General features: G+C 38.9%; 2 protein-coding genes and 3 pseudogenes across 7 annotated transcripts; 2 read left to right on the forward strand and 3 right to left on the reverse strand.

The window, feature by feature from the left end:
• Positions 1 to 5,155: 5,155 nt before the first annotated feature.
• Positions 5,156 to 7,797, reverse strand: LOC101684710 (annotated as a pseudogene).
• Positions 7,798 to 8,912: 1,115 nt separating this feature from the next.
• On the forward strand, positions 8,913 to 206,006 carry ZC3H12B (zinc finger CCCH-type containing 12B). Its single transcript, XM_004780007.3, has 6 exons — positions 8,913 to 9,227; positions 101,395 to 102,159; positions 179,636 to 179,775; positions 199,707 to 199,941; positions 200,626 to 200,732; positions 201,927 to 206,006. Exons 2-6 carry the CDS (start codon positions 101,552 to 101,554, stop codon positions 203,345 to 203,347), a joined length of 2,511 nt encoding a protein of 836 aa, XP_004780064.1. The 5' UTR covers positions 8,913 to 9,227; positions 101,395 to 101,551; the 3' UTR covers positions 203,348 to 206,006.
• Positions 17,717 to 17,970, forward strand: LOC101684446 (annotated as a pseudogene).
• A 5,882-nt stretch (positions 206,007 to 211,888) lies between the features above and the next one.
• On the reverse strand, positions 211,889 to 231,451 carry LAS1L (LAS1 like ribosome biogenesis factor). 6 transcript variants are annotated; one of them, XM_045078413.1, is made up of 15 exons: positions 231,126 to 231,451; positions 230,237 to 230,362; positions 229,216 to 229,285; positions 228,325 to 228,406; positions 227,291 to 227,575; positions 226,952 to 226,998; positions 225,989 to 226,098; positions 224,168 to 224,253; positions 223,780 to 223,830; positions 223,276 to 223,482; positions 222,768 to 222,915; positions 217,269 to 217,771; positions 214,368 to 214,515; positions 213,702 to 213,904; positions 212,112 to 212,251 (listed from the first exon to the last, which is right to left on the reverse strand). In XM_045078413.1, exons 1-14 carry the CDS (start codon positions 231,314 to 231,316, stop codon positions 213,715 to 213,717), a joined length of 2,244 nt encoding a protein of 747 aa, XP_044934348.1. In that variant the 5' UTR covers positions 231,317 to 231,451; the 3' UTR covers positions 212,112 to 212,251; positions 213,702 to 213,714. The 6 variants fall into 6 exon arrangements, with proteins under 6 accessions (XP_004780075.2, XP_012905170.1, XP_044934348.1 ...); XM_045078412.1 differs by having other exon boundaries at positions 214,368 to 214,518; positions 231,126 to 231,450; XM_004780018.3 differs by lacking the exon at positions 213,702 to 213,904 and having other exon boundaries at positions 211,889 to 212,251; positions 214,368 to 214,518; positions 231,126 to 231,448.
• A 46,298-nt stretch (positions 231,452 to 277,749) lies between these two features.
• LOC101687810 lies at positions 277,750 to 286,157 on the reverse strand (annotated as a pseudogene).
• Positions 286,158 to 288,358: the final 2,201 nt, after the last annotated feature.

Genomic DNA, 288,358 nt, shown 5'->3' on the forward strand with positions numbered 1-288,358 from the left:
TCAAAAAGAATTACAGACCAATATCCTTTATGAACATGGTTGCCAAAATTCTTGCCAAGATATTATCTAGAAACATCCAATAGTACGTTAAAAGGATTATTCACCATGAACAGGTGGGATTTATTCCTCAGCTGCAACAGTGATTCAACATCCACAAATCAATCAATGTGATACATTAATGAGAAAAGAAAGGACAAGAACATGAGCCTCATAATAGATGCAGAAAACACATTTGACAAAATGCAGCATTGTTTCTTCAAAATATCTCCACTATGTAAAGATAGAGGGAACATACTTCAATGTCATAAAAGCCACATATGAAAACCCACATTAAATATACTCAATGGGAGTGGGAGGAAGACAAACCATAAGTGACTCTTAATCTCACAAAACAAACTGAGGGTTGCTGGGGGGAGGGGGTTTGGGAGAAGGGGGTGGGATTATGGACATTGGGGAGGGTATGTGCTTTGGTGAGTGCTGTGAAGTGTGTAAACCTGGTGATTCACAGACCTGTACTCCTGGGGATAAAAATATATGTTTATAAAAAATAAAAAATTAAAATATATATATATATATATATATATATATATATACTCAATGGAGAAAAACTGAGGGATTTTCCCCTATGGCCAGGAAAATGACAGGAATGTCCACTCTCACTGCTGCTCTTCAACATATTACTAGAAGTCAGTTTCAGCAATCAGACAACAAAAAGAAATAACGGGCATCCAAATCAGCAAAGAAGAAATCAAATTCTGTTTGCAGATGGCATGATACTCCATAGAAAACAAAAGAAGTCACCCCAAAATTGCTAGAACTCATCCAGGACTCAGGAAAGTGGCAAGATACAAAATTAATGCACAGAAATAGGTTGCATTTATATATACTAACAATGAGAAAGAAGAAAGATACATCAAGGAATTGATCTCATTTACTACTGAACCAAAAACCATAAGATAGCTAGAAATAAACCTAACCAAAGAGGTAAATGATCTGTACTCTGAAAAGTACAGAGCAGTTGTGAACAAAATTGAGGAAGACACAAAGAAATGGAAAAACATTCTATGATTGTTGATTGGAAGAACAAATATTGTTAAAATGTCTATGTTATCCAAAGCAATCTACATGTTCAATACAACCTCTATCAAAATGCCATCAGCATTTTTCATGGTGGTAGAACAAATAATCCTAAAATTTGCATGAAACCATAAAAAACCCAAGTAACCATAGTAATGATGAGAAAGAAAACCAGTAGGAGGCATCACAATTCCAGGCTTTAAGATACATTACATAGCTGTAACCATTAAGACAGCATAGTATTGGCACAAAAAGAGAAACAGATCAGTGGAACAACAGAATAGAGAACCCAGAACTAACTAATCTTTGACAAAGCAGGAAAGAATATCAAGTGAAAAAAAGTCTCTACAACAAATGATGTTGGGAAAGTTGGACAGGGAGACCCAGAAGAATGAAACAGGACCACTGTACACCAATTAAACTTAAATGGATGAAAGACCTAAATGTGAGACAGGAATCCATGATAATCTTAAAAGAGTACACAGTATGCAACAACTTTCAACTTGATTGCAGCAACTTCCTACTACACCCATTTCCAAGGCAAGGGAAACAAAAACAAAGATAAACTGAGAATTTATGAAGATAAAAAGATTCTGCACAGTAAAAGAAACAGTCAAGAAAACTAAAAGGCAACCTATAAAATGGGAGAAGATATTTGCCAGTGACTTAACAGATAAAGGACTAGTATCTAAAATCTATTAAGAACTTATCAAGATGCCCTTCAACGGATGAATGGATAAGGAAGATGTGGTCCATATACACTATGGAGTATTATGCTCCATGAGAAAGGATGAATACCCAAGTTTTGTAGCAACATGGATGGGACTGAAAGAGATTATGCTGAGTGAAATAAGTCAAGCAGAGAGAGTCAATTATCATATGGTTTCACTTATTTGTGGAGCGTAACAAATATCATGGAGGACAAGGGGTGTTAGAGAGGAGAAGGGAGTTGGGGTAAATTGGAAGGGGAGGTGAATCACGAGAGACTATGGACTCTGAAAAACAATCTGAGGGGTTTGAAGTGGCGGGGGGGTGGGAGGTTGGGGTACCGGGTGGTGGGTATTATAGAGATCACAGATTGCATGGAGCACTGGGTGTGGTGAAAAAATAATGAATACTGTTTTTCTGAAAATAAATAAATTGAAAAAATTAAAGAAAAAAGAACTTATCAAATGTAACACCCAAAACCAGAAAATCCAGTCAAGAAATGGACAGAAGACATGAACAGAGATTTCTCCAAAGAAGACATACAGATGGCCAACAGATACGTGAAAAAAAAAAATGCTTAACATCACTCAGTTTAAGGGAGACACAAATCAAAACCACAATGAAATGCCACCTCACAGCAGTCAGACTGGCTAAAATTAACAAGTCAGGAAACAATAGCTCTCAGCAAAGAAGCAAAGAAAGAGAAACCCTCTTACACTGTTGGTGGGAATAAAAAATTGTACAGCCACTCTGGAAAAGAGTATAAAGTTTCTTCAAAAAATTAAAGATAGAGGTACTCGGGATGCCTGGGTGGCTCAGTGGGTTAAAGCCTCTGCCTTCAGCTTGGGTCATGTTCCCAGGGTCCTGGGATCAAAACCCACATCAGGCTCTCTGCTCAGCAGGGAGCCTGCTTCCCCTTCTCTCTCTATGCCTGCCTCTCTGCCTACTTGTGATCTCTGTCAAATAAATAAATAAAATTTTTAAAAAAAGAGATAGAGTTACTCTTTGATCCAACAATTGCACTACTAGATATTTATCCAAAGGATACAACAATAGTGATTCAAAGGAGCACATGCACCCCAATGTTTTTAGAAGCAATGTCCCCTATTGCCAAAATATGGAAAGAACCCAAATGTCTATCAACAAATGAATGGATAAAGAAGATATGGTATCTATACACAATGCAATAATACTCACACATCAAAAAGAATGAAATTTTGTCATTTGTAATGACGTGGATGGGACTGGAGGGTATTGTGTTAAGTAAATAAGTCAGTCAGAGAAAGACCAATACATATTATTTCTCTCATATGTGGAATTTAAGAAACAAAAGAGATGAACATAGGGAAAGAAAAGGAAATAAAAAATAAATTTAAAAGAGTAGGAAGGAAAGTATAAGAGATTCTTAACTACAAAAAACTGAGGGTTGCTGGAGGGGAAAGTGTAGATGTTGGGATAATTGGGTAAAGGACATTAAGAGGGCACTTGATGTAATGAGCACTGGGTGTTACATACAACTGATGAATCACTGGATTATACCCCTTAATCTAATAATACAGTATATGTTAATATAAATATGTAAATACCAAAATATAAATAAATAAATATAAATAAATAAATAAATAATTTGAAGATAGAGTTATCCTATGACCCAGCAGCTGCACTACTAATTATTTATCATAATGGATAATAGAATAGTGATTCAAAGGCAGCACATTGAATCCAATGTTTATAGAAGTAATGTCCACAATTGTCAAACTATGAAAAAAGTCCATATGTCCATTGACAGATGAATCGATAAAGAAGAAGTATATATATATACAATGGAATATTACTCTGCCATCAAAAGGAACAAAACCTTGGCATTTGCAATGATATGGATGGAACTAGAGGGTATTATGCTGAGTGAAATGAGTCCGTTAGAGAAAGGCAAATACCACGAGTTCATATGTGGAATTTAAGAAACAAATCAGATAAACTTAGTATATGGGAAGGAAAAAATAAAGTAAGATGAATACAGTGAGGGTGAGAAGCCATACGGGACCTTTAACTGTAGGAAAAAAACTTAGGGTTACTGGATGTGAGGTGGGTTGAACGATGGGGTAACTGGGTGATGGGTATTAAGGAGGGCGCTTAAAGTAATGAGCACTGGGTGTTGTATACAATGATGAATCACTAAATTCTTCCTCTGAAACAAGTAATACAGCATATATTAGTATAAAGACATAAGTTTTAAAAAGCTAAACATAAAGCTAATCTAAGACCTAGCATTTGGACTACTAGGCCTATATCCAAAGGATAAAAACATAGTGACTTGAAGGGGCACATGCACCCTAATGTCTCCATTACAGCATTAATTAATACAGCATTAATTTTCACAGTAGCTGATAAATGGAAAGTGCCCAGATGTCCATTAACATAGAATGGATAAAGAAGATGTGGTGTGTCTATATAGTGGAACATTACCCAGCCATCAAAAACAATGAAATCTTGCCATTTGCAATGGCATGGATAGAACTAGAGGATATTATGCTAAGCATATAAGTCACTCAGAGAAAGACAAATACTGTATGATTTCACTCATATGTGGAATTTAAGATGGAAAGGAGATGGACTTGGGGTAGAGAAGGAAAAATAAAATAAGATGAAACATGGAGACAAATTCTCAAAAGGGACACTTAACTATAGGAAACAAACTGAGGGTTGTTGAAGGGGAGGTGATTATGGGGCTGCAGTAATTGGGTGATGGGCTTTAGGAAGGCACTTAAAGTAATAAGCATAGGGTGTTGTATGCAACTAACAAATCACTAAATTCTAACTCTGAAACTAATAATAATACAGTATATGTTAATTAAATTGAATTGAATTAAAAATAAAAAAAAATTTAAACGAATTTTTGTTAACAGAGATTGTCATATAATTAGATTATTTTTCTACTTTAGACACAATTATTCTTACTCTCCACAGAAAGGCTGCTTCTCAATTTTCCATCTGGTGATGGCAATCACTAAAATCCGAAGTTCAACAGAATAGTTGTAAAAATGCCTCAGTGATTTCAGTTGAAAGCAACACATTTGTTACATGGCTCTTGCACTTAGGTATCAGGAATGTACAAATGTGTTTTTATTAAAAAACACAAAATGGATTTTCTGTAGGCATTGACAAAGACAGAATTAAACAATGATATGTTGTTAACTGAAATCAGCAAGTATTGGTTATAGTTATCTTCTTAAAGATCAGCCAGGCTTTTCTTCGGTCATTACCTTCAGCTCACTTCTCTGAAGTTGTCAGTGAGAATCAGCTTGGTGATTGGTGAGATCAATTGCATTGAACTTCCTCTCAGTTTATTAATAAAGTACTATTATAAGAATTAGGATATGCCACCTCCTATACCACATCCCATTCCACCCATTCTAGGGTCTTTAGGAATTTCAGTGACTAGATCTTCTCTTGAACTTAACAGAGAGACCACTTTGGCAGTAACCAATAAAACAGTTCTTACAACCTTAGTTGAGTCAATTATTCCTTTTTCCTTTATTCAATGATGAGTCAATTATTCCTTTTTCCATGATATTCACAAAACCTCTAAGCATAACCTCATACTCATCTTCTGAGGAACTTTGCATAACTTTCTCAATTATTAGTGATACTTCAGTATCTACATTCTTAGCCATGGTCATTGCAGGAATTTTGGGTGTTTAAATAATTTCTATATCAGTTTTTTGATCTTCAGGAGCTAATTTTTTAAAAATATTTATTTATTTGAGAGAGAGGGAGAGAGAGAGAGAGAGAGAGAACATAAGTGGGGGAAGGACAAAAGGAGAGCGAGAAGCAGACTGTCCACTGAGCATGGAGTCCGATGCAACATGGGGCTTGATCCTAGGACACTGAGATCATGTCCTAAGCCAAACGCAGCTGCTTAACCAAGTGAGCTGCCTGGATACCCCAGAAACTGTAATTATTGATTCCAAAGCTGGAATGCTTCAAAGCATGACACAATCCCTTCCCAGAACAATGCCTTCAACAGAAGCTCATGTAGCATTGAGGGAGACCATAGCTGTTTTTCTTTTCAATATCTCTTGTCCCATCAACTTTCAGCACAGCTACTCTATCTGAAAGTTTGGGCAGACGTTCAATCAGTTTTTGCTTTTCATGTTCACTAGTTGTGATATCTAACTGCTTGATGATTTTTTGAAGACAATTTTCAATTTGAGCCTTGTCACAATTTCTTTTCAAGATCATGGCATCATCTTTGGTCACAATGACCTCTCCAACTTTTGCTAAGTCATGAGGCTGAATATTTCAAGATTTGGGGGAAATTGGAGGGAGATATGAACCAGAAGAGACTGTGGACTCTGAGAAACAAACTGGGGGTTCTGGAAGGGAGGGGGGTGTTGGGTGAGCCTGGTAATAGGTATTAAGGAGGGCACATATTGCATTGAGCACTGGGTGTGATGCATAAACAATGAATCTTGGAACACTGAAAAAATAAAATGAAGTTAAAAAAAAAAGATTTCATCTGTTGATGGACATCTAGGTTCTTTCCATAGTTTGGCTATTGTGGACATTGCTGCTATAAACATTCGGGTGCACGTGCCCCTTTGGATCACTATGTTTGTATCTTTAGGGTAAATACCCAATAGTGCAATTGCTGGGTCTAGAGCATATCATGCTTAGTGAAATAAGTCAAGCAGAGAAAGACAACTATCATATGATCTCCCTGATATGAGGAAGTGGTGATGCAACATGGGGGCTTAAGTGGGTACGAGAAGAATAAATGAAACAAGATGGGATTGGGAGGGAGACAAACCATAAGTGACTCTTAATCTCACAAAACAAACTGAGGGTTGCTGGGGGAGGGGGTTTGGGAGAAGGGGGCGGGATTATGGACATTGGGGAGGGTATGTGCTTTGGTGAGTGCTGTGAAGTGTGTAAACCTGGTGATTCACAGACCTGTACCCCTGGGGATAAAAATATATGTTTATAAAAAATAAAAAAATAAAATAACAATCAAAAAAATAAAAAAAAAAGATTTAGTGTCAATCCTTCATTTCCAAACACTGCACCACCAATAGCAACTACTTTCTCTTTAGTCTGATTCTTTTCATTGTCACCAAAACCTAGCACTTTGACTGCTACAACCAGAAGGCTAATTTTTAGTCTATTAAAAATGAGTTTATTCAGATCTTCTTCATCAACATCTAGCGATTATGACCAAGGGTTAATGGGGAGCATTGGTAATTTCAGGAGCATACACAGTGTCTTGGACTCTGGAAACTTTCTTTTCACCTCCATAGAATATAGAATAATGGAATTCATATTTCTGACCTTTTAATGTATTAATGAAGTATGGAGAAATACACTTTCAATCAAATTTCATGCCCTGAATTATTTCTAATTCATGCTTAAGTGTTTTTCCATCCTTTACTATGATGACTCCCATTCTTCTAGCTTTTTTCCATTGCATCAGAAATGATGTTGCACATTTCTTTGTTTCCATTAGCAGAAATTGTAGAAATCTGAGCAATTTCATCAGGGGTTGTCACAAGTTTAGACTGCTTCATCAATTACAGCATCAACAGCTAACATCACACCTCTCCTGATTTTCACAGGATTAGCACTTTTGCTAATCTCTAAGCCTTCCTTGGCAATAGAGTGTGCCAGGAAAATAGAAGTAGTGGTGTCATCACCGGGATCTCTATTTGTGTTACTGACATCTTGAACAGGCTTAGTACCAATATTTTTATATTTATCTTTAAGTCAATGGACTTTGCAACAGTCACACCATCTTTTGATACTTTGGGTATTTTCCAACTCTTTCCAATAATCACTGTTCTTCCCTTTGGCCCCATAGTAAGAGCTATCAAGATCAACTAAAAGGTCTACACATTGAAGCATTAAAGCTCAGGCATCTACACCAAATTTTACTTCTTTGGAATAAACCTGAATGAGATAAGCTAATGTCCTAGACGCTGGCCTAATTTCAGGAAGAACTGCAGGTAATCAAAGCATTTCTGTGGGGCAGCAGCAGGGTGTGCCAGCACTCAGGCAAGTTGTAGGAAGCAAGTGAGAGGAAGATTTCCTCCTGTTGTGAATTTTAGTTGATTTTTTCTTCTATCAAGTATCAATCACTCAGATGTCCTATTCATATAGTAATGTAATTTTCCAATACATATTTAATTTTAAGAATTATTTCCCATTATCCTTCCAAGCCATCAGAGTGTTCAATAAGTTCCAGTTTTTTCAAAGTCTGAAGTTACATCTTTTGGATTGCATCTGGTACCAAGAAGCAACACAAAAACTTTATTTATCGAATATTATGGTCATATTTAAAGTTTGGGGAGTATAGCTACCACACTACTAAAAGAAATATTCAGAGAATGGAAAAATATATAAGGCTAGTAAGTGGTGATAATGATGAGGACCTTCACAAACCTTGGTTAGGCCATACTTTGCTCCTAGACCATGGTTTAATGCTCTAACTTCTAGTTGAGAAATATATTTTAAGATCTTAAAGTTATAAAATGATAATTTATTATTATATAATAATTCAGCACTTTACATTTTTCAGAAAGATGATTCACTCATCTTGAGGTAGAAGGGAATAAGTAAGAAGGTTCAAGTTTAGTTTTATCCAAGTGTTTTTCTTGTTTCTGCCAACTTGTAAACTGTACGTGTGACTTTTTAGTTAATATGACTGCAAGTGAACTAAAAAGTAGAAAAGTCTCTCTAAGGTGGAAATATTCATTCCAGGTGTTTAGGAAAATTAATATTTATTCTAAATTGTGGTCCTTTAACTTTTAAGATCTTCACTTTGCATAGATCATCAAGAAGGAATAGTAATACTTAATCTTCAAACTGTACATAAGAGCCATCTGGAAACATTCTGCTACTTAATGAAAAGTGTAGATAAAGTAGCTCTCCTTGAATTCACTGTTCATATATACTTTTCTTTAGTATGTGTGTGTGTGTGTGTATGTGTGTGTGTGTGTACAGGTAATTTGGCTATGGTTCTTTTGGATTGAGTCTTATCCGTAGTCACAAGATAAGTTCTCTTAAGCCTATGGAAGATTCTGAGCATATATATATATATATATATATATCACCTCTGATTAGCACAAATATTGAAAAGAACTATCAGTCTTTGAGATCAAAATAGTCTGCTACTGACTGTCGTACTGAACTTTAAATGGGTAAAATGTGTTTCAGAGAATGATTTATTGAATTCTTACCATAAGTTTGCCTTCTGCTTATGTAACTCTATTGGAATCTCTCATTCCATAGCTTTGGATTATTTTTGACAATTCTGACAGCATCAAAGGATAAAAGCCATGATATAATGAATAAGCCACACAAGTAAGAAATACAGATGTGGACTATAGACCTCCAAAGAAGAATTGAGCTGGTCGAGGATATGTGCCAGATATTGGAAATGTTAAGAGGTAAGTACTTTGCTGATTATTGTTGTTGAGGGGTGTGTGTGTATGTGTGTGTGTGTGTGTGTGTATTAGAGCGGAATTATTGCAAGAAGATTGCCATGATCTATGTAATAGCTGTGACTATTTTTATAAGAAAATTAAGGATACTTTCAGAAAATTTAAACTGTCAAAGTGGTAGTGAAAATCTGGAAAGCTTTTTAGGCTTTTTAACAGGAAATAAGCTTAAGAGGGAGTAAATGAAAATGAACTATCATTTATTGAGCTTTACTAATCAAGTACCAAAATATGTGTTATTCCATTTAATCCTCATAATAATTCTATGATGTATGTGTTATTATCTTCATTTTACACATAGAAAACGGTCTTAAATAGATTACTTGACTTGACAAAAACTGTGCAACTATTAAGTTCACGTTTGTGTTTTAGACACAGGTCTCTCTGACTTCTAACATTGTATGTAGAGAGAACCAAATATGTAAGAGAAGATTATTGCTGTACAATTTTATGGTTTTCTTATGAAGAATTAAACATCCATTTAATTTTAATTTTCTGAGGAAAGTTTTTGACATGATATATTCAGAAAATTCTTAAGCAACTCCAATATATGCACCTGAAGAAAAAAGCAGTGCTAGAGAAAGAAGCAACTATTCTAAGCAATGAAATAGCTATGATTCTGACACTCTTCCTTTTTGTTTTTTCTGAATTTCTTCAGATAGTATGTAAATGCAAACCAAATTTTCCAGGGAAGGTATATGTACCTAGAGCAGGTAAGTGTAGAAATGTAGACTTCTATTATGAAATCTGTTAAATTTATTCAGCTAAAGCAACAGTTTAATGTTTATTTCAACTGATTGTAGGCTCATGTCACATACTTTTGGACACTTGATCACTCTAAGGAATTTAAGCCTCTTTTATTTTTATAGTTTAGAAATGTTTATGTTTCCTTCACTGTGCAGAATCTTTTTGTCTTCAAGAAGTCCCAATAGTTCATTTTTGCTTTTGTTTCCCTTGCCTCTGGTGACATGTCTAATATGAAGGTCCTAGGCTGAGGTCATAATTTTCAAGAAAAGTGGAAATATTGATTTGATTTTTATTAAACTACAGCCTTTATAAGTTCTTCCACATGGTGTTTAAACTTTTAATTACATCTTTAATATTCATTTTATAATTTACTAAGTATGTACAAAATTATTGGGAACTGTGGCATTGTGGCAAGATCGTTTGATTTACAGACAAAATGAATTTGAATTTTAGTTCTGCCTCCTATTTACAAGATAAATTTGGTTAATTCATTTAGCCTCTCTGAGCCTTAGTTTTCTTTTATTTATTAAGTTTTTTATTATTATGTTCAGTTAGCCAACAAATAGTAGTACATCATTAGTTTTTGGTGTAATGTTCAATGATTCACTAGTTGCATATAACACCCAGTGCTCTTCACAACACATGTCCTCCTTGTTAAGATTTTTAAAAAAAAAATCAATTCCAATATAGTTAGCATACAGTGTTATATTAGTTTCAGGTGCACAATATAGCGATTCAAGAATTCTGCACATTACTAAATGCTCATGATGATTAATGTACACTTTAATCCCCATCACCTATTTCACCCATCCCCACCACTCTCTTCTTCTCTGACAACTATCAGTTTGGTCTCTATAGTTAACAGTCTGTTTTTTCATTTCTCTCTCTCTCTCTTTCTCTCGTTTTAACTTTGATCATTTGTTTTCTTTCTTAAATTCCACACATGAGTGAATTTTGTGGTATTTTTCTTTAACTGACTTATTTTACTTAGCATTATACTCTCTAGTCCCATCCATATTTTGAAAACGGCAAAATTTCATTCTTTTTTGTGTCTGAGTAATATTCTATTGTATATATATCATATTGTCTACAGCCACTCATCTATCTGAACTTCAGTTCTCTCATCTCTAATATGGCAGAAATAATCCATATCTCATATAGTTTTGTGTGAATAACTTGATATAATAAATGTGAATGTACTTTATAGACAATAAAATTTCATAACAATGTGAGGGAAAAGGAAATCTTTTCCCTTTTAGGGAACACTAAAGGACCGAGGAACTGTTTCTTTTGAAAAGATCAATAAAATTGATAAACCTGTAGCCAGACTTATCAGAAAATAAGAGAAAGGACCCGCATAAATAAAATCATAAATTAAAGAGGAGAGGTCACAACTGACACTGCAGAAATACAAACAATTACAACAGAATATTATAAAAAATTGTATGCTAATAATTTGGGCAATCTGGAAGAAGGGGATAAATCACCAAACTAAAATAGGTAGAAAGAGAAAATTTGAACAGACTAATAACTAGTAAAGAAATTGAATCAGTAATCAAGAAACTCTCAGCAAACCAAAGTCTGGGATGGCCTCACAGGCAAATTTTACCAAACATTTAAAGAAGAGTTAATACCATTTCTTCTCAAACAGTTCCAAAAACAGAAATGGAAATAAAACTTCCAAACTCATTCTATCAGGCCACCATTACCCTGATTCCAAAACCAAAGACCGTCACTCAAAAAGAGAACTATGGGCCAATATCCCTAATGAACATGGATGCAAAAATTCTCAACAAAATACTGGCAAATTTAATCCAACAATATATTATAAGAATAATTCCCCATGATAAGATGGAATTTATTCCTGGAATGTAAGTGTGGTTTAATATTTAAAAATTGATCAATATGCTGCACCACATTAATATAAGAAAGTATAAGAATCATATTATACTCTCAGTGGATGCAGAGAAGGAATTTGAGAAAGTAAAACATCTATTATTGCTAAAAAAATATCCTCAACATAGTGGGGCTATAGGGAGAATACCTCAACATCATAAAGTTTATATACAAAAGACCTAGAGCTAATATCATCCTTGATGGGGAAAAACTGAGATAAAAAGGTAAGAACTCTCCTTAAGTGGGTAGGAGAGTTTTTACCTTTTTATCTCAGTTTTACCTTTTTATCTCAGTTTTTCCTTAAGTGGGTAGGAGAGTTTTTTACCTTTTTATCTCAGTTTTTCCCCATCAAGGATGATATTAGCTCTAGGTCTTTTGTATATAACCTTTATGATGTTGAGGTATGCTCCCTATAGCCCCACTATGTTGAGGATATTTTTTTTTAACAATAATAGATGTTTTACTTTCTCAAATTCCTTCTCTGCATCCACTGAGAGTATAATATGATTCTTATACTTTCTTATATTAATGTGGTGCAGCGTAAAGTGGGTAGGAGAAGAATCAATGAAACAAGATGGGATTGGGATGGAGACAAACCATAAGTGACTCTTAATCTCACAAAACAAACTGAGGGTTGCTGGGGGGAGGGGGGTTGGGAAAACGGGGGTGGGGTTATGGACATTGGGGAGGGTATGTGCTTTGGTGAGTGCTGTGAAGTGTGTAAACCTGGCGATTCACAGACCTGTACCCCTGGGGATAAAAATATATGTTTATAAAAAAAATAAAATAAAAAAGGAGACTTTGTTTATAACCCCCCCAAAAAAATAAAAATAAAAAAGACTGTAACCAGAGATGAAGAAGGGTATTATAATCAAAGGGTCTACCCATCAAGAAGATCTAACATTTGTAAATATCTATGCCCCAACTTAAGAACACCCAAATATATAAATCAACTAATAACAATTATAATAAAGAAACTCATTGATAATAACACAGTAATAGTAGGGCATTTAACATCCCACTTACAACAATGGACAGATCATCCAAGAAGAAAATCAAGAGGGAAACAATGGCTTTTAATGACACACTAGACCAGATGGACATCACAGATATATTCAGAAGATTTCATCCTAAAAAAGCAGAATACACAATCTTTTCCAGTGCACATGGAACATTCTCCAAAATAGATCACATCCTGGGTCACCAATAATTCCTGAACAAGTACAAAAATATCAAGATCATACCATTCATATTTTCAGGCCACAATGCTATGAACCTTGAAGTAAAAAAAGAAAACATTTGGAAAGATCACAGATGAATGGAAGTTAAAAAACATCCTACTAAAGAATGAAGGGTTGACCGGGAAATTAAAGAAACAAATAAAAAACCTAGAAGCACATGAAAATGAAAACACAACAGTCCAAAGCTTTGGGATGAACCAAAGGCAGTACTCAGAGGGAAGTGTATTGGAATACAGGCTTACCTCAAGCAGAAAGAAAAGTCTCAAAGACACAACCTAAGCTTATACCTAAAACAGCTAGAAAAAGAAGGGCAAATAAAGCCTAAAACCAATAAAAAGAAAGTAAATAATAAATATTGGAGCATAAATAAATGATACAGAAACAAAGAGATGAACAAAAAACCCAAAGTAGAACAGATTAATGAAACTAAGAGCTGGTTCTTCAAATGAATTAATGAAATTGGTAATCACCTAACCAGTCTTATCAAAAAGAAAAGAGAAAGGACCCAAATAGATAAGATCACAAATGAAAAAGGAGAGATCACAGCCATGCCACAGAAATACAAGCAATTCTAAGAGAATATTATGAAAAACTATGTCAGTAAATGGGGCAACCTGGAAGTAATGGTCTAATTTTTAGAGACTTACAAAGTACCACAACTGAAACAGGAAGAAATAGAAAATTTGAGCAGACCAATAACCAGCAAAGAAGTTGAATCAGCAATCAAAAAAATCTCCCAATAAATAAAAGTCCTGCACCTGATGGCCTCTCTGGGGAATTCTATCTGACATTTAAAGAAGAATTAATACCTTTTTTTTTTTTTTAGCGGAAATTCTCCTTTTTTTAAATTTTCAGCATAACAGTATTCATTATTTTTTCACCTTTTTCATGAACTGTTCCAAAAAATACAAATGGAAGAAAAACTTCCAAACTCATTTTACAAGACCAGTATTACTTCAATACCCAATTCAGACAAAGACCCCACCAAAAAGGAGAATTATAGACCAATATCTGAAGAGCATGGATACAAACATTCTCAATATGAATCTAGCAAATCAGATTCAACAGTACTTTAAAAGAATTATTCACCACAATCAAGTGGGATTTATTCCCATGCTGCAGGGATGGTTGAATGTTGATCAATGTGATACAACATAGTAATGAAAAAAAAAAAAAGAGAGAAGAATCATATGATCCTGTCAATAAGTGCAGAAAAAGCATTTGAAAAATATATCTGAAAAATATAAAACACCGATGAAAGTAATTGAAGATAACACAAAGAAATGGGAAAACACTCCATGCTCATGGATTGAAAGAACAAACATAGTTAAAATGTCTATACTAAACCCTGAAAAAGTAAAGTTAAAAAAAAAGTCTATAATACCCAAAGCAATCTACGCATTTTTCACAGGTCCAGATCAAGCAATCTTAAAATTTGTATGGAAGGGCAAATGACCCTGAATTGTGAAAACAACTTTAAGAAATAATAACAAAACTGGAGGCCTCACAGTTCCCAGACTTCAAGATACATTGCGGAACTGCAGTAATCAAAACAGTATAGTATTGTCATAAAAATAGATACATAAAACAATAGAACAGAATAAAAAGCTCAGAAATAGTCCCACAATTATATGGTTGATCAATCTCCAACAAAGCAGGAAACCATGTCCAATGAAAGGAGGATAGTTTTCTCAAAAAAACCATGTTGGGAAAACTGGACAGCAACAGGGAAAAGAAAGGAACTGGATCTTTTTCTTATAGCAGACACAAATACAAATTCAAAATGAATTGAAGACCTAAATGTGAGATGTAAAATGTTAAAAATCCTAGAGGAGAACCCAGGAAGAAATATCTTTGACATAAGACATAGCTACTTCTTTCTAGATGTGTCTCTTGAGGCAAGGGAAACACAAGCAAAAATAAACTATTTGTACTTTATCAAAATAAAGTTTTTGCACAACAAATGATTAAACCAACAAAAGTAAAAGGCAAACTATGAAATGAAGGAAGATATTTGTAAATGGCATATCTGATAAAGGGTTAGGATCCAAAATATATAAAGACTTATAAAACCCAACACCCAAAAAATGAATATGCCAATTTATAACCAGACAGAAGACATGGAAAGACAATTTTCCAAAGAAGACTTTACGAACACTACAGCAAAAAAAAAAACTATGCTGGCTAACTGAACATAAAAAAAGACATCCATATAGCCAATAGACACATGAAAATATGGCCAATATAACTCATCATCACGGAAATATAAATCAAAACTACAATGAGATATCACCTCACACCTGTATGAATGGCTAAAATTAACAACACAAGAAACAATAGGTATTGTTGAGGATGCAGAGAAAGGGGAACCCTCTTACACTGTTGGTGGGAGTGCAAACTGGTGCAGCCATTCTGGAAAACAATACAGAGTTTCCTCAAAAGTTAAAAATAGAACCATCCTATGATCCAGCAATTGCAGTACTAGGTTTTATCCAAATCATACAAAAATATTAATTCAAAAGGATACATGCACCCCAATGTTTATAGCAGCTTTATTTATAATAGTGAAACTATGTACTACCCAAGTGTGCATTGACTGATTAATGTAAAATGAATATTTGTTATGAGGGAAATTAGTGAGAGAAAAACAAATACCATAGGATTTCACTTATATTTGGAATTTAAGAAACAAAACAAAGGAGCAAATCAAAAAAAAAGAATAAGTCAACTAAGAAGTACTCTTTAATTGTAGAGAACAAACTGTTGATTATCAGAGGAGGTGGGTGAGGGGATGTGTTATGATGGTGATTAAGGAGTGCATTTGTTATAATGATCATCGGGTTTTAAGTGGATGTTTTCAATCACTGCACTGTATACCTGAAATTAATATTACATTGTATGCTAACTAACTCAATGTAAATGCAAACTTAAAATTTCTTCATATTTGAGACTGATACTGCTAACCATATTCAAGCAATTGCACAAATAGAATATAAATGTTTCTTTCATAGAAAGATTAATGAATAGTATTTGTAACACATTTAAGATCATTGGAAGAAACTGACTACATAAGCATAATATTTAGGCATATCACCCTCATACATTCAAAAAATATCAAGAAATAAGTGATGGTATATAAGAAGATATCTATTTGTCTAGGGATTATGTATCACATTTACTGTGTTGGTATAGACTTTTGCAGCAACTTCTGTACTCCCCCCTTTTCTTTTCCTATGTTTCTTTCACTACCTCCCCAATAAATATACTGCAGGCCTTAAGGATCTTAAGGGGAGTTATCTCTGTCAGTGAATGCAGTGGCTGCTTATTATAAGTTTCACAGCAACAGCAAAAGTCACCAATGGAGAGTTCATGTCTAAAATCGTTATTAATGATGATTACAGAAAATGGGGCATTTAAGAACTAAAATAAAAAAAAACATCAATTTCTCTTATAAATAAATGGTTTGTGAATTGCTATTTACAAGCACTTAATTAGCTAGTTTTCATGTTAAGTTTTAATCAGATCCTGAAAAAGAGATTTAGGTGTATTAGATTCAAAGGCTTGGACAATGAGCATTAAGAAGAAGCCTACCGGGCACCTGGGTGGCTCAGTTGGTTAAGCCATTGCCTTCAGCTCAGGTCATGATCCCAGGGTCCTGGGCTCAAGCCCCACATCAGGCTCTCTGCTCAGCAGGGAGCCTGCTTCCTCCTCTCTCTCTCTCTGCCTGCCTCTCTGCCTACTTGTGATCTCTCTCTCTCTGTCAAATAAATAAATAAAATCTTTAATAAAAAAAAAAGAAATAGCCTACTGTCACAAAAACATGCATTCCAACACTTTCCACTCCATGGAAAGTACTATGGGTACAATTCTGTTGAGAGGCAACAACAGTTAAATATATGGGCAATGACCTCCTGGGGATTACAGCCTGATGGGGAACATGGAAAGATAACTTCAACTACTATCTTATTTGACAAGGAAAACTAGCTTGTGAGGCAGGGAATGTTATTCACATTTCACAGATAGGGGAACTCAGGTTCAGAGAACTTAGGCATCTTGCCCAAAGTCACACAGCTGGGTCATGGCTAGGTCAGGACTCAAATTCACTTTTTGGATTTTGATGGTTAAAATCTATGTATTTATTTATACAACACAGAGGGCTGTGTTGTAAAATGCATGTAACATACTTTAGTAGTAAAATGCATACAACATACTTTTAGTGTAATAGGAATTCAGAGTAGTAAATGCATATAATATACTTTAAGTGCAATAGGAATTCAGAGAAAAGTGTTTTGAATTCAAATTCTGTCTGAATCAGTCCATGTTTTTCTCATGAATGATCTGGTTCCTCAGATAGGTCTTGTAGATTGACTAATTAGATTTTAAAAGGGAATGAACAAGCCTGTCTCTGAATCCAATTCTTCATTTGTAAAACAGGGATGATGCTATCCCTTTCCCCCCTGTATCATTGCTATAGTTGAATAAAGTGATATATGTAAAATCTTTTAATAAATTAAAAAGCAATCAAGTACTGGTTGGGCTTGTGAAAGGATTGACATGCCTTTATATAAAGATTTACTACACCTGTCCTTGGAAGAAGAAGAAAAAAGAAAGAAACATAAGAAGAATTGGCAAGCTCAAAGCCCAGATTCCTATTTTATGAACATAAAGTGTCCAGGTCGCTATAAAATTACTAGTTTTCAGCCATAATTGTGTTTCTTTGTGTAGGCTGTTCAAAAATGTTGTGCCTGCCAATAGGAGGAAAGGTTAGACTCACAGAAGGATGTCCATTTAGAAGAAAGCAACACTAATGATCTACACAGCCTCCTAAATTTGTGTTATATGGCAGAAAGCCTTATCAGTTCCATAATTCCAGTTAATCTACCAAGATAATGTAATTAATTTTGTAAGGTATACAACAATGATCTCCTATATTTAGTGTCAGTTTTTCAATAACATTTAAATTATGGGCAAAAACATTAAACAATGTAAACTGTTCTTACTACTTACTAAAGTGTGAAAGTGTAAGTGCATGTGATTGATGTGTTTACATAGAGCTGACAGTGAAGATATGGTTTTAAGGATGGACTAAAATCTCAGGGCAAAGAGGGCTCTCAAAGTTCATCTGATCTAACCCCCATCTGATGCTTGTTAAAAAGGAATCTGGAGCAGAAAATGGTCTGGTGTTTCCTAACAGAACTTAATATGTATCTTATATAGTTATTTATCTCTCAAATTCTGTTAATCTTAGACAATAGTGCCACAGATTTTTCATTATTCTTATAAATTGACTTGAATTAATCTTTTCATTAACTTTTAGGGTTTTTAATAATGTTGATTGAAATAAAAGTGTTATGTTTATTTAAATGCAAACTCTTATTCTGGCAACTGGAAGATGAGAAGGCAATTTGCTCACTTCTGCTTATTGTTTCTGAATTATGCTCCTAAAAGCAGAGTCAATGTTCTTTGCATTCCTAAATATAAAACACTAATTCTTCTGGGAAGATGTTTTAACTGAACGCACACACACACACACAAAAAAAAAAAGTGGGTGGGGGGAGAAGAGCATTATCTTTTGGCTCACTTATTCTGGATGTGAATCTCTACCTAGATGTTACTTTATCTCAGGGAAGGTCATGCCACTAACTTGAATAAGGTTAGACTTTATAATAGATAATTATTACAAGGCAGTCCTCACTATATATGACTTAATTCTAAGGGTTATGTTATCTTTCTGTAACTCTAAACATAATTTCCCACCAAAGCTAGGGGCATCACAATGCCTGACTTCAAGCTGTGATCATCAAGACAGCATGGTACTGCCACAAAAACAGAGACATAAATTAATGGAACAGAATAGAGAGTCCAGAAATGGACCCTTAACTCTATGGTCAACTAATCTTCCAAAAAGCAGGAAAGAATATCCAATGGAAAAAAGACAGTCTCTTCAATAAATGGTGCTGGGAAAATAAGACAGTCGCATGCAGAAGTATGAAACTGGACCATTCTCTTACACTATATACAAAGATAAATTCAAAATTGATAAAAGACCTAAATAGGAGACAGAAATCCATTAAAATCCCAGAGGATAACACAAGAAGCAACTTCTCTGATCTTGGCTGCAGCCACTTCTTGCAAGACACATCTCTAAAGGCACAGGAAACTAAAGCAAAAATGAACTATTAGGACTTTATCAAGATAAAAATCTACACAACAAAGGAAACAGGCAACAAAATTAAAAGGCAACCTATGTAATGGGAGAATATATTTGCAAATGACATATCAGGTAATGTCCTAGTATCCAAGATCTACAAAGAACTTCTCAAACTCAACACCCAAAAAACAAAGAATCCAGTAAAGAAATAGGCAGAAAACATGAACAGATATTTCTTCAAAGAAGACATACAAATGGCCAACAGACACATGAAAAATGCTCAACATCACTAGCCATCAGAGAACTAGAAATGAAAAACACAAGATACTACATTTACCAGTTAAAATGGCAAAAAATAACAAGACAGGAAAAAACAAGTATTGGTGAAGATGTGGAGAAAGGGCAACCCCTCTACACTGTTGGGAATGCAACCTGATACAGCCACTCTGGAAAACAATATGGAGGTTCCTCAAGAAGTTAAAAAAAATAGAGTTACCTTATGATCCAGCAATTGCACTACTGGGTAGTGAAATAAAGTGAAATGAAGGGGCAACTGCACCCCAATGTTCATAGCAGCAATGTCCACAATAGCCAAATAGTGGAAGGAACCAAGATGTCCTTTGGCAGATAAATGAATAAAGAAGATGTGGTTTATATATACAATGGGAGTATTATGCCTCCATCAGAAAGGATGAATACCCAACTTTTGTAGCAACATGGACGGGACTGGAAGAGATTATGCTGAGTGAAATAAGTCAAGCAGAGACAGTCAATTATCATATGGTTTCACTTATTTGTGGAGCATAACAAATACCATGGAGGACAAGGGGAGTTAGAGAGGAGAAGGGACTTGAGGGAAATTGGAAGGGGAGGTCAACCATGAGAGACTATGGACTCTGAAAAACAATCTGAGGGTTTTGAAGGGGCGGGGGGTGGGAGGTTGGGGGAACCAGGTGGTGGGTATTGGAGAGGGCATGGATTGCATAGAGCACTGGGTGTGGTGCAAAAACAATGAATACTGTTATGCTGAAAATAAATTTTTAAAAAATGCAAGAAATTTCTGGAAGGCCTAAAAAAAAAAAAAAGAAAGAAAAGATGAATAGCTACGATCTACATCAACATGGATGGAAGTAGAGGGTATTATACTAAGTGAAATAAGTCGATCTGAGAAAGACAATTATCAGATGATTTTGCTCATGTGGAATATAAGAAATAGCACAGAGGATCATAGGGGAAGGGAGGGAAAACAGAATGACAAGAAATCAGAGAGAGAGAAAAGCCATAAAAGATTCTTAGCTATAGAAAACAAACAGGTTTGCTGGAGGGAAAGTGGGTGGGAAGATGGGATAATTGGGTGATGGGAATTAAGGAGAGCATGTGATGTGATGATCACTGGGTGTTTTATGTAACTGATGTATTATTTAACACTATATCTGAGACTGGTGATGTATTATATGTTGGCTAATTGAATTTAAATTAAAAAATATATACTTTCCAAGGAAACAATATTATAATGATCGCTAATCAAAACATCAAAAGTAATCATCTTTAGATGAAAAAATGCAAGTGACATTTCTTATTTCTTTAAAAGATTTTATTTGAGAGAGAGACACAGGTAGTGACAGAGATAGCTAGAGAGAGCACAAGCAGAGAGCAGAGTGAGAAGCAGGCTCCCACTAAGCAGGGAGCCCAATGCAGGGCTTGATCCCAGGACTCTGTGGTCACGACCCCAGCTAAAGGCAGACACTCAACCACTTGAACCATCCAGGTGCCCCAATATGCTTCCCTGTTTTCCAATTTTTATACAGTAAACATTATTACATATACAATTCATGAAAATAATTTATTGAGGTGAAATTCACATAACATAATAGTAACCATTTTAAAGTTGAGTAATTCAATGTCATTTAGTAAACTCAAAATGTTGGAACTCTAGCTGGAACTGGAACAACTCTAGCTGGAAAATATTCCCATCCTTCCAAGGTAAAACACCTAACTTATGAAGTAGATTCTTTGCTTTATCTATACTAAATATTTCAGGTATAACCCAAATATTTCATATGCATAGAATCATACAATGTATCTGACTTATTTCACTTAGCATAATGTTTTGAGATTCATCCACATTGTATTATGTATGTTACAGTACTTCATTTTATTTTATGGCTGAATAATAATCATTTCCTTATCCATTCATCCCTTGCTGAACATTTTGGCGGTGGCCATCTTTTGGCTAGTGAGGTCATATGGTAGTTCTATGTTCAGTTATTTGAGGAATTGCCAAACTTTCCTAGAGTGAGTGAATGCTTTTGCATTTCCACCAGCAATGTTTTTCCATATCTTCACCAACACTGGTTATTTTCATTTTTTATACACAGTGTAGGTTTTTTTTAAATTTTTAACGTGTTATTTTAATTCCAGTTAGCTAATATACAGTGTTACATTAGTTTCAGGACAAATGTACTCCTTATCCTATCACCTATTTAACCCATCCTCCTACTCCCTGTCCTCTCTGGTAACCATCAGTTTGTTCTTTATAATTAAAAATCTGTTTCTTGATATTTTTTTTCCTTTTGATTTTTGTTCTGTTTTGTTTCCTAAATCCACATATTAGCAAAATCATATGGTATTTGTCTTTCCCTGGCTTATTTCACTTAGCATCATACACTGTAAGTCTATCCATGTTGTTGTAAATGACAAAATTTCACTCATTTTAAGGCTGAGTGATATTTCCGAATGTGTGTGTGTGTGTGTGATCTTCGTTCATCTTTTCTTTTTTTCCTTCATCTTCTTTATCCTTTCGTCCATCAGTGGCTTGCTCCCATATGTTGGTTATTGTAAAAAAAAAAAAAAAAAGGCTTTAACAAACATAGCTGTGCATATCTCTTCTAATTAGTGTGTTGGTTTCCTCTGGGTAAACGCCCAGTAGTGAAACTACTGGATCATATGGCAATTCTATATTAATTTTTTTTAGAAATGTCCATACTGTTTTCCACAGTGTCTGCACGAATTTCCATTCCCACCAACAGTGCATGAGGTTTCCTTTTTCTCTGCATCCTTGCCAACACATTATTTCTTGTCTTTTTTAAAATTCTTACAATTGGGGCGCCTGGGTGGCTCAGTGGGTTAAGCCGCTGCCTTCAGCTCAGGTCATGATCTTAGGGTCCTGGGATCGAGTCCCGCATCAGGCTCTCTGCTCAACAGGGGGCCTGCTTCCCTTCCTCTCTCTGTGATCTCTTCCCTTCCTCTCTCCTACTGTGATCTCTCTCTGTCAAATAAATAAATAAAATCTTAAAAAAAATTCTTACAATTATGATAGGTGTAAAATGGTATATCATTATGGTTTTAATTTGCATTTTCCTGATGATGAGTGATATTGAACATCTCTTCATGTATCTGTTGACCATCTGCATGTCTTCCTTTACCCATTTTTAAATTTAATTATTAGTTTTCTCAAATTTGAGTTGTATACATTTTTTATATATTTTCAGTATTAACTCCTTATTAAGTATAACATTTGTAAATATCTTCTCCAATTCAGTAGGTTGTCTTTTTTTTTTTTTTTTTTTTTTTGGTGGCTTCCTTCTCTGTGCAAAAGCATTTTAATTTGGTTGCAGTCCCAATAGTTTAATTTTGCTTTCATTTCCTTTGCCAGAAGAGACATGTCTAGAAAAATGTGTCTATGACCAATGTCAAAGAAATTACTGCCTGTTTTCTTATAGGAATTTTATGGCTTCAGATCTCACATTTAGGTCCTTATTTCATTCTGAATTTTATTTTGTGTATGATGTAACAAAGTGGTCCAGTCCCTTTCTTTTGCATGTAGCTGTCCAGTTTCTCAATTCCATTTGGTGAAGAGACTCCCTTTTCCCCCATTGTATATTTTCCTCTTTCGATGTACATTAATTGACCATAAAAATATGAGTTTCTTTCTGGACTCTCTACTCTGTTCCATTGATCCATGTGTCTTTTTTGTGTCAGTAACCATAGTGTTTTCATTAGCACAGCTTTGTAGTATACCTTGAAATCTGGGATTGTGATACCTCCAGCTTTCTTGTTCTTTTTTAAGATTTATTTGGCTATTTGGGGTCTTTTATGGATTTATACACACTTTAGGATTGTTTTGTGAAAAACGCCGTTGGTATTTTGATAGGGGTTATATTATATCTGAAGATTGCTTTGGCTAGTGTGGACATTTTAACAATATTAATTTTTCCAATTCATGAGCATAGAATATCTTCCTTTTGTTAATGTCATCCTCAGTTTTTTCATTAATATTGTATAGTTTTCCAAGCACATGTCATTCACCTCCTTGGTTAAATTATTTTTATATATTTTATTTTTTTTCAATTGTAAATGTCAATGCTTTATTTATTAAACTTAAATTAAATTAAAGTTTAAATTTAAATTTAATTTGATTTAAAATTTAAGTTTAATTTAAGTTTAATTTAAATTTAAGTTTAAAAAATAAATCATTGACATAAGCATAATTTAATTTAATTTAATTTTTAAAATTGCTTTTCAGTGTAACAGATTTCATTGTTTATGCACCACACCCAGTGCTCCATGCAATACAAACCCTCCATTATATTCACCACCAGGCTCACCCAACCTCCCACCCCCCACCCCTTCAAAACTTTCAGATTGTTTTCAGAGTCCAGAGTCTCTCATCTCCAGAGTCTCTCATCTCCAGAGTCTCTCATCTCCCTCTCCAATTTCCCTCAACTCTCTTCTCCTCTCCATCTCCCCATGTCCTCCGTGTTATTTCTTATGCTCCATAAATAAGTGAAACCATATGATAATTGACTCTCTGCTTGACTTATTTCACTCAGCATAATTGCTTACAGTCCCTTCCACGTTGACACAATAGCTGGGTGTCCCACTTTCTGATGGAGGCATAATACTCCATAGTGTATATGCACCACATTTTCATTATCCATTTGTCTGTTGAAGGGCATCTTGGTTCTTTCCACAGTTTGGCGACCATAGCCATTGCTGTTATAAACATTGGGGTACAGATGGCCCTTCTTTTCACTACATCTGTTTCTTTTTGGTAAATACCCAGTAGTGCAATTGCAGGGTCATAGGGAAGCTCTATTTTTAATTTCTTAAGGAATCTCCACACTGTTCTCCAAAGTGGCTGCACCAACTTGCATTCCCACCAACAGTGTAAGAGGTTTCCCCTTTCTCCACATCTTCTCCAACACACGTTGTTTCCTGTCTTGCTAATTTTGGCCATTCTAACAGGTGTAAGGTGGAATCTCAATGTGGTTTTAATTTGAATCTCCCTGATGGCTAGTGATGATAAACATTTTTTCATGTGTCTGATAGACTTTTGTATGTTTTCATTGGAGAAGCGTCTGTTCACGTCTTCTGCCCATTTCTTGACATGATTATCTGTTTTGTGTGTGTTGAGTTTGAGAATTTCTTTATAGATCCTGGACATCAGCCTTTTGTCTGTACTGTCATTTGCAAGTATCTTCTCCCATTCCTGGGTTGCCTCTATGTTTCGTTGACTGTTTCCTTTGCTGTGCAGAAGCTTTTGAATTTGATGAAGTCTCAAAAGTTAATTTTCGCTTTTGTTTCCTTTGCCTTTGGAGACATATCTTGAAAGAAGTTCCTGTGGCTGATATTGAAGTGGTTACTGCCTATGTTCTCCTCTAGGATTTCTGATGGATTCCTGTTTCACGTTGAGATCTTTTATCCTTTTCAGTTTATCTTTGTGTACAGTGTCAGAGAATGGTCGAGTTTTTCTTCTACATATAGCTGTCCAGTTTTCCCAGCACCATTTATTGAAGAGACTGTCTTTTTTTCCACTCTATATTTTTTCCTGTGTTGTTGAAGATTATTTGCCCATAGAGTTGAGGGTCCGTATCTGGGCTTTCTCTGTTCCATTGGTCTATGTATGTGTTTTTATGCCAGTACCATGCTGTCTTGGTGATCACAGCTTTGTGGTAAAGCTTAAAATCAGGCCACATGATGCTGCCAGTTTTTCTTTTCTTCTTTTTCAACATTTCCTTAGCAATTCAGGGTCTCTTCTGATTCCATATAAATTATAGGATTATTTGCTCCAGCTCTTTGAAAAATACCAATGGAATTTTGATTGGAATGGCATTAAAAATATTGATTGCTCTAGACAGTATAAACATTTTAACAATGTTTATTCTTCCAATCCAAGAGCGTGGAATGGTCTTTCATATTTTTGCATCTTCATCGATTTCTTTCATGAGTGTTCTGTATTTCCTTGAGTACAGATCCTTTACCTCTTTGGTTAAGTTTATTCCCAGATATCTTCTAGTTCTTGGTGCTATAGTAAATGGAATCGATTCTCTAATTTCCCTTTCTGTGTTTTCATTGTTAGTGTATAAGAAAGGAACTGATTTCTGTGCATTTATTTTGTATCCTGACATGTTACTGAATTGCTGTATGAGTTCTAGTAGTTTGGGGGTGGAGTCTTCTGGGTTTTCCATATATAGTATCATGTCATCTGCGAATAGAGAGAGTTTGACTTCTTCACTGCCAATTTGGATACCTTTTATTTCTCTTTCTTGTCTGAATCACTACCCCAATCTTCTTTTGAGGTCCATTGGCATGAATGATGCTTCTCCATCCCTTCACTTTCAGTCTGGGTGCATCCTTAGGTTCAAAATGGATCTCTTGTAGACAACATATGGATGGGTTCTGTCATTTTATCCAATCTGCAACCATATGCCATTTTATGGGTGCATTTAGGCCATTCACATTGAGAGTGATTATCGAGAGATATGTTTTTATTGACATCGTGTAACCTGTGAAGTCTTTGTTTCTATAGATTGTCTCCATTATATGGAGAATATATCTATTCAATGATATTCTTAGGATTTTTCCTCTTTTATAGAACTCCCCCTTAATATTTCCAGCAGTGTCAGCTTGGTGGTCACATACTCTTTTAAACCTTGCTGGTCTTGGAAGCTCTTTATCTCTCCATCCATTTTGAATGTCAGTCTTGCTGGATAAAGTATTCTTGGCTGCATGTTCTTCTTATTTTGTGCCCTGAATATATCTTTCCAGCCCTTTCTGGCTTGCCAGGTTTCTGTGGACAGGTCTGATGTTATTCTGATGGGCTTTCCTCTGTACATAAGGAATTTCATTGCCCTAGATGCTTTCAAGAGCTCCTGTCTACAATTTAGATTCACCATTTTCACTATCAGGTGTCTTGAGGTTTTTCTAGATTCTATGAATTTGGGGAGAAACCTTTCTGCCTCTAGTACATGAACACTGGTTCCATTCTCCAGGTTGGGAAAATTTTCATGGAGAATTTGTTCAACTATATCTTCTAGTCTTCTTTGTTTCTCCTCCCCCTCAGATTCCAATAATTCTGCCATTGAAATGTTTCATGGCATCATTTATTTCCCTAATTCTGTTTTCGTGGCTTCTAAGCTGTTTGTTCCAGGCTTCCTCCTGATCATTCTTCTCTATCTGTTTGTTCTCCAGATCACTAATTCTATCTTCTGCCTCTGTTACCCTAGCTTTTAGAGAATTTAGATTAGACTGGAACTCATTGATAACATTGTGAACATCATTCCTGGTGCCTTTCACATCTGCCCTAATAAATTCTATTTTGTCACCCATGGCTTTTTCCAACCTAGCTATTGCCTGGATAATTGTTAGCCTGAATTCCCTTTCCAACATATGGTCTATGTCCATACGCAATAGCTCTGTTGCAGCAGGCACAGTCTCTGAATTTTTCTCCTGTTGGGCATTCCTCTGCCTAGTCATTTTGATGAGAGTTGGCTGAAAGGATGTGTAGCTGAATATATCGACTCTGGTGCAGGCAAGGTGCAACCTGGAACGTTTCTTTGCAATCAAGAGTCCCCACCCAAAAGAAAGAAAAAAGAAAAAGAAAAGGGGGAGGAAAGAAAGATAAAATAAAAAAGAAGGCCAAGCCCAAATGGGCCCCAAGGTAAGATTAATGAAGTAGACAAAGAAAAACAGACAAACAAAAAACTGACAAAAGTAGATGACAAGAGAAAAATAAATAATCAAGTAAAAACAAACAAACAAAAAGAACCTCATCAAGAAGAACCCTAGTATAAGATTTATATACTATCAGGACAAAAACAAATACACAGAAACACTGGCAGAAGAAAAGGATGAGAGTGGTTATAAATTCTCAGTGTGGGCGAGGAAGTTTATTTTGATTCTTCCTGGGTGTATCTTGATATCTTTGTTAAAGGACTGAACTTTCCTAAGATAAAGGGGGATTAAAAACTGATTTACCTATAGGGGTAGCATTGATTGAGGAAAGGGGATTACCTTAAAGCTTAACTCTGTATGAATATTTAAAAAAAATAAACTAAAATTAAATTAAATTAAAAAATTTAAAAAATAGAAAAGCAAAAGAAAAACAGGTATATGTATCAAAAAATTCAGGTTAAAAGATTATTATGGAATTTGATGTACTGGACATTTCACTGTGATGGTAAATAGGTTAAAAATTATATATATATATAAAAAAAGAACCAGAATAGTGGGAACGACTTAAAAATATAAGTTGTCTCTATGAAGTAGTGGTGGTTGTTCTCTTGTCTTGTGTGTTTTTTGTTTGTTTGTTTGTTTTGGTTGGCTTTATGGAGGAGGGGCCTGCCAAGTGAGTTTTCAGGCAGTATTCCCTGAGTTAAGTCCTCTTACCCCCATCAAGCAGGTGGGCTCTGAGGAAACAGGTTTTTCAGGCTTTTGTTCTCTGGGGGTATTTTTGTTTGTTTGTTCATTTGTTTTCTCTCCCCTTGGCAGCTTTTGATCATTTTTGGAGGTTTAGAGGAAAGCAAACTGCACCTAGACCTCCCTCTCAAAGAGAAGCCTCAGTCTGTTCCCCTCCAGGTGCTCCAGAGCACATAAATTCGCCCTCTGCTGCTGGCAGAACACATTCCCAGTCATGCTCTGGAGTCACAGGAACTCCCCCTTGTACCCAAAACCACGATAGCCATGGCTGTTTGGGCAGCTCCAGACCCCCAGAGAGGTCCCAAGCAGCAATAGCACACTGAGATTTTTCCAGTGCCCTGGGCTAGGAGTGCTCAGACTCTCCAGGGTCTGAGAGAGCACCGATTGGTGCCTGCACACACCTCTCTCAGGGGAGGGTGTGAGGCGTGACTCAGACTCTGGTAGCATGGCACGTGCATGGAGAGTGTTAAAGGCTGTGGTTCTGCTGGCTGCCAAGGCCCCCCTCACCCTTATGGGAGCTGCTACCCAGAGGCTCTCGGGTGTACTGGCAGCTCAGGGACCAAGACCTGTTTTCTTAGCTGCACTCTGGCTCAGCACCAGTGGTGGCTGTCCTAGGTTGGGGGACTTAAACCCCTGTCTCTAACCTCCCTGATTCCCAGAATTTACCCCCATGATCCTTTGTTCTTTTGGAGTACTTTAAACCAGACTCCGTTAATGCTGGTCCCCAGTCACAGGGCACTTTCTTATTGGGGTATTACTTTCCAATGTGTCACTTCTGGTGGCTCCCTCCCCCTTTTGTTTATCTTCCAATATCAGTCTGATGTTCCCACTCTGCTTTACCTGTCCACTGGCATCCTCTGCCCCCACAGAGATCCAGAAGTGTATAATTCTAATCTCAGGCTGATTTCATGGGTGATCAGAGCTCTTTGGTAGGTAATCAGCTCACTTTAGGGTACAGGTTGAAACAGTGTCTGCTCCTACTTCCCCACCATCTTGTCTCACCCATGTCAGTGCTTTCCTAATTTCTCTTTTTGCTACTTCATTACTGCATAAAACTGCAAAGGATATCTGTATGTTGATTTTATGCCCTGTGACCTTACTGAATTCATTTATCAGTTAAAATATTTGTTTTGGTGGAATCTTCAAGTATTTCTTCATCTATAAATCACTTTATCTATAAATAGTGAAAATTTTATTCCTTCCTTAACAATTTTGATGCTTTTTTTTGAGGTTTTATTTCCTTTTTAAAAAATTTTTATTTATTGGGACGCCTGGGTGGCTCAGTTGGTTAAACAGCTGCCTTCGGCTCAGGTCATGATCCCAGGGTCCTGGGATCGAGTCCCACATCGAGCCCCTTGCTCGGCAGGGAGCCTGCTTCTCCCTCTGCCTCTGCCTGCCTCTTTGTCTGCCTGTGCTCGCTCGCTCTCTCTCCCTCTGTCTCTGGCAAATAAATAAATAAAATCTTTTAAAAAATTTTTATTTATTTTTAAAATAAATTAAATTAATTTTTAATAAATTTTTCAAATAAATTAAAATAATTTTTAAATAAAATGAATTAAATTAAATTTATTTTATTTTTTTAAACTTCTGTTCAGTTTTCCAGTGTTCCAGGATTCCACACCCAGAGCTCCATGCAAGTACATAATACCGACCACCAGGCTCACCCAACCTCCTGACCCCCTCCCTTCCAAAACCCTCCATTAGTTTTTTATTCCTTTTTCTTGTCTGATTGCTGTGGCGAAGACTTCCAGCAGTGCTGGATAAAGTTGGTTTCATCTGATTCTTATTCTTTGTCTTATTCTTGATCTGAGAGGAAAAGCTCTCAGTTTTTCACTGATGAACATGCTGTTAGCTGTGTGTTTTTCATCTATGGCCTTTATTATGTTGAAGTATGTTCCCTGTAGAGTCACTCTTTGAGAGTTTATATCATGAATGGATCCTCTACTTTGTCAAAAGCTTCTTCTGCATCTGCTGAAATAATCATCTGATTTTTATCCTTTCTCTTGTTGATGTACATATTGCTTTGATTGATTTGCAAATATCAAAATACCCTTGTGTACCTAGAATATATCCCACTTAATCATGGTGAATATTTTTTTAAAGATTTTATTTATTTATTTGACAAAGAGAGAGAAAGAGAGGGAATACAAGCAAGGAGAGTGGGAGAGGAAGAAGCAGGCTTCCTGTTGAGCAGGGAGCGCCATGTGGGGCTTGATCCCAGGACCCTGGGATCATGACCTGAGCCAAAGGCAGATGCTTAATGACTGAGTCTCCCAGGTGCCCTAGATCATGATGAATAATTTTTAATGTGTTGTTGAATGTGGTTTGCTTATTTATGGTTATGGATTTTTGTATCTATATCCATAAGAGAGATGAGATATTCACCACAGTTTTCTCCTCTCTTTCTCACTCTCTGTCTCTTTCTCTTTGGTAGTGTTTTTATGTTTTTTCTATCAGGGTGATAGTAGAATCATAGAATGAATTTGGAAGTTTTCCTTCCTTTTCTATATTTTAGAATAGTTTGAAAAGAATAGGTATTAACTGTCATCTAAATGTATCGTAGAATTCACCTGTGAAGTCATCTGGTCTCGGACATCTGTTTTATTGGGAGTTTTTTGATTACTTGTTCAATTTCATTTGTAGTATTTGGTATGGTAAGGTTATCTATTTCTTTATGGTTCAGTCTTGTAAGGTTGTATATTTCTATTTATCCTATGTTGTCCTATATATTTTCTTATAATTGTTTATAGTAGTCTCTTATGAGCTTTTTAAAAATCTCTTTTTAAAAGATTTTATTTATTTATATGACAGAAAGAAAGAGCAAGAGAGAACAAGCAGGGGGAGAAGCAGAGGGAATTGGAGAAGCAGGCTCCCCACCAAACAGGGAGTCCAATGAAGGGCTCAATCCCAGGACTCTGGGATCATGACCTGAGCTGAAGGCAGATGATTGACCAACTGAGCCACCCAGGAGCCCCTGGGCTTTTACGTTTCTGTGGTAACAGTTTTATCATTTATTTTATTTCTGATTTTATTTATTTGAGATCACCTTTCTTTTTTTCTTGGTGGGTCTAACTAAAGGCTTGTCTACTGTGTTGATATGTTTAAAGAACCAGCTCTTACTTCTGTTGATTGTCTATGTTGACTTTCTAGTTTCTATTTTATTTATTTCTCTTCTGATCTTTGGTATTGTTATCTTTGACCTTTATTTGTTCTTTTCTCTAGTTCCTTAAGATGTAAATTTAAATTATTTATTTGAGGTTTTTCTTGTGTCTTGATGTACCTATTTATTTATTTATTTATTTATTTATGTTTATCACATAAAGAGTAAATATATCCTGTGATATAATAGCTATAAATAAGTAAATAAATATGATAAATATATCATTATTTCCTTTCTTTCTGCTGCATCCCATAAGTTTTGGTAAGTTGTATTTCCTTTTTCATTTGTCTGGTAGTATTATTTTCCAACTTCTCTTTTATTTTTTTTTTAATTAAATCCTTGGTTGCCCAATAGCATGTTGTTAAACCCCACACATTTGTGAATTTTCCAATTTTTCTCTTGCAATTAATTTCTAGCTTTATACCATTGTGACTGGAAAAGATACTTAATATGATTCTAATCATTGTAAACTTTTTAAGATCCTTTTTGTGGCTTAGCATATGATCTAACCTGCAGTGTGTTCCATGTGTATTCTGTGAAGGTGAATGTGTATCTATCTATCTATCTATCTATCTATATTTTTTGGGGGGCATGGAATGTTCTATACTAAATCCATCTGGTTTAACAGGTTACTTATAGCCAATGTTTCATTTATATTTTGTTTGGATAATTTTCACTATTGTTGTAAGTGGGACATTAAAATCCCTTGTAATTGTATTGTTGTCTAGCTCTTCCTACAGGTTTGTTAATATTTGTTTTATATATTTTAGTGCTCCTTTGTTGAGTACGTATATGCTTACAAGTATGTTTTCTTGTTGGATTGACTCCTTCATCCTTATGTAATGCCCTTCTTTGTCTATCCTTACAATTTTTGTTTTAATGTCTGTTTTGTTGAACACCAGTATAGCTACTTCAGCTTTTTTTAAATTTCTATTTGCATGCAGCATCTTTTTCCATCCCTTCATTTTCAGTCTGTATGTGTGAATACATCCAAAGTGTGTTTCTTGTACACAGTGTATAGATTGGTCTTTCTTTAAGTCCATTTAACTACTAATTGTTTTTTAGTAGGAGAATTTAGTACATTTACATTTAGAGTAATTATTGGAAAGTATGTACTTCCTGTCATTTTGTTAACTTCCCTGCTTGTTTTGTACTTCCTCTGTTTCTTTTTTTCTTCCTTTTTTTCTTGTTCTTTTTGGTTTGAGGACTTTCCTTAGTGGTATGCTTAAATTCCTTTTTCATTACCTTTTGTGTATATACTATTGCTTTGTGGTTATCATGAGACTTACATACCTGCATTTACATACTTACATTTGTAAGTCTATTTTATGATGATAACAACTTACATTTGAATGCATACATTTCTATGCCTCTCGATGTTTAATGTTTCTGATGTCATATTTTACATTTTTATAATCTGTATCCCTGAACTAATTATTATAGTTACACCTATTTTTACTACTTTGTATTTTAACTTCTACACCAGCTTTGTAAGTGATTAATTCACTAACTTTACCAGTTTGATTTATAGTTTCATACACACACACACACACACACACACACATTACTATTTAGAATCTTTTCTTCTCAGATTGAAGAAGCCCCTTTAACATATCTCATAAAACAAGTTTAGTAGTGATTAACTCCTTTAGCTTTTGCTTCACTAGTACAATACCTGCTGGATAGAGTATTTTGGTTTGAAGTCTATTTTTTCTTTAACACTTTGAATATATTATATCACTCCCTTCTGGCATACAAATTTTCTGCTGAAAAATCTGCTTGTACTCTTATGGGGATTCCTTTATATGTTATATGTTTTTTTGTTTGTTTTCTCTTGCTTCTTTAAAATTAATTAATTAATTAATTAATTTCTTTATTGCATGAGAGAGAGAGGAGGGGAGGGACAGAGAAGAGAATCTGAAGCCAACTCCACACTAAGAATGTAGACAGATGCATGGCCTGATCTAAACACATTGAGATTACAACCCGAGCAGAAACTCAGAGTAGGACTCTTAACCAATGAGCCCCCAGGCACAACTCTTGCTGAGTTTAGTATGCTCTATTTGTCTTTAATTTTTGACACTTTAATTATAAGGTGTCTTAGTTGTGGATCTTCTTTCATATTATTTGGAACTTTCTGGGCTTCTTGTACATATATGTACATATATGTTTCCTCCACCAGATAAGGGAAGTTTTCAGACATTGTTTTTTCAAATAAGTTCTCTGTTCCTTTCTCTCTATCTCCTTTTTCTGAGACTTCCCTAATGCAAACGTTAATCGGCTTGAGGTTGTCCCATAAACCCCTTAAGCTATCATCATTTTTTTTTTTTTTGCTTTGTTTGGGTGAATCTCTCTGTCTGGTATTTGAATATGGAGATCTATTCTGTTTCTAGTTTGCTATTCAACCCCTCTAGTATATTTTTTAGTACAGTTTTGTGACTTCTGTTTGATACTTTCTTATACATTCTATGTCTTTTTTAAACATTTTGTTTTGTTTTGTTTTTTACTGTTTTAATCCATCCTATTCCCAAGTTTGGTAAACATCTATATGAGCATTACTTTGAACTCTTAATCAGGTAAATTATATATCTTCATTTTATTAAGATTTTTTTCTGAGTTTTTATCTAATTTCATTGGGAACATATTTTTCTGTTTATTTTGCTTGACTCTCTGGGTTGATGTCTATGTATTAGATGAAATAGTTCTTTCCCAGTCTTGAAGGTTTGGTCTTGTCATTAACCCCTGCTCTAGCTCTTGGTTTTCTCTCAAACTTTTGCAATTATCCAAGCAGACTTCTGAAAATTATTATTAATATAGGATGTATTATTTGTTTCAGGGGTTCAAGAAGCCTATTTTATTTTCCATAACTCCCTGTTGTTGAGAGTGTGTCAAAACCTGTTAGTGTCCCAGAGGGAAGGATCACAATCAGCACCTAGATTCAGGTTGATTGGGAGACAGACTCTCAGATGGTGGCCTTAAAAGTATGCAGATATATTGTGATTCCTGGGTGGCTCAGTAAGTTAAGCCTCTGCCTTTGACTCAGGTCATGATCCCGGGGTCCTGGGATTGAGCCCCATATTGGATTCCCTGCTCAGCCAGGAGCCTGTTTCTCCCTCTTCCTCTGCCCCTCCCCTGCTTGTGCTCTCTCTTACTCACTCTCAAATAAACAAATGAAATATTTTAAAAAAAATTAAGTATACAAATATATACAGTCTTGTGAGAAAACTAACATCAGTCCCACTGTCCATCAGAGCCATGAAATCTAGAAGTGTTCTCTGGTGGCAGTTGCAAAATTCATGCTCCAGTGGAGTGCATAAACTCGTTTATTGGAGATACCAGTGAGCTGTAGGAAGACACATGGAGAGCAAAAAGAAGGAGTCCCTCAGTTTACATTCTCTGAGAGCATCTCTGTAGACTCTCATTGTATGCTAAATCTGAAGCCTGAGCCTAATGCTGAAGCTCCAGAATGAGCAATTAAACCTCTTCCATAGAAAACTTTATGTATGCTTCAGTCTGCTGTGTGTGCAGGGCTCTGTGTGTGGTGGCCTGTCCAGAATTGTCTCTACTATTGTTACAGTCCCATGTGACCCAGGAATGTAAGTTCCCTTGGACATTAGAGGCAGGTAGTCAAAGAATATTGCCTGTGCGGCAACCACAAAAATCAAGCACCAAATGTATGTGTAAATTCCTCTATAGGAGATACTGGTGCTCCGGAGCCAGAATTGAAGATGGTATCCATTGACTTGAGTGAGGCATAAAGGGAGTGTAAAAATAGAACCTGTCAAAAAAGGGAAAAGAGTTAAAAAAAAGAAAAAGAAAATTAAAAGAGAAAATGAAAAAAAGAGTATCACAGCAGACCCTGCCCCTCAGACCAAATTAGGAAACAAATATTTCACATAATGTCTAGGCAGTTTTCAAAGGACTGCTTCTGTGCTGGATTCTGAAGAAGGTAAGTCTGGGTAGCAGCCTTTTAAGAGCCATTTATCAGTTGGCCATAGCCTCACAGATCTCATAGGCACGAGCCCCATTAGTTTTCCTAAAAAAAAAAATCTAAATTCATTAGCTCCATATATAACATACTCAGTGATGCACTCATCACATCACGTGCACTCCTTAATGCCCATCACCCAATTACCCCATGCTGTCATCCACCTCCCCTCCTATAGTTAAGAGTCTTTCATAGAAGGGAGTGAAAACTGAATGGGAAGTAACTGGAGAGGTTTTCAAAGCTAAATCTTTGAAGGCACTGTCTCTCCAGTTCATCTTAAAAGTTGGGGTGGCCACTGTGACATATTAACTTTTACTCCAAGGAGAAGCTCCAGGTTTTGAATTTCCTCCCAGTCATGGGTTGCTGCACCAGGGATGGGGTATATGGAAAGATTGTATCTCAGCCCTTCATACCTGCTTTAATTTTTTTTCCTCATTTGCTCAGTGTGAATCAAGTCATGTGCTAGAATTTAGGTAGAAATGTTCCTTATATAGCTGTAGATTTGGTGTGTCTGTGGGACTTGGTGAGTTCAGGATCTTCCTATCTCTCCACTGTGAACTAGAACCTTCAGCTGTAATCTTTTGACCCTAATCGCTACAGATTTTTCATCCACCTTTACAATATTTCCAAACTATGTCTTCCACTTTTCCACTCAGAGTTCCATGTTAGGTAAAACAGATACTCGATTCAGGCTTTTTAGGTAGCCCTTAGACCAGTTAGAACAGGCTAACACAATAATGTACAAATGAGGTTTTGTCTGCTCTCTCTGCAACCAGGAGCCAGGGTGACACACATCTTCAATATCATAGCCGAGTTAGGAGGTGGTAGGGCAAGGATGAATAAAAACACAAGGATGAATCTTTTTAAAAGATTTCATTTCTTTATCTGGCAGAGAAAGAGAGTAAACAGGAGGAGCGGCAGGCAGAGAGATAGGGAGAAGCAGATTCCCCATTGAGTGGGGAGCCTGATATTGGACTCAATCCTAACATCCCAGGATTATAACCTGGGCTGAAAACAGACACTTAAATGACTGAGCCACCAGGCACCCAAATTTTATACAATTTTTAAGTTAGATTTTTCTTGATTCTATGTTTGTTTGGTTGCTATAAACCTTTGACTGTTTTCCATAGTTTTGACTAGGGTAGTTCAGAGTTTCTACTTGTTTTTCAATGTTTCCATGAAAGGATAAGAGTTTGCAGCTGCCCACTCCCTCCTTTTAGTGATTTGACTCCATAATATACAGCATAATAAAATTAATTTATAAATTACTGGCATAAAAATGATGGTTGGATTCCCTACTTTCTCATCACCACCAAAACCTAGTCAACCTATAAATATATTTGAATAAATTCATGCCCCCAGGAAAATAATTGTGCATGATATATTTCTGTATGCCCAGTTTCTATATAGAGTCTGTAACTAAAAGTGTTTAATAAATGCATTTTGAATAAATGAATAGTACTATAAAATCCAACCATTAGTAATAACAGTGATTACATAGAAAAGTGTGAAATTCTGGGAATACAGAATTGCATTGGCAATCAGTTTATAACCATACACTCCTTCACAATTTCCATGGTACCTTCATATTTATTATCTTATCAGAGCTTCATAATTATTCTGTGAGCTAAGAATGATAGGGGCTTTAATCCCCATTTTATAAATCAGGTAGATTAAATGATGTTCTAAATCATCTAACTGTATCTGGCACTGGTAGGAATTTTATCTAGGTCCGCTACACACAAAACCTCTCCTCCTTTCATTTTTATTTCTTTTGAGAATCATTATGGAAGAAAATAATTCCCCTTTTCATTTGCTCCTCCTGAAAGAAGCAAACATTGCTCTTTTGGAAGTTTTGAAGAATACCAACTGCCAACAACTGCAAGAAACAGAATGATTCCCTACTCTAAATCATTTCAGAACAAATGAATATGTGCATATGTGTGAGTGGTAGGACCTGAATTCTTGGAGGGAGAATAGAATTTTATTTACATGTCAGAGCACCAATACCCTAGTTTGAGGCACTTTATACAGGAGCAGAATGAGGCTGTGAGAAGGATTTGGGAGTTCAGCCCAGGCACTGGGAAGATAAGGAAATGAGAGAGCAAAGACATCCATAGGGGCCTTAAGGCTTGCTTTCTTCTTGTCTGATATCCTCTCCTATCTCAACTGAAGAACTGGAGCCTGGGGTGAGGAGAATTGGGTGTAGAAAGATGTAGGAATAAATCTAGGCAACAGTGAAATCCATAGAGGTGAAAGAAAAACAGCACATTGTAAGTTATGAAACACAGAAGCATTAGAGAGGTTCTTGTTGTTTTCCTAAGAGAAAGAAACAGTTCATGCTAAAGTTTGAATGTCTGTCTTTTTTTTTCTTTTTTTAAATTAAATTTATTTATTTATTTTCAGAAAAATAGTATTCATTATTTTTTCACCACACCCAGTGCTCCATGCAATCAGTGCCCTCTAGAGTACCCACCACCTGGAACCCAAACCTCCCACACCACCGCAACTTCAAACCCCTCAGATGGTTTTTCAGAGTCCATAGTCTCTCATGATTCACCTCCCCTTCCAATTTACCCCAACTCCATTCTCTCTAACACCCCTTGTCCTCCATGATATTTGTTATGCTCCACAAATAAGTTAAAACATATGATAGTTGACTCACTCTGCTTGACTAATTTCACTCAGCATAATCTCTTCCAGTCCCGTCCATGTTGCTACAAAACTTGGGTATTCATCCTTTCTGATGGAGGCATAATACTCCATAGTGTATATGGACCACATCTTCCTTAAACATTCGTCCATTGAAGGGCATCTTGGTTCTTTCCATAGTTTAGCGACCGTGGCCATTGCTGCTATAAACATTGGGGTACAGATGGCCCCTCTTTTCACGACATCTGTATCTTTAGGGTAAATACCCAGGAGTGCAATGGCAGGGTCAAAGGGAAGTTCTATTTTTAATTTCTTGAGGATTCTCCACACTGTTCTCCAAAGAAGTTGCACCAACTTGCATTCCCACCAACAGTGTAAGAGGGTTCCCCTTTCTCCACATCCTCTCCAACACATGTTGTTTCCTGTCTTGCTAATTTTGGCCATTCTAACTGGTGTAAGGTGATATCTCAATGTGGTTTTAATTTGAATCTCCCTGAGGGCTAGTGATAATTAACATTTTTTCATGTGTCTGATAGCCATTTGTATGTCTTGATTGGAGAAGTGTCTGTTCATATCTTCTGCCCATTTTTTGAAATATTTACCTGTTTCCTGTGTTGAGTTTGAGGAGTCCATTATAGATCCTGGATATCAACCTTTTGTCTGTAATGTCATTTGCAATTATCTTCTCCCATTCCATGGGTTGCCTCTTTGTTTTTTTGACTGTTTCCTTTGCTGTGCAGAAGCTTTTGATTTTGATGAAGTCCCAAAATTTCATCTTCGCTTTTGTTTCCTTTCGCTTTGGAAACATATCTTGAAAGAAGTTGCTGTGGCTGATATCGAAGAGATTACTGCCGATGTTCTCCTCTAGGGTTCTGATGGATTCCTGTCTCACGTTGAGGTCCTTTATGCATTTTGAGTTTACCTTTGTGTACGGTGTAAGAGAATGGTTGAGTTTCATTCTTCTACTTATAGCTGCCCAGTTTTCCCAGCACCATTTATTGAAGAGACTGTCTTTTTTCCACTGTATATTTTATCCTGTTTTGTTGAAGATTAATTGACCATAGAGTTGAGGGTCCATATCTGGGCTCTCTACACTGTTCCACTGGTCTATGTGTCTGTTTCTATGCCAGTACCATGCTGTCTTGGTGATCACAGCTTTGTAATAAAGCTTGAAATCAGGTAACGTGATGCCCCAGCTTTATTTTTGTTTTTCAACATTTCCTTAGCGATTCGGGGTCTCTTCTGATTCCATACAAATTTTTGGATTATTTGCTCCAGTTCTTTGAAGAATACCGGTGGAATTTTGATCGGAATGGCATTAAAAGTACAGATTATTCTAGGCAGTATAGACATTTTAACAATGTTTATTGTTCCGACTCAAGAGCATGGAATGGTCTTCTATCTTTTTGTGTCTTCAATTTCTTTCAGGAGTGTTCTGTAGTTCCTCAAGTACAGATCCTTTACCTCTTTGGTTAGGTTTATTCCCAGGTATCTTATGGTTCTTGGTGCTATAGTAAATGGAATCGATTTTCTATTTTCCCTTTCTGTATTTTCATTGTTAGTGTATAAGAAAGCCACTGATTTCTGCACATTGACTTTGTATCCTGCCACATTGCTGAATTGCTGTATGAGTTCTAGTAGTTTGGGGGTGGAGTCTTTTGGGTTTTCCATATAAAGAATCATGTCATCTGTGAAGAGAGAGAGTTTGACTTCTTCATTGCCAATTTGGATACCTTTTATTTCTCTTTGTTGTCTGATTGCTGTTGCTAGGATTTCTAATACTATGTTGAACAAGAGTTGTGAAAGTGAGCATCCTTGTCTTGTTCCTGATCTTAATGGGAAGGCTACAAGCTTTTTCGCATTGAGGATGATATTTGCTGTGATTCTTTCATAGATAGATTTGATGAGGTTCAGGAATGTTCCCTACATCCCTATACTTTGATCAGGAATGGATGCTGGATTTTGTCAAATGCTTTTTCTGCATCAATTGAGAGGATCATGTGGTTCTTCTCTCTTCTCATATTAATTTGTTGTATCACATTGATTGATTTGCGAATGTTGAACCATCCTTGTAGCCCAGGGATGAATCCCACCTGGTCAGGGTAGATAATCTTTTTTAATGTGCTGTTGGATCCTGTTGGCTAGGATCTTGTTGAGAATCTTAGCGTCCATATTCATCAGTTATATTGGTCTGAAATTCTCCTTTTTGGTAGGGTCTTTACCTGGTTTGGGGATCAGGGTAATGCTGACTTCATAGAAAGAGTCTGGAAGTTTTCCTTCTGCTTCAATTTTTTTGAAACAGCTTCAGGAGAATAGGTATTATTTCTTCTTTGAAAGTTTGGTAAAATTCCCTAGGGAATCCGTCAGGTCCTGGGCTCTTTTTTGGGGAGGTTTTTGATCACTGCTTCAATCTTGTTACTAGATATTGGTCTATTCAGGTTGTCGATTTCTTCCTGGTTCAATTTTGATAGTTTATAGTTTTCCAGGAATGCATCCATTTCATCTAGGTTGCTAAGCTTATTGGCATATAACTGTTGATAATAACTTCTGATGATTGTTTCTAATTCCTTGGTGTTCATTGTGATCTCTCCCTTTTCATTCATAATTTTTTTTTAATTTTTAATTTTTTATAAACATATATTTTTATCCCCAGGGGTACAGGTCTGTGAATCACCAGGTTTACACACTTCACAGCACTCACCAAAGCACATACCCTCCCCAATGTCCATAATTTTACCCCCTTCTCCCAAACCCCCTCCCCCCAGCAACCCTCAGTTTGTTTTGTGAGATTAAGAGTCACTTATGGTTTGTCTCCCTCCCAATCCCATCTTGTTTCATTGATTCTTCTCCGACCCACTTAAGCCCCCATGTTGCATCACCACTTCCTCATATCAGGGAGATCATATGATAGTTGTCTTTCTCTGCTTGACTTATTTTGCTAAGCATGATACACTCTAGTTCCATCCATGTTGTGGCAAATGGCAAGATTTCATTTCTTTTGATGGCTGCATAGTATTCCATTGTGTATATATACCACATCTTCTTGATCCATTCATCTGTTGATGGACATCTAGATTCTTTCCATAGTTTGGCTATTGTGGACATTGCTGCTATAAACATTCGGGTGCACGTGCCCCTTTGGATCACTACGTTTGTATCTTTAGGGTAAATACCCAATAGTGCAATTGCTGGGTCATAGGGCAGTTCTATTTTCAACATTTTGAGGAACCTCCATGCTGTTTTCCAGAGTGGCTGCACCAGCTTGCATTCCCACCAACAGTGTAGGAGGGGTCCCCTTTCTCCGCATCCTCGCCAGCATCTGTCATTTCCTGACTTGTTGATTTTAGCCATTCTGACTGGTGTGAGGTGATATCGCACTGTGGTTTTGATTTGTATTTCCCTGATGCCGAGTGATATGGAGCACTTTTTCATGTGTCTGTTGGCCATCTGGATGTCTTCTTTGCAGAAATGTCTGTTCATGTCCTCTGCCCATTTCTTGATTGGATTATTTGTTCTTTGGGTGTTGAGTTTGCTAAGTTCTTTATAGATTCTGGACACTAGTCCTTTATCTGATATGTCGTTTGCAAATATCTTCTCCCATTCTGTCAGTTGTGTTTTGATTTTGTTAACTGTTTCCTTTGCTGTGCAAAAGCTTTTGATCTTGATGAAATCCCAATAGTTTATTTTTGCCCTTGCTTCCCTTGCCTTTTGCGTTGTTCCTAGGAAGATGTTGCTGTGGCTGAGGTCGAAGAGGTTGCTGCCTGTGTTCTCCTCAAGGATTTTGATGGATTCCTTTCGCACATTGAGGTCCTTCATCCATTTTGAGTCTATTTTCGTGTGTGGTGTAAGGAAATGGTCCAATTTCATTTTTCTGCATGTGGCTGTCCAATTTTCCCAGCACCATTTATTGAACAGGCTGTCTTTTTTCCATTGGACATTCTTTCCTGCTTTGTCAAAGATTAGTTGACCATAGAGTTGATGGTCTATTTCTCGGCTCTCTATTTTGTTCCATTGATCTATGGGTCTGTTTTTGTGCCAGTACCATGCTGTCTTGATGATGACAGCTTTGTAATAAGGCTTGAAGTCCGGGATTGTGATGCCACCAACGTTGGCTTTCTTTTTCAATATCCCTTTGGCTATTCGAGGTCTTTTCTGGTTCCATATAAATTTTAGAATTATTTGTTCCATTTCTTTGAAAAAGATGGATGGTACTTTGATAGGAATTGCATTAAATGCGTAGATTGCTTTAGGTAGCATAGACATTTTCACAATAGTTATTCTTCCAATCCAGGAGCATGGAACATTTTTCCATTTCTTTGTGTCTTCCTCAATTTCTTTCATGAGTACTTTATACTTTTCTGAGTATAGATTCTGTGTCTCTTTGGTTAGGTTTATTCCTAGGTATCTTACGGTTTTGGGTGCAATTGTAAATGGGATTGACTCCTTAATTTCTCTTTCTTCTGTCTTGCTGTTGGTGTAGAGAAATGCAACTGATTTCTTCATTCATAATTTTATGAGTTTGGGATTTCTCTCTTTTCTTTTGGATTAGTGTGGCCAATGGTTTATCAATCTTATTGATTCTTTCAAAAAACCAGCTTCTAGTTTCATTGATACGTTCTACTGTATCTCTGGTTTCTACCTCATGGATCTCAGCTCTAATCTTGATGATTTCCCTTCTGATGTGTGGAGTTGGTTTGATTTGTTGTTGATTCTCCAGTTCTTTAAGGTGTAGAGACAGCTGCTGTGTTCTGGAATTTTCAATTTTTTTGAGGGAGGCTTGGACGGCTATGTATTTCCCCCTTAGGACCACCTTTGCTGTATCCCATAGGTTTTGGATCAAAGTGTCTTCATTGTCATTGGTTTACATGAATTGTTTCAGTTCTTCCTTAATCTCCTGGTTGATCCAAGCATTCTTAAGCAAGGTGGTCTTTAGCTTCCAGGTATTTGAGTTCCTTCTGAACTTTTCCTTGTGATTGAGCTCCAGTTTCAAAGCATTGTGATCTGAGAATGTGCAGGGAATAATCTCATCTTTTGGTATCGACTGAGTCCTGATTTGTGACCCAGTATGTGGTCTATTGTGGAGAAGGTTCCATGTGCACTTGAGAAGAATGAGTATTCTGTTGTTTTAGGGTGGAATGTTCTGTATATATCTATGAGGTCCATCTGGTCCAATGTGTCATTCAATACTCTTGTTTCTTTATTGATTTTCTGCCTTGATGATCTGTCTATTTCTGAGAGAGGTGTGTTAAGATCTCCTACTATTAATGTATTCATATCCATATGACTCTTTATCTTGATTAACAGTTTCCTTATGTAATTGGCTCCTCCCATATTGGGGACATAGATATTTATAATTGTTAGATCATCTTGGTGGATAGTCCTTTTAAGAATTATGTAGTGTTTGGAAGTGGAGGTGAACCATGAGAAACAATGGACTCTGAAAAAGAATCTGAGGGTTTTGAAGGGGCAAGGGGTGGGAGGTCGGGGTACCTAGTTGTGGGTATTATGGAGGGCACAGATTGCTTGGAGCACTGTGTGGTGCAAAAATAATCAATACTGTTATGCTGAAAATAAATAAAAAATAAATTTAAATAAATCAATTAAATTGGGGCACCTGGGTGGCTCAGTGGGTTAAAGCCTCTGCCTTAGGCTCAGGTCGTGATCTCAGGGTCCTGGGATTCAGCCCCACATCAGTCTCTCTGCTTGACAGGGTGCCTTCTTCCCTCTGCACCCCCACCCCTCCTGCTTCTCTGCCTACTTGTGATCTCTGTATGTCAAATAAATAAATATAATCCTTTAAAAATCAATTAAATTGTACTTCATAGAAAATAGAAAATTGTACTTCAAAGAAAGCAAAACAAAACAAAAATAATTATGTAGTGTCCTTCTGTATCTCTGTCTACAGTCTTTAGTTTAAACTCTAATTTATCTGATATGAGAATCATATCCTTCTTTTGAGGCCCATTGGCATGAGAGATGCTTCTCCATCCCTTCACTTTCTGTCTGGGTGTATCTTTAGGTTCAAAATGGGTCTCTTGTAGGCAACATATGGATAGGTCCTGTCGTTTTATTCAATCTGCAACCCTGTGCCATTTTATGGACACATTTAGGCCATTCACATTGAGACTGATTATTGATAGATATGTTTTTATTGACATCGAGTTACCTTTGAAGTTTTTCTTTCTGCAGACTGTCTCTATATTTATTTTCAATGCTATTCTTAGGATTTTTCCTCTTTTATAGAACCCCCTTAATATTTCCTGCAGTGTAGGCTTGGTGGTTGCATTGTCTTTTAAGCCTTGCGATCTTGGAAACTCTTTATCTCTCCATCCACTTGAATGTCAGTCTTGCTGGACAAAGTATTCTTGGCTGCATGTTCTTCTCATTTAGTGTCCTGAATATATCTTGCCAGTCCTTTATGGCTTGCCAGGTCTCTGTGGACAGGTCTGACGTTATTCTGATGGGCTTTCCTCTGTAAGTAAGGAGCCTCTTTGTCCTAGCGGCTTTCAAGAGATTATATCTACAATAATGATTCTTCAATTTGACTATCAGGTGCCTTGATGTTTTTCTGGAATCTGTAATCTTGGGTGGAGACCATTCGGCCTCTAGTACATGAATGCTGGTTCCATTCACAAGATTGGGAAAATTTTCATGAAGAACTTGTTCCACTATATCTTCTAGACTTCTTTCTTTCTCCTCCCCTTCAGGGATTCCAATAATTCTTTTTTTTTCATTTATTTATTTTCCGCATAACAGTATCATTATTTTTTCACCACACCCAGTGCTCCTGAAAGACCCTCGATCTGCACCCAAGAAGCAGACACCAAGCCTCCACTGGATGCAAGTTACAAGAGGTTTATTGGTTACACAGGTGCCTGCGGACGCATCAGCCTTTGTGGGCTGAGTGCGCCGGGATAGATTGGGGAGCAGATTATATAGGGCAAGGGTTGGGGTGGCGGGAAGCGAGCTTACAGAAGCAGATGCTTGGTTACAGGGATCTGATTGGTTAACTTAAATCAACCATTGTCAGGCACTGGGTTTAAGGCAAGGACACAACGGTTTGTTCTGGTGGGCCTTGGCTCAGCACTCTGGAAAGTCCCAGGTACACTCTATTCCTCATTTGTCTTTTCTTTTGACAGACCGGGTGATCACAGACAATAGACATCCTGGTATGTGTTGCCATCTGGCTATGGGAACAATCAAGCCTTCAGCAAGGGGATAGGGGGTGCTTTGGGGACATCAGGTTACTTAAACAAGCCTTTAGCAAAGGGATAGGGGTCTTTCACTCCATGCAATCCGTGCCCTCTATAATACCCACCACCTGGTACCCTGACCTCCCATCTCCCGCCACTTCAAACACCTCAGATTGTTTTTCAGAGTCCATAGTCTCTCATGATTCACCTCCCCTTCCAATTTCCCCCAACCCCCTTCTCTCTAACTCCCCATGTCCAATAATTCTGACATTGCAACATTTCATGGCATCATTTATTTCCCTGATTCTGTTTTCATGGCTTCTAAGCTGTTTGTTCCAGGCCTCCTCCTGATCCTTTCTCTCTATCTGTTTACCCTCCAGATCACTAATTCTATCTTCTGTCTCAGTTACCCTAGCTTTGAGAGAATTTAGATTAGATTGGAACTCATTGGGAGCATTGTGAACCTCCACCCTGGTAGCTTTAAGCTCCGCCCTAATATTGTGAACATCATCTCTGGTCGCTTTCAGCTTGGCCCTAATCAATTCCGTTTGGTCATCCATGGCTTTCTCCAACCTAGCTATTGCCTGGATAATTGTTAGCCTGAATTCTCTTTCTGACATATTGTCTATGTTGATAGCTGTTAGCTCTGTTGCAAAAGGTCCATCGTCTGGACCTTCTTTTTTCTTCTGTTGGGCATTCCTCCTCCTAGTCATTTGGTGAGAGATGAATGATCAGATGTAGCTGGATGTATCGACCATGTGCAGTTAATGTGCACCCTGGAACACTTCTGAGCAATCAGGATACCCCACCCAAATGAGAGAAAAAAGAAAAGAAAAAGAAAAAAAAACACAGAGAGAGAGAGAGAGAGAGAGAGAGAGAGAGAGAAAAGAAAGGGAAGAGAAAAGAGGAGGTTCCAAAAACAGACAAACAAAAAGACTGACAAAAGTATATGACAAGAGAAAAAAATATATATATATATATAAACAAATAAAGGAAGAACCTCATCAAAAAGAACCCCAATTGTAAGATTTATATACTATCAGGACAAACACAAAAAACACAGAAACACTGGTGGAAGAAAACGATGGGAGAGTAGTTATATATTCTTAGTGTGGGCGAGGAAGATTATTTTGATTCTTCCTGGATGTATCTTGATATCTTTGTTAAATAACTCAACTTTCCTAAGATAAAGGGGGATTAAAAATTGGTTTACCTATAAGGGTAGTATTGATTGGGGAAAGGAGATTACCTTGAAGTTTAACTCTATATGAATATTAGAAAATAAAAATAAAAAAGGAATAAACTAAACTAAAATAAAATAAAAAAAGAAATTTTAAAAATAGAAATGCAAAAGAAAAACACAGGTTTATGTATCAAAAAGTTCAGGTTAGAAGGGTATTATGGAATTTGATGTACTGGAGAGCTTACATGATGATAAATAGGTTAAAAAATTATCTATATAAAAAATTGAGCCAGAATAGTGGGAACAAATTAAAAATAAAAGTTGTCCTATGAAGTAGTGGTGGTTTTTCTCTTGTAGTCTTTTTTTTTTCTTTCCTGGTTGGTTTTCTGGGGGGACGGGCCTGCCACGTGGGTTTTCAGTCAATTATGTTCTCTGAGTTAAGTCTGCCTGTCCCCTCAAGGGGGTGGACTCTGAGGAAACCAGTTTTATCAGGCTTTTATTCTCTGGATGTTTTTACATTTGTTCATTTTTTTTTTCCTCTCGCCTTAACCGCTTTTGATGGTTTTGTAGGTTTAGAGGAAAGCAAACTGCACCCTGACCTCCCTCTCAGAGAGAAGCCTCAGTCTGTTCTTCTGTGGGTGTTGCAGAGCCCATATAAATTCCCCCTTGGCCACTGGCGGAGCAGGTTCCGAGTCGCAGTCCCTGAGGACGCAGGTTCTTCTGCTTGTATCCAAAACCATGGCAGCGGTGGCTGTCTGGGCAGCTCTAGACCACCAGAGAGGTTCCAAGCAGTGATCACACACAGATTTTCCCGCTGGCCTGGCCTGGGAGTGCCTGGTGTTTCTGGGTCTAAGAGCACTGGGCTTGCATGCACCTCTCTCAGGGGAGGCTGCAAGTCATGCGCAAGTCACAGGCTCTGAAAGTGGGATGCAGGTCTGAAAGCACCAGGCTGGGCCTTCACACACCTCTCTCAGGGGAGAGTTTGGGGTGTGCATCTTGGGCTCTGAAACAATGGCACGGATCTAAGAGCGCCGGGTGGGCCTTTATGCACCTCTCTCAGGGGAGGGGGAGGGGCGCGCGTTTCTCAGGCTCTGTAGCAGGGCTCATGTGTTCTGCCATCTGGTGTGGCTCCCAGCCCCTCACAGGAGCCAGACCCCATGCAATCTCGGAGGCGCTGGCGGCTCAGGGACCAAGAACTGGTTTCTCCACCGCACTCTCTCTGGCTCAGCACCAGGGGAGGCTGTCCTGGGACTGGGGACTTAAGCCCCTGTCCCTTGCCACCCCGATTCCCACAATCCACACACACACACCCCCCCGTGACCCTTTGCTCTTTGGAGTGCTTTCAACCAGTCTCCAAGTTAATGCTGGTCCCCAGATGCAGGGCACTCTCATATTAGGGGTATTACTTTCCAACCTGTTGCCTCTAGTGGCTCCCTCCCCCTTTTGTTTACCTCCCGATATTAGTCCAATGGTCCCACTCTGCTTTACCTGCCCACTGGTGTCTTCTGCCCCTGTAGAGATCCAGACGTGTATAATTCTGATCTCAGGCTGATTTCATTGGTGATCAGAGTTCTTTGGTAGGTAATCAGCTCACTTTAGGGTACAGGTTGAAAAGGCACCTCCCCCTACTTCCCTGCCATCTTGTCTGGTCCCTAAAAAACTTTTTGTTTAAAATTTTGGTTAGTTAACATACAGTGTAATATTATATTCTGGCATACAATATAGTGATTCAGGACTTCCATGCAACATCTGGTGCTCATTAAAAGTGCACTCCCTAATCTTATCACCTATTTAACCTATCCCCCCTGCCCACTTTCCCTTCAGTAACCCTCAGTTTGTTCTCTATAGTTAGAGTCTATTTCCTGGTTTCTCTCTTTCTCCTTGTTCATATGTGTTGTTTCTTAAATTTCACATATTATAGAAATCATATGGTATTTGTCTTTCTCTGATTGACTTATTGTAGCTTAGCATAACATTCTCTAGCTACATTCATGTCATGGCAAATGGCAAAATTTCATTCTTTTTTATGGCTGAGTAATATTCTACTATATACCACATTTCCTTTATTCATTCACCATTCAAGGGACATTTTGGCTCCTTCCATAATTTGGCTATTGTAGATAATACTGCTGTAAATATTTAGATGTATTTATCCATTTGAATTAGTATTTTTTTTTAATTTTTTATTTTTTATAAACATATATTTTTATCCCCAGGGGTACAGGTCTGTGAATCACCAGGTTTACACACTTCACAGCACTCACCAAATCACATACCCTCCCCAATGTCCATAATCCCACCCCCTTCTCCCAAACCCCCTCCCCCCAGCAACCCTCAGTTTGTTTTGTGAGATTAAGAGTCACTAATGGTTTGTCTCCCTCCCAATCCCATCTTGTTTCATTTATTCTTCTTATACCCACTTAAGCCTCCATGTTGCATCACCACTTCCTCATATCAGGGAGATCATATGATAGTTGTCTTTCTCTGCTTGACTTATTTCGCTAAGCATGATACGCTCTAGTTCCATCCATGTTGTTGCAAATGGCAAGATTTCATTTCTCGTTTTTGATGGCTGCATAGTATTCCATTGTGTATATATACCACATCTTCTTGATCCATTCATCTGTTGATGGACATCTAGGTTCTTTCCATAGTTTTGGCTATTGTGGACATTGCTGCTATAAACATTCGGGTGCATGTGTCCCTTTGGATCACTACGTTTTGTATCTTTAGGGTAAATACCCAATAGTGCAATTGCTGGGGTCATAGGGCAGTTCTATTTTTCAACATTTTTGAGGAACCTCCATGCTGTTTTCCAGAGTGGCTGCACCAGCTTGCATTCCCACCAACAGTGTAGGAGGGTTCCCCTTTCTCCGCATCCTCGCCAGCATCTGTCATTTCCTGACTTGTTTGATTTTAAGCCATTCTGACTGGTGTGAGGTGATATCGCATTGTGGTTTTGATTTGTATTTTCCCTGATGCCGAGTGATATGGAGCACTTTTTCATGTGTCTGTTGGCCATCTGGATGTCTTCTTTGCAGAAATGTCTGTTCATGTCGTCTTCTGCCCATTTCTTGATTGGATTATTTGTTCTTTGGGTGTTGAGTTTACTAAGTTCTTTATAGATTCTGGACACTAGTCCTTTATCTGATATGTCGTTTGCAAATATCTTCTCCCATTCTGTCAGTTGTCTTTTGATTTTGTTAACTGTTTCCTTTGCTGTGCAAAAGCTTTTGATCTTGATGAAATCCCAGTAGTTTTTTTTTTTTCCCTTGCTTCCCTTGCCTTTTGCGTTGTTCCTAGGAAGATGTTTTGCTGCGGCAGAGGTCGAAGAGGTTGCTGCCCGTGTTCTCCTCAAGGATTTTTGATGGATTCCTTTCGTACATTGAGGTCCTTCATCCATTTTGAGTCTATTTTTGTGTGTGTGGTGTAAGGAAATGGTCCAATTTCATTTTTCTGCATGTGGCTGTCCAATTTTCCCAGCACCATTTATTGAAAAGGCTGTCTTTTTTCCATTGGACATTCTTTCCTGCTTTGTCGAAGATTAGTTGACCATAGATTTGAGGGTCTATTTCTGGGCTCTCTATTCTGTTCCATTGGTCTATGTGTCTGTTTTTGTGCCAGTACCATGCTGTCTTGATGATGACAGCTTTGTAATAGAGCTTGAAGTCCGGAATTGTGATGCCACCAACGTTGGCTTTCTTTTTCAATATCCCTTTGGCTATTCGAGGTCTTTTCTGGTTCCATATAAATTTTAGAATTATTTGTTCCATTTCTTTGAAAAAGATGGATGGTACTTTGATAGGAATTGCATTAAATGTGTAGATTGCTTTAGGTAGCATAGACATATTCACAATATTTATTCTTCCAATCCAGGAGCATGGAACATTTTTCCATTTCTTTGTGTCTTCCTCAATTTCTTTCATGAGTACTTTATAGTTTTCTGAGTATAGATTCTGTGTCTCTTTGGTTAGGTTTATTCCTAGGTATCTTATGGTTTTTGGATGCAATTGTAAATGGGATTGACTCCTTAATATCTCTTTCTTCTGTCTTGCTGTTGGTGTAGAGAAATGCAACTGATTTCTGTGCATTGATTTTATATCCTGACACTTTACTGAATTCCTGTATAAGTTCTAGCAGTTTTGGAGTGGAGTCTTTTGGGTTTTCCACATATAGTATCATATCATCTGCGAAGAGTGATAATTTGACTTCTTCTTTGCCGATTTGGATGCCTTTAATTTCCTTTTGTTGTCTGATTGCTGAGGCTAGGACCTCTAGTACGATGTTGAATAGCAGTGGTGATTATGGACATCCCTGCCGTGTTCCTGACCTTAGCGGAAAAGCTTTCAGTTTTTCTCCATTGAGAATGATATTTGCGGTGGGTTTTTCATAGATGGCTTTGATGATATTGAGGTATGTGCCCTCTAATCCCTACACTTTGAAGAGTTTTGATCAGGAAGGGATGTTGTACTTTGTCAAATGCTTTTTCAGCATCTATTGAGAGTATCATATGGTTCTTGTTCTTTCTTTTATTGATGTGCTGTATCACATTGACTGATTTGCGGATGTTGAACCAACCTTGCAGCCCTGGAATAAATCCCACTTGGTCGTGGTGAATAATCTTTTTAATGTACTGTTGAATCCTATTGGCTAGTATTTTGTTGAGTATTTTCGCATCTGTGTTCATCAAGGATATTGGTCTATAGCTCTCTTTTTTGGTGGGATCCTTGTCTGGTTTTGGGATCAAGGTGATGCTGGCCTCATAAAATGAGTTTGGAAGTTTTCCTTCCATTTCTATTTTTTGTAACAGTTTCAGGAGAATAGGAATTAGTTCTTCTTTAAATGTTTGGTAGAATTCCCCCGGGAAGCCATCTGGCCCTGGGCTTTTGTTTGTTTGGAGATGTTTAATGACTGTTTCAATCTCCTTACTGGTTATGGGTCTGTTCAGGCTTTCTATTTCTTCCTGGTTCAGTTGTGGTAGTTTATATGTTTCTAGGAATGCATCCATTTCTTCCAGATTGTCAAATTTATTGCCGTAGAGATGCTCATAGTATGTTCTTATAATAGTTTGTATTTTCTTTGGTGTTAGTTTGTGATCTCTCCTCTTTCGTTCATGATTTTATTTATTTGGGTCCTTTCTCTTTTCTTTTTGATAAGTCGGGCCAGGGGTTTATCAATTTTATTAATTCTTTCAAAGAACCAGCTCCTAGTTTCGTTGATTTGTTCTATTGTTTTTTTGGTTTCTATTTCATTGATTTCTGCTCTGATCTTTATGATTTCTCTTCTCCTGCTGGGTTTGGGGTTTCTTTCTTTGTTCTCTATCTCCAGCTCCTTTAGGTGTAGGGTTAGGTTGTGTACCTGAGACCTCTCTTGTTTCTTGAGAAAGGCTTGTACCGCTATATATTTTCCTCTCAGGACTGGCCTTTGTTGTGTCCCACAGATGTTTGAACCGTTGTATTTTCATTATCATTTGTTTCCATGATTTTTTTCAATTATTTCTTTTAATTTCCCCGGTTGACCCATTCATTCTTTAGAAGGATACTGTTTAGTCTCCATGTATTTGGGTTCTTTTCCAAACTTCCTTTTTGTGGTTGAGTTCTAGCTTTAGAGAATTGTGGTCTGAAAATATGCAGGGAATGATCCCAATCTTTTTGATACCGGTTGAGTCCTGATTTAGGACCGAGGATGTGATCTATTCTGGAGAATGTTCCATGTGCACTAGAGAAGAATGTGTATTCTGTTTGCTTTGGGATGAAATATTCTGAATATATCTGTGATGTCCATCTGGTCCAGTGTGTCATTTAAAGCCTTTATTTCCTTGCTGATCTTTTGCTTGGATGACCTGTCCATTTCAGTGAGGGGAGTGTTAAAGTCCCCTACTATTATTGTATTATTGTTGATGTGTTTCTTTGATTTTGTTATTAATTGGTTTATATAGTTGGCTGCTCCCACATTGGGGGCATAGATATTTAAAATGTTGTTAAATCTTCTTGTTGGACAGACCCTTTGAGTATGATATAGTGTCCTTTCCTCATCTCTTATTATAGTCTTTGGCTTAAAATCTAATTGATCTGATATAAGGATTTGCCACTCTCCTGCTTTCTTCTGATGTCCATTAGCATGGTAAATTCTTTCCACCCCCTCACTTAAATCTGGAGGTGTCTTCGGGCTTAAAATGTTGTTTCTTGGAGGCAACATATAGATGGGTTTTGTGTTTTTTTATCCATTCTGATACCCTGTGTCTTTTGACAGGGGCATTTAGCCCATTCACATTCAGGGTAACTATTGAGAGATATGAACTTAGTGCCATTGTATTGCCTGTAAGGTGACTGTTACTGTATATTGTCTCTATTCCTTTCTGATCTACCACTTGTAGGCTCTCTCTTTGCTTAGAGACCCCCTTTCAATATTTCCTGCAGAGCTGGTTTGGTATTTGCAAATTCTTTCAGTTGTTTGTTTGTTCCTGGAAGCTTTTAATCTCTCCTTCTATTTTTCAATGATAGCCTAGCTGGATATAGTATTCTTGGCTGCATGTTTTTCTCATTTAGTGCTCTGAAAATATCATGCCAGCTCTTTCTGGCCTGCCAGGTCTCTGTGGATAAGTCAGCTGCCAATCTAATATTTTTACCATTGTATGTTACAGACTTCTTTTTCCGGGCTGCTTTCAGGATTTTCTCTTTGTCACTAAGACTTGTAAATTTTACTATTAGGTGACGGGTGTGGGCCTATTCTCTTATTGATTTTGCGAGGGGCATTCTCTGAACCTCCTGAATTTTGATGCTCGTTCCCTTTGCCATATTGGGGAAATTTCTCCCCAATAATGTCTCTCCAGTATACCTTCTGCTCCCCTCTCACTTTCTTCTTCTTCTGAATCCCAATTATTCTAATGTTTTGTTTCGGTCTTATGGTGTCACTTATCTCTCGAATTCTCCCCTCGTGGTCCAGTAGCTGTTTGTCCCTCTTTTGCTCAGCTTCTTTATTCTCTGTCATTTGGTCTTCTATATCACTAATTCTTTCTTTCTTCTGCCTCATTTATCCTAGCAGTTTAGAGCCTCCATTTTTGATTGCACCTCATTAATAGCTTTTTTGATTTCACCTTGGTTAGATTTTAGTTCTTTTATTTCTCCAGAAAGGGCTTTTATATCTCTCGAGAGGGTTTCCCTAATATCTTCCATGCCTTTTTTTCGAGCCCGGCTAGAACCTTGAGAATTGTCATTCTGAACTCTAGATCTGACATATTACCGATGTCTGTGGTTTATTAGGTCCCTAGCCTTCGGTACTCTGTACTGGCCTCTTGTTCTTTTTTTTTTGTGTTGAATTTTTACGGTCTTGTCATTTTGTCCAGATAAGAGTAAATGAAGGGGCAAGTAAAATACTAAAAGGGTGGCAACAACCCCAGGAAAATATGCTTTAACCAAATTAGAAGAGATCCAAAATCGTGAGTGGGGAGAAAGGGGAAAAAGATGTTCCAAAGGAAGTAAGAAAAAAAAAAAAAGAAAAGAACCAAAACAAAAAGAAAAGAAAAAGAAAAAGAAAAGAAAAGAAAGAAAACGAATTTTTAAAAAAAGAAAAAACACCTAAGGCCCAAAGGTCACTCTCAATATATATATATAATTAGATAAACTAGTTAAAAAATCGTTAAAAAATAAAAGGTAACAGTTAAAAAAAAATTTTACCCGAAGGCGAGAAAAAAAAAAAATGAAAAAGAAAAAATTAAATTAACTGCAAGACTAAAAAAAAAATCACAGGAAAAAAGCCATGATTTCCGTGCTTGGCTTTCTCCTCCTCTGGAATTCTGCTGCTCTCCTTGGTATTGAAACCGCACTCTTTGGTAGGTGAACGTGGTCTCGGCTGGATTTCTCTTATCTTGATCTTCTGGGGGAGGGCCTGTTGTAGTGATTCTCAAGTGTCTTTGCCCCCAGGCGGAATTGGCAACCGCCCTTACCCCGGGGCCGGGGTGAGTAATCCGCTCGGGTTTGCTTTCATGAGCTTTTGTTCCCTGAGCGCTTTCCGTAGAGTTCCAGAGGACGGGAATACAAATGGCGGGCCTCCTGGTCTCCGGCCCGGAGGAGCCGAGAGCCCAGGGCCCCACTCCTCAGTGCGCCCTCAGAGAACAGCGCCCATTCCTCCCACTCTCCCGTCTGCCTGACCTCTGGCCGCGCTCCGAGCTCACCGAGCCTGCGACCGGTTCAAGGTAACACGGAGCTGCGAGCTCACTGTCGGCTCTGTCTCTGTAGCTGGCTTTCCCGTTCCAATACCCGCAAGCTCTGCGACACTCAGACACCCCCGATCCTTCTGTGACCCTGTGGGACCTGAGGCCACGCTGACCCCGCGTGGGCTTCGCCCCGGTTTAGCCTCTGGAGCGATGTCCCTCAGCGGAACAGACTTTTAAAAGTCCTGATTTTGTGCGCGGTTGCTCCGCCGCTTGCCGGGAGCCGGCCCCTCCCCCCCGGGTCTATCTTCCCGTCGCTTTGGATTCACTTCTCCGCCGGTCCTACCTTTCAGAAAGTGGTTGTTTTTCTGTTTCCAGAATTGCTGTTCTTCTTCTCTTCCATCTGCCGATGGATTTTCAGGTGTTTGCAATCTTTAGATAAGCTATCTAGCTGATCTCCGGCTAGCTGAAGCAGTCTCAGCTTGCTACTTCTCCGCCATCTTGACTCCTCCTGAATTAGTATTTTTGTATTCTTTGGGTAAATACCCAGTAGTGCAGTGGTTGAATTACAGGATGGTTCATTTCTTATAAGGTAAAACAGTATCAGTCTTCCTTATTTTTGCAAAAGATCCAATTTTCTTCAAAATCAAATATATCCAAAGGTATTTATTCATACTTTTTAAATTCTAAAGAAATGAGTTGTTTTAATAACAGTTAGTTGACTTTAAATACAGAATAAAGGAACTCTTTTATGAGTAAAATTGTGTAAGCTTTAGTTTATAGACTCAGTGTCACCATCTCCAGCTTCTCAGAAGCCTTTTACTCTGCCTTTCTTTGTCTATCTCCAATAGAGAAAGAGCAATAAAGCTTCCCTTCCATGAGGGTCAAAATTCTATGTTAGATTATATTATACTTTCTGGGGCTAAAATAGATACTACACTTTCTCTAGTCTAAGCTCTAAATGTCAGCATTTATATTCTCCCTAAAGGATCCTGATTGACAATCCAAACATTTTCCAAGAGGCAAACATTTATTCCTTCTTTTTTTTTTTTTTACTTTTTTTTTTTTACATTTATTCCTTCTGAATGAGAATCCTGAATATTCCACCCTTTCAAGAAGGAATGGGACTCTGAGTCAAGCCTTGGTACTGATCCCTGACTTTGACAATCTCTAGACTTCTCCTTATAGGAAGAAAATGCCTTGGTAGGGAATCAGTCATGGAAACATGCTTCAACTCCTGGATTTCTTTAAATATTCCTCTTACACAAGGAGCTTTTGTTTGCTATAATCTCCCCAAGGAAGGAAAGCAAATAAATGATAAATGATGTCAATTTAGACAGCTTTCATTTCAGGCTTGATAGGTGACTCCAGACCCTGAGTTCTAAAGTGAACCCAGTGCTCACCCCCTAAATACTTCAATATTTCAATTGGGCCTTTCAAATTGGGGACTGTTGATTTTTAGGATTGACAGAGCTGAAGTTATTTTTACAAAATGGACTTCAAAAATCCTTTTAGTTTACTTTCTGGAAGATCCAACCTTAGGATTATTGGTGGGGAAATCTGATGTCGTGTACTTGTTACTGCCTTCTCCTTTTCACTTCTTTTGGATCTCCTTTCCATTTTCTCAGAATGTATACTGGAACTGGGATCAAAGCTGAGATTCAAATTTAAGCATCTGCTCTTTTCTAGGTCTATGGCCTTGGACAAATGACTTAAACTTTCTGAGCCTTAGTTTACTCAACTTTAATATTAGGGTAATAACACCTATTATTTCAGGGTTTTTGTGAGCATTAGAAATAATATATGTAAGGCATATATAAATTACATCTTTATATAAGTGCTCAATAATAAAAAGCTGTTATTATTAACAGTAATACTTTTCACCTGCTCCCTTCATTTCAAAAAAATTGCTATGAGAATGAGCTCAGATGAGTATTTTACTCAGAATTATACTATACCTTATTATTATCTAGCCATTATTTTCTATCAATCCATTACACACACTGCTCACACCAGATGGGTCTGTTATCTGTAGCCTTTGATACTTTCCCTTATGCTATCTCTATACTGTTTCTATATGCTTCATATTTTCCACCCATGCCAGTAAATCTCCAATGTATTTTGGTAGGATAGCACCAGAAGCCATGATTCTTTTTGTAAATACCATGAAGTATCTTTATTAAACATAAAATAACTAACTATATTATTTGCTAAATTTATTACTATCTTATTCTTGATTTTAATTTAAAGAAGCTGTAACAAGTGTCAAATAATTTTTAAGAATGTATAGAAAGAAAGTTTCAAATTAAAAAAGTTATTTTAGTTGTTTTGAAAATTGGAAAAAAAATTAAATAGTGGAGCACCCTGGCCCATTTTACAGAATTCTGGTGTTCTAATAAAGAATTTTGAGATACACTGGACTATGCATCCAAAGGGTATCTATCTCTTAAAGCCAAACTTAGATCCCATGTTCTCCAAGAAGACTTATTGATCATTGCAATTCTCTCACTGGTCTGCCTTTTTGGAACTTTTCCCTGTATATAGTTAATACCATGTAATGAAATGAATTGTTTTCTGAGAGTTTCATGGTTAATAATTTCCTCACTGTGATTATAAAACAAAAGGAAGAGAAAGAACATCTACTGAGTGTCTACTGTGTTCTAGTCAATGTGCTTGTTCCTTCATATATATTATCCAATTTTCTTCTTATAAGAACATTTTGATGCAAGTTTTATTATTGCCATTTGCTAATGAGGAGCCTAAATCTACTGGTCACACATCTAGGAAGAAGCAGGATCAAAATTTGAATCACCCAGCAACAAGGTACATTCTTCTCAAATGAATGTGGAACATATGGAAATACCATATGTAAGGGCATAAACAAGATGATTTTGTTTCTTAAATTCCACATATGAAAGAAATCATATGGTATTTATCTTTCTCTGATTTATTTTGCTTAGCATAAGACCCTCTAGTTCCATCCACATCATTGCAAATTGAAGAACTTCATTCTTTTTCATGGCTGAGTAGTATCCCACTATGTATACATATATATGTCTATGTGTATTATATATATATATATCAGATATATATATATATATATATATATTCCACTAATCTGTCAAAGGACATCTGGGATCTTTCCATATTTTGGAAATTGGGGACATTACTGATATAAACATTGGGAAGCATGTGACCCATCAAAACACTATGTGTGTATCCTTTGGTTAATTATATAGAGAACAATTGCTTTGTTGTGGGATAGCTCTATTTTAGCTTTTTGATGAACATCTATACTCTTTCCAGTCTAGTTGCCTAAGTTTGCATTCCCAGCAACAGTGTAAGAAAGCTCCCCTCTCTCTGAATCCTCATCAACATCTGCTATTTCCTGACTTGTTAATTTTAGCCATTTTAGCCATTCTGACTAGTGTGAAGTGGTATTTCATTGTGGTTTTGACTTGTATTTACCTGATGGCAAGTGATGAGCATTTCTTCATGTGTCTTTTGGCCATTTGTAGATCTTCATTGGAGAAATGTCTGTTCATGCCTTCTACATATGTCTTTACTGGATTTTTTTGTTCTTTGGGTGTTGAGTTTGTTATGTTCTTCATAGATTTTGGATACTTACCCTTTATCTGATAAGACATTGGCAAATCTTCTCCTATTTCATAGGTTGTCGTTTAGTTTTGTTAACTGAAGATATTTATCTTGATGAAGTCCCAATAGCTCATTTTTACTTCTGTTTTCCATACTATTGGAGACATGTATAGAAAGAAGTTGTTGCCATATGGTTCAAAGAGTTTGCTGCTTATGTTCTCCTCTAGTATTTTGATGGATTCCTGTCTCACATTTAGGCATTTCAAACATTTGGGGTTTATTTTTGTGTATGGTGTAAGAAAGTGATCTAGGGGCCCATGGGTGGCTCAGTCAGTTAAGCTTCTGCCTTCAGCTTGGGTCATGATCCCAGGGTTCTGGGATGGAACCCCACTTTGTGTTCCCTGCTCAGTGGGGTGTCTGCTTCTGCCTCTGCCTCTGTCTCTCCCCCCTGTCAGTGCTCTTTCTCTCACTGACTCTCTCTCTTCCTCTCAAATAAATAATAAATAAAATCTAAAAGAATTAAGTGAGCCAGTTTCATTTTTATGCATGTAGCTAATTTTCCCAACAACATTGTTGAAGAGAGCTTTTTCCCATTGAATGTTCTCTCCTGCTTTGTTGAAGATTAGGTGAGTATAGAGCTGAGGGTTCATTTCAGGGTTTTCTTTTGGATTCCATTGATCTCTGTGTCTGTTTTTGTGCCATTACCATGCTGTCTTGATGACTACAGTTTTGAAATACAGCTTGAAGTCTGGAATTGTGATGCTCCTGGGTTTGGTTTTCTTTTTCAATAATCCATTGGTGATTCAGGGTCCTTTTCTGGTTCCATAAAAATTTTAGGATTGCTTTTTCCAGCTCTTTGAAAAATGCTGATGGTATTTTGATAGGGATTGCATTGACTGTATAGAGTGCTTTGGATAGCATAGACATTTTAGTATTTATTTTTCCAATCCATGAGAATAAGAAGTTTTTTCCATTTCCTTGTGTCTTCTTCAACTTCTTTTATAATTGTTCTGCAGTTTTCACATTACAGATCTTTTACTACTTTGGTTAGGTTTATTCCAAAGTATCATATGGTTTTTGGTGCAATTGTAAATGGGATCAATTCCTTGATTTCCCTTTCAGCTGCTTCATTATTGCTGTAGAGAAATGCTATTCTGTGCATTCAAAATTCTGTGCACAAAATTCTGTGCATTAATCTTATGTCCTGTGACTTTGCTGAATTCTTTTATGAGTTCTAGCAATATTTTGTAGTCTTTCAGGTTTTCTACATAAAGTATCATGTCATCTTCAAAGAGGGAAAGTTGACTTCTTCTTTGCTCACCTGGATGACTTTATTTGTTTTTGTTGTCTGATTGCTATGGCTAGGATTTTCAGTACTATGTTGCACAATAGTGGTGAGAGTTGACATTGCTGTCCTGGTCCTGACCTTAGGGGGAAAACCCTCAGTTTCTCCCCATTGAGTATGATATTTGCTGTGTGTTATTCATATATGGTTTTTATGATACTGAGCTCTGTTCAGGGTGGAGAGTTTTTATCAAGAAGGGATGCTATATTTTGTCAAATGATTTTATGCATCAATAGAGAAGATAATATGGTTCCTGACATATAATTGTTCATAATATCGTCTTATAGTTATTTATATTTCACTGGTGTTGGTTGTGATGTCTCCTCTTTCATTCATAATTTTATTTATTTGGGTCCTTCCTCTTTTCTTTTTGAAAGTCTGGCTGGGGGTTTATCAAACTTACTAATTTTCAGAGAACAAGATCCTGGTTTTGTGGATCTGATCCACCATTTAAAAAAAATTTCTACATCTTCAACGTGCTGTAATCTTTATTATTTTTGTTCTCATGCTGGATTTAGGCTTTATTTGCCATTCTTTTTACAGCTTCTTTAGGCTAAGTTTACCTTGTGCAGCTGAGACCTTTTTGTTGTTGTTCATCTCTTGAGAAAAGTCTTTCCTCTTAGGACTGCCTTTGCAACACACCCAAAATTTGGACTGTCATGTTTTCATTTTCATTTGTTTCCATGTATTTTTTACTTTACCTTACTTTTTTATTTTTACATATATTTTTACTTTACTTTTTACTTTCTGGTTGACCCATTCATTCTTTAGTAGGATGCTCTTTAAACTCCATGTATTAGTTCTCCTCCTAATTATTTTTATTCTAGTTGACTTCAAATTTTAAAGCACTGTGGTCTGAAAATGCATGGAGTTAGCTCTGTTTTTGTACCATTTGATCCCTGTTTTATGACCCAGTATGTCATCTATTCTTGAGAATGTTCCATACCCTCAAGAAGAATGTATATTCTGTTGCTTTAGGATGAATAATTCTAAACAGATCAGTGAAGTCCATCTGGTCCAGTGTGTCATTCAAAGCCCTTGTTTCCTTGTAGATCTGCTTAGATGACCTGCCCATTGCTGTGAGTAAGGTGTTAAATCTTCCAATATTTTTGTATAATTTATTTATATTTAAATTCAATTAGCCAACATATAGTACATCATTAGTTTCAGATATAGTGTTCAATAATTCATCACTTGCATAAAACACTCATTCTCATCACATCATGTGCCCTCCTTAAGGCCCATCACTCAGTTATCACATCTCACCCACCTCTCCTTCCACAGCCCTCAGTTTGTTTCCCAGAGTCAAGAGTCTCTCATGGTCTGTTTCACTCTCTGACTTCTTCGCATTTAGTTTCTCTCCCTTCTCCTATGGTCCTTTAAACTCATATTCCACATATGAGTGAAAATATATTATAGTCTCTCTCTGACTGACATATCACTTAGCATAATACTTGCAAGAAGTTACTGTGGCTGAGGATGAAGAATTTGCTTCCCATGTTCTCCTCTAGAATTTTTTTTTTAATTTCTGTCCTCCAGTTATGTCTTTCATCCATTTTGAGTTTATCTTTGTGTATGGTGTAAGAGAACAGTCCAGTTTTATTCTTATGTATATAACTGTCCAATTTTCCCAGGACCATTTATTGAAGTGATTGTCTTTTTTCTATTAAATATTCTTTCCTGTTTTGTACAAGATTAGTTGACAATAGAGCTGAAGGTCCATTTCTGGGTTGTCTATTCTATTCCATTGATCTATGTCTTTCTTTCTGTGTCAGAGCCATGCCGTCTTGATAGTCGTGGTTTTGTAATGTAGCTTTTCTTTCCTTCCCTACCAATATGGGTAATAATTTATTCTTTCTTTCAACAACACATCATCTAACATTCATTAAGTTTCAAGTTGTAATATAGCTTAAAGTCAGAAATTGTGATGCTACCAGCTTTGGTTTTCTTTTTAACATTCCTCTGGCTATTTGGAGCCTTTTATTGTTCCATACAAATTTTAGGATTGTTTGTTCCATCTCTGTGAAAAATGTTAATGGTATTTTGATAAGGATTGCATTGAACGTGTAGATTTCTGTGGGCAGCACAGACATTTTTAACAATATTTGTTCTTCCAAATCTTGAGCATGGAATGTTTTCCCATCTCTTTGTGTCTTCCTCAACTTCTTTCATAAGTAAGTTTTCTGTAGTTTTTAGAGTACAGATTCTTTACCTCTTTGGTTTAGTTTATTCCTAGATATTTTTGGTGCAATTGCAAATGGGATTGATTCCTTGATTTCTCTTTCTTCTTCCTCATTGTTAGTGTATAGAAATGCAACTGGTTTCTGTGTATTGATTTTATATCCTGCCACATTGCTCAATTCCTGTATGAGTTCTGGCAATTTTGGGGTGGCGTATTTTGGGTTTTCCACCTTAAAGTACCATGTCATCTGTTAAGAGTGACAGTTTGACTCCTTCTTTCCCAATTTGAATGCATTTTTTGTTGTTGCTGTCTGATTGCTGAGGCTAGGACTTCTAGTACTGTGTTGAATAACAGTGGTGAGAGTCTTCCTGATGTTAGGGAAAAAACTCTCGTGTTTTCCCCATTGAGAATGATATTCACTGTGGGCTTTTTGTAGGTAGCTTTTATGGTATTGAGGTGTATTCCCTCTATCCCTACACTGTAAAGAATTTTAATAAAAAAGAATGCTGTATTTTGTCAAAGGCTTTTTATGCATCAATTGAGAGGATCGTTTGGTTCTTGTCTTTTCTTTTATTAATGTGAAGTATCACGTTGATCAATTTGTGAATGTTGAACAACCCTTATATCCCAGAAGTAAATCCCACTTGGTTGTTGTGAATAATCCTTTATATGTACTGTTGGATCCTGTTGACTAGTATCTTGGTGCTTGGTGAGTATTTTGACATCCATGTTTATCAGGGATCTTGTTCTGTAATTCTCCTTTTTTTTTTTTTTTTTTTTTAAGATTTTATCCATTCATCTGACAGAGAGAGATCACAAGTAGGTAGAGAGGCAGGCAGAGAGAGAGAGAGAGAGGAGGAAGCAGGCTCCCTGCTGAGCAGAGAGCCCGATGCGGGACTCGATCCCAGGACCCTGAGATCACGACCCGAGCCGAAGGCAGCGGCTTAACCCACTGAGCCACCCAGGTGCCCCGTAATTCTCCTTTTTAATGGAGTCTTTGTCTGGTTTGGGGATCAAGGTAATTTGGCCTCATAGGACAAGTTTGGAAGTTCTCCTTCCATTTCTATATTTTGAAACCACTTTAGTAGAATAAGTCTTATTTCTTCTTTAATTGTTTGGTAGAATTCCCCTGGGAAGCCATTTGGCCCTGGAAAGTTTTTCATTATTCTTCAACTTCCTTGCTGATCATGGATCTATTCAGATTGTCTATTTCTTCCTGTTTCAGTTTTGCTAGTTAATAAGTTTCCAGGAATGCACACTTTCTTCTAGATTGCCTAATTTGTTGACATATAATGCTCATAATATGTTCTTAAAAATTTTTGTATTTTGTTAGCATTGGTTGTGATCTCTCCTCTTTCATTAATAATTTTATTAATTTGGGTCTTCTCTCTTTTGTTCTTGAAAAGTCTTGCTGGATGTTTATCAATCTTAATTCTTTTAAGGAACCAACTTCTAGTTCAATTAATCCATTATACTGTTCTGGTTTTTATTTCATTGAACTCTGATCTAGTTTTTATTATTTCTCTTTGGTTTGGTTTAGGCTTTATTTGTTTGTTCTTTTTCCAGCTCCTTTAGGTGTAAGGTTAGATTGTGTATTTGAGATTTTTCTAATTTTCTGAGAGAGGCTTGTAATGCAGTATACTTCCTTCTCAGGACTGCCTTTGGTGTATCCCAAAAGTTTTGAGCAGATGTGTTCTCATTCACATTAGTTTCCATGAATTTTTAAAATTCTTCTTTAATTTCCCGGTTGACCCATTCATTCCTTAGTAGGATGCTCCTTAACCTCCAAGTGTTTGAGTTTGTTCCAATTTCCTTTTGCGATTGAGTCTAGTTTCAAAGCAATTTGTTCTGAAAATAATGCAGGGAATAATCCCAGTCCTTTGGTACCAGTTGAGATCTGATTTGTGACCCAGTATGTGATCTATTCTGGAGAAAGTTCCACGAGCCCTTGAGAAGAATGAGTGTTCTGTTGCTTTAGTTTGGAGTGTTTTGTAATTATCTGTGAAGTCCATCTGGTCCAGTGTGTCATTCAAGGCCCTTGTGTCTTTGATGATCTGCTTAGATGATTAGTCCATTGTTGTGAGTGAGGTGTTAACATCCCCTACTAATATTATATTATTATCAATGAGTTTCTTCAATTTTATTATTAACTGGTCTATATATTTGGTGTTCCCATGTTAGGGGAATAATTATTTACAGTTGTTAGATCTTCTTGTGGTATAGACCCCTTTATTATGATATACTTTTCTCCATCTCCTATTACTGTCTCTGATTTAAAATCTGCTTTGTCTGATATAAGGATAGGTACTCCACCTTTCTTTTGATGTTCATTCACATGATAAATTGTTCTCCACCTCTCATTTTCAATTCACAGCTATCTTTAGGTCTAAAATGAGTCTCTTATAGGCAGCATATAAATCAGTCCTGTTTTTTATCCATTCAGACACCACATGTCTTTTGGAGTGTTTAGTCCCTTTACATTCAAGGTAATTGTTAATAGATATGTATTTATTTCCATTTTACTATTTCTTTTGTCATAGTTTCTGGAGATTTTCTTTGATCCTTTCTTGTCTTTGTCACTTTTAGTCTCTCCTTAGCACTCAAAGAATCCCCTTTAATATTTCTTGCAGGGCTAGGTTAGTGTCTTCTAACTCCTTTAGTTTTTGTTTGTCTGGGAAAGTCTTTGGCTCTCCAACTATTGCTGGATAGAGTCTTCTTGCATGCAGATTTTTCTCATTCAGGACATTGAATATATCATTCCTCTTCTTTATATATTGCAAAACTTCTTTTGGGAAATCTCCTAGCCTTATGTGTTTTCCCTTGTAATTATAGGACTTCTTTTGTCTTTCGTTTTTAAGATTTTTTTCTTTATTACTATATTTTGAAATTTTAATTACAATGTTTTTTTGTGTTGGTCTGCTTTTGTTTATTAGAATTCTCTACTTCTCCTGGATCTGGATATTTGTTTCCTTCCTCAGATTTGAGAAGGTTTCAGGTATTATTTTTTCAAATAAATTTTCTGCCCCCTTTACTCTCTCTTCTTTTTGTGGGAATTCTATAATATGAATATTATTACATATGATGGAGTCAGTTCCCTACATCTATTCTTGTCTTGCAGACTTCTTTGTACTCTCTTTTGTTCAGTTTCATTGCTTTTCATTACTTTGATGTCTAGGTCATTAATTTGTTCCTCTACTTTCCAGTTTGCTGTTCATTGCTTCAAGCCTGTTTCCAATCTTTACTGTACTTTTCATCTCTGATTGATTCTTTTTAAACTCTTTCATCTATGCTAATGATCTCACTTGGTGTCTTCCATTCTTTTCTAAAGTCCTGTGAGTATCCTTACGATTGTTGCTTAAATTCTCCACCAGGCATGTTACTTATATTTCCTTCACTTAGATCTCTGATCAGCACCTTATCTCATTCTTTCATTGGGGATAAATCCCTCCATTGTCACATTTTCTTTAAGTCTTCTTCTCCTTGTTATAAAAGACAATTATGTCTCCTGCTCCTGAAAGTAATGGTCTTATGAAGAAGAGGTTACATAGTGCCTAGAGCCTAGTATTTCAGGGATTAACTCTGGTGTGTGCTACATGCATTCTGATGTTGTGTTTTGACTGCTTTATCCTTCCGGCCAGCCTTCTGTAGAGGCTCTCCTTGGCTGATGAGGGCATTGTTTAGTCTCTGACCTGAGTGTGGTGAATCTTAAATGGGCATACTTTGATCTCGTATTTTGAAATACGAGCTGACACATCCTGCACCAGAACAGAGGCCTACAGACTCTCTAGTCTGTAGACATGGTGTAGGTGGGGTTTGTGCTGGTCCTCTTGGGGATATACCTGTCTTGCTGGGACTGATGCAGATTTGTGTGGGAATGGCACCCTGTCATAACTCTTGGGATTGGTGTATGCAAGTTAGACAGCTCCACTCTGTGCTGCACTGTTTTCCACAGGTGGCTCTGTGTTATTGTTACTGGGCAGGGGAAAGAAATGGTGCCAGATACCAGCTTTGTTCCCAGATAGGCATCACTTTTCACTGCCTCTCAGAGACATACCACCAGAAGAGTGAATATTCTCCCCACTGTGTGCCACAAACATTCTTCAAAGACATGCTACAAGAAGAACAAATAACCTCACTGTGTGCCCCAAACATTCTTCAGGTGGCTGTTTCCAGGATGTCTACCCCCAGGGGTGTTTTCCTGCCTTCTCTCAAGGAGCAGTATAGGGCCCTCTGTACTCTCTCCCACTGAAGCCCATTGACCTTTAGAACTGCATGCTTTAAATCTCGTTAGTTATAAGAACTTTAAAAATTCATCGTCTCTTTTTTTCCAGGAAAATGGTTTTGGGAAAGCATTATCCTTTCGTGTTCTCCTGTTGCTCTTCTTTCTTTCCCTTCTCACAACCACAGCCTCCCTTTCCTTGCAGTACCCCTGATCCACTTCTCCACTAAACTCCACCTCCAAACTTCTACCTTCTTCAATGTGGCCACTTCTTTCCCTTTAGTTGTGGAGCTTTATCGATGGTCTTCAGGACTATTTCTGAAGTATTTAGAATGATTTGATATTTATCTAGTTGTGTTAGGTGAGGCTGGGGTCCTCCGACTTTGCTGCCACCTTCTAAATGACATTTTCTTAATTTCATTTTGAAATTGTTCATTGCTAGTGTTTGGAAAGACAATTAATTTTTGTATACAGTTCTTGTATCATACAATACTTCTGATTTGTTATTTATCATATTAATTAATGTATTAATTCTAATAAATTATTTGTAGGTTCCCTAGTATTTTAAATATTTGTTAATTTATTTGAGAGAGAGAGAAAGTGAGCACAAGCAGAGGGAGGTGCAGAGGGACTGGGATAGAGAGAATCCTCAAGCAGACTCCCTGCTGAGTGTGGAGCCTGAGGACCCTGAGATCATGAGCTGAGCCAAAACCAAGAGGAGCTGGATGTTTAACTGAGCCACCTGGTGCCCCAAGTTCACTAGTACTTTTTACATAAAATATACCACCTATAAATGGTAAACATCCTTTACAGTTTTGGGTTTTGTTTATTGGTTTCTTATTTGACTAATTGGCCTGGCTTTAGCTTTAATAATATCGTTGATTGGAATTATCAAGAGTATTCATAGGGTTGAGTTACAATGGCAGAGAAATAGGGGAACTTGAAGCTTTCCTCATCCTTTCAGTGAGGCTGTTTTGAGGTCCAATCACTTGGAAGAGCCAAAGAATTTATCTGAGGATTGGAAGAAGGAGTTCCACCAGTTGGAGGGAGATAGTGTGATAGGTATAATGTGCATGGAAGTGAATTGGGGGAGAACATTTTCCATGGGGAGAGAAAAGGAAGAGTAGGGTTGAGTAATGCAGTGTTCACTGGGTTCACACAAGAACAAAACCTCTGGGACCACAAACTGGGGAGATGGGGGAACTGAGTGGGCAGGGATTTTTCCAGACAGTGAATGTAGCTCAGTTTTGGAAGCTCATGACTTTTGCCAGAGCTGAGCTGTAGTGTGCACTCCTATAGAGGACAGCTCTGGGTACTCAGTGTGGTGTAGGGATCTCCTGGACCACACTGGAAGATACCACTCTCCTTCCTGGAGTATATCTGGAAGAAGGCATATTGCCTCTTCAAGGACAAAACACCCTGCAGGCACCAGCAAATGGAAAGGCCTGGTGAGCCTGGATAATCTGGTAACTGTTTTTTGCTCTCTATGCCATAGATTCTGTGCATCATGCAGACATAAGACTGTTTTTGTGAAACAAATAGCAGTATTCAGAGCCCAGAGAGGCTCTACTCTGGAGGAGGGAACAGAAATCCAGGGGGTGCTGGCTCCTTTAAGATTAGAGTTCTGAATCCTAGCCAGAGCCAAAGATAAAATACAGGAGAGTTGTCTTGCTGGGCATGCTGATGGCCATTGTCTTTCTGTGAGTAGCTTCTAAACAGCTGGTGGGGGTGAGATCCCCTGTCTCTGGCTGTAATGCTATTTTTCCATTGATACGAACACCAGTGGATTTCAGAGAACAGCACAGCAGCCTCCAGTGGAAGTAGGAGCTACTTACATCGAACCCCACAACCTTGTGCCTAGCAAGCACTTTTTTTTTTTTTAAACAGGGGCAGCATTGACTCTGTGCTAGCACAGCAGGCCTCTCCCCTAGAGGAGCAACACAGGCAGCATGCCACAAGTACTAACTAAGTCTACAGATCATACAGTGTGTCCCCTTCAGTTCTGGTGGAAACAAGACCTGGTTGTATTTTTTTTTTCATTTTTTTCCCCTTTGGAATAAGGCTGGCAAATTTGTTTGTTTGTTAAATTGTTGTTGTTTCTTTTATTTGCTTCTCTCTCCCTCTCTCTCTCTTTTGCACCAGGTTTCTTTTTTCTTTTTGCCCTTTCTTTTTCTTTATTGATTTTTCCTTTCATTTTCTTTGAAATCAGGCTTATAATTGTTGTTGTTGTTGTTTTTTGATTGTTTTTTGTTGTTGTTGTTGTTTTGGTTTTTATCTGTTTGCTTGGAGTTTTATTTTTGTTTTGCTTTTAATCTATTTGATTTATTTATTGTTCATTTTCCTTTTTTTTTCTTTTGTTGGATCAGGCAGGCCTTGTTTCTTTTTTTCTCTTTTCCCTCTTTCCTTCCTTTTTGGCTTTTTTCAACAAACAAATCAAAACAAACCTAGATAAAGTCCCAAACACACCCCACTGCAAGCAAAGAGGAAATCTGGAGAGGATGGACCAGTGGCAAAGAGCAGCCAAAACACAACAGTGGAGTACACACATTATAAACCAGAAACTCTTACTGAGGTGCCAGACCCTAGATACTGCATGACATTTTTAATATAACATTACTCTGAGTTGCAGGATATATAACAATCTTTCATAAAAGCAAAAGAAAGAAACTGGGATAAAATGACAATATGGAGGAATTCTCCCCAAAAGAAAGCTCAGGTAGATATCACAGCCAAGAATCTGCTCAAAGCAGATGTAAGCAGTATATCTCAATGAGAATTTAGTTCAACAGTCTTAACACTAGTAGGTGGGCTTAGAAAAAGCATAGAAGATACCAGAGAAACCTTCACTGTAGAAACAAAAGACCTAAACAGCAGTCAGGCTGAAATGAAAAGTGCTACAACTGAGATACAAGATAGACAATATAACTGCTACAAGGAATGAAGATGCAGAGAAGAGGATAGGTGCCATGGAAGATAAAATTAGGAAAACAAGAAAGCTAAAAAGAAGATGGAAACAAATACCCATTTAGATCACAAGATAGAGTTAGAGAACTCAGGGATTCCATAAAGTAAAATAATATTTGTACCACAGGAGTTCCAGAAGAAGAAGAGCAGAAAAAAAAAAAAAGTAAAAGGTTTATTTGAACAAATTATTGCTGAAAGCATCCTTAATCTGGAGGAGGAAATAAGAAATAGGAAACACCCTTAAAAATCAACAAAAGCAGGAGAACACCATGACATAACATAGTGGAACTTGCAAAATACAAAGATAAAGAGAGAACTCTGAAAACAATTTTGGAGAAAAGGTCCTTACCCTATAGGGGTAGATTCATAAGGCTGGCAGCAGACCTGTCTACATAGACTTGGCAGGACTGAAAAGACTGGCATGACATATTTAACTTGCTAAATAGGAAAAATATTCAACTAAGTTTGCTTTCTCCAGCAAGACTGTCATTCAAAATAGAAAGAGAGATAAAGAGCTTTTAAGAGAAACAAAAACTAAAGCAGCTTGTAAAGACTAAACCAGCCCTGCAAAAAATACTAAAGGGAGATGCTTTGAGCAGAAAGACAGCCAAAAGTAAGAAAAAAAGACCAGAAAGGAACAGAGAAAACCTACAGGAACAACAACTTTACAGGTAATACAATGGCACTAAATTCATATCTTTGATTACTTACTCTGAATGTAAATGTGTAAAATGCCCCATCAAAATACATGGGGTACCAGAATGGATAAAAACAAAAACAAACAGAAGAGACTCGAATTGCTAAGGAAATGTTGAAAAACAAAAATAAAACTCGGGGCATCACGTTACCTGATTTCAAGCTTTACTACAAAGCTGTGATCACCAAGACAGCATGGAGCTGGCATAAAAACAGACACATAGACCAGTGGAACAGAGTAGAGAGCCCAGATATGGACCCTCAACTCTATGGTCAAATAATCTTCGACAAAACAGGAAAAAATACACAGAGGAAAAAAGACAGTCTCTTCAATAAATGGTGCTGGTAAAACTGGGCAGCTATATGTAGAAGAATGAAACTCAACCATTCTCTTACACCGTACACAAAGATAAACTCGAAATGGATAAAAGACCTCAATGTGAGACAGGAATCCATCAGAATCCTAGAGGAGAACATCAGCAGTAATCTCTTCAATATCAGCCACAGCAACTTTTTTCAAGATATGTCTCCAAAGGTAAAGGAAACAAAAGTGAAGATGAAATTTTGGGACTTCATCAAAATCAAAAGCTTCTGCACAGCAAAGGAAACAGTCAAGAATACAAAGAGGCAACCCACGGAATGGGAGAAGATATTTGCAAATGACAGTACAGACAAAAGGTTGATATCCAGGATCTATAATGAACTCCTCAAACTCAACACACACAAAACAGACAATCATATCAAAAATGGACAGAAGATATGGACAGACACTTCTCCAATCAAGACATACAAATGGCTTTCAGACACATGAAAATGTTCATCATCACTAGCCATCAGGGAGATTCAAATTAAAACTACATTGAGATGTCAACTTACACCAGTTAGAATGGCCAAAATTAGCAAGATAGGAAACAACATGTGTTGGAGAGGATGTGGAGAAAGGGGAACCCTCTTACACTGTTGGTGGGAATGCAAGTTGGTGCAGCCTCTTGGAGAAAAGTGTGGAGATTCCTCAAGAAATTAAAAATAGAACTTCCCTAAGACCCTGCCATTGCACTCCTGGGTATTTACCCCAAAGATACAGATGTAGTGAAAAGAAGGGCCATATGTACCCCAATGTTTATAGCAGCAATGGCCATGGTCGCCAAACTATGGAAAGAACCAAGATGCCCTTCAATGGACGAATGGTTAAGGAAGATGTGGTCCATATACACTATGGAGTATTATGCCTCCATCAGAAAGGACGAATACCCAACTTTTGTAGCAACATGGACGGGACTGGAAGAGATTATGCTGAGTGAAATAAGTCAAGCAGAGAGAGTCAATTATCATATGGTTTCACTTATTTGTGGAGCATAACAAAAAGCATGGAGGACATGGGGAGTTAGAGAGAAGGGGGTTGGGGTAAGTTGGAAGGGGAGGTGAATCATGAGAGACTATGGACTCTGAAAAACAATCTGAGGGGTTTGAATTGGCAGGGGGGTGGAAGGTTGGGGTACCAGGTGGTGGGTATTATAGAGGGCATGGATTGCATGGAGCACTGGGTGTGGTGAAAAAATGATACTGTTATGCTGAAAATAAAACAAACAAACAAACAAAAAATATTGTCCATCTATCAATCCAAGAGATTAATATTAGATCCAAAGTCCCCTCCAGATTGAAAATCAGTGGGTGGAGAACCATTTATTATGTCAATGGACATCAAAAGAAAGCTGAAGTTGCCATCCTTATATCAGACATACTAGTTTTAAAAGAGAGATTGAAGAAGACAAGAAAAAAGGCACTGTATCACAATAAAAAGGACTGTCCAACAAGAAGATCTAACAATTGTGAATATTTGCAAAATATATAAAGCAATTAATAATAAAATTAAAGAAACTCATTGATAAGAATACAATAATAATAGGGGACTTAAACACCCCACTCACAGCAATGGACAGATCATCTAAGCAGATCAACAAGGAAGTAAGGACTTAAATGGCACACTGCACTGGATAGACTTCATAGATATATTCAGAGCATTTTATCCAAAAGCAGCAGAATATACATGCTTCTTGATTACACATGGAACATTGTCCAGAACAAGTCATACAATAGGTCACAAACCAGGACTTAACCACTACAAAAAGACTAACATCATACCATGCATATTTTTAGACCAAATGTTATGAAACTTTAAGTCAACCACAAGAAAACATTTGGAAAGTCCACAAATACATGGAAGAACATCCTATTAAAGAATAAATGTGTCAACTAGGAAACTAAAGAAAAATTTAAAAGATACACAGGAGAAAATGAAAATGAAAACACAGCCATCCTGGAGGGCAAAATGTGTTGGAAGAGTAAGGAACCTTATTTCAACCTGTCCCCTGAATTTAGCTGAATATTTACCAAAATATTCTGAACATCCACAAAATCAGCCTGAGATGTAAGAATATACATCTGGATCTCTATAGACAGAATATCTCCAGCAGTCTCAAGGTATGAAACATGGAGCCATGATTCTGCAGGCTGATATTGGAAGATAAATGGAAGTTGGAGGGAGCCACCATAAGCTAGCTCTGGGAAAGTGATACAACAATGGAGTGCAAAAGTGTCCCATTCTGGGGACTGGACACAGATTTGCTGACTAGTAGCAGTGGGGAAAAGTCTTCAGTCCAGCCCCCAACAGGATCCAGGAGCTGTAGGTATGTGCATGCAACCCAGGGGCAGTTAATGGTTTTAGAAGCACAAAGGGCAGATATGTGCCTGGCCCAGGGATCCACACCTGGGGGTGTTGCTGCAGACCACACAACCAGGGAGGCTGCGCATTTCAGCAGTGCAGACAGAAATGGAGACAATCTGGCCTAGAGAGCTCAGTGAAGAGCAGACTGTGATTTCCCTGTTCAGAGACAGAGGTTTGAATGTGGTCACTTCTATTCTGACTCTCAGAAGAGATGCAGAAATCTGCCTGGGAAAGCTGCCAAAGAACAAAGCCTCCCAAACTAGTTCTTACTGAACCCAACTCCCCCCCCCCACCCACCCCGCCAACAGGAAGTAGGGCAACTCTGCCTAAGCAGGATTGCGTGAGTAACAGTGTGGCAGGCTCCACCCCCAGACACAGGTTGAAAGAACAAGAGGTTGAAAGAACAACCTTAAGGTCCCTATAAAACAGGTGCACTTTGTTTGGGCTGTGGTCAATAACTTGGACCCTGTACATTCCCTCAGCCACCCATGAAAAGAATGTCTGAGAGGAGGAAACCACAACATAGTAAAGACTCAGAGACTGTGACCTCTGCCACAAAACTAATGTATATGGATATAAGCAAGATGTCAGAAATAGACTTCAGAGTAACAATTATGAAGTTGATATCTAAGATGGAGGAAAATATTAGTGACAATATAGAATCTCTAAGGACAGAAATGAGATCTAATCTAAAAAGCTATAAATGAAATACAGTCTTAACTGGATACTCTGACTGCCAGGGTAAACAAAGCAGAAAAACGAATTAATGAACTAGAAGATAAGATGATAGAGAATAAGGAAACTGAAGAGGCCTGGGGAAACAGGCTAAAGTTCAAGCGATCAGACTGAGAGAAATTAATGATGTCATGAGATGCTCCAATTTCAGAATTATTGGTATCCCTGAAGGGGTGGAGAGAGACAGGTCCAGAAGATATATCTGAGAAAATCTTAGCTGAGAACTTCTCTAATTGGTAATGGAAACAAGCATTTGTGTTGGCAATTGACAATGTGATTAGAACAATGACCAGTTACAAAATTGAAGCAGTGAAAAAACCTTCCAAGAACAAGAGTCCAGGCCCGGATGGATTTCCAGGGGAAGACTACCAAACATTTAAAGAAAAAATAATACCTATTCTCCTGAAGCTGCTTCAAAAAATAGAAACAGAAGGGAAACTTCCAAACTCATTGTATATGAGGCCAGCATTACCTTGATCCCAAAAGGAGACAAACACCTCATCAAAAAGGAGAATTTCAGACCAATATCCCTAATGAATATGGATGCTAAAATTCTCAACAAGATCCTAACTAATAGGATCCAATAGTACATTAAAAGGATTATCCACCATGACCACGTGGGATTTATCCCTGGGATACAAGGGTGATTCTACATTTGCAAATCAATTGGTGTGATAGAACACATTAATAAAACAAGAGACAAGAAGCATATGATTATCTCAATTGATGCAGAAAAAGCATTTGACAAAATACAGCAACCTTTCCCAATTAAAACCCTCCACAGTGTAGGGATAGAGGGAACATTCCTCAATTTCATAAAATCCATCTATGAAAAGCCCACAACAAATATCATTCTCATTGGGGAAAGGAACACAACAAGGATGCTCACTCTCACCACTATTGTTCAAGATAGTACTAGATGTCCTAGCATCAACAGTCAGCCAAAAAAAGAAAAAAGAAATAAAATGTATTCAAATTGGCAAAGAAGAAGTCAAACTCCCACTCTTCATAGATGACATGATACTTCACATGGAAAAAACAAAAGACTCCACCTCCAAATAACTAGAACTCACACAGCAACTCAGTAATGTGAGACATTGTCTCAGGAGACAAGATTAATGCACAGAAATCAGTTGCTTTTCTATACACTAACAATGTAACTGTAGAAAGATAAATTAGGGAATGAAAGCAATTTACAATAGCACCAAAAGCCATGAAATAACTAGGAATAAACCTAACCAAAGAAGTAAAGAATGTATACTCTGGAAACTACAGAACACTTATGAAAGAAATTGAAAAAGACACAAAAAGATGGAAAACTTTTCCATACTCATGGATTGGAAGAATAAACGTTGTTAAAATGTCTATGCTTCCCAAAGAAATCTACACTTTCAATGCCATCCTTATCAAAACACAATTGGCATTTTTCAAAGAGCTGAAACAAACAGTCCTAAAATTCATATGCAACCAGAAAAGATCCAAAATTGTCAAGGAAATGTTGAAAAAGAAAAGGCTAGGGGCATCACATTGCCTGATTTCAAGCTATATTACTAAGCTATGATCACCAAGACAATGTGGTACTGGTATCAAAACAGTCACAGATCAATGGAACAGAATAGATATCCCAGCTATGGACCCTTAACTCTATGGTCAAATAATATTGACAAAGCAAGAAAAATATTCCATGGGAAAAAGACAGTATCCTCAATAAATGGTGCTGGGAAAATTGGACAGCTATATACAGAAGAATGAATCTCAACCATTTGCTTACACCACACAAAAGATAAACTCAAAATGGATGAAAGACCCCAATGTGAGATAGGAATCCATCAAAACTGTAGAAGAGAACACAGACAGCAATCTCTCAGCATCTTCTTTCAAGACACATCTCCAAACGCGAAGGAAACAAAAGTGAAAATGAACTTTGAGACTTCAAGATAAGAAGATTCTGCACAGAAAATGAAACAGTCAATAAAACAAAGAGGCAACCCACAGAATGGGAGAAGATATTTGCAAATGACATTAGAGATAAAGAGCTGGTATACAAGATCTATAAATAATATATCAAACTCAACACACACACACACACACACTCCAGTCAAGAAATGAGAAGAAGACATTGAAAAGACACTTCTCCAAAGAAGATATATGAACAGCTAAAGACACATGAAAAAATGCTCATCATCATTAACCATCAGGGAGATTCAAATCGAAACCACATTGAGATACCACCTTATACCAGTTAGAATAGTAAAAATTGACAAAGCAAGAAACAACAAATGTTGGAGACAATATGGAGAAAGGGGAATACTCTTACACTGGTGATGGGGCTGAAAGTTGGTGCAGCCACTTTGGAAAGCAATATGGAGTTTCCTCAAAAAGCTAAAAACAGAGCTACGCCATGACCTGGCAATTGCACTACTGGGTACTTATACCAAATGTACAGGTGTAGTGAAAGGAAGGGACACATTCACCCTAATATTCATAGCAGCAATATCCACAATAGCCAAACTGTGGAAGGAGCTAAGATGCCCTTCAGCAGATGAATGGATAAAGAAGATATAGTTCATATATACAATAGAATATTACTTAGCCATCAGAAAGGATGAATACCCACCATTTGCATTAACATAGGTTGATCTGGAGGTGATTATGTTAAGTGAAATTAGTCAAGCAGAAAAAGACAATGATCATATGGTTTCACTTATATGTGGAACATAAGGAATAGCATGGAGGACATTAGGAGAAGGAACAGGAAAATTAAGGGGTGAATCAGAGGAGGAGATGATCCATGAGAGACTCTGGACTCCAGGAGAGAATCTGAGGGTTTCAGAGGGAAGGGGTTTGGGAGGATGGGTTCGCCCAGTGCTGGGTGTTAAGGAGGGCATGTATTGCAATGAGCGCTGGGTGTCATATGAAAACAATGAATCATGGAACACTACATCAAAAACTAATGAAATACTGTATGGTGACTAATATAATAAGAAAAGAAAACAAAGCTGTCCAAATTTTTGGGATGCAGCAAAAGCGATCCTAATAGAGATATATATAGCAATATAGACCTTCCTTAAGAAGTAAGAAAAGTCTCAAATACACAACCTAACATTACACCTAAAGGAACTGGGAAAAGAAAAGGAAGAAAAGCCTGGATCCAATAGGAGAATGGGAAATAATAAAGATTAGCTATAGAGATAAAAAATTAGAACAGATTAAAAAAATCAGGGGTTAATTTATTAATAGAATTATCAAAATTGATAAGCCTCTAGCCATACTTATCAAAAAGAAGAGAGAAAGAATCCAAATAAATAAAATCATGAATGAAAGAGAAGAGATCACAACAGACACGAAGAAATAGAAACAATGATAAGAGACTGCTATGAGCAATTGTATGTCAATTATGTAGGTAATCTGGAAGAAATGGATAAATTCCTAGAAACTTAAAGTAATCAAAACAGGAAGAAATAGAAAACCTGAACACACCCACAACGAGGAAAGAAATTAATGCAGTAATCAGAATTCTCCCAACAAACAAGAGCCCAGGGTTGGATGCCTTCCAAGCGGAATTCCACGAAACATTTAAAGATTTAATACCTATTCTTCTGAAACTGTCCCTAAAAATAGAAGTAGAAGGAACCTTTCCAAATTCATCCTGAGGCCAGTGTTACCTTGATCCCAAAACCGGAAAAAGACCTCACTAAAATGGATAATTACAGACCAACATCCCTGATGAACATGGATACAAAAATTGTCAAGAAAATAGTAGCAAATCACAGGGATGGATGTGTTAATTAACCTGATGGGCATTTACAATGTGCACGTATATATGAAATCACTATGCTCTACACTTTAAATATCTTACAATTTTACTTCTCAATTATACCTCAGGAAAGCTGGTAACAGATAAATAAATTACATAATAAAAAAAAAGAAAATAGTAGCAAATCAAATCCAACAGTACATTTAAAAAATTCATCACAATCAAGTGAGATTTATCCCTGGGCTGCAGGGATGGTACAACATCCATAAGTCAATCAACATGATTCACCACATTAATAAAAGATAGGTTAAGAGCCTTATGATCCTCTCCATAGATGCAGAAGCATTTGACAAGTTATAGAATAATTTCTTGATAAAAGCCCTGAACATTTCTCCTCCATTCTCTGACACCATATACAAAGATAAACTCAAAAAGGATTAAAAACCTAAATGGGAGACAGTAATCCATCCAAATCCTAGAGGAGAGCAGAGGCAGTAACATATTCAACCTTGGCTGCAGCAACTTCTTCCAAGACACGTCTCTGAAAGCAAGGGAAACAAAAACAAAAAAATGAACTATTCGGACTTCCCCAAGATAAAAAGCTTCTGCACAGGAAAGGAAAGAATCAACAAAACTAAAAGTCAACCTACAGAATGGGAGAAGATATTTGCAAATGATGTAACAGATTAAGGGGTGATATCCAAAATCTATAAAGAACTTCTTGAACTCAACACCCAAAAAACAAATAATCAAGTCAAGAAATAGGCAGAAGGCATGAACAGACATTTCTCCAAAGAAAGCATACAAATGGCCAACAGAAACATGAAAAAAATGCTCCACATCACTTGCCATTAAGGAAATGCAAATCAAGACCACCTCATGCCAGTCAGAATGGCTAAAACTAACAAGACTGGGAACAACAAATTTTTGAGAGGATGTGGATAAAGTGGTAAACTCTTACAATGTCGGTGGGAGAGCAAGCTGGCACAGCCCCTTTGAAAACAGTGTGGAGGTTCCTCAAGAAGTTAAAAACACTGCTACCCTACAACCCAGCAATTGAATTACCTAGTATTTACTTCAAATATACAGATACAGTGAAAGAAGGGGCACATGAACCCCAATGTTCATAGCAGCCATCAGAAAGGATGAATACCCACTGTTTGCATCAGCATGGATGGAACTGGAGGGGTTTATGCCAAGCAGAGAAAGACAATTATTATATGGTTTCACTCATAGGTGCAATATAAGGAATAGTGCAGATGACCATAGGGGAAGGGAGGGAAAACTAAATGGGAAAGAATCAGAGAGGGAGACCAACCATGAGAGATTCTGGACTCAGGGAAACAAATTGAGGGTTGCTGAAGGAAAATGGTGTGGGAGTATGGGGTAACTGGGTGATGGACATTAAGGAAGGCATATGATCTGATGAGCACTAGGTATTATATACAACTAATGAATCATTAAACACTACGCCCAAAACTAATGATATGTTTGCTAGTTGAACTTAATTTAAAAAAAAAGATAAAAGGCACAACAAAAGAAATGGTCAACAAAAGTGAAAGGCAACCCATGTAATGGGAGAAAGTATTTGCAACTGACTTATTAGATAAAGGATTAGTACCCAAAGTCTATAAAGAAGTTATCAAACTCCACACCCAAAGAACAAATAATCTGGTCAAGAAATGGACAGAAAATATGAAGAGACATTTCTCCAAAGAAGACATAAAGGCCAACAGACACATGATAAATGCTCACCATCACTCATCATCAGGGTCATACAAATCAAAACCACGATGAGATACCACCTCTCACCTGTCAGAATGCCTAAGATTATCACCTCAAGAAACAACAGATGTTAGCAAGGTTGCAGAGAAAGTGGAACCTTCTCACATTGTTGGTGGGAATTCAAACTGGTGCAGCGACTTTGGAAAAGAGTATGGAAGTTCCTCAAAAAGTTAAAAATAGAGCTACTTTATGATGCAACAGTTGCACTAATAGATATTTACCCAAAGGATACAAAAACACGGGTTCAAAGGGATACATACACTCTGATGTTTATAGCAACATTATCAACAATAGCCAAAATATGAAAGAGCCCAAATGTCAATCAATGGATGACTGGATAAATGGATAAAGAAGATGTGACATGGAATAATATTTTATAATAGAATATTTACTCAGCCACCAAAAAGAATGAAATCTTGCCATTTGAAACAAATGATGGAACTAGTTTATTATACTATGCAAAATAAGTCATTTAGGGAAATACAAATATCATATGATTCCACTCATATGTGGAATTTAACTTTAAAAAACCTGATGAACATAGAAAGGAAGGAAAAATAAAATAAAATAAAAACAGAGAGGGAGGCAAGCAATAAGAGACTTTTAACAATAGTGAACACACTGAGGTTTATTGAAGGTGAGGTGGGTGGGTGGATGTGGTAATTGGGTTATGGGTATTAAGGAGGGCATTTTATGCAGTGAACACTAGGTGTTATATAAAACTGATGAATCATTAAACTCTACCCCTGAAACTAACAATACACTATATGTTAACTAACTTGAATTTAAATTAAAGGAAAAAAAGAGTATTCATACTTGCTTTTTTCCTGGTCTTGGGGGAAAGTTTTCATTTTATCATCCTTACTTACAATATTAGCATGGGTTTTTCTTAGATCCCCTTTATGAATTTGAGGAAGTTTCCTTCTGTTCCTAGTTGTTGTTCGATTTTATCATGAAAAGATGTCAGATTTTTATCAAATGCATTTTCTATATGTACTGAAATTATCCTGTTATTTTTGTCCTTTATTTGGCCAATATAGCATATTACACTGAATTTCATATGTTGAACCAACCTTTCATTCCGCAGATGGTTCACATTTGATCATGATGTGTAATTATTTATTTTTACCCTTATGGATTTATTTTGCCAGTAGTTTGTTAAGGATTTTGCATCTGTATTCATAAAGTATATTGACCTGTAATTTTCTTTTCTTGTGATATCTTTGTCTGATTTTGGTTTCATGGTAATACTTCTCCCATATGGGGAAATATATTCTCCTACTCTACCATTGGAAGAGGTCTTAGACATTTGATAGCATTTATCAGTGAAATTATATGAGTTGGGTTTTTTAATGGGAAGTTTATTATTGTTATTGTTAAAAGTATTACTATTTTACTTTATTTTACTTATTGTAGATAGGTTTCAGGTCTTCTATTGCTTCATGACTTAATTTTAGTAGTTGTGATTTTTATGAATCTGTCTTGCTCCAACAAACATATTTCACATATTTCACTTACTCTCTAGTTCTACCGATTTCATTGCATATCGCAAGACTTCTTTCCTTCTTTTTTAGTAGACTTTTTAAAAAAATTTTTATTTTTTATAAACATGTATTTTTACCCCCAGGGGTACAGGTCTGTGAATCGCCAGGTTTACACACTTCACAGCACTCACCAAAGCACATACCCTCCCCAATGTCCATAACCCCACCCTGCCTTCTCCCAACCCCCCTCCCCCCAGCAACCCTCAGTTTGTTTTGTGAGATTAAGAGTCACTTATGGTTTGTCTCCCTCCCAATCCCATCTTGTTACATTGATTCTTCTCCTACCCTCTTAAGCCCCCATGTTGCATCACCACTTCCTTATATCAGGGAGATCATATGATAGTTGTCTTTCTCTGCTTGACTTATTTCGCTAAGCATGATACGCTCTAGTTCCATCCATGTTGTCGCAAATGGCAAGATTTCAAAAAATTTTTCTTTTCAGATTTCCAGAATTCATTGTTTATGCACCACACCCAGTGCCCCATGCAATACGTGCCCTCCATAATACCCAACACCAGACTCATTCAACCTCCCAACTCCCTCCCCTCCAAACCCTCAGATTGTTTCTCAGAGTCCACAGTCTCTCATGTTTCATCTTCTCCTCCAATTGCCCCCAACCCCCTTCTCCTCTCCATCTCCATGTTCTCCGTGTTATTCCTTATGCCCCACAAATAAGTGAAACCATATGATAATTGACTCTTTCTGCTTGACTTATTTCATTCAGCATAGTCTCTTCCAGTCCTGTCCATGTTAATACAAAAGTTGGGTATTCATCCTTTCTGACAGAGGCATAATACTCCATAGTGTATATGGACTACATCTTCCTTATCCATTTGTCTGTTGAAGGACATCTTGGTTCTTTCCACAGTTTGGTGACTGTGGCCACTGCGTCTATGAACATTGGGGTATATGTGCCCCTTCTTTTCACTATATCTGTGTCCTTGGGGTAAATACCCAGCCATGTAATTGAAGGGTCATATGGAAGCTCTATTTTTAATTTCTTAAGGAATCTCCACACTGTTTTCCAAACTGGCTGCACCAACTTGCATTCCCACCAGTAGTGTAAGAGGGCTCCCCTCTCCACATCCTCTCCAACACATGTTGTTTATAGTCTTGTTAATTTTGGCCATTCTAACTTGTGTAAGGTGGCATCTCAATGTAGTTTTGACTTGAATCTCCCTGATTACAAGTGATAATGAATATGTTTTTCATGTGTCTGTCAGCCATTTGTATGTCTTCATTGGAGAAGTGTCTCTTCATGTCTTCTGCCCATTTTTTGACATGATTATCTGTTTTGTGTATGTTGAGTGTGAGTAGTTCTTTATAAATCCTGGATATCAGCCCTTTTTCTGTACTGTCATTTGCAGATATCTTCTCCCATTCTATGTGTTGCTGCTTTGTGTTGTTGACTATTTATTTTGCTCTGCAGAAGCTTTTGATCTTGACGAAATCCCAAAAGCTTATTTTTGTTTTTGTTTTCTTTGCGTTGGAGACATATCTTGAAAAAAGCTGCTGTGGCTGATGTCGAAGGGGTTACTGCCTATGTTCTCCTCTAGGATTCTGATGGATTCTTGCCTCACATTGAGAACTTTTATCCACTTTGAGTTTGTGTATGGTATAGATGGAGAGGAGGGAGTTGGGGGGAATTGAAGGGGGAGATGAACCATGAGAGACTGTGGACTCTGAGGAACTAAATAAGGGTTTTGGAAGGGAGAGGGTTGGGGGTTGGGTGGATCTGGTGGTGGGTATTGTGGACAGCATGTATTGCATGGAGCACTGGGTGTGGTGCATACACAGTGAACTCTGGAACACAGAAAAGAAATTTTTAAATAAATAAAATTTTTAAAAAAGATATACTTGTAGTGAAAAGAGGGTCCATCTGTACCTCAATGTTCATGGCAGCAATTACCACAGTAGCCAAACTATGGAAAGAGCCAAGATGCCCTTCAACAGACAAATGGATAAAGAAGATATGGTCCATATATACTATGAAGTATTATGCCTCCATCAGATTGGATGAGTACCCAACTTTTGTGTCAACATAGAGGGGAGTGGAGGAGATTATGCTGAGTGAAATAAGTCAAGCAGAGAGTGTCAATTATCATATGGTTTCACTTACTTGTGGACAATAAGAAATAACATGGAGGACATTAGGAGAAGGAAAGGAAAAGTGAATGGGGGCAATCAGAGGGGGAGACTAACCATGAGAGACTGTGGACTCTGACAAACTGAGGGTTTTGGAGGAGAGGATGAGGGGTTAGGTAAGCCTGGTGGTGGGTATTAAGGAGAACATGTATTGCATGGAGCACTGGGTGTGGTGCATAAAAAATGACTCTTGGAACAGTGAAAAAGTAAAATAAAATTAGAAAAAAAATAAAGAATGAAAATAAAGAAAAGCAAATGTACATGGAAATAAGTGAAAATGAAAACACGACTGTCCAAAATTGGTTGCAGCAAAACTGTTCTAAGATGGAAATTCACAGCAATATAAGCCTACCTCAAGATTCCAGAAAAATCTCAAACAACCTAAGCATAAACATAAAGGAGCCAGAAAAAGAACAACAAAGGAAGACTAAAGCTAGCAGAAGGAAGTAAATAAATTTTAAAATAGAAATAAATAATATGAAAACAATAGAACAGATCAATGAGATCAGGAGTTTGTCTCTTTGAAAAAAAAATCAACAAAATAAATAACCTCTATCTAGAGCCATGAGGAGAAAAGAGAAAGGACTCAAATAAATTAAATCACAAACGAGAGAGGAAAAATAACAACCAACACCACAGAAATACAAATGACTATAAGAGAAAATTATGAAAAACTATATGGCAGCAAATTGGACAATTTAGAAGATATAGATAAATTCCAGGAAACATATAAACTACCAAAGTTGAAACAGAAAGAAATAGAAAACTTGAACATACTGATTATCAGCAAATAAATTGAATTAGTTATCACAAAATTTCTAACAAACAAAAGTCCATGAACAGATGGCTTCACCAGTGAATTTGTCCAAATATTTAAAGACTTAATACATATTCTTCTATAACTATTCCAAAGATAGAACTGGAACTAAAACTTCCAAATACATTCTATGAGGCCAGCATTATGCTAGTACCAGAAGGACACCACTAAGATAGAACTACATGCCACTATACTTGATGAACATACATGCAATCCTCAACAAAAAACTAGCAAACTGAAGCCAACAATACATTAAAATAATTATTCTCCACAATCAAATGAGATTTACTCCTGGATTACAAGTATGATTCAATATTCACATATCAATCAGTGTGATACATCACATAAATAAGAGAGATGATTATGACATTATGACCATTTCAATAGACACAAAAAAAAGCATTTGACAAAATGTTTCAACAAAGTAGGTTTAGAGAAAACATACTTCAATGTAATAAAGACCATATATGAAAATCCCATAGGGAACATCATCCCTGATGGAGAAAAACTGAGAGACTTTTCTCTAAGATAAGGAATAAGACAAAAATGACCACTATCACCCTTTTATTCAATATAGTCTGGAAATCTTACCCACAACACTCAGACAATGAAAAGAAATAAATACCATTGAAATTGATGGGGAAGAAGTAAACCTTTCACTATTTGCATATATATAGTATATATAGAAAACCTGAAAGACTCCACCAAAAACTTCTAGAATTGATAAACAAATTCAGTAAAGATGCAAGATACAGAAATCTGTTGCATTGCCATACACCAGTAATGCAGCAGCAGAAAGAGAAATTAATTAATTAATCTCATTTAAAATTGCACCAAAAGTAGTAAGATATTTAGTAATAAACCTAACCAAAGAGGTGAAAGACCTGTACTCCTAAAGCTAAAAAACACCAATGAAAGAAATTGAAGAGGGTACAAACAAATGGAAAGACATTCCATTCTCCTGTACTGGAAGAGCAAATATTGTTAAAATGCATATACTACATCAAATAGTCTGAACATTTAATGCATTCCCTATCAAAATACTAGCAGTATTTTTCACATAACTGTAACAGTCCTAAAATTTGTATGGAATCACAAAAGACTCTGAATAGCCAAAGCAACCTTGAAAAAGAAAAGCAAAACTGGAGGCATTGCAATTTCAAACTTCAAGCTATATTACAATGCTGTAGTAATCAAAGTAATATGGTACTGGCAAAAGAATGGACACATAGATCAGTAAAGCAGAATAGAAAATCCAGAATTGAATCCACAATTATATGTTTAGTTAATCTTTCACAAAGCAGGAAAGAATAGGAAAGTATCCATTAACTGATGAATGGATAAAGAAGATATAATAGATGATGGATAGATAGATGATAGATAGATTGATGTATAGATAATTGGTAGATAGATGATAGACTAAAAGATATAGAGTGATATATAATGGAATATTACTCAGCCATATAAAGGAATGAAATCTTGCTATTTGCAATGACATGGCTGAAGCTAGGGAATACAATGCTACATAAAATAAACCAGTCAGAAAAAGGCAAGTACCATATGATTTCACTCATGTGTGGAACTTAAGAAACAAAACAAGTAAACAATGGGGAAAACAAAAGAGAGAGACAGAGACAGAAAAACCAAGAAATAGACTTAATTATGGAGAACAAACTGATGGTCTCCAGAGGGGAGATATGTGGGGGAAAATGTTAAATAGGTTTAAGGAATGCACATCTTATATTGAGCACAGGGTGATGCATGGAAGTGTTGAGTCACTATATTGTACACCTGTAACTATATAACACTCTAGGTTAACTAACTGAAATTAAAATTTTAAAAATGACACAGAGCTCTAGTAAATGATAGAATGAAAATTTGTACCCAGATCTCCTGACTCCAACCTCAAATGCAAAAGTTTTCCCACTATGTTTAATCTTGTATGTCTTGGAACCTTGAGGGGTCACCAGTGCCTTAAGTTCATTGGGGCAGCCAGGAGATTGTCCATGACATAACATGGTTAAAGTATTAATTAAGAAAACATACACTGCATTATCAACCATTTATTAAGTTGAAAGCTTAACACATATTTTATTTTAATATGTAAAACTATTTCTTATGAATGTTACTGGCTACAGAAGTATAGCTGCTACTGAGATAGAACAGAACAACTTTAGAAAAGAAATATATATATATAACTGCCTAAGGAAAGAAGAAAGCAAAAGAAACAAAGAATCTTTACCAATGAGTCATGGAAGTGGCCATAGTTTCTGGAGAAAATGCTTTTATAACTGCTCCCCAGCTATCACTAGTGGCCAGAGAACACACATTTACTGCATAGTTACTCTAACAGAGGGTTCTCCAATAAGGTATAATACAGTTTCCACACACGAATTTCAACTGATCTCTCTTTAGACATTCTTTATATAGAAAGAAAAAAAAATAGTAAGTTGTAACCCACTATTTCTTTGTCTTTCTAGGAGACTGAGAACTAGAACTTTTTTTTTAAAATGGAAGATTAAATTCAGATAATTTAATGGACATTGCTGCTATGAACATTGGGGTACAGGTGCCCCTTTGTTTCACTACATCTGTATCTTTGGGATAAGTACATAGTAGTGCAATTTCTGGGTCATAGGGTAGCTCTATTTTGAACTTTATTTACCAGTGTGTTTTTAGTTCATTTGGACAATAGACTGTGTATAGAGCAGGATGTTTTACATGTGCTATGAAAGTCTTCCCTAATGAAGTAAGTGATGGTAGAAGGTAGCAGAAAAATGAGCCCCAGTTCAAAATCAAAGAATAATGGGTCTTGAAATCAAATTGTCTGTCTATTATGTTTAAAACTCTGGAAGGACAAATGGATATTGAAAGTCAACAGACTGTTACTTTCCTATAAACATTTTGTCTAAAGCTTACACATATGATGAGGGGACAAGGTATAAGACTTGAGGCTGCTTAATCATGCACAGTTAAGAAATGAAATCCAAAATTTTTAATATCTCAGTTGTGCTTAGCTCTCCTCATGACAATTTTTGGTGTGACATGCATCATTTTGGGAATGCACTGAAGCTCAAAAAAATTTTTAATGTTCTTCAACAGATGAATGGATAAGGAAGATGTGGTCCATATACACTATGGAGTATTATGCCTCCATCAGAAAGGACGAATACCCAATTTTTGTAGCAACATGGACGGGACTGGAAGAGATTATGCTGAGTGAAATAAGTCAAGCAGAGAGAGTCAATTATCATATGGTTTCACTTATTTGTGGAGCATAACAAAAAGCATGGAGGACATGGGGAGTTAGAGAGAAGGGAGTTGGGGTAAATTGGAAAGGGAGGTGAATCATGGGAGACTGTGGACTCTGAAAAACAATCTGAGGGGTTTGAAGTGGCGGGGGGTGGGAGGTCGGGGTACCAGGTGGTGGGTATTATAAAGGGCATGGATTGCATGGAGCACTGGGTGTGGTGAAAAAATAATGATACTATTATGCTGAAAATAAATAAATTTAAAAAAAAATTAAAGAAAAAGCCAATTTTGTTTTAGAGGTGTGTAAGGACAGGCTGAGAAGCATGTTCTCATTACTTGAGAAAAATCCTATGTTTACAAAACACATAAAATACGCTATTTCTTAAACTATGTCTTTGTTAAGTATTACAACCTAAAAACCATTCAAGAGCACATAAACAAGTGGGTGTAATTAGAGGTTGAAGAAGCAGTAAAGCAAGTCTTTACCTCTTTTCTGATATAATTACTGTGTGTAATAGATTTAATATAAATTAAAATGAGAGGATTTGAATCTTGAATTTTCTCAGATCGCTTTCATGTGAACCTTTTTCATTTTGAGAATCAGTAAAGGTTTCTAACCTCTTTCCCTCTCAATCATTGAGAGAGATTACATTTTATGTTTCTCCCTGGGATTTTTGTAACTTCTTTACCTGATGTACTTGACATAGGGAATTGAAAAGTGAGATATATAAGAAATAAGAATCCAAATCAGGGTTATGTAGGTAATGATGTGACCTTGTTGATTTAGAACATGTATGTGAAAGCACACAGGAAACTCTAACAGGTAATGTAAATGTAAATAAGTATTTATACTTTATTATTATTACTAAAATATCATAACTATTATATTCCACTTTTTAAATTTAAATTCAATTAGCTAATATGTAGTACATCATTAGTTTTTAGTGTAGTGTTCAATGATTCTTTAATTGCATATAGCACCCAGTGCTCATAACATCACATGCCCTCCTTAATATCACCCAGTTACCCCAACTCCACACCCATTTCCCCTTCAGCAACCATCAGTTTGTTTCCAGAGTCAAGAGCTTCCCATGATTTGTCTCCCTTTCTGATTTCTTCCCATTCAGTTTTACTCCCTTCCCTTATGATCCTCAGCACTGTTTATTATATACCACATATGAATGAAACTGTAAGAATTCTTTCTCCAAATGAATTATTTCACTTAGCACAATAAACTGCAGTTCCATCCATGTCGATGTAAATGGTAGTTATTCATCCTTTCTGATGGCTGAATAATATTCCATTATATTTATATACCATATCTACTTTATGCATTCATCTGTCAAGGGACATCTCAGCTCCTTTGACAGTTTGGCTATTGTGAATATTGCTGCTATGGACATTGGGGTACATGTCCCCCTTTGTTTCACTATATCTGTATCTTTGGGGTAAATACCTAGTAGTGCATTTGCTGGGTCATAGGGTAGCTCTATTTTGAAGTTAATGAGGATTAGTTGACCATAGATTTGAGGGTCTATTTCTGGGCTCTCTATTCTGTTCCATTGGTCTATGTGTCTGTTTTTGTGCCAGTACCATGCTGTCTTGATGATGACAGCTTTGTAATAGAGCTTGAAGTCCGGAATTGTGATGCCACCAACGTTGGCTTTCTTTTTCAATATCCCTTTGGCTATTCGAGGTCTTTTCTGGTTCCATATAAATTTTAGAATTATTTGTTCCATTTCTTTGAAAAAGATGGATGGTACTTTGATAGGAATTGCATTAAATGTGTAGATTGCTTTAGGTAGCATAGACATTTTCACAATATTTATTCTTCCAATCCAGGAGCATGGAACATTTTTCCATTTCTTTGTGTCTTCCTCAATTTCTTTCATGGGTACTTTATAGTTTTCTGAGTATAGATTCTGTGTCTCTTTGGTTAGGTTTCCTCCATACTCTTTTCTAGAGTGGTTGTACCAGCTTGCATTCCCACAAACAGCATAAGAGGTTTCCCCTTTCTCCACATCCTCCCCTACATTTGTTGTTCCCTGTCTTGTTAATTTTAGCCTCTCTGATAGACATAGGTGGTATCTCATTGCAGTTTTGATTTGCATTTCCCTGATGCCAAATGATGTGAAGCATTTTTTCATGTGTGTGTTAGCCATTTGCATGTCTTCTTTGAAAAAATGTCTGTTCATGTCTTCTGCCCATTTATTGACTTCTTTATTTGTTTTCTGGGTATTGAGTTTGAGAAGTTCTTTATAGATATGGGATACCAGTCCTTTATCTGTTATGTTATTTTCAAATATCTTCTCCCATTTCTTGGGTTTTCTTTTCATTTTATTGACTGCCTCCTTTGCTTTTTCTCTTGAAGTACCAATAGTTTATTTTTGCTATTTTCCACTTTTTAAAAGACCTATTTATTTATTTTAGAGAATGGGAGAACATGAGCAGGGGAGGAGAGGGAGAGATGATCTCAAGCAGAGTCACTGATGTATGCAGAGCCCCACACAGAGTTCTATCTCATGACCCTGAGATGATGACCTGAGCCAAAATTGAGAAGGATGCTTAACCAAGTGAGCCACCCAGGTGTCCCTTATTTTCTATCTTTAAAGTAAAATATGTTGTCTTTATATAATACAGATTTGTATTATTTCTCCTTAAAGTTAATTCTAAAAACAATGGTACAGTTCAAAGTGTAAGAACTAAGAAAAGAGCTTAGTTTCTTATGATGACTGAAATATGGTGACTTCTCAGTTTTCTAGGCCCTACCAAAAATCATGCATAGTAGATAATTTTTGATATATGTAATATCCTTGAGGATGCCTATTATGAAAAGAAATTCTAGAAGGGAAAGAGAAGGGTAGTTGTCTAATAAGATATCCTTGTATCTCCCTCATAACATGCCTCCCAGAGCACTGACTGAAATTTAACACTTTCACAAATAATAAAGTGTCTTAGCCACGTGTAGATCATTGAGAATTTAATATTTTCTTCTTGATTTGGTTACTGCTGGACAGTTCTGTCCTACATAACTACTGAGTTTGTCTTTTATTTTTTAATACATTTCCAGTGGTTCTGGAAAGGATAAAGTGGAGACTGTAGTAAAACATGAAGATTGATCTCAGAATTTTGTTCTGTCTAAATGCCATACAAGTGAACTATATTTCATATTAAAGAGATTGGAAGGAGGATGTGAATGAAGAAAGTAGAATAAGTCAACTAAATGGGAAAGAGAACACTTTGTTTTCTTGGCAATAATTCTCTGAGGTCAAAGTTGGTAGTTGTGACTTGCAGACATTTATCTGCTTCTTAAGTTCTTATTTATTTATTTATGTTATAATTGTTCTATTATTGTTGCTCTCAATCTCTCTTATATATATATGTATATGTATATATGTATATGTACATATGTATGTACATATGTATGTATACATATATATGTATACATACCATATATATGTGAAAAAAATATATATATATATTCAGTACTCCCCATGGTTTCAGGCATCCATTGAGAATCTTGTAACATATCTACCATGTATAAAGGGGGACCAAAGCATCATTAGTTGGACAAAAAGTTTTCTCTGTGAACACATAGTTGCCTCTAGTGAGCACTAATTCCCTTTTTAAGAGCTCATAAATCATCCCTTTAGTAATTTCTTCTAGTCATGATTTTATAGATTTGATAACTCATTTAAGTTCCTTGGTCCTTTTTTCTTTTTTCTCCCTTTCCCATTTCTAGTTAAATGGGAGACTCTGTATCCACCCTTTGGATAATTCTTTCTTCTTTGTCAAAGATTAGTTGACCGTAGAGTTGAGGGTCCATATCTAGTTTATCTACCTGCTCCACTGATCCATGTGTCCATATTTATGCCAATACCATGCTGTCTTGATGATCACAGCTTTGTAAATATAGGTTGAAGTCAGGCTTTGTGATACCACCAGCTTTGGTTTTCATTTTCAACATTCCTCTGGCTATTCAAGGTCTTTTCTGGCTCCATATAAATTTTAGGATTATTCGTTCCAGCTCTGTGAAAAATGCTGATGGCATTTTGATGGGGATTGCATTGAATGTGTAGATTACTTTGGGTAACATAAACCTTTTTAACAATTTTCTTCCAATCCATGAGCATGGAATGTTTTTCCACTTCTTTGTGTCTTCCTCAAATTGTTTTGTAAATGTTCTTTAGTTTTTGGAGTACAGATTATTTGCCTCTTTGGTTAGGTTTATTCCTAGGTATCTTATGGTTGTTTTTTTTTTTTTTTTTTTTGGTGCAATTGTAAATGGGATCAATTTCTTAACTTCTCTTTCTTCTGCCTCATTACTAGTGTATAGAAACGCAACTGATTCCTGTGTATTGATTTTATATCCTGCCACATTGCTCAGCTCCTGTATGGGTTATAGCAATTTTTGGAGGTTGGAGTCTTATTGGTTTCCCACATAAAGTATCATGTCATCTGTGATGAGGAAGAGTTTGATTTCCTCTGCCAATTTAAATGTCTTTTATTTCTTTTTGTTGTCTGATTGCTGAGACTAGGAGTTCTAGAACTATGTTGAACAACTGTAGTGAGAGTTATCATTGCCATTGTGTTTCTGACCCATTGTGAATGATATTCGATGTGGGCTTTTTGTAGATGGCTTCTGTGATATTGAGATATCTTCCTTTTATCCCTACAGTTCAGAGAGTTTTAATCAAGAAAGGATGCTGTATTTTTGTCAAAGGCTTTTTCTGCATTAATTGAAAGGGTCATATGGTTCTTTTCTTTTCTTAATGTGATCTATCCCATTGATTGATCTGTGAAAGTTAAACCACACTTTCAGCCCAGGAATAAATTCTACTTGGTCATGATGAGTAAAATTTCTAACGTACTGTTGGATCCTATTGGCTAGGATCTTGGTGAATATTTTGCCGCTTCCAGTCTGCTACGAGAGAAGAATTAGGCACAAACAAGTCAGCTGAAAAATACTGGCAGCAGGGGACAACCGTCGAAAAGGACTGCTGCCATAAGCAACTCCACAGTCTCACTTTTATTAGATAGAAAACAATAGCCAATAGAAGGATTGATGAAGGTCAAACGTTAATCCCGTCTTGCAGACAAGCAAGGAGGAGGATAAAGTTTATAGTTAAACAAGCACATTCAAAGGACTCATCTAAACTAAAAAACGGGCACTTCTGGGATGAGAAAGGAGCAATAACGGATAAGGGAAGCAGGTGGTTTTTGATCCACCCTGAGCTGACAGGGCGTTCCCAGGTGCTCTGCTTCCCTGAAGCAGGCCGTGTTCCGCCCTAGGCAGGCGGGGCATTCCCAGCTGCCCGGCTTCTGTGAAGGGGTGGCCTTCCACCCTGAGTGAGCCAGGTATCCCCAGCTGCCCAGCTTCACGGTCGTATATCGTCCTTCTCCCCAAAGACCTGTTGTCAGTATATGTATTTCTTAAGGCCATATCTAAATGTGCTTGGTAACTAGTAAAATCCTCCAGGGGTTACGGTTTAAGTAACAAATTGTTCCAAGGGATAGCAGCATATTTTAGTATCCAAGTTCATCAGGGATATTGTTCTGTAATTCTCCTTTTTGATGGGTTCTTTGTCTGGTTTTTGGATCAAGGTAATGCTGGCCTAAGAGACTGAGTTTGGAAGTTTTCTTTCCCTTTCTTTTTTCTGAAATGGCTTCAGGAGAATAGGTATTATTTATTCTTTAAATGTTTTGTTGAATTCCCCTGGGAAGCCATCAGTCCCTGGACTCTTGTTTGCGAGATTTTTAGATTACTTCTTCAATTTCTTTGCTGGCTGTGGGTCTGTTCAGGTTTTCTATTTCTTCCTATTTCAATTTTGATAGTTTATAAGTTTCTAGGAATGGATCCATTTCTTCCAGATGGTCTAATTTATTGGCATATAGTTGCTCATAATATGTTCTTAAAGTTATATTTCTTTGCTATTATCCATGATGTCTTCTCTTTCTTTCATGATTTTATTAATTTGGGTCCTTTCTCTTTGCATTTTGATAAGTCTGGCTAGGGGCTTGTTGATGTTATTAATTCTTTCAAAGATCCAGCTTCTAGTTTCATCAATCTATTCTACTGTTTTTTTTTTCTGGTTTATATTTCATTGATTTCTGCACTTAATCTTTATTATGTCTCTTCTCTTGCTTGGTTTAGGCTTTATTTGTTCTTTCTCCAACTTTTTCAGGTGCGAGGTTAGCTTGTGTATTTGAGACCCTTAGTTTTTTTTAGAAATGCTTGGATTTCTATGTACTTCCCCCATAGGACAACCTTTGCTGTTTCCCAATGGTTCTGAACAGTTGTTTTCATTTTCATTTGTTTCCATGATTTTAAAAATTCTTTTCTATCCATCTTCTTCATTCTTATTTTTTTCTTATGTCCAGTTAGCCACAATATAGTTGGCCCACTCATTCTTTAATAAGATGGTATTTATTCTCTAAGTGTTTGAGTTACTTCCAAATTTCCATTCATGATTGAGTAAAAGTTTTAAAGCATTGTGCTCTGAAAATATGCAGGGAATAATCCCAACCTTTTGGTATTGGTTGAGACCTGATTTGCAGCTCAGTATGTGATCTATTCTGGGGAATGTTCTATGTGCACTCAAGAAGGATGTCTATTCCGTTGCTTTATGTTGGAATGTTCTGTTTATATCTGTGAAGTCCATCTGGTCCAGTGTGTCATTCAAAGCCCTTGTTTCCTTGTTGATCTTCTTCTTAGATGATCTGTCCATTGCTGTGAATGAGATGTTGAAGACCCTTATTACTTTTGTATTTTTATCAATGTGTTTCTCTAATTTGTTATTAATTGGTTGATAAAATTGCCTATTCCCAAGTTAGGAACACAAATATTTATAATTGTTAGGGTTTGTTGTTGTTGTTGTTGTTTTTGTTGGATAGACCCTTACAGTCTTTAGTTTACAGTCTAATTTGTCAGATATGAGTATTGTACTACAGCTTTCTTTTGAGGCCTATTAGCATGATAAGTGGTTCTTCACCCCCTCACCTTCAATCTGGAGGTTATCTAGGGTCAAAGTGAGTCTCTTTTAGACAGCATATCAGTGGGTTTTGCTTTTTTTTCTAACGTGATACCCTGTGCCTTTTGAATGGAGCATTTTGCCCATTTACGTTCAAAGTAACTATTGAAAAATATGAATTTAATGTCATTTTATTTCCTGTAAAGTCCCTGTTTCTGTAGATTATCCCTGTTTCTTTCTGGTCTATGTTATTTTGGGCTCTCTCTTCACTTACAGGATCCCCATTATTGCAGGCTGGCTGGTAACACAAATTCTTTTAGTTTCTTTGTCCTAGAAGTTCTTTATCTCTCCTTACGTTCTGAATGATGGTCTGGATAAAACATTCTGATTGATAGCTGAATAAATTATTCTTGGCTGTATGAGTTTTTCTCATTTACTATCCAGAATATATCATGCCAGCCCTTTCTAGCTTGCCAAGTCTTTGTTGCCAGCCTTATATTCTATGCCTGTAGGATAAGAACCTCTTGTCTCAAGCTGTTTTAAAGATTTTCTCTTTATCTATAAAATTTGAAATATTTTGTAAATTCCTATATTTTGGTGTGTTGATTTGTTTGTATTGATTTTTAGTGGGGTCCTCTCTTCCTTTTGGACTTGAATGTCTGTTTAATTCCCCAGATTAGGGACATTCTTAGCTATGATTTGCTCAAGTATACCTACTGTTCCCCTCTCTCTGTTTCTTCTTCCTCAGGGACCTTAGTAATTCTAATATTTTTTTTTGGTTTATGTTATCACGATTTATTGAAGCCTCCCCTCATAGTTCATTAGTTGTTTTTCTCTTCTTTCCTCACCTTCTTTTCTTTCCATCAACTTATATGTCACTTACTCTGTCTTCTGCCTCATTTACCCTAGCTGTTAGAACATCCAATTTAGGCTGCATCTCAGTTAAAACACTTTTAATTTGAACCTGATTAAATTTTATTTCTGCACTAAGAGATTCTTGAGTATCTTTTATGCTTTTTTTTTTTTTTTAGCCCAGGTAGTAATGTTATGATCTTTATCCTAAATTCCAGCTCTGACATTTTATATATATCCATATCAATTAGATCTGTGGCAGAGATTATTACCTCTAGTTCTTTCTTTTGTTGTGAATTCCTCCTTCTAGGCCTTTTGTTCTGAGAAGAGTGGGTGAAGAAGAGAACAAAATTAAAAATATCAACCATGACCCAGGTGAAATACACACTAGACAGATCTGAAAATGTCATAATCTAAAGATGAAAAGAAGAAAAAAATGGGGGGGTGATAATATAATCTCACTGGTGGAAAAAAAGGGTGATATACTTAGTTTTGGGTGTATTTTGGTCTGTTTCTTAGAACACACTAAATCCCAAAATTGTTCAAAAAGAAAAACTTTTATATATACAATGAAATTGGATACCATGAAAGGAAGCAAAAATGAAGAATATACCTATAAAATATAAACAATGAAAGTTTTAAAAAACTAAAAATAAATGATTGATAAATAAGAAACTAGTTGAAAATGAAAAAAGATAAAAGGAAAAGGAAAATATTAAACTGAAAGATAAACAAACCTTAAGAAAAAGCCTTGAATTCTATGTATTGTTTTCCCCTAGCCTTGGAATTTTGCTGTCCTATGTGCTCTGTAAACTTGGTATTCACCTGTTGTTTGAGATGGTCTTCTGGGGGAAGGACCTGCTGCACTGGTTCCCAGGTGTCTTTGCTTTTTGGCATTGCACTGCCCCTTGCAAGGGGCCCAGGTTCAGTGTAAGCTGCTACCGGTTCCTCTACTTGCCTTCTGTTACCTGAAGGCTTTCTGCATCTTTTTTTTCTTCATTCATTTATTTTTTTTTATTATGTTATGTTAGTCACCATACAGTACATCATTAATTTTTGTTTGTGTATAACACCGAGTGCTCCATGCAATATGTGCCCTCCTTAATACCCATCAGTGGGTTAACCCCATCCCCTCACCACCTCCCCTCTAAAACCCTCTGCACTTCTTTAGAAGATCAAAATAAATATGTTCATGTCCTGATCTCCAGTCCCAGAGCTGAAAGATCCTGGACCCTTCTCTTCAGTAAACACTCAGAGATAAGCAGTCTTCACTTTCGTTTGTGCCAAAATCTGCAGGCTCCTGTGGTTTGAACTCTCACTGACCCTCCACAGAGGAGGAGTGTTGCTTCATTTCTGCTCTTTGAAGGGCCCCCTCATGGAGAGTGTTCACTAGGTCATACCATAATTCACAGTTTATGAAGGAGCTGAGAGCCCTTTCTGAAGTCACTGACCATGACCGGTTTCCCTGCTCTAGTGCTAGGGAACTCTGTTGGCTAAGGCAGCCTGATTCTTTTCATGACCCTGAAAATCCTGAGACCACACTGTCCCACCTAGGATTCTACCCTGCTTTGCCACCTGGGCACGTTTCAGGCTTGTATGTTTCTTACTGGTGCAGATTTCTAAAGGTTCTGTTTTTGTGCTCCATGGTTAGTTAAAATCACTTTCTAGTAGCTGACTTACAGAGGCTCCCTCCTCCCCCCATTTATCTTTTAATATATCCTTTCAGATTCACTTCTCAACACCTCTTACTTTGCAAAAAAAAAAAAAAAAAAAAAAAGTGGTCACCTTTCTATTTGTAGAAATCCAGCAGTTCCTTTCTTACATTTCAGGTTGGATTAGAGATATTCAGAATTATTTGATAGTTATCTAGCTAAATTCATAGGACCAGAAGAAACAAGGTCCTCTACTCTTCTGCCATCTAAACTTCCCTCTCCACATCTTGTTTATGCATTCATCTGTCAATGGATATTTGGAGTATCTTTGGAGTTTGGCTATTGCTGATAATGCTGCTACAAATATTGTGGTGCATGAACTCCTTTGCATTTTTTTTTAAATCTATTGGGTAAATACCTAGTAGTGCAACTTCTGGGCCATAGGATAGTTATATTTTTATCTGTTTTAGAAACGTCCATAGTGTTTTTCAGAGTGGCTGCACCAGTTTACATTGCCACCATCAGTGCAAGAGGGTTTCCCCTTTCCCCACATCCTCACCAACATCCATTTTTTTCTTGTGTTGTTAATTTTAGCCATTCTTAAATATGTGAAGTGGTATCCCATTGTGGTTTTGATTTGTATTTCCCTAATGATGAGTGATGTTCAATATCTTTTAATGTGTCTCTTAGCCCTCTATATGTTTTTGAAAAAGTGTGTATTCTCATCTTCTGTCCATTTCTCAACTGGGCTTTTTGGTTTTTGAGTGTTGAGTTTGCCAAATTCCTTATAGATTTTGGATACAAAACCTTTGTCAGATATGTCACTTTCAAATACCTTCTCCTATTCCATAGGCCTGAATTTTACTTTATTGATTGTTTCCTTTGCTATACAGAAGATTTTTACCTTGATGAAGTCCCAAAAGTTGTTTTTGGCTTTGTTTCTTTGCCTCTGGTGATGTATGTAGTAAGAAGTTGCTATGGCTGAGGCCAAGGAGTTTGTTACCTGTGTTATCCCCTAGGATTTTTATGGCTTCAGGTCTCATTTTTAGCTCTCTCAAACATGCTCAATTTATTTTTGTCTGTTGTGTAAGGAAGTGGACCAGTTTCATTCTTCTGCATATTGCTCTCCAGGTTTCCCAACACCATTTACTGAAGAGACTTTTTCCTTTGAGGATTCTTTCCCGCTTTGTTGAAGATTAATTGACCATATAATTGTGGGTACATTTCTGGGTTCTCTATTCTGTTCCATTGATCTATGTGTCTGTTTTTGTGCCAGTACCATACTCTCTTGATGACTAAAGCTTTACAACATAGATTATATAGTCCTGAATCTTGATGACCAGCTTTTTTTTTTTTTTTTTCAGGATTGCTTTCACCATTTGGGGTCTTTTGAGGTTCTATACAAATTTTAGGATTGTTTGTTCTATCTCTGTGAAAAATCCTGGTGATATATATATTTTTAAAATTTTATTTATTTATTTGACAGATAGAGATCACAAGCAGGCAGAGAGGCAGACAGAGAGAGAGGAGGAAGCAGGCTCCCTGCTGAGAAGAAAGCCTGATGTGGGGCTCGATCCCAGGACCCTGGGACCATGACCCGAGCCGAAGGCAGATGCTTTAACCCCCTGAGCCACCCAGGTGCCCCAATCTTGGTGATATTTTTATAGGGATTTGATTAAATGTGTAGATTGCTTTGGGTAATGTAGACATTTTAACAATATTTGTTCTTCCAATCCATGAGGATAGAATGTTTCTTTATTTCTTTGTGTCCTGCTCAAGTTTTTTCACAAGTGTTCTATAGTTTTTGGAGTACAGATCTTTTACCTCTCTGGTTAGGTTTATTTTTAGGTATCTTATAGATTTTTGCAATTGTAAATGGGATTGATTCCTTGATTTATTTTTCCCCTGATTCATTATTGGTCTGTAGTATTGCAACAGATTTATGTACATTGATTTTATATCTTGTGACCTTACTGAATTCATGTATTAGTTCTAGCTATTTTTTGGTGGATTCTTTAGGTTTTCTATGTAGAGTATCATGTCATCTGCAAGTAGTGAAGGTTTGACTTCTTCCTCACCAATTTGGATGCTTTTTATTTCTTTTTGTTTTCTGTTGCTCAGGCTAAGACACTCAGTACTATGTTAAATTTTTTTTTTTTTTTTTTAATTTTTTATAAACATATATTTTTATCCCCAGGGGTACAGGTCTGTGAATCACCAGGTTTACACACTTCACAGCACACACCAAATCACATACCCTCCCCAATGTCCATAATCCCACCCCCTTCTCCCAAACCCCCTCCCCCCGGCAACCCTCAGTTTGTTTTGTGAGATTAAGAGTCACTTATGGTTTGTCTCCCTCCCAATCCCATCTTGTTTCATTTATTCTTCTACCCACTTAAGCCTCCATGTTGCATCACCACTTCCTCATATCAGGGGCCGAGTGATATGGAGCACTTTTTCATGTGAGTACTATGTTAAATTTTAATGGTCAGAGTGCACATCCTTACATTGTAGAACATCATCTTTGAAAATTTTCTCCCTATTTACCTTCTTTTTTGAGCAAAAGTAACTATTTTCCTTTATCCATCTTCAATGCTTTCATTTATTGCTCCTTACCAATAATATTAAGCATAAGATGTTAACTAAGGCATTATATATTTATAATTTAGAAAACTCTTCCTTGCCAAAAAATTGTTACTCTTTTCTTTAATGCTTAACTGATACCTTCCTGCTTTTTTTTAATGTTTAATCACTTGTCACAATTTTTAAAAAGATTTTTTATTTATTTGTTTGACAGAAAGAGATATCACAAGTAGGCAGAGAGACAGGGAGAGAGAGAGGGGGAAGCAGGTTTCCAGCTGAGCAGAGAGCCCAATGCGGGGCTAGATCCCAGGATCCTGAGATCATGATCTGAGCCGAAGGCAGAGGCTCAACCCACTGAACCACTCAGGCACCCCACTTGTCACAATTTTTAATTATCAATTATATATATCAATTATATCAATTATATATATATATATATTTCTATTATTATCTATTTCTATTATTATCTGTCTCCACTCCCCACCAACACCACTATAAGACATTGAAATCAGGATCTTATGTTTGGTTTTTATGTCCCCAGATCCTAACATGTTTCCTGGCACATAGTTAGAACTAAGTAAATGTTTATTAATTAATTTATTAGTCAGAAATTTAGTCCAAATATTATATCCTTGAATTTGTTCCTAATCTCTATAACCATTACCCTTATCTCTCACCCCATGGGCAGAACTTAACATTCCCTCTTTTGTATGTGGATGGAAATTTTCAAGTAACTTGAAAGACCAGCCATACATTCATGTGTACCTGAGACATACCTAATTTTTATGCCTAGTGTTCTTTTTATTCTCATAGGTGTCTCAGCTTGGACAATAATAAATGCAAAATCTATAGAATTGTGTTTTAGCACTTACTAGAGCCATTTCTAGCCAATCTTTATTAATTTGTTAGTTCTTTGAGGGCAGAATCAATTCTGGTTTCTCTTTCTAGACCTTGGGCCTATTTCAGTATCTGGCACTCAGTGACTATTCTTTCAAATGAAAAGCATTCCTGCCATCTTTGCCTCAAGAAGTTTATATTGTTCAACAAAACAAACACAAAAAACACATGACACCTATACCCATACACAGGTTTTTAGGACAGACTGTCAACATTTTTCATAAAATCTTCTTTCTTAAGGCTTTGAAAGGTAAATCCAAGTTTATGTATGCTAAGTCATTTATTTCTTTTCTGCTTTAGGTTATTGAGTAGGATATTTTCCCAATAAATACTAGTAATTACAGTGAGGATTTCTTTTTTTTTTAAGATTTTATTTATTTGACAGACAGAGATCACAAGTAAGCAGAGAAGCAGGGAGAGAGAGGAGGAAGCAGGCTCCCTGCTGAGCAGAGAGCCTGATGTGGACTCGATCCCAGAACACCAGGATCATGACCTGAGCTGAAGGCAGAGGCTTTAACCCACTGAGCCACCCAGGCCTCCCACAATGAGGATTCCTTATGTGGGTTTCTTCCTGACCTTAAATTTGCTAGTATGTATTGAACACATATTATATGTAACATGCAATTTATTGTATACATGAACATGATAAAGGTACTCACAACAATGTTAATTTGGGCACAGAAAACAGAGAAGAAAAAATATTCTATGGTTCAATAGCTAGGAACCGTCAAACCTTTTACAGGTATCTCTCTTTGCCAGTAAATTATAGTTAGTCTTTTAAACAGTTGTTTTAAAGTGATTTTTTAAAGAGACTTCTGAGCTTTGAATAAATGTAAGAGTAAAATCTCAAAGTCCTATTTGTACTAGAAATTATTTTGAAGAGAATAAAATGTAAATCAAATAGTAAATGAACTTATAAAGGAAATAGACTTCAAAATTTAAATGAGAGATTAATAGAGAAGTGAATGGATATCTATATATTAGCTAATTCATTAAGGGAATATTTTGAAGTCACAGTGGGAGTATAATCATTACAGAAGTCATATGTTACTGGGATATCAGTTCTGAGATGTCAATTCTGTGTGCATTCAATGTTTCCATATGTGACTTTCCTAAAGCACACATGCAGTTATGCATATTATTCTTAGAGCTATTGGTGACTTTCCTTCTTGTTTATATAAATATTACTAAAGAGTAACTGGAAAACTCTAGTACATTGTTTACCTAGATAATCTTGTTTAGATTAGTGAACACTGCTGTTATCTGAAGAGCTTGTTAGTGCTCACAGGTCTACACCCTTTGCCTCACTGTTAGACTTCTTAAAAAAAAACCACAATATTTTGATGGGGTCTGTTGCATCCTTTACATATACTGAAAACCTATTATATGTTCTATTCACTTTTCTAAGCACTTTCCTTATTCATCTTACATAATCCTTACCTTATGAGGTAAGTATCAATATTCTTATTTTATGTATGAGGAAACTAAGCCTCAGACTGAGAAAAAATACTTTGGCCAACTTAGAACTCAAACCTGCAGAGACAGATGCAGTACATGAGAGGAGGTGTTTTAAATAAAATTGTTTTTAATTCTTTTTTGTAATTAATATTCTTTTTTAACATGTTAATTTTATTTCTTTCAGTAATTAATATTCTTTTTAAAATGTTTTGTTTATTGTTCAAGTTGACTTAATTTTCTCTTTACAATACAATAAATATAATTACAATAAATAAAAGAGGCTGGCACATACAACTCATAAGTGTACACATGAACTTTTAAAAAAACCTGGAGCAGATTTATCTACTTGTCACGTTATACTCTACTTTCAATTGTTTGAAAGTAAATACTAGTTTTCCAGTCTGCCCAGTAGATAGAGTTCCTGACATTTTGCAATTAGTAGTGCTGAAGATGTTATGCTTTTCAGGAGTGGAACTCCGCTTTAACAAGAAGGATCTTGTGTGAGATTTGGTAAAATTTAACTGGCAGAAAGGAAAAGAATCCTTTCAAGGATGTATGTATTCTTGACCCTTGTTGAAATGCCATGTTTTTTCTTTCTCAAAGCTGTTATTATTAGCAGTTAATTATAGCATGATTTATTTTGTGAGAGGGGAGAGGAATTACAGTATTATTGCCATCACTGAAATTTTTATGCATAGAATTATTAAAGAATTAGAGTCTCTCTCTTTTTATATTGAGAGACAAGTCCAATCTCCTGAATCACAAAAATTAAAGGTCATATAGGCTGTAGTTTCTTACAAAGAAATTGTTGCATTCTGAAGTGCTTTTCCAAAATTTTACTAAACATGACTGTGGTATGTTTGTTTATTTATAGGGACTGGTAACATCTGAACATATCAAACCAAACAGGGAGACGCTTGCTTCATCCCTACCACCACATTTTACCACAAAACAATATAACTGTATGTGGATTCCAAGCAGGCTAAAAAGAAAAAGGAGCTGATTAGTCTTCAGACTGTCTACTGAACGGGATGACGGCCACGGCTGCAGTGGAGACACAAAAAATGGAGAAGAATGCCTCCAAGGAAGAGAAACAACAGTCTAAGCAGGACAGCATGGAGAAAAGCAATGCTGACTCAGAAGAGTGGATGAACTCTGAATGTGACCCTGAACAGATGATCCTTAAGAGCAGCAACAATGACAATAGCTACCAACCTGGGGATGTTTACTTGAAAAAAAAGGAAATTCCCTCTAAGCCACACCGTCAGCTCTATAGATCACCCTGCTTAGATCATCCAAGCTTCTCCCAGAGCGGCATTCTGCAAGAGGGGAAGCTTGACTTGGAAAAGGAATACCAAGCCAAGATGGATTTTGCTCTAAAGCTGGGCTATGCAGAGACACAGATTCAATCAGTGTTGAACAAGTTGGGCCCAGAATCACTTATTAATGATGTCTTGGCAGAGCTCGTCAGACTCGGGAACAAAGGTGATTCAGAAGGACAGGTCAGCTTGAATCTTTTAGTGCCTCGGGGTCCCAACTCCAGAGAGACCACAAGTCCTGAACTGTTTCTTGAAGATGAAATAGACAGCAGTGAAAATTTGAGGCCAGTTGTCATAGATGGAAGTAATGTGGCAATGAGGTAAGTGTAAAATATATTTACTCTTTAAAGAAAAGGAAAAAAAAAGTCCCTGAGCTCATATAAATCATCTTCCTTTGCTAAACGCTTTGAGAGGCCCCTGGTTGTTGTCTATGGCTTTTGCTCTTGTAGGTGGAGAGAGGCTAAAATGATCCCACCTTTGCCCTTTCTCCCTTCCTTAAAATTGTTGGCAATTTGTTTTCAGATACCCTAAAGCATCTTAGACATAAGTGATACTTCAGTAGAGACAACTCATTCAACCTTTGTTCCTCTTGGGGTCCCTTCTCCCACCTCTACTTGCCTGGACCAATCATCCTGAGAATGCTTTTATAACATCACTTGGAAGCTTATTTGGGAACTACCAGTAACTCCCAATTGCCATTCTACCAACTTTGGATCCCTTTGCCTGGTTTTGTGATCTGACCTTTCTCCCCTTCCATTTGGTTGTGTTTTTCACACCTACTACATTTACATCAGTCGTTTTAATAGCTTCCATGTAAATTATGATTTCTACCCCCATTGCTTGTGTTCATGTCATTCCTCTGCATAAGAATGACCTCCTCTTTATCTTCATACCCATCAAGATGTACTGCCTCCATAAATACCATCCTTACTTTTCTAATCCCAATGATTATCTCTGAGCTACATTACCTATGGTAGGTTGAATAATAGCCCCCTAAAGAAGTTCACATTCTAATCCCTGGAATCCGTGAATAGGTTATCTTACATGGTAAATGGGACTTTGCTGGTTTAAGTTAAGGACTTGAGATAGGTGAAATTATCCTGGTTTATCAAAGTGGACTCACTAGAATCACAAGTCCTTATAAGAGGGAAGAGAAGGCAGCCAGATAAGAATGACTAGTAGGAGATGTGATGACAGAAACAAGAGGTCATGTGGTGTAAGAAAGAAGTCATGAGCCAAGGAATTTGGATATCCTCTGAAACTGAAAATGGCAAGGAAACAGATTCTCTCCTGAAACCTTCAGAAACAACACTATCTTGTCAGATAGAATTTGAATTTTAGAATTTTAGAATTCTGACCTGAACTAAAAATAAATAAGTTGGTGTTATTTTAAGACACTAAATGTGTGGTGATTTGCTACAGAACAATAGTAAATACATAACCAAGAGTGCCTTCATACTTTATTCCATACTTTCTCATATAATTTTTTATCTCATGTAAAAGATCTTTAGGAATCTCTTTTTCCATTTTTTTAAACAAAAGTAAACTATTAAAAATAGTTTTTAAGTATTTTATCAAAATAAAAACCTCCTTTTATTTCCAAAATGAGTTGTCATTCAGTTTAGCTGAAAAATTCTAAATGATTGGGGCACCTCATGAAATCAAGGTTGTGAGATCAACTCCCAAGTCAGACTCTGCACTCAGCAAGTAGTATGATTGATATTCTCACCCTCTGTGCCCTTCCCCTGGCTCTCTGTCTCAAATAAGTAAATAAATTTGAGCTCTGTGTCTCAAATAAGTAATTTTTTTTTAATTCTCAAGAATCAGGAGCCTGTTTCTTAATGAGTTTATCATTGGTTGATGAACTCACTGGAATCTTAGACTGTACACAACCAGAAAAAAAGTAAGAAGCTTTAGACTAGCAAGTTTTTCATTCAATTATGAATGAAAATGTTTTATGTCTTGTTTTATGCCTCTCTTATATTCCTCAAAGCACATAACACACTACTGTATGTTCCTAGAGAGGGAGCAGGGATAGCAAAAGTCTTATGAACCATACCATTGTTCTATGCAGGAGTTTCTTAGCAGGCTATCTGGAAGTACATCTTAGTGTATAGTTCTATATAATCCTCACAACAGCTTTATTTTACAGATGAGAAAACTAGAGTTCAACAAGGTTCAATGATTTTTTAATTAACACATAATGTATTACTTTTTAATTTTAATACATTGATTCATTACTCTTATCTAATACCCAATATTCAGTACAACATATAACCTCCCTAATGTCCATCACCCAGTTACCCCATTCCCCCATCCCTTCCCTCCAACAGCCCCCAGTTTGTTTCTTAGGTTTAAGAGTCTCTTATGGTTTGTCTCCCTCTCAAATATAGTTTTGTTTCATTTTTTCCTTTCTTCCCCTATGGTCCTCTACCTTCTTTCTTAAATTCCACATATCGGGGAGGGAAGAAAGTGGAGGTATAGGGGATGCCATTTCAACTAATCCTCTGAATTTGGCGGTATATCTAACAAACTATTTTGTACACCTATGAAATCAGCCTAAGATATAAGAATATATATCTGAATCTCAACAAGCTGAAAAGCTACTGCTTTTTGCAAGGTAGGATGTGTGCTGTCATGAATCTGTGGGGTGATATAGAAAGATAAACATAAGGGGGAGGGAGGCTCCATAAGCTCGTTCCTGGAAAGTGATATAACACTGGAGCACAACATCAACCCTTAGAAACCTGACCTGAACTAAAAATAAATAAGTCTAAATAGATGTCTCCAGTGAGAGACATCTCTCTCCTAAAAGCGTTCTGGAAATGAAAAGGCAGAATTCTAGGTAGGACAAGGAATTGTGGTCTTAGGATCTGAGGAGTCACAGAGAAAATGGGTAGACTCTCTACCTGAACTGGTAGAGTGCCTGAGCAGTGAAATCAGGAAGCAGATTATGGTCAGTGAGTCCAGGAGGGGTTTCTCAGCTCAGACCATCATAAACCATGAGTTGGGCTGGTTGATAATTGCTCTTCTCTTGAGCAGCCTGAAAAAGTCTGGAACCTGCACCTGACTAGACAAAAGCTCTCAGGGCAGTAGCAGCCCTGAAAGGACTTTAGAATGGCAATCAGACATGATCTAGGAGCTTCAGGTGTGCATGCATGAGCCCACCTTTACTCATAGATTTAGAGCCAAAAAGGTCAGTGGCAGTCCCGGTCCCCTGGGACTACCTCTAAGAGAGTTTCCATGAGCACACCCCATGGGAGGCTGAAGTTTTCAGTGCATACAGAAATGGAGACTGTTTTTCCTGGAAGGTTTATTAAAGAGGGAAGACTGCAATCTTTCTGCTCTGGGCCAGAGGTTTGGGCACAGCCATTTTTGCTCTGACCCTCTGAAGAGACATGGAAAGCCTCCAGGGAACAAAAACCATACAAATGACCCATTTGCACTGATCCCATTCCCTCTGAGAAGGGGAGGGACAACTCTTGCCAGGTGGGGATACCTGAGAAACACCACAGCAGGCCACTCCCCAGAAGACAGTCTGAAAGAACAGGTGAATGACAAGCCTATGGATCTCATAAGACTATAAAATTCCAATGCCATGGGCAAATAGTGTATTGAGCTCCAGGTGTTGCCCCATGACTTATTTATTTTTCAAATAAAACTCTCCTTTTCTTTTTATTCTTTTTCATTTTTCTTTTTACCTTTTTCTGATTTCAACTAGATGCTTATTATACCAACTTGTATTTCATAGTCACATTTTAACTTGTATTTTTTCACACTTATCTTTTTTATAGATAAATGCTTCATTTTACTCCTTTTACACTCTATTCTCTCTCTCTCTCTCTCTCTCTCTATATATATATATATATATATATATATATATATATATATATATAAAACTATTTAGGATTTTATTTATTTGTCAGAGAGAGAAAGAGAGGGTAGCAGGCTGAGGGAGAAACAGGACCCCTGCTGAGCAAGGACCCTAATGTGGGACTTGATCACAGGACACTGGGATCATGACCTGAGCTGAAGGCAGACACTTAATTGACTGAGTCACCCAGACTTCCTATAAGGTTTACTTTTGTTGAAATTTTAGGATGTAGTGTCTTTTAACAAAATTCACCCAGGAACAAATGGAACACCCTGCTTTGTCCACACTGCAAAATTATAATTTCCCTTCCCCTTTTCCCTTTTATTCAATTTTATTTTGGTGTTTCATTTTGACTTTGTTTTTCTGTGGTGGCTTCTGACTACTCAGGATGTTGCTAGGGTGCAACATCCCAAACAAGATGTGGTTGATATTTTGGACTCTGTTCACTGGCCCGCCCATCATTCTCTTGACAGAATGGCAAGAAAGAGGAACTCACAAAAAAAAGGACTAGAGACTATTCTCTGGCACAGAGATAATAGATATGTATATAAGGAAGATTCAGAGATAGCATTTAAGACAGCAATCATAAAGTCAATAGCTAGGCTTGAAAAAAGCATTAGTGACAATATAGAATCTCTAAGGGTAGAAATGAGACTAATCAGGATGAACTTAAAAGTGCTATGAATGAGATGCAATCTAAACTGGATATTCAAACAGCCAGGTTAAATGAGGCAAAAGAGAGAATAAGTGATCTAGAAGATAGGCTGATGGAAAGGAAGGAAACTGAAGAAAACAGAGATAGACAACTAGTAGCCCATGAAAAATGTTGTGGAGAGATTAATGATATCATGAGTTTCCAATGTCAGAATTATTAGGATTCCTGAGGAGGTGGAGAGAGAGAAAGAGAGAGAGAGAGAGAGGGCTAGAAGGTATATTTGAGTAAATCATAGTTGGGAACTTCACTAATCTGGGGAAAGTAACAAGCATTTGTGTAGAAGAGGTAGAGAGGACCCCTTCCAAAATCAATAAAAATAGATGAACACCCTGACATATAATAGTGAAGCTTGCAAATCATACAGCCAAGAAAACTATCCTGACAATAGTGAGGGAGAGAAGTTTCCTTTAAATATGGATGGAAGAACATCAGAACAACATTAGACCTATCCCAGAAAGGTGGCAAGCCAGAAAAGGCAAGACATATTCAGGGTATTAAATGAGAAGAACATGCAGACAAGAATACTTTATCCAACAAGGGTGTCATTCAGAATGGATGGGGAGATAAAGAGCTTCCAGGACAGGCAAAAACTGAAATAATATGTGATCACTAAACCAGCCCTTCAAGAAATATTAAGAAATATTAAGGGGATTCTAGAAGCAAGGAGAGACCCCAAGATTAATATATACCAGAAAGAAACAGAGACAATCATCAGAAACAGGAACTTCACAAGTAATAAAATGGCACTAAATTAATATATTTAATTAGTTACTCTGAATGTAAATGGGCTGAATGCTCCCATCAAAAGACACAAGGTTTTGGATTGGATTAAAAAAGGAGGACTCATCCATATGCTATCTACAAGACTCATTTCAAACCTAAAGTCACCTCCAGATTGAAAGTAAAATGATGGAAAACAATTTACCATGCCAATGGGCCTCAAAAGAAAAGTAGGGTAGCAATCCTCATATCAGACAAATTAGATTTTAAACCAAAGACTATAGTAAGAGATGGAGAGAGACACTATATCATATTTAAAAGGTCTATTGAAAAAGGTGATCTTACAATTGTAAATATCTATGCCTCAACATGGGAGTAGCCAACTATATAAATCAATTGATAATGAAATAAAGAAACATATTGATAATAATACATTAATAGTAGGAGACGTCAACACTCCACTCACAGGATTAGACAAATCATCTAAGCAAAAGATAAAAAAACAAGAACTTTGAATGACACATTGAACCAGATGGACTTCATAGATATATGGAGAACATTCCATTCTAAAACAACAAAATACTCATTCTTCTTGAGTGCACATGGAAGTTTCTCCAGATTGGATCACATATGCAGGTCTCAATTGCTATCGAAAGTTTGAGATTATTCCCTGCATAATTCAGACAAAAAGCTTTTTTTGTTTTTTAAAGCTGTCCTGGTTATTTTTTTTAAAGATTTTATTTATTTATTTGACAGAATGAATGAGAGAGCACAAGCAGGCAAAGCAGCAGAGGGAGAGGGAGAAGTAGGCTCCCCACTGAGCAGGGAGCCCAATGCAGGGCTTGATCCCAGAACCCTGGGATCATGACCTGAGCTGAAGGCAGAGGCTTAACGCACTGAGCCACCCAGGTTCCCCCAGACAAAAAAGTTTTGAAACTGTTACTAAACTACAAGAAGAAATTTGGAAGGAACTCAAACCCTTGGAGAAAGAGCATCCTACTAAAGAATGAATGGGTCAACCAGATAATTGAAGAAAAATTTAAACAATTCATGCAAACCAATGAAAATTAAACCTCATTGGCCCAAATCCTATGGGATTCTGCACAGTGGATTTAAGAGGGAAGCACATAGCCATTCATGCCTCTCTCAAAAAATTAGAAAAATCCCAAATACACAAGCTAAACTTACACCTAAAGGAACTGGAGAAAGAACAGAAAATTAAGTCTAAACCAAGCTGGAGAAGGGAAATAATAAAGATTAGAGCAGAAATCAATGAAGTAGAAACTAGAAGAACAGGACAGAAATAATTGAAATAATTAATAAGATTGATAAACCCCTAGCAATACTCACCAAAAGAAAAGAGAAAGGAGCCAAATTAATGAAATCATGAATGAAAGGGGAGAGATTATGACTAATACCAAGGAAATAGAGACAATTCTTGCAAAGGAAACAGTTAACAAAATCAAAAGACAACTGACAGAATGGGAGAAGATATTTGCAAACGACATATCAGATAAAGGACTAGTGTCCAGAATCTATAAAGAACTTAGAATTTTTTACCAGCAGCTATATGCCAACAAACTAGGCAATCTGGAAAAAAATGGATGCATTCTTGGAAACTTATAAATTACTGATACTGAGACAGGAAGAATTAGATAATCTGAACAGACCAATAACCAGCAAAGAAAGTGAAGCAATGGGGCGCCTGGATCCCGCATCGGGCTCTCTGCTCAGCAGGGAGCCTGCTTCCTCCTCTCTCTCTCTGCCTGCCTCTCTGCCTACTTGTGATGTCTCTCTGTCAAATAAATAAAATAAATAATCTTAAAAAAAGAAAAAGAAAGTGAAGCAATAATGAAAAATCTCTCCCCAAATAAAAGTCCAGGAGCAGATAGTTTCCCAGGAGGATTTTACCAAACACTTAAAGAAATAATACCTATTCTTCTGAGGCTCTTTCAAAAAATAGAAATGGAATGAAAACTTCCCAAGTCAGTCTATAAGGCCAACATTACCTTGATCCCAAAATGAAAGACCCCAGCAAAAAGGAGAATTTCAGACCATTATCCCTGATGAAAATAGATGCCAAAATACTCACCAATATCCTAGTCAATAGGATTCAACAGTACCTTGAAAGGATTATCCACCAAGACCAGGAGGAATTTATCCCAGGGATTCAAGGGTAATTCGATATTTGCAAAGCAATCAGTGTGATAGATCACATTAACAAAAGAAAAGAACCATATGATCCTCTCAGTTGATACAGAGAAAGCATTTGACAAATTATAGCATCCTTTCCTGATTAAAACTCTTCAAAGTATAGGGATAGAGGAGACATACTTCAATATCATAAACACCATCTCTGAAAAGCCCACAGCAAGTCTCATTCTCAATGGAGAAGAACTGAGAGCTTTTTCCCTAAGGTAAGGAAAAGGACAGGGTTGCCCACTCTCACCACTATTGTTCAACATAGTACTAGAAGACCTAGCCTTAGCAAACAGACAACAAAACAGACCTGTACCCCTGGGGATAAAAATATATGTTTATAAAAAATAAAAAATTAATGAAAAAAAAAGAAAAAGAAATAAAAGGTGGGGCGCCTGGGTGGCTCAGTTGTTAAGCATCTACTTCAGCTCAGGTTATATTCCAAGGGTCCTGAGATTGGGCCCCACATCAGGCTCTGTGCTTAGTGGGAACCCTGATTCTTCCACTCCCACTTTCCCTGTTTGTGTTCCCTCTCTTGCTGTCTATCAAATAAATAAATAAAACCTTTAAAACTGAGTGAAAGGCATTCAAATTGGAAAGGAAGTCAAACTCTCTCTCTTAGCAGATAACATAATACTTTATGTGGAAAACCCAAAAGACTCCACTCCAAAATTACTAGCACTCATTCAGCAATGCAGCAACATAGAAGGATATGAGATCAATACACAGAAATCAGTTGCATTTCTATACATTAACAATGTCACTGAAGAAAGAGAAATTAATGAATTGTCTCCATTTATAATAGCACCAAAAACCATTGATACCTAGGAATAAATCTAACTAAAGAGGTAAAAGATCTATACTCTAGAAACTACAGAACACATATGAAAGAAATTGAGGAAGACGCAAAGAAATGGAAAAACACTCCATGTTCATGGATCGGAAGAATAAACATTGTTAAAATGTCTAGCTACCCAGAAAAATCTACACTTTAAATGCAATCCCTATCAAAATGTCATCAACATTTTTCACAGAGCTGGAACAAATAAACCTAAAATTTGTATGAAACCAGAAAAGACCCAGAATCTCTAGGAGAATATTCAAAAAGAAAACCAAAGCTGGGGCCATCACAGTGTCAGACTTCAACCTATATTACAAAGCTGTGATCATCAAGACAGCATGGTATTGGCACAAATACAGACACATAGATCAACAGAATAGAATAGACAACCCAGAAACGGACCTTCAACTCGATGATCAACTAATCTTCAACAAAGTAGGAAAGAATATTCAATGGAAACAGCAACAACAACAGTCTCTTCATTAAATGGTGCTGGGAAAATTGGACAGACACATGTAGAAGAATGAAACTGGATCATTCTTTTACACTGTTCATAAAGATAAACTAAAAATTAATAAAAGACCTAAATGTGAGACAGGAATCCATTAAAATCCTAGGGGAGAACACAGACAGCAACCTCCTCAACCATGACCACAGCAAGTTCTTGCTAGATATGTCTCTAAAGGCAAGGGAAGCAAAAGCAAAAGTGAAGTTTTGGGACTTCATCAAGATGAAAAAATTCTATACAGCAAAGGAAACAGTCAACAAAACAAAGAGGTAACCCATGGTATAGGAAGAGATTTTTGCAAATGACATTGCAGAGAAAGGGTTGGTATCCAAGATTTATAAAGAACTTCTCAAACTCAGTACCCAATAAAGAAATAATCCAGTCAAGAAATGGCCAGAAGATATATGACAGACACTTCTCCAAAGAAGACATATGAATGGACAACAGACAAATGAAAAAAGTGAATGACATCACTAGCTGTCAAGGAAATACAGATCAAAACCATAGTGAGATACCACCTTACACCAGTTAGAATGGCAAAAAAAATTAACAAGACAGAGAAAAACAAATGTTGTGGAGGATGTGGAGGAAGGGGACCCTCTTACACTGTTGGTGGGAATGCAAGCTGGTATAGGTACTCTGGAAAACAGTGTGGAGGTTCCTCGCAAAGTTAAAAATAGAGCTACCCCAAAACCCAGTAATTTCCCTACTAGGTATTTACCCCAAAGATACAAATGTAGTGAAACAAAGGGGGCACCTGTTCTGCAATGTTCATAGAGGCAATGTCCACCATAGCCATACTGTGGAAGGAGCTGAGATGTCCTTCAAGAGAAGAATGGATAAAGAAGATGTGGTTCATATATACAATGGAATATTATTCAGCTAGCAGAAAAGATAAATACTTACCATTTGCATCAGTATGGACTGGAGGGGATTATGCTAAGTGAACTAAGTCAAGCAGAGAAAGACAATTATCATATAGTTTCACCCATATGAGGAACATAAACAATAGCATGGAGGACCATAGTGGAAGGGATTGAAAACAGAATATGAAGAAGTCAGAGAGGAAGATAAACCATAAGAGATTCTGGACTCTGGAAAACAAACCAAAGGTTATGGAGAGGAAGGGCATGGTGGGATAGGGTAGCCAGGTGGTGGATATTAAGTCAGGCATGTGTTTTGATGAGCACTTTGCATTATATGCAACTAATGAATTATTGAACACTACATCAAAAACTAATGATGTACTATATATTGGCTAGCTGAACACAATAATAAGAAAAGTCTTCTCAGGTGTTCTGATAAATCCCTAGCATACAAAAAAAAAAAAAAATCCACATATCAATGAGATCATATAATTGTCTTTTTCTGTTTGACTTCTTTTGCTTAGCATAATGCCCTCTAGTTCCATCCATGTTCTTGCAAATGGCAAGATTTCAGTTTTTGATGTCTGCATAATATTCCTGTGTGTGTTTGTGTGTGTGTGCGTGTGTGTGTGTGTGTATACCACATCTTCTTTATCCATATTCTTGAGGTCATTTGCTATAGTTAGTAAAGTAGCTGTGGGAACTTGAACTTACATATTCTGGTTCCAAATGAATGAAATAAAACTAACATTTATAAATATCTGTTCTTTTTTTTTCTTTTCTCAAGTTTTTATTTAAATTCCAGTTAGTTGATATACAGTGTAATATTAGTTTCAGGTGTAGAATTTATTGATTCTTCACTTACATATAACACCCAGTGCTCACCTCTACAAGTGCCAGGCACTTTTGTATACATTATTTAATTCTCACTAAAAATCCTACATGAGCAAACTAATTAGGTTCATTTTTGCAGGTGAGGAGCCTCAGGTTCAGAGAGGATGAATAACTGCCCAAGGTTATGCCGGTAATAAATGACAATGATTGTATTAAAATCTGAATCTGGGGGCGCCTGGGTGGCTCAGTGGGTTAAAGCCTCTGCCTTCGGATCAGGTCATGATCCCAGGGTCCTGGGATCAAACCCCGCATTGGGCTCTCTGCTCAGTGGGGAGCCTGTTTCCTCCTCCTCTCTCTCTGCCTACTCGTGATCTCTGTCAAATAAATAAATAAAATCTTAAAAAAATAAAATAAAATCTGAATCTGACTCCAATGTTCTTTAACAATATAATGCAATAGTACATGGCTATCAGTGTTATTAAGAATAAACTAATGATGTTCTGTATGGTGACTAACATAACATAATAAAAAAAAGTATATTTGAGGGGCACCTGGATGGTTTATTTGGTTAAGTGTGTGACTTCAGCTCAGGTCATGATCCCAGGATCCTGTTACCAAGCTCTGCCTCAGACTCCCCATTCAGTGGGGAATCTACTTGTACCTCTGCCCTTCCTCCAACTCATGCTCTCTCTCTGTGTCTCTCCTTCTTAAATAAATAAAATCTTAAAAAAAAAGAATATTTAACATTCTTCCTGGTAGCAGAGAGTACATTTACAAATTTCCTTTTCCAAATCTTTTAATCATGACAGCACAGTCACAATATGAGTAAAGCATGTGAGCTCTCTCCCCTGTTTTACTTAGGGAAAACTGGAAGCACGGTAACAAGAGAGTTAAATGGCCTGTACACAATATGAAAGTAATCAGAATTATGTAGTGGGCCTGCAAAAAGCAGAGGGTGATTTCTATTCAAAGGGCCAATGGTAACTCTGCTTTTATCCTAATAGGCATAGACTAGAGTGATTTCTGAAGGGAAGAGGTATGGGATCTGCCAAACTCAACCTCTTGCCAAACCAGATCATCCAAAACACCTTAGGTTAGACCAGTTTCCCAAGGCCTATATTTCTTTAAGTTTGTTTTGTTGTGTGTGTGTGTTTTGAATGTAGGGATGAAAAAATCCCAGGAATTTCTTGAGGATTTTGACTTCATGGTGATATAAGACCTTCCTTATTTTTGTTCAAGGATTGCTGGGTATAAAAGGCACTGTAGTATGGTTACTTTGCTTTGTAAGGAACACTGGAGAAATTAATTACCAAGGTAATTAGTTTCAACATATCTAGTCTATGCCAGTAGCCAACTGTCATACTGATGGAAAGATGAACTTTTGTCTTTTGTAGGAGTTGCTTTGCTAAATTAAAGATGCCTCACATAATTCAAATAAAGCAAAAAAAAAAAAGGCAGCATAAAATAAGCTTATTTTTAGGAGCATATTAAAATGGTGCAGAGTGAAGGTCATGATTTTCTAAAATTGCCAGCTGTGTCCTTGTTAGCACCTCATTCCTTTTTTGATAGGTTAGGTACTGATAAGTTTCACTTACCTGCAATCACATTTCACATGGTCAGAATTCAGTACCATAGTCTGCTTGTGAATTTGTTACTGCAGTTAATCTAAACTTGGCTTGTTTTCCCCATTGGTTAGCTGTAACTTTGCCATTAGATTAATACTTCTTAGGCAAACTACATACAACATCTGTTGTTCCTTAGCCTGTCATTTGAGCCTGCCTTGAAGTCATGATGGTTTATTGTCTACAACATTTGCCTAACATTTACAATAGTGGTGTACCTGTGATTCACATACTGATATAAGTTAAGATCCTAAAGGGTATGTTCATTTTAAGAGCTGCCTCTTTGGGGATGAAAAATCCATTTCAGAAGAATTAAGGCTTTCAAATGTAAATGCCATCATGTTTTTTAAGTCTGAGCAAAACCCAAACATTGTCTAAAAAAAGGGCAGAGGAAAATGCCATGTGACCCATCTGCTAGGCAGAATTTGGCTTAGAACCTGGATCTAAGATAGTTTATAGAACAAAGTGAGATATACTGTCACCAAGACACTTGGCAACTTGCAGGTCTAGGCTTTTAAGATTACATTTTATTGTATTTTATTTTATTAAAGATCTCATTGATTTATTCATGAGAGACAGGGAGAGAGAGGTAGGGACACAGGGAGAAACAGGTTCACGGGACTCGATCCCAGGACCCGGGGATCATGACCTGAGCTGACGGCAGATGTTTATTTGACTGAGCCACCCAAGCACCCTAGATTACATTTTTTTAAATTTTTTATTTTTATTTTATTTTTTAAAAAAGATTTTATTTATTTATTTGACAGACAGACATCACAAGAAGGCAGAGAGGCAAGCCAGAGAGAAAGGAGGAAGCAGGCTCCCTGCTGAGAAGAGAGCCCGATGAAGGGCTCAATCCCAGGACTCTGAGATGACCTGAGCTGAAGGCAGAGGCTTTAACCCACTGATCCACCCAGGAGTGCTAGATTACATTTTAATAGGCTTTTAGGTCCTAACTTTGTAAATTGCAAGATAGTATTTTGTGGGTTGGGGCTAAAACAGGTCATCTTGCAAGAATCACTTTATTTTCCTGTATTTTTTATGCACTCCTCAAATACTTATTGACACTAAACTTTGTATATTGGGCCTTTTTGTAGGACTTTTACTGCCACCTTCATCAATGTTGAAAGTGAATTCTGATTCCTATTGGGCATTTGGTACACTTCATGGAATGTGGCAATGGCATGATTTTAATACATTTTCAATGGAATGCTATAGGCATTTTACATTTTTTAACATGATAATTCCCAGTATGTTAAAAACTTATATCAGAATATAGATGTATCAAAATATTAACAGTGATTGTCTCTGAGAGGCGTCAAAACAGATCCCACAAGGGTTTTTCTTTACATTTTATATATTTTTCACATTTTATATTACAAATATGCATTACTCATAATGATGACAGATGTTTTATTGAATAATAATTGTCATACAATATTGTATTAGTTTCAGGAGTACAAAATAGTGATTTATTACTTATATACATTACAAAATGGTCACCACAATAACCATACTTACCATCTGTCATCCTACAAAATTTTTACAATATTATTGGCTATCTTCCCTATGCCATACATTACATTCTCATGTTTTTTATTTTATAACTGGAATATTGTACCTCTTAATCCCATTCAATTATTTTGTCCATCCCCTATCCACTCACCCCTCTAGAAAGCAACAGTTTCTTCTATCAATTTCTATTTCGTTTTATTTATTTATGTTTATTTAGATTTTATGTACCAGTGAAACAATATGGCATTTAACTTCTTCTATATTACTTACTAAACTTAGCATAATACATTCTAGTTTCATTAATGTTGGCACAAAAAGCAAGATTTAACTACTTTTTATGACTAATATTTCAATATCCCTCTCCTCCCACACTCAAGTGTGTATGTGTGTATCTTAATCCATTCATCTATTGATGGACATTTAGGTTGCTTCCATGTCTTGTCTGTTGTAAATAATGCTGCAATGAACATTGGGGTACAAATGTCTTTTTGAGTTAGCGTTTTCATTTCAGATTGTCTTGGATAATGTAGACATTTTAACAATGTTTATTTTTCCATTCCATGACAAATGGAATGTTTTTTCATGTTTTTGTGTTTTCTTAAATTTTTTTCATCATTGTTCTGAGGTTCCTTGAGTACAAATCTTTACCTCTTTGGTTAGATTTACTCCCAAGTATCTTATGGTTCTTGGTGTTATAGTAAATGGGATCAATTCTCTAATTTCATTTTCTATATTTTCATTGTTAGTTTATAAGAAAGCAACAGATTTCTGTGGATTGATTTTGTATCCTGCCACATGACTGAATTGCTGTATAAGTTCTAGTAGATTGTGGTGGAGTCTTTTGGATTTTCCATATAAAGTATCATGTCATCTGTGAAGAAAGAGGGTTTGAATTCTTCTTTTTCAATTTGAATACCCTTTATTTCTTTTTGTTGTTTGATTGCTGTTGCTAGGACTTTTAGTATTATGTCGAACAACAGTGGTGAGAGTGGGTATCCTTGTCGTGTCCTAATCTCAAAGGAAAGGCTGTCATCTTTTCCCCTCTGAGAATGATATTCACTGTGAGTTTTTCATAGGTAGACTTTATGAAGTGAAGGAATGTTCCCTCTATCCCTATAATCTGAACAGTATTAATCAGGAACAGATGCTGGATTTTGTCAATTTTTTTTTTTCTGTATCAATTGGGAGGACCATATGCTTCTTTTTTTATCCATTTATTTATTTTCAGCATAACAGTATCATTATTTTTTCACCACACCCAGTGCTCCAGGCAATCCGTGCCCTCTATAATACCCACTACCTGGTACCCTGACCTCCCACCCCCTGCCACACCAAACCCCTCAGATTGTTTTTCAGAGTCCATAGTCTCTCATGATTCACCTCCCCTTCCAATTTACCCCAACCCCCTTCTCTCTAACTCCCCATATCCTCCATGCTTTTTGTTATGCTCCACAAATAAGTGAAACCATATGATAATTGACTCTCTCTGCTTGACTTATTTCACTCAGCATAATCTCTTCCAGTCCCGTCCATGTTTCTACAAAAGTTGGGTATTCGTCCTTTCTGATGGAGGCATAATACTCCATAGTACATATGGACCACATCTTCCTTATCCATTCATCCGTTGAAGGGCATCTTGGTTCTTTCCACAGATTGGCGACCGTGGCTCTTGCTGCTATAAGCATTGGGGTACAGGTGGCCCTTCTTTTCACGACATCTGTATCTTTGGGGTAAATACCCAGGAGTGCAATGGCAGAGTCATGGGGAAGTTCTATTTCTAATTTCTTGAGGAATCTCCACACTGTTCTCCAAAGAGGCTGCACCAACTTGCATTCCCACTAACAGTGGAAGAGGGTTCCCCTTTCTCCACATCCCCTCCAACACATGTTGTTTCCTGTTTTGTTAATTTTGGCCATTCTAACTGGTGTAAGGTGATATCTCAAAGTGGTTTTAATTTGAATCTCCCTGAGGGCTACTGATGATTAACATCTTTTCATGTGTCTGATAGCCATTTGTATGTCTTGATTGGAGAAGTGTCTGTTCATATCTTCTGCCCATTTTTTGATATGATTGTCTGTTTTGTGTGTGTTGAGTTTGAGGAGTTCATTATAGATCCTGCATATCAACCTTTTTTTTAATATTTTATCCATTTATTTATTTGACAGACAGAGATCACATGTAGACAGAGAGGTAGAGAGGGAGAGAGGAGGAAGCAGACTCCCCGCCGAGCGGAGAGCCTGATGCGGGGCTTGATCCCAGGACCCTGAGACCACGACCTGAGCCGAAGGCAGAGGCCTTAACCCACTGAGCCACCCAGGCACCCCGGATATCAACCTTTTGTCTGTACTGTCATTTGCAAATATCTTCTCCCATTCCGTGGGTTGCCTCTTTGTTTTCTTGACTGTTTCCTTTGCTGTGCAGAAGCTTTTGATTTTGATGAAGTCCCAAAAGTTTATTTTTGCTTTTATTTCCTTTGCCTTTGGAGACATATCTTGAAATAAGTTGCTGTGGCTGATATCGAAGAGATTACTGCCTATGTTCTCCTCTAGGATTCTGATGGATTCCTGTCTCACATTGAGGTCTTTTATCCATTTCGAGTTTATCTTTGTGTACGGTGTAAGAGGATGGTTGAGTTTCATTCTTCTACATATAGCTGCCCAGTTTTACCAGCACCATTTATTGAAGAGACTGTCTTTTTTACACTGTGTATTTTTTCCTGTTTTGTCGAAGATTATTTGACCATAGAGTTGAGGGTCCATATCTGGGCTCTGGGCTCTACTCTGTTCCACTGGTCTATGTGTCTGTTTTTATGCCAGTACCATGCTGCCTTGGTGACAAGGATGGTTCAACATTCGCAAATCAATCAATGTGATAGAACAAATCAATAAGAGAAGAGAGAAGAACCACATGGTCCTCTCAATTGAAGAAAAAGCATTTGACAAAATCCAGCATCGGTTCCTGATTAAAACGCTTCAAAGTATAGGGATAGAGGGAACATTCCTGAATTTCATCAAATCTATGAAACACCCACAGCAAATATCATCCTCAATGGGAAAAAGCCTGCGTCCTTCCCATTGAGATCAGGTACATAACAAGGATGCCCACTCTCACCACTCTTGTTCAACATAGTATTAGAAGTCCTATCAATAGAAATAAGACAACAAAGGGAAATAAAAGGTATCCAAATTGGTAATGAAGAAGTCAAACTCTCTCTCTTCACAGATGACATGATTCTTTATATGGAAAACCCAAAAGACTCCACCCCCAAACTACTAGAACTCATACAGCAATTCAGCAACGTGGCAGGATACAAAGTCAATGTGCAGAAATCAGTTGCTTTTTTATACACTAACAATGAAAATACAGAAAGGGAAATTAGAGAATCGATTCCATTTACTATAGCACCAAGAACCATAAGATACCTGGTAATAAACCTAACCAAAGAGGTAAAGGATCGGTACTTGAGGAACTACAGAACACTCATGAAAGAAATTGAAGAAGACACAAAAAGTTGGAAGACTATTCCATGCTCTTGGATCGGAAGAATAAACATTGTTAAAATGTCTATACTGCCTAGAGCAATCTATACTTTTAATGCCATTCCGATCAACATTCCACCGGTATTCTTCAAAGAGCTGGAGCAAATAATCCAAAAACTTGTATGGAATCAGAAGAGACCCTGAATCACTAAGGAAATGTTGAAAAACAAAAATAAAACTGGGGGCATCACGTTACCTGATTTCAAGCTTTACTACAAAGCTGTGATCACCAAGACAACATGGTACTGGCATAAAAATCAACCATATGGTTCTTCTCTCTTCTCTTATTGATTTGTTCTATCACATTGATTGATTTGTGAATGTTGAGCCACCCTTGCATTCCAGGGATAAATCCCACCTGGTCATGGCAGATAATCTTTTTTATGTACTGTTGGATCCTATTAGCTAGGATCTTGTTGGGAATATTAGCATGCATATTCATCATGGATATTGGTCTGAAATTCTCCTTTTTGATGAGGACTTTGCCTGGTTTGGGAATCAGGGTAATGTTGGCTTCATAGAAAGAGTCTGGAAGTTTTCCTTCTATTTCTATTTTTTTGAAACCGCTTCAGGAGAATAGGTATTATTTCTTCTTTGAATGTTTGCTCAAATATCCTAGGGAATCCATCAGGTCCTGGGCTCTTGTTTTGGGGGAAGTTTTTGATCACTGCTTTAATCTCATTACTAGATAGTGGTCTATTCAGGTTGTCAATTTCTTCTTGTTTCAGTCTTGGAAGTTTATAGATTTTCAGGAATGCATCCATTTCATCTAGGCTGCTTAACTTATTGGCATATAGCTGTTGATAGTAATTTCTGATGATTGATTCTATTTTCTTGGTCATGACCTCTCCTCCTTCATTCATGATTTTACTAATTTGTGTCCTCTTTCTTTTTACATTGGATTGGACAGAGATTTATCAATATTATTCATTTTTTTTCAAAGAACCAGCTTCTAGTTTCATTGATGTGTTCTACTGTATTTCTAGTTTCTAAATAATTGATCTCTGCTCCAGTCTTAATTATTTGCCTTCTTGTGCATGGGATTTTACAGTTGATTTTACAGTTCTTTAAGGTGTAAAAAGATTTGGTGTATTTGGGATTTTTCAGCTTTCTTAAGGGAGGTTTGGATGGCTATGTATTTCCCCCTTTGCTGTATCCCATAGGTTTTGGACCGAAGTGTCTTCATTATCACTGGTTAACATGAATTGTTTAAGTTCTTTGATTTCCTCATTGATCCAAATATTCTTGAGCAAGAAGGTGTTTAGCTTCCAAGTGTTTGAATTCCTTCCAAATTTTTTCATGTGGTTTAGTTCCAGTTTCAAAGCACTGTGGTCTGAGAATATGCAGGGAATAATCTCAACCTTTTGGTATCAGTTGAGCTCTGATTTGTGACCCAATACATGGTCTATTCTGGAGAAAGTTCCATGTGCACTCAAGAAGAATGAGTATTTTATTGTTTTAGGGTGTATTGTTCTGTATATATCTATAAGGTCCATCTGGTCCAAGGTGTCAGTCAAAGCTCTTGTATCTTCATTGATTTTCTGCTTAGATGATCTATAACTGAGAGGGACATGTTAAGATCTCCTACAATTAATGTGTTCATATCAATATGACTATTTTGATTAACAGTTGTCTGATATAGTTGGCTGCTCCCATATCAGGGTCATAAATATTAACAATTATTAGGTCTTGCTGGTGGATAGAAACTTAAAGAAGGTATCTGTATCTCTGACTACAGTCTTTAGCTTAAAATCTAATTTATCTAATATGAGAATCACTACCGTAGCTTTCTTTTGAGGCCTGTTGGCATGAAAGATGGCTCTCCATCCCGTCACTTTTAGTCTGGATGTATCTTTACATTCCAAATGTGTCTCTTATAGGCAGCATATAGGGTTCTGTCATTTAATCCATTTTATCCAGTATGTAACCTTGTGCCATTTTATGGGAGCATTAAGGCCATTCATATTGAGAGTTATTATAGAAAGATATGCATTTATTGACATCATATTGCCTGTGAAGTACTTGTTTCTCTAGATTGTCTCTGTAAATTTCTCTTCTATGTGACTCTTCGGTTCTTCTTTTATAGAACCCCCCTAATATTTCTTGCCATTCAGGCTTGGTGGTCACATACTCTTTTATTTTTTATTTTTTTTGCCATGTTCCAATAAATCATTATTTACAAAATTAGGTGACAGGATGGATTTGGTCCACAGACTGTAGTTTCTTTTTATTTCTTTAAAAAAAAAAACTTAAATTTCCATATTTTTTTCTGGTGAAACTGAACCAGTTACAACAGTTCTTAGATTTATGCAGTGAGTTGTATGTGTTTTACTTTTTTAATTTTGATTTTTTTGAAAATTTCTTTTCAGTCATCCAGAATTCATTATTTATGCACCACACCCAGTATGCCATTGAAATATGTGCCCTCCATAATACCCACCACCAGGCTCACCCAAACTCCCACACCCTGCCCCTCCAAAATCCTCAGATTGTTTTTCAGGGTCCATGGTCTCTCATGGTTCATCTCCCCCTCTAACTGCCCCCAACTCCCTTCTCCTCTCCATCTCCCCATGTCCTCCATGTCATTTCTTATGCTCCACAAATAAGTGAAACCATATGATAACTGACTTTCTCTACTTAACTTATTTCACTCAGCATAATCTCTTCCAGTCCTGTCCATGTTGCTACAAAAGTTGGGTATTCATCCTTTCTGACAGAGGCATAATACTCCATAGTATATATGGACACATCTTCCTAATCCATTTGTCCATTGAAGGGCATCTTCATTCTTTCCACAGTTTGGCAACTGTGACCATTGCTGCTATGAACATTGGGGTACAGACCCCATCTTTTCACTAGTGCAATTTCAGGGTCATAAAGAAGCTCTATTTTTAATTCCTTAAGGAATCCCCACACTGTTTTCCAAAGTAGCTGCACCAACTCGCATTCTCATCAACAGTGTAAGAGGGTTTCCCTTTCTCCACATCCTCTCCAACACACGTTGTTTCCTCTCTTGTTAATTTTGGCCATTCTAACTGATGTAAGGTGGTATCTCAATGTGGTTTTGATTCATATCTCCTTGATGGCTAGTGATAATGAATATTCTTTCATATGTCTGTTAGCCATTTGTATGTCTTCTTTGGAGAAGTGTCTATTCATGTCTTCTGCCCATTTTTTGACATGATTAGCTGTTTTGTGTCTGTTGAGTTTGAGGAGTTCTTTATAGATACTGGATATCAGTCCTATGTCTCTAGTGTCATTTGCGAATATCTTTTCCCATTCCGTGGGTTGCCTCTTTGTTTTATTGACTGTTCCCTTTGCTGTGCAGAAGCTTTTGATATTGATGAAGTCCCAAAAGTTCGTTTTCGATTTTGTTTCCTTTGCCTTTGGAGACATATCTTGAAAGAAGTTGCTGTGGTCGACGTCGAAGAGGTTACTGCCTATGTTCTCCTCCAGGATTGTGTTGGATTTTTGCCTCACATTGAGGTCTTTTATCCATTTCAAGTTTATCTTTGTGTATGGTGTAAGAGAATGGTCGAGTTTCATTCTTCTACATATAGCTGTCCAATTTTACCAGCACCATTTATTGAAGAGACTGCCTTTTTTCCACTGTATATTTTTTTTCTGCTTTGTTGAAGACTATTTGACCATAGAGTACAATGTCCATATTTGGGCTCTCTACTCTGTTCCACTGGTCTTTGTGTCTGTTATTGTGACAATACCATGCTGTCTTGCGGATCACAGCTTTTTAGTAAAGCTTGAAATCAGGCAACATAATGCCTCCAGTTTTGTTTTTCTTTTTCAACATTTCCTTAGCAATTCGAGGTCTCTTCTGATTGCATACAAATTTTAGGATTGTTTGTTCCAGCCTCTTTGAAAAATGCCAGTGGAACATTGATCAGAATGGCATTGAAAGTATAGATTGCTCTAGGCAGTATGGATATTTTAACAATGTTAATTCTTTCAATCCATGAGCATGGACTGTTCTTCCATATTTTTCTGTCTTCGTCAATTTCTTTCACGAGTTTTCTGTAGGTTCTTGAATACAGATCCTTTACCTCTTTGGTTAGCTTTATTCCTAGGTAACTTATGGTTATTGGTGCTATAGTAAGTGGAATTGATTCTCTAATTTTCCTTTCTGTATTTTCATTGTTAGTGTGTAAGAAAGCAACTGTTATCTGTACATTGATTTTGTATCCTACCCATTACTGAATTGATGTATGTATGAGTTCTATTAGTTTGGGGGTGGAGTCTTTGGGTTTTCCATATAAAGTATCATGTCATCTGTGCAGAGAGAGAGAGTTTGACTTCTTCATTGCCAGGTTGAATACCTTTTATTTCTCTTTGTTGTCTGATTTCTGTTGCTAGGATTACTAATACCATGTTGAACAATAGTGGCGAGAGTGGGCATCTTTGTTATGAACCTGATCTCAAAGGGAAGGCTGTCAGCTTTTTCCCAAGCTGACATTGGATGATATTCACTGTAGGTTTTTCATATATAGATTTTATGAAGTTTAGGAATGTTCCCTCTATCCCTATACTTTGAAGCTTTTAATCAGGAACGGATGCTGGATTTTGTCAAATATTTTTTTCTGTATCCATTGAAAGGACCATGTTGTTCTTCTCTCTTCTCTTATTGATTTGTTCTATCACATTGATTGATTTGCAAAAGTTGAACCACCCTTGCATTCCAGGGATAAATCCCACCTGGTCATGGTGGATAATCTTTTTCATGTACTGTTGGATCCTATTAGCTAGGATCTTGTTGCGAATATTAACATCCATATTCATCATGGTTATTGGTCTAAAATTCTCCTTTTTGATGGTATCTTTGCCTGGTTTGGGGATCAGAGTAATGCTGGCTTCATAAGAAGAGTCTGAAGTTTTCCTTCTGCTTCAATTTCTTGAAACAGCTTTAGGAGTATAGGTATTATTTCTTCTTTGAATGTTTAGTAGAATATCTCAGGGAAACTGTCAGGTCCTGGGCTCTTGTTATTTGGGAGGTTTTTGATCACTGCTTCAATCTTGTTACTAGATATTGGTCTATCTGGGTTGTCAAGTTCTTCCTGATTCAGTTTTGGAAGTTTATAGTTTTCCATGAATACATCCATTTTGTCTAGGTTGCTTAACTTATTGGCATATAACTATTGATAAAAATTTCTGATGATTGTTTCTATTTCCTTGGTGTTAATTGTGATCTTCCCATTTTTCATTCATAATTTTATTAATTTGTTTCTCTTTTCTTTTGGATTAGTTTGGTCAACGGTTTGTCAATCTTATTTATTCTTTCAAAAATGCAGCTTCTAGTTTCATTGATGCATTCTACTGTATCTCTAGTTTCTATCTCATTGATCTCTGTTCTAATCTTAATAATTTCCCTTCTTGTGTGTGGATTTGGCTTAATTTGTTGTTGATTCTCCAGTTTTTTAAAGTGTAAAAACAGCTGGTGTATTCTGGATTTTTCAAGTTTTTTGAGGGAGCTTAGATGGCTATGTATTTCCCCCTAGGACAACCTTTGCTGTATCCCATAGGTTTTGGACCAAAGTGTCTTCAATCTCATTTGTTTCCATGAATTGTTTAAGTTCTTCTTTCATATCCTGGTTGATCCAAACATTCTTAAGCAAGTTGGTCTTTATCTTCCAGGTGTTTGAATTCCTTCTGAATTTTTCTTGTGGTTGAGCTCCAGTTTCAAAGCATTGTGATCTGATGATATGCAGGGAATAATCTCAATCTTTTGGTATATATTGAGCCTTGATTTGTGACCCAGTATGTGGTCTATTCTGGAGAAGGTTCCATGTGCACTCGAGAAAAATGAGTATTCTGTTGTTTTAGGGTGAAATATTCTGTATATATCTATGAGGTTCATCTGGTCCAATGTGTCACTCGATGTTCTTGTTTCTTTATTAATTTTCTGCTTGGATGATCTATTATTGAGCGTGGCATGTTAAGGTCTCCTACTATTAATGTTTTCATATCAATATCACTCTTTATCTTGATTAATAGTTTTCTTATGTAGTGGGCTGCTCCCATTTGAGGACACAAATACTTACAACTGTTTGATCATCTTTGTTGATAGACCCTTTAAGAATGATGTAGTGTCTATGGAATATTATTCCTCCATCAGAGAGGATGAATACCCAACTTTTGTATCAACGTGGACTGGACTGGAAGAGATTATGCTGAGTGAAATAAGTCAAGCAGAGAGAGTCAATTATCATATGGTTTCACTTATTTGTGGAGCATAACAAATAACATGGAGGACATAGGGAGATGGAGAGGAGAAGGGAGTTGAGGGAAATTGGAGGGGGAGATGAACCATGAGAAACTATGGACTCTGAAAAACAATCTGAGGATTTTGAAGGGGCGGGGGATGGGGGGTTGGAGGAGCCAGGTAGTGGGTATTATGGAGGGCGCGTATTGCATGGAGCACTGTGTGTGGTGCATAAACAAGGAATTCTGTTATGCTGAAAAGAAATTTTAAAAGAGGAATGATGTAGTGTCCTTCTGTATCACTGACTATTATCTTTAGTTTAAAATCTAATTTATCTGATATGAGAATTACTACTCCAGACTTCTTTTGAGGCCCATTGGCATGAAAGATGCTTTTCCATCTCTTCACTTTCAGTTGGATGTATCCTTACGTTCAAAATGGGTCTCTTGTAGACAGCATATGGATGGGTCCTGTCATTCTATCCAATCTGCAACCCTGTGCCATGTTATGGACTCACTTAGGCCATTCACGTTAAGAGTGATTATTGAGAGATAAGTTTTTATTGACATCATGTTACCTGTGAAATCTTTGTTTCTGTAAATTCTCTCCATATATTTCTGTGCAATGATATTCTTGGGTTTTTTCCTCTTTTATAGGAACCCCCCCCCTTAATATTTCTTGTAGTGCCAGCTTGGTGGTCACATACTCTTTTAAACTTTGCCAGTCTTGGAAGCTCTTTATCTCTCTATCCATTTTAAATGTCAATCTTGCTGGATAAAGTATTCTTCACTCCTTTTTCTTCTCATTTAGTGCCCTGAATACATCTTGCCAGCCCTTTATGGCTTGCCAGGTTTCTGTGGACAGGTCTGACATTATTCTGATGGGCTTTCCTCTGTACATAAGGAATCTCTTTGCCCTAGCTGCTTTCAAGAGCTCCTGTCTATGATTAAGATTCATCATTTTCACAATCGGGTGTCTCAAGGTCTTTCTAGATTCTATGATCTTGGGGGGTGATCTTTCTGCCTCTAGGACACAAACGCTGGTTCCATTCCCCAGCTTGGGAAAATTTGCATGGAAAATTTGTTCAAAAATATCCTCTAGTCTTCTTTCTTTCTCCTCCCCCTCAGGGACTCCAATAATTCTGACATCAGACTGTTTCATGGCATTATTTATTTCCCTAAATCTATTTTCATGGCTTCTAATCTGTTTGTTCCAGGCTTTCTCCTAATCCTTTTTCTCTATCAGTTTGTCCTCTAGATCACTAATTCTATCTTCTCCCTCAGTTACCCTAGCTCCTAGAGAATTTAGATTCATTTGGAACTCATTGAGAGCATTGTTAACATCATCCCTGGTGGCTTTCACTTCTGCCCTAATCAATTCCATTTTATCATTAAAGGCTTTCTCCAACCTAGCCACTGCCTGGATAATTGTTACCCTGAATTTCCTTTCTGACATACTCTTTATGTCCATATCCAATAGCTCTGTGGCAGAGGACACAGTCTCTGAATTTTTCCTCTGTTGGGAAGTCCTCCTCCTTGTCATTTTGGTGAGAGATGGCTGAAGGGATGTGTAGCTGAATGTATGAACTGTGGTGCAGACAAGGTGAACTCTGGAACACTTCTGAGCAATTGGGAGTCCCAAAAAGAAAGAAAAAAGAAAAAAATAGAGAGAGAGAGAAATGAAAATGAAATGAAAAAGAGAGAGAGAGAGAGAAGACACAGCCCGAATGGGCCCCAAAAGTAAGATTTATGAAGTGTACAAAAAAAAAAATCAGACAAACAAAAAGACTGAAAAAAGTAAATGACAAAGAATAAAAAAAGAAGAACCCAGCCAAAATGAGCCCCACGTATAAGATTTATATACTACCAGAGCAAAAACAAATTCACAGAAACACTGACTGAAGAAAATGATGGGAGGGTGGTTATAAATTCTCATTATGGGCGAGGATGGTTACTTTGATTCTCCCTGGATGTATCTTGATATCTTTGTTAAAGGACTCAACTTTCCTCAGATAGAGGGGAATTAAAACTTGTTTCCCATTGCTTGGGAAAGAGGTATTACCTTGAAGCTTATCTTTATATGTTTATTAAAAATAAACAAAAGAAAATAGTTAAAACATAAAAAATAGAAAAGCAAAAGAAAAACAGTTATGTGCATCAAAAAATTTCAAGTTAAAAGGTTACTACTGAGTTTGTTGTACTGAACATCTCATTGTGATCGTAAATAGGTTAAAATATATTTTAAAATTTGAAAAATACAATAGTGGGAAAAATTTAAAAATAAAAGTTATATCTATGAAGTAGTAGAGATTGTCCTCTTGATTGTTTTTTTATTTGTTTGTTTGTTTGTTTTGTTTTGTTGTTTTCCTGGCTTTTGGGGGGAAGGGCCTGCCACATGGTTTTTCAGGCCGTCTTGCTAGAGTTGAGTCTTCTTGCCCCCTATCAAGGGGCTGGGCTCTGAGGAAACTGGTTTTTCAGGCTTTTAATCTCTGGAGATTTTTGTTTGTTTGTTTTGGGCTTTTTGTTTGTTTGTTTGTTTGTTTTCTCTCCTTGGCTGCTTTTGCTGGTTCTTAGAGGAAAGCAAACTGCATCCAGACCTCCATCTCAAAAGAGAAGCCTCAGTTTGTTCCCCTCTGGGTGCTCCAGAGCACATAAATTCCGCCTCTGCCACTGGCAGAGTACATCCCCAGTCACAGTCTCAGGGATCTCAGGAACTCCCGATTTTACCCCAAACCAGGAGAATTACTAGTCCAGAGAGCTGGCTTCCAGCAGCTGTCTCTGCCACAGCTGTCTGGGCATGTCCAGATCTCCAGAGAGGTCCCAACCAGAGATATCATACTGAGATTTTCACGATGGCCTGGGATGGGAGTGTTCAGAGTCTCCCGGTCCCAGAGAGCACTGGTAGCGCCCTCACAGACCTCTCTCAGGGGAGGGTGTGGAGTGCGACTCAGACCCAGGTCACATAGCATGTGTGCAGAGAGCAAAACGCTGTGGTTTTCGAGAACACTGGCTAGCATCCGCACCAGACTATCTCATGTGCATCACCACCCAGATGCTCTCACGTGTACCAGTGACTCTGGGACCAAGGCCTAGCTTCTTCGCAGCACTCCCTCTGGCTCATCGCCAGTGGTGGCCATCCTAGGTCCATGGGCTTAAGCCCCTGTCCCTAACCGCCTAATTCCACCAACTTCCCCTTAAGATCTTTTGCTCTTTTTGAGTGCTTTCAACCAGACTCCAAGTTAATGCTGGTTCCCAATTGCAGAGCACTCTCATATTGGGGCATTACTTTCCAATGGGTCACTTCTGGTGGCTCCCTCCCCCTTTTGTTTATCTTCCAATATCAGTCCAATGTTCCCACTCTGCTTTACCTGTCCACTGGCATCTTCTGCCCCCATAGAGATCCAGAAGTGTATAATTTTAATCTCAGGCTGATTTCATGGGTGATCAGAGTTCTTTGAATTCTAATCTCAGGCTGATTTCATGGGTGATCAGAGTTCTTTGAATTCTAATCTCAGGCTGATTTCATGGGTGATCAGAGTTCTTTGATTGATAATCAACTCACTTTAGGGGACTAGTTGAAACAGTGCCTCCTACTTCTCTGCCATCTTGTCTCCCTCCTCACATACTCTTTTAAACCTTGCTGGTCTTGAAAGCTCTTTTTCTCCCCATCCATTTTGAATGTCAGTTTTGCTGGATAAAATATTATTGTCTGCATGTTATTCTCATTTAGTGCCCTGAATTTGTCTTGCCAGCCCTTTCTAGCTTGCCAGGTTTATGTGGACCAGTCTGATGTTATTCTGATGGGCCTTCCTTTATATGTAAGGAATATCTTCCCTGTAGCTGTCCTTAAGGACTTTTGTCTAAAATTATGACTTGTGAATTTCACAATGAAGTGTCTGGGGGTCTTTCTGGACTTGTTGATCTTGGGGGTTGTCCTTTCTGCCTGTAGGACTCAAACACTCATTCCATTCCCCCAGCTTAGGGATATTTTAATTCATAATTCATTCAACTATATCTCCTAGTCTTCTCTTTTTCTCCAGTCCCTCAGGGATCCCAGTAATTCTGACATTGGTCATTTCATGGCATCATTTAGTTCCGTAAAGCTGTTTTCATGGCTTCTAAGCTGTTTGGTCCAGGTGTCCTCCTGATCCTTCTTTTCTATCAGTTTGTCTTCTAGATCACTAATTGAATCTTCTGCCTCACTTACAGTAGCTGTTAGCGTATTTAGATTAGATTGGATCTCATTGATAGCATTTTTTAGTACTGCCATATCAGCCTTCATTTCTGCCTTAGAGATTCTATGTTGCCACTAATGGTCTTCTCCAGCCTAGCTATTGTCTGAATAATTTTTACCCTGAATTCCCTTTTTGACATACTTTTTATGTCCATATCCAATAGTTCCATAGGTGAGGGCACAGTCTCTGAATTTTCCCTCCATTGCGTTTTCCTCATCCTCATCCTTTTGGTGAGAGGTGGTTGATGGATGTATATAGCTGAATATATCAACATGATCTAGTCAAGGTGACTCCGGAAAGTTTCAGAGCAATCAGAAGTCACCACCAAAAGGAATGAAAAAAGAAAAAAAGAGAAAAAGAGAGAAAACCCAGCCAAAATGAGCCCCAGAAGTAAGATTTATAAGGTACATAAAGAAAAAACAATAAACGAAAAAACTAAGACAAAAAAAAAAGAAAAAAAACAGCAAAAATTGACTCCATGAATAAAATTTATGTAGTACAAAAACAAAAACATGGAAACACTAACAGAAGGATAAGATGAGAAGGTGGTTATAAACACTCAATGTGATCAAGGAAGGTTATTTCAGTTCTTCCGGGGTGAATCTTGTTATCTTTCTAAATGATTTCAACTTTCCAGAGATACAGGGAAATTAAAACTGGTTTATATATAGGGGTAGTATTTTTTTAAAGATTTTATTTATTTATTTGACAGAGAGAGATCACAAGTAGGCAGAGAGACAGGCAGAGAGAGAGGGAGAGAGAGTGAAGCAGGCTCCCTGCTGAGCAGGGAGCCTGATGTGGGACTCAATCCCAGGACCCTGAGATCATGACCTGAGCCAAAGGCAGCAGCTTAACCCACTGAGCCACCCGGGTGTCCATAGGGGTAGTATTGAATAGGGAAAAGGATTACCTTGAAGATTATATCTTTGAAATAAGTCAAGCAGAAAGAGTCAATTATCATATGGTTTCACTTATTTGTGGAGCATAACAAATAGCATGGAGGACAAGGGGAGATTGAGAGGAGAAGGAAGTTGAGGGAAATTGGAAGGGGAGGTCAACCATGAGAGACTATGGACTCTGAAAAACAATCTGAGGGTTTTGAAGGGGTGGAGGGTGGGAGGTTGGGTAAACCAGGTGGTGGGTATTAGAGAGGTCACAGATTGCATAGAGCACTGGGCGTGATGCAAAAACAATGAATACTGTTACGCTGAAAATAAATAAAAAAGAAAAGAAAAGAAAAATACACAGGTATGTGTATAAAAAAATTCAAGTTAAAAAGTTATTATGGAATATGTTGGCTTAAAAAAATAAAAAAAACAAGAATCATGAGAATGAATGAATGAAAGAAAGAAAGAAAGAGAAAGAAGGAAGAAGGAAAGGGATGAAAGAAAGAAAGAAAGGAGAAAAGAAAGAAGAAAGATGAAATATGAAATATACAGGTTTTGGGGCAATATGGAGAGCCTAATATAGTTTTTCCCCTGGTGTTGGGGTTTTACATTTCTGGGGGGACACTCTGGTGGCTGTCCTCTTTTTCTTTTGGCTTGTCTTCTGGGACAGGGGCCTGCCACATTGTTTTTCAATCAGTCCTGCTTGGGCTTGGTTGCCCTGTGCCCTTTAAAGGGGCTTGGCTCTGTGGAATCCAGTTTTTCAGGCTTTAATTCACTGTAGGGTTTTGTTCTTTGGTGGGGTTTTGTGGGTTTTCAGAGGATTAATGTAAAGTAAACTGTCCACATCCAGACCTCTGCCTCAGAAAGAAACCTCAGTCAGCTCTCCTCTGGGTGCTCCAGAACTCACAGACTCCCCCTCTGCAAACTCTGCTGAACAATGCAAACTTCCACAAGTGGTGCGCACCCCCAGCTAATGTCTCAGTGATTGCCTGAGGCCTCTGCTTGTCTCTCCAACCCTGTGCCACTAAAACTGCAAGAAATATTGGTCCTGGCAAGCCCAAACCTAGGTGTCTGCCATTGACAGGACTGCTTTCTGGGGTCACTCACCCACAGCGGAGGCACAGGTCGTGGAAGCCTGCAGGTGGAGGGAACCTCACTGGAGACTGCGCTGGGTTCTCTCAGGCATGGTCTGGGTGCATTCAGACCCCACAGCTGGTCACGGAAGGCTGCAGGCCCTGATACCAATGGCCAGTGCCCACACTGGACTCTCAGGCATGGGCAGGAGTGCACCCAGCCTAAGTGTGGTGCAAGCAGTGGAACACCCTGAGCTCAGGGACCATGAACTGAAGCCACCACCAGGCTCTCTCTGGCATGGGTGGTCACCAGCAGTGACAGTCATGGGACCATGGGAATAGGTCTGTGCTCATGATTGCCCAATTCCACCAGTTGCCCCTTAAGAATGTTTGCTCTTTTTGAGTGCCTTTAACCAGTCTCCGAGTTAATGCTGGTCCCAAATCACAGGGCACTTTCATATTGGGGCATTACTTTCCAATGGGTCACTTCTGGTGGCTCTCTCCCTGTTCTGTTTATCCTCCAATATCAGCCCAAGAGTTCACATTCTGCTTTACCTCTTCACTGATGTCTTCTATCCCCGTAGAGATCCAGAAGTGTAATATCTTACATCTCAGGCTGATTTCATAGGTGTTCAGAGTATTCTACTAGATATTTAGCTCACTTTAGGGGACTGGTTGAAACAGGGTCTCCTACTTCTCTGCCATATTGTCCCTCTTTCATCTCACTACAGCTTTAAACTACAACTTGAAGTCCAACTTTAAATATCTTTATCAAGATTTCTTTGGATTTTGGGGGTCTTTTGTGGTTCTATGCACATTTTAGGATTGTTCTTTTTAGCTTTGTGAAAGGTGATAGTGGAATCTGGTAAGGATCACATTAAGTTTGTATATTACTTTTGGTAATATATACATTTTCACAGTATTTGTTCTTCCAATCTGTGAGTATTGAATACTGTCCCATTTCTTTTTGTCCTGTTCAATTTCCTTCATCAGTGTTTTATAGTTTTCAGAGTACAATCTGGTTAAGTTTATTCTTAGATATCTTATGGTTTTGAGTGCAATTGTAAATGGGTTGATTTCTTGAATTCTCTTTCTGTTCCTTCATTATTGCGGTATAGAAATGCAACAAATTTCTGTACATTGATTTTGTGTCCTTTACTGAATTCTTGTATCTGGTCTAGCAAATTTTTGGTTCAGTCTTTTGGGGTTTCTACATAGGGTATCATGTCATCTGCAAATACTGAAAGCTGTACTTCTTCCTTGCCCATTTGGATGTCTTTATTTCTCTCTGTTGTCTGATTGCTGAAATTATGAATTTCCAGTACTCTGTTAAATAACAGTGGGAGATTTTTAATTACTGATTCATTTTCATTGCTGATTATCAGTCTGTTCAAATTTTCTATTTCTTCTTATTTCAGTTTTGGTAACTTATGGATTTCTAGGAATTTATCCATTTCTTCCAGATTATATAATTGTTTGGCATATAGGTTTTCATAATATTCTTTTATAATTGTTTGTATTTCTGTGGTCTTGATAGTTATTTCTCCTCTCTCATCTCTAATTTTATTTAATTGGTCCTTTTTCTTTTATTTTTGAAAATTCTGGCTATATGTTTATCAATTTTATTATTTTTTTCAAAGAAACATCTGTTTTTGATCTGTTCTATTGCTTTTTTCAAGTTTCTGTATCACTTATTTTTGCTCTAATCTTTATTATTTGCATCTTTCTGTGGGCTGTAGGCCTCGTTTGTTGTTATGTTTCTATCTCCTTTAGATATAAGGTTATGTTTCACATATATTTTTTTCTTTTTTTACATTATTTAAATTCTAGTTAACATATACTGTAATATTAATCACAAGAGTAGAATTTAGTGATTCATCACTTCAATATAACATCTAGGGCTCATCATAACAAGTGCCCTCCTTAATACCCATCATATATTTAGCCCATCTCTCACCCACAATCATCCATCATCAGCTCTCAGTTTGTTCTCTATCATTAAGAATCCCTTATGGTCCCCCCCTCTTTATTTTCCCCTTCCAATACCTTCAACTATTTTGTTTCTTAAATTCCCCCATATGAGTGAAATCATATGGTATTTGTCTTTTTCTGACTCACATTTTTCCCTTAGTACAATACACTCTAGCTCCAGCCACATCATTGTAAATGGCAAGATTTCATTCTCCTTTATGGCTGACCAATATTCCATTCTATGTATATGAACCACCTCTTCTTTATCTATTAATCAGTCAATGGACATTTGGGCTCTTCCCATAGTTTTTCTATTGTTGATAATGCTTCTATAAACATCAAAGTGTATGTGCCCTTTTGAATCTGTGCTTTTGTATAATTTGTCTAAATATCTAATAGTGCAATTCCTGGATCGTAAGCAGTTCTATTTTTAACTTTTTAAGGAACCTCCATACTGTTTTCCAGAGTGGCTGTACCAGTTAGCATTCCCACCAACAGTATAAGAAGGTCTCCTTTTTCTGCAACCTTACCAAAATCTGTTGTTTTTCTGTTGTTAATTTTAGCCATCCTGACAGGTGTGAGGTGGTATCTCATCATGGTTTTGATTTGTTTTTCCACAATGATGAGTGATATTAAATATGTTTTTATGTGTTTGTTAGTCATCAGTATATTTTCTTTGGAAAAAAAAGGTCTATTCATGTCTTCTGCCCATTTCTTATACTGGATGTTGTTTTTTGGATGTTGAGTTTGGTAAGTCCTTTATAGATTTTGGATCCTAACTTTTATCAGATATGTCCTTTTCAAATATTTTCTCTCATTCCGTAGGCAGCCTTTCAGTTTTGTTGATTTTTTTTTTCTTTTGCTAAGCAGATGCTTTTTATCTTGATGAAGTTCCAATAGTTCACTATGCTTATCTTTCCCTTGCCTCAAGGACATAGCTAGGAAAAAGCTGCTATGGTTAATGTTGGAGAAGGTACTGCCTGAGCTCTCTTCTAGGATTTTTATGTTTTCTTGTCTCATACTTAGGTTCTTAATCCATTTTGAATTTTCTTTTCTGTGTGGTGTAAGAAAGTGTTTCAGTTTCATTCTTTTGCATGTTGCTCTCCAGTTTTCTCTACACCATATGTGGAAGAGACTGCCTTTTTTTTTAATTAATTAATTTTTTATTTTTTATAAACATATATTTTTATCCCCAGGGGTACAGGTCTGTGAATCACCAGGTTTACACACTTCACAGCACTCACCAAAGCACATACCCTCCCCAATGTCCATAATCCCACCCCCTTCTCCAAAACCCCCTCCCCCCAGCAACCCTCAGTTTGTTTTGTGAGATTAAGAGTCACTTATGGTTTGTCTTCCTCCCAATCCCATCTTGTTTCATTGATTCTTCTCCTACCCACTTAAGCCCCCATGTTGCATCACCACTTTCCAGATGGCCAACAGACACATGAAAAAGTGCTCCATATCACTCGGCATCAGGGAAATACAAATCAAAACCACAATGAGATATCACCTCACACCAGTCAGAATGGCTAAAATCAACAAGTCAGGAAATGACAGATGCTGGCGAGGATGCGGAGAAAGGGGAACCCTCCTACACTGTTGGTGGGAATGCAAGCTGGTGCAGCCACTCTGGAAAACAGCATGGAGGTTCCTCAAAATGTTGAAAATAGAACTGCCCTATGACCCAGCAATTGCACTACTGGGTATTTAATCTAAAGATACAAACGTAGTGATCCAAAGGGGCACGTGCACCCGAATGTTTATAGCAGCAATGTCCACAATAGCCAAACTATGGAAAGAACCTAGATGTCCATCAACAGATGAATGGATCAAGAAGATGTGGTATATATACACGATGGAATACTATGCAGCCATCAAAAGAAATGAAATCTTGCCATTTGCCACAACATGGATGGAACTAGAGCGTATCATGCTTAGTGAAATAAGTCAAGCAGAGAAAGAAAACTATCATATAATCTCCCTGATATGAGTCTATTTATTTTTATTAATTTCTTCCTGTTTCAGTTTTGGTAGTTTATATGTTTCTAGAAATTTTTCCATTTCTTCCAGATAGCCCAGTATGTTTGCACATATTTTTTTTTCTGGTCTTATACTTAGGTTCTTAATCCACTTTAATTAAGAAGTTAAGTTCTTAACCCTTCTATTTCTCTCTCTCATTCTATTCTCCTATGATTTTTTTTTCATTTATTTATTTTCAGCATAACAGTGTCATTATTTTTTCACCACACCCAGTGCTCCATGCAATCCATGCCCTCTATAATACCCACCACATGGTACCCCGACCTCCACCCCCCCACCACTTCAAACCCCTCAGATTGTTTTTCAGAGTCCATAGTCTCTCGTGATTCACCTCCCCCTCCAATTTACCCCAACCCCCTTCTAACTCCCCATGTCCTCCATGCTTTTTGTTATGCTCTACAAATAAGTGAAACCATATGATAATTGACTCTCTCTGCTTGACTTATTTCAGTCAGCATAATCTCTTCCAGTCCCATCCATGTTACTACAAAAGTTGGGTATTCGTCCTTTCTGATGGAGGCATAATACTCAATAGTGTATATGGACCACATCTTCCTTATCCATTCATCCATTGAAGGGCATCTTGGTTCTAGACTTTTTCTTGTGATTGCTTCAAGTTTCATAGCATTGTGGTCAGAAAATATCCATGGTATGAATTCAGTCTTTTTGTACTTCTTGAGTCACAATTTGTGGTCTATTCTGGCGAATGTCCTATGTGCACTTGGAAAGAATATGCATTTTGTTGCATTAAGATGAAATGTACTGAATATATCCGGTAAGTCCATCTTTTCTAGTGTGCTACTCAAAGCCATTTTTTTCCTAGTTGATTGTCTGCTTAGATGTCTTTTCTCCTTTGATGTATTTGAGGTGTTAAAGTTCCCTAGTATTATTGCATTACTCTCAGTGAGTACTTTTGTGTTTGTTATTAATCATTTCATATATTTGTGTGCTCCCACATTGGAAGCATAAATATTTACAATTTTTAGACCTTCTTGTTGGAGAGTACCCTTCATTATTATATAATGCCTTTCTTCATTCTTTTTACACTCTTTGGTTTAAAATCTAGTTTGTCTGATGCTGGTATCGCTCCTCCTGCTTTCTTCTGACATCAATTCAGAAGGTAGTTGAGTGGCTGCCCAGTGCTGGGGAGAGGCTATGGAAGAAAAGGGGAATGACACAAGGTTTCTTTTAGGGCTGATGAAAATGTTCTGAATTTGTTATAGTGATGGTTGCACAACTCTGTGAATGTACTGAAAACAACTGAACTGTACCCTTAAATCAGTGAATGATATGTGAATAAGATCTCAGGAAAGCTGTAATAAAAAACCTGTAATGAGAGAGTGTGCTGAATCCACTGGAAGCTCTAGGCTGCACTGACTGACTGAGAAAAAAAAGAAAGAAAGAAAAAAAGATAAATACTTTTCCATTACCTCAGTTTCAATCTGCAGGTGTCTTTAGGTCTAAAATGAATCTCATAATTAAAAATAGAGCTACCCTATGACTCTGCAATTGCCCTACTGGTTATTCATCCCAAATATACAGATGTAGTGAAAAGAAGAGCCATATGTACCCCAGTGTTCATACCAACAATGGCCACAATCACCAAAATGTGGAAAGAGACAAGATGTCCTACAACAGATGAATGGATAAAGAAGATATGGCTCATATATACAATGGAATATTACACCTCCATCAGAAAGGATGAATACCCAACTTTTGTATCAACATGGACTGGACTGGAGGAGATTAAGATGAGTGAAATGAGTCAAACAGAGAAAGTCAATTATCATATGGTTTCACTTACTTGTGGAGCATAAGGAATAACATGGAGGACAGTAGGAGAAAAAAAAATGAATTGGGGGAAATTGGAGGGGAAGATGAACCATGAGAGACTGTGGACTCTGAGAAACAAACTGCAGTTTTTGGAAGGGAGTTGGGTGGGGGGGTGAGCCTGGTGGTGGGTATTAAGGAGGGCACATATTGCATGAAGCACTGGGTGTGGTGCATAAACAATGAATCTTGGAACACTGAAAAATTAAATTAAATTTAAAAATAAATAAATAAAATGAATCTCGTGTGGGCAGCATATAGATGGAGCTTTTTTTTTTTAAATCCATTCTGACACCCTATGTCTTTCGATTGGAGTGTTCACTTATTTTACATTCAGAATAATTATTTTTAAGTGATTTGTATTTTATTATATTATGTTATGTTAGTCACCATACGGTACATCATTTTTTAATTTTTATTTATTTACTTGAAATTTTTCAGTGTTCCAGAATTCATTGTTTATGCACAACACCCAGTGCTCCATGTAATACTTGCTCTCCATAATATCCACCAAAAGTCTCATCCAACCTCCCACCCAGCTCCCCTCCAAAACCCTCAGTTGTTTCTCAGAGTCCACAGTCTCTCATGGTTCATCTCCCCCTCCAATTTCCCCCAACACACTTCTCTCCATCTCCCCATGTCCTCCATATTATTCCTTATGGTCCACAAATAAGAAAAACTATATGATAATTGACTTTCTCTGCTTGACTTATTTCACTCAGTATAATCTCCTCCAGTCCAGTCCATGTTGATAGAAAAGTTGGGTATTCATCCTTTCTGATGGAGGCATAATACTTCATAGTATATATGGACCATACCTTCTTTGTCCATTCATCTGTTGAAGGGCATTTTTGTTCTTTCTATAGTTTGGCGACTCTGGCCATTACTGCTATGAACATTGGGGTACAGATGGCTCTTCTTTTCACTACATGTGCATTTCTTTAAATTTTTATTTTTTAAATTTCTTTTCAGTGTTCCACAGTTCATTGTGTATGCACCACACCCAGTGCTCCATGCAATATGTGCCCTCCACAATACCCACCACAAGGATCACCCAACCTCCCAGCCCCCTCCCCTCCAAAACCCTCAGTTAGTTCCTCAGAGTCCATAGTCTGTCATGGCTCATCTCCCCCTCCGATTTCCCCCAACTCCCTTCTCCTCTGCATCTATAATATACACAAAGATAAACTCAAAATGGATAAAAGACCTCAACGTGAGGCAGGAATCCAGTAGAATCCTATAGGAGAACATAGGCAGTAACCTCTTCGACATCAGCCACAGCAATTTCTTTCAAGATATATCTCCAAAGGCAAAGGAAACAAAAGCAAAAATAAACTTTTGGGACTTTATCAGGATCAAAACATTCTGCACAGCAAAGGGAACAGTCAACAAAACAAAAAAGCAACCCATGGAATGGGAGAAGATATTCGCAAATGACAGTACAGACAAAGGGCTGAAATCCAAGATCTATAAAGAACTTCTCAAACTCAACAGACACAAAACAGATAATCACGTCAAAAAATGGACAGAAGACATGAATAGACACTTCTCCAATGAAAATATACAAATGGCTAGCAGACACATAAAAAAATGTTTGTCATTACTAGCCATCAGGGAAATTCAAATCAAAACCACATTGAGATACCACCTTACACCAGTAGAATGGCCAAAAGTAACCAGACAATAAACAACATGTGTTGGAGAGGATGTGGAGAAAGGGTAATGCAAGTTGGTGCAGCCACTTTGGAAAACAGTGTGGAGATTCCTTAAGAAAAAAAAAAAAAGAAATTAAATATAGAGCTTCCCTATGGCCCTGGAATTGCACTACTAGGTATATACCCCAAAGATACAGATATAATGGGAAAAGGGCCATCTGTACCCCAATGTTCATAGAAGCAAAGGCCACAGTCACCAAACTGTGGAAAGAACCAAGATGCCCTTCAACGGACGAATGGATAAGGAAGATATGGTCCATGTATACTATGGAGTATTATGCCTCCATCAGAAACGATGAACACCCAACTTTTGTATCAGCATGGACGGGATTGGAAGAGCTTATGCTGAGTGAAATAAGTCAAGCAGAGAGAGTCAGTTATCATATGGTTTCACTTATCTGTGGAGCATAGTGAATGACATCATTAGTTTTTGATGTAGTGTTCCATGGTTCATTGTTTGCGTATAACCCCCAGTGCTCCGTGCAATACACACCCTCCTTGACACCCATCACTGAGCTAATCCAGCCCCCCACTCCCCTGCGCTCCCCTCTGAAAACCTCAGTTTGTTTCTCAGAGTCTATAATCTCTCATGGTTCATCTCCCCTTCTGATCCCACCCCCCTTCACTTTTCCCTTCCTTGTTCTAATGTCATGGAGGACATTGACAGAATAATTATTGATAGATATGCATTTAGGTCCCTTTTCTTACTTGTTTTATCATTGTTTCTGGAGAATTTTCTCTGTTCCTTTCCAGTCCTTTCCATTTTCATTCTTTCCTTTGCATGCAAAGAATTCCCTTTAATATTCCTTGCAGGGCTGTCTTAGTGATCAAAATCTCCTTTAGTTTTTGTTTGTCTGGGAAACTCTTTACCTCTCCATGTGTTCTGAATGATAGCTTTGCTATATAGAATATTCTTGGTTGCAGATTTTTGCCATTCAGCATTTCTAATATACCATGCCACTCTCTTCTGTAATGCAAAATTTCTGTTGAAAGATCTGCAACTAGACTTATGAGTCTTTCCTTGTAAGTTAGGGATTTCTTCTGTCTTGCTGCTTTCAGGATTTTTTTCTTTATCACTCTATTCTGCAAATTCAACTCCTATGACATAAATGTTACTATGTCTGATGGGGTAACTGAGTTCCCTAAGTCTACTCTTGCAGTTCATCATTCTTTTTTTCTCTCTTTTGTTCAGCTTCATTATTTTCCATAACTTATCTTGTATATCACTAACTTATTCAATTGCTTCTTCTCTCCATTTGGTCATTACATCCAGTTTCTCAGATATTGCATTTTTCATTTCTACCTGATTGCTTTTTAGCCCTTTTATCTCTTCAGTAGGGTCTCCCTGATGTCTCTCAATCTTTTCTCTAGCCTGGTGTGTATCCTTATGACTGTTGCTTTAAATTCTGCATCAGGCATATTACATATATCTGTTTCAATTATATCTCTGGCTGTGACCTTTCCTTGTTCTTTATTTTGGGATGAGTTCTTCCACCTTGGTATTTTGTTTAGGTCTCTGTTTTCTTCTGTGTGTTAGAATTGCCTGCTATTTTTTCCATTCCCAAAAGTAATGGTTTCATGAAGAAGAGGTTATATAGTGTCCAGGGCATGGTGCTTCAGAGAGTGTCACTGGTGTGTGCTGCATGCACTCTGTTGTAGTGGTTTGGCTACTTTATTTCTCAAGTTAGCCATCCCACAGAGGCTTTCCTTGCCTGCAGTGGGTGGTGTGTGGACCTTAGCCAGAGAGTGGTGAGTGTTAACTAGTTGTGCTCTGGTCTACTTGTTAAATGAGACCTAATGCTACTTCCACTATAATTGAAGTTTTGCAGAACTCTGTAGTCAGTAGATGTGGTGCATGCAGAGGTTTCTGCTGGACTTCTGGGGAAGAGGCTCACTGTGCTGGTACTTAGGCACACTTGCCTGAGAAAAGCAGCACCAGCAGAGTGCAGGAGGAGCAGTAGTTGGTGTAAGCAGGTTAGGCAGCCAATGTTGGTGCTTTGCTGTTTATTGCATCCGGTTTATGCTGAGGGGCAGGGGAGAGAAATGGTGTCAACCAGCTCGTCTTTCCCTGGAGAGAGGTCTCTGTGCTTACTGCTCCCAGGGAAGTACTCCCAGAAGATCAAATAGTTTCCCTTCATGCACCCCAAGAATTTTTCAGATTGCTGTGTTCAATCTGTCTGTCTGCAGACACTGTCTGGAACAGTGCATTGGCAATTTTAGCTTTATCCCAGCCAAGCCTACTGACTTTTAAAACTACTAACTTGGGTGTTTTAGTTGGTTAAGTATCTGCCTTCAGCTCAGGTCATGATCCCAGGGTCTGGGATGAAGTCCCACCTTGGACTCCCTGCTCTATAGGGAGTCTGCTTCTCACTCTCTGCTCCTCCCCCATACTTATGTTCTTTCTCTCTCTCTTAGAAGAATAGATAATTTTTTTTTAAATAAATAAATAAATAAATAAAACTCTGAATTTTAGGGACTTGCTGTGGTGGAGTCCTACACTGGTCTTCTTGGGGAGGGTCTTGCTATCCTGGGGCTGATGCACGTTTGATAGATAAGGGCAGTCATACCAGGGTGAGGAGGTTTGGGATTTGGAGCAAAGTAGGCGAAACAGCCAAGGTCCTGGTTAACTGTTGTCAGCAGGTTTCTCTGTACCTATGCTGAGAGGTGGGGGAGGGAAATGGCACCTGCTGGCTCTCTTGTCCCCAGAGGGGCATCTCTGTACACACCATCTCTCACAGATCTATTCCAAGAGGAGCAAATAGTCTCTCCTTGTGCACCATGGGCAATCCTCAGATCACGCTATCTGCCCTGGTCTTGTTTGCCTGCTTTATCCACAGGAATAGGGCAGTACACTCAGGTCTCTATTCCAGCCAAGCCCCTGACCTCTAAAATTCTAGTCCTTGATTCCCACTGGTTGCAAACACTCAGGAAAATCAGCTCCTGTCATTTTCCCAGCCAAAGGCTTTAGGGAAGTATTCTCCTTGTGTGTATCCTTGTACAATCCACTCTCTCTTGCCTTTCTCTGTGACCAGGCCTCCTTCTCCTCCCAAGCACCCATGATCTGTTCCTCCCCCAAACCATGTCTTGGCACTTCCTTCCTTCCTCATTGTGGCCTTGTCTCTCCCTCTAGTTGTGCAGTTTCTTTCTGTCAATCCTTAGGTTGTTTTCTTGGGTATTCAGAATGATTTGATAGACATCTAGCTGTTTTCAAAGGATGTGGCAATCCTAGGGTCCGTCTAGTATGTTGTCATCCTAGCCTCTCCCTAACATGGGTTTGTTTCTGGGCTTGCTATTGCATTCTATTGATCTATTTATCTGGTTTTATTCCAGTACCATACTGATTTTATTTGATTTCTGTTGCCTTGTAGTATAGTTTGAAATCTGGAATTGTGATACCTCCAGGTAGTTCTTTTTTTATTATTATGTTCAGTTAGCCACTGTATAGTACACACTTTTTGATGTAATATTCAATGATTCATTAATTAAGTATAACACCCAGTATTCATCACATGTGCCCTCCTAAATACCCATCAACCTCTTACCCCTTATCTCCATCCTCCTCTCCTCTGAGACCCTCAGATTGTTTCCTGGGGTCCATAGTCTCTCATGGTTCATCTCCTTCTCTGGTTTTTCCTTTTTTGGATTTCCCTTTCTTCTCCTATGGTCCTCCCAGCTATTGCTTATGTTCCACATATGAGTGAAACCATATAATAATTGTATTTCTCATCTTGACTTACTTCACTTAACATAATTCTTTCCAGTTCCAGCTATGTTGATGCAAATGGTGGGTATTAATCCTTTCTGATGGCAGAATAATATTCCATTGTATATATGTATGATATCTTCTTTATCTGTTTATCTGTTGAAGGGCGTCTTCTTCCACAGTTTGGGTATTGTGGACATGGCTGCTATGAACATTGGGGTGCATGTGCCCCTTCTCTTCACTATGTATGTATCTTTGGGGGTAAATACTTAGTAGTGCAATTGTTAGGTCATAGGGTAACTCTATTCTTTTTTTTTTTTTAAGAATTTATTTATTTATTTATTTATTTGACAGAGAGTGAGAGAAGGAGAGAGAGCACAAGCAGGGGGAGCAGCAGAGGGAGAGGGAGCCTGATGTGGGACTTGATCCCAGGACCCTGAGATCATGACCTGAGCCGAAGGCAGAGGCTTAACCCACTGAGCCACCCAGGTGCCCTGGGTAGCTCTATTCTTAACACCTTGAAGAGCTTCCATACTGTTTTCCAGAGTGTCTGTACCAGCTTGCATTCCCACCAACAATGTAAGAGGGTTCCCCTTTCTCCACATACTTTGCAACATTTACTGTTTCCTGCCTTGTTAATTTTAGCCATTATAACTAGTGTAAATTGTAAAGTGGTAAGGTGTAAGGTAGTGTCTTGTCGTAGTTTTGATCTGTATTTCTATGATGGCTACTGATGTTGCTGTTTTCAAGATTGTTTTGCCTATTCAGGGTCCTTAGGGTTTTCACACAACTTTGAGGATTAGTGTTCTAGTTCTTTGAAAAACACTGTTAATATTTTATTAGGGATTGCATTGAATTTGCAGGTTGTTTGGGGCAGTATGGATATTGTAACAATATTAACTTTTCTAATCCATAAGCATAGTGGTCTCTCCATTAATTTGTGTCACTTTTAATTTCTTTCATCAGTGTTTGACAGTTTTCAGAGCACAGAACTTTCATCTCAGTTGTTTATTCTTATATATGTTATTCTTTTTGATAGAATTGTACATGGGTTTTTTTCAAAACTTCTGCAGTTCTTTATTAGTGTTTAGAAATACAGCAAATTTTTACATATTGATTTGTATCCTGAAGCTCTCTTTTGCATTTATTGTATTAGCTCTTTTGGTTTCTTGGTGGATTCTTTAAGGTTTTCTTTTTTATTAAGGTTTTATTCATTTATTTGACAGAGAGAGAGAGATCACAAGTAGGCAGAGAGGCAGGCAGAGGTGGGGGGGGAGCAGGCTCCCCGCTGAGCAGAGAGCCCCATGTGGGGCTCAATCCCAGGACCCTGAGATCATGACCTGAGCCAAAGGCAGAGGCTTTAACCCACTGAGCCACCCAGGCACCCCTAAGGTTTTCTATATATAGTATCATGTCATCTGCAAAGAGTGACAGTGCTTACCAATCAAATGACTTTTATTTCTATTTCCTGCTACTTGTTGTATATAGGACTTCCAAACTATATTGAATAAAAATGGTGAAAGTAGACATCTTTGTTTTATTCCTTATCTTAGAAGAAAACTTCCCAGTTTTTCACCATTGAGCATGATGTTTGCTGTGAGTTTTTCATATATGGTCTTTATTATGTTGAGGTGCATTCCCTCTATATTCATTTTTGAGAATTTTTTAAAATCATAAATGGATGATAAATTTCATCAAAAGTTTTTTCTGCATCTATTGGGATGATCCTTTAATTTTTATCCTTTTTTAATATGTTGTGTCAGTTGATTGAACTGTGGGTATTGAACTATCTTAGAATCCCTGGAATAAATCCTATAAAATCATGATGTATGATCCTTGTAATGTTTTTACAAATTTTTCCAGTATTTCATTGAATATTTTTGTAGCTATGCTCATCAGGAATATTTATATCCATTTTTTTAAGTGAATTTGTCTAGTTTTCATACCATGGTAAGGCTGGACTCATAGAATGAGCTTGGGGGCATTTTTTTCTCCTCAGTTTTTCGGAATAGTTTGAGAAGAATGGGTATTAACTTTACAATTTTGGTACAATTCACCTATGAAGCCATCTGGTACTAGACTGTTTTCTGGGAGTCTTTTGATTAATGATTCAGTTTCATTAGTAGTAACAGGTCTCATTAGATTTTCTGTTTCTTACTGATTCAGTCATGGAAGATTTTTTGTTTTTAGGAATTTTTTTTTACTATGGTTGACACACAATATTATATTTGTTTTAGATATACAGCATAGTGATACAACAACCTTAAACATAAAGTTATGCTCACCACTATTGTAATGTGACCAGAGATACATTATCATTGTATTACAATTTATTGACAATATTTTTAAGTTGTTATTTAAATTCCAGTTAGTTACCATACAGTGTAATATTAGTTTGTGTAAAATATGATGATTCAAAACTTTCATACAATACTTGGTGTTCATTACAAGTACACTCCATGTACAATCTCCATCATCTATGTAACTTATCCCCCATCCACCTTCCTTCTGATAAACATCAGTTTATTCTCTATAGTTAAGAGTCTGTTTCTTGGGCTGCATCTCTCTCTCTTTTCCCCAATATATTCATTTGTTTTGTTTCTTAAGTTAAGCATATTAATGAAATCTTATGGTATTTGTCTTTCTCTGACATATTTTGCTTAATAGAACACTCTCTAGCTCCATCCACGTTGTTCCAAATATCTTCTTTATCCATTCATCACTTAATGGCACGCAGGTTGTGTCCATAATTTGGCTATTATCAGGGTGCATGTATCCCTTTGAATTAGCATTTTTGTATTCTGTAGGTGAATATCTACTAGTGCAATTGCTGGATTGTAGGGTAATTATATTTATAGTGTGGCTTTTGTAAATGATGTTGCAATAAACATGGGAATGGATATATATTCTTTAAAATAGTGTTTTTGTTTTTTTTAAGTACCTAAGAGTGAAATTATTAGATCATATGATATTTTTATGTTTAATTTTTGAGAAAATTCCATACAGTTTTTCACATTGGCTGTACCAATTTATACTCCCACCAACAGTGTCCAAGTTTCTTTTTTTCTCCACCTCCTTTCTAACACTTGTTATTTCTTGTTTCTTTTTAATTATTATTCTAGCCATTTTGACAGGTGAAAGGTGATATCTTTTTGTGGTTTTGGCTTGTCTTTCCCTGATGACCAGTGATGTTGAACATCTTTGCATGTGTCTGTTGACTATTTGTATCCCTCTCTTTAAAAAAAAAATGTCTACTCAGGTCAACTGTCCATTTTTAAAAAACCAGATTGTTTATTTGTTGTCTCGCTGTGTAAGTTCTTTATTTAGTTTGGATATTAATACCTTATCTTCTCCCATTTATAAATATCTTCTCCCACTCAGTAGGTTCATTTTTTTGATGGCTTCCATGTTGTGCAGAAAGTTTTTATGTTAGTATAGTCCCAATAGTTTATTTTTGTTTTCATTTACCTTGCCTGAAGAGGCATATCAAGAAAAATGTTTCTACACCTAATGTCAGGAAAATTAATTCCCATGTTCTCTTCTAAATTTTTAAGCTTTATGTCTCACATTTGGGCCTTTCATTCATTTTGAGTTTATTTTTGTGTATGGTGTTAGAGTCTGATTCAATTTAATTCTTTTACATGTAGCTGCCCAGTTTTTCCAGCACCATTTATTGATAAGACTGTCTTAGTCTCTTCAACAAATGGTGTTAGGAAAATTGGGTAGCCACATGTAGAAGACTGAAACTGGATCATTTTCTTATATCACACACAAAGATTAATTCAAAATGGATGAAAGACCTAAATGTGAGACAGAAATCCATTAAAATCCTAGAGGATAACACAGACAGAAGCCTCTTCTTGCTAGACGTGTCTCCAAAAGCAAGGGAAACAAAAGAAAAAAATGAACTATTGAGACTTCATCAGGATAAAAACCTTTTGCACTGCAAAGGAAACAGCTGACAAAACCAAAAGACAACCTACAGAATGGGGGAAGATATTTGCAAGTGTCTTATCAGATAAAGGGCTAGTTTACAAGACCTAAAAAGAACTTCTAAAACTCAACACCCAAAAAACAAAAGCCAGGGAATCAGAAGAAGACATGAACAGACCTTTCTCCAAAGAAGACATACAAATGGACAACAGACACAAGAATAGGGTTATGGAGGGGAGCAGGTGGGGAGATGGGTGAGCTGGCTGTGCGTATTAAGGAGGGCACATATTGCATGGAGCACTGGGTGTGATGCATAAACAATGAATCATGGAACATGAAAAAAAAATAAAATGAAGATGTTAAAAAATGCTCAACATCATTCAGCATCAGTGAAATACAAATAAAATAAATGTTGGGGAGGATGTGGAGAAAGGGGTACCCTCTTACACTATTGATGGCAATGCGAGCTAGTACAGCCACTTTGGAAAACATTATAGAGATTCTTCTAAAAGTTAAAAACAGATTTACCCTATGACCCAGTAATTGGACTACTAGGTATATACACAAGGTATACAAATATAGTGATCTGAAAGGACAGCTGCACCCTATGTTTATAGCAACAATGTCCACAATAACAAAACTATGGAAAGGGCCCAGATATCCATCAACAGATGAATGCACAAAGAATAGAATATTACTCAGCCATTAAAAATTAAATCTTACCATTTCTGATGATGTGGATGAAACTGGTGGCTGTTATGTTAAGTGAAATAAGTCAATCAGAGAAAGACAATTATGATCTCACTCATATGTGTAATTTAAGAAAAAAATACAGAGGATGATAGGGGAAGGGAGGGGGGAAAAGAAAGTAGAGAGGGAGACAAACGACAAGAGACTCTTAATTATAGGAAACTGAGGTTTGCTGAAGGGGAGTTTGGTGGGGAATTTGGGGTAACTGGGGGGTGGGCATTAAGGAGGGCATGTGATGTACTGAGCACTGGGTATTATATGCAACTCATGAAAAATAGAACTGTACTTCTGAAACTAATGATACACTATATGTTAATTAATTGAATTAAAACAATTTTAAAGAAAAGACTGTCTTTTCACCATTTTATATTTTTGCCTCTGTCTTCATGGACTAATTGACCATATAAATGCCAGGTTATTTCTGGGGTCTCTAATATGTTCATAGGTCTATGTGTCTCCTTTTGTGCCAGCATTATGTTGTTTTGATTACTACAGCTTTGTAGTATTATCTTTTTTTATATTTTTTAATTTAAATTAAATTTAGTAAAGATACAGTGTGTTATTATTTTCAGGAGTGGAATTCAGTGAATCCTCAGTTGTATATAACACCCAGTGATAATTTTATAACATTCCCTCCTTAATGCCCATTACCCAGTTACCCTACCCCACAAACCACAACCCATCCAGCAACTCTGTTTGTTTCCTATAGTTAGGAGTCTCATGATTAGCTTTCTTCTTTGTTTTTACCTTGTTTTATTTTTCCTTCCCTTCCTCTATGTTAGTCTGCTTTCTTTCTTAAATTCCGCATATGTGTGAAATCATATGAAATTTGTCTTTCTCTGACTGATTTATTCTGTGCACTTCTTGGCAGGATATTTGTTTATTGGGTGTTGAGTTTGATAAGTTCTTTATGGATTTTGGATATTAGCCCTTTATCCGATATGTCATTTGGGAATATATTCTCCTATTCCATAGGCTGTCTTTTAATTTTGTTAATTTTTTTTCTGTACAAAAGCTTTTTATCCAATGAAGTCCCAATAGTTCATTTTTTAAAAGATTTTATTTATTTATTTATTTGACAGAGAGATAGATAGCACAAGTAAGCATAGGAGCAGGCAGAGGGAGAGAGAGAAGCAGCCTCTCTGCTAAGCAGGGAGCCTGATGCAGGGCTTGATCCCAGCACCCTGGAATCATGACCTGAGCTGAAGGCAGCTGCTTAACCAACTGAGCCACGCAGTTGCCTCCCAATAGTTTATTTTGCTTTTGTTTCCCTTGTCTCTAGAGATGTGCTAGCAAAAGTTGTTGAGGTCAGATTCAAAGAGGTTGCTGTCCATGTTCTCCCCTAGGATTTTGATGGATTCCTACCTCACAATTTTCATCAATTATGAGTTTATTTCTGTGTATGGTGTTAGAAAGTGGCCTATTTTCATTCTCTTGCATGTGGCTATCCAATTTTCCCAACATCATTTGTTAAAGGAACTGTCTTTTTTCCATTGGATGTTTTGTCAAATATTGGATGCTTTGTCAAATATTAGTTGACCATAGAGTTGATGGTGCATTCTGGGTTCTCGATTCTGTTCCATTGATCTATGTGTCTATTTTTGTGCTGGTATGATCATTATAGCTTTGTAATATAACTTCAAGTCTAGGAATGTGATGCGTCCAACTTTGCTTTTCTTTATCCAGATTTATTTGGATCTTTGGGGTCTTTTGTTGTTCTATAGATATTTTAAGGTCATTTGTTCTAGCTCTGTGAAAAGTGATGGTGGTAGTTTAATAAGGATAGCTTTATTAAGGATACCTTTTAAAAGTAGTTTAATAAGGATTAAACTCGTAGATTACTTTTGGTAGTGTAGACATTTTCACAATATTTGTTCTCCCAATTCATTAGCATGAAGTGTGTATTTTTCTTCCATTTCTTTGTGTCCTGTTCAGTTTCTTTCATAAGTGTTCTACAGTTTTCAGAGCACAAATCTTTTACCTCTTTGGTTAATTCCTAGGTATCATATCGGTTTTGGTGCAACTGTAAATGGGATCAATTCCTCAATTACACTTTGTGCTGATTAATTGTTAGTGTATAGAAATGTGACAGACTTCTGTGTGTAGATTTTATATCTTGCCACTTTGTTGAATTCCTGAGTCAGCACTGAATTTTTTACTGGAGACCTTGGGTTTTCTACATAGTGTATCATCTTCACATCGTGAAGATGTAAAATTTTAACTTTGCTTTGCCTGTTTGGATGCCTTTTATTTCTTTCTGTTGTCTGATCACTGAGGCTAGGACTTCCTGTACTATGTTGATTAATAGTGGTGAGATTAGACATCCCTGTAATGTTCCTGACCTTAGAGAAAAAGCTCTCTGTTTTTCTCTGTTGAGGGATGATATTCCCTGTGGGTCTTTCATATGTGAATTTGATGATGTTGAGGTATATTCCCTCTATCTCTACATTGTGGAGAGTTTTTAATCAAGAAAGGATGCTCCACTTTGTCAAATGCTTCTTCTGCCTCAATTGAGAGGATCATATAGTTCTTATCCTTTCTTATCAATGTGGTGTATTACATTGATTCATTTGCAAATGCTGAACCACTCTTGAAGCCCAAGAATAAATCCCACTTGGCCCTGGTAGTAATAATTTTAATGGACTGTTGGGTCCCACTAGGTAGTATATGGTGAGAATTTTTGCATCGATATTCATCAAGGGTATTGGTCTGTAATTCTCCTTTTTGGTGGGGTCTTTGACTGGCTTGGGGTCAAGGTAATTCTGGCCTCATAGAATGGGTTTGGAAGTTGTCCTTCCATTTCTGTATTTTGGAACAGTTTCAGAGGAATATATGTTCATTTTTCCTTAAATGTTTGGTAGAATTCCCCTGGGATGCCATCTGACCCTGGAATCTTGTTTGTGAGATTATTGATTACTGCTTCAATTTCCTTGCTGGTTATAGGTCTGTTTGGGTTTTCTATTTCTTCCTCTTTCAGTTTTGGTAATTTATAAATTTCCAGTAATGCATCCATTTCTTTCAGATTGCTTAATTTGTTCACATATAGTTGCTCATAATATGTTCTTAAAATTGTTTGTGTTTCCTTGGTGTGGGTGGTGATCTCTTCTCTTTCATTCATAATTTTATTAATGTGGACCCTTTCTCTTTTCTTTTTAATAAGTCTGGTTAGGGGTTTATTGATCTTATTCTTTCAAAGAAAGCAGTGCCTAAATTCACTGATCTGTTCTACAGTTTTTCTGGTTTCTACATCATTGATTTCTGCTCTAATCTTTATTATTACTTTTCTCCTGCTGGATCTAGGCTTTTAGGTCCAGCTACTTTAGATGTAAGCTTAAGTTGTGTATTTGAGACTTTTCTTGTTTCTTGAGAAAGACTTTTACTGCTATATACTTCCTTCTTAGGACTGCCTTTGCTGCCTCCCAAAGGTTTTCAATTGTCATCTTTCCATTTTTGTTTCCATGAATTTTTAAAATAATTCTTAAATTTCATGGTTGGCCCATTATTTTTTAGTGGGATGCTCTTTAACTTCAATGTATTTTTGTTCCTTCAAAATTTTCTCTTGTGATTGAGTTCAAGTTCTAAATCATTGTGTTTTGAGAATATGCAGGGAATAATCTCAGTCTTTTGGTACTGGTTGAGATGTGATTTGTGACCCAATATGTGATGTATTCTGTAGAATGTTCCATGCGCACTTGAGAAGATTGTGTATTCTGTTGCTTTAGCTTGCAATGTTCTGACTATATTTGTGAAGTTCATCTGGTCCAGTGTGTCATTCTAAAGCCCTGATGTCCTTGCTGATCTTCTCCTTAGATTATCTGTCCATAACAGTGAGTGGGGTGTTAAAGTTCCCTAATATTATTGGATTATTTTTGTTGAGTTTCATTAATTTTGTTATTAATTAGGGGTATAAATATTTACAATTGTTATATCTTCTTTTTTGATAGATCCTTTTATTATAACATATAGTGTCTTTCTTCATCTCTTATCACAGTCTTTGGCTATAAGGATTGCTACTCCAGTTTTCTTTTGATGTTCATTGGCATGATAAATGGTTCTCCAAACACTCACTTTCAATCTGGAGGCATCTTTGACTCTGAAATTAGTCTTTTATAGACAGCATATCATTAAGTCTTGTTTTTTTTTTTTTAAATCCAATCTGACACCCTATGTCTTTTGATTGAAGCATTTAGTTCATTTCCTTTCAGAGTGTCCTTGCCAGGGGGACTGACTTAGTCTAAGTGGCCACAGATAGATCAATGTGGCTGTTTTGCTGCCTGCAAGATTTCAGCATCTATGTGGGGAATGAAAAATGGTGATGCCCTGATCTCTAGCCCTGGAGCTGAAAGTCTGCTCACTCTACTTTTCAGGAAGCCCTCACAGAAAAAACAATCACTCTTGTCTCCTTGGTTTCTGACAGAACTCTGTGTTTATCCAGCCTGTGATTCAGTGTTTTTATCTCAGGCACAGGACCCGGTTTGAATCCCCAAACTTTAGCAATTCCCGAACCACTCCTCCAGGGTGGGGGAGGGTCTTGCTGCAGTTCATCCGATTGCTAGGCCCCTGCTCAGAGAGTAATCACTGGACCATACAGCAGTTCACATTTTATGGCAACACTGAGCAGAAAGCGGGTGCTTGGACTCACTATTTTCAGTCAGCTTCCTTGTTCGAATGCTTAGAACTCTGCTGCACTCAGACATCCCCCTTCTTTTTGTGACCCCAAGGATCCTGAAACCAAACTGTCCCACCTGGGGCTCAACCCCACTTCACCCCCTAAGCACATATCACATGACTTGTAGAAGGTTCAAATTTTGCTTTGCTGCTTATAACACTTTCCAGTCCCCTATTTATAGATGCTTCCTCCCCAACACAGCTGTTCTTCTGATATATTGTCTCAGATTCCCATCTCTGCACCTCCTAACTTGCAAAAAGTGGTCAATTTTCTATTTGTACAATTGCAGTAATTCTTTTCTCTGATCTCTGGTTGATTTTGTAAGTGTTCAGAATGATTTGATAGCATCTAGCTGACTTCCAGGGACCAGATGAAATTAGAGTCCCCTACTATTCCACCATCTTGTCCTACTCCTGTCCTCAGCTGTAGGTTTCTTATATATGTCATTTCTTATGTTGAGGTATGTTCCCTCCACAGCATATTGCTGAGATTTTTTTTTATCATGAATGGAGCAAATTTTGTCTAATGTTTTCTGCTTCCATTGAGATAATTATATGAATTCTATCCTTCATTTTCTTTATGTGGTGTATCACATATCTTTATGTGGTGTATCACATATGTGGTCTGATTTGTTTCTTCAGAATAAATACCACTTGATGATAGTGATCTTTTTAATGTATTTTTGAATGGTTTGATAACAATTTGAAAAGGTATTTTAGACCTATCTTCATCAGGGACATTAACCTACATTTCTTTATTTGTATCTGATTTTGGTATCACAGTAATTCTGGCCTTGTAGAATGTATTTGGAAGCCTTCCTTTGTCTTCTTTTTTTTTTGGAATAGTTGGAGAATAGGTAGTAACTGTTTTTTTAATGCTAGATAGAGTTCTCCTGTGAATTGATCTTGTCTAAATTTTTCATATTGGGGTAGTTTTTTTTAAATTGCTTATTCAATTTTGTTACTAGTAATTGGTCTGTTCAGATTTTTTTCTTTCTTCTTGAATCCTTTGGGAAGATTGTAGTTTTCTAGGAATTTATCCTTTTTTCCTAAGTTGTTCAATTTATTTACATATTTTTTGTGGTATTCTCTTATAATCCCTTTTATTTCTGTAGTGTCAGTTGTGGGAGGGGGGCAAGATGCAGAGTAGTAGGAGACATTGTTTCAACTGGTCCCCTAAAGTGAGCTGATTATCTACCAGAACACTCTGAACATCCATGAAATCAGCCTGAGATGTAGGATTATACAAATCTGGATCTCTATTGGAGTAGAAGACTCCAGGTGACAGGAAAAGCAGAGTGGGTATGATTGGACTGATATCAAAAGATAAACAGAGGGGGTGGAGCCACTAGAAGCAACCCATTAGAAAGGGCACAGATTGCATGGATCACTGGGTATGGTACAAAAATAATGAATACTGTTATGCTGAAAATAAATAAAAAATAAAGAAAGAAAGAAAATAATACCCCAATACGAGAGTGCCCTCTGATTGGGGACCAGCATTAATGTGGAGTCTGGTTAAAAGCACTGAAAAAGACCAAATATCATAAGGGACAATAGGTGGAAATGGGCAGTCATGGGCAGAGGCTTAAGCCCATGGACCCAGGATGGCCACCGCAGGTGACCACCCCTGCCAGGGAGTGCAGCGAAGCCTCCAGGCAAGACAGTCTGGGTGCATGCCAACCAGTGGCTCTCTAGAACCACAGCTTTTTGCACTCTACACGCTCACTGCACTGCAGGACCAGGGCTTCAGCGGCACCCCACACCCTCCCTTGAGAGAGGACCGTGTGGGCGCTAGCAGGTGGGCCCCCTAAGACTGGCCTAGAGTCTGAACACTCCCAGCCTGGGTGGGCATAAAAATCTCAATGTGCTGTCTCTGCTTGGGATCTTTCATGCAGTCTGGACCTGCCCTGACAGCAGCCCAGCAAAGGCAGCCACTGGAAGTGAGCTCCCTGGAACAATATCATGGTTTTAGTAGCACTGGGTGCAGAGATAAGCCGGAGCTCCTGCAACTCCTGAGAAAGTGGCTGGGGATGTGCTCTACCAGTGGCAGATAGCAGAGGGGGAGTCTGTGTGCTCTGGATCACCCGGAGGGGAATAGACTAAGGCTTCTCTCTGAGATGCAGCTCTGGGTGCAGCTTGCTTTCCTCTAAACCTCCGAAGAACCAACAAAAGCCACCAGAGGGAAGAAAACAAAACAAACAAAAAACCCTCCAGAGAACAAAAGCCTGAAAAACCGTTTTCCTCAGAGCCCAGCCCCTTAATGGGGGCAGGAGGACTCAACCCAAGCAATACTGCCTGAAAAACAACACAGCAAGCCCTTCCCCCAGAAAGCCAACCAAAAAAATAGAGAGGACAACCACCACAAGGTCCCCATAAAACTGTAAAACCCCAATATCAGGGGAAAAGAAGATATTAAGCTCCAAGTATTGCTCTAAAACCCATATACTTCATAGATACAACATTTATTTTTAATTTGTTCTCACTCTTTTTAAATTAAAAAAAATAATTTGACCTATTTACCGTCACAGTGACAGGTTCAATACAACAAATTCCATAATAACCTTTTAACTTGAACTTTTTTTGATACATACACCTGTGTTTTTCCTTTGCTTTTCTTTTTTTTAATATTCATATAGAGATAAGCTTCAAGGTAGTCCTCTTTCCACTCCTACATATATATATATATATATATATATATATATATTTCAGGGTTTTTTTGAGTTATATGAATTTTTAATAGAAATTTCCTATGAAACTTCAATAAATGAACAGTAAGAATTTTAAGGCCAGGGCCTGAATAAAGATCATGCGTTTGTTTTGTTCTGTGGGTAGGGCTTAACTAAGTCATAAAGAATCAAAGCTGCTTCAGAATTCAAGATGGTCTTCAATTGTGTCTCATCCCACTTCCATATCATTCAGTTTTAATCCCCCTTTATCTCTAGAAAGTTGAGTCCTTTAACAAAGATATGATATGAAGATACACCCAGGAAGAATCAAAATAACCTTCCTCGCCCACACTGAGGATTTATAACCACCCTCCCATCTTTTTCTTCTGTCAGTGTTTCTGTGTATTTGTTTTTGTTCTGGTAGTATATAAATCCTATACTTGGGCTTCATTTTGGCTGGGTTCTTTTTTTCTTGTCATTTACTTTTGTCAGTCTTTTTGTTTGTCCATTTTTGTTTGTATACCTTATAAATCTAACTGTTGGGGCCCATTCTGGGTGGGCTTTCTCTGTGGTGTCATTTGTTACCTCTCTCTCATTTCTTTATTTTTTTTTAAAGATTTTATTTATTTATTTGACAGAGCGAGAGAGGGAACACAGGCAAGAGGAGTGGGAGAGGGAGAAGCAGGCTTCCTGCTGAGCAGGGAGCCCAATGTGGGGCTCAATTTCAGGACCCCGGGATCATGACCTGAGCCAAAGGCAGATGCCTAGCCAACTGAGCCACCCAGGCGCCCCTCTCTCATTTATTATTTCACTTATTTTCCTTCCTCTTTTCTTTATGAGTCTGGCTAAGAGTTTACAATTTTGTTTATCTTAAAAAACACACACACACACTTCTTGGATTCATTGACTTTTCTTAGTCTCTGTGCCATTTATTTCTGCTGTTATCTTTATTCTTTCTTCTACTCACCCTGGCTTTGCTTGTTCTTTTTCTAGTTCCTTTATATGTAAGTTTAGAATGAGTTTTGTTATTTATTTTTTTTTCTTGAGTCAGACCTGTACCACTATATATTTTGCTCTTAGAACTGTGTTCACTGTTCACTGTATTCCAAAGATTTTGGATTATTGTGTTTAATTTTCATTTCTCTTCATGTATAATTTTTCTTTAATTGCTTTGTCGACCCATTGGTTATTTAATATTGTGTTCTTTAGTCTCCACATTTGTGTTTTTCTTCCAGTTTTTGTATTGTGATTCATTTCTAATTTTATACTGTTATCAGAAGAAGATGCATGGTATGTTTTTCTTAAATTTATTGAGGCTTGAATTGTGACATAACCTGGTTTATTCTGGAGAACCTTCCATGTGCACTTGAAAAGAATGTGTATTCTGTTGTCTCTAGTTGGACTTCTGTATATATATCTATTATGTCTATATGGCCTAATATGTCATTCAAAGATACTTTTTCTTATTGCATTTCTGCAAGTAGGCTGTTGAAGTCCTCTACTATATTCTTTCTTTGTTTCCATTAATATTTACTTAATGTACTTTGATGCTCCAGTGTTGAGTGTGTAGATATTTACAATTGTTATATCTTTTTTTGGATTACATCCCTTACATACTTTTTCAGTATGTATTGCCTCTTTTGTGTCTTGTTACAGTCTTTGTTTTTAAGTCTGTATCAGTGTATTTTTTTCAGCAGAAACTTTGCAGCCATAAGGGAGAAGCTTAATATGTTCTGTGTGCAGAAGGGGAAAAAAAATCTGCAGCCAAGAATACCCTATCCAGCAAGGCTATCAACATAATAGAAGAAGAGATAAAGAATTTTTCAAACAAAAACTGAAGAAGTTTATAACCATTAGACCAGCTCTACAAGAAATATTAGAGGGGACACTTTGAGTGGAAAGACCATAACTGAGCATATGAAAAGCAAGAAACACAAAAACAGTATAAATAACTTTTTCTGTAAAAATCAGCCAAAGGACTTACAAAATAAAAGGTGCAAAATATGGCACCATATTCCAAAAAACGTGAGGGGAGAAGAGTAAAAATAAAACAAAGTTAAATTAAATTAAATTAATTAAATAAATAAAATAAAAAATAAAGTCCATTTTCTCTCATGTAAGTATTGGAACCACAGCATTTTTCTCTGCTTTCATTTGCATAATAAATGTTTTCTATTCCTTCACTTCAGTCTGTAAGGTGTCTTAAGGTCTGAGGTGAGTGTCCTGTAGCCAGCATATAGATTTTTTTTTATTTTTAAAAATTTATTCTACCACCCTATGTCTTTTTCTTTCTTTTTAAAATACAAAACTCTGACTTTGATGACTTCAAATAGCAGTAGCATCTGCAGACACATTCATGGACACTAGCTCACATATACACACACCGTCTCATACACTCAAAGAATGTACAGGAAATTTGTATTAACATACAGCAAATTTTGTAATATATAAAGAGAAAGGAACAAATTTTTCTCTTTAAGTAAAATAGAGATATTGCAAATGCATATAATGATTTCCAGCATACTAAGCACTTAATACATATTCTCCCTTATTCCCCACAGAAAAGATTTAAAGAAAATATTGATATCCTATTTTATAAGTGAGAAACTGAAACCAATAATTTTTTTTAAAGATTTATTTATTTGACAGAGATCACAAGTAGGCAGAGAGAGAGAGAGAGGGAAGCAGGTTCCTTGCTGAGCAGAGAACCCGATGCGGGGCTCGATCCCAGAACCCTGGGATCATGACCTGAGCCGAAGGCAGAGGCTTTAACCCACTGAGCCACCCAGGCCCCCTGAAACCAATAAATTTTTAATGACTTGCCCCAGTCAAACCCATTATTTTATTTATGAGTCACAAAAATACAGTCTTATTTGATATGGCCCACTAATTCCTCCTGATGTCTTTCCTTTTTAAAATAGATATAGCTGTAAAAGCTTTTCATCCTATCCTCTCATGTTTTTCAGCAAGTTCTTCCCAGATCTACCCTGATATCTACAAATATGCCAGTGAGTCCCAGAAAAATATTTATAAATATTTTGATAGAAAAATATTACTTATAATGTCATGATGCCTCCCAAGTAAAGCATAAATAGAAGAGGAAATTTGTTAAGAATTGGCTCCTGCTGCAGCTAGCACTACAATAATGGGCTATCAGCTAAAGGTTTGGAACTTTTCCCATTACTTCCTCAATAAGCATTCTTTTACATTTTTTATTTTAAAAAATTAAAAAATAAACTTTTTATTTAAATTCCAGTTAGTTAACATACAGTGTAATCTTAGGTTCCAGGGTACAATTTAGTGATTCAACACTTATATACAGTACCCAGTGCTCATCACAACAACTGCACTCCTTAATTCCCATCACCTATTGAACCCATCCCCCAACCCACCTCCTATCAGTTTATTCTCTATAGTGAAGAGTCTGTTTCTTGGTTTGTCGCTCTTTGTCTCTTTACACACCTGCTCCTTTTTTCTATCAGTGAAATTATATGGTATTTTTCTTTTTCTGATTGACTTCTGATTTGACTTATTTCACTTAGCATAATGCTCTTTAGCTCCATCACATTGTTGCAAATGCCAAGTTTTCATTCTTTTTAAAAAGATTTTATTTATTTATTTATTTGAGAGAGAGAGGTCGAGAGAGAGAGATTGAGTATGAGCAGGGGGAGTGGCAGATGGAGAAAGGGATTGCCCAATGAGCAGGGGGCCCAATGTAAGCCTTGATCTGAGGTCCCTGGGATCATGACTTGAGCCAAAGGCAGATGCTTTAAAAACTGACCTACCCAGGTGCCCCAAGATTTCATTCTTCTTGATAAATGAATAATATTCCATTGTGTGTATATCCCACATGTTCTTTATCCATTCATCAGTCCATGGACACTTGTGCTGTTTCCATAATTTATCAATTATAAATGATGCTACTATAAACATCAGAGTGCATGTATGCCTTTGAATTAGTATTTTTGTATTTCTTGAGTAAATATTTAGTAGTGCAATTGCTGGATTGTAGGATAGTTTTATTTTTAACCTTGTGAGCAAATGCCATACTGTTTTCCAGAGTGGTTGTACCAGTTTGCATTCCCACCAAAAGTGCAAGAAAGTTCCCCTTTATTCACGTCATTGCCAACATCTGCTTTTTCTTCTGATTGTTTATTTTAGCCACTCTGACAGGTGTAAGGTGATATCTCATTGTAGTTTTGATTTGTATTCCCCTGATTATCAGTGATGTTGAGTATCTTTTCAAGTCAGTTGGCAATCTGTAGGCCTTCTTTGGAAAAAGTGTCTAATGGTGACTTCTGACCATTATTCAATTGGATTACTCATTTTTGGGGTGTTGAGTTTTATATAGTTTTTATAGATTCTGGATGCTAACCCTTTATCAGATATATGATTTACAAATATCTTCTCCCTTTCCATAGGTTGCCTTTTATGTTTGTTGATTGTTTCCTTTGCTGTGCAGAAGCTTTTATTTTGATGAAATCTCAATAGCTTGCTTTTGCCTGTGTTTTCCTTGCCTCAGGAGATGTATTTAATAAAAAGTTACTAATGCCTGTGTCAAAGAGATTACTGCCTGTGTTCTCTATTATTTTAACGGTTTCCTGTCTCACTTTTAAGTCTTTCATCCATTTTGAGTTTATTTTTGTGTATAGTGTAAGAAAGTGGTCCAATTTCATTCTTTTCCATTTTGCTGTCTGGTATTCCCAACCCCATTTGTTGAAGAGATTATCTTTTCTCATTGACTATTCTTTCCTGCTTTGTTGTAGATTAATTCACCAAATAGTTACGGGATCAATTCTGAACTTTCTATTCTGTTCTATTGATCTTTTTGTCTATTTTTGAGTCAGTTCCATACTGTCTTGATCACCACAGCTTTGTAATACAACTTGAAGTCTGAAATTATGATGCATCAAGCTTTGCCTTTTTTTCTTTTCCTTTAAGTTTGCTTTGTCTATTCAAGGTCTTTTGTGGTTCCATACAAAGGAACCAAAGAGGTTTGTTCTCTCTCTATAAAAAAAATGCTGTTCATATTTTGGTAAGGATTTTATTAAATGTGTAGATTGATTTGGGTAGTACTGACATTTTAACAATATTTGTTCTTTAAATTTATGAGCATGGGTGTCTTTCCATTTCTTTGTATCCTCTTCAATTTACTTCATCACTGTTTTAAGGTTTTCAGAATAAAGATCTTTCACCATTTTGGATAGTTTCATTCTTGTGTACCTTCTTGTTTTTATTGTGTGTGTAATTGTAGATGGCATTGTTTTCTTTATTTCTCTTTCTCCTGCTTCATTATTGGTTGATAGAAAAGCAAGAGATTTACAAAAAAAAAAAAAAAAGAAATGCAACAAATTTCTGTAGGTTGATTTTGTATCCTGAGTCTTTACTGAATTTGTCTACCAGTTCTAACAGGTTTTTGGTGTATTCTTTTGGGTTATTCTGTAGAGTATCATATCTTATGCAAACAGTGAATGTTTTACTTCTTCCTTGATGATTTGGATGCCTTTCATTTCTTTTCATTTTCTGATTGCTGTGCCTAAGACTTCCAGTACTATGTTAAATAATAGTGGTAAGATTGGTCACCCCCGTGTTGTTCCTGACCATAGAGGAAAAGCTCAGTTTTTTTTTTTTTTCCATTGAAGATGATATTAGCTGTGGGGTTTTCATAGATGGGCTTTCTTATGTTGAGGTATGTTCCTTCTAAACCTACTTTATTGAAGGTTTTGGTTTTTTTTTTTTTTTATCATGAATGGATGTTGTATTTTGTCAAACGCTTTTTTTCTGTATCTACTGAAATGGGTTTATGGTTCTTATCCTTTCTTTTATTAATGTGGTATGAGGCATAAAATTTTTTTATTATATTTGTCTCACTTAGATCTCTGGTCATGGCCTTATCTTGTTGTTTCATTTGGGAAGAATTCCTCCTTCTTGGCATTTTGTCTAAAGTCTCTACCTTGTGATTGGAGACAAGATGGTGGAAGATAGGTTTCCTGCATTTAGATAAATAACTATCAAATCATTCTGAAAACCTATTAATTCAACCTGACATGTAGTAAAATAATTGCTGGACTTCTACAAATAGAAAACTGATAACTTTTGCAAGGTAGGAAGTGTGGAGAAGTGAATCCGATATATATATATATATATATATATATATATATATAATCAGCAGGGGAAGGGAGCCTCTATAAACCCACTACCAGAAAGTGATATAACCCCCAAGTAAAATATCAGTATCTTTAGAATCTACTCTAATGTGGGGCTTCTCTGAAAAGTGCTCAGTTCTCTGAAAGGTGCTCAGTTGGCAAAGTGGAGCAGAATCCTAGGTGGTACTAGTGTGGTCTCAGGATCCCTGGGGGGTAGAACAGAGATGCCTGAGCCAGTGGTATTCCTATGCACTGGACCTAGGAAGCCAGTAAGGGTCAGTGAGTCCAGGAGGGGATCTCAGCTCATTCACCATAAACCATGACCAACACCACAATCAGGCAAAATCTTTATTCCAGGGGCCTTGCAAATTAAAGAAAATTGGTGGACCTCCAACTTCCTCCCTGGAGGGATGGCATGGGAGCATGAAACACCAGTCTACCACTTCCTGTGGGGGGGGCCAGCAAAGGACAGAAAAGCAGGCCCCTCTACCTTCCCCTGGGAGGATGGATGCAGGCCCACACTGCAGACATCTGCACAGCTTGGCACACACAAAAGTGAAGATTGTTTGTCCCTAGGGGTTTGCTGAGGAGAGGGGACTGTCGTCTCTCTGCTCTGGGGCTCAAGATCCAGGCAGAGCCATTTTTGTTTTCATCCTCTAGAGAGGCACAGAAGCCCTGCAGGGTACAAAAGCCACATAGAGGAACCAACAGCATTAATTACACTGAGCTCAGGGCCCCAGCAAGGGGCGGTGCAACTCTGCCCAAGCAAAGACACCTGAGAATCAGGAGAGCAGGTCCCTACCTAAGAAGACCAGCTGAAACAACAGGGTAACACCAAGTTTACTGAACATACAGGACTGCAAAACTCCAGGGCTAGGAGAAAATAAATATATTGAATTTAAGGTGTTTCTCTCATAATTCATTTATGTTTCCACTTAAAATTTTCCTTTTCTTTTTTTTCCTTTTCAATTACTTTCCTATCAACTTTTTAAATCATTTTTAATGTTCATTTTTTACATTTACATTTTATAGATATATTCTTCAGTTTTGTCTTCCTTTTACTATGTTCACTTTTTATTTTTGTATGTGTATTATTTGCTTTCTTTAAAATTTTGGGGTTTAAAAAAATAGAGGAGAAGGGAGTTGGGGGAAATTGGAAGGGGAGGTGAACCATGAGAGACTATGGACTCTGAAAAACAATCTGAGGGGTTTGAAGGGGCAGGGGGTGGGAGGTTGGGAGAACCAGGTGGTGGGTATTAGGGCACAGATTGCTTGGAACACTGGGTGTGGTGCAAAAACAATGAATACAGTTATGCTGAAAATAAATTTAAAAAAAAAAAAAGAAAAAAAAATTTGGGGGTTTGCTCTCTTCTAAAAAACAAACCAAAATACACCAAGGACCAAGTGGATAATGCTGTACTGTCCACCTGGAGAATTATATTCTTTCTTCCCGCCTGCCCGCCCACCCACCTTTTTTTTTTTTTTTTTTTTTAATTTATGACCTGTTTGGATTTATCTAGTGTGTATTTTCCTTGGGTCATGAGTAATATTTTTAATTTTGTTCACTCATTTATCCATTCTTCTTTGGGAAAAAATGACTATAAAGAGGAATTCACAATAAAAGAAAGAAACAGAGGTAATATTCTCTGCCACAGATCTAATTGATATGGATATAAGTAAAAAGCCAGAGCCGGAATTCAGGATAACAATTATAAAGTTACCAGCTGGGCTTGAAAAAACATAAAAGACAGCTAGCGACTCTCTTAGTACAGAAATAAAATTAAATCAGGCCAAAATCAAAAATACTCTAACTGAGATGCAGTCTAAATCAGTTAAGAACACTATATTATACTTAAAGGGTCTATCCAATAAGAAAAACTAATAACTATAAATATTTATGCTCCTAACTTGGGAGCAGGCAGTTATATCAACCAATTAATAACCAAATTAAAGAAACACATTGATAATCATATAATAATAATAGTGAATTTTAACATCACACTCACAGCAATAGACAGATCATCTAAGCAGAAGATAAACAAGGAAACAAGGGAATTGAAGGGCACACTGGACCAGATGGACTTCATAGATACATACAGAACATTCTGTCCAAAAGCAGCAGAATGCACATTTTTCTCAGGTGCACATGGAACATTCTCCAGAATGGATCACATACTGGGTTGCAAATCAAGTCTCAACTGATATGAAAAGATTGGGATTACTCCCTGCATATTTTCAGAGTGCAGTCCTTTGAAACTTGAACTCAATCACAAAATGAAATTTGGAAGGAACTCAAATACTTGGAGGTTAAATAGCATCCTAGTAAAGAATGTATGGGTCAGGGCACCTGGGTGGCTCAGGTCATTATCTTGGGGGTTCCTGGGATCAAGCCCCACATTGGGCTTTCTGCTCAGCAGGGAGCCTGCTTCTCCCTCTCTCTGCCTGCCTTTCGGCCTACCTGTGATCTCTCTGTCAAATAAATAAATAAATATTAAATAAAGAATGTATGGGTCAACTAGGAAATTAAAGAAGAATTTTTTTAAAAAATCATGGGAACTCATTTTATGAGGCCAGCATCACCTTGACCCCAAAACCAGACAAGGGTCCCATCAAAAAAGAGAATTATAGACCAATATCCTTGATGAATACAGGTGCAAAAATTCTCACCAAAATACTAGCCAATAGGATCCAAAAGTACATTAAAAAGATTATTCACCACGACCAAGTGGGATTTATTCCAGGGCTGCAAGGTTGGTTCAACATCCTCAGATCAATCAATGTGATACAATACATTGAAAAAAAAAAAAAGAAAGAAAGAAAAAACAAGAACCACATGATACTCTCAGTAGATGCTTGAAAAGCATTTGACAAAGTACAGCATCCCTTCCTGATCAAAACTCTTCAAAGTGTAGGGATAGAGGGCACATACCTCAATATTATCAAAGCCATCTATGAAAAACCCACAGCAAATATCATTCTCAGTGGAGAAAAACTGAAAGCTTTTCTGCTAAGGTCAGGAACACGGCGGGGATGTCCAGTATCACCACTGCTATTCAACATAGTACTAGAAGTCCTAGCCTCAGCAGTCAGACCAAAAAGAAAAAAAAAATTAAAGGCATCCAAATTGGCAAAGAAGAAGTCAAACTATCACTCTTTGCAGATGATATGATACTCTATGTGGAAAACCCAAAAGACTCCACTCCAAATCTTTTAGAACTTGTACAGGAATTCAGTAAAGTGTCCGGATATAAAATCAATGCACAGAAATCAGTTGCATTTATTTACACCAACAACAAGACAGAAGAAAGAGAAATTAAGGAGTCAGTCCCATTTACAATTGCACCTAAAACCATAAGATACCTAGGAATAAACCTAACCAAAGAGGCAAAGACTCTATACTCAGAAAACTATAAAATACTCATGAAAGAAATTGAGGAAGACACGAAGAAATGGAAAAATATTTCATGCTCCTGGATTGGAAGAACAAATATTATGAAAATGCCTATGCTACCTAAAGCAATCTACACATTTAATGCAATTCCTATCAAAGTACCATCCATCTTTTTCAAATAAATGGAACAAATAATCCCAAAATTTATATGGAACCAGAAAAGACCTCGAATAGCCAAAGAAATATTGAAAAAGAAAGCCAAAATTTGTGGCATCACAATCCTGGACTTCAAGCTCTATTACAAAGCTGTCATCATCAAGACAGTGTAGTACTGGTACAAAAACAGACACATAGATCAATGGAACAGAATAAAGAGCCCAGAAAAAGACCCTCAACTCTATGGTCAGCTAATCTTTGACAAAGCAGGAAACAATGTTCAATGGAAAAACGACAGCCTCTTCAACAAATGGTGTTGGGAAAATTGGACAGCCACATGCAGAAAAATGAAATTGGACCATTTCCTTACACCACACACAAAAATAGACTCAAAATGGATGAAGGACCTCAATGTGAGAGAGAAATCCATAAAAATCCTTGAGAAGAAAATAGGGAGCAACCTCTTCGACCTCAGCCATAGCAACTTCTCCCTAGGAATATTGCCAAGGCAAGGGAAGCAAGGGCAAAAACAAACTATTGGAACTTCATCAAGACCAAAAGCTTTTGCACAGCAAAGGAAACACTTAACAAAGCCAAAAGACAACTGACAGAATGGGAGAAGATATTTGCAAATGACATATCAGATAAAGGGCCAGTATCCAAAATCTATAAAGAGCTTATCAAACTCAACACCCAAAGAACAAAGAATCCAATCAAGAAATGGGTAGAGGGCATGAACAGACATTTCTGCAAAGAAGACATCCAGATGGCCAGCAGACACATGAAAAAGTGCTCCACATCTTCTGGCATCAGGGAAATACAAATCAAAATCACAATGTCAGAATGGCTAAAATTAACAAGTCAGGAAATGACAGATGCTGGTGAGGATGCAGAGAAAGGGGAACCCTCCTACACTGTTGGTGGGAATGCAAGATGGTGCAACCAATCTGGAAAACAGCATGAGAGTTCCTCAAAAAGTTGAAAATAGAGCTACCTTATTGTACTACTAGGTATTTACCCTAAAAATACAAACGTAGTGATCCGAAGGGGCAAGTGCACCTGAATGTTTATAGCAACAATGTCCACAATAACCAAACAATGGAAAGAACCTAGATGTCCATCAACAGATGAATGGATAAAGAAGAAAAATATATATATATATGAAAAGAATAAATGAAACAAGATGAGATAGGGAGGGAGACAAACCATAAGAGACTCTTACTGTCACTAAACAAACTGAGTGTGACCGGGGCGACGGGGAGAGGGAGAGGGTGGTGAGGTTATGGACATTAGGGAGGGTATAGCTATGGTGAGTGCTGTGAAGACTGTAAACCTGGCAATTCACAGACCTGTACCCCTAGGGCTAATAATACATTATATGTTTATAAAAGAATAAAAAATAAATTTAAAAAACAAAAAAAAATTCTACTTAAAAAATTATGGAAACTATTGAGAATTAAAACACATCTGTTCAAAACCTTTGGGATACAGCAAAAGTGGTCTTCATAGGACTGCCTTTCTAATAAATAGAAAACTCTAATAAACTCTAATAAGTAGAACTCTCTCTATAAATGAGAAAAGTCTCAAATACACAACTTAACATTACACCTAAAGGAGCTGGAGAAAGAACAATAAATAAAGCCTAAACCAAGCGAGAGATGAGAAGTAATATTATAGCAGAACTCAGTGAAATAGAAACCAGAAGGACATTTGAATACATCAATGAAACTAGAAGCTTGTTCTTTGAAAGACTGAACAAAATCAATAAACCTGTAGCCAGACTTATCAAAAAGAAAATAGAAAGGACCCAAATTAATAAAAACATGAATGAAAGAGGAGACATCATGATCAGCAACAAGGAAACACAATTTTAAGAACATATAATGAGCAACTGTATGCCAACAAATTAGGCAATCTAGAAGAGATAGATGCATGCCTGGGAACTTATAAACTAAGAAAACTGAAACAGGAGGAAATAGAAAACTTTAACAGGCCCATAACCAGCAAGGAAAATGAAACAGTAATCAATAACCTCCCAACAAACAAGAGTTCTGGGCCAGATGATTCCCAGGGGAAATCTACAAAATATTTAAAGAAGAAATAATACTTATTTTTCTCAAGCTATTTCAAAAAATAGAAATGGAAGTAATATATCCAAACTCATTCTATGAGGCCAGGATTGCCTTCATCCCAAAACCAGACAAAGACCCCAGCAAAAAGGAGAATTACAGAACAATATCCTTAATGAACATGGATGTCAAAATACTTCCAAGATATGAGCCAATAGGATCCAACAGCACATTAAAAGCATTACTCACCAGGACTAAGTGGGATTTATTCCTGGGCTGCAAGGGTGGTTCAACATTCACAAATCAATCAATGTGATTTATCACAATAGTAAAAGAAGGGACAAGAACCATATGATCTTCTTATTGATGTAGAAAAAGCACTTGATAAAATATAGCATCCTTTCTTTATTAAAACTCTCCACAGTGTAGGGATAGAGGGAACATGCCTCCATATCATAAAATTCATTTACAAAAAGCCCACAGAGAATATCACTCTCAATGGGGAAAAATAGAGCTTTTCCCCTAAGGACAGGGACATGAAAGGGATGTCCACTTTCATCTCTGTTGTTCAACATAGTACTAGAGGTTCTAGCCTCCACAGTCAGACAACCAAAAGAAATAAAGGGCATTCAAATTAGCAAAATAGAAGTCAAAGTCTCACTCATCACAGATGACATGATACTTTACATGGAAAACCCAAAAGACCCCCCCGCAATTGTGAGAACTCATACAGCAATTCAGCAATGTGGCAGAAAATAAAATCACTACACAGAAATCAGTTGCATTTTTTACACTAACAATGAAAGATAAATTAAGGAATTAATCCTATTTGCAATTGAACCAAAAAACATAAGATTTTGGTTAGGAATAAACCTAACCGAAGAGATAAAGGATCTGTACTCTAAAAGCTACAGAACACTTATGAAAGAAATTGAGATAGACATGAAGACATGGAAAAACATTCCATGTTCATGGTTTGGAAGAATAAATATTGTTAAAATATATATGCTATCCAGAGCAATCTACACATTCAATGCAATTCCTATCAAAATGAGATCAACATTTTTCACAGAGCTGGAACAAATAATCCTAAAATATGTATGGAACCAGAAAAGACACAAATAGCCAGAGGAATGTTGAAAAAGGAAACCAAAACTCATGGCATCACAATGTCTCACTCACTTCAGGCTATATTAAAAGGTTGTGATCAAGACATTATGGTACTGGCACAAAAACAGAGACATAGTTCAGTGGAAGAGAGAGAGAACAAGAAATGGAGCCTCAAATCTATGGTCAACTAATCTTTGACAGAACAGGAAAGAACATCCAATGGGAAAACGAACAGACATTTCAATAAATGGTGCTGGGAATATTGGACAGCCACATGCAGAAGAATGAAACTGGACCAGTCTTTTAAACCATATACCAAGATAAACTCAAAATGGCTGAGACAGGAATCCCTCAATATCCTAGAAGAGAACACAGGCAGCAACTTCTTCAATCTTGGCCACAGCAAGTTCTTGCTAGACACCTCTCCAAAGTCTAGGTAAAAAAATAAAAAATGAAATTTTGGGACTTCATCAAGATAAAAAGTTTCTGCACAGCAAATGAAACAGTCAACTTTTAAACTTTTTAGTTTAAAATCAAACTACAGAATGAGAGAAGATATTTGCAAATGACATACCTGATAAAGAGTGAGTATCCAAGGTCTATTAAGAACTTCTCATACCACTCACTGAAGAAAAAAATAATTGAGTCATGAAATGGGCAGAAGACATGAACAGACATTTCTCCAAAGAAGACATGTAAATAGCCAGCAAAGACGAGAAAATATGGTCCATATCACTTGCCATCAGGGAAATATAAATTGAAACCACAATGGGCTACTACCTTACAGCAGTCAGAATGACAAAATCAATGAGACATGAAGCAACAAATGTTGATGAGAGTGTGGAGAAAGGGGAACTGTCTTACACCATTTGTGAGCATGCAAATTGGTAAAGCCACTTTGGAAAACAGTATGGAGTTTCCTCAAGAAGTCAAAAATAGAGCTACCCTATGGCCCAGGAATTGTGCTATTGGGTATTTTCCTTAAAGTTACAAATGCAGTGATCTGAAGGAGCACCTATACCCCAATGTTCATAGCAGCAATGTTCACAATAGTCAAACTGTGGAGCCAGGATATCCAAGAGCAGATGAATGGTTAAATAAGGTGTAGTATATATACACAGTGTAATATTACTCAACCTCCAGAAAGGACATTTACCCTTTGCATGGATGTGGATGGAACTGGAGGGTATTATGCTGAGTGAAATAAGTCAATCAGAGAAAGAAAATTATCATATGTTTTAACACATTTGTGGGATATAGGAAACAGCCCAGAGGATCATATGAGAGAGGAGGGTAAAGTAAATTGAAGTCATCAGAGAAGGAGAAAAACCATGAGAGATTCTTAAATGTAGGAAACAAACTGAGGGCTCCTAGAGAGGATGTTAGTGAGGGGATGGAATTTGGTGATGCATATTACAGAGGGCATATGATGTGATGAGCCCTGGATATTATAACAACTGATAAAGTGTTGAACATTTCATCTGAAACTAATGATGCACTACTATGTTGGCTAATTGAATTTAAGCTAAAAAAAAAAATACAAATCCATTACATTCTCAGGTTGTGCTTTCGTATCAGTAAGTTTGATTTGCTGACTCTAATTGTCTTCATTGGTATCAATTTTCATGTAAACGACAGTCAAGCCTTAAAAGCAGGTATGCATGGATAAGTAAATAAATAGCTCCACATTGAGGAAAGAAGAAGAAGAAGAAGGAGGAGGAGGAGGAGGAGGAGGAGGAGGAGGAGGAGGAGAAGAAAATGGGGAAGAAGAAGGAGGAGGAGGAGCAGGAGAGGGGGAGGGGGAGGAGGCGGGAGTAGAAGAAGAAGAGGAAGAAACCCGAGGAATAGCACCAGCTTCTTCAACTCTGTGCCCTCCCAGTTGCATTGCCATTTACTTTTGAAGCAAATCCTAATTAAAATGACTGAATCATTAATCAAAATTATTGCTAGACAGACTCTGCAGAAAAATTTTAAGAGCTCAGTGCAGTACATCTCTGGTCCATTCCACTTCTTCAAAGCTTAGCAATTTTAAGACACAACGTCTAGCCAGAATAAGGACAAATAGCAATGTACTTCCTACTTCAAGATAATTCTTATCACATGGTTAGTTTCTTGGAAATTTCTTCCTGCCCTGTAGCTACAGCAGAATTTCTTGTATTAATATAAATCTAGGGGCGCCTGGGTGGCTCAGTGGTTTAAAGCCACTGCCTTCAGCTCAGGTCATGATTGCAGGGTCCTGGGATCAAGCCCCGCATGGGGCTCTCTGCTCAGCAGGGTGCCTGCTTCCTTCTCTCTCTCTCTCCTGCCTCTCTGCCTACTTGTGATCTCTCTCTGTGAAATAAATAAACAAAATCTTTAAAAAATATATAAATCTAATTTCACTTTAGAATATGACTGGTAAGTTGCTTACTGTCCAGCACAGATACTTATCACCTCCCTTTTTGTTTGAATTTTTTAAGTTCTTTTTTTTTTAATTTATTTTTGGCATAACAGTATTCATTATTTTTATTTTTTCACCACACCCAATGCTCCATGCAATCTGCGCCCTCTATAATACCCACCACCTGGTACCCCAACCTCCCACCCACCCGCCAATTCAAACCCCTCAGATTGTTTTTCAGAGTCCATAGTCTCTCATGATTCACCTCCCCTTCCAATTTACCCCAACTCCCTTCTCCTCTCTAACTCCCCATGTCCTCCATGCTATTTGTTATGCTCCACAAATAAGTGAAACCATATGATAATTGACTCTCTCTGCTTGACTTATTTCACTCAGCATAATCTCTTCCAGTCCCGTCCATGTTGCTACAAATGTTGGATATTGGTCCTTTCTGATGGAGGCATAATACTCCATAGTGTATATGGACCACATCTTCCTTATCCATTCATCCATTGAAGGGCATCTTGGTTCTTTCCATGGCCATTGGTGCTATAAACATTGGGGTACAGATGGCCCTTCTTTTCACTACATATGTATCTTTGGGGTAAATACCCAGGAGTGCAATTGCAGGGTCTTAGGGAAGTTCTATTTTTAATTTATTGAGGAATCTCCACACTGTTCTCCAAAGAGGCTGCACCAACTTGCATTCCCACCAACAGTGTAAGAGGGTTCCCTTTTCTCCACATCCCCTCCAACACATGTTGTTTCCTATCTTGTTAATTTTGGCCATTCTAACTGGTGTAAGGTGATATCTCAATATGGTTTTAATTCGAATCTCCCTGAGGGCTAGTGATGATGAACATTTTTTCATGTGTCTGATAGCCATTTGTATGTCTTGATTGGAGAAGTGTCTGTTCATATCTTCTGTCCATTTTTTGATATGCTTGTCTGTTTTGTGTGTGTTGAGTTTAAGGAGTTCATTATAGATCCTGGATATCAACCTTTTGTCTGTACTGTCATTTGCAAATATCTTCTCCCATTCCGTGGGTTGCCTCTTTGTTTTGTTTTGTTTTGTTTTGTTTTTTTGACTGTTTCTTTTGCTGTGCAGAAGCTTTTGATTTTGATGAAGTCCCAAAAGTTTATTTTCGCTTTTATTTCCTTTGCCTTTGGAGACATATCTTGAAAGAAGTTGCTGTGGCTGATATCGAAGAGATTACTGCCTATGTACTGCCTTTGTTTGCATTTTTTAAAAGGAGTTAAGTTATTTTAAATATTATTAGGGATAACATAACATGAGATTTATTTGTCTGCAAAATACCTTTGTAAAATTAACTCTGAAAAGTTATAATTTTTATTCATTAATTCTAACTTAACTACAGGGTCCCTACTCCTTAATTCTGTAAAAAGTCTTCTAGCAAAAATAAAACCTTAAATTCAAAAAAAGAATTAAATAAATAAATAAAAGTTTCTGCCTTCCTTTATGTGGTAGAAAAACCAGTTATGTTTCTTGCTCTTAAGAGTAATGGCTTTATGAAAAAGAAGTCATATAGTGCCCAGGGCCTGGCACTTCAGGCAGTGTCTCTGGTGTGTGCAGCATTTGCTCTGCTATCATGTTTTGGCTTTTCTATCCAATGGATCAGTTGTCTGCAGAGGCTTTCCTTACTTGCTGTGGATAGTGTTTGATCTTTGGCCAGAATGTTGTGAGTTTTAACTAGGTGTGCTCTCATCTGCTTGTTAAATGAAAATGGATACTGCTTTCTCTAGAACTGAAGCCCTGCAAAACTCTCTGGTCAAAAGATGTCGTGTGGGCAAGGTTTTCTGCTGGTCCTCTGGGGAGGGAGTCTTATGTACTGGGCCTGAGGCAAGCTTGACTGAGAAGGGTGGTCTGCCCAGAGCAAAGGGGTATGGAACTTGGGATAAGTACGTTAGGCAGTTTGTGTTGGCATTTTGCTGCTTCCCACAGGTAGCTCTGTGTTTATTGTGAGTATTCAAGTGTGAGAAATGGCACCAGCCATCTCTGCTGTCCCTGGAGAGGCATCTCTGAACACTGCCTCTCAAGGAAGCACTCTGAGAAGAGTGAATAATCTCTTGTGTCCCAGCTTTTTTCAGATCACTTGCTTCCAGGTTTTTTGTCTATCTTTTCACCAGGAGCAGTGCAGGGCCTTCCAGGCTCTCTCCCAGCCAATCATGCTGACCTTCAAAACTACAGTCTTTATATTTTTTTAATTTAAATTCAATTATCCAAAAACTCCAGTATTCAGAGATGTGATGTGGGCAAGGCTTTTTGCTGTTCTTCTGGGGGAGGAGCCTGCCAAGTCTCGCTGAGTTCTTCTACTTTTCTTTCCAGCCTGGTGAGCATCTTTGCAATCATTAATTTAAATTCCTTATCAGACATATTGCTTATCTCCATTTCATTTAGTTATTTTTCTGAAGTTTTGTCTTACTTTTTCTTTTAAAGCATATTACTCTGACTCTACCATTTTGCTTGACTCTCTGTGTTTGTTTTTATGGATTAAGCAGAACAGCTACTTCTCTTAAATGTAAAGGAATCTCCTTGTGTAGTATATGTGTATACATGTCAAGCTTGCCTCAGGCCCAACACATAATACTCCCTCCCCAGAGGACCAGCAGAAACCCTTGCCCACACCACATCTTTTGACCAGAGAGTTTTGCAGGGCTTCAGTATATGAGTATACATCCCCTTTGTAGTATATGTGTGTTTAGTGACTTTTCTGGTTGGGTGAAGCTGTGGCTGGTATGGGCTGGAGGTTCTGGGGCCCTCCACATTATTAGCACCTTGGAAGGGCAGCTAAAGTTGAAGTGGGTGCAGAGCATGTTGATCAGTGCAGCCCCTGGGTTCTTCATGCATTGGGTGTCCTGGCAAGACAGCTAAGGCTAAAGTAGGTGTAAACTAGGGTGTCCCAGTGCTCTCCCCATAGATGGTGTCCTGGAGGGATCCTAGAGCTGAGGTGACATGTGGCCTGGGAGTTCCCATGGCTCTCCATGCAGCAAGTACCCAGGCAGTACAACTAAAGCTGAAGTGGATGTAGGCTGGGAGATCCTAGGGCTTTTTGTGAATAATGCAACCTGAAGTACAGCTGAAGCTTAAATGTATGCAAGCCAGGGTGTCCTGGAATGGTCTGTGCAGAGGATATACTAGTGGAGTGGTTGGCACTGAGGTGGTACAAAGCCCAGGAGGTTCCTGTGGTCCATACACAAAGATACCCTGACAGAATAGCTAAAAGTAAAGTGGGTGCAAGCTGGGAGGACCTGGAGCTCTATGCACAGAAGGTATATTGTCAGGATAGCTGAAGCTAAAGTGGATCCAAAGTGATGTGGGCCTGGAATGTTCTGGTGTGCTTTGCACCTGTGGCCACTTGGGGGGGCTGGCTATGGTTGATATGGGCCCAGGGCTTCTAACTAGGGTTTTCTGAGGCAGCAAGCCAGCTATAGAAACCAGACCCTGCTCTTACCTGTTCTTTTAACATGGAGGGAGAGCATAAACCCAAACGTTCTCCAGTGCTTCTGACTTAGAATTCTTTCAGCTCCTTTGGCCTTTGAAATTACACCTTTCTTTTGTGCCCCAAAGCTACCAGGGCTGGTGTAGGCTTGTGGACCAAGGGATCACTGAGGCGGCAAGCTAGCTATGCATCAGGATGTTGCTTCATTTTGCACTTTCAAGGTGGAGTGAACTAAACCATGCATTTCTCCAGTTTTTCTGACCTGGAGCAGCTCTTCCATCATTTGGCCGAGTTCTAGTGCTGTATCTTTTATATATGGTAGTTGCTTTTTTAAACCAGTTTGCGTGTGTGTGTGTGTTTTCCCTGTGCCCAAGGACGGAGGACTCTGTTCCTCGTACCTTAGTACTATCACTTTTCAATGCTATTTGCAGTGTCAGGAGAGGGAGTTCCCTTTATTACAATGTGTTCATCTCTTTTTTCTCTTTGGCCATTATATCTTTTGTTGTGTAGAGGCAGTTCAGTCAGCCCTAAGTCCTTCTTCAAGAGGAATTGTTCTATAAATCAGTGTAATTTGGTATGTTCCCTGAAGGAGGTAAGTTCAGGGTCTTCCTATGTAGTCATCTTGGACAAGACACTGTCTCTAGGAATTTAGCCATTTATTCTAGGTTGTTTAGTATGTTGTCACATAATAACATAGTGAAAAATATTTTATAGTGAAAAATATTTTCATAGTGGAAAATATTTTATTTATTTTTATTTATTAAAATCTTGTTGAAAGACAATGTTACATTAGTTTTAGGTGTACAATATAGTGTCTGGACAACTATATTCTCACTGCAAGTGTAGTTACCATCTGTCTCCATACAATGTTAGCACAATACCACTGACTATATTCCCTATGCTATGCATTTCATCCCCATGACTTATTTTTTTCATAACTGAAGGGCTTGTATTTTCCACTTCCCTTCACCCATTTTGCCCACTCTCCCCTCTAACAACCACCAATTTGCTCTTGGTATTTATGGGCTTATTTCTGCTTTGTTTATTTTTGTTTTGTTTTGTTTTTTAGATTCCACATATAAATAAAATTATATAGTACTTGTCTTTCTCTGTCTCAATTATTTATGGTCTCACTTGTTTACGGTTTTAGACTGTGTTTGGAAGGACACACTTTATAGCACTGCCAAGTCATGTGAAATGAAATCCTATCCCTTTCCTCCAAATTCCCCCTCTATTGGCAATTCTGGTTATTTTTCCTGAGTTCATATTATTCTCATACTTACCAGCACTATAGCAGTGGGCAAACTAACACCTGGGCATCTTCCCTACCTGTCTGTTTCATGCTGGCTTTATCCAATATTAACTCTTTAAGAGTTAATTGGCTGTCCCAATTTACCCATTGTTCAAATTTTTAGAAGCAATCAGCATGGTAGCTGTTTCTAAGGCTACCTTGGAGTTTGTTGGCAGTTAAATATATTTCCTTTCCTTTTTTTTCTTTTTTTTTCTTCCATAACTTATTTTATTGTAATTTTTTCTTTTTTTAATTTATTTTTTATTTTTTATAAACATATATTTTTATCCCCAGGGGTACAGGTCTGTGAATCACCAGGTTTACACACTTCACAGCACTCACCAAAGCACATACCCTCCCCAATGTCCATAATCCCACCCCCTTCTCCCAAACCCCCTCCCCCCAGCAACCCTCAGTTTGTTTTGTGAGATTAAGAGTCACTTATGGTTTGTCTCCCTCCCAATCCCACCTTGTTTTATTGATTCTTCTCCTACCCACTTAAGCCCCCATGTTGCATCACCACTTCCTCATATCAGGGAGATCATATGATAGTTGTCTTTCTCTGCTTGACTTATTTTGCTAAGCATGATACGCTCTAGTTCCATCCATGTTGTGGCAAATGGCAAGATTTCATTTCTTTTGATGGCTGCATAGTATTCCATTGTGTATATATACCACAACTTCTTGATCCATTCATCTGTTGATGGACATCTAGGTTCTTTCCATAGTTTGGCTATTGTGGACATTGCTGCTATAAACATTCGGGTGCACGTGCCCCTTTGGATCACTACGTTTGTATCTTTAGGGTAAATACCCAATAGTGCAATTGCTGGGTCATAGGGCAGTTCTATTTTCAACATTTTGAGGAACCTCCATGCTGTTTTCCAGAGTGGCTGCACCAGCTTGCATTCCCACCAACAGTGTAGGAGGGGTCCCCTTTCTCCGCATCCTCGCCAGCATCTGTCATTTCCTGACTTGTTGATTTTAGCCATTCTGACTGGTGTGAGGTGATATCGCATTGTGGTTTTGATTTGTATTTCCCTGATGCCGAGTGATATGGAGCACTTTTTCATGTGTCTGTTGGCCATCTGGATGTCTTCTTTGCAGAAATGTCTGTTCATGTCCTCTGCCCATTTCTTGATTGGATTATTTGTTCTTTGGGTGTTGAGTTTGCTAAGTTCTTTATAGATTCTGGACACTAGTCCTTTATCTGATATGTCATTTGCAAATATCTTCTCCCATTCTGTCAGTTGTCTTTTGATTTTGTTAACTGTTTCCTTTGCTGTGCAAAAGCTTTTGATCTTGATGAAATCCCAATAGTTCATTTTTTCCCTTGCTTCCCTTGCCTTTTGCGTTGTTCCTAGGAAGATGTTGCTGCGGCAGAGGTCGAAGAGGTTGCTGCCTGTGTTCTCCTCAAGGATTTTGATGGATTCCTTTTGCACATTGAGGTCCTTCATCCATTTTGAGTCTATTTTTGTGTGTGGTGTAAGGAAATGGTCCAATTTCATTTTTCTGCATGTGGCTGTCCAATTTTCCCAGCACCATTTATTGAAGAGGCTGTCTTTTTTCCATTGGACATTCTTTCCTGCTTTGTCGAGGATTAGTTGGCCATAGAGTTGAGGGTCGATTTCTGGGCTCTCTATTCTGTTCCATTGATCTATGTGTCTGTTTTTGTGCCAGTACCATGCTGTCTTGATGATGACAGCTTTGTAATAGAGCTCGAAGTCCAGGATTGTGATGCCACAAATTTTGGCTTTCTTTTTCAATATTTCTTTGGCTATTCGAGGTCTTTTCTGGTTCCATATAAATTTTAGAATTATTTGTTCCATTTCTTTGAAAAAGATGGATGGTACATTGATAGGAATTGCATTAAATGTGTAGATTGCTTTAGGTAGCATAGACATTTTCACAATATTTATTCTTCCAATCCAAGAGCATGGAACATTTTTCCATTTCTTTGTGTCTTCCTCAATTTCTTTCATGAGTACTTTATAGTTTTCTGAGTATAGATTCTGTGTCTCTTTGGTTAGGTTTATTCCTAGGTATCTTATGGTTTTGGATGCAATTGTAAATGGGATTGACTCCTTAATTTCTCTTTCTTCTGTCTTGCTGTTGGTGTAGAGAAATGCAACTGATTTCTGTGCATTGATTTTATATCCTGACACTTTACTGAATTCCTGTATAAGTTCTAGCAGTTTTGGAGTGGAGTCTTTTGGGTTTTCCATATATAGTATCATATCATCTGCAAAGAGTGATAATTTGACTTCTTCTTTGCCGATTTGGATGCCTTTAATTTCCTTTTGTTGTCTGATTGCTGAGGCTAGGACCTCTAGTACTATGTTGAATAGCAGTGGTGATAAGGACATCCCTGCCGTGTTCCTGACCTTAGCGGAAACCCTTTCAGTTTTTCTCCATTGAGAATGATATTTGCGGTGGGTTTTTCATAGATGGCTTTGATGATATTGAGGTATGTGCCCTCTATCCCTACACTTTGAAGAGTTTTGATCAGGAAGGGATGCTGTACTTTGTCAAATGCTTTTTCAGCATCTATTGAGAGTATCATATGGTTCTTGTTCTTTCTTTTATTGATGTGTTGTATCACATTGACTGAATTGCGGATGTTGAACCAACCTTGCAGCCCTGGAATAAATCCCACTTGGTCTTGGTGAATAATCTTTTTAATGTACTGTTGAATCCTATTGGCTAGTATTTTGTTGAGTATTTTCGCATCTGTGTTCATCAAGGATATCGGTCTATAGCTCTCTTTTTTGGTGGGATCCTTGTTTGGTTTTGGGATCAAGGTGATGCTGGCCTCATAAAATGAGTTTGGAAGTTTTCCTTCCATTTCTATTTTTTGGAACAGTTTCAGGAGAATAGGAATTAGTTCTTCTTTAAATGTTTGGTAGAATTCCCCCGGGAAGCTGTCTGGCCCTGGGCTTTTGTTTGTTTGGAGATTTTTAATGACTGTTTCAATCTCCTTACTGGTTATGGTCCTTTTTTTTTTCTTAAGTGCTTTGACTTTTAGTAATGTACTGTAATTGCTTTATGGGAATTACTGGACACTTAGACATGATTAACATGTGTTTAGAAAAGTTAGGAAAATACTGAATATTTTTTGGTCATGTGCCTCAAGAGTGATTAAGACACTGGGAAGTCTTGCAGTATATGTATTAATGGGGCCTCTGAGATTATGTATTAATTCACTCAAAGGGACCAACACAATTGGAGCTAATTTCTCTTGTAGTTGAGTACTAGTGAGAAGGTAAGAGTTCTAAAGAAAGAGGGCCCATTATATTGTCATCATTAGCTTCATATTGTCTTTTTTTTTTAAGATTTATTTATTTTTTGACAGAGAGAGATCACAAGCAGGCAGAGAGGCAGGTAGAGAGAGAGGAGGAAGCAGGCTCCCTGCTGAGCAGAGAGCCTGATGCGGGGCTCAATCCCTGGACCCTAAGATCATGACCTGAGCCAAAGGCAGTGGCCTAACCCACTGAGCCACCCAGGCACCCCGAGCTTCATATTGTCTTAATTAGCTTTCTAATCAGCCTTGACAGGCAATATCCACTTTATTATACTAGAATTGGTACATGTAATGTATGCCAATTTATCATCCAAACTGTTTAATAACTGTAATTTAGTGTGGTTTATATTTATGTTAGAATACCAAACTATGTGCTAAGAGGTTGGAATTCTCACATGCAAACTAGGCACAAATTTAGTACACTCTCTGTAACTTCTTAATCTGATGGCAATAAATATATCTCTCCCCAATTCATTTGCTAATTTTCCCTCTTCAAATTTTCAATCAAATTTCTGTTTGATTTTCAAGTTTTTACAATGCTTATGTCTAGAAATAATAAAGATAAAATGTCTTCTCTTTTTACATCATATTCTAATTATAAAAGCAATACTTAATATTTTGAAGAAATTTTCGAATAAAGAAAATAAATCACTTATAATCCTCTCACATAGAATAATTCTCTTATTAATATTTTGATGTATCTATTTCTTAGCATTTTTTCTAAATTTATATATAGACTTTCTTCCACAAAATTGGGATTACATTATATAGAGTCTGTATCCCTTTTTCTTTTAGCATTATATTGTGAGCATTTCCCACATCCTAAAATTTTAAAATAATGTGATTTTTATTGGCAAATTATATTTAATTAAATGTGATAACTATTTTTAGTCAGAATTTACACATCTCTTTTCTGCTGTCAATATCATTTTTTAAATTTAATATATGTGCTTAAAACTTATCTCCAACTAATCCTCCATATAAATTATCTAAACCTCTGGTGACACCTCTTCTTTGCTCATCTGTTGTGAATATCTGAATATTCTAAAATAAAGTGGTAATATATGTAGAAAGAGAAGAGAGAAAATTGAAGCAGTGGCAGGAAATACTCATCAGGTTTGCTATAAATTGGGAATTGTTATTAACCATCTGTGGCCTTAAAAAAAAGGTGTAATAATAGTGGAAATATTTATAATGATTGAGTAAAAAAAGAGATTCGTTTATTGTTTTAAAAATGCATTTTTGGGCACCTGGGTGGCTCAGTCAGTTCAGTGTCTGCCTTCAGCTTAAGTCATGATTCCAGGGTCCTGGGATTGAACCTGGCATCAGACTCACTGCTCAGTGAGGAGCCTGCTTCTCCCTCTCCCCCTCCTGCTGCTTCCCCTGTTTGTGCTCTCTTTCTGTGTCAAATAAATAAATAAAATCCTTAAAAAAGTGAAAATTCATTTTGACATCATCAAGAAATAAAATGTCTATTGTTAATGTCTTGGTACTAAGAAAAAGACTGTTTGGGGTATTTCTTTGCTACCTATTGTTGATCCTTTACCCTTTCATTCTCTATCTTCCTAAAGCCATGGGAATAAAGAAGAGTTCTCCTGCAGAGGAATACAACTTGCTGTGGACTGGTTTCTAGACAAAGGCCATAAAGATATTACTGTATTTGTGCCTGCATGGAGAAAAGAGCAATCCCGCCCTGATGCACCAATTACAGGTACTATTTCAAATAGGACATTTCTTCTCATCCAGAGGAAAAGCTAACAAGATAGTTTAGGGAGAGGTTGATTGTCCCAACATAATTATTTTTCTAAGTTTATTAAGTATCTTAAAATGTCTTGTATTAAGTAGATTTTTAAACATTATTTTTCCTAATCCAAATAAAACCATTATTATGCTGTGGCATATGACAGTTAAATTGAGACAACTTCAATTTAGCAAGTAATAAAGCAAGCTGTTGAAAAACAAAGGAGTGCTTTCTATTTGACAATATACTTCAGACTAAAGGGGGATGAACATGGTTATGAGTGTGACTGTGTTTTCCAAAAGAATAAAGAAACCATGATAGAAAATGGATCACATTCTGTACCAGAGGAGTGATTATGAGATTTGCAAAATATAACGTAAAATATATATAGAGAAAAGTCCCATTACAGTCAGAACCAACTTATCCATGAAACACAGCAGGCCCATTGCCCATGGCCATGATACATTTAGGATCCTACAAAGATGTTTTGAAGCACAGGCAAGATGTCATAGTAAGAGGACCCTAAGCTCACCCCATGCCATGTTTGCAACTAGATATCACTCACATTCATGTCAATAAACAAAAGTGATCTGAAGACTGGCAGAACAACTCCATAATTAAATGTAGAGAAGAAGCCACATCAGAGAGGTTAGGAAGGGCAGAAATGGTAGTTTAGTCTGGAGCAGCCTGAAAGAGGGAGGGAATTATGGTTGCAGAGAGGGAAAAGCACCAGGGAGCCCACACAGGGAAAACAAATCCCCATAATGTCTGTCTTTGAATATCAGAGGGGCTGAATTCTGTGAGTTTATATAACCAGCAAGACTTTGAGCCTAAAGCTTTAAAAGTCCACTGACTCAGCCAGCAATGGGTGAGCTGGGAGGGCAAGTGATAGCTGGGTCTCCATCCTTAAAGAGACATCAGCCCAAGGAGAGGCAATATAGAAGCAACATCTTACAAAACAGGAGGAAGATTTGTCTATACTGATTTTGGAGAATGTTGGGGGACATCTCTGGGAGCAAAGGAACTGACAGTCACCATTTTCATTCCCCACCCTCCAACATAAACAGAACCACCTACAGGAGGCTGTACTGCAAAGACACTTGTTACCTAACCTCCTAGCAGTGTGCCCTGCCCAGGAGTTCTCTTGAGGACTTGCTTTTCCTAAGTCTTCTGGCCTTGGCCCTAGGCTTAGTGCAAATTTTGTTAATGCCACAGGTGCCCCACCAAGTCAGCCATGTGCACATATATCCTGTGCCTCAAACACCACAATCAGTACCTGGTCACTGCACACATGGATGGCAAACACCTCTGGCTGCTGCCACAGTTGTGTGCTGCAACCCTGTCATCACACTTTGAGAAACTGGCTTAGGTAAGTACACATTTTAATAATGTCACATATGCCCTGCCCACATGACACCAGCCACCTTGACTTTCAGCCGCTGATTGCACAGCCAGCAGGTGTTCCTTTCTACCACCTCGGCCACATGCCCAGCTCCCAGCCACTGCCACTAACACGTGCTATGCCTTTGGTCACAAATGTACTTTGAGGGATCTGACCTAGGACTAGTAACTCACTAAAAATTTTGCTAACACTGCTACCTAACCCTGAACCCTTGTACAGTCTCATCCCCTCAGGGATGGCCTACCTGGGTCTCACTAACACCACAAAGAGCAAGCACAGCCCACAGCAGGCACAGAATCAGTGCAGAAGCTTAGACTGAAAGGGAAAGCTACTCAAACACAATAGCCAGATGCAAACAACACACATGGGAAAATCCCATGAAGTGCCAGGTTCTGATGAATATCAGATGAATATCAGTGCTGGACACTACAGGATCTCCTCTTTATAAAGCCACTACTTTCAGGAGCAGAGAGCAGAGCTGACTTTTCTAACACAAAGGAACAGGTAAACAAAATGAGGAGACAGACAAATTTGTCCCAAATGAAAGAATAGGAGAAAATCACTAAGCAAAACAGAAATAAGTAGTATACCTGATAGAGAATTTAAAGCAATGTTCATAAAAGTGTGCACTGGACTTGACACAAGAGTGGACAATATCAGTGAGACCTTTAACAAAGAGATTTTAAAAAAAGAACCAATCAGAGACGAAGAACTCAATAAATGAAATTATGCAGAAATCAATGGCTTTCTTATACTCTAACAATGAAAATACAGAAAGGGAAATTAGAGAATCGATTCCATTTACTATAGCACCAAGAACCATAGATACCTGGGAATAAACCTAACCAAAGAGGTAAAGGATCGGTACTTGAGGAACTACAGAACACTCATGAAAGAAATTGAAGAAGACACAAAAAGATGGAAGACCATTCTATGCTCTTGGATCGGAAGAATAAACATTGTTAAAATATTTATACTGCCTAGAGCAATCTATACTTTTAATGCCATTCGATCAAAATTCCACCGGTATTCTTCAAAGAGCTGGAGCAAATAATCCAAAATTTGTATGGAATCAGAAGAGACCCCGATTTGCTAAGGAAATGTTGAAAAACAAAATTAAAACTGGGTCATCAAGTTCCCTGATTTCAAGCTTTACTACAAAGCTGTGATCACCAAAACAGCATGGTACTGGCATCAAAACAGATACATAGATCAGTGGAACAGAGTAAAGAGCCCAGATATGTACCCTCAACTCTATGGTCAAATAATCTTCAACAAAACAGGAAAAAATATACAGTGGAAAAAAGACAGTCTCTTCAATAAATGGTGCTGGGAAAACTGGGCAACTATATGTAGTAGAATGAAACTCGACCATTGTCTTACACTGTACACAAAGATAAACTCGAAATGGATAAAAGACCTGAATGTGAGACAGGAATCCATCAGAATCTTAGAGGAGAACATAGGCAATAACCTCTTCGAAATCAGCCACAGCAACTTCTTTCAAGATATGTCTCCAAAGGCAAAGGAAATAAAAGCGAAAATAAACTTTTGGGACTTCATCAAAATCAAAAGCTTCTGCACAGCAAAGGAAACAGTCAAAAAAAAAAAAAAAAAAAAAAACAAAGAGGCAACCCACGGAATGGGAGAAGATATTTGCAAATGACAGAACAGACAAAAGGTTGATATCCAGGATCTATAATGAACTCCTTAAACTCAACACACACAAAACAGACAAGCATATCAAAAAATGGGCAGAAGATATGAACAGACACTTCTCCAATCAAGACATACAAATGGCTATCAGACACATGAAAAAATGTTCATCATCACTAGCCCTCAGGGAGATTCAAATTAAAACCACATTGAGATAACACCTTACACCAGTTAGAATGGCCAAAATTAACAAGATAGGAAACAACATGTGTTGGAGGGAATGTGGAGAAAGGGGAACCCTCTTACACTGTTGGTGGGCATGCAAGTTGGTGCAGCCTCTTTGGAGAACAGTGTGGAGATTCCTCAATAAATTAAAAATAGAACTTCCCTAAGACCCTGCCATTGCACTCCTGGGTATTTACCCCAAAGATACAGATGTAGTAAAAAGAAGGGCCATCTGTACCCCAATGTTTATAGCAGCAAAACTATGGAAAGAACCAAGATGCCCTTCAACGGACAAATGGATAAGGAAGATGTGGTCCATATACACTATGGAGTATTATGCTTCCATCAGAAAGGACGAATACCCAACTTTTGTAGCAACATGGACGGGACTGTAAGAGATTATGTTGAGTGAAAGAAGTCAAGCAAAGAGAGTCAATTATCATATGGTTTCACTTATTTGTGGAGCATAACAAATAGCATGGAGGACATGGAGAGTTAGAGAGGAGAAGGGGGTTGGGGGAAATTGGAAGGGGAGGTGAATCATGAGAGACTATGGACTCTGAAAAACAATCTGAGGGGTTTGAAGTGGCGGGGGCGTGGGAGGTTGGGGTACCGGGTGGTGGATATTATAGAGGGCATGGATTACATGGAGCACTGGGTGTGGTGAAACAATAATGAATACTGTTATGCTGAAAATAAATTAATTTTAAAAAAGAAATATAAAAAAAGAACATTAAAAAATGAAATATTTGGCATAAACAGTAGGAAACAAGAAGCAGAGGAATGTATTAGTGACCTGGAGTTTAGAGTAGTAGAAAACAATCACACTGAATGTATGAGAGACAAATACTGCATAATGAGAATAGACTTAGAAAATTCAGTGACTCCATTAATCAAAGTAATGTTTGCATTTTATGGGTCACAGAAGGAGAAGAGAGAAAAATGTGGGCAGAAAAATTATTTAAAGAAATAATAGCTGAAAACATTCCTAATCTGGGAAAGGAAACAGATATCCAGATGCAGGAGGCACATAGAAACCTGAGCAAAATCAACAAAATACCCACACCAGTTGGGTATTCGTCCTTTCTTATGGAGTCATAATACTCCATAGTGTATATGGACCACATCTTCCTTATGGCAAAATGCAGTGATAGAGAAAAAAAAAATTTAAAGCAGAAAAGCAAAAGAGATAGTTATGTATAAGAGAAGTCCCATAAGGCTATCAGTGGATTTTTCAGCAGAAACTTTGCAAACCACAAGAGAGTGGCACAATATATTCACATTGCTGAATAGGAAACATCTGCAGTGGAGAATACTCCACCCAGTTAAACTAGCATTCAGAATAGGAGAGATAAAGAGTTTCCCAGACAAATAAAAACTAAAGGAGCTCATGACCACTGAACTAGCCTTGCAACAAATATTAAAGGGAACACTTTCAATGCAAAGGAAAGACCAAAGGTAACAATATGAAAGTAGGAAAACACAAAAGAAGTAAAATAATTATTTCTATTAAAAAATCAGTCAAGGAACTCACAAAATAAGTTATGATAATATATACCTAAAATGTTGGAAGGAGAGGAGTAAAAGAATGGGTTCAAATGACCATCAACTTAATATAGACTGCTATATACAGAAGATATTACATACAAACATAATGATAACCACAAGTCAAAAACCACTAATAGATGCAAAGAATAAAGAGAAAGAAAACCAAATGTATCATTAAGGAAAACAAACAATGAAAGAGAATAAGAGAAGAAAGGATCACAAGAAAACATCAGTAACAACCACAAAGAACATTAAAATGGCAATAAATATTTATCTATCAATAATTACTTTGAATGTAAATGGAATACATGCTCCAATTAAACGACATAGGGTGACAGAATAGATAAAAAGAAAAAAAAAAAACCCAAGACACATCTCTATGCTACTTGCTTGAAACTCATTTTAGACCTAAAGACACCTGAAGATTGAAAGTGAGGGATGGATAAACATCTATCATGCAAAATGGATATTAAAAAAAAAAGCTGAAATATCAATACTTATATCAGAAAAAACAGATTTTAAAACAAAGACAGTAAGGAGACAAAAAAGGACACTATATGATAATTAAGGGGACAATGAAACAAGAAGACTTAACAAGTATAAATATTTAAGTACTCAACATGGAAGAACTAAATACATAAAATAGTTAATAATAAACATGAACTAATCAACAGTAATAAAATAAGAGTAGGGGACTTTAACATCCCACTTACATCAACAGGAAGATCCAAAATAAGAAAATCAATTAGGAAACAATAGCTTTGATGACACGTTGGGCCAAGTGGATTTAGCATATATAGTTAGAACATCCCATCCGAAAACAGCAGAACACACATTCTTTTTTTTTTTAATATTTTTTTAATTTATTAATTTGACAGAGAGAAATCACAAGTAGACAGAGAGGCAGCCAGAGAGAGAGAGAGAGGGAAGCAGGCTCCCTGCTGAGCAGAGAGCCGGATGCGGGACTCAATCCCAGGACCCTGAGATCATGACCTGAGCCGAAGGCAGCAGCTTAACCCACTGAGCCACCCAGGTGCCCCCAGAACACACATTCTTTTCAGGTGCATATGGAACATTTTCTAGAACAGATCACATATTAGGGCACAAAACAAGTCACAGCAATTGAAAAGATCAAAATCATACCATACATCTTTTTCCACCATAACACTATGAAACTAGAAATCAACCAAAAGAAAAAAAAATGGAAAGAACACAAATACATGGAAATTAAATAACATGCTACTAAACAGTGAATGGGTTAAGCAAGAAATCAAAAAGATATCTGTAAGTACATGGAAACAAATGAAAATGAAAGCACAATGGTCCAAATTCTGTGGAATGCAGCAAAAGCAGTTCTAAAAGGGAAGTTTACAGACATACCTCAAGAAACCAGAAAAATCTCAAATAAAAAAACTTAACCTTACCCCTAAAGGATCAAGGTGTAGATATAGATCTAGAAAAGATCTAGAAAAACGAACAAGTTCAACCCCTAAAGCAGCAAAAGGAAGGAAATAATAAATATTAGAGCACAAATAAATGATACAGAAACTAAAAATGAACAAACAAACAAAAAGTAAAACAAACAAAAATAGAAGAGACCGATGAGACCAGGCCTGGTTATTTGAAAAGATTAAAAAAAATTCATAAACCTCTAGCCAGACTGATCAAAAAACAAATAGAAATGACTCAAATAAATAAACTTAAAAATGAAAGAGGAGAAATATCAATCAAAACAACAGAAATCCAGAAAAAGAGAATATTATCAAAAAAAATATATGACAACAAATTGGATAGCCTAAAGAAAATGGAGTGGCAGGTCCCTACCCCAGATGACCAGCACAAGCCCCTGCCCACACAATTCTCTGAAGCCTGGAGATTAAAAGGTTAGAAGACTTGCCTGAGATAGAGCCAGGAGGGCACCGTGCTATTCATGGAGAGAGCAAGCAAATAACCTTGGGATAGACAGTATGGCAACAGCCATCTGAAAAATGCCTGGGGTACTTAGGGCAAAGATTATTTGCTATGCTGGGAGTACTTCTCTGAGAGGCAGCATTCACAGAGATCCCTCTCTGGGAAAAATAACATGGCTAGCACTATTTCTCTCCCCTGGCCCATAGCATAAACTTGAGCCACTTGCAAAAAGCAGCTCATCATGGACACTGGATGGCTAACTTGCATATGCCAAGCCCAGTTCCCTTGAGCTCTGATGGGACAGCCTTTCATGTCAAGCAAGATTCAGTCCCAGCACAAAAGACCCCTCCCCCAGAAGAACAGAACAAACCCCTGCCCACACCACATTCCCTGATGACAGAGTTCTTTAAGTCCTCAGTTCTTGTGGAGTTGGTGGCAGGTTGCACCTTAGAAGCACACCAGAGTGTACCAACATAAAACTCACAACATTCAGGCCAGGGACCAAGCACTGCCCACAGCTGGCCAGGAAAGCCTCTGCAGAAGACTGGCCTGAAGGACAGAGCAGCCAAATCACAATAGCAGAGCACACACCAGAGATAATCCTGAAGTGCCAGGCTCAGGGGACTACATGACCTCTTTTTCATAAGGCCATTACTTTCAGAAGCAGGAAACATAATCAGCTTTTCAAAAACACAGAAAAAGGAAGAAACTTAGAAAAAAAGCCAAGAAGGAAGAGTTTATATTCAATGAAAGAACAAGACAAGGCCACAGTCAGGAATCTAAGCAAAAGAGAGATAAGTAACATGCCTGATGGAGAATTTAAGGTAACAATCATAAGGATACTTAGTGAGTTTGAGAAAAAAATGTAAGACATCAGTGAGACCCTTACAATAGAGATAAAAGAGTTAAAAAAGAATTAATCAGAGATGATATATCCAATAAACAAGATTAAATGCAGACTTGATGCAATGAAGAGCAAACTAGAATAAGCAGAGGAACAATTTAGTGACCTAGAAGACAAAATAATGGAAAACAATGAAGCTGAACAAAAGAGAAAAAGAATTATGTAACAAAAGAATAGACATAGGGAAATCACTGGCTCTATCAAATGTAATAACTCATATTATAGGAGTCCCAGAAGAAGAGAGAAAAAATGGGGCAGAAAATTTATTTCAGGTATCACAGCAAAAAACTCCCCTAATTTGTCAAGGGAAATAGAAATCCAGATCCAGGAGACAGTGATCTTCCATCAAAGTCAATGAAATCAGGCCAACAAGATATATTGTAATTAAATTTGCAAATGATAATCATAAGGAAAAAAATCTTAAAAGCAGCAAGAAAAAAGTCCTTAACTTCCAAGGTAACACCCATAATGCTAGTTGTAGATTTCTCAGCAGGAACCTGGCAAGCCAAAAGGGAGAATGATACAGTCAACATGCTGAATGGGAAACATCTGCAACCAAGCACACACTATCTAGCAAGGCTATCATTTATAACAGAAGGAGAGAAAAAGAGTTTCCCAGACAAAAACTAAACACAAGAGCAGCCCTGCAGGATATACTAAAGGGGACCCTTTTGTGCAAAGGAGAGATGAAAGACAAGAAAAGATCAGAGAAAATCTCCTGAACCAATGACAAAACAAGTAATAAAGTGGCAATAGTACATAACTATTAATACTTACTTTGAATATAAATGTACTAAATGCTCCATTTAGTGGAGTGGTGGAATGGATTAAAAGAACAAGACCCATCTATATGCTGAATACATGAGTTTCATTTTATTTTTTTTTATTTCTTTTCAGTGTTCCAGAATTCATTGTTTATGCACCACACCCAGTGCTCAATGCAGTGCATGCCCTCCTTAATACCCACCACCAGACTAACCCAATCCCCCATCTCCCTCCCCTCCAAAACCCTCAGATTGTTTCTCAGAGTCCACTGTCTCTCATAGGTTGGCTGCCCTCGAATTTGCCCCAAATCACTTCTCCTCTCCATCTCCCCATGTCCTCCTTGTTATTCCTTTATGCTTCACAAATAAGCAAAACCATATGATAATTGACTCTCTCTGCTTGACTTATTTCACTCAGCATAATCTCTTTCAGTCCTGTCCATGTTGATACAATTTGGGTTTTCATCTTTTCTGATGGAGGCATAATACTCCATAGCATATATGGACAATATCTTCTTTATCCATCTGTCCATTGAAGGGCATCCTGGTTCCTTCCACAGTTTGGCGACTGTGGCCATTGCTACTATGAGCATTGGGGTACAGATGGCCCTTCTTTTCACTACATCTGCAACTTTGGAGTAAATATCCAATAGTGCAATTGCAGGGTCATTGGGAAGCTCTATTTTCAATTTGTTAAGGAATCTCCACACTGTTTTCCAAATTGGCTGTACCAACTCGCATTCCCACCAATAGTGTAAGAGGAGGGTTCCCCTTTCTCCACATCTTCTCCAACACACGTTGTTTACCATCTTGTTAATTTTGGCCATTCTAACTGGTGTAGGGTGGTATCTGATGGTTTTGATGGTTTTGATTTGACTCTCCCTGATGGCCAGTGATGATGAACATTTTTTTCATGTGTCTATTAGCCATTTGTATGTCTTCTTTGGAGAAGTGTCTGTTCATGTCTTCTGCCCATTTTTTGATGTGATTGTTTTGTGTGTGTTGAGTTTGAGGAGTTCCTTATAGATCTTGGATATCAGCCTATTGTCTGTACTGTCATTTGCGAATATCTTCTCCCATTCCACGGGTTGCCTCTTCATTTTTTTTTTGACTGTTTCCTTTGCTGTGCAGAAGTCTTTGATCTTGATCTTGATGAAGTCCCAGAAGTTCACTTTTACTTGTTTCCTTTGCCTTGGAGACATATCTTGAAAGAAGTTGCTATGGCCCATATCCAAGAGGTGACTGCCTATGTTCTCCTCTAGGATTCTGATGGATTCCTGCCTCACATTGAGGTCTTTTGTCCATTTCGAGTTTATCTTTGTGTATCATGTAAGAGAATGGTCAAGTTTCATTCTTCTACACACAGCTGTCCAATTTTCCCAGTGCCATTTATTGAAGAGACTGTTTTTTTTTTCCACTGTATTTTTTTTTCCTGCTTTGTCGAAGAGTATTTGACCATAGAGTTGAGGGTCCATACCTGGGCTCTCCACTCTATTCCACTGGTCTATGTGTCTACTTTTGTGCAAGTGCCATTCTGTCTTGGTGATCACAGTTTTGTAGTAAGGCTTGAAATAAGACAACATGATGCCCCCAATTTTGCTTTTATTTTTGAACATTTCCTTAGTATTTCGGGGTCTCTTCTGATTCCATACAAATTTTAGGATTGCTTGTTCCAGCTCTTTGAAAAATGCTGGTGAAATTTTGATCAGAATTACATTGAAAGTGTAGATTGCTCTAGGCAGTAGAGACAGTTTAACAATGTTTATTCTTCTGATCCATGAGCATGGAATGGTCTTCCATCTTTTTGTGTCTTCTTCAATTTCTTTCATGAGTGTTCTGTAGTTCCTTGAGTACAGATCCTTTACCTCTTTGGTTAGGTTTACTCCCAGGTATCTTATGGTTCTTGGTGCTATAGTAAATGGAATCAATTCTCTAACTTCCCTTTCTGTATTTTCATTGTTAATGTATAAGAAAGTAACTGATTTATGTACATTGATTTCACATTACTGAATTGCTATTTGACTTCTAGTAGATTGAGGGTGGAGTATTTGGGGTTTTACATCAAAGTATCATGTAATCTGTGAAGAGAGAGAGTTTTACTTCTTCATTGACAATTTGTTTTATTTTTTAAAGATTTTATTAATTTATTTGACAGAGAGAGATCACAAGTAGACAGAGAAGCAAGCAGAGAGGGCGGAGGAAACAGGCTCCACACAGAGCAGAGAGCCTGACATGAGGCTCAATCCCAGGACCCTGAGATCATGACCTGAGCTGAAGGCAGAGGTTTAATGTATTGAGCCACCTAGGTGCCCTTTCATTGACAATATGAATACCATTTATGTCTCTTTGTTGTCTGATTCTTATTGCTAGGATTTCTAATACTATGTTGAAGAGTGGTGAGAGTGGCCATCCTTGGTGTGTTCCTGATCTCAAAGGGAAAACTGTCAGCTTTTCCCCATTGAGGATGATATTCACTGTGGAATTTTCATAGATAGATTTTATGAAGTTAAGGAATGTTCCCTCTATCCCTATACTTTGAAGCATTTTAATTAGGAATGGATGCTGGATTTTGTCTAATGTTTTTTCTGCATCCATTGAGAGGACCATGTGGTTCTTCTTTCTTGCCTATTCTATCACATTGATTGTTTTGTGAATGTTGAACCACACTTGCGTTCCAGGGATAGATCCTACCTGGTCATGATAGATAATCTTTTTCATGTACTGTTGGATCCTATTAGTGAAGATCTTGTTGAGAATTTTGGCATCCATATTCATTAGAGATATTGGTCTGAAATTCTACTTTTTGGTGGGGTCTTTGCCTGGTTTGGGGATCAGGGTAATGCTGGTTTCATAGAAAGAGTCTGGAAGTTTTCCATCTGTTTCTACTTTTTGAAACAGCTTCAGGACAATAGGTATTATTTCTTCTTTGAAAGTTTGATAGAATTCCCCAGGGAATCCATCAGGTCCTGGGCTCTTGTTTGGGGGTACGTTTTTGATTACTGCTTTAATCTAGTTACTAGTCTATTCAGGTTGTCAATTTCTTCTTGTTTCAGTCTTGGAAGTTTATGGATTTCCAGGAATGCATCCATTTCATCTAGGCTGCTTAAACTATTGGCATGTAACTGTTGGTAAGAATTTCTGATGATTGTTTCTATTTCGTTGGTGTTAGTCATGATGTCTCCCCTTTCATTCATAATTTTATTAATTTGTGTCCTTTCTCTTTTCTTTTGGATTAGTCTGGCTGGTGGTTTATTGATCTTATTGATTCTTTCAAAAAACCAGCTCGTAGTTTCTTTCATGCATTTTAATGTATCTCTAGTTTTTTTTTTTTTATTTCATTGATCTCACTCTGTTTTTCATTATTTCCCTTCTTGTGTGTGGAGTTGGCTTAATTTGTTCTTGATTCTCCAATTCTTTAACATGTAAAGACAGCTGCTGTATTATTCAATATTTCTGAGGGAGGCTTAGATAGCTATGTATTTCCCCCTTAGTACTGCCTTTGCTGTATTGCATAGGTTTTGGACCAAATTGTCTCCATTCTCATTGGTTTCCATGAGTTGTTTAAGTCCTTCTTTGATTTCCTGGTTGATCGAAACATTCTTAAGCCAGGTGGCCTTTAGCTTACAGTTGCTTGAATTCCTTCTGAACTTTTTCTTCTGGTTGAGTTCCAGTTTCAAAGCATTGTGGTCTGAGAATATGCATAGAATAATCTCAATCTTTTTTGTATCAGTTGAATCCTGATTTGTGACCCAGTATGTGGTCTATTCTGGAGAAAGTTCCATGTGCACTTGAGAAGAATGAGTATTCTGTTGTTTTAGGGTGGAATGTTCCCTATATATCTATGAGGTCTATCTGGTCCAATGTGTCATTCAATGCTCTTGTTACTTTGTTGATTTTCTGCTTGAATGATCTGAGAGTGGTGTGTTAAGATCCCCTACTATCAATGTATTCATATTAATGTGTATCTTTATCTTGATTAACAGTTGTCTTATGTTGTTGGCTGCTCCCATATTAGGGGCACAAATATTTACAATTGTTAGATATTCTTGGTGGATAGACCCTTTAAGAAAGATGTACTGTCCTTCTGTATCTCCGACTATAGCCTTTAGTTTAAAATCTAATTTATCTGATATGAGAATCACTACCCCAGCCTTCTTTTGAGGCCTATTGGCATGAAAGATGCTTCTCCATCACTTCACTTTCAGTTGGATGTATCCTTAGTTTCAAAATGGGTCTCTTGTAGACAACATATGGATGGATCCTGTCATTTTATCCAATCTGCAACCTTGTGCCATTTTATGGGAGTGTTTAGGTCATTCATGTTGAGAGTGATTATTGAGAGATCTGTTTTTATTGATATCGTGTTGCCTGTGAAACCTTTGTTTCTATACATTGTCCCCAGAAATTTCTGTTCAATGACACTCTTGGGTTCTTTCTTCTCTTATAGAATCCCCTTTAATATTTCTTGTAGTGCCGGCTTGGTGGTCACATACTCTTTTTAAACCTTACCAGTCTTGGAAGCTATCTCCATCCATTTTGAATGTCAGCCTTGCTGGATAAAGTATTCTTGGCTGCATGTTCTTTTCATTTAGTGCCCTGAATACTTCTTGCCAGCCCTTTCTGGCTTTCCAGGTTTCTGTGGACAGGTCTGATGTTGTTCTGATGGACCTTCCTCTGTACATAAGGAATCTCTTTGCCCTAAGCTGCTTTCAAGAGCTCCTATTTAAAATCATGATTCATCATTTTCACAATCAGGAGTCTTGAGGTCTTTCTAGATTCTATGATCTTAGGGGGGGGTGACCTTTCTGCCTCTAGGACATGAACACTGGTTCTATTCCCCAGATTGGAAAATTTTGATGGAGAATTTGTTCAACTCTATCCTGCAGTCTTCTTTTTTTCTCCTCCCCCTCAGGGATTCTAATAATTCTGATGTTGTAATGTTTCATTGTGTCATTTATTTCCCTAATTCTGTTTTCATGGCTTCTAAGCTGTTTGTTCCAGGCCTCCTCCTGATCCCCTTTTTCTCTATCAGTTTGCCCTCTTGATCACTGATTCTATCTTCTGCCTCAGTTACTCTAGTTGCTAGAGAATTTAGATTAGATTGGGATTCATTGGTAACATTGTTAACATCTTTTTTTAAAGATTTTATTTGTTTATTTGACAGAGATCACAAGCAGGCAGAGAGGTGGGCAGAGAGAGAGAGGGAGGGAAGCAGGCTCCTTGCTGAGCAGAGAGCCCAATGTGGGGCTCGATCCCAGGACCCTGGGATCATGACCTGAGCCAAAGGCAGAAGCTTTAACCCAATGAGCCACCCAGGTGCCCCAGCATTGTTAACATCTTCCCTGATGGCTTTCACTTCTGCCCTAATTGATTCCATGTTATCATTAATGGTTTTCTCCAACCTAGCCATTGCCCTCAATTCCCTTTCCAACATACTGTTTATGTCCATATCCAATAGTTCTGTGGCACAGGGCCCAATCTCTGAATTTTTCCTCTGTTGGGCATTCCTCCTCCTAGTCATTTTGGTGAGAGATGGCTGAAGGGATGGGTAGCTGAATGTATCAACCATGATCCAGGCAGAATGAACCCTGGAACACTTCTGAGCAATCGGGAGTCCCCACCAAAAAGAAGGAAAAAAGAAAAAAAGAGAGAGAGATAGGAAGAGACAGACTGAGGGGGGGGATAGAAAGAATAAAAAAAGACCCACTCATAATGGGTCCCAAAGTTAAAATTTAGAAGGTATGCAAACAAAAACGGACAAACAAAAAGACTGACAAAAGTAAATAACCAAAAAAAAAAAAAAAGAACCCAGCCAAAAGGCACCCCAAGTATAAGATTTATATACTACCAGAACAAAAACAAATATGCAGAAACACAGATAGATGAAAAAGATGGGAGGGTGGTTCTAAATCCTCAGTGTGGGTGAGGAAGGTTATTTTGATTCTACCTGGGTGTATATTGATATCTTTGTTTAAAGGACTCAACTTTCCCGAAATAAAGGGGGATTAAAACTGGTTTATATATAGGGGTAGTATTGATTGGGGAAAGAGGATTACCTTGAAGCTTATCTCTGTAAGAATATTAAAAAAAATAGAAAATCAAATGAAAAACACAGACATATTTATCAGGAAAGTTCAAGTTAAAAGGTTATTATAGGGTGTGTTGTACTGAACCTCTCGTTTTGATGGTAAACAGGTTAAAAATTATTAAAAATTAAAAAGAACAAGAATAGTTGGAAGGAATTAAAAATAAAAATTGTATCTATTAAACTCTACCAGGAGTTTAATATTTTCTTTTCCCCCGGTAATGGGGTTTTACAGTTTTATGGGGACCCTGTGGTGGTTGTCCTCTTGTGTTTTTGTTTCTGTTTTTGTTTTTGGCTGGTTTTCTGGGGGAGGGGCAGTCTTTTTCAGGCAGTATTGCTAGAGTTGAGTCCTCCTGCCCCTTGTTAAGTGGCTGGTCTCTGAGGAAACCAGTGTTTCAGGCTTTTGTTCTCTGGAGGGTTGTTTTGTTTTGTTTTGTTTTCCCCTTGGTGGCTTTTGGCTGTTCTTTGGAGGTTTAGAGGAAAGCAAACTGCACCCAGACCTCAGTCTCAGAAAGAAGGCTCAGTCTGTTCCCCTCTGGCTGGTCCAGAGCACATAAACTCCTCCTCTGCAACCTCCCACAAGTCACATGTCTCCAGCCACAGGGGGTCTCAGGAGCTCCCGCTTGTCTCTGCATCCGACTGTTACTAAGACCACGAGCAATATTAGTCCAGAGAGCTGCTTCCAGTGGCTGTCTTTGCCCCAGCTCTCTGGGCAGGTCCAGCCCACTGGAGAGATCTCAACCAGAGAAGTGCACAGAGACTTTCACTTTGGCCCAGGCTGGGAGTGTTCAGACTCTTGAACTAGAAAGCACTGGCTAGCACCCACACTGACCTCTCTCAAGGGAGGGTGTGGAGCATGACTCAGACCCTGGTTGTGTTGTGCATGTGCAGAGTGCAAAAGGCTGTGGTTCTAGAGAGCGCTGGCTGTCATCCACACCAGATGCTCTCACGTGCATGCTAGTATCTCAGGGACCATGGCCTGGATGCTTCGCAGCACTCTCTTTGGTATGGCATCGGTGGTGTCCATCCTGGGTCTGTGGGTTTGAGCTCGTGCTCCCGTAACTGTCTGATTCTACCAGTTTCCCCTTAATATCTTTTTCTCTTTTTGAGTGCTTTTAATCAGACTCCAAGTTAATGCTGGCCCTCAATCACAGGGCACTCTCATATTGGGGTATTACTTTCCAATGGGTCAATTATGGTGGCTCCCTACCCCTTTTGTTTATTCTCTGATATCAGTCTGACATTCCCACTCCACTTTACCTGTCCACTGGATTGTATTCTGCCCCCTGTAAAGATCTAGAAGTGTATAATCCTACATCTCAGGCTGATTTCATGGGTGTTCAGTGCTCTGGTAGATAATCATCTCACTTTAGGCGACCAGTTGAAACAGCATCTCCTACTCCTTTGCCATATCCCTCCTCCCCCCCAAAAAATCATTTATTGTCTTCTTAATTTTGACCATTCTAACTGATGCAAGGTGGTATCTCAATGTGGTTTTGATTTGAATCATCCTGACAGCTAAAGATGAACATTTTTTCATGTGTCTATTAGCCATTTGTATGTCTTCTTTGGAGAAGTGTCTGTTCATGTCTTCTGCTCATTTTTTGATGTGATTATCTGTGTTGAGTTTGAGGAGTTCTTCATAGATCTTGGATATCAGCCCTTTGTCTGTACTGTCATTTGCATATACCTTCTCCCATTCCGTGGGTTGCCTCTTTGTTTTGAGTGTTTCCTTTGCTGTGCAGAAGGCTTTGATCTTGATGAAGTCCTAAAAGTTCATTTTCACTTTTGTTTCCTTTGCCTTTGGAGACATGTGTTGAAAGAAGTTGCTGTGGCTAAAGAAATAGACTCTTAACTATAGAGAACAAACTGATGGTTACCAGAGGGGAGGTGGGTGAGGGAATGGATTAAATCGGTGTTGGGAATTAAGGAGTGCAGTTTTTGTGATTTCAACACGTGTTATATGTAAGTATTGAATCACGATATTGTACATCTAAAACTAATATTACACTGTATGTTACTGGAATTTAGACAGAAACTTTTTTAAAAAGGGTAAAAAGAACCATATTATCATTTCAGTAGATGCAGAAAAAGTATTTAACAAAGTACAAAACCCATTTATCATAAAAACCCTCAACCAAGTAGCTTTAGAGGGAATATATCTCTAATTATTAAAGGCCATGTATGAAAACTACACAGCTAACATGATCCGCAATGGGGGAAAACTGAGAGCTTTCCCCCTAAGGATAGGAACAAGACATGTATGTCTACTATTATTCAACGTAATACTAGAAGTTGTAGCCACAGCAATTAGACAATAAAAAGAAGTAAAAGGCATCCAAATCAATAAGGAAGAAGTAAATTTTCACTATTTGCAGATGACATGATACTCTACACAGAAATCCTGAAAATTCTCAAAAAGTGCTAGATTGATAAGTGAATTCGGAAATGTTGCAGGATAAAAAATCAGTGTACAGAAATCTATTGCATTCCTATACACCCATAATGAAGCAGCAGAAAGAGAGATTAAGAAAAGAATCCTATTTACACTTGCACCAAAAACAATAAGGCACCTAGGAAAAAACCTAACCAAAGAGATATAAGATCTATAGTCTGAAAACTATAGAATACTTATGAAAGAAATTGAGAAATACACAAAGACACATACTCATGGATTGGAAGAACAAATATTTTTAAGAAGTTTATGCTACTCAAAGCAATCTACACATTAAATGTAATCCTTATCAAAATACAAACAGCATTTTTCAGAGAGCTAGACCAAACAATCCTAAAATTTGTATGGAACCACAAAATATCCTGAAAATCAAAGCAATCTTGAAAACTGAAAACAAGGCTGAGGGCATCACATATCTGGATTTCAAGTTATGTTATAAAGCTGTAGTAAATAAAACAATATGGTGCTGGCACAAAAATAGACACATAGATCAACGTAGCAGAATAGAAAATCCAGAAGTAAACTCACAATTACATATGGTCAATTACTCTTCAATAAAGCAAGAAAGAATATCTAATGAAAAAAAGGCAGTCTCTTCAACAAATGGTGCTGGGAAAATTAGACAGCCACATGCAGAAGAATAAAACTGGACCATTGTCTTACAAAATAAAAAAAAATGAATTCAAAATAGGTGGAAAACTTAAATGTGAAACAGGAATCCATCAGAATTCTAGAGGAGAACACTGGCAGAAACCTCTCTGACTTATACAACTCAACACCCAGAAAATGAATAATCCAATTAAAAAATGGCAGGACACATGAACAGACATTCTTTCAAAGAAGACATACTGATGGCCAACAGACACATGAAAGATGTTCAACATGACTCATCCTCAGGGAAACACAAATCAAAACTACAATGAGATATTACTTCATACCTGTCATAATGGCTAAAAAAAAAAAAAAAACGCAAGAAACAAGTGTTGGTGAGGACATGGAGGAAAAGGAACTCTTGTGCACTTCTGGTAGGAATGTAAACTTATGCAGTCACTATGGAAAACAGTATGAAATTTCCTCAAAAAGTTAAAAATAGGACTACCCTATCATCCAGTAATCATGCTACTGGGTGTTTTCCCCCAATAATACAAAAACAAAACAAAACAACACAAAAACTCTAATTCAAAGAGATACATGCACCTGTATGTTTATAGCAACATTATTTACAATAGCTAGGATGTGGAAGCAGCCCTAGTGTTAGTGCCCATAGATTGATGAGTGGATAAAGAAAATGTGACATATATATATATATACACATACATACATATCTGTATATACACACACACACACACAGACATACACACACACATATATATATAATGGATATACACATAAATGTGTATATATATGGATAAATATAATGGATATATGTATATCATATACATATATGTATGTTTGTGTGTGTGTGTGTGTATACACATACAATGGAATACTATTCAGCCATAAGAAAGAATGAAATCTAGTACACAAGAAAGTGATAAAACATTGTATGTTAATTGAAATTAAAATAAAAACTTAAAAAATAAGTATTTATACAAAAAAAAGAAATCTTGCCATTTGTAATGACATGGATGGAGCTAGACAGTATAATGTTAAGTTATAAAATTCAGCCAGAGAAAGACAAATATCATATAGTTTCACTCTTATGTGGATTTTAAGAAACAAAAAAGACCTTCAAAAGAAAAAAAAAGAGAGAGAGAGAGAGTTAGACAAACCAGAAAAACCCTCTATGTATAGGGAACACATTGATGGTTACCAGAAGGAAGATGGGTGGTGTGGATGGGTGAATAGGTGATGAGGAATAAGGATTGCAATTGTCTTAATGAGCACTGAGTGATGCATGGAATTTTGGAATCACTGTGTTTTACACCTGAAACTAATGTAACACTGTATGTTAACTACACTGGAATTAAAATATAACAAAAAGATGTTTTAATTTTATATTCCTTTAACAATGAAGGAAAAATCAAATATAGCAATTAATTTATAATAATGTACCTAATGAGATTATTTGTTTTTATACCAAAGCAGTTGTAAAGTATAATTTTTAGTACTTCTTTATGAAAGAAGGGGCCCACAAAGGCAAACATGTCTAAGGTCCACAAAAGTCATGATGCAGCCCTAATGTCAGTAGAAGTACTACATTTGCTTACAACAGTACATGAAGTTAGCTTTTTTTTTTCTGAAGCTAGCTTTTCATAGCATTTGAGAACATAAAGACCCTACTTCTCTGAGTATCAGCTGTTTGCATGAGGTGCCAAGTAAGAAATAATGCTGGTCCGAATTGTTTTGTGGATCTATCTGTAAGCTTCTGAACAGGGTCCCAACTTCATCTGAGAGTGGATCCTGGCCCTGCTCAAGCCCAGCTTGTAAACTGGCTTTCCTCAGCAATTAAGAAGCCAAAAGGAAAGGGGGACGGTAGTCAACATGCTACAGCTTTGTTTTTCCTTAGTTGTGGCTTTCCTTCAGGCAGAAGGCAAAAATGTAACTCCCACAGAGTGATGCTTTACCATCCTCCTGACAGACATATCCTCAGCATACTGCTCTGTTTTCTTCAGCAGCCAAAAGCTGCTGCTTCCTCCAAAGGGCAAATCAGTCAACAAGAATGGTAGGGTATCAGTGCTATTTCTCACTCTTCATGGTAGTTTTTTAATGTCATTGAATGTCATTGAATCCAGTTCTTTCACTTTATGGAAAACTGAAGTCCAAAGGAGAAAGTGACTTGCCTGAGGTCACAATCCAAATTTGTGTCATAGCCAGGAATAGAAACCACTTTCTCTCTAAGGGCAAATAACATATGCATTTAGTACCAACTTTTGTATTTGTAATATGAGGATAATGTTAATTTCCAAAGATGGTTTCTACTGTGTGGCATATAATCTATATTTTGACAGATCAAGATATCCTACGCAAACTGGAGAAAGAAAAGATTCTTGTCTTCACACCATCCCGAAGGGTCCAGGGCAGGAGAGTTGTCTGTTATGATGACCGGTTCATAGTCAAATTGGCTTTCGATTCTGACGGCATCATTGTATCTAATGATAACTACCGAGACCTTCAAGTTGAAAAGCCAGAATGGAAGAAGTTTATAGAGGAGCGGTTGCTGATGTATTCTTTTGTGAATGACAAGTACGTTGTTTTCAATAGGCTCTGAATAGACTAAATCCAAGTTGCACTAGTAATAGATTATTTCATTTCAATAAACATTTACTGAACACTTACTGTGTACTGTGTATTATGCTGATTGCCATAGGGATAAGAGGTTGAATAAGAAATAGGACTCACCCTTAAAAGAGGCTCAAAGTGTAGTGGAGAAGAGAAAGAAAGAGAGACACAATGTGTTGTGATAAGCAGTATGGTTAGAGTTTTTAAAGTTGCTTTGTCTACATGAAATGATAAGAAAAAGCCTCAAACAGGAGATGACATTTGAGATGAAGTTTACAAACAGAAGAAAGGGGACTACTGGGTGTTATAGGTAAAGAGAACATCATAAATAAAGCTATAAAGATGTGAAAGTGAGTCTCATGTTGGGGAGCCACCAGGAATGCCAGTATGGTTGAAACATATAATTCACAGAAGAATGATACACTAGAAAAATCATCTTGTGTGTGTGTGTGTGTGCGTGCGTGCATGTGTGTGTGTGTGTGTGTGTGTGTTCAAGTGAGAATGGAGGGAAGAACGCTGGCCTAGCTTAAGGCAGAAAGGGCAGTTAGAAGGCTGTGACAATAGTATAGGCAAGGAGTACTGAAGGTCTGAACTCCTGAAGTGGGGGTGGGGATAGAAAGTGTTTACCTCTTGCTTGTTTGATTTCAGATTTATGCCTCCAGATGATCCTTTAGGACGCCATGGCCCAAATCTTGAAAATTTCTTGAGAAAGAGACCTGTTGTTCCGGAGCATAAGAAGCAACCATGCCCTTATGGTGAGTACCTATGTGCAAAACTGAGTTCTATACTAAGGGAAACATAAGGACTTATATGCATACTTACTTCTCAAAGGTTTCCCTTTTGAATGGAAAAATCTTATCTTGTCCACTTCCTGGGATTTTAAGTCTGTGACCTTATGTATTCTCCGTTAGGCATTTAAAGAAACATCTTATAAACCACATGAGTGAAAGGTAACTAGAATTGAAGGAAAGATTAGTTGTCACTTGTTTAAATAATGCATGCGTCCTTGCTGCCTCCATCCTGACCAGTGTTGCTGGAGGTAGGGAAATGCAGAAACCCACATGGCCTAGGAAGCAGAAAGGGCAAAGCCAAATTGGATTTGGCCACAGGAAGGACGTATCTCTCAAGCAGGTGATTGCACTCTCTGTCAACTAATAATACTCTTTTCTTCAGTTCTGTATTTTCCAGTTTGCCTTCAAACTTCATTTTCATTTGCTCTTTTAAAATATAGTTTTTTAGAGTGCTTTCATGATCTTACACAAGTCCCTCTGACACAAAGTTTGTAAGCCTAACAGTGCAACATAGGCTGCCTGGTCTGAGGCTACTTTGCATGTTCACTCTTTTTGGATAATCATTTATTTATGGGACATCTTGGGTTTTTTCTTTTTATCAATTAACATTTATATAAATTATATAGTATTTTCATGTTCATTATCATCATTTAATCTTCACAATGACCATATAATATAGGCATAATTATGAACATTTTTAACAAAAGAGGAAATTGAGGCTCAGAAGGTAAAGTCACTTATTAAGGTTACATGGCTAGTAAGCGGCAAAGCTGGAATTGAAACACGGGTCTGACTGGCTTCCAAGCCTATGCTTTTTGCATTGTACTATGCTGCCTGCTGCTAGCCTACACCACCGCAGCATGCAGGCTATGTCTAGGCAAAGTTGTGAATTACAGGAATATGAAGGCTGTTCAACTGCTCAGTTCTTAGCTTTTACACTGTAGTTTCCTCTCCAGCTTTCCACTTCTTCCCTCTCCCCTCACAGTGTGTGATGCCTCCTTGATGTTGTCCTGCCTCTCTCATCTTTGTGGACAGTTAATTTTCTTCTTTAAGCCCAAACACTAAAACTCTTACTTGAGTAACCAGATTCTTACAACAGTTTCTGACAGATTTACACCAGTATGAGAGAGAGTCTTACCCCAAGGCATTATTTTTCAGGCAAAAAATGCACCTATGGCCACAAGTGCAAATACTACCATCCGGAGCGGGCCAACCAACCACAGCGTTCGGTGGCTGATGAGCTCCGCATCAGTGCCAAACTGTCCACAGTGAAAACCGTGAGTGAAGGCACCCTGGGCAAGTGCGGCACAGGGATATCTAGTGCCAAAGGTGAGACAACCTCAGAAGTCAAATGTGTGGCCCCCAAGCGCCAATCGGATCCCAGCATCCGGTCCATGGCTGTGGAGCCTGAGGAATGGGTGTCCATTGCCCGTAAGCCTGAGGCCAGCTCTGTCCCCTCACTTGTGACTGCCCTAAGTGTCCCCACAATCCCACCCCCCAAAAGCCATGCAGTGAGTGCACTCAATACCCGTTCAGCCAGCAGCCCAGTGCCAGGATCCTCTCATTTCCCCCACCAGAAGGCCTCACTGGAGCACATGGCCAGCATGCAGTACCCCCCGATCCTGGTTACCAACAGCCATGGGACCCCTATTAGCTATGCTGACCAATACTCAAAGTTTGAGTCCTTGGGGGACCATGGCTACTATTCAGTGTTAGGCGACTTCTCCAAACTGAATATCAATAGCATGCATAATCGAGAGTACTACATGGCTGAAACAGACCGAGGGGTATATGCCCGGAATCCCAGCCTCTGTCCTGACAACCGTATGAGCCATACCAGGAATGACAACTATTCCTCTTACAACAATCTATACTTGGCTGTAGCTGATAGTCATCCTGAAGGCAGTTTGAAGCTGCATCGCTCCGCATCTCAGAACCGTCTTCAGCCTTTTCCTCATGGCTACCATGACGCCTTAACGCGAGCACAGAGCTATGGCCCAGAGGATTCTAAACAAGCCCCCCACAAGCAGTCAGTTTCCCACTTAGTTTTGCAAACCCAGCACCCAGCAACTGGAGCCTGCTCCAGCTGTCCTGGAGACTATCCTATGCCTCCCAATATCCATCCTGGGGCAACCCCTCAGCCAGGACGTGCCCTTGTAATGACTCGGATGGACAGCATTTCTGACTCCCGTCTCTATGAGAGCAACCCCATGAGGCAAAGACGACCTCCTCTGTGCCGGGAACAACATGCCAGCTGGGATCCATTGCCCTGTGTAACTGATTCCTATGGCTACCACTCCTATCCCTTGAGTAACAATCTCATGCAACCATGCTATGAGCCAGTCATGGTACGGAGCATGCCTGAAAAAATGGAACAGCTTTGGAGGAATCCTTGGGTTGGAATGTGCAATGATAACAGGGAGCATATGATCCCAGAGCATCAGTATCAGACTTATAAGAACCTCTGCAATATTTTCCCTTCAAACATTGTTCTTGCAGTGATGGAGAAGAATCCCCACACAGCAGATGCCCAACAACTGGCAGCTTTGATTGTTTCTAAGCTTAGGGCTGCTCGTTGACATGACATAGGACTTATTCCTTTATACAAAAATAAATATTAATATTAATAATGTACTCATACTATGATAATAGTAACAAACAATTTTGTGTTGCGCTTTACAAGTTACAATGTTTATGTTATTTGAAGCGCAAAACAACCCTGTATGGTAAATCTTACTAATGTCTTATTTTCTAGAAAAGGAAACTAAATCTCACTGAGATTAAGTTACTTGCCAAGATCACACTGCTAGCAAGTGACCAAACCAGGACTCATACTCGAGTCCTCTGACTCCAAGTCCCATGCTTTTTTGCACGACACCATGCAATGGAGGACAAAACTCAGGGGAAGAGGTCTAAATATGAAACTCCCAAGAGATTCCATTACCAATGTTTTCTTAATCACATTCTACATTACAAAGTATTGATAATATATCTAATTTAGAGAGCAGGATCAAATCACATCTTGAATTAACCTTTTGGGATTTTTAATAGGATATTTAAAGCTACTTAAAAGTAAATGCATAAATTATTGCATGAATATCTGACCATTCAATATCTTTACTAACCAAGCTACAGGGTCACATCAAGGCTTCTAGAGATGTATTTCAAACCTATTGTTAACAACTATAGTGCATGTATAACTGTAAATATTTAGTTTGAGATGTTTGTGTATCTCCATATAACCTTTTATATAGTGATGATAAGAAAAGCTCTGCACAGTCCTTAGTCTACAGTTGTATAGATCATGAATCCAACTTGATTTTATGTCACATTTCATAGTTTCAACTAGTTTTGAAAGTGAAATTACATGCCAATATTTGAATAATGTTTTCTTAGTCATCAGAGCATACTAGCTCTAGTTTCTTTGCACTTTTTACTTGTCAACATTTACTGACAGTTCTTAGCTTTTAAGTCTCTTCACCTTAGCAAATTAGGGATCAGATTACAGCTTTCTTCTTCAGAGGAGCTGATGGATAAGCTCAAGTTCTAAGCATAGCAGGTGTGTGCTAGACAAGCACAGAAAAGTTTGAGAGGACCAAGGGATTTACTACCAGACTCCACTTCCCTTTTCCCAGGGGTGATGGTCAAACTTGTGCAGCATTACATGATGAACACAAAAGCTGCACTCAAAGAGGGTCTAATGGATACTCTTTAGACTTCTGACCTATGCGGTATTCCACATCAAAGGATAAAATGTAATGGAGGACAGCGCACAGACATGTAATCCACTTTCTTCTGCTGTCTACCCTTTGGGCAATAAGGTCAATAATTGATGGAACAGAATTTCTTTAGGGAACAAAACCAGGGGATTTTCTAAGTGGAAAAAGGCAGCTCACAAAAGGGGTTGCTACATCTTTGCTAATAGTTGGTTCAGTTATGCACTTCAAATACATGCAAAAAGGATGCACTTACCCTTAGATAATTCTTAAATGCATTACTAAACACTGCAGGACTTTGGGTTGGCACCATTTGTGCAACTAGTATCTTGCTCAGGGTGGAAACCTTTGTAGCTAAATGCCTCTAAACGAGGCATTTATTTTTTTAAGCCGTACTAAATGAACCCCTTTTTTAATCCATTGTATATTAAACATTTTGGACCATGACCTACTCACTACTTCTTGAGATGGATCTTGCTAATTTCTATGAATTTTTTTTGTCATGAAAGTTGAGAAGGCCTGGACTAGGTCTTTTGGGTGACACTGCCTATAAATGTTTCTTACTGTGAAACATTCCACGTGTGAGGCTGTAGTCAGGGTTGTTTTTGGTTGTTTGAGAATGGCTTGCATGCTGCTTTCTGGCTTTCTGTCTCTGTCCTTGTTGACTAAAACTGCATTTCAACCAGCATTTTTCTTCAGTTAACCACAGTTTCATATTCATCTTCTACCCTCTGATCTTTCTGTTCCCCAGCATATTGAGGTGTAAAAAGTATTTTCTGTCAGGTATAAAATAGAGAGTGACAGTTGCCACTGAAGTGTTTGCAATTCACACAGTTTCACCCAAATTTCACACAAATACCATTTCCTATCTTCCAACTTCTTGGACCTCCTGAATCTGTCCCATGTCTAAATCAGGGTATTTGACAATCTTAGATGACTGTACTGCCTTTGTACCAGTTCATCTTCCTACTACAATCATCAATGGTACCACAGTATCCACTAGTTGCGAAATTTACAGGGACATGGTTTATCTTGTTAGCTGCAAGATATTTACAGCACATGGTATATCTTGTTAGCTGCAATTTATCTTGAATATGTTCATGTTTAGTACTCAGAAAAACTGTAGGCTCCTCCCAACACAGGAAATAATTTTAGGGCAGCATATGTATTTTTTATTTTCAAAAAACAATTGTCATTCTTCTTATAAAATGTGTATGAACTGAAGTAACAAAAAGCAATTCCTAAATAACCATAAATGACCTTTTGTTGATACAAATTATCTTTTTTCCCTGATTGTATAAAAAACAAGTGTACAAAACACATAATAAACTAAGTTAGGTAACTGACTTTCACCATGATGTTTCTGGCATTGTGTGTCACAGGAAAGCAGCCTGGGAGGTCATGAGGGAGCTATTTCCAAAGAGCAAGCTTCTTTATTACTATGCACACAGCTATTGTGTGTACAGTTGCAAGCATTATTTTGCATAATTTCTCTTTAGCCTATTAAATTTAATATGTCCCTGCAAAGGGAATTTTGTGTCAAAAGTGTTTAAGAAGCAGGGGTGCCTGGGTGGCTCAGAGGGTTAAGCCTCTGCTTTCAGCGCAGGTCATGATCTCAGGGTCCTGGGATCGAGCCCCGCATTGGGCTCTCTGCTCAGTGAGAGTCTGCTTCCTCCTCTCTCTCTCTCTGCCTGGCTCTCTGCCTACTTGTGATCTCTATCAAATAAATAAATAAAATATTTTTTAAAAAAGTGTTTAAAAAGCATAAATATATGAATGCATAAATCTAGCATGGTTTTTAGTGAAGTTATTAGAAAAACATTTTCTCTGTACTGAGGTCTGCATACTTCTTGACTTTTTCCATTTTGTTTGTAATTATAAAACGAGAAAGAGAAAGAAGCATTGGGACCTTCTCAGCTCTCCTGCTAATAAAACCAGGCTTCCTTTCTAGGGTTAAGCGTGTGTCCTGCAGAATACTTACCTCTAAGCACTCAGCAAGAATTACTGCACAGTGTGCTGTGTGGTTCCAAGGACCAGTATATTTTGCAAGAGGTGCTTTGTACTTCTAATTTTTTCACTAAATTTCTGCATTCATAGCAAGTCTGTGCCTGCTCAGGCCTTAGATTTTGTAGATTTTATTTTTTTTCTCTTTTTGTGATTTTGTTGTTATTTTTATTTCAACCTGAAGAAGTGTGATTCTGGAGTGGCATGGTCAATCCAGTTACAAGAGCCCTTTCAAGGTAGCATATAGCCATTGCACTGTCTCTTAAAATGCAAAGTATGGAAGGGAGAATGACATATGCCTTATGAAAAAGGTCTGTAAAAGTTTTCTTTCTTCTAAGTAAGAATATAAATATAAGTACTCTCTCTCTCTCTCTTTCTCTCTCTCTGCTAGTTTCCAGAACTATGAAAATCTACTTTTCTATTTGAGAATAAATTATCTTTATATAATAATTCAAACATTGATACACATTAACCTTTGCCACTGAGCTTTCTTGTAACATAGAAGAGTTCACTTTGAGAGGCGCTCTGTTACTGTTCTATCTATGCTGTTAGTAAGGGACTTTGTACAATTGCCCTTTCCAAGGGCCAACACTTTCAATACACTTTTACTCTGTGAACCAGGTCTGAGACTGCACAGGGAAAATAATGTTAAGCTATCCAAAGAGCCCTGCTCATGTGTCCCCCTAATTCTTCTCTGCATTCCCCTAGTTTTCTTCTCCTCACGTCTGACACTGAGGAGGGCATAATCTTAAACTGAAGTGGCAATACAGTTTGTTCTCACTGGAAACCAAACCAGTATTTTTTGGGAGTCTGCTTGTCTATAGTAGTTGATGCCTTTGAAAAGACTCAGCATATTAAATGTCTATCATATTGTAGCTAGCTATATACATAGGCAGATTGACTATTTCTAGTCCTGATTTGTATATCACTGAGCTATAGTAGTTTGCTTTATCCATTTGTGGGATTAAACAAATACTGTTTAATGGTTGTAAACTTTTATAAAACCGCTTTGGGTTTTTTGTTTGACCCAAACATAATGTAAGTCTCAATGACAAAATACACAAAGCCAACCACAAGTGAGTGAAAATATATCCCATCCCCAGTTTTGTCTACTCCTATAATGCAGGTGCAGTGCTTTGCAATGTTCTCACTAGCATGAATGTGCTATGACTACCTAATGAGGTTTTAATTGGTTTCACCTATAATCATGACTGAAAATGCTGTATCATTGACGATAATGAACTGTAACACACATATTTTCTGCATAAACTATTTGTCTACTAACTACTAATGACTGTGTTTCTTTAAGAACATCAACAACAAAAGCCATACCACACCGACCTGCACGTATACTCTATATCTCTTCTAAAAACTAATTTTTTGCCCTTGGGGAATTTCAATAAAAATTTGAAACTACAAGGAAAAAAAAATCTGTCCTTGGGACTTGCAAGAAGAGAGTTGTCCCCAAATGGGTTCAATCTGAATTTTATCACAGTAAGCAAATGCCTTCCTTTCTCTTTGTATACTAAAGAAGCTTCCAGTGCTACTCATCTGGTGTTTCTCATAGGCCTGGACTGGGCCAAGCCTCCACTCATAGGTCAGAACTATGAGGGCTATCAGGGCCCAGATTAGTTTCTTCCCTGAATAGCCTTAGGGCCACAGAAATATCATGTGCTGGGCATTAACCAAAATATCAGCGCTCAAAGCAGCCTGGCACCCTATACTTTCAGAGAAGTCACTGGTGGAATGCTCAGCTCCATCAACTCCATCAGGTTATAGGTGTGGGAACTGAGGATCTAAGAATTAAAGAGATTTGATTAAGGCTTAAGAAGGAGGTAATGGCACAGCCATGGATGAACTTCAGGCCTCCTTGCTCCCAGGCCAGTGAGCTCTTTCTTTCTTTCTTTTTTTTAAGATTTTATTTATTTATTTGACAGACCGAGATCACAAGTAGGCACAGAGGCAGGCAGAGAGAGAGAGAGGAGGAAGCAGGCTTCCTGCTGAGCAGAGAGCCTGAAGCAAGGCTTGATCCCAGGACCCTGGGATCATGACCTGAGCTGAAGGCAGAGGCTTTAACCCACTGAGCCACCCAGGCGCCCCACCAGTGAGCTCATTACAGTAATGTCTACTCTTCCCTCAAGCTTTTCAGAAGCTTCCTACTCCCAACGTAACCTCCCCACCCCCACCCCCTGAACAATCCAAGTCAGTCCCATTCTAAGGGCAGAGATGACCACAGTTGCTACAGGAAAGCCCAGCCTGAGCCTTTGGAAGGGGCTATTCATAAACCTGAGAATATTTCTCTCTTTTATCATCCTTTTGGGACTAAGAGTGCTCATCTCTCCCTATCCTTTTCCTTCTTCCTCTATTACTCAGGAATATATGTAATTAAGTTCTTAATGAGTACCAAATATGGACCTGGCCTATACTGGACTAGGGAGAGACAGAAGAGGAATAAACAGTTCCGAGCTTCTGGAACTTACACTTTCATGAGGAAATAAGGTGCACTTACAGAATAAGTTAATAAATTAAGATTTTCTTGCAGGGCAATGGCAGCCTGAGTGTTGGGGGAGTGGTAACAATAGAATTCCAAGAGGGGACAACTGACTATTCAGTGCCTCTCTAATCGTAGGTGAGAAATCAACTAGTTTGACCATTCCTCTCTCTAGCTTAACTCTCTGGCCTCACGACTTAAAATATTCCAGTTATCCTGGACCCTTCACTGGTGTCCCAACATGCCATGCTTTTTCTTTAACCCCTCCAGACTTTTACCTTACTTCTACTCTTTGTTCTCACTAGAGTAACTTACTTTTGAAAACTCACTGCTAATATCACCTCCTTTATTAAGCTGTGCCACCTCCTTGATCACATTTTTTTGATCCTTACCTACAGTGGGCCTTGTAGGCATCTTGAACAATCCTTCTTAGTGCTTGTCACTCTGTTACAACTATGTTGGCATGCAAACTCCTGTCCAAATAATAAGGGAGTTCCTTAGAAGCAGAAACCATGTTCTTCATCACTGATGAATTATCAGAAGAGGTGACTCTCAATTATTGTCACTGAATAACAATATAATATATACCCCCTTCCCTTGACCCCCAACTCTGCTCCCCAGTTAAATGTGTACAGTTTGATAAATTTTTCTAATCAGTTCTCTGAACTCCAGTCAGAAGGAAGAGGTCCAAGGGCACTGGGCTATTATTGCTTCCTGGCCAGTCCTCTCCTACCCCTCTTCCACACCTGACCCTACCCCTGACCCCACCATCTAAAGCAGCTCTTCCCAAGGACCTGCTTCACAGAAACCAGGTTTCAGAACTCCAGCAAACAATGACCCTTGACTCTTACCCTACCTGAACCTGGTCTAGAAATAAGCTCATGTAGTCTGCTCATCTTTAGGCCCATCTTTGAAGGCCAAGGTAAAGCACTTTGACCTAGGTTATACAGAATTGAGTCTTGAGTTCAAGGCCTACTAATCCTGCTATGAATCCACACTACTCACACATACAAAGCATGGTACACTTTGAAGAGCACTTTCACATCTATTATCTTTTTTGAACCTTACAACAAATATGAGGCAAATATTTTCTTACACATGAAGAAACTGGCGTAATTTACCCAAAGTTGCTCCCATAAAGTGATGGAGTTCCCTGGAACCTGGATCTTTGGGCAGATTTTTCCCTCTGCATTCCGGTGCAGCTCAAACTTTAGCATGAATCAGAATCACCTGGTGACTGTTAAACCAGATTGCTGCTCACCCTGAATCTTTCCAATTCAGGTCAGTAGTGAAGTTCGATAATTTGTATTTCTAACAAGTACCCAGATGACGCCAATGTTACAAGAAACTTGGATCTATACTATAAACTTGTTTTGTGCCCTTGGACAAATCCCTTCCCTTTTTGTCTGCCTTAGTGCATAAAATCTGGGGGCTAGACTAGAACCATGATTTCCAAATTCTTTAGCAGCGAAACCCATTTGCCCCCCAAAAAATAAATAAATAATAAATCTTGCATAGGATACCAATACATACACAATATATAAAATCCAGGCTGCTCCAAGATTTTCCAGAACCCATCTCCACATGGAGCCGGTGCTGAGCTACCTCCCAGACTACATTTACTCTGAGGGTTCCTTCAGCTCCAGGATTCTGAAAGACAGCACCTACTATTGTGGCAGAAGTCAGAAGATTTGCAGGGAAACTGACTGCATTAACCAATGCAAGTGACGGCTCAGTCCGTGCCTAATGTTTGGGTCTACACAAGATAGGAAATGTTAACCCTGTTGGGCTGTTGGACTGAAGGATCCCTTTGATAATGTTTAGGTCTGTGGGCCAGCTCTAGAAAAATGATTATATACACATACACACAAAGATATCCAGGATATACTTTAATAAGTGTTGGGGACTTCCTATGGGTCCTACCTCAAATTAACCTTTTGACAGCATCAGACATGACATTTCCACTAAATTTCTCCTCGGCATTTTCATAGCATAAGCCCTCTCCTTCATTCCTTAGCTCAGCCACTCCTTGGGCCAGCTTCTTGTCTGGAATGCTGCCTAATTCTGTCCTATGCTTCCCCTTTTCTGGGGCCAACTTGGCCCTGCGGAAATGCCCACTCTCTTGCTCAGCTATCACTCTCTCCAGAGGACTGGTAATACTGTAGCCAGACTTCACCTCAATCAACCTCCACCATGAAAATATAACCCTGAGAAAAACAAAGAACATGTGGCACAGGAGGGCTCCCTCCAGAGAACTTCAGATTATATGAATGGCAATTTGTCTTCTCTCACTTGGCAGAGGGCTCAGAGGGGTGTGAACATATTCATCCCTGTCTCTTGGCAGCTCAGAGCTGGCAGAGTAGGCACTCTTGTCTGGCAGAATTATGGGACATACAGAAGCTCTATGTCAGCCGATAAGATATTCCTCTAGCTTCAGTGTCTATCACAGTCATGTCCACTCTATCTATTCCAGGCCAAAGGAGTGGAAAAATAAAGGTTTCTTTTTGGTTTTCAATTGCTGTTTAGTGAGAGTAAGCAAGGAAATGAGCCAAAACCCGGCCAGGTAACATCGGGAAGGCCTGGGGCTTCCCACTGTCAGGGAGGTTCTGAGCAGATTCTCCTGATGCTGCTGGGCTCTATAGCAACACCTCTCTTCTGGAGCCTGATGCTTCTAAGTGAGCTGGCCCAATTCTACAGCAGAGAGGAATGAAAATGGTTCAAATCAGGAAGAAAGTATGAGTGGGGCCTGGTGGTGAAAACAATTAGGAGCAGTGGGCCCAAGGAGCCAAAGGACCAGGCTTTTGCTTAAAGTCCTGTTATGATCACATCTTCTCTGGGTCCCTCAGAAAAAAGCAAGAACTACACTGGTCTGCCCCAGCACACACCCCCTTATCTTATAAACACCAAAATTAACAGTTGCCTGTTTATTGTTTTTCAAAACAAAACTTAAAAAACCCCAAAACATTCAAAATTCCATTGTGGCAGAAAGCTGAGCTGATACGGCTGAAGTGGGACTGTCTCCCAGGTTGTTTCATGGAGCATCAGGTGCACTGGTGGGGGCCAGGAGCAGGGGGACAACAGGGGCAGGGAAGGGGCTGTTGCTGCAGCAGAGCTGGAGAAACACTTTGCACCAGTGTGGGCATCAGAAGAGCTGCAGGCCAGTTTTGAGTCCATGCAGCTGGCCCTGGCTCCAGAGAAGGCCCTCCAAGTTGCTGCTGTTGCTACTGTTGCTGCAGTTGTCACTGCCCACACCACAGTTCAAGCCAAGGGTGCTGTGGAGAGAGGGGAGAGGGGTCTGTCAGGGAAAGACACAACTTTAGGCTCTGGAAGGGTTAAGGGTGCTTGAATGATGTGTATCTACGGAAAGGGCCCACCCTCCTGCCTGGTTTTATGAAGACGACTATGGAGCAAATCTGAGAAACTACTTCAGATGGGCCCCAGGGGTCTTTCTGCCTTCCCCACAATTGAGAAGAGGGAAGGAGCACAACTTTTCAGATGAAACTTTATGCAAAGCCCTAGTATATAAATCAGATTAAAGTAGAACTATTTGGGTCAAGGCAGGAGGGAGGGCCCGTATACCCCCCCCACCCCAGGAAGATATTGAACGTGGCCACCTTAATAGGCTTTTTTCTAGGGCCATAGATATTGGGATCCCAGAGGACCCTGGCTGGATCCCTCCCACCCCCAACAGCTGGATAAAGGGTCCAAGGCCAGGACTGGGCTATAGGGCTAGGCCCAGATCCCAACCCAGGATTAAAAGGTTGTTCTAGGGGAGATGGAGAGAAGGTAGTTGAGGGAAATTGGAAGGGAAGGTGAACCATGAGAGACTATGGACCCTGAAAAAACCACCTGAGGGTTTTGAAGGGCAGGGGGTTGGAGGTTGGGGGAACCAGGTGGTGGGTATTAGGGAGGGTATGGATTGCATGGAGCACTGGGTGTGGTGCAAAAACAATGCATACTGTTATGCTGAAAAGAAATAAAATATTAAAAAAAAAGTTGTTCTAGGGAGAGGACTACCCTTCCCCTCCCTGGCACTGTTCAGAACACCCTTGCTTCCCCTGCTTCCTGAACATCCTTCCAGGTAGATGAGGGTGATAGCTGAGAGCAAAGCCATCACCCTTCCCCTCAGGTAGATCCATGGCTACACTACTGCAGCTGAAAAAACCCTTAGAGATGATCTAGTCCCATTCCCTTCCCTTGCCCACCATCTTACAGACAAGGGAACTGAGGCCCAGAGATGAAAAGGGACTTGTTCCTGGCCACAAAACCAAGTCAGAGGTGGATCTGAGACCAGGAGCAGGAATGGGCATGCTGCTTCAGCAGAGGAAACCTCCCTACTACAGGGGGTGTGGGGACTGGACAGAATCAGCTCCCTTGGGGAATTAACAGCTCCTCCTGCCCACACTTGATACCCTGATGCTCATCAAGCCAGCCTTACCCAAGGGGAGAAGAGGTCTCTCAGACATGTGGGCCCCACTCCCAACTATAGACCACCTGGTTTCCCCAGCTGCATCTCCTCTCCAAGGGCCTGCTGCCCCCTGGCCTAGGACAGAATCCACAGCAATGCCTTGGGCCTGGCCTGCTGCTGGGGCCCCTGGGTTCTATAGCTCTCTCCCTGAAAGTCCAGAGGAAGAGGGTCTCATTTCCCAGGGAGTGGGTAGGCAGCACAGGGACACACTCTTCAGTTTCAGGGGCCCACAGAGGTCTCTCTCTGGTACTCACAGGATTCTCCCAGTCACAATGGCCCCGCATTCCGGAATGTACAGGCCCTCTGGACGGGCTCCTTCGTGTTACCAGCAGAACCCCTCAGCAAGGGCTGCTTGGTTCCTGGCTCCCTGATGACCCAAGGGCTCCCACGCCTGTGATCCAGAGGCGAGTTTCGAGGGAGAGCATGGAGCCCTGCGCAGGCCTTGCTACCAAGATGCCTGGACAGTGCAGGGAGGCCTACTGATTACTCTGTGCACCTTTGGACAAATCCCATCCCCTTTCTGGGCCTCAGTTTTCTCCTCAGGAACATGAGGAAGTTGGATTATAATACCCATTCTTGACCTTTTGGGAGTGGTGGACCCTTTAGAGAATCCGAGGAAAGCTATGGAACTCTCTCCTCCCAAAAATGTGTGTGCACACATACATACACTCTGTCTCTCTCACAGACACACACAAACTGGATGCAATCTGAAGGGTGCCAAGCCAGCTCTGCGTGGCTACTTCAATGCCCACCCCAACCCCCAACTAGGGACTGGGAGTCCTGTCAAGGGCCCAGTCAGGGACCAGAGCTTACACATCACTCATTTAACCCCCCCTTCCTATTTTGGTCCTTCCCTTCCTCCCTCCCTCCCGCAGGAGGCAGAGAAAGGGGTAAGAAATCCTGCTGCCATGGGCACTCACCCAGTCTTGCATGTTGGGGGTTCCAGCCGTTGCTCAAGCACAGGCTGGTCCAAAAGATACATGGTGTCATAATTCTCCAGCATAAGCTCTGCTGGGTCCTCAGTCTGACCTGGCATTAGGCCTAAGGGGAAGGTATCCCATCGTACATCTTCTGTGGAGCAAAGGGAGGAGGCAAGAGTGGGCTGATTAGCTAGTTCTCAAACCGGTATACTGGCCTGTCTACAAGGTCTACCTGCTCACCTACACTTGATCTTAGCCCAAAAGGCCAAGAAGCGATCTACCCGCCCATCTCCATTAGCCTGCTCAGCATGAGGTTTCTGTGCAAGTCCAGCCTTATTTCTGTCTGCATCACTTGTCGTGAGCTCCTCTCTTTGCACTCCCCACCCCTTCCATACTCCCTTATTCACTCTTTATTGCCCTTCTTCCCTACCACCACAACCCACCCCCAAGTTCACAGATACCATGTACACAACTACAAACATATTTGTTCTTCTCAGCTCTTCTTCCACTTCCCCAGACATTCCCTCAACACAAATACAGACAAGGGCATCATCTTCAGTTCTGGCCGTATCACTGCCTCAACCTTTCACCTGCTCTGCTATTACCACACACACACATGCTGAGAGTTTGGATGTCCCAGAATTCCCACATCTTTATCCCGAACCCAGATATCTCAGAGTATCTGAATTATCTAGATTTCCTGCATGTCTACACACAACCCCCACTCTCAATGTGTTTGAATGTCACATCATTTTTTAGTGGCCTTGCCTTGAGATACACATACACACACCCACATACCACACCTCAGGGTGGACTCTCTCTCAGAGGTATTATACTCCCCCTGCCCCCTGCAAGGTCTTACTGCCCCCAGATGTAAACACAAAGAACATCCCTAATCTAGGGAAGGGATGTCTTACTGTATATCTCACTCTCCACTGCCACCTAAGTATATACACACAAACACACAGACAGAACCCACCATTCACTGAATGTTCCCAGTTTCACTCCCTGCCTCCTACACCTCTCATTCACAGGTACATAAGAATGCATGGCAAGTCTTAGTCCCTGTATATATGTATACCCACAGAAGCAGCAATGGAAAGAGAGAAGAAAAGACTTTAATATCATAGCCTTTCCACTTTCACAAACTACTCTCCCACCGCCCCACAACAGAAATTCCACTTTAGAATGAACCATATCAGGTACTCCCTATCCTCTGCCTAATAACTTATATACCCTCTACATAGTATTATAGTAGACCCTCATTCCCATCCTTATACCAATACATCCAATGTACTAATGTCTTCATGTAAAGCTTTCATGAGTTTCTCCAAGTAGATCCAGTTTCTGGCCTCCTCCATCTCCCTGGTACCCAGAAAATTCTCCTTGTCATAATGTTCCTGGCATTCTGGAAACTATCACTCCTGGACTAGCTTTTCATGTTACCCAGAGAACCACCCACCCTGACTCTTTTACAGGAAGAAGTTGTGCCTATCTTAATGTCCTGTGTTGCCCTATAAATATAAGAATACCTTCATACACAAGGACCACTTCCCCCATGTCTGTCACTGACCTGACCATCCTCCCGCCCCATCACTAACATCCCCAACCCTGTGTACATCATAGCCCCTGCCTCTCCAGACTGACATCTGTGTACATGGCCCTCACTGACAACAGAGACACACATGGGCTACCTCTGGATGGTTGTCTCACTGCCTGTTCCCACACTTTTCCATATACCCCCACCTCTCATTGCTGCTACTTCTCCTCAGAGATACCTCCTGGCTCCCAAAGGTCTCAGTGATCCTTCCTCTATTTTCAAAAACATAACATGATCCTGTGTGCATTTATGCAGATGCATAGTGTCTACTTCACAATGACTTCTTTCATAGCCCCTACTCTTACACATAAATAATTTTGCCTATGTCAATGCCCCTCCCATTCAATATCTACAAAGGCTCCAAACACAGTCCTCCTTGCCCTAAGAGACTTCTCTGACACCACACATAGACATAAAGGTACTCCCTCGCACCTAACACTCAGTGCCTTTATGCCCCAGCCCTTCCAGCAAAGGCTCTACCTTTCCCCCTAAGTTCCTTTGCTACCTCCCCTCTCTTTCTGTTGTTCCCTATCATGCCCACTCTATACCATACCCAATTCCAGCTGCCTTCCTTCCCTCTTTCAGATTTCATCCCCCACCCTGACATATACACCAAACTGTTCATTCCTTCAGGATCTCTCTGCTTAAAGTTCCTATTCCCTAACCTAAACAAAGGCACTGAAAACACATCCCTCAGAAGGAGATTTGTGTAGTACCACTTTCTTACCACCTCATATTCTCTTTCCACCACCAGGCTTTGTCTCACTAACTTGTATCCTCACCTAAAAACCACACTACTCCTTTATTTTCACTTTTCTGATCTCCCTTCCCTTCCTCTAACTTAATACCCCTGGTTTCCCTCTTTCTCATATATACAGCAAAATCCTGTCTCATCACCACCCAGCCTCCATACACATTCACATATACATAGAAAGCATTATTGTCTCCCTGCTCCTGATTCACTGCATGCAAAAAACACATGCAGAATCACATATATCCACCCACCCCTTGCTATCTCCTCTGTATTTTGCTGCTCAGTGCCCACAACCACACCATCCCATGCAGCACTCTGTATGAAGCAGCCAATAGTGTGACAGTTGTTGGGACCCTGAAGCTTACATACACTGTCTTAAAGGGGAGGAAAACTAGGTGTCATCTACACATCAAGTTGCTTCCTAGTCTTGCCTCACCCTGGCTACCTTCCATTACTTTCCATCTCTTCTCTAGGGTGGAGGGAAGCCTCAAGAACCAGCTGGAGAGGGAAGACTGGTGTGATGGAAAGTGAGTATCAGGTTTCTTACCAGAGCTAACTTGCCATGGAGAGCCCTGCAAAGCTCCTCTTTTCTGGGCCAGAAGCCTGGCATTCTCCGCAGTGGGAGACTCCTCTCCAGTAGATAAAGGCCCCACCTCCATTCTATCTTCCTCCTCCACCTCTTCCTCCTCCTCATCTTCATCTTCATCATCTTCATCTTCTTCCTCCTCCTCCCACTTCTGGTCATCATTTTCCTCTTCCTCCTCTTCCACCTGATCTTCCAGATTTTTCTCCTCTTTTTCATCTTTCTTGAGATCATTAAGGCGGCCCTGCTCCTCCTGCTGCTGGGGTTCTCCTTCAATTCCAAAGGAACCAGCTGGTTTGAGGTTCCAATACAGGCTGTCCAATGTGTAAGGAGACTTCCCGATGGGGGAGGCCTCTGAGCCCTCCTGTACTAGGCTGTTCTCTCCAGTCTGGGTATAAATGGAACAGATGCGCAGCAGCCTTTCCTGCTCCTCGTCTGGCAGGACCTGTCCCATGGCTTTGAAGACGCTGAGCAAAGGGAAGGATGGAGTAAGACAGATTCAAAATCTCAACTCACTTCATACCCCAACATTCCATGGTTTGAATGTGGTCTCTAAGTTTCCAGACCTGCCTCCGAAAGGCAGTGCAGAAGAGCAAACTGAAACGGGACCGAGGCCCCTGAACAAGCGCTGTGATTCATCTCTGTGGCTCACTTCTACTCTCAGTGAAACAGAGTAATGGTACCTGACTTATAGGGTTGTTGGGAAGAGTAAGATAGCTCACACAGAATGTCTGGCACAGCGCCTAGCACATAGTGAGTTGGCATGCAATAAATGATAGCTATTCATCTGTACTAAATGCTTTGTAAATACACAAACTAGCCAACAGGCTAACAGGACTGGACGTGAGAATGGCAGAACCCTCTGTTCCCCTGGCCTAGCTGAGCAATTTGTTCTGAGTTCCAAAGATATGCCTCCAAGCATGTTGGGCTTCTTCTGCCTGGAACACAAAATGTGACTCCTTTCCAGGAGCAATTACAGTCCTGCCTGAAATGGAGGAAAAAGAAAAGAAACCAGCAGTTGACAAGACAAAGTGAGATGTGAGAGGGAAGCCAGATGAGCACTGTGGACCTTGGGCACTACAGGAACTGGGGAAAGGCAGAGAGTACAAGGAGGGCAGGAGAGATCAAGGGAGGGCTTTGTGCAGAGACAAGAGTAAGCACACTATACTGTGTACACGTGGTGGGAGTACCCCGGCTCCGGGTGAAGGGCTATGCTGAGGAGCTGTGGGAACAGAAGTGTGCAAAAGTTAAGTGTGTGTGTTAGAAGAGGGGGTCATCTGACAACTCTAAGCACAGGTGATGGCTGCATTTCTGAAGATCACCATGGTACCTGTGTGGAGGATGGCCTCATGGAGATGTGGAAGATGGCCTGGAGGCAGGGAGACCAAGGAGCTGGTAAGGGTTGACCTAGGGTACTGACCATGGAGACAAGGGGAGAGAGGCTGTGAAAGACACAGAGAGCAGGACTTAGTGACTGATGGTAAGGGTCAGGCAAAGGGGAGTTAAAGATAATGAGAGGGTGCATGTAAAGGATGGTGCTAATAGCAAAACCAGCAACACAGAGCCAACAGGAAGGAGAGATCCTAGGGAGAAAGAACATGAACACCTCTTGCAGAGCCTCATATAAAACCAGGGATCTGGTCATTGCTGGAGGTGTGGATGGAGTAGACAAATAGTTTCCTTCTATGTGTACTGAGTTGTGAACTGAACTGTGAGTCATTCATGGAGATTGCCATTATGCTCAGCAAGCTCTCTGGCCCCATATGGTCTCTGGTCACTGGGGGTGGGGCTGGGGCTTAATGACTTTACTGAAACACCCTTTCTGCAGGGCTAATTTCATATTCCAAGAGGACACTGACTCAAACTGAATTGATATTGGCTGCTTCAGGGAAAGTCTTGAAAAGTTTCTAGGCTTTTTGGAGGAAAAGCCAGAGATGTTCTTCCTGCTCACTGTGGTCCATTAGTATGATTAATAATAAACATTCCCAGGCACTTGATATTGGCAAGATGCTGTTATCACCACTGTTTATTATTGCCCACCTGCTATCTCAAGCTGTCTAGTGTGATCACTGAGGTGTAGGGGTAATACGAATCTTAAAATGCATCTCTCTCTCTCTTCGGGTTTGTCTGGTCACAGGTCAGGTTGTGGAAGAATGTGGAATTTGGACTCACAAAACCTGGGCCCAAATCCTTGTCCCACCATCAACAAACTGTGTAGCTTTTGGATAAATCACTTCACTCCTTGGCGCTCCAATGTCTTTCTTATCAAATAAGGATATAATCCTTGATCTCTAAAGGCTGCTGTGTCAAAGGAAATTACTTCTACAAAAAATACAGCACCATGCCTCAGACTGTTAACTGCCAGTGGTATCTTTTATTTCTTCTTCTGGGGAAAACAAAGCCAGGTTCTCTATGTGCCTAATAACACATGCTTTTCACAATCATGCAATCTAATGGAACATTAGAGAAAGAGTACGGGAGTAAGGACAGGATATCTGGATTCTGGCTCTAGCTCTGACTTGCAGACTTACCGCTGACTTACAGTCTAATACCTAGGATAATCCTATGTCTCAACCTGTGTGACGGGATGATTAGGACTCTAGATTCACTGATTACCTGGGAAAAGCAAAATCTGTGTGTAAGGACTGTACCCAAGTAAGCCGCTGTTACTGCCAGTATGTGCCACATCCCTCTGGTATGCTTGGATTGGGAGATCTCTGTGGTCCAGACTTCAAGACCAGCAGCTTCCACTCTGCAGGCACTTAGGATTGGAAAGCACCTTGAAGGCCACCTACCCAAAGCTCTCCATGCTGCTCTTCTCACTCCCTTCCCCCATTACCTTCACATGCCATGGTCTTTCCAGACTTTGAAACTTCATTTATTCTTCTGGAATTGCTCAAATGCCCTGTCATGTTTTTCTGACCCCTCCAGGTCATTTTGGTTCTCTTCCCAGTTTCCCACCTATCCATATCACTTCCAGTCTAGAGCATACACATCTGGAGATCTAGCTGTTTGGTTCAGTTCCATCTGTTGGATATCTTGCCCTAGCTTCCTCTCTCTACAAACCTACATTTTTTTTCTCTTATAAACTACTACTGTGCCCCAAATGCCATCAGGGTTCAAGAATGACTTTCTGACTCTATGAAGGGATCAGGGGACTAAGAGGGTCTTGGCATCTAGACTCCCACTTCATTCAGTCCCCAAGCACAAACTGAGCTCCCAGCAAAGAGAGCACTGCTGGCAATGAGAGAGCAGAGTATACTTTAGTTCAACAATGTTTACTGAGGTCTGTTTAGGGTCTGGATTTGTGTTGTGGTTTAGGGCACAGACGGCTAATACAGAGCCCTTACCTTTAAAAAGCTCTTATAGAGGGAAGGAGACACTATGGGAAAAAGACATGGCAACATAAATTCTCAGATTTGGAAAGTGCTTAAGAGTCAACATAACAGCACAGATAGTGATACCAAGTGAGAAAGGGGGCAAAAGAGAAAGATTACTTTAGGACTGGGTTGAGAACAAGATGACCAGTGTTTTGGTCATAGTAAAGTATCTGTGGGCCATCCATGTGGAGATGTCTGACATACAGTCAAATATAGGAGGCTGAATCTTGGGGGAGGGGCCTGGGATAGATAAAGAGATTTGGGCCTTGGCACTTTATAGGAACTGGGGAAAAAAAGCACAGGCATTTCAAGGAGAGAGTGGTAAACGGCCATTAATGCAGCAGACACCGCAACGGACAAGGGCTCAATGGATTTGGTAATTAGGAGATCAAAGCAGATTTGGGAGTTAAATGCCAAATTGCAGAAGGTTGAGGAATAAAAGCGTAGTGAGGAAATCAAGACTGCTGAGTACAGACTACTCTTTTGAGATGTTCTAATGGTGGTCGGTGGTGGGGGGAAAGGACTAATATGCTGCTGATTACCCAACACAGGGATGAAGGGTCAAAGGAGATTTTGCTTATGTTATTGTTTAAAGATGGAAAAAAACCTGAGGCACATTCATAAGATGAAGAGGAAGAGCCAGGAAAGCAAGGGAGAAGCAGGGTTGAGGCCCCAGTGACGTTGGCAGAGGTGGCTCCAGAGAATAGGTGGAAGGGCAGGCTTTGAGGTGGGGCAAGGCCAATTCATCCTGAGACTGGCAAGATGGTTGAGTGTCATCACAGATCAGTTCACAAGGGCTAGACCTCAGGTGGAGGGGCCCTGCTAGATGCTTGAGGAAGCTAGGGTGAAATGGGGAGGGGTTTGAGGTGAGTGGTAAGGGCTTAGAACAGTCAGGAAACAGGAGAAAAAGAGGGCAGAAAACAAGTAAAAAGTTCAGACAAGCAGAGCTGAGGCCAGGCCTGAGATTAAAAATCATACCTCTGTAGTGGCAGCAATCCACAATGCTACGTAGTTTTCTCCAGCAGAGCTCAGCTACTTGGACTGAGGAGTGGCAGAAGCAGAGTGGGGAGAATCAATCCCAGCTCAGGGGTTGGCAAGTGAAATACACCAAAGGATAGGCAGAGTCCTGACGATGAATGGTTGAAGTGATCAACCACACACGGGATGGAGGAGAAGCAAGGCTGAGGAAATGGAGGGATGGAGGTCTGGAGGCAGGCAAAGAGCTAACATCATGGGATGCAAGGGTGAGAAATGGAAGGATAAGAGGTTATGGCCACTGAGTGGGATGCTGGGGTGTCAGGTTTCAGAGGGGGAATAGCTCTGAATGATGGAAATGTGTTGCAGATGTAGTAGAAAATGAAAGTCACTGGAGTGAGGAGATGAAGAGTGTCAGATGGATCACTCAAATGAAATAGATATTATTCCAGAAAGGAGGAATGTTATGCCTATTATGCCTGTCTGCCTGTTATGAAGGAAGTGGCTCAGGATTAGACCATGACAGAGAAAAGGAAATGGAGACAACCACAGGTATTTACAGGAACCAGTGCAATATTCAGTTTGACCACAGCACCCAGGGTAGATTGGGTAAAGGGGACTCACAGAAGGTACAGTTACCATGATGGGTTGGGGCAGAATCAGAAAGATCTTTCAATGTCAGGCCAAGAAACCTAGACTTCATCAGAATATGTCACTGAAGGTTGGTGAACACCTAGGAGAGATATACTTTGGGAGATAACAAAGGAGACAGCACAGGGCTCAGAGTCAGAAGACTGGGTTCAATGATAAATAGCAGCTATCATTTATTGTGCCCTCACTTTGAACAGGCCACTGGGCTAAGCACTGTGGGGGTGGGAGGAAATTATCTCATCCATTCTCAAAACAGACTCAGCTGAGACAGGTCTTAAGTTGTGTAATCTTAAGCAAGAATTCCCTACCCCTTCCCTATCTCAATTCTCCCATCTGTTAATAGGAGGGAAACAGGACTCAGAGTCCTTGCAAAGGCCTAATTCTGCCACTCTAGGCTGTGTGTCCCTGAGGCCTATGGAGCCTTACCCTCTTACCAGATGAAATTCAAGAGACTTACAGCTGAAGGAGTTGGGAACTGGCCCAGCAAGGGGACCCCAAGCAGGACTCAACCACCCGGGGCCAGTCAAGAGAGGCAGAGCAGTTGAATAGCCTCCAACTCCTTCTGGCTTCCCACTGGCTTGCAGAAAATCGGCGGGCATTCCGTCCTGAGAGAGAAGAGAGAGTCTGAGGAGAAGGAACCAATAAGCCTCCCACCCAATCTTATACCTTTAAAAGCTTGGCTTTGTCCCTCCCTACTCCTCCAGACTCCCTACTCTATTCCTCCCATTTGCTGAAGCTTTCAGGCCCTTTTATCCCAGACCAGTTTACTTGGCTCCAAAGTAAAAAAAAAAAAAAAAAAAAAGGTGGAAGATTTGTCTACTGCTATTGCGGGCCCTCCTGGACAAGCTTAAACCTTTAACAAGGGGAATGTCCACCTGGTGCCTTTCAACTGAGAGCTGAGGACAGCAGCAGATGCTTCTGCCTGGGCTGTGTTAGGCCCTGAGGTTAGGGCTAGTCTCCCTCACCAGTCTTGGTGTTAGCCACAATCAGTTCAATGGTCCATCTGAGGATGTAGGTGGGCCGGATCCCGCTGTCACCCAAGGCTGGCAGCTCAGAGAGCAACCTCTCCAGCAGGGCCTGTGTGAAGGTCTGGGAGTGCAGGCCCCTGAGCAGAGGCTGCCAGAATTGAGAGAATGGCTTTGGCACCAGGATGTCACTCAGGTCCACATTTTCTGGTTTGTGAGGGATACAGGTTGATGGAAAGGGGAGGCAGGGGCCCATGGGAGAGAAGGAGAAAGGAAAGGAAAAAAAAGGAGGGAGGAAATAAGAAAAGCAAAGGGAAAGAAGGTGGGGAGGAAAGGGGGTGGGGGGCGCCCAACAACAACAGAGTTGCCATCACAAAACAGAAAGAGAAGAGCACAACAGCAAGGAGAGAAACCAGTTAGTATTCGACAATAAAATGACTCAAAACAAAGTATTAAAAAAACAAAAAAGCTCTGGTTCTAGCTTCATCTTTGTCAATAACTCACTGTGTAATTTTGGGTCAGTACCTTCCCCTCTCTGGACCTCAGTCTGACCATCTGTAACATGAGGATATTGAACTAGATGACCTCACAAGGCCCTTCCAGTTCTGCTATTCTAACTCTCTAGTAAGTGGCTAAATCACAATTAACATAGCACAATAATGACATTAAGACTCTCCCACACCCCAGCCCACCCCAGCCCACCCACTTCCAGGCCACTTAAGAATAGCCCAGCAACTGAGTAACAGTGGTGCTACATGTTCTGCTCAGCTGAGACAGGCTATGGAAAGGCAGGAAACATCCCTTGCCTCCCAGCCCTGGGCTACCCAGCCCACCCCTGGTGTTCCTGCCCAGGACAAAGAATACTCTTTGAAGTGAGGCCCCAGGACCATACCTTCGTAGTCTATCTGCAAAGCTGCCAACTGTTCAAATGTGGGGATGAGAAAGCCATCATCCAGAAAAGCATCCAACACAGCCTCCCTGGAGCAAGAGGATACTTATTTAAGCCCTCTTCTACTTCTTTACCCACTCCCAGGGCAGCTTATGCCTCCGGCTCAAGTGAGCAAAGCAGCATGGGAAATGAAAGCTGTTGACAGTTGGATCTCAGGCCTCAGCCTTTTGGGGCAGAGACAGGGCCAAAGACTGGGATAACTAGATTTTGAACAAGCATTTACCAAGCACACGCTGATCTAAGGCCCATAATGACGGTGGTAGTGGCTGAACAAGCCTGAAAGCACACACAGAGAAAGGTCCCAGGTCCACAGAGGAGGTAATGCCTAGGGTCACAGGGTCAAGGGCTTTTAGACGTCAGCTACTAATCAGTCTTTTTGCTTCTCTTAACAGTCCTCCAGTCTTTTACCCTCCCTTCTCCCCAGTTACCCCCTTTCAAATCCTAGAAGCAGAAACTTTGGGGACTCAACTGCAGGAGCAAATATAACCCTTATTCCTAGGGACCCCAAGAACCTAGAATTACGTTACAGGGCTTGAAAGCATAGGCTATAGGGGGTAATCCCTCAACCCATGTAGCTCAAACTGAAACCAACAATCACTAACTGTTTTCTGCAGATCTAACAGTTCCCCTCAAGAGAGGATCCCCAAGCTGACCAGGCCTAGAGGGGGAACATGAGTTCCCAAGGTGTCTCAATGGCCAGAGGCATTGTCAGACCATTCTGTCATGCTTAGATCCCTCCCTCCACCAGGTATGAGGTGAAAAGACTTGTCTTTCCATCCATCTCCTATCTTCTCAGGTCAGTATCCAGGAAGAGCACTTACAGCAGCCAGCTGCCTGCCCAGCATAACTGGGCAGACACTACTGAACACAGGTACAGAGACAGTTATCCCAGCTGCTGATATGGCCTTTGCTGAAGGGTGCTAAGAAGCCTAGGATAGGCAGACACTGATAAAAACGTCTTTGGAATTAGTAGTATCTTTGGAATGAAAAAGATGCAAGGGGCAATCCCAACCTGCACTGTAGGCCATCTACCCAGGCCCACCCTGTCACCTGTAAGACCTTACTAATACTCTCTGCCCCAGCGCAGATTCCTTCCAATCTCTCCCTAGGGTCTAGCAATGCCTCCACAGGGTCTTAGTGGAAGGTTCCTCAAAGCCCTTTTCCAGCTGAATTTGGGTAGCAAGATCCAAGAGCTAAGGAGGAGAGGAATTGATAGATATTGTCTGCACCAGATTGAACTGAGCACTCTTTGGAGGGTGGGGGGAGGCTCATGGCCACAGAGCAGGGAGGGACTTACTCTTTCAAAGAGCCAGATCCTGGGGAAGCCTCTCCTTTGTTCCCCCTACCACGATTATCCTACCCAAGGGACACGATTATTGCTTACTTGCAGTTAAAAAATCAGCAGTGCTCACTGTATCTTTTACCTCAAACTTGGACATGGGCTAGACAGTGAAGTGGTAAGGATAAAGGGCTTTTCCTACTTAACCAGAGCTCCACATACCACTGGACAGAGAGGAACAAAGCTGGCAAGGGGACTGATGACAGTAGACATTTCTGTCCCTGGCCATTTTAGTGATTCAGAGTATGCAATCCTTACCTGGCAGCTGGCAGGGCCAGGGGAAGAGGGTCAGGCTGAATTTGGGTCATCTGGTAGGGAATCGGGATTATCCGTAAGATTTCCTTACAGCAAAGGTTGACAAGCTGGGATATGGAAGCCTATTTCAGTGAGGCTGCTAGAGAGCCCCTAATTACCTAGTTACACACCTGTTCTCACATGTAATGCCTTTGAGCTCTGCCAGGATGTATTCTACAGGTGGAGACAGGTTGTTCCATGCTTTAACAGCCTGAGGTAAATGCCTAAATTTCTCCAGCACCTGCCAGCAAAGAAGTTACCATCAGAACCCTGATTCAACCAAGCAACCCTCTTCCACCCTTCAAGGATCCCTTCCCATAGGACCTCTCAGCACCTCCCTTCATGAGATAGGCATGGCATGCAGGGGTGGGCCCACAAATTCCCTACTGAGCCCACATTCTAAAATATCCTGACCTTGGAAAGCCAGACCTTCTTCTCCCTCCCTCCCCACCCTGAATTCCCTGTGGCTCCCAACCACCAGATACTCCAATACTGAGATGTCCAGTGAGGACATTTTGTTGGAATTGGGCCAGAGACCCTTGGGCCCAGGAATGAGGAAAAGCAATGGGTTATGGAAGAAAGGGAATCAGGACATTGATATTCTAATTCTAGTTCTGTCACTGATTGCATATGTGACCTGGGGCTAGTCCCTTCACTCATCTGTGGTTTCAATTTATTTCTTCATCTGTGAAAAGGAAGAGCCAAGCTGAATGGTTTCTAGGCTACCTCCCTTCCTGCTAAAACAGGACTCCTCAAGCTCACCTGATCTAGGAAAGTTCCTGGGTGCCATCTGCTTATCAGCTGCAGTATTGCAGGACTATGCAACCACCTATGCCCAGTTGTTCCCTACCACCCAGTGGGGCAGATTATCCAGACTTCCATCATCTGCTCTCTTCCATCGGTGTTGAGGATCAGCCAACTGGATTCTGCTTCTCTTGTCTCCTTCCTAGATCCCCCCTCTCTTTCCGAGAAGTCCCCTCAAGCTCTGCCACTTTTCTTTCAAATTCCTTTTCAGGACTTCTCTCAGGAAGCTGGCAAGAGGGAAGAAATGGCTGGGCAAATGAAAACACACAAAGTCAAGGGCACTTTCTTACCTTAAACTGCTCCTCTTCGTATGAGACCAGCAGTTCTCGGGCTCTTTCTGAAAATACAATATGGAAACAGATAGGGCAGCCCGGCCCTCTGCTCCTTATGGGATTCTGAGCCCTTCTCATCTCACTTCTTGAGTTGTAAATTGGGAACCAGAATTCTTCCCTCTCCTACTTCACAGGGTTCAAGGGAAATGGTTTGTGACAGTAACTGTTTTAAGCTAAAACTCACCACAACCCCAGAGGAATTGCTGAGCCAGGAAAATAACCAGTGTTAACCATAAGTCTGAGTCTTACAGACTCAGGGGCCCCTCTATACCCCCCATCCGACCCAAGGACACCTACCATATAGCTCTTTATGTCTCAGAGCCTTTTTCAAATGTGAATCAACCTCTTTGTTGCCTTCACTGTCTCCATCAACCCTGATATCCAGTTCTGCACCTTTCCCTTTATCCATAGGCTCTGGTTTCTGTTCTGTGATGTCATCAACTACAATATTTTTATCTTCCTCTTGGTCTTCTTCATCTGTCTCTTCCCTATCCTCCTCCAGCTCCCAGGTTTCTCTCAGGCTGTTCTCCAGCTGGCGGCACCAGTAGGTCTTCTGGAGCCAATCCAGAACAAAGTAACAGCCTAAAGGAGAGGAGGAAGGAAGGCAGTATCACTGGAGTAGCCACAGGCAAACAAGCTCCTAGCAGGCCCCTAGCCTCCTCTTATAAGCATTATGGGAAGACCTGAGGGAAGATGGTTGACTCTAAGAAGGCACAAATCTCAAATATCTAGAGGTAGCCCGTCTTGCTCTGGGTTATCTCCCTATTCTTTGCTTTTTTTCTGCTTATCAGCACCTTTCACAAGAAACTAATACCAGTATTAGAGACGGAATGCCAAAAATAATACAGAGCTGACAAGTGAAGGAGAGGGACCCAGGCCCACTAGATAGTTATAGGGTTCTGGCCAAGTCTCTTCCTTTTTCTGTATCTCAGCTTCCCCAACATGAAGGGACTAGGCTGAATCAGTTGGGATGGGGTGTTTAAAGAACTCCTGGGTTCATGACACTGAATGGCTCACACCTCTCAACCTGCTCCCCATTCACTTCTCTAGGTATGAAATTTAAGGGAATGCCAAAAAACATAGTAATCAAGACATCAAAAGAGGATCAGAACAGTGTGCTCCTAAGCTGTACTGGAGTCTGAAGCAAAAGGAGAAATCACCAATAATTCTGAGCTTCTGACACCCCCTTAAAGTGTGTGCCCAAGACAAATGCCTCACTTGCCTCACTGTAGTTCTGGCTCTGACACCAGTTAGAGATCCTCCGTCTCCCCACAGTGCCACCCAGCCCAGGCCCCTGGGCTTAACTATAGGTATGATCCCTGAAAACTCACCTCTGCGGCAGTCATTTATATGGGGCATTTTCTTGTGTGTCAACTCATGGCGAAGTTCAACAATCCAATCCGGAATGTTTATCTGATTGTGAGGGAGGGTGTGAGTACAGATATTAGAAAATATTAAAGCTCCAAAGGACCAAAGAGATTAATAACCCTGGCCTCCCCACATTTTACAGATAAAAAATACTGAGATCCTAAGGAGGTTTCAGTCTTAATGGCAGAGCCAGGATTAGAAACATGGTCTCCTTATTCCTTCTACTGCTCTGGGGAGTTAATCTGGAAAATCAGAAAAGATAGCTATCTCCTCCAACACCAACCACCCTCTTTGAACAAAGATTCCTGTGAAAGAGCATTAACAATCACCCCCAGCCTTCTATGCCCTATGAGTCCCAATCCCTGGGTGCCCTTTATCCTTCCTCCCTTCATCCCACACTCTTTTTCAGGAAGCTTCTCTTTATGGCTGAGAACCTGCCCGCCCTCTGGGCTTCTACACACCTCACATACTCACTCAGGGCAGGAATGTCAGGCATTTTCATGCTGCTCAGCTGAGCTTGTCTCTTCCCTCAGACTGTCAGCTAACTCTCAGAAGGCAAGTGCTGGGACTGCTACCTCTTTCCTGTCCTTACCCAATGGAGCAATCCAGTGCCTCAGCTACACTGGCCCACTCCCAAAAAGCTGGACAAGCCAAGCCACTGAAGATAGCAGCCATGAGCAAGGGAGAAAGTCTGCTTCTTTCGAGCAGGAGGCTGAGGCTCTGGGGCTCTTGCTGGGCTTGGCTGGTAGTGGGGGGATGAGCTAGTCTGACTGTGTGCCCATAACACCCAATGCCCCATTTAGTGAGCCCTTCTGGGGCAAGAGAATTAAAAAATGCCATTTTGTCATACATACCTCCTGAGCCAGGAACTTGAGAGGGAGCTTGACAAACTTTGTCTTCCTCTCTGAGATAAGATTCACAAACCTGGGGTTGGGGAAGAAATCAGTGGCATAGCCCAAGGAATGGTTTTACTCAAACCAGTGGGGCTTCAAAACATCTTGCTAAGTTACTGACACCCGGAGTTTCTACAACTTTCCACTAACTGGTCTGTCCTCTTCTTATGATTGGTATCAGCCAGCGCAGGGATGTCTGCCCTGTACTTAAGCCATACAGATGAGGAAGACACTGCTCTGGACTTGAAGAGGTCAGTCTAGGATAAATAATCATGACAGAATAAAACATACTATGCTAGATCACGTTACAAATGCTAAAACAAAAGATTACCTATATCAAAAAATATGAGGAGCCCACCTAAATGATGGAGAAGGTAAGAAGAGCTAGGGAGGACCTCAAGGCACACAAAGTAAACAGTATGAGCAGATTTTGATAGCTGAGAAAATTCAGTGACAGTCTTTTTTCTGATGTGTATGAAATAGCTAGAACCACTCTATATCATTTTGTTAATCAGGAACTCAGTGTCCACTTCAACTCAGCAACCTTTCAGTTGTCAAGGACAGAAGGGGGAACTAGGTATGGATGCGAGGAGGGTTGAAAAATCTACATCGAATCATGGCCAAAGACCTCAGACCATTCAGAAAAGTTCTGGGTAAAAGAGTTAAAGGGGAAGAAAAAAAAATCAAATTATCAAAGCTGGAGGTGATTCACTGAGATCACTTGGTGTAAATCACCCACACCCCACATTCCAGAAAGAGAAGAAAAATGGAAGACAAAAGGTTCTCAGGGGAAAAAAAAGGAATGTGTATTGTCAGGGGGTACCAAAAGGTGTCATGTCAAACAATCACAGGATGACCCATACAGAGAGGCACATGGGGTGCTTTGCTTCAGGTAGCACCTAAAGCCAAGCTTTGCTAATCAAGCGGCTACCCCCACCCCCATCCCTCAATCCATCCTCACCCCTACCCATGCAGGCCTTACCTGACCAACGCCATGCCATAGAGCAGTCTAAGTTCATCAGGGCCCAAGCCACCAGCTACATCCATGAGCTTACAGCGTACCAGGTCAGCAGTAGAAGCCACTGCCAGGGGTAGTTCGTTGCCTAACCTAAAGAGCCACAGTCCAGCACCATCATAAAGGTCCCTTACCCTGGTCCACCCACCACCTCAAAACCTAGATCATTGTAAATTATTCCAATGACATAACTGGCTCTAGAGGGATTGACAAGACACAAATCAATAAAGTAGGAAGAGGGAGGGTAACCTAATTGTATACAATCCAAATGTATACAGAGTGTGAGATGCTGGCTAGGGTTTACAAAAGCAGTTGATTGCCTAACTGCTAGGCAATCAACCAACAATTAAGCGTGAACACACTCCATTCTTTCACTTTAAAACCTTTAATTCATTCAGCTGGAGGAAACTTCATCCTTTGCTCCCAACTCAATCTTACCAATTGGACCGAGGTTCCCCATCCAAACACGGTTTTGCTAGCCAGCACCGCCCCCGCTCCCCGCCCAACTCGACTCAAAAATCCACCCTCGGGTGTAAACCTACTCCTTAAACCTGGCTCGAGTACACCGGTCCTTTTGGCACCTTCCCCAAGACAGAAGAAAGTAAGGGTTAAAGCTCGAAGATTTAACAAGAAGGTGGTTGAAGCACACCGCCTTCCTTTCCGTACATGGGATTAGTACAAAAGCGTGGCTGGGACTTTCCCCCAGGGTCTTGGGAAATGGGCAACGCCCAAATCACTCCAAAGGACCTTAGGCATTTAGAAAATTGCAGACTTGGGCTTTGTAAATGGAATCCTACAAAGAAAGAGGTGAGACGCCACTAGCACGATAGCAGGAGGGCTGAGCCGGCAGCCTTACCTACTCCTCCACACGGTGATGCGGTTCAGGGCGTACCGCTGCAATTTATGGTCATCACAAAAGAGATACACCGTCACCTGATCCCACTCGGCCCTACTGAGCCAGGCGACCACGATGCGCTGGGCCCAAAGTGGCGACGACCCTTTCTCTTTGACGCACTTTCCGCACCACGCACTCCACACAAGATCCATACCCAGGAGACCTACACCTGGCCGGATCCGGATTCCCACCGGACACTGGACTCCACCGCAGGCCTTCTGTCGCAGCACTCCCACAGCTTTCAGTTCAACATGCTACCTTCACTCCAAACCGCCGCTGTGCCAGCAGCCAATGGGAGAGCGTGACCCAGACGCAAGCCCGCCTCCCTAAGTTAGCGTGGCAAATCAGAACGCGAGAACTGGGAGCCGACCGACCCACAAATTAGAGGCCAGGCCTCCTTAGACGGAAGTGTTCTTTTCTCAAAGCAACCGTGCCGGCATCAAGTGTTCAGCTTCAAGGTTCCGCTAAGTTCCTGGTTACTAACGTGCTTCTGTCCCAGACCCCAAGAAGGGTGTCTAAACTGCGAGGAATTTCGCTTTGCGCCCTTTGGCGGGCTGGGGAGGCATGTGATTGTCCTGTGTACCGGGAATGCGTTTATAAGTATGTTGTTATTGCCATGAATCAGCACCTGACCCAGAAAAACACTGTGGACACTGAAGCAAGTCTACAGAGGAAATACTGAACTATTTAAAGTTGGATTGGAAAATCTGCTGGTTTTTCACATCTGTAAAGCTATGAGCTTAAACTGGGTGATCTCTAGGTTCTCTTTCGTAGCGGAAATTGTAGGATTTTACTTTTTCAACAATCCATTGCTATGTTGGTTTCAGTATCTACATAGGTATACTTAGTTTTTCTGCATAATTCCTTAGGATTCGGGAGTTGCCAGGGGGACAATTTTCTGAAGCCCTTCTGATTTTACAGGTTAGCTAGATTTTTCAGGGTTCCATCCCAATCCTTCTCACGAAATTATTTTCCAGTCTAACACTTGAGAGAGAACTGTTGCTAGCAATAGTTTTATTGTTATCATGTTCAGTTAGCCAACATACCAGTTTTTGACTGTAGTGTTCCATGATTCATTGTTTGCTCATAACACCCAGTGCTCCATGCAATATGTGCCCTCCTTAATACCCATCACTGGGTTACCCCTGCCCCCACCCGCCTCCCTTCTGTAACCTTAAGTTTGTTTCCTGGAGTCCGGACTCTGATGATTTTTCTCCCTCTCTGATTTCTTCCCATTCACTTTTCCCTCCCTTCCCTTGAGGTCTTCTATGCTATTCCTTATGTTCCACATATGACTGAAACCATATGATATTTGTCTTTCTCTGCTGTTGATAGCAATCTTAACAACGTATCTATGAGTAACTCTTTCTCACTTTATAGCAACAAATACCAATCCATTTTCCATACATGCTACTTTCCCCAGCCAATTTCTCCTAAAATGTAATATTCTCATGATTCTTGAATGACATATACTCTGTTCTGACTAGCCATGCCAACCAGTAAGCCAGTTATCTGCCCCAAACCAGATACCCTTTAAGCTTCAGGATCTTGGCTTCATACAGGCAAAGACAGGGAGATGGCTTATATGACTCCTTAAGATCTAATCCAGTCAGAGGAGGTACTGAGTCTGAAGGAATCATTTGTGAAAATTTTGGGGGTTTAGAGGCTAATTTTGGATTTTGCTTTTCTGGAAAGACCCCTATCCTTCCCCTTTCATTCCACATGAAGCTGAAGGTCTCTCTATTCTATGTGTTCTAAGAAAACTTGACCAAAGTACCTAACAAGAGCACCATGTTTAGTATGTGACAAATGAAGCTTGATACTTTTTGATAATTAGGGATTACTGGGTCAAAAAGTGTGTTAAGTAGTGATAGCTTTGAGGAGACACTATATTAGTTTCTTGTGGTTGTGTAACAAATTTCTGTAAATTTTGTGGCTTAAAACAATAGAAATTCATTATCTCACAGGTCTGGAAGTCAAAAGTCTGAAATCAGTATTATTTGGCTGAAATTGAGGTGTTACTAGGGCAAAGGTCCTTCAGGCTGCTCTAGGGAGAATCCATCTCTAGTCTTTTCCAGCTTCTAGTGACTCCTGGCAGTCCATGGTTTGTAGCCACATCACTCCAATCTTCAAGGCCAGCATCATCAAATGTCTCTCTGCTCTGTCTTCACTTCACCTTTTCTTCGTGTGTATAAGATCTACTACCTCCCTCAACTACATGTGATCACATTCAGGCCCATTCTGGATAATCCAGGATAATCTCTCCATTTTAAGATCTTTTATTATTATTATTATTATTTTATGTCAGTCACCATACAGTACATCATTAGTTTTTGATGTAGCATTCCATGATTCCTTGTTTGCGTATAACACCCAGTGCTCCATGCAATATATGCCCTCCTTAATACCCATCACCAGGCTAATCTATCCCCTCACCCCCTCCCTTATAAAACCCTCAGTATGTTTCTCAGAGTTCATAGTCTTTCATAGTTTGTCTCCCCATATGATTCTCCCCTTCTTCACTTTTTCCTTCCTTCTCTGAATGTCCTCCATGCTATTCCTTATGTTCCACAAATAAGTGAAAGCATATGATAATTGACTTTCTCTGCTTAACTTATTTCACATACCATAATTTCCTCCGGTCCCTCCAGGACCCCTCTAGCTGTACGAATGGGCTTGAATTAAACATGGGCTCTCCAAGTCTAAGGCGTTGCCTGTGAAATCTGTAGGTTGATCAAATTTGTCTTCAAGCTAATGCTTCCCCTTGCTTGTTTCACCATCCCCCTCCTTCTAAATACCCATCCCTACTTTTGTGCATCCCATTTACCTAAGGCAGTCTTGAGGCCCCTAATAAGCATACCCCTATATGTTGATAACCCTCAAGTCTCCGGCTCTGGTCCTATCTCTCCCCGGAGCTCAAAATCCACTTAATCAACTGCTTGTTGCACTCAATGTCAACCTGTCCAAAACTAAAATACTTTTACCATAAATTTGACCCCCTATCCTATATCCTTTGATCCTAGTAAATGGCAACAGTATGCACAAGGCATCCAAGCTTCAGTCTTTGTACTCAGACAGCTTGGGGTTCAGTTCTGTCTCTACTTACTGTCTGTGAAATACTTGGCAAGGTTTTGAACTTCTCTATGCCTCATTTTCTTCATCTGAAAATGGAGGGGAGTAAAGCACTTACCTCACATAACTGTATGGATTAAAAGAGAGAAGTGTAGTGCTTCTAGAACAATGCAGAGCACATTGTAAGCACTAGAAATATTAGTATATTTGTTATTAATATTATCATCCTCTACTAGTCTATCTTCTCCCTCACTTGAATGTTACCCCTCCCCATAACTAGATAATCTATCTAGTAAACTCTCTTTACTGTCTTCTTAATAAGCCCTCTCCTTGACATCCTCATAGCCACTACTCTGGGTCAAGCCTTGGTCCTCTCTAGATCATATACTACCTTCTTAACTGGTCTCCCTGCTTCCATCCCTTACGCTGCAGTCTCATAAAATGAAACCTCATCTTGATAGAGTCATACATTCCTGGATTTTTTTCCTGAAACAGTAAGCATTAAATGGCTTTCCTTGGGTTTTTATAATTTGGCTCAAACCGACTTCATGTTTAGCTATTCTTTGTAACACATTGAAGTTACAGTTGGTCTCTGAATATGTCTCTTATAAGCCTTTATGCCCTTCCCTATTATGTTAGCCTATTTAGAAAGCTTTCATTTTTTCCCCTTTCTGGCAAAACATCATTTATCCTTTAAAATTTAGGATCCTTTGCCAAATCAAATTTTCCCAAGCAAAATAAATCTGTTAGGCCCATCTCTGAACCCCACACCACTTTGTACATCCTTATACTGGAGAAAGGAAAAGAAGGAAACACTTGTTGAATGCCTACCATGGTCCAGGCCCTATGCTAAATGATTGACAACATTGAACTTTGAGCCCTAGGGTGCAAGAAAGCAGCTACAGTCGAGAAAACTCTCCCACCCTTTTGTGTTCCAAAAAAAAAAAAAAAAAAAAAAAAGCTAGCTAATTGTAAGGGACCATATTGTCCTGTCATATTCTGAGATAAGACCCTACCCATACTTCCTCATGACTCCCATAAGACTGATGATGACTCCTTTGTTCACCTGCTTCTATAAAACTTTCATTTCTTTTCTTTGAGCAGTCTCCCTATGGCTAAGGCCTGAATAAAATCATCTTCTTAATTCTGTGAAGTTAGTTTTGTTCTTATTAGTTTACAGATAAGAAAACTGAAGCTTAGCTGTATGGCTTAAGATGGTACCATTAAGAAGGAGGAAATGTGATTTACTCCCAGATCTGTGTGGCTTCAGCCTAGGTTCTTTCCACAACTCTCAGACATGGGATGTGATTTACCTGCTTATAGGTTGGCTTCAGACCATGAAACCTAAAGAATCAGGGACATCCAGATCTCCAATTAATCTTAATCCTTGCTTGCTAAATGAGTTCCTGAATAAACCATGTCAGTTCCCACTGAGGTAGTGTGGCAGTGTTTCTCACTCCTTTTTAACCTAAGACTCTTTTTCCTAAGTGGGAAAAACAAACATGAAAGGCTAAAATTTTGAGCCAAAGGAAAATTTATATTTTAAATGTAGAAGATAATGATTTATCCTAAGGATTGGGGCCCTCTGAGGAATTTCAGGCCTGATGAGGGGGGATAGTGGTGAAGGGGGTTGGCTAAGTTCCCTTCTAAAACCTCCAGCTTTCTAAAGCCCTCAAGTGGCAGAATTTCCTCAGAGAAGTAGATGGCCCATTTGAGAATGGAAGCTTTTCATTGTCTACTGTGTCCCATTTATTATTCTATCCAATAATACCTCAGGATCAGGTGTTGAGAGGTAAGAGCCAAATAAAATCTGAGGCTAACTGCTTGCTTCTGTTGTAAGATGCTCTCTAAAATCATAATATCCTCTCAATGGAGGGCACCCCAAGGGTCGTCTTATCTAGTTACCTGATAAAGTAGATTGCATATCATTCACATGGGAACCTATGCCTTCTTAGGTATTTGCTTTAGAAACTAACAGTGCTCACTGTAGGTCATTGTTATTTGTGTCTAGCTTCCATGTTTTGTGCTTCAGTAGCAATGTACCTTCTTTTAGCTTTCTGCTGAAATGGCAGACAAACTTATAGATTCAAAGGTCCCACTCAAACCCTAATCTGCCTGAAGACCTCCATTTTAATTATCAAATTATGTATTATTTCCTAACAAAACCAGAAGGTTAGATCAGAGCAGTGCACGCTAGCTGAGTGAGGGAATTATAACTTTTAGCGGTCTGTCAGCATTTCTCTTAGGTTCAAACATTTCTGGGTCCAGACCCATTATAAGGAGACACATTTTACTTCATGACTCATTTCACACATACATATGTATAACTGAAACAAAGTTTATTTAGTTTTATTTTTTGAAAAATGCTGATCATCACTGTCATGTAAGGGGTTCATGACCATATACTGCCAACAACTGAGAATCATAACCTTCTATTCCCATACTTAGCCTGGACATTGAAAACTAAAACTAAGCCTTATTGTCTATGCAAACGTATTTCCTTATTCTATTATCTTCATTAACATGGCTTTACTTTTCCAGAGCTCCCCTGCCCAGGCAAATTGTTTGTTATAGGACTATCCTGAAAAATGCAACAATTAACTCCTCAATGGAAAGTATCCACAGAGAGTTTAAAATGCACTAAAAGTCTTTTAATCCATCACCTCAAAATCATTTTCTTGCTGTTTCCACCAGTCTTGGACTGTTGCATTATGATCCTTACCTAATTCTAATCAATCCCTGCATTAAAAGACCTACGTCAAACCAAACTTCCAATTCAAGTTCTAACTTTTCCTTTCCTCCCTTTGAGACATCTTTGCCAAAGCTTTACATAGGTGGTGTTCATCTTCACCCTGGTAAGCAATAAATTCAACTTGGGCTTACCAGTAGTCTGGGTTGGCGATATTTGGGAAGACAGCTTTTGATATACCATATGATGCAGTTACAACATGGGATTTATTGGGGGGAAACTTCTAAGCAGGCCAAGAAGTAGCAGAGCACATGCAGCCTCTCTTGATTTCTGCTTGTTCCATGGCATATGCCAGTCATAGATATTCTGTGTGCACTAAGACCAAAGTCCCAGCAAAGAGGAGCCTGCTTGAACTGTAAGCTGGCTGTACAACTGTGAGCACTCCAAGAGAGTAAAAGCTTTGTCTCCACACTGGGAAAAGGAGCCAAGGCACACCTTGTTTCTCTAAGTAACAAGAAATGTAACAGTGATCGTCCAGATCAGTAACAGTGCTAGGAACTATGGCATGCCCAAGGCCAAAGTGTACATACTAAGGGCCCGAGAAAGAACCTTTCCCACCAGGAATGCTGATATAAGCCAGAGACCTTGTCTTTCCACAGGTGGTTCAGTACAGCACATTCAACTCTCAACTGAGCTGCTGAAAAGGGGGAGGAAATGAGATTCTAGGACTATTCAGACTTGTCTCACATCTGTCACCTGGAAGTCATTCCACAAATGACTATTGGGTTGCAACCTGCAGTTTAAAAAAAACTGTTCTAATTTTTAGGGTGATTATTGTGTTCACTATATTGATTGTGGCCATGATTTCATGAGTATATACATATAACAAACTCATCAAATTTTATACTTTAAATATATGCAGTTTATTTTATGAAAGTTATACCCCATTAAAGCTATGAAAAATAAATAAAAAGGGGTAGATAACAGGGTTTAGATGCAAGAAGACTGGTTATATGTTGGTAATTGGTAAAGCTATTTATGCCTGTGTTTGGAAATCTCCTGCATATTTTTAAATGAATTTCACCACACAGATATGAAGACAAAAACAAACCAAAACTTCAAAAAATAAAGAACATGGATGGAAGACCATTCCATGCTCTTGGATCAGAAGAATAAACATTGTTAAAATGTCTCTACTGCCTAGAGCAATCTATACTTTTAATGTCATTCCGAATAAAATTCCACCGGTATTTTTCAAAGAGCTGGAACAAATATTCCTAAAATTTGTATGGAATCAGAAGAGACCCCAAATTGCTAAGGATGTTGAAAAACAAAAACAAAACTGGCGGCATCACATTGCTTGATTTCAGGCTTTACTACAAAGCTGTGATCATCAAGACAGCATGGTACCGGCATAAAAACAGACACATAGACCAGTGGAACAAAGTAGAGAGCCCAGATATGGACCCCTAACTCTATGGTCAAATAATCTTCGACAAAGCAGAAAAAAATGCACAGTGGAAAAAAGAAAGTCTCTTCAATAAATGGTGCTGGGAAAATTGGACAGCTATATGTAGAAGAATGGAACTCGACCATTCTCTTACACCATATATAAAGATAAACTTATAATGGATAAAAGACGTCAATGTGAGACAGGAACCCATCAGAATTCTAGAGGAGAATATAGGCAGTAACGTCTGCGATTTCAGCAACAGCAATTTCTTTCAAGATATGTCTCCAAAGGGAAAGGAAACAAAAGCAAAAAATGAACTTTTGGGATTTCATCAAAATCAAAAGCTTCTGCACAGCAAAGGAAACAGTCAACAAAACAAAGAGGCAACCCACGGAATGGGAGAAGGTATTTGCAAATGACAGTACAGACAAAAGGCTGATGTCCAGGATCTGTAAAGAACTTCTCAAACTCAACACACACACAAAGCAGATAATCATGTCAAAAAACAGCCAGAAGACATGAATAGAAACTACTCCAAAGAATACATACAAATGGCTATCAGACACATGAAAAAATGTTCAGCATCACTAGCCATCAGGGAGATTCAAATTAAAACCACATTGAGATACCACCTTACACCAGTTAGAATGGCCAAAATTAACATGACAGGAAACAACATGTGTTGGAGAGAAAGTGGAGAAAGGGAAACCCTCTTACACTATTGTTGGGAATGCAAGTTGGTGCAGCCAATTTGAAGAACAGTGTGGAGATTCCATAAGAAATTAAAAATAGAGGGTTGCCTGGGTGGCTCAGTGGGTTAAAGCTTCTGCCTTCAGCTCAGGTCATGATCCCAGGGTCCTGGGATAGAGCCCTGCATCAGGCTCTCTGCTCAGCGGGGAGCCTGCTTCACTCCCGCCGCCTCTCTGCTTACCTATGATCTCCCTCTGTCAAATAAATATGTAAAATCTTTTAAAAAAATTTAAAAAAGAGCTTCCTTATGACCCTGCAATTGCACTACTGGGTATTTGCCCCAAAGATACAGATGTAGTGAAAAGAAGGGCCATCTGTACCCCAATGTTCATAGCAGCAATGGCCACGGTCGCCAACCTGTGGAAAGAACCAAGAAGCCCTTCAACAGACAAATGGATAAAGAAGATGTGGTCCATGTATACTATGGAGTATTTCACCTCCATCAGAAAGGATGAATACCCAACTTTTGTATCAACATGGACGGGACTGGAAGAGATTATGCTGAGTGAAATTAAGTCAAGCAGAGAGAGTCAATTATCATATGGTTTCCCTTATTTGTGGAGCATAACAAATAACATGGAGGACATGGGGAGTTAGAGAGGAGAAGGGAGTTGGGGGAAATTGGAGAGGGAGGTGAACCATGAGAAACTATGGACTCTGAAAAACAATCTGAGGGTTTTGGGGGGGGGGGTTGGGCCAGTTTGGTGGTGGGTATTATGGAGGGCATGGATTGCATGGAGCAGTGGGTGTGGTGCATAAACAATGAATTCTAGTACACTGAAAAGTAATTAAAAATAAAAAAAATAAAAAAGGAAAAAAAGAAAGAACATGTATAAGGATCTGAACCGTGGCTGCACAGTTATTAAAAGAGTGTGGAGAGTGAAAGTTGCTTCAAGGATCCAGCAGACACAAATTTCTTTAGGGCCTTCTGTCACCCTGGTTAAAAAAAATTCAAATATCCTCAGGGGATAGGAGAATTATGAATACTAAGTGGTATTCAAGTATCCAATAATTCATCAAATAAATATTAATTAAGCACCCATATTTGCCAGGCACTCTTCTAAGGGATGCAGCGGGCAACAAAATTAAGGCCCTGGCCTTCATGGAGACTAGATTCTAGTAGAAGGAAAATGACAACCTATAAGAAAATAAGTATTGTGAAATATAATATCAGGTAATGATAAGAGTTATGGGGGAAAAAATAGATACAAGATAAGAAAGTAGTAAGGAGTTAAGGGAAGGCCTCTAAAGAATGAATCCAATCTAGAGTTGGGATTAAAATATCTGAGAGGCTCCTGGGTGGCACAGTCAGTTGAGCATTAGACTCTTGGTTTCAACTCTGTTCTGAGATCTCAATGTCATGGGATCAAGCTCGGGCTCCACTCTCAGTGTTCAGAGTCTACTTGAGGTTTTCTCTTCTTCTTCCCCTTCCACCACTCTTGCTCTCTCTCTCTAAAATAAGATAAATAAATCTTTAAAAGAGCAAGTATAGCAAATGGAGACAAGGGAAGGGATAGGAAAAGGTGATTAAGTACTAGAAATCAAGTTTATTTACTAGATACTGGAGGAAAAGTGTTAAAGATAAAGGAGATATCACTCACATAAAAGGTGTCAAAGCCTTTGCTGTGCAGAAGCTTTTGATCCTGATGAAGTCCCAAAAGTTCATCTTCGCTTTTGTTTCCTTTGGCTTTGGAGACATATCTTTAAAGAAGTTGCTGTGGCTGATATCGAAGAGGTTACTGCATATGTTCTCCTCTAAGATGGGAGAAGATATTTGCAAATGACAGTACAGACAAAAGGTTGATATCCAGGATCTATAAAGAACTCCTCAAACTCAACACACACAAAACAGACAAACACAAAAAATGGGCAGAAGATATGAACAGACACTTCTCCAATGAAGACATACAAATGGCTATCAGACACATGAAAAAATGTTCATCATCACTAGCCATCAGGGAGATTCACATTAAAACCACATTGAGATACCACCTTGCACCAGTTAGAATGGCTAAAATTAGCAAGACAGGAAACAACATGTGTTGGAGAGGATGTGGAGAAAAGCGAACCCTCTTACACTGCTGGTGGGAATGCAAGTTGGTGCAGCCTATTTGGAGAACAGTGTGGAGATTCCTTAAGAAATTAAAAATAGAACTTCCCTATGACCCTGCAATTGCACTCCTGGATATTTACCCCAAAGATACAGATGTAGTGAAAAGAAGGGCCATCTGTACCCCAATGTTCATAGCAGCAATGGCCATGGTCGCCAAACTGTGGAAAGAACCAAGATGCCCATCAATGGACGAATGGATACGGAAAATGTGGTCCATATGCACTATGGAGTATTATGCCTCCATCAGAAAGGATGAATACCCAACTTTTGTAGCAACATGGATGGGACTGGAAGAGATTATGTTGAGTGAAATAAGTCAAGCATATAGAGTCAATTATCATATGGTTTCACTTATTTGTGGAGCATAACAAATAGCATGGAGGATATGGGGAGTTAGAGAGGAGAAGGGAGTTGGGGGAAATTGGAAGGGGAGGTGAACCATGAGAGACTATGGATTCTGAAAAACAATCTGAGGGTTTTGAAGGGGTGGGAGATGGGAAGTCGGGGTACCAGGTGGTGGGTATTATAGAGGGCATGGATTGCATGGAGCACTGGGTGTGGTGCAAAAACAATGAATACTGTTTTTCTGAAAAGAAATTAAAAAAAAAAAGGTGTCAAAGCCCCTGTCCTTAGCCCTGCTAATAGAAGGGAATAAATATAGGGTACCTGGACTGGTGCTGTTAGAACAGAAATAGCACAGCTGATTTCTGGTTGGTCACTTTCCTGTGTCTCAATTTTCAGTTGTCCAATGATCCACCTGTGCTATATGTTGCTCAGCAGTTGACCTGTATATCAGGTTGGAAAGCCAGAGCTTGGGTTTGGACATCCAGGCTGTGAGAACTGCTAAATCCTGATCCTTGTTGACCAGAGTTTGGGGACTGCTTCACTTGGGGAAGTGTGACCCCACATGCATCCTTAATACTACCACCATGCCTATCATTACCTTAACACCTCCCAATTTCATGTTGTTTTATATTCTTCCAAGCAAGTTTACATTTACAAAATATGTAAATTTTCATCAACTACATAAATCTAACCATATAAATATTAGCGATGTTTTGAACAGTCTTTTTTGTGGGAATCTTCCCATTATTCCCATAATTCATGTTGATAATATATATCTTTCCCTGCACATAACCAGATATTCCTATGCATAGATGCATATGCTGTTTGTTTTCCAAAATGGGATCATATCATAAAGACTTTTCCACATATTTCCATCAGCAGTATGTCATTAAAGCTCCCTCAAGTCATCTGATATAGCTGAAATTATTTTTTTGATGATTTTATAATAATCCCTCCTACAAACATACTTTATTTTTTCAAGTGTTCCCTGTTGCTGGACATTCATTTTGTTACCAACTTTTTGCCACAAAGAACTATGATGCAATCATATTTTTGTATAGATTTGCTAAAGATATTGTTGCCATACATAACTCACATTTTTATACTTGGTGGCCCTGCCAAGAAGGGTAAACAGGCTCTGTAATTATTTTTAACTCTGTACTATTTACCAATATCTGTGGTTTCAATACTTTCATTATAGCCAATTTCAAGCTACCAATGTGAAATCATTGAACACAAGATTGGGAAGAGATGTACACAATTGGCTCCAGCCTATAAGAACGAGCTCCAGAACAGCACCGTGAAGACTAATAGAAAATGTGGCATTCCATTCTTGTATTTTACTTGTTAATTTATTTTGGTGGCAGGAAGAAGAACATCACCAGTACTACCAAGTCCACACTGCATAATTCTATATGGTACCATTCACATCTACATGAAGGATGTCCTCTGGAGTTATGCAAAGCACAACTGTTCTTGGTGGTCCTACTTCCCAGTGCCCCTAAAATGGTGCCTTTTGCTTCTTTGTAAGGCTAACATAAGGATGCAGGGCAGAAGTTATACAATTTAGCATATAGCAGAATCACCCAGGATACTGGTTAAAATCAAGATTACTGGGCTTTAATCCCAGAGTCTCTGACTCTGTAGGTCTGGAGTGGGGCCTGATATTTTACATTTCTAAGTTCCCAATGGTGGTGACATTGTCAATTTAGGGACCACCTTTTGAGACCTAGTGGTATAGAATAAAGGAGGTGTTTTCTCTGTGAGTAGGAAATACATGGCCGGACCACTCAATTAGAATGATTGCCTTATGGAATAAGGGCTCACAGTAGAGTACCAAACTCTATTTGTTAGCCCCTATTGGGGCTTGGCAGGTAGCAGAAGTATGTGTAGTGGTTAGCTGGGATGTTGAAAATGTTATGTTTAGGATCAATTTCTTTGTTTTGAGGTTTAGGTGCTTTAGAAAGGAAAAACTGAGCAAAGCCAAGGACACTGGGGGAATAAGAGCTAGACACTAAGGCTGGGAGAAGGGGTTGAGAAGAGTCAGCAGCCCAGGCCAACAGTATAAAATAGATATCAAAAGGGCAAGGGAGAGGGTCTCTAGCCCTCTTTCTTTCTAATACTCTCTCACCACCACATTTTAACATATGCTTCAAGATCCTCAAATTTCAGGGTATTAAGAACCTGCTAGGTAATATTTGAAGGTACAGAGGTGTGAGAAGATGTATTGGCTTCCACTCAGCACTAATGTAAAAGGGCCTGCTTGGCCTACAAGCCTGATTCCAGAGAATGTAGTGACATGAGCTCTGCACTAGGTGGCAGGTTACCCTATTGTTCCTGTTGCTCTTCGCCCTCGAGACAGTGAGCCCAACACTTCTTTGGACTTCATTTTGTATTATCTGTAAAATGAGAGCTTTGGGGTAGATTATACTGATAAAGGATAGAAGCAGAAAAATGTTCACTTTTATCCCAGAAGCCTGACCTATATCCTGAATAGTTTCAATAGGGATCAAATATGTGTTGGTTGCTATATTCAAGTGGGCTCATGACCACCTGTAAATCTCACCAATAGTTAATATTGAACTGAATGACAAACACCAGAGCAATCTTGCAAAAGTAGCTTTATGAGTAGAAATTTAAAGAAAACATTTATGATCTAAAACTCCCTGCATGTCCCTTTCCTTTTGAGCACTAAGTATATAACCACCAGCTTCAAAGAGCAAAAGTGCAACTCTTTCTGTCCACAGGTGCTGTCCCCATGCAACTTATATAAACTTACTAAGTTTATATGCAACTGATGAATCACTGAACTCTACCTCTGAAACTAATAATACACTACGTTAACTGAATTTAAATAAAGTAAAATTAAAAATAAATAAATTATAATAAACTTACTAAGTTGCATTGTGAAGTATCTCAGAAATTCTTTCTTGACCATTGCTTTCAAGGATCCCACAACAATATCAATGGGCCACCTCAATGAGCTCTACAGTGCAAGATGTGATTCTTCTTGGGGGCTGGTTTTGGAACCAAGGACTGGAGAGAATTTTGTGGATGCCAAGAGACTAGAGGAATGGGCTTGCTGTCTCCCCATAACTTTCTACAATCTTGGAAGGGATGGACTTCCCACTCTTCCCTCTCCACCAATACCCTAGTTCCAGCTGTCACTCACCACTCACCTCTAAGCCTCTCAGGGACCCCAGCTGACTACCTAACCCTCACTGCCACCATATCCTGTGCCCTGTGTGTGTGTGTGTGTGTGTGTGCATGATGTGTGTGTGTGAGGGGAATGGAGTAGGCCACAGGGTATAATGCTAAAATGGATTAAGAAGCTCTCAACCTGGGGCGCCTGGGTGGCTCAGTGGGTTAAGCCGCTGCCTTCGGCTCAGGTCATGATCTCAGGGTCCTGGGATCGAGTCCCGCATCGAGCTCTCTGCTTGGCAGGGAGCCTGCTTCCCCCTCTCTCTCTCTGCCTGCCTCTCCGTCTACTTGTGATTTCTCTCTGTCAAATAAATAAATGAAATCTTAAAAAAAAAAAAAGAAGAAGCTCTCAACCTGAATTTTGAAGACTTACCTCCTCATGTTTAACAAGGGCTGTATCTTATCAAGCCAGGGTTGTAATAAACCCAAATGAGATGACAAAGAAAACATTTCTCAGGAGCACTGTAATATTGTAAGAAAAGAACTGGATCTAGAGTCAACCAGTCTGGGCTTGAATCCTATCTAGGACACTTTTCAGCTCTTTGACCTTGAGCTATTTAACTCATTCAGCCTTAGAGTTTTCATTTGTAGCATCTGTTGAACTAATAATATCTACTAGTCCAGGATTTCTTAAACTTAGCCCTATTGACATTTTGAACTAAATAATTCCTTGTTGGAGTTGTCATGTGCATTGACGGATGTTTAACTGCATCCCTGACTCCTATCCCCTAGATATCAGTAGCACTCTTCTCCTCCCTTGTAACACTAAAAAATGCCTCCATTCATTGTCAAATGTCCCCTGTGATTAAAGTCACCTTGGTTGAGAAGCACCATCCTAGAACACAGAGTTACTGAGAAGAGTGGAAAGTAGAAGCACATTGTAATATGTTGAATTTATATATTTTTAAATAAATATTTAGGATTTTGATTGGAGAAATATAGAAATAGACACATTTGTAAGTCAAACAAATGAGGAGGTGAGGGCTGGATTATGACTTCATTCGGAGATTTGAGAAGAAATTATTGAAAATAAGATTACCAAAAATCCCAGTCTTCCAGAACTCAGGGAGTTTCCCGCAATGTGAGACTTTCAGTGCCAAAATCAGGAACATTCTGACCAAAGAGGGATGTCACTCTAGTCAAAAATGGTCACCACCAATACGTACTACATACCAGACATTGTGTTAGGCACTTTACATACATTGTTCAGTCCTGGCAATAAACCTGTGACAAACATCATATCTCTATTTGCTTGCATAACCTACTGAGACTTGGTGCAACAGAATGGGATAGTAACAGGTATTTGGGCAAGTCTACTCAAAGGAGGTGGGATGGTTTCAGGCCTTCCAAAAACACTCTATGCTCTACTCTGGGATCTTCTTCTCCCCATTCCTAGACCCAGGACACAGAGGAGGCCTACCAGAACATAGCCTATGACTTGCTGGTGACAGTGTGGATGCACAGGTCATATCATGCCCAAAACCTTCAGCATAAAGTGGGCTTAGGTGGGCCTCCTTGCAGTATATTATACATCAGCAATATTGTCTCCAAGGGTAAGGAGGTAGTCATGAGTAAAGGGGGAATTCCCTAAAAATAACCATCTGCAAGATTGTTTTGGCACCTTTTTGGAACATTACACTTGAACTGGAGGAGGTGGGGTGGGAGAGGTAAGTGGGATGACAAGGCAGAAGAGACAACAAATCCTCTGTGCCATTCTGGAGCTCACATTTCCTCAGTGTGCCATCATTTCCAGGAATTCTCACCATTTCACTTCAACCCCAACCAAAATAAAATAAAAATTGAAAAAAGGATTTGATTCTGGAAGTCTGTGCCCAGTGGTGATGCTGGTATCACAAAACCTTGCCAGGCATTTTGTAAAAAGCTTTATTTCCAAGGGTGAATAATTTTCTTTAGGGAATTCTGGAGTTTTTTCTGCTAATTGCTAGAAAATATATTGTCTGTCTCTTCTGCTCTTCTTCCTGCCTGCATTTTGATGTCCTAAACAGCTATCCTCACTCTAGTCTTAGAAACGTAAACTTGTATTTGCTTCTAGCACCCACAGTAGAATCTGCGAACTGCTCATTTCTTTCCCCTGAGTATTGCTAGAATTTATTAGTGCTGCTGTTTGCATAACAGGAGTTACCCACTCTCATCACAGATTTGCCTGGTCCTCTGTGAAGTCCAACGTTGCCACAGAATAATGTATTTTGTTTTATGCTCCAGCCTACTTCTACCTCCTGGTCTCCAGTCAGTCAGAGAGACCTCAGAACAGGGGTGTGGAAGCACGCTCACACAGATCTACTCTTACACTTCAAACTTCTGAGGTAAATTCTCCTAGAAGCATGGACTTTTGAAGCTGGAAGAAACTTCAGAAGGTCAGCCAGTTTAATTTTAGGGAAGTGGAGGCAGTAATGACCAGAAAGACCAACACCCCAGTCCAGGAGTTGCTGGAATCTAAATTACCATTCAGAATACTTCTTACTTTCCATCCTAGCCCTTGTGAAGATTAAGGGATTGGAAGTTTTAGCCAGCATTCTTGCTACATGATACCTTGAGCTGAAGAGTTCACTAACTTCCTGCTCCTTGGAAAGGTCAGTGTCCTTGCCTAAGGGTCCAGTCCACATAGACAGCATTGGTCTGGAGAAGGAGATAAGATCATTAGAGAAAGTGGTGAAGTGACCAATGTCTTGGTGGCTGTTACTGTGAGGTATGTACCTGGATGTAACTCATTTGTGTAGCTTGCAATAGTTAAGTTAAATAATTCACTTTTCTTTATTGACAATTTTTACTTCCATAAATCTCTGTTAAATTACTGCAATAAGCCAGCAGCACATGTTAAGATGAAAGATCCAGGCAGTTTCTCTCATTTTTTTAATAGACATGTATGCTGTGGGTTATAATTCTAGACATATGTGTACGATACATTGTCTGTTAGGAATTTTGTGTGTGTGTGGTTTTTGTGAAAGCATGAAATAAAGAGCAGGAATTTTGGAAACAGATGAGGATTCCAGTCCCAGTTTGAACTAACTGCATAAACTTGGGCAAGTTGTGCAGTGCCTGGGTGGCTCAGTGGGTTAAGCCTCTGTCTTCAGCTCAAGTCATGATCTCAGGGTCCTGGGATTGAGCACTGCGTTGGGCTCCCTGTTCAGTGGGGGCCCTGCTTCCTTTTCCCCCTCTGCATGCCTCTCTGCCTACTTGTGATCTTTCTCTCTCTCTCTCTCTCTCTCCAGGATCAGGTCAAATAAATCAATAAAATTAAAAAAAAAAACTTGGGAAAGTTGTTTAATCTTTCTGAGCCTTGATTTCTCTAGCTGAAAAATGAGGGCTATCATATTCACTTGACTCGGTTATTGGGAGAATGATATGAAATGATGTGGGTCAAGTGTTTAGCTTAGTGCCTGGTGCAAACACTGAATGTATGCTTAGCCAATAAGGTTTATTAACATCATTACTATGTGCTGTTTTATTTTGCTTAGAGCATTGGGACCTATAGGTATATTGCAGCAACTTATCTGGGAAACAGTACGCCATTCCCGTAAGTCCTGTCCCAGCTCCCTTAACCCTGTCCTCTTCTGTACTCCAAAACCAATTTTGCAGTGTGGCTATCCCAAAGCGAAGCATAGCAATTAAAAGTTCCCCTTGCCCTCTGCTAGTCTGAGTACTCTGTTAATATGATAAGAATGCATTTTTATCTCTGCTATTTTTTGCATTGTTTTATAATTACTTGATTCTGTCACTGTGTGTGTCCGGCTAGATTTTAAATGTGGTCAAAAACTGACTTAATCCTTTCTGATCCTCCAAGGAACAGCATTAATGCTACAGTAGAGAGGGTGTTCAGGGAATATTTAAATAAATTAATAAATGAATGAGCACCCAGATGGTAAGGACTGAGAATCCAAACTTTTTCTAATTTTAAAAGGGCCAACCTCTCTGCTTAGATTACCATCTGTAATGGAGTCCCAGATATTTCTAGTAAGAGGGCTGGTCCCAAGTTGTTCTGAGAAGGTTTTTTTTTTTTTTTTTTTTTCACACACTCATCCAAATTTGAGTTTACTTCTTCTCCCTCTTTATATGCGCAGAAATTTCCACCCTTATTCTGGAACTTAACATAATCAATTTTAGAATAAAGTGTGTTGTGTATCTCCATTACCCCTTAAGAGTGGTTATTCCTGGAGAGTGATTTTGGCTTTGGAGCACTGGGCTTTGGATTCTGACAGGTCTGGATTGAAACTCTGGCTCTACCACTCATTTATTGTCTGTATAACCTTCAACAAGAGGCTTAACCTATTGAATCCAGTATCTGTGTCTGTAAAATGATGTAAAAGATTTATGGAAGTTTTATTTAATCTTTGCAAAAATCCTTTGTGTGGGGGGATATAGAATTGTGGCCAGAATTAAATAATATAATGTGTGCAAAGTACCCAGTATAGTGCTTGGCATATAGTACACATCTAACCAATATTTGCTTATCATTTGTTTATGAAAAATAACGAAGTTGCAGAAGAAAAGATAGAGAAAATAGAGAAAAGAAGGAAAAATTATCCACAGTTCCACTATCCTGATATAATAATGTTTGGTCTCTAGGATTCTTCAGGGATCCTGGCTTATTTATCTTTGCAGCCCCCAGAGTACCTGGCACATAGTGGTCACTCAATCAAAGTCTTCTGTTCAACTGACTTAGAAGGGAGAAGTAGATAAATGGCAAACTTATGTGGAGACTTTGACAATTTACAAAATCCATGTCCATTACATATTTGTTGCTTATACCAGCCACTTTGCGGCTGATGGATTGTCATTCTTCCCATTTTACAGAGGAAGAAATTGAACCTCAAATAAGTGCAAGTGATTTGTGTTAGTCCACACAGCCAGTAAGTAAATGGCAGAATAGGACCTCTGGCCCAGGGTTTCTTTCTCCAAAGCCTGGGCCTTTGACATTGTCTTACCCTTGTTACCCAAGCTCAGTCCTCCCTAATAAAGCCTAAATTGCCATTTCTGTGACTAGAGGTTTAATGTTCCCTGGCAAAGTGTCCAACTACGCTCCCTCTTTACTCTTGATCCCTGGAACTTGGGTTGGGGAGTAGGGATACTAATGAACAGGGAGCTGAGGTAGTCAGGGTCTTGGATCTGCTAACCCAGAAAGAACAGAGGGATAAAAGCCAAGCCCAGAGAAGCCTGGGACCATTTCCACCGGGAATGGGCAGAGGAGAGGAATTCACTTTAGAGAAAGTTCAGCTAGTTCTGGACCAGTAAACTTTGGGAGATAGCAAGTTCCCTCTGAAGCCTCTGTCCAGAAAATTGGGGAGAGATTATGGGTCACTATGGGTTATTTCCATCTTCTGTGTCTGGGGCAGGCCTATGTTTCTGAGACAATGCCACCTCTATTTTGCCTCTGCCTTAGCCATCCAGTCCTGATATTTCAACCCCCACCATAAACTGGGGACCTTTGAAACTGCTTCTTGCTGAGCTAAGCTAGACTCAAAGTAAGCCTTTTCCCCCTACATATTAGCCCCAGGTTCCATCCCCATACTCTTTTGCTAGAATCTGACCCCCACATCTGTGAAGCCTTCTCTAGCTTGCCTTAATCCCTGAGATCTAAGCAAGTTTTCTCAGATCCATGAAATGTCCCTGCAGATGTTTATAGAGAAAATCCAGATGACAGAACTCTAGTAAAAGTTCAGAAAGTGTGGGTACAGATTTACCAGAGTCCTTAGAGAGGGTGGTGTAGGGAAGTATGGGGGAGTGAGATGGATTAGGGGGTCAGGGTGGGATAGGCGTGGCCATATTTTTCTGCCTCAGTTTGCTGGGTGGGTTTTACCTCCCTGGACCTCAAATTCTACCTGAGTTTGAAGGAAAGGATTCACAGAGTATTCAAATGGAGATGAACTTCAGAGGTCTTATTTTGTCTCAGACTGAGAGACTTGTCCAAGGTAAGTTGAAGTTAGAGCTGGGATTTGAATACAAAAGAAAATACCTAGACAATGCCTAGTGCAGAGAAGGAAATCAAATGTTTATCTGCTTTCTTTTTCCTGATTTTCTGGCCAGGGTTCCTTTTAGGGTGAAAAGCTTATCCTTGTTTCCCAGGGATTTTCCCAGTTTTATCACTGAAAGTTATGAATCCTGGAGCTCTCATTCATTCCTGCAGACCACAATAGTAGGTAACCCTCTTTATCTTTCTACTTTTGTCTCACCACCTTGCTTCCCTTTGGGAACTTCAAATTTGCAGGCAGAGATGAAATTACTTCTCAAAAAAACACAATCTGAAGTTTGTTTGTTTCTTTTTTGTTTGTTTGCACCTGAGAATAGTATGTTTCACTAGCATTGTGTCAGCCTATTTTACAGACAATGTATCTATGGTTCAGGTAGGCTAGATAGCTAGCCCAAGGACATACAGTGTCGTATGGGGCTCAGGGGTGAACAAGCAAACCCAGGGCTTCTGACACTAGGCTCAGTGTTTTTCCCCATAACACTCTCCAATAACCCCTAAAAATCAGACCCATGACTGCACTGTCTTGCATTTTGGGGGGCTTCTCTGAAGACCAAATCTAGGGCTATATATCCAGTGCACCCTCAGCTAGAGATCTGCCTGCCCACATGATGACTTTTGTGTATGGTAATAGGCTGAAGAATTAAGGAGGGATGGCAACTTTCTGGATCTGGCTGTTGTTTGTACATTAACTCATCCTGCATGTTTTGAGGGATCTTTTCAGATCCACCTCCTTCAACTTGTAGCCTGCCTCTCCCTCCCCTTCCCTGCTCCAGGCTCATATAATTCTAGTATCTTTTCAGGCTAGGCTTTGCATGCACTATGGCATTATCCTGAGGGTGTTAGATAATGTCCACCTAGCACAGGATCACATTAGCAGCCTACTGGAGACCTCTCGCCAATAAATATGACAGTGCAAAGAGAATGGTTAGGGAAAAGGTTGGGAAACCCAGTATGTTGTACCATCTGGAACACTCCCACTCAATATTCTATCAATGGTTCCTGGGTTTGAGGTTTGGGGGAAGAGGCCTAAGAGGGTTAGAAAGGGCATGGGCCTTAGAGTCAGCACAGCAGGAATGGACCGTAACTGTGCCCCAACTGCTGCGTGTCTTTGGGCAACCAACTCCACCTTTCCTGGGGCTCGGTTTTCTCTTCTGTACAATGCAAGAACTGCTCCACATAATCCACAAGTTCTCTGTCAGCATTAAAATTTTATCACCATTTTAATCTCTAATATTAGCTCCTCTGGGATGGTTTCTTTAGAAACTATGATGATTATTAAGAATGGTAATAATAACTATCATTTATTGAACACTGGCTATTCACCAAATCAACAGAGCAGATGAGAACTTGGGCTCTGGAACAAGATGATCTGAACTGGAATCCTGCTCTGACACTCACTAGTTGTGTGTCCTTTGACAAGTGACTCAATTTTTCTGTTCCTTCATTTCTTTCATTTGTAACTAAAGAAAAATAAAAAGTGCTGAGCACAGTGCTTGGCACTTAAGAAGTTAGATATTATGCAAAATACCATTTATTCCTCATAACAACCCTATGAGATAGAGAATATAATTATAACCATTTTACAAATGGAAGAAATGAAGCTCAAAGCAGGTAGACCACCTTCCCAAGATCACAGAGTTAGCAAAATCTTGGCAGCGGGCTTCAAACCCACGGAATCTGATTCCAAACCTCACTCTCTTAATTCTTGTGCTATGCAATTCAAAGTTTCCCAAAAGGGCAGTGGGTTGGGGGCAGGGCCCAGAAGCCCTTGGGAAGGTGGCTGAATCCAGGATACCAGGGAATGAGAAAAAACTGCTTCCTGCACAAAGACCTCCCAAAGAATAAGTCCTGGCCCCTTTAGGGAACTTGGTAGAAGAAGGTGAAGGATTAAGGAGCCCCACAGAATATAAAGGCCTGGGAAGCTCAGAAGGCTTAGTCTCTGTTGCAGGGTGGAGGGCCCCTCAGCCAAATATCTTCAATACCAGCAATACAGTTTGACAAAACTTCCTTCCTCCCCATCTGATTCAGCTTGGCCGTGAGGGCCTTCTCTAGCTGGGTCCCTCAGCCTTGTGAGAAAGTCTCTTGGGGGTCTTGATACAGTCTGGTCTTCTAGCAGTTTCACTTGGTCTCTTTGTGCAATAGCAGTAAACCTATGGATTTATATGCATAATTTTCATACATATACTCTGCTTTAGCACTTTATCACAGTCTTTTTAGATCTCTACAACTACCCTGGGAAGAGGAGCTTCTCTTCTATTTTATAGGTGAGGAAACAAAAGATACTAGTCAAAGTTGTGCAATAGAACTGCAGTTGGAGACTAATGTCGGCCCTCTGTGACCATTTCAAGTAACCTTAAAGAAATATCAAAAACAAGAAGTACTGGAAAACCAGTTAAGTGAAGACACGTAAGCAATAGTTTTGAACAACTAGGTATGATAGAAACATAAGGTATTAAGATGACCTAAGAGTCTCTTATGTGTCTATGTGGAAATTAGTAAACCTTAATTTTTACAATCAAACCAATTATACCTTGTGATATGCAATTATACCTTAGAGAACTGCTTGCAAGCACATATACCCCCTTTCCCTTTTTGCATATGATCCCTTTTAAGCTAAGAAGCTTCAGAACTATTCTCCAGAGAAATCTGAGACTGTCTCCCAGGCTATAGTCTTGAGTAAGACAATCAAGAAAGCATTTACTAACCTACTTTGAGGTTGGCTTTTCTTTCAGTTGACAAAGTAATTTGACCAAGATCGAGCTGTTGGGCAGATGTGGGTCCCAAACACAGGCCAGGTGCCTCTATAGAGAGCAAGATGGAATCATTCATGTCAATCAGTGACATATGTCAAGCAGTGATGTAAGAAACCAAGGGCATTTCAGCTAAGAGAAGATAGTACTGAAACCAGCACAAGCTGACAACACCCAGAACTGATAACCAACAGAACAAGAGATGGTTTGCAAAGGCCTAGGACTCATTAAACTTTTTTTAAAGTGAGGATTTCTGCAGCAAACTGTCAGATTCTCCAGATGCTGACCCTTTCACGTGTGATCACATCAAAAAGGCAACTGCCAGATTGATCTCTGAATGTAGCAGAGAGTCTCCACTTCTTGAACCTAATAAGCAGCACCTTCAGAGAGGTGACCCAGACCAGACTAAAGGTTCATCTAAATTGTTCACTTGTGGACTGATGTTATGTTTGGTTTGTTAACGACCTACTCTGCTGTATCTTGTTTGTTGTGTGACTTTATATTGTGTTTTGCTTTGTGTGATATATAGGAAGCTAAGTTAAACATGTAATGAAATGGTATTGAGTTTGGAATCCTGAGCCTCTTTTAAAATTATGTTAACCTTGTTTTATGATTGAATAAACTTGACTTTGTGGAAAGACACAACTCTTGTGTGTGCCTTCATAGCATGCTTGTGACACTCACCATGAGAGAGGCATGGAGGAAGAGGGAACCAAAAGCTAATTTTTTCTCATGTTCACATTCTGTTCTTTTCCTTCTCCATCATACAAGGCATTGCCTTCAGTCAGGGCAGAAGAAAAATTTTATGGATTTTTAGGTTAAAATAAGATGTTTTAAATAAACTAGGGCTTGCCACAGAAGAACCCCTCAAACTCTTTGTCACACCTTGTCTGTTCTGTACTGTGTGTTCCCAAGACCAAACATGGCACCTGTCACTTAGAGGGCACTTGATAAATATTTGTGAAGTGATTGAATGAACCAATATGTCCTACTTCTCTCTCTCTAAATAAAATGTTTGAGGGACATTAAATGTTCACAATAGTCCTGAAAAATATTTCACATTACAATTATCCCTACTTTAGATATTAGGAAAGCAAAACTAGCAAATAACTAGAGCTGAAGTTCAAACCCAGAAGAAGATTCTTTGTCTAGATCTAGATCCTGGAAATGTCAGAGAGACAGCAATGCCCAGGACTCTGTCAGTATAGAAGAGATGTCCATCTACCCAGTTCTGGACCCAGATAAAAGCAGAAAGATTGAAAGGAGGTCTCCACTCTCCAGTCTTCTGTTCTAAGGGCCTAGATGCTCCCCTTTCCCCTTCCCCACATCTTCAATGGAACAATGGAGTCTTCATCAAAGATTAGTTGACCAGAGAGTTGAGGGTCCATTTCTGGGCTATCTGTTCTCTTCCATTGATCAATGTGTCTGTTTTTGTGCCAGTACCATACTGTCTTGATGATTACAACTTTGTAATAGAGCTTGAAGTTTGGAATTGTGATGCTGCCAGCTTTGGTTTTCTTTTCCAACATTCCTGTGGTTATTCAGGGTCTTTTCTGGTTCCATACAAATTTTAGGATTATTTGTTCCATTTCTTTGAAAAATGATTACTATATTTTGATATGGATTGCATTAAATGTGTAAATTGCTCTAGGTAGCATAGACATTTTAAATCATTGGCCATTGGCCAGTTAATTCAACCTCCAGCCCTTGTCCCCTTCCTAGAGAACTGAAAGTTCCAACACTCTAACCATGTGGTTGGTTATGTCAGCAACCAGTCCCATCCTTAAGCACATTCCAGAAGTCATCTAATTAATATAGACTCATGCATAGTTGAAATGAGTTTGTTTTAAATATGAAGGAATTTAAGAAACAAAACTATAGAGAACAAACTGATGGTTGTTGGATGGGAGGTGGATAGGGTAATAGGGATTAAGACTGCACTTGTGATGAGCACCAGGTGTTGTATGGAAGTGCTGAATCACTAAATTCTATACCTGAAACCAGTATATTACACTATAAGTTAACTAACCTGAATTTAAATAAAAACTTGAAAAAAGGGGAAAATATCAAGGTACCTTTATCATTCTTTTTTTAAACTTTATTTTTTTCAGTGTTCCAAGATTCATTATTTATGCATCACACCCAGTGCTCCATGCAATACGTGCCCTCCTTAATACCCACCAGGCTCACCAAACCTCCCACCCCCCTCACCTCCAAAACCCTCAGTTTGTTTCTCAGAGTCTACAGTCTCTCATGATTCACTTCCCTCTCCAACTTCCCCCAACTCCCTTCTCCTCTCCTAATCTTTCATGAGTACTCTCTAGTTTTCTGAGTATGTATTCTTTGCCTCTTTGGTTAGATTTCTTCCTAAGTATCTTATGGTTTTGGGCACAGCTGTAAATGGGATTGACTCCTTAATTTCTCTTTCTTCTATCTGTGGCTGGTGTATGGAAATGCAACTGATTTCTGTGCATCAATTTTTATCCTGACACTTTACTGAATTCCTGTATGAGTTCTAGCAGTTTTGGAGTGGAATCTTTTGGGTTTTCCACAAAAAGGATCATATCATCTGCAATCATATGGTTTCACTTATTTGTGGAGCATAACAAAAAGCATGGAGGACATGGGGAGTTAGAGAGAAGGGGGTTGGGGTAAATTGGAAGGGGAGGTGAATCATGAGAGACTATGGACTCTGAAAAACAATCTGAGGGGTTTGAAGTGGCGGGGGGGTGGGAGGTCGGGGTACCCGGTGGTGGGTATTATAGAGGGCACAGATTGCATGGAACACTGGGTGTGGTGAAAAAATAATGATACTGTTATGCTGAAAATAAATAAATGGAAAAAAAAAAAAGAAGAGCACTGGATGCCAGAAGACAGTTGAGTATTATTAAAGGATTGAAAAAACAAAAAAGATGCTCACTTTGTCAAATGCTTTTTCTGCACCTATTAAGAGGATCATATGGTTCTTTCCCCTTCTGTTATTTATGTATTGTATCACATTGACTGATTTGTGGATGTTGAACCGATCTTACAGCCCAGGAATAAATCCCACTTGGTTGTGGTGAATAGTCCTTTAATGTACTGTTGGATCCTATTGGTAGTATTTTGGTGAGAATTTTTATATCCATGTTAATCAAGGATATTGGTCTGCAATTCCCCTTTTTGATGGGGTCTTTGTGCGGTTTTGGATCAAGGTAATGTTGGCCTTATAAAATGAATTTGGAATTTTTCCTTTCATTTCTATTTTTTGGACCAGTTTCAGGAGAATAGGTATCAAGTCTTCTTTAATTGTTTGGTATAATTCCCTTGGGAATCCATCTGGACCTGGGCTCTAGTTTGTTGGGAGATTTTTTTTTAAAGATTTTATTTATTTATCTGACAGACAGAGATCCCAAGTAGGCAGAGAGGCAGGCAGAGAGAGAGAGGCAGAAGCAGGCTCCCTACTGAGCAGAGAGCCCAATGCAGGGATCTTTTTTTTTTTTTTAAGATTTTATTTATTTATTTGACAGAGATCACAAGTAGGCAGAGGCAGGCAGAGAGAGAGGAAGGGAAGCAGGCTCCCTGCTGAGCAGAGAGCCCGATGCAGGGCTCGATCCCAGAACCCTGATGTCATGACCTGAGCTGAAGGCAGAGGCTTTAACCCACTGAACCACTCAGGTGCCCCTGTTGGGAGATTTTTGATCATTACTTCAACTTCCTTACTAGTTATAGGTCTGTTCAGGTTTGCTATTTCTTCCTGGTTCAGTTTTGGTAGCTTATATGTCTCTAGGAATGTCTCCATTTCTTCCATATTGTCTAATTTGTTGGTGTATAGTATTCTCATAACGTGTTCTAAATTTTTTTTGTATTGGTTGTAATCTCTCTTCTTTCATTCATGATTTTATTAATTTGGATCTTTTCTCTTTTCTTTTTGATAAGTCTGGGCAGGGGTTTATCAATCTTAATTATTCTTTCAAAGAACCATCTCCTAATTTCATTGATCTCTTCTACTCTTCTTTTGGTTTCTATTTCATTGATTTCTGTTCTGATCTTTGTTATTTCTCTTCTTCCCCTGGGTCTAGGCTTTATTTGCTGTTCTTTCTCAGCTACTTTAGATGTAGGGTTAGGTTCTGCATTTGAGACCTTTCTCATTTCTTGAGAAAGGCTTGCATTGCTATACACTTTCTTTGTAATGTCCCAAAGGTTTTGAATAGCTGTGTTTTCATTTTCATTTTTTTTCCCCTGAACTTTAAAAATTCTTCTTTAATTTCCTGGTTGACCCTTTCTTTTCTCAGGAGGATGCAATTTAGCCTCCATGTATTTGAGTTATTTTCAACTTTCCTCTTGTGGTTGAGTTCCAGTTTCAAAGCATTCTGTCTTGAAAATATTCAGGGAATAATCCTAGTCTTTTGGTATGAGTTGAGACTGGATTTGTGACCCGGTATGTAATCTCTTCTGGAGACTGTTCCATGTGCACTCGAGAAGAATGAGTATTCCCTCACTTTAGGAAGCAATGTTCTGAATATATCTGTGAAGTTCATGAGGTCCAGTATGTCATTCAAAGCTGGAATTCCTGGTTGATTCTGTGTTTAGATGATTGGTCCATTGCAGTGAGGGGGATGTTAAAGGTCCCTGCTATTATTGTATTATTTTCAATGTGGTTCTTTGATTTTGTTATTTTTTAAATTTTTGTTTATTTATTTAAATTTATTTTCAGTGTTCCAGAATTCATTGTTTCTGCACCACACCCAGTGCTCCATGTAATACGTGCCTTCCATAATACAGACCACCAGGCTCACACAATCTCCCCCCACTCCCCTCCAAAACCCTCACTTTCTCTGAGTCCACTGTCTCTCATGGTTCGTCTCCCCCTCCAATTTCCCCCAACTACCTTCTCCTTTCCATCTCCCCATGTTCTTCATGTTATTTCATACGCTCCACAAATAAGTGAAACCATATGATAATTGACTATCTTTGCTTGACTTATTTCACTCTGCATAATCTCTTCTAGTCCGGTCCATGTTGCTACAAAAGTTGGGTATTCATCCTTTCTGATGGAGGCATAAAACTCCATAGTGTATATGGACCACATCTTCCTTATCCATTCATCCGCTGAAGGGCATCTTGGTTCTTTCCACAGTTTGGTGACTGTGGACATTGCTTCTATGAATGCTGGGGTACAGATGGCCCCTCTTTTCACTACATCTGTATCTTTGGGGTAAATACCCTGTAGTGCAATTGCAGGGTCATAGAGAAGCTCTATTTTTGATTTCTTAAGGAATCTCCAGACTGTTTTCCAAAGTAGCTGCACCAACTTGCATTCCCACCAACAATGTAAGAGGATTCCCCTTTATCCACATCCTCTCAAACACATGTTGTTTCCTGTCTTGCTAATTTTGGCCATTCTAACTGGTGTAAGGTGGTATCTCAATGTGGTTTTGATTTGAATCTCCCTGATGGCTAGTGATGTTGAACATTTTTTTCATGTGTCTGTTAGCCCTTTGTATGTCTTCATTGGAGAAGTGTCTGTTCATGTCTTCTGCCCATTTTTTTTTACATGATTATCTGTTTTGCATGTGTTGAGCTTGAGGAGTTCTTTATAAATCCTGGATATCAGCCCCTTTTCTGTATTGTTATTTGCGAATGTCTTCTCCTATTCCGTGTGTTGCCTCTTTGTTTTGTTGACTGTTTCTTTTGCTTTGCAGAAGACTTTGATCTTAGTGAAGTCCCACAAATTCACGTTCACTTTTGTTTCTTTGCCTTTGGAGACATATCTTGAAAGAAGTTGCTGTGGCTATGTTCTCCTCTAGGATTCTGATGGATTCCTGCCTCACTTTGAGGTCTTTTATTCATTTCAGTTTATCATTGTGTATGTTGTAAGAGAATGGTCGAGTTTCATTCTTCTATATATAGCTATCCAATTTTCAAAGAACCATTTATTGAAGAGTCTGTCTTTTTTCCACTGTATATTTTTTCCTGCTTTGTCAAAGATTCGTTGATTTTGTTAGTAATTGGCTTATATAATTGGCTGCTCCCATGTTAGGGGCATAGATATTTAAAATTGTTAGATCTTCTTATTGGATAGACCCATTAGTTATTACATAGTGTCCTTCCTCATCTCTTGTTACACACTTTGGTTTAAAATATAGTTTGTCTGATATAGTGAGTGCCACCCCAGCTTTGTTTTGATGTCCATTAGCATGGTAAATTGTATCGCACACCCTCATTTTAAATATTGAGATGTCTTTGGGTTTAAAATGGGTCTCTTGCAGACAGCATATTGATGGGTCTTGGGTTTTTTTTTTTTTTGGTCCATTATAATACTGTGTGATTTTTGATTGGGGCATTTAGCCCATTTGCACTCAGGAAAGCTATTGGAAGATATGAGGTTAGTGCCATTGTATTGCCTGTAAGGTGACTGTTACTGTATATTGTCTCTGTTCCTTTCTGGTCTACATTACTTTTAGGCTCTCTTTGCTTAGAGGAACCCTTACAATATTTCCATTAGGGCTGGTTTGTTGTTTGCAAATTCTCTTAGTTTTTGTTTGTCTTGGAAGCTTTTCTTTTTTCTTCTTCTATTTTCAATGACAGCTTAGCTGGGTATAGTATTCTTGGCTGCATAGTTTTCTTGTTTAGTGCTCTGACTATATCATGGCAGTCCTCTCTGCCCTACTAGGTCCCTGTGGATAGGTCTGCTGCCACTCTAATATTTCTACTGTTGTATATATGGCTTCAGGATTTTCTCTTTGTCTCTGAATTTTAAGTTTTACTATTAGATGGCAGGGTGTTGACCTATTTTTCCTGATTTTGAGGAAGGTTCTCTATATCTCCTGGATTTTTCTGCTTGTTTCCTTTCACCAAATTAGGGAACTTCTCTGGTACAATTTGTTCCAATATACCTTCTGCCCCCCCTTCTTCTTCTGGAATCCCAAATATTTTAATACTGTTTTGTTTTATGGTATTACTTACCTCTCAAATCCTTCCCTCATAATCCCATAGTTTTTTAGCTCTCTTTTTTTCTCAGCTTCCTTATTCACCATCATTTGGTCTTCCATATCACTAATTCTCTCTTATATTTCATTTATCCTAGCAGTAAGAGCCTCCATTTTTTATTGCACTTCATAATTTTTTTAAATTTCAACATGGTTTAATTTTAGTTCCAGAATGGGATTATGTAGTATCCTCTATGCTTTGCTTCAAGCCCAGCTACTATCTATATAATCACCATTCTGAATTCTACTTCCAACTTGTTACTAATGTCCACGTTGATTAAGTTCATGGAAGTTAGTGCTGCCATTTGTTCTTTTTGTGTGTGTGTGGTGAGTTTTTCTGCTTTGTTGTTTTGTCCAGAGAAGAATAGTTGAATGAGAGAACAAAATGTTAAAAGTGTAACAATAACCCCAGAACAATATACAATAAATAAATCAGAAGAGACCCACAACTGAGGGACAAAGGAAGGAAAAAAATGATCAGGCTGGTGAATAAAACAGAGCCACACATTTGATTTTGGTTGTATTTTGGTCTGTTAGAAGAAACTTTTTCCCAAAATTTTAAGAGAAAGATTATATATATATAAGGGATGAAATATGACTGTGAGGATGAAAATTTTTAAAAAAAGATGTTAAAAAAGGAATTTATAAGAGAAGTAGTTGCTTGAAATTTTCATAATCATTAGCCATCAGGGAGATTCAAATTAAAACCACATTGAGATACCAAGTTATGCCAGTCAGAACGGCCAAAATTAACAAGACAGGAAACAACATTGGAGAGGATGTGGAGAAAGGGGAACTCTCTTACACTGTTTATGGGAATGCAAGTTGGTGCAGCTACTTTGGAAAACAGTGTGGAGCTTTCTTAAGAAATTAAAAATAGAGCTTCCCTATGACCCTGCAATTGCACTACAGGGTATTTACCCCAAAGATACAGATGTAGTGAAAAGAAGGGCCATATGTAACCCAACATTCATAGCAGCAATGGCCACAGTCACCAAACTGTGGAAAGAACCAAGATGCCCTTCAGCAGACAAATGGATAAAGAATATATGGTCCGTAAATGCAATGGAGTATTTCACCTCCATCAGAAAGGATGAATACCTAACTTTTGTATCAACATAGATGAGACTGTAAGAGATTATGTTGAGTGAAATCAGTCAAGCAGAGAGGGTCAATTATCATATGGTTTCACTTACTTGTGGAGCATAAGAAATAACACAGAGGACATTGGGAGAAGGAGAGAAGGGAGATGAGAGAAATCAAAGGTGGAGATGAACCATGAGTGACTATGGACTCTAATAAACAAACTGAGGGTTTTGGAGGGGAGGAGGATGGAGTGTTAGGTGAGCCTGGTAGTGGGTATTAAGGAGGACAGGTATTGCATGGAGCACTGGGCGTGATGCATAAATAATGAATCTTGGAACACTGAAAACATAACTAAAGTTAAAAAAAAAAGAAGTTAGTTGAAAAAAGGAAGAAAAAAAATTAAAATAAGAGAAAATGTGACTAGACTAGAACAAAGCCTTACACTAGATTTTGGGTATATTTTGGTCTGTTAGATGAAACTGTATCCCAAAATTTTAACGAAAAAAAAACTTTATAAATCTCTCTCTCTCTCTCTCTCTCTCTATATATATATATATATACACACACAAATAAGGTTAAATATAATGATGAGATAGAATATGACTATGAAAATGAAAATTAATCAGAGGGAGAGATGAAACACGAGAGACTGTAGACTCTGAGAAGCAAAACGAGGGTCTTAGAGGGGAGGATTTTGAGGGGGATAGGTGAGTCTGATAGTGGATATTAAGGAGGGCATGTATTGCATGGAGCACTGGGTATTGTATATAAACAATGAATTTTGGAACACTGCATCAAAAACTAATGATGATGGGGCGCCTGGGTGGCTCAGTGGGTTAAGCCGCTGCCTTCGGCTTGGGTCATGATCTCGGGGTCCTGGGATCGAGTCCCGCATTGGGCTCTCTGCTCAGCGGAGAGCCTGCTTCCTCCTCTCTCTCTGCCTGCCTCTCTGCCTACTTGTAATCTCTCTCTGTCGAATAAATAAATAAAATCTTAAAAAAAAAACTAATGATGTATTTTATTTTATTGTGACTAACCTAACACAATAAAATTTTTTAAATTAAAATTAAAAAGATTTTTTAAAGAAAGATTTTGGTAAGAAGTTGGTTAAAATAGGAATTAGGAAATTTTCAGTAAAAACAGAAAAAGAAAAAATAAAAAAAATAATAAATTTAATTTTGAAAGACAGTAATCATGGGCAAATTCCATGAATTCTATGTGTTGTATTCCCCTAGTACTGGAGTTTTGCAGTTCTCATTAATCAGTAAACTTGGTCTTGGCTGAATGTTTTTGCTGATTTTCCGGGGAAAGGGTCTATCTCAGTGATTTTCAGATGTCTTTGCCTGAGGTAGAATTGTATCACCCTTGCCAGGAGCCAGGAAAAACAACCTGCTAGGGTTTGCTTTCAGTAGTTTTTGTTCCCTGAAAGCTTTCCATATAGCTTTGGAGGATGAGAATGGAAATGCTGGCCTCCCAATCTCTGGCCCTGGAGGAGCTGAGTGCTCAGGGCCACTCTCTTTGGTGAGCCCTCAAAGAAAATCGGTCACTCTTGTCTGCCTAGTCTCCATGCTCATGGAGACTCATGTCTGCTCATGTCTGCTACACTCTATGTTCACCCACCCTTTGACTGAGTATTTCTACCTCAGGCACATGACCCTATTTGGAAACTCCAAATCCAGCAGATTCCTGCAACATGCTCCCATGTTTCTCCTCCCTGTGGAGAAAGAGGGGGGGTCTTCTCCCTGGACCTGCCACTTGTGGGGTCCCCTGACTGTGCCAAGGATCACAGCTTCTGGCAACCCCGATCTGAGAGCCCGCTTGCCGGCTCCATCTTTGCAGCTGGCTTCCTGGCTCTGAAACCTGGGAGCTCTGCAACACTCAGGCACCCCTAGTCTTTCTGTGACCCTGAGGGTCCTGAGACCACACTGTCCCAGAGGACTCCACCCTCTGATTAGCTACAAGAGTGATATCCCTCAGTGGATCAGACTTCTGAAAGTTCTGATTTTGTGTTACACTGCTCTATCACTTGCTGATACCCAGCTGAAGGAAGCTCCCTTCCCCTGTGGTCTACCTACTGGTATATCGCCTCAGATTTTCTTTCCTGCATGTCCCACTTTCCAGAAAGTGGTCATTTTTCTGTTCATAGAATGCTGCTGGTCTTTTCTTTGATCTCCTGTTGAGTTTGTAGGTGTTTGGAATGGTTTGATGACTGTCTAGATGAATTCCTGGGACCAGATGAACTTTAGGTCTACTATTCCTCTTCCATCTTGCTCCTCCCTCTGTTCTACTTTTTTGTTTGTTTGTTCCTATATTGTTTACTGCTGGTCTAATCTTTATTACTTCCCTTCTTTTACTGGATTTAGGCTTTATTTCCTTTTCTTTTTCTAGTTTCTTAAGGTGTAAGTTTAAGTTGTGTATTCGAGACTTTTCCTGATTCTTGGGGTAAGCCAATATTGCAATACACTTCCCTCTTAGGACTGCCTTTGCTGTGTTGTGTTTTCTTGTTCATTTCCTTCCATGTGCTTTATTATTTTGTCTTTAATTTCCTGGTTAGCCCATTCATCCTTTTTTTAAAAAAAATTAATTAATATATAATGTATTATTTGTTTTAGGGGTAAAGGTCTGTGATTCCTCAGTCTTATACAATTTACAGCACTTACCAAAGCACATGCTCATTTATTCTTTAGTAAGATGTTCTTTGACTTCTATGTATTTGTGGTCATTTCAATTTTTTTCTTGTGATTGACCTCAAGTTTCATAACATCGTGGTCTGAAAATAATCATTGTATGATCTAAATTATCTTTAATTGTTGAGACCTGATTTGTGACCCAGAATGGGATCTATTCTGGAGAATCTTCTTTTTTTTAATTTTTTTTTTATTCTGGAGAATCTTCTGTGTGCACTCAGAAAGAATGTGTATTATTCTGCTTAAAGATCAAATGTTCTGAATATTTGTTAAGTACATCTGGTCCAGTGAATCATTCAAAGCCATTGTTTCCTTGTTGATTTTCTGCTTAGATGATCTGCCCGTTGCTATAAGAGGGATGTTCAAGTCCCCTAGTATTATTGTATTATTTTCAATCAGTTTCCTTATTGATTTACCTATTTGAGTGCTCCCAGGTTGGTGGCATAAATATTTACAATTGTCAGATCTTCTCGATTGACAGAATGCTTAATTATGATAGGATGCCATTGTTTCAGTCTTTGTGACAAAATCTAGGGGCCCTTATGTGGCCCAGTTGGTTGAGGGTCTGACTTTTGATCTCAACTCAGGTCTTGATCTCAGGATTGTGAATTCAAGTCCCATATTGGATGCCACACTGGGTGTGGATCCTACTAAAAAAATAAAACCTCATTTCTCTGATACAAGTATCATGCTCCACCATTCTTTTCATGTCCACTAGCATGATAGATGGTTCTCCATCCCTTTACTTTCATTCTGAAGGTGTCTTTAGTTCCAAAATGAGTCCCTTGTGGGCAGCATATAGATGTGTCTTGCTTTTTATCCATTCTAATACACTATGTTTTTCTTAATTTAATTTTTTCAGTGTTCCAAGATTCATTGTTTATGCATCAAACCCAGTACTGCATGCAATATGTGCTCTCCTTAATACCCACCACAAGGATCTCCCAACCCCCCACCCTTCTCCCCTCCAAAGCCCTCAGTTTGTTTCTCAGAGTCCACAGTCACTCATGGTTCATCTCCACCTTTGATTTCTCTCATCTCCCTTCTCCTCTCCTTCTCCCAATGTCCTCTGTGTTATTTCTTATGCTCCACAAGTAAGAGAAACCATATGATAATTGACCCTCTCTGCTTGATTGATTTCACTCAGCATAATCTCTTACAGTCTCATCCATGTTGATACAAAAGTTAGGTATTCATCCTTTCTGATGGAGGTGAAATACTCCATTGTATTTATGGACCATATATTCTTTATCCATTTGTCTGCTGAAGGGCATCTTGGTTCTTTCCACAGTTTGGTGACTGTGGCCATTGCTGCTATGAACGTTTGGGTACAGATGGCCCTTCGGTGCACTATGTCTGTATCTTTGGGGTAGATAAATAGTAGTGCAATTGCAGGGTCATAGGGTAGCTTTATTATTAATTTATTTTTTTATTAGATTCTGAACTGGTTTTTATTTTTTTCTTTTCCTTTCTTTTTTAAAATTTATTTTCAGTATTCCAGAATTCATTGTTTATGCACTACACCCAGTGCTCCTTGCAATATGTGCCCTCTATAATAACCAACACCAGGCTCACCCAACCCCAAACCCCCCTCCAAAACCCTCAGTTTGTTTCTCAGAGCCCACAGTCTCTCAAGGTTCATCTCCCCCTCCAATTCCCCCAACTCCCTTCTCCTCTCCATCTCCCTATGTCCTCCGTGTTATTCCTAATTCTCCACAAATAAGCGGAACCGAATGATAATTGACTCTTTATGCTTGACTTACTTCACTCAGCATAATCTCTTCTAGTCCCATTCATGTTGATACAAAAGTTGGGTGTTCATCCTTTCTAATGGAAGCATAATACTCCTTAGTATATAAGGACCATACCTTCTTTATCCATTCGTCCATTGAAGGGCATCTTGGCTTTTTACACAGTTTGGAAATTGTAGCCATTGCTGCTATGAAGATTGGGGTACAGATGGCCCTTCTTTTCACTACATCTGTATATTTGGAGTAAATACCATGTAGTGCAATTACAGTGTCATAGGGAAGCTCTATTTTTAATTTCTTGAGGAATCTCCACACTGTTCTCCAAAGTGGCTGCACCAACTTGCATTCCCACCAACAGTGTAAGAGGGTTCCCCTTTATCCACATCCTCTCCAACACATGTTGTTTACTGTCTTGTTTATTTTGGCCATTCTAACTGGTATCTCAATGTGGTTTTGATTTAAATCTCCCTGATGGCTAGTGATGATGAATATTGTTTCATGTGTCTGTTAGCCATTTGTATGTCTTCTTTGGAGAAGTGTCTGTTCATGTCTTCTGCCCATTGTTTGATGTGATTATCTGTTTTTTGAGTGTTGAGTTTGAAGTGTTATTTATAGACCTGGATATCAGCCCTTTGTCTATACTGTCATTTGTGAGTATCTTTTCCAATTCTCTGGGTTGCTTCTTTGTTTTGTTGACTGTTCCCTTTGCTGTGCAGAAGCTTTTGATCTTGATGAAGTCCCAAAAGTTCATTTTTGCTTTTGTTTCCTTCGCCTTTGGAGATGTATCTTGGAAGAAGTTGCTGTGGCCAATGTTGAAGAAGTTACTGTTTATGTTGTCGTCTAAGAATCTGGTGAATTCCTGCTTCATGTTTATTCCTGCCTCATATTTATCCTCTTGTATTCATTTGGAGTTTAACTTCATGTATGGTGTAAGGGAATGGTGAATTTTCATTCTTCTACAGATAGCTGTCCGATTATCTCAGTACCATTTATTGAGGAGACTCTTTTTTTCCCCACCGTATATTTTTCCCTGCTTTGTCTAAGATTATTTGGCCATATAGCTGGAGGTCCATATCTGGGCTCTCTACACTTCCACTGGTCTATGTGTCTGTTTCTGTGCTAGTATCATGCTGTCTTGGTGATCACAGCGTTGTAGTAAAGCTTGAAATCAGGAAACATGATGCCCCCAGTTTTGTTTTTCTTTTGCAGCATTTTCCTAGCAATTCAGGGTCTCTTCTTGTTCTATACACATTTTAGGATTGTTTGCTCCAGCTCTTTGAAAAATGCCAGGGTAGGGGCACCTGGGTGGCTCAGTGGGTTAAAGCCTCTGCTTTCGGCTCATGTCATGGTCCCAGGGTCCTGGGATCGAGAGCAGAGAGCCTGCTTCCCTTCCTCTCTCTGCCTGCCTCTCTGCCTACTTGTGATCTGTCAAATAAATAAATGGAATCTTTAAAAAGAAAAAAAAAAAATGCCAGGGTAATTTTGATTGGAATGGCATTGAAAGTGTAGATTGCTCTAGGCAATATAGACATTTTAACAATGTTAATTCTTCTGATCCATGAGCATGGAAGTGGCTTCCTTCTTTTTGTGTCTTTTTCAATTACTTTACGAGTGTTCTGTAGTTCCTCAAGTCCAAATCCTTTACCTCTTTGGTTAGGTTTATTCCCAGGCATCTTGTGTTTCTTGGTGTTATAGTAAATGGAATTGATTCTCTTATTTCCCTTTCTGTATTTTCATTGTTAGTGTATAAGAAAACAACTGATTTATGTACATTGATTTTGTATCCTACCACATAACTGAATTGCTGTGTGAGTTAGAGTAGTTTGGAGGTGGAGTCTTTGGGGTTTTCCATATAAAGTATCATGTAATCTGTGAAGAGAGAGAGTTTGACTTTTTCATTGTCAATTTGAATACATTATGTTTCTCTTTGTTGTCTGATTGCTGTTGCTAGGATTTCTAGTACTATGTTGAAAAAGAGCGGCAAGAGTGGGCATCCTTGTTGTGTTCCTGATCTCAAGAGAAAACTATCAGCTTTTCCTTATTGAGAATGATATTCACTGTGGGTTTTTCCTAGACAGATTTTATGAAGTTAAGGAATGGTCCCTCTATCCTTATACTTTGAAGCGTTTTAATCAGGAACAGATGCTGGGTTTTGTCAAATGCTTTTTCTGCATCCATTGAGAGTACCATGTGGTTCTCTCTTCTCCTATTGATTTGTTCTATCACATTGATTGATTTGTGAATGTTGAACCACCCCTGCATCCCATGGATAAATCCTACCTGGTCATGGTGAATAATCTTTTTAAGGTACTGTTGGATCCTACTAGCTAGGATGTTGTGGAGAATCTTGACATTCATATTCATCAGGGATATTGGTCTGAATTTCTTCTTTTTGGTGGGGTCTTTGCCTGGTTTGGGGATCAATGTCATGCTGGCTTCATAGAAAAAGTCTGGAAGTGTTCCATCTGTTTCTATGTTTTGAAACAGCTTCAGGAGAATAGATATAATTTTTTTCCTTGAATGGTTGATAAAATATCCCAGGGAATCCATCAGGTCCTGGGCTCTTGTTTTTTGGGAGGTTTTTGATCACTGATTCATACTTCTTAGATAAAGGTCTAATCAGATTGTCAGGTTGATTCAGTCTTGGAGGTTTATAAGTTTCCAGGGATGCATCTATTTCTTCCAAGTTTCCTAACTTACTCGCATATAACTGTTGATAATAATTTCTGATGATTATTTATATTTTTTTGGTGTTAGTCGTGATCTCTCCCTTTTATTTCATAATTTTATTAATTTGGGACCTCTCTCTTTGCTTTTAGATTAGTTTGGCCAGTGGTTTATCGATCTTATTGATTCTTTAAAAAAAAATAGCTTCTAGTTTTGTTGATGTGTTCTACTGTATCCCTAGTTTCTCTCTAATTTATCTCTGCTCCAATCTTCATTATTTCCCTTCTCATGTGTGGGGTTGGCTTAATTTGTTGTTGATTCGGCAGCCCTTTAACGTGTAAAGACAGTTGCTGTATTCTGGATTTTTCTTTTTCTTTTCTTTTTCTTTCTTTCTTTCTTTTTTTTTTTTTTGAGAGAAGCTTGGATGGCTATATATTTCTCCCTTAGGACCAACTTTGCTCTATACCATAGGTTTTGGACTGAAGTGTCTTCCTTCTCATTGGTTTCCATGAATTGTTTAAGTTCTTCTTTGATTTCCTGGTTGATCCAAACATTCTTAAGCAAGGTGGCTTTTAACTTACAGGTGCTTGAACTCCTTCCAAACTTTTTCTTCTGGTTGAGTTCCAGTTTCAAAGTACTGTGTTCTGAGAATATGCAGGGAATGATCTCAATCTTTTGGTATTGGTTGAGTATTTGTGACCCAGTATGTGGTCTGTTCTGGAGAAAGTTCCATGTGCACTTGAGAGGAATGAGTATCCTGGTTTGTTTGTTTGTTTTGTTTTGTTTTGTTTTTTAAGGGTGGAATCTTCTGTATATATCTATTAGGTCCATCTGGTCCAATGTGTCATTGAATTGTTCACTCTTTCACTATTGATTTTCTGCTTGATTGATTTCTCTATTACTGGGAGTGTCGTGTTAATATCCCCTACTTAAAGTATCCATATCAATATAACTCTTTATCTTGATAAACAGTTGTCTTATGTAGTGGGCTACTCCCATATTGGGGATAAACATTTATAATTGTAAATAAACATTTACAATTATTAGATCTTGTTGGTGGATAGACCCTTTAAGAATGATGTAGTGTCCTTCTTTATCTTAGACTACAGTCTTTAGTTTAAAATCTAATTTATCTGATATGAGAATCACTACCCAAGCCTTCTTTTGAGGCCCATTGGCATGAAAGATGCTTCTCCATCACTCCACTTTCAGTCTGGATGTATCCTTAGGTTCAAAATGGGTCTCTTGTAGACAACATATGGATGGGTCCTGTCGTTTTATCCAAATTGCAACCTTTTGCCATTTTATTGGAGTGTTTAGGTCATTGAGTGTTTAGGTCATTGAGTGTTTAGGTCGTTGAGAGTGATTATTGAGAGATATGACATCGTTTTGCCTGTGAAGTCCTTGTTTCTATAGATTCTTTCTGTAAATTTCTGTTCTATGACACTCTTGGGTTCTTTTTTCTTCTATAGAACCCCCCTTATTATTTCTTGTAGTGTGGGCTTGGTGGTCACATACTCTTTTAAACATCGCCAGTCTTGGAAGCTCTTTATCTCTCCATCCATTTTGAATGTCAGCCTTGCTGGATAAAGTATTCTTGGCTGCATGTTCTTTTCATTTAGTGCTCTGAATACATCTTGCCAGCCCTTTCTGGCTTGCCAGGTTTCTGTGGACAGGTCTAATGTTATTCTGATGGCCCTTCCTTTGTGCATAAGGAGTCTCCCTCCCTTAGCTGCTTTCAAGAGCTCCTGTAAAAAATTATGATTCATCATTTTCACAATCAGGTGTCTCAAGGTCTTTTTAGACTCTATGATCTTGGGGATAAACCTTTCTGCCTCTAGGACATGAACACTGCTTCCATTCCCCAGATTGGGAAAATTTTCATGGAGAATTTGTTTAAATCTATCCTCTAGTCTTCTTTCTTTCTCCTCCCCCTCAGAGATTCCAATAATTCTGATGTTGGAATGTTTCATTTCTTCATTTATTTCCCTAATTCTGTTTTCATGGGTTCTAAGCTGTTTGTGCCAGGCCTCCTCCTGATCCTTTTTCTCTATCAGTTTTTCCTCTAGATCACTGATCCTATCTTCTGCCTCCATTATGCTAGTTGCTAGAGGATTTAGATTAGTTTGGAATTCATTGATAGCATTGTTAACATCTTCCCTGGTGGCTTTCACTTCTGTCCTAATTGATTCCATTTTGTTATTAATAGTTTTCTCCAACCTAGCCATTTCCAATATAATTGTTAGTCTGAGTTACCTTTCCCACATATTGTTTTTGTCCATATCCAATACCTCTGATGGACAGGGCACAGTCTCTGAATGTTTCATCTGTTGGGCATTACTCCTCCTAGTCATTTTGATGAGAGATGACTGAGGGGATGTGTAGCTGAATGTATCAACCATGATCCAGGCAAGGTGCACCCTGGAACGCTTCTAGCAATTGGGGGTTCCCACCATGAAGAGAGAAAAAAAGAAATAAAGAAAGAAAGAAAGAAAGAGATGGGGGAAAAAAAAAGAAAAAAAAAAGGAGACTACCCAGCCCAAATCAGACTCAAAGGTAAGATTTATAAAGTATTCAAACAAAGATAAACCAAAAGACCAACAAAAGTAAATGCGAAGGAAGAAAAAAAAAGAATCCAGCCAAAATGAACCCCAAGTGTAAGATTTATATACTACCAGAAAAAAAAATACACAGAAACACTGACAGAAGAAAAAGATGGGGGAGTGGTTATAAATTCTCAGTCTGGGCAAGAAAGCTTATTTTGATTCTTCCTGGGTTTATCTGTATATCTTTGTTAAAGGACTCAACTTTCCTGAGATATAGGGGGATTAAAACTGGTATATATATGTGTGTGTGTGTGTGTGTGTGTGTGTATGTAATTATATATATTTAATATGTAATATATACATATGTATTGTGTATATATATGTAACATATATCTATATATAATATATATGTAATATATATATGTAATTGATTGGGGAAAGAGGATTGCCTTGAAGCTTATCTTTACATGAACATTAAAAAAATAGAAAAGCAAAAAACAAAAAAAACCCCACAGGTAAATGTATCAAAAAAGTTCAAGTTAAAAGGTTATTATGGAATTTGTTGTACTGAATCTCTCACTGTGATGGCAAATAGTTTAAAATTGTTAAAAATTAAAAAGAATGAGAATAGTGGGAAAGAATTAAAAATAAAAGTTGTATCGATGAAGTATACAGGTTTTAGGGCAATACCAGGAGCTTAATATCTTCTTTTCCCCTGATACTGGGGTTTTACAGTTTCATGGGAATCCTGTGGTGGTCTGTCCTCTTTTTTTTGGGTGGGGCTGTCTTTCTGCGGGAAGGGCCTGTGGCATGGCTTTTAAAGCAGTCTTGCTAGAGTTGAGTCTTCCCGCCCCCTACCAAGGGCCTGGACTCTGAGGAAAGAGGTTTTTCAGGCTTTTGTTCTCTGGAGGTATTTTTTTTTTCTCACCTTGGTGGCTTTTGGCAGTTATTCAAGGTTTAGAGGAAAGAAAACTACACCCAGACCTCCATCTCAGAGAGAAGCCTCAGTCTCTTCCCCTCTGAGTTCTCCAGAGCACATAAACTTACCCTGTGCCACCTCCCAAAGGGAGAGCATGTCCCCAGCCACAGTCTCAGGGTCCAAGGAGCTCCTGGTTTTACGCTGGTGCTACTAAAACCATGAACAGTATTAGTCCATTGAGCTGGCTTCCAGCAGCTGCCTTTGCCCTGCTGTCTGAGCAGGTCCAGACTGCTGGAGCAATTCCAACCAGAGATAGCGTGCACTGAAATTTTCCTGTTGGCAGGGGCTGGCAGTGTTCAGACTCTCTCCAGTCCTAGAAAACACCAGTTCGTGCCCACACGGACCTCTCTCAGGGGAGGGTGTGGAGCCATGTGGAGCGCGACTCAGAACCCGGTTCCACAGAGCACAAGCAGAGTGCAAAATGCTGTGGTTCTAGAGAGCGCCAGCTGGCATTCACAACAGACTCCTGGGCGCTGCCACCCAGATGCTCTCACATGGGCTGGAGGCTCAGGGACCAAGGTCTGGGTGCTTTGCCACACTATCTCTGGCAGGGGCCAGCAGTCGTTGTCCTAGGTCTGTGGGCCTAAGCCCGTGCCTCTAACTGCCAGATTCCACCAATTTCCCCTTAAGATCTTTTGCTCTTTTCAAGTGCTTTTAACCAGACTCCAAGTTAATGCTGGTTCTCAATCATAGGGCACTCTTGTATTGGGGTATTACTTTCCAGTGGGTCATTTCTGGTGGCTTCCTCCCCCTTTTATTTATCTTCCAATATCAGTCTGATGTTCCCATTCTGCTTTACCTGTCCACTGGCATCTTCTGCCCCGGTAGAATCCAGAAGTGTGTAATCCTACATCTCAGGCTGATTTCATGTGTGTTCAGAGTGATCTGGTAGATAATAAACTCACTTTAGGGGACCAGTTGAAACAGCGTCTCCTACTACTCTGCCATCTTGACCCCCTCCCTCTATTTATTTATTTATCTTACCTTCACTGAAGTTCTTTCTTTCTGGCTGGACATGAGAACAAGATTAAGTGGACCAGTGCTGGCTTTATTTCTTTATAAGTAATAATTTGAGTCTTTTTTTTTCCATTCAGTATGATTGCTTGTTCATAATAAATTCACAAAAAGCTATACAAGGAAATACCTACTGATAAGGCATCTGCCAATCAATTTATGTTTCAAGATTAAACTATCAAATGGCACTATGTCATTACAGGCATTCAACTTTTGTTTTCTTTTTTCAAGTTTATCAGTTCTTTAGTATTTCTTTTTCCTAGCAAAGGATGGTATATGATCACAAAGTAAGGCCTAAAGGCCATTTATAGTTGCTCCCAGTATTATGCTGCACGGGACTTTTAAGAGCTGATATAAACCATACTGAACAATGTCAAATGGAACCATACCTGATCACATTAAAATAGTCTCCAATACCTTCTTCTTGGCTGACTTTGTGTTGATCTTATTAAAATTACAGTACAAAAGATTGTAGTTTTTGTAGACTTGTAGTTTTAGGGGACTGTTATGTTCATATGGATATATTTTTATTCACCAAATGTCTCTATATTAATGTTCTTTGTATAAACATGGCTGAAAAAAATTTAAAAGGCACAAAAGGGTGAAAATGAGAAAGTTTTTAACTTTCAGTAAAGAATACCAAAGCAAGTATCTTTCATGAAGAAAAGCAGAGAAAAATGTTCAGTAACTTGAGCTAAAACAAACACCCTACATCAGTCAGAATTACAAAACTTAACAAGACAGGAAACAACAAATGTTGGAGAGGTTGTGGAAAAAGAAACCTTCTTACACTATTGGTGGAAATGCAAGTTGGTGCAGCCACTTTGGAAAAGTGTGTGGAGATACCTCAAAAAATTTAAAATAATCTGAGGGGTTTGAAGTGGTGGGGGGTGGGAGGTTGGGGGAGCCAGGTGGTGGGTATTAGAGAGGGCATGGATTGCATGGAGCACTGGGTGTGGTGCAAAAATAATCAATACTGTTACTCTGAAAAAAAAAATTAAAAATAGAGCTACCCTATGACCTGGAAATTGAACTACTGAATATTTACTCCAAAGATACAGATGCTGTAAAAATAAGGGCCATATGTATCCCAATGTTCATAGCAGCAATGCTCACAATATTCAAACTGTGGAAAGAGCAGAGATGCCCTGTAACAGATGAATTTATAAAGAAGATGTGGTCCATATATACAATGGAATATTCGTCAGCCATCAGAAAGGATGAATACCCAACTTTTGCACCAACATGGATGTTACTGGGGGAGATTATGCTGAGTGAAATAAGTCAAGCAGAGAAAGTCAATCATATGGCTTCACTTACTTGTAGAATATAAGGAATACCATGGAGAACATTAGAAGAAGTAAAGGAAAAGTGAATTGGGGGAAACTGGAGGGTGTGATGAACCGTGAGAGACTATGGACTCAGAAACAAATTGAAGGTTTTAGAGGGGCAAGGAGAAATGGGTGAGCCTGGTGGTGGGTATTAAGGAAGGCATGCATTGCATGGGGCACTGGGTGTGGTGCATAAACAATGAATCTTGGAACACTGTATCAAAACCTAACAATATATTTTATGGTGACTAACATAACAATACAAAAATGTTCAAATAAAATGAATGACTGAGAAAAAAACCCACAAAACAAAAAGCAAACTTCTTTTCAGATAGGTCCCGAGGCTTGAGGAGAAAATGACTTTTCTTAATCACATGCTTCATGTAAATTAAAATGTAAACCTGCACATACATATATTTGGTTTAACAGTTGGACCCATTTTTTTTAAAGGAAGGCAATTAAAGGAAAACAAAATCAAAATACCTTCATAAACAAAGAACTCCACCTGTAGCCTCTGTCCTTTTTACCATCGAGTGGGGCAAAATGTCTGATAAAATGTAAAATGCAGCAGGGCACCTGGGTGGCTCAGATGGTTAAGTGTGCTTCAGCTCAGGTCATCATCCCAGCAACCTGGGATCAAGCCCCTCATTGGTTTCCTGGATGAGCAGGGAGTCTTCTCCCTCTCTCTCTGCCTGTCCCCCTGCTCATGCTCTTTTGCCCAGTATCTCTCTGTCTCAAATAAATAAATAAATAAACAAATACAATCCTTTAAAAATTTCTTTAAAGAATGTAAAATGCAGCATATGCAATCATGTAATCTAAAAATGATAACTTATCACAAATTGCATTTGACAGCTCACCACAACAATGGAAAACTGTCCCCTTGTTGGTTCACACAGTACTTGAGACCCAAAGTGAGGTCACCCAGTAAAATGATCTGGATAAAACATCTGCAGCTCAACAGATACAATTAAATATCAAGTGATGACCCTTATCAAGACATTAAAATTTTAGGAAATGTATAGAAACTCTAGAATAATTACAGCATTTACCCAAATGCAACCCAAGGTTTGTCAGTAACTTAGCATATCAAAGAAGCCTTATGAGCCAAAGAGATTGTTAGGATACGGAGTCAACCACCACTCAATTAGACAGAGAACACTCTAGATAATGCAAGTCACACAGCGAGGTTTATTTCCAGCTAGCTGGGGTCCTAGTATCCGCCTGGCGCAGCAGGTTTCAACAAGGACCCCAAGCACTCAAAGCCAAGAGTATATATAGCATTTTCAAGGCACGTCTTCATAGCTACATACATATCATGCATCCCACTTTGACAGTTTGACTTTGTTTAACCTTTTGCCACCCCGGCATCACCCTGGCGCCATCCTGGCGGTTAAGCGAGATTTAGGTTTAGAAGAAATTCAACTTTATTTACATTTCCTTCCACCTCAGCCTCCCTCAGTTTTATGGTGCGACCTTAGGCCTTGAGGAACTGAGCCACTTGTCTCTGGAAACTGGGCCATTGAAGAGAGAGCCCTTTTTTGTTGTAAATCATCAGGACATTTGCAAACCAAGGGAGACTCCTGTCTTGCAGGATTGTGATCTCTGCAAGTTAACTTTTTGTTTTTCTTTAACATTTGGTCCCTATGACACCATCACCTAACCCCCCTGGTGGTATATGATTTTGTTTTTTCAGGTTTTAGCTACTTTCTCTTATCTCAAGTTACATGCGCCCCATGGGCTAACTCAGTAAAATGGGTTCCCAGCCTTCAGGATGGCCATTCTTATGCTAACCCACTCTTAAGAGTGCAAGGTGCCAGCTTTTGCTTTGCTTTGCAGAGATGGCTGTACTTATGTCAGGGCTAGACTCCAGGTGGGTACAGCCTTGTTTTTCTTGGCCTTCACACCTGGAGCTGGTTTCTGGGACTTGTTTTTAAGTCCCCTGGGGGAGGGGAGCAGGGACAGTAAAATAGGTCCTTACAAGATCTCATTTACAATTCTGGGAAGGCAAAGAGAAAACCATTTACAGATCAACTAACCTAAGAAAACTTTGCCCTTTTAAATAGAGAGAAAACCAGCCTTTCTATACCAGTGTCTGTCCTTTTTTTTTTTTTTAATGTGCATCCTTAAGATATGAGTTTTCTGGGTTTCCCTCCCATCATAAATGATGTCGCAGACGAAGGGAAGGGGAGATCTTTCAGCTGCTGTCCTGCTCGCGTCCCTTGCGGGAACTTAGGAGCGTCTTAGCTAAGGTCTGTCCGTATAAACCCCGGACCAGGCTACACCATGGAGTAGCTGCATAATTGCTGCCATGGCCCTCCTGGTCAAGGATGCAAGAAAATTGTCTCTGGGTCAAAATCTCACCTTGACCACCACCCACGCTATCGAGGGCCTTCTCTGGACTCCACCAGACCGGTGGATAACAAATGTCCTAGTGATGGGGTATCAGCCCCTCCTCCTCAAAGAACCAAAAGTGATCTCCCAGCCTCAGGCGGTGCTAAATCCAGCCACGTTGCTACCAGAGGTGCTGGCTGACCACCCATGCGACTGCGGGAAGGCCCAGCCCAAGTCACAGGAATAAGGTCGGATCTCAGAGACACTCCCCTCCCAGATGCAGAAATGACTGTTTAGAGACGGGAGTAGCTACATGGTCGATGGAAAGAGGTATGCGGAGGCTGCCGTGGTTTCTCCTGAGCAGGGACTCTGGATGACGGACCTGCCACACAGGACCTCAGCGGAAAACGGAGCTGATTGCATTCACCAAGGCACTACTACAGATGGCCAAGGGGCCCGATGTACACCCTGCTTAAACAAGGCGTTGTGGTTTGTCTTGGAAGGAGCCACATCCTCGCCAACCCAGGGACTTGGTTTGGATGCATGCTGCCAAGTGGGAAACTTGGAGCCTCGCTGGAAGGGACTGTTTACTGTCATCCCGACCACCCCCACGGCGATGAAAATAGAAGGCATCGGGGCCTGGATTCACGCGGGTCACGTCAAACGAGCCAAGGATGAGGACGCCCCCCAGAGGTGGATGCCGCTGCTGATGGACCCCGCTGATCATGGACTAAAGCTAAGACTCAGAAACAATGAGTTCATTGAGTTCATTGTTGCTTCTATTGTTAAAGTATAGGTGGGAAATATAGACAATTAGGGCTTGACATACTATTTCTAAAAAGGGGGTGCTCTGCATAGCCCTAGGAGAGAAATGCTGTTTCTGGGTAAACCACTCTGGAATCATTAAAACAGTCTGGCAGCTGTTAAAAAAGGGATGTAGAACTGGCTGAAAAGTCAGATTTGACTAATCTCCAAAGAAAAGGGAGAATGTAAGGGCCTATTCAGCCAGAGCATCCCCACCCCAGTTGAACTGCAATTTTGCTGTAAAGCTTAAATTGACCTTGCCCCCCCAGGGGAACTTATTTAAAAGCAAGTCCGGGAAACCAGTCCCACGTAACAAAGTCCAAGTACAGGCGTGGGTTGGGCCAGGTGGAGGTATTCAATCAGTGGGGAATGCATACTGTCTCCCTGGTTACCAAGGAGTATAGGCCCTGCCCTTTGGGAGCCTTTTGGGCGCCAATCCCAATCAAGGTGTAATAGGCTGGTTCAAATGTCTACGAGGGTAAATTGTAACTCAATTGGTCACCTAGCATCACTGTGGAGTTTCCTGTGTGTGTTAAAATCCCATTGGCCACCTGTGAGTAGCCAGGCCTGACCGCATGGTCTTTGCCCTTAAAAGCTAGTCTGTGAAACAGAGAAGGGTTGCCCTCTCTTTGTAAGAGGTGCGGCCTGAATGTTCGGTTAGATTCCTGATGCTTGGCACGAAATAAAGCCTTGCTTGACCTTCAAAACAAAAACAAAAAAACAAAAAACAAAACCCTGCAGCTGTGCTTAGCCAGCTAGCTCCACCCTCTGGGTGTGAGATGACCTGGGACACTGCTTTTTCTTGCTTCTTTGTGGGACTCTTATCCGCAGGCAGGTAGTTGGGCTTTTCTGTGTTCTGTTCTACTTCCACAGGTATATCTTGGAATGGGACCAGCATCTCTTCTCCAATTTCACTTTTCACAACATGCTGAGCCTTCATATCCTTGATTGATGCTATTACTGATGCCAAGGCCTCTGCTTTCAAATCCAAATGGATCCACGCTGAAAGTGAAGGTCAAACAAAGCTTTATTTCACGCCAAGCATCGAGAATCAAACTGACTGTCCAGGGCCATCTCTTGCAAAGAGGCGACCCCTCCCAGTCTCACAGACTAACTTTTATAGAGTAAAGGCCATGTGGTTGAGCCTGGCCACACACAGGTGGCCAATTGAATTACATTCTACTCCATGATAGTCATCTAATTCAGCCTATGACCTTGGCTAGAATTGGTTCCTTTGTCTGGTGTCCAAAAGGAGGGGCTCACACTCCTTGGTGGGTAATACGTGCGCTTTCCCTTGTTTGGATGTTTCCACCTGGCCTAGCTCATCCTTTGCAGGTAGGGAGGTAATACATGTGCTTTTACTGATTGGACGTTTCCACCTGGCTGGACACGTCCTTGTATGTGGGCTCCACTATCAGGGACTGGTCAGTCATATTTCTCCAGTTCTGTTTCTAAGCGCTTTTCTCTTGGGGGGAAGGGGCAGGTTCAATCTAAGTTTACTGCATAAACAGCAAAATGGCTTGCTCTGGATAAGTAGGCCCTTACATTCCCCCCTTTTCTTTGGAGATTAGTCAAATCTTTGAGGATTCTATGTCCCCCTGTTGTAAGGGATTATACTGAGTTTGTAAGATTAGCATCTTTATCGTCCCATTTTTTTTTTTTTTTTTGCCATTGTCAATGGACATCAGGGCCTTTATAGTGCAGGGGCCAAAGAGTATCATCAATAATAGTAAGATTAAGGGGCCTGAAATTGCTGATATTAGGGAAGTCATCCATGGAGACCAGTTGAATAAACTTTTATATCATCCCTGGGAGTCCCTGCGCTGTTGTTCGCACTCATCTAATTTTCTTTTGACGGCTGTCAAGCTGTCTTTAATGACCCCAGTGTGATTTACCCAAAAGTAGGATTCTTCCCCCAAGGCTACACAAAGTCCCCCTTTTTCTAAGAATAGTATGTTAAGCCCCCTTCTATTTTGCAGTACCATTTTGGCTAGAGAGCTTAGGGAATCAGTTTGCTTATCTATATTTTCATACATGTGACATAAATCAGCATCTACTTGTGATCCCAGAGCCTCAAAATCTACTTTTTATTTTATTAAGGCTGCAGTTCCTATTGTTGTAGATCCTGCTATTCCTGCAGCCTCTAATGGTGGAATTAGGATGGGACCGCACGTTTTGTTCGCCCTGTCCCTGCAGTAAGATGCTGGAATCCTTTGACCCCCTTATAATAACCTACTTGGGGAAGGATGTGAGCTGTTATACAGAGTTCATTCCATGAAGAATAAAGCAAGATTAAGGCATGGTGTGAGCCCTGAATTACAAACAAACCAGGCCCTGATAGGGGCCTTAAGGAAATTAGTGAAGACGGTAGGGACCATTATACCCTCACATAAGTTTTTGTATTGGGAAGATTGTTTCCCTTTCCATGTAGCAAAGCAAAGTCCATTACCTCTTATATCTCCTAAAGTTAGTCTAGGTATTTTTTCCCATTCACAGGAGTTATAAGAGCTTTCATTTTTAATTTGGCCCTTTTGGATCCCTATAGTAAGATTGGCCCCCATGCCAATATAGTATGGGGGCTGAGGATTTAAACATAGCCAGCAGTCTCAGGTGATATTAGGATTTGAAGCATTTAAAAAATTAAACATTGTATCTGCCAGTGGGAGTAAACTTTTTATAACATTATTGCCATTGTCAACCTTTTCTCTTTTCTTTTTTATGATAGTTTCCCTTGGGGTAGACGTGGCGGGTAGCTTGGTTGGTTTTAATAGCTTGGGAGGATTTAAAACTGGGTTCAGCCCTATAGGCTGAAGCGGTTCTCGAATTCTTATCTTCTGGATGGTGAATTGCCCTCCTCTATCTGCACCAGGTTCATAGTATCTAAGGCCCCAAGATCGGCCATATTCCCAGAGATGATCTTTGGGGTTGATGATTGTAATAGATATATTTGTACAATATTTTCCAGATCGGTGGGATGCAATTGAAGGAAAGATCCCTGTGGCTAAATTTTTAACAAATTCTTTTTGTGTTACCAGTTATCTGTTCTGATGGGTACTACCATTATATAGGGGTCACGGTTTATCCCCCAATCAGAGGCTATTGTCTCACATTCCCACCATGCACAGTAATAGTCTGAAGCTCTTCCACACCCTGTATGAGTCCCTGTGTAAGGACACATGTAGTAAGAGTCATGCGTGACACAAGGAGTTACAGGTGCCAACTGACATATGGTTATATTAAATTGCATAGTTAGCTGATGGGTCAGCCATTTATTGCTTTGTATAACCTTTTCAATTTTTGTTAATCCCACTTGTCTAATTTCCCATTTATACTTCTCTGTCTGATGGGGTGACTCAGAAGTTTTTACATAGACCGGTAATAATAGAAGTAACAATAAACTTAATGAACTCATTGTTTTTTTTGAGTCTTAGCTTTAGTTCATGGTCGGCGGGGTCCATCAACAATGGCATCCATCTCTGGGGGCGTCCCTGTCTTCGGCTCGCTTGACGTGACTCGTGTGAATCCAGGCCCGGATGCCTTCTACTTTTATTGCTGTGGGGGTGGTTAGGATGACAGTAAATGGTCCCTTCCAACGAGGTTCCAAGTTTTCTACTTGGCGGCGGCACATTCAAACCAAGTCCCCGGGTTGGTAAGGATGTGGTTCCAGCTCCATCTCCATTTCAGTGTGGGCAGTTTGGATCCCTGAGTGGGCTCTTTTTAAGACAGACTGCAATGCCTGCAGTGACTGGAGTACAGACTGATTAGTCACTTTTGCTAGGGCAACCTTTTGTAGCCAAGGGCAGAGCGAGGGGTGGGGGTGTTTCCAAAACATTATTTCAAATGGGGTCACCTTGTTTAAATAGGGTGTACATCATGCCATGAGGAGGGCGAAAGGAAGGAGAGTCACCCATCCATCACCAGCCTCCAGACTTAGCTTTGTCAAGGTCTCTTTAAGAGTCCAGTTCATTCTCTCTACTTGCCCGCAACTCTGGGGCCAGTAGGCACAATGTAGTTTTCAATTAGTGCCAATGGCTTTGGCCAATGCCTGTGCTACTGAACTCACAAATGTAGGGCCATTGTCTGACCCCATCACGAGAGGTAACCCAAACCTCTAGTAGCTTTTGGCTACCACTCTTGCCATCTCATGTTTGGCAGAAAAGGCCTCTACCCAGCCTGAAAAGGGATCCATAAAAACTGACATATACTTGTGTCTATATTTTCCCAGTTTCATCTCTGTAAAATCCATTTCCCAATAAATTTTTGGCTCTTTACCACTTTCTCTTTTTCCTCTTCCCATTTTAGTTCTTCCCGCATTTACTACCTGACATTGAGCACATCTATCAACCACATCCTGAGCCATACTCCATAATTTAGAAACTTGAAACTGCTTGCCCATAAGCTCCTTAAGCTTGCATGTCCCCAAATGAGTGCCCTGATGTATTTGGCTTACTAATTTCCTCCTCGTCTTAGCCCAGGCCCCTTCATAGTCTAGTTTAACCCACTTTATAAATATTTTAAATCTTCCTCTAAAGTTTGCCTCAAGTTGTCTAGCTTAGGTAAACAAACATTTAAAGACAACCAAATCTAGAATTTAACATCCATAAAGGCGTGTTATTAAAACATAATTTTTTCTCTCTAAAATAACCCTCATTTCCAGAGATAGCCAAATCAGGACTAATTTATTTGAAAAACAAGTCCAGTTTTTAACAAACTTGGCCTAATTATTTACATAAGCTCAGCAAGAACAGTGAGTGTGAGTCAAGCAGAGAAAGACAACTATCATATGATCTCCCTGATATGAGGAAGTGGTGATGCAACATGGGGGCTTAAGTGGGTAGGAGAAGAATCAATGAAACAAGATGGGATTGGGAGGGAGACAAACCATAAGTGACTCTTAATCTCACAAAACAAACTGAGGGTTGCTGGGGGGAGGGGGCTTGGGAGAAGGGGGTGGGATTATGGACATTGGGGAGGGTATGTGCTTTGGTGAGTGCTGTGAAGTGTGTAAACCGGTGATTCACAGACCTGTACCCCTGGGGATAAAAATATGTGTTTATAAAAAATAAAAAAATTATTAAAAATAAAAAACGAGTGAGTTTCTATGGTTACAGGCAATGGAGGATGGTAACAGGGTGTTTTTGCAGTCCCTCAAAGTTGGGCTGCTTCCTTAATCTCTCAAGGCCAAATGGCCCTTTCAGTTGGAAGTATAATCTATGTGGAGGCAGGTCAGGAGAGTGCTAAATCACCTTGGAGGCTGTTCTTTCTTTCTTTCTTATTTAAACAGGATCAGACATCTGGTCTTTTCTCCCCTTTTTTTTTCCTTAGTCTGTCCTGACCGTACCTAAATTTTTTTTTCCTGAAGATTTTCCTTCACAAACCTTCTACAACCTTCCTTTGCATTCAGATTTTGTCCCAAGCCATTTCCTTCCAAACAACCATCTCATTTAGGACAAAATTACCTTTTTTACTTTCAACAAAATGTACTTCCATTTCTTAAATCTTTCTTACATATTATCTACTTTCCTATATACAGAGTTGTTTCCCTTATTTCCATCAGTCTTAGTTACATTTAACAGAATTTTGTACTCTTAGAAAGACCTTAATCAGTTATTAACCAATTGTGAACTGTTACAACAGAATTCTTCAGATGGCAAATTTATGAATCAGTTAAGCGCAAAACATGTTTGCCAACAGATTTCAAAAGCACAAACCTAGTTTCAGTAATCAATGTCAGCATTTTATCCTGTTTGGTTAACATCTAGATGTCCATAATTTAAAACCATTTGTCATCCAACCAAAACTTTAAAGTTTCAGGTTACCAAAGACTTTGAAAGCTACTTTAGCAATTACCTATTAAACTTTGAGACAGACAATTAACCATCAGTTTAGTCATTTCTTTGCTAATAGATTTCAACAGATTTTAACAGAAATAATGAGCTTATTTAATCTTAAGTAAACTCTGAAGTTTTACATTACTGCTGATAACTTAAAAGACGTGTATATCTTAATTAAACCAACAAATTTAGTTCAAATACTGATTTACGTTCCACCTGGGCCCACTCCACTTTGAATATTTACCTGAGACATGGGTGGGAGGATTTGGAGTGGGGGGTGTTAGGTCCAGGGGCTGCTCTTCTTGCTTCTTGACAGTGAAGAGAGAAGGAGCCATAGTGCATGATCTAGAGGCTAGTCATGCAGGCTGCACGCACGTTGGTGCAGAAACATGAGAAGTGGGAGACAGAAGAAACAAAGTGCCACCAGAAGGCAGAAAAAGGATTCCCAGTTTTAGAGCTTATCAACTTCAACAGAGGAGCAGACATCATGCTTTCCCACCAGCAAGGGGTGGGGGCTAGTCAGTCCACATCGGGCCAGAGAGGGCAAGGAACTTCCCCGAAACAAAGGAAGTTTTGGCAGCTGCTTGGGAATATTCCTTAAAGTCTCTGTCTTGAGTTAGACCAACCCCAGCTGGCTCCAGTTATAGCCAGCCATTAACACAAGAAATGAGTAAGGGAGAAGCCCCACATCTATGAGGCGGAATGGAGAGATGAAAACCAGAGTCCCCTTACTCTGCTTGCCCCATTCCTTCAAACACAACAAGCAACACAACAAACAACACAACAAGCAACAAGAAGACAAGACAAAGACAACCACAGGCCCAGTGGCCCATCTTCGACCAGATGTTAAACCCAAAGATGTACAAGATGTAATCCCACCTTAAAAACGTAACCTGCCACTGTCGGGAATTTTCTTGGTTCCCTATGAGCATCCGTTGACCCAGCGGGGAATTTTCTCGGTTCCCTACGTGCATCCATAAACCCAACGGTTGTGGTCCCCTTGACACACTCGTTGGTGGGGATTTTTTTGGTCGCCTAGATGCTCTCGCTGGTGGGGATTGCACCTGGTCCCCTACATGCACCCAATGTTGGGGATTTTCTCAGTCCCCTGATTGCCTGGGAGGGCCCCTAACCCTGGCAATCCCCACCCCCCACGAGGGATGAGGCGTCCCCGCATCCACTCCAGCCCTGGGAGCTATGCTGCATCCAGCTTCTCCCCGTTATTACCCTGGAGCTCCGCAGACAGACAGACAAACAGACAGATAGGATCTCAAGGGGTCTTGAGATCTTACATCCGGAGGCTTTCTGATGCTGTTTTATCCTCGTGGATTTTATCCCGGATGAGTCCTCGCCATTTTATCCCGGATGAGCCCCCACTGAAAGGGTCTGTAGACAAAAGGACAAGACTGATACAAAGTGAAGGTCAAGCAAAGCTTTATTTCACGCCAAGCATCGAGAATCAAACTGACTGTCCAGGGCCATCTCTTGCAAAGAGGTGACCCCTCCCAGTCTCACAGACTAACTTTTATAGAGTAAAGGCCATGTGGCCTGTCCATACACAGGTGGCCAACTGAATTACATTTTACCCCATGATAGTCATCTAACTCAGCCTATGACCTTGGCTAGAATCGGTTCCTTTGTCTGGTGTCCAAAAGGAGGGGCTCACACTCCTTGGTGGGTAATACGTGCGCTTTCCCTTGTTTGGATGTTTCCACCTGGCCTGGCTCATCCTTTGCAGGTAGGGAGGTAATACATGTGCTTTTACTGATTGGACGTTTCCACCTGGCCGGACACATCCTTGTATGTGGGCTCCACTATCAGGGACTGGTCAGTCATATTTCTCCAGTTCTGTTTCTAAGCGCTTTTCTCTTGGGGGGAAGGGGCAGGTTCAATCTAAGTTTACTGCATAAACAACAAAATGGCTCTCTCTGGCTAAGTAGGCCCTTACACACACCACACATCTTTGAATAGCCATTTGAAAAATAAAGCTAATAACACCTTTAATTTTTTTTTAACTTTAAAAATTTTTATTTTTTTAATTTCTTTTCAGTGTACCAGAATTCATTGTTTATGTACCACACCCAGTGTCCCATGCAATACTTGCCCTCCATAATACCCACCACCAGTTTCACCCAACCTCCCATGTCCCGCCCCTTCAAAACCCTCAGATTGTTTTTTAGAGTCCATACTCTCTCATGGTTCATCTCCCACTACAATTTCCCCCAACTCCCTTCTCCTCTCCATCTTCCCATGTACACCTTTAATTCTTAACAAAGCTTCTTCACAGAGATTTGTCTGAGACATATCATCAAGACCATCTATATACAAAACCACTGTTTTGGCACGTTTGTTTGTAGTTCCCAGAAAAAAACTGAGCTTTCCTTATTGTGAATTTACCATCTGCTCTATATGGAAAACCAAAAAATGTCATAAATTTCAGAAGCCAGCAGTTTTGTTTCTCCTGGAGTTGTAGTCTTCTATATAACATTGTGCAAGCTTAACATCGTATGTTTTCCTTTCATCTTTTCTCTGTTGGCATGGCATTCTGCTAAGTACTAAAGAGTGAGCAAAGTGGAATGGACAACAGGGGGGTTGGGATGGTCCATAAACAAATAAGACCAGGCAGACATGTCTGATCCTGGACATTGTCTCTTCTATTTAATGTATCTGCTTCTAGATCCCATAGCTATTTAACTACTGAGAGATTATTGGGTTCTTCATTCATGGTGGAGGAGGAAGAATTCATCTGTTATGCCATACACATGAACAAAATCTTCTTAAATTTGTGCCAAAGCTTTTGGAGTCCAGAGCCTGTTGCACCATCAGGGCCATATCAACGAATGAGGCAGAGGAACCCTGGAGCCACAGAGTGGGTCCCTCAATTAGAAACCATGGCCTCAGTGATGACAAATGACCAGGTTAACTCTAGAAGCTGAAGAGCGAATTGTTGGATTGTTTAAATTAAATATATGTAAATAATTTTTGAAGCTAGGTGATGGGTTTACAGGGTTCACTTTACTATTCTTATTACTTTTGTATACTTTTGAAAATTCCCATATAGAAAAGTTTTTAAAACTTTTTAAAAAGTTTAAAAACTGTTGAAAATAACTGCTGATGACTGTTTCTACTTCCTTGGTGTTAGTTGTGACCTCTCCGTTTTCATTCATAATTTTATGAATTTGGGCCTTCTCTCTTTTCTTTTGGATTAGTGTGGCCAATAGTTTATCGATCTTATTGATTCTTTCAAAAAACCAGCTTCTAGTTTCATTGATACATTCTACTGTATCTCTGGTTTCTACCTCATTAATCGTGATTATTCCCCTTCTTATGTGTGAGTTGTTTTGATTTGTTGTTGGTTCTCCAGCTCTTTAAGGTGTAGAGACAGCTGGTGTATTCTGGATTTTTCAGTTTTTTGAGGGAGGCTTGGATTGCTATGTATTTCCTCCTTAGGACCGACTTTGCTGTATCCCATAGATTTTGGACCGAAGTGTCTGCTTTCTCATTGGTTTCGATGAATTGTTTAAGTTCTTCTTTGATCTCCTGGTTGATGCAAGCATTCTTTTTTTTTTTTTTAAGGTTTTATTTATTTATTTGACAGAGAGAAATCACAAGTAGGTGGAGAGGCAGGCAGAGAGAGAGAGAGAGAGGGAAGCAGGCTCCCTGCTGAGCAGAGAGCCTGATGTGGGACTCGATCTCATCAGAGATCATGACCTGAGCTGAAGGCAGCGGTTTAACCCACTGAGCCACCCAGGTGCCCCAATGCAAGCATTCTTTAGTTTCCAGGTGTTTGAGTTCCTTCCAAACTTTTCCTTGTGATTGAGCTCCAGTTTCAAAGCATTGTGATCTGAGAATATTCAAGGAATAATGTCAGTCTTTTTGTAAGGTTGAGTCCTGATTTGTGACCCAGTTTGTGGTCTATTCTGGAGATGGTTCCATGTACACTTGAGAATAATGAGTATTCTGTTGTTTTAGGGTGGAATGTTCTGTATATATCTATGAGGTCCATCTGGCCCAATGTGTCATTCAATGCTCTTGTTTCTTTATTGATTTTCTGCTTCGATGATCTGTTTATTTCTGAGAGAGGCATGTTAAGATCTCCTACTATTAATGTATTCATATCAATATGACTCTTTATCTTGATTAACAGTTTTCTTATGTAATTAGCTGCTCCCATATTGGGGGCATAGATATTTACAATTGTTAGATCATTTTGGCGGATAGTGCCTTTAAGAATGATGTAGTGTCCTTCTGTATCTCTGACTACAGTTTTTAGTTTAAAATCTAATTTATCTGATATGAGAATCGCTACCCCAGCCTTCTTTTGAGGCCCATTGGCATGAAAGATGCTTCTCCATCCCTTCACTTTCAGTCTGGGTGTATCTTTAGGTTCAAAATGGGTCTCTTGTAGACAACATATGGATGCGTCCTGTCGTTTTATCCAATCTGCAACCTTTTGCCATTTTATGGGCGCATTTAGGCCATTCACATTGAGAGTGATTATTGATAGATACGTTTTTATTGACATCGTGTTACCTTTGAAGTCTTTCTTTTCATCCATTTTGAATGTCAGTCTTGCTGGATAAAGTATTTTTGGCTGCATGTTCTTCTCATTTAGAGCCCTAAATATGTCTTGCCAGCCCTTTCTGGCTTGCTAGGTCTCTGTAAACAGGTCTGACGTTATTCTTATGGGCTTTCCTCTGTAAGTAAGGAGCCTCTTTGTCCTAGCAGCTTTAAAGAGATTATACCTACAATTATGATTCCTCAATTTGACTATCAGGTGCCTTGATGATTTTTTGGGAATCTATAATCTTGGGTGGAGACCTTTTGGCCT

The sequence above is a fragment of the Mustela putorius genome, unplaced genomic scaffold (genome assembly GCF_011764305.1).
Source record: "Mustela putorius furo isolate JIRA1106 unplaced genomic scaffold, ASM1176430v1.1 tig00000250_pilon_pilon_pilon, whole genome shotgun sequence".
Taxonomy (NCBI): domain Eukaryota; kingdom Metazoa; phylum Chordata; class Mammalia; order Carnivora; family Mustelidae; genus Mustela; species Mustela putorius.

Excerpts from the sequence above, each read along its gene's own strand:
- ZC3H12B (XM_004780007.3), top strand. The coding sequence starts at position 101,552 with ATGACGGCCACGGCTGCAGTGGAGACACAAAAAATGGAGAAGAATGCC. Across the intron at positions 102,160-179,635 it reads GGAAGTAATGTGGCAATGAG|CCATGGGAATAAAGAAGAGT; the intron begins GTAAGTGTAAAA and ends ATCTTCCTAAAG. Across the intron at positions 199,942-200,625 it reads TATTCTTTTGTGAATGACAA|ATTTATGCCTCCAGATGATC; the intron begins GTACGTTGTTTT and ends GTTTGATTTCAG.
- LAS1L (XM_045078412.1), bottom strand. The coding sequence starts at position 231,316 with ATGGATCTTGTGTGGAGTGCGTGGTGCGGAAAGTGCGTCAAAGAGAAA. Across the intron at positions 226,999-227,290 it reads GAGACATAAAGAGCTATATG|AAAGAGCCCGAGAACTGCTG; the intron begins GTAGGTGTCCTT and ends TTGTATTTTCAG. Across the intron at positions 224,254-225,988 it reads GGCATTACATGTGAGAACAG|GGAGGCTGTGTTGGATGCTT; the intron begins GTGTGTAACTAG and ends CTCTTGCTCCAG.